This window comes from Labeo rohita, chromosome 13 (assembly GCF_022985175.1).
Source record: "Labeo rohita strain BAU-BD-2019 chromosome 13, IGBB_LRoh.1.0, whole genome shotgun sequence".
Classification (NCBI taxonomy): Eukaryota; Metazoa; Chordata; class Actinopteri; order Cypriniformes; family Cyprinidae; genus Labeo; species Labeo rohita.
Window position 1 is genome coordinate 6,120,818 of NC_066881.1, and position 252,906 is coordinate 6,373,723.

Below are 252,906 nucleotides of genomic sequence, written 5' to 3' on the forward strand. Positions count from 1 at the left end.
CAAAAGGTACAAAACGAGCTCAGACTTTTGGAATATTAATTTGATGTAACCATCTGATAAACCTGATCAAGCTAAATTGATGTCATCCTATATTACTATATGACGTGTACCAGAAACATACATGAGTAAAAAAGATAAATGGACTTGCTTGTGATTCCATTAGCAGTTATTATATTTCGAAAGAGCCGGTATGTGTGACCTCATGTGGGGCTCAAAGTTTAGCTGTAAGTGTTGATCTTCCACAGCAGACGGAGTCTTTGAAGTGGACTACTTATAGCACTCAAGGTATTATCAAGCTCAAGGGCCAAACCATTAGGAAATCTTTGTTCTTCCGTCAAGTTGAATAGGTTTGGAACAATAATAATCAAAGGCTTACTCAGACAGAGGAGGTAAAAATGTGTGCCTTCCAGGGTGACCTAAATAAAATAAGATTTTGCTTAAATAATTTCTGCAAATTGAAAGTATAAAAACCAGTGAAAGTTCCTAAATCACAATGTTTTTTTTAAGGTTGTGTGGTTAACACAATGAGATTTGTGAAGTCATTTCATATCAATGATTAGAATTTCATATATCTATTTTAGACTTATTTTTGAGTTATATGAAAAAATAGTGCTTTTATTTTTGGATAGACAGAAAATCTGATCAAGTAGACTTTGACCAAAATCACCCCTCTATACCTGAGTTTCTCAATTCTGGCCCTCAAGGTCCACTTTCTTGCAGAGCTTAGCTCCAACCTTCAGATTCACCTGTCTGATTTTCTAGTAATCCTGAAGACCTTGATTAGCTTGTTCAGGCACGTTTGATTACAGATGGAGCTAAAGTCTGCATAAAAGAGGTTGTGTGGTATAAGCCAGACTCGAGAACCCTTGCCCTATATGCACTACACTCTTAAAAATAAAGGTTCTTTATTGGCATTAATGGTTCTACAAAGAACCTTGAACATCCATGGAACCTTTCAAATTCAGAAAAGGTTCTTTACAGTTGAAAAAGGTTCTTTAGATTTTTTTAAAACGTTCTTCAAAATGGTTCTTTTAGGAACTGTTCACTGAAAGGTTCTTCTATGGCATCACTGCAAAAACACCCTTCTGGAACCTTTATTTTAAAGAGTGTATTTGAGGAAGTACAGCCATTTGGTATATTATCAAGTGTGTTCATGTAATCCCATAATACACTTCAACAACAAATGTACAACAGCTACTGAACTGCTAGAGAACACTCATGCACTGTGAGCATCACACCAATCCTGCTTCTTGCTATAAGATTTCTGAATTTACTCATTTGTTTTCATTCACTAATTCAGTGGACTATATTTATGGAGGGAATAGTGAATGGGGCTATAGAGGGCGATTTCAGATACAGCCACAGTCTACACACTACAGCTATTTTAGATAAACCTGCCCTTTAAAGGGCACATACAAACATTAACTGTAATTGATTGCTTTTAATATCAGTCAGATGGTCTTTACTTCAGCAGATAATCAGATATTGGTTGCCCAGAAATGAAATTTATTCACTGTTTACTCACCCCTGTGCTGTTTCCAAACCTGCATGACTTACTTTCTTCTGTGGAATGTAAAAAAAAAAAGATGTTTTGAGAAATGGTTCAGTGTTTTTTTTGTCCATACAGTGGAGGCTAATGGTCATTAAAACTGTTTGGTTACCAACAATCTTTAAATATATCTTCTTTTATGCTCCACTGACTGAAGAAAGAAAGTCATACACGTTTGAAACGACATGAGGGTGAGAAAATTATTTTTATTTTTTACTATTTTCACTTTGGGGTGACCTATTCCTTTAATAACAGCATATGCTAAATATGGTCAAACTGCCTCTGCAAATAGAAACAGTGGATGTTAGTTGACAGGAATACCTCAGGGACACAATCAGCACCTCTTTCCTGTTTCACCAAAGACAGTAAGTTATGAGCTGCACCAAGCTGGAATTTATGACACTACTGCTGTTTTGAAACTGCCTGTATTCAAGGCTAAAGCACGACAATAACCTTTTGCAAGCTGTGCTTGCACTGATGCCTGCGGCCTGAAGAAACTGTGCCAACTGAAGGGAATCCATTACAGTGTGGGCAGCTTCTGTACAGTATACGGTGGGAGTTATAAGATTGGATAGGGTCATTTTGTAAGACCAGGTTCATCGTCTCGTTCTGTAATGCTCCCTTTTATATACATGTAAAGGCAGTCCAAGAGAGACTCCTCTGATGAGAGTTTTCTTATCCTTAAACACTGTTAAGCCTATAGTGCATGTAAAAACCATGCATGTACTATATATTAATACAAGCACTTTTCCCCGTCAGTTTATTATTACAGAACAAGAACTACTCTGAGAACCATAAATAATGAGAGTAGATCAATTCTGCATGAGTGTGGTTCTGTTCTAAATCACTGGCACACATCCTCCCCTTGTGGCTACTCTTGGTACTGTCAAACAATAATAAGAAAGTGTTAGTATTTGAAGAGAATGCCAAACACTTTGGTATAAATGTATTTAACCATACTGTCTTCTTGGATCCAAACCCAAAAATGGATTGCAGATCTGTTATGAATCATAGACAGGAGCGAATCATTTAATCATGCATAGCTGGGATAGCAAAAACATACAGACTAATCAAATATATTATTTTAATATAAAGGTTAAATTAAATTAAATTAAGTTAATTTTATTTTATATTTAGTTTGGACCTGCAAACTCTAAAAATGCTGGGTTAAATACAACCCAGTACTGGGTGAAATATGGACAAACTCAGTAAGTGGGTTATAAAAATAAACTGTATAAATCAAAATGTGCTTATGCCAACTACAGTTAGTTTTAAATACTTTTTAAATTATTGCCTACTTAGAACATGAAAGTTTTTTATTTTATTTTATTTTATTTTATTTTATTAGTTTGGACCTGCACATTCTAAAAATGCTGGGTTAAATACAATTAAATAAAAATTAAAATGATTATGTATGAATAAAAATGTGCTTATGCCAACTGCAGTTAGTTTTAAATACTTTTTTAATTATTGCCTGCTTAGAACATTAAAGTTTTCTTTTTTTCTTTTCTTTTCTTTTCTTTTCTTTTCTTTTCTTTTCTTTTACTTTCTTTTCTTTTCTTTTATTTATGTATTTTTTTTATTATTTTGTTATTTTGGACCTGCACATTCTAAAAAATGCTGGGTTAAATTCAATACTGAGTGAAATATGGACAAACTCAGCGACTGTGTTATAAAGTTGAATGTATGATTAAAAATGTGCTTATGCCAACTACAGTTTTAATATTGCCTGCTAAGAACATGAAACTTTTAATTTTTGAAATTATTTTATTTTATTTTATTTTATTTATTTTGGACCTCAAGTTAAATGTTTAACCCAACCTTTTGGTTAATTTATTTAACTCAGCTTGACTATTGTTTAAAAATTACTGTATGGCCGGCTTAAAATGTACCAAAAAAAGGTTGTAAAAATAAAAATCAGACACATAAATACTAGCAGCATCAGCAATGATCAAAAGGTGAACATTTATTAATGCAATGTAAAACTGTTTGTTATTTAATTAATTCAACTTATTAATAAGAAATAGCTGAGTAAAACTACCCAGAAATTTGGGTTAAACATTTAACCCAACTGCTGGGTCAAAACAACCCAACTGCTGGATTTGTCCATATTTCATCCACCCATCGGATGTTTTCAACCCAGCATTTTTTTAGTGTGCAGTTAATTGTAATACAAATACATTTATTTATTTATGTATTTATGTTTAAGTTAAATAAGTGCCATTTCGGTACTGTGCTTTGAAAAATATCTGGGTGCTGAAGCAAATCCAGTTGGGTACCACTTTTCTAGAAAGATCTCTCTTTTTGCTGCTAGCCACTTAGCCCAGTTGAAAGCATTATTTAAACCCCTGAAATCCCAGATCTTTCACAGTCCTGTGAGTACACTAGAACAGATATAAGTTTTCAAGCAAAGTAGGCAGTGAAATATCTGTGCTGTGGTAGAGAGCTCACCAGTAACAAAGGACATTTTTTGCAAGAAAGTTGTATGACAAGTCTATTGCAGGCCTGAAGACAAACAGTCTGACTGCATCATCCTTCCTGATTCACACTGGTGGCTGAGAGCTTGACTGTGCTTCTCCATGCATTAGTAGGAGTGGCAGGTTTTCCCGCTGTGCCACAAATGGGTTTTCCAACAGCCCAGAACCCAATCCAACTGTGGAAAACAAACAGCCGAAGGCACCCAAAGAGAAAGAGACGGGCCTGCGTGGTTGAATCGCTGGCCCTCTGTGAAACCTCATGGTTTGTCTTGTATAACAAAACATCAGACAGTGTGAATGTATAATTACATTCTTCAGTGTGACTTCTGACATGTTCATTATGTACTGTCAGAATAACTGTTGACATAATTCATCATCACCACCATTGTTTCGTGTTTTGCAAAACACAAGTGGTTACACTAGAAACAAACAGGGTGAGATCAACCGCTATTTATGCGAGTATGCACTTTTCACCCTAAACAAACCAGACTCTCAAAGTATCCTTTTGGCTGCTGCTGGTTCAACTGTTTGTTTATGCTGACAGTAGGTGAGCGAAATAGTAGATTATCATCTCAATGCAATTACCCACCAAAAATGTACTGTATACATAAAAAAGCTTGCCTTTTTTTTTTATCAAGAATACATTAAAAACAATATTGTGAAATATTATTACAATTTAAAATGACTTTTTAATTTATTTCAAATTTATTCCTGCAACGAAAAGCTGAATTTTCAGCATCATTACTCCAGTCTTCAGTGTCACATGATCCTTCAGAAAGCATTTTAACATGCTGATTTGCTGATCAAGAAACATTTATTATTGTTATCGATGTTGTTTTTGCTGCTTAATATTTTGTGAAAATTGTTATACATCTTCATGACATGTATAGAAAGTTCAAAATAAAATCTTTTGTAACATTATAAATGTCACTTTTGATCAATTTAATGTGTACTTGCAATAAAAAAAGATACAGATTTTTTTAGAGTGTACATATAATTTTGTAAAGATAAAAGGTAAAAAAATGTTAATTATCAATATGGAAAAAAAATATGGATTTTTTTTGTGTACATATAGTTTGTAAAGGTAAAAGAATATCATAAAAATAACAATATGGATTTTTTAAAAAATATTTTTTAGAGTGTACATATAATTTTGTAAAGGTAAAAAAATAACTAATATATCAATATGGAAAAAAAGTTTTTTTTTTTTTTTGAGTGTACATATAATTTTGTAAAGGTAAAAAGCAAAAAAAAAAATCAATATGGGACAAATGGAGTGTACATATAATTTTGTAAAGGTAAAAGGTAAAAAAAAAAATAATTAAAATATCAATATGATTTTTTTAGAGTGTACATATAATTTTGTAAAGGTAAAAAATAACTAAAATATCAATATGGAAGAAAATATGGATTAAAAAAATGTTTAGAGTGTACATATAATTTTGTAAAGGTAAAAGGTAAAAATAAATAAATAAAAATATCAATATGAAAAAAATATATATTTAAAAAAATGTAGTGTACATGCAATTTTGTAAAGGTAAAAAGGTAAAAAGGTAAAAAAAAAAAAAAAAATATATATATATATATATATCTGGGAAAAATATTATTTTTATTTCTTTAGAATTTTTAGTGTAGATATAATTTTGGTAGAAGGTAAAAGGTAAAAGTTAAAAAAATCATTAAAATATCAATATGGAAAAAAAAACTTTTTTTTTTTAGAGTGCATAATTTTGTAATGGTAAAAGGTAAAAAAAAATATCAATATAGGAAAAATATGGATTTTTTAAAAAGATTTTTTAGCGTACATATAATTTTGTAAAGGTAAAAGGTTAAATAAATGATTAAAATATCAGTATGGAAAAAAAATAATATGGATTTTTTTTCTTTCTGGATTTTTTTTAGAGTGCACATATAATTTTATGTGCATCACTGCAAAAGGTAAAAAAAGAAACCCTTACATTAATGCAGCTTTTGTGGTGGGAGTGTGTATTTATGTCTTTCTTTTAATTTTATGATATTTTTACTACTTTTTGCTACTATTAGCACTCAAGGCCGTATACGGTGAATATAGTCACAGCTAACCGCTTTACTGTGGGTCGTGCATAACACGTGACTATATTTACAACAATAGAGCGCAGTCTCTTGTACCTTACTGCTTCCATAAAGAGTAGACAGTGCTTACCTAAACAACTCGCAATAAAGAGCAGAAAAGGTAATTTTTCCTATTAGTTTTACCCGAAGCTTCTCATGACACAGTAATCTGCATGTAGCAATCTGGGGTTAAGTGTTCAAGTGCTCAAGTGAGTAACTCTCCACTTCATGAGATCAAACCTGAGATGTTTATATGACTTAATCACTACACTCCCACCACCAGGGAAATTTATTTCCTACTGGTAAGCCTCGCAATCTACTTACAATCATTTGCCTTCTCAGATTCTGCCTGCTTTTATATGAAATCCTGCTGGAGACATCAATGAGATTAGATTCATATTTCAGTCACCTTTCTTTGTCTAAACGCAGGCGTGTATGCAAGCGAGTTCTCTGTTGGTGTGGATTTGGAGGGATTTGCTTGCATTTGTGTAGGCTCTCTCTGACAGCTTCATGACCACACAAGTCCGCAGGTGTTCTGAAAATGAATCATGCAGGGTTGGTGGTTTGAAGTCATTGAAGTCTCTCCTCTTTGCTTGAAATGCAAATGTTTGCCTCCCCAGCTCTCCGATACAAGCCAGCAGGAGGTCTGGGGCAAGCAGACCATGACCTCTTTAAAAGCACATGCTTTGCGCCGGCTGTTCTGAGGTCAGCTGTCTGCCTCGGTGACGGACCGGTTCGGCATTAGTATTCACCCTAGCGCTGACGTTACCTGTCAGATGAAGGGTCTCACATCTGGAAAAGACGGCTAAGACAACCGTACCTCACGGACGGATGTGTTTTCTCAGCGAATCGATTTTACCTTTAAATGCTCTGTTAGACCCAAACAGTGTGGGAAAAAGTTTTTTTTATTTATCTGCTCAGTTCACCACACTTCTAAGCTGTGGGAAAGCAGATTGAGGTGACATGGTCTGATTACAGATGTGAGACTAAAATGAGAGCGTAACGGGGAAGAGAAATTAAACGCTTCATTTTCTGTTTATTAACTGTCAACATAATCTGCACACAGGAACCAATGAGTCAGTGTTTCTCAGTGACTTCTGGCCAGGTCTCAGTACACTCTCACTGATGACACAATTAACTGCACAAACATTCGGCATGCAGAAGCCCCCTTGGCAATGAGGTGTACTTGCACCCTTGACTGCCATCTGGTGCTGAGTTTTCTCTACATGACATGTTGTATCAAGGCCCCTGTTTGAATGTTTTTCCCTGTCCATTTGGATAAAGATGTACATTACCAAATCTGATTTATCTGATTAATATGAAATATTAAGATAGCTGTTTTCTATTTTAATATATATTAAAATGTATTTCACTTCAAGTATCCTATTGACTGCTGCTGGTTAAACTCTTAAAAGTAAAGGTTCTTTATTGGGATCAATGGTTCTATGAAGAACCTTGAACATCCATGGAACCTTTCAAATGCAGAAAAGGTTCTATATAATCTAAAATAGTTCTTTAGATTTTTAAAATGTTCTTCAAAATGGTTCTTCTACGGCATCACTACAAAAACACTCTTTTGGAACCTTTATTTTTTAAAAGTGCAGATTCATATTAAATATCTGTTAGGTATTATCGTAATGCAATTATGCACTAAAATGTACTGTAATGCATTAATGTATCTGATAAAAAATACATTAAAAACAATAGCATTGTGAAATATTATTACATTTAAAAAATTTTTATTTATTTATTTATTTATTTTTTATTGAGCAAAGTGAAACACATAGATTGACAGCCACATCTTGACAGTGACTTACACGTAAGCTGAAATCAGTCATAAATATATACACCCACATATGTATTTTTATTTTAATATATTTGAAAATGTAATTTATTCCTGTGATACAAAGCAGAATTTACAGCATCATTACTCCAGTCTTCAGTGTCACATGATCCGTCAGAAATCATTCTAATATATTGTGACAACCATACATTTTAAAGCATTATTTAACAAATTTAATATTTAAATAAACTGCATTTATTTGAAATATAAAAATTTTGTGACACTTGAATGCATTCTTGCTGAATAAAAGTATTAATATCTTTCTTCTTTCTTCTCATACTTACTTTTGAATAGTAGTGTATAATGGTTTTCCCAAAATATTACGTAATGTAATAAGAAGAAATGTTTCTTAAGTAATGATTCTTAAATCAGCATACTGAAATGATTTCTGAAGGATCACGTGACACTGAAGAAGAAATAAATTACATTTTTTTAAAAATATATTAAAATAGAAAACAGTTCTTTTAAATGTAATATTTCACAATATTACTGCTCAACCTTATTTCGATAAACTGATGTTATTACACATGCTAACAAGTTTTATTTTTCTCAAGCACTCGCAAACAGCATGTAGTCAGTGATATAATTTTACAGCACTATTTACAACATATTCAGTAAGTATAATAGTTCATTAAAGTTCTGATATTTCCACGTTTTCCGTGATCACAGGAGACATAATATTATTTTTATACACCACCAGTCAAAAGTTTTTGAACAGTAAGATTTTTAATGTTTTTAAGAAAGTCTCTTCTGCTCACCAAGCCTGCATTTATTTGATTTAAACAAGTACAGCAAAAACAGTAAAATGTTGAAACAGTTCCTTCCTCAAACAGTTAAACAACCGCAGTATTTAATGGACCTTGACACATTTGTGATACTGTAATTTCTATGCTGAATTTATCTCTCTCCCCTTTTTTGTGTGTTTTATCTCTCTCCTTTGTAATTATTTTAGGCACTTATGTCATGTGTAATGTATTCTGGCACCCTTTTCAACCGTTTGTTCTTTGGTATGTTGTTGTTATAAAACTAACAAAAATCAACATTGAAAAAAAAATGAACAGAAAGTTTAAAAGAAAACCATTTATCTAAAATAGAAATATTTTGTAACATTATAAATGTCTTTATCATCACTTAAAAAAAAAAAAGTATAAAAGTATTAAAAAGTAAATCAAAATAATTAAATAAAAGTATTAATTTCTATAATTTCCCATCCAATAAATAAATAAATAAATAACATGGTATAGTGTATAAAGTTACAAAAGCTTTTTATTACAGATACATGCTGATCTTTGGATATTTCTGTTTATCAAAGAATCCTGAAAATGTACTCAGCTGAAATACTGATAATAATGAAAAAAAAATTTATTGAACAGCAAATCAGCATATTAGAATAATTTCTGAAGGATCATGTGACACTAAAGATTGAAGTAATGATGCTGAATATTCAGCTTTGATCACAATAATAAATTACCTTTCAAATAGAAAACATTTTAAATAGTAAAAATATTTCTAAATGTTACTGTTTTGCTGTACTTTGGATCAAACAAATGCCAGCTTGGTGAGCAGAAGAGACTTCTTCAAAAAACAAAAAACTTTTGACTGGTGGTGTATTATGGACATTATATTTACTACTAAAAATTCTTGGACATTTACGTTTTTAAGGCTTTTCCAAATATTTCACAAACATGGGAACCCTGTCTAAATGAAACCAATATGCTATTTATAAGAGGTTTTGTGATTTATTTGTAGAGTTATTATTTGTATTTTAACTTAAAATTAAACTTTAACACTTATGCACTGAAGTAGCTACTAAAAGTATTAATATGGTATAGTCCTACTTTATATTAAGAAAGCATATGGTATTCCCATCTGATCATTACTGTATGTAACGTTTTACGTGGCGTTTTTGCTCGATCTTTACTCTCAAACCTTCACTCTCAAGTTTCAAAAATAGCATAATTGTATGCACTATTAAACTAGATCATCATACAGACCCGAGGTGCGCATATGATCCCTGCTGCTATAAGTTTCATCGCTCTCCTCCCGCGCGGTCTTTCTCATCCCAGCATTCCAGCACTCCAGCACGAGCGGCGAACGCGTCGCGTCGCGTCGGGATTCCTGAGGATTACCCGGCGTGCCCCGCGGGAAAGATGGCGCTGGACGGGAGAAGATGGAGATAAACTTTATCTGAAATCGGGAACAGCGGTTATCGACACCTGTGATCTGCGTTAACACGTCAACTCCTCACGGAGAGACACCGGCGAGAGGACGCGGGATCGGCGATCGCTCCTAACGCCACGAGCGGAGAGATTTTTAACGGCCGTTAGCAAGTGTTAGCCAGCGAGGAGAAGAAGAAGAAGGAAAAGCGGGCAAAGTTTATCCAGTTTGAGCAAGAGTCAAGACTGATCTACACCAAACTCTAGGTTCAACTGCGGAAAAGAGGCTAGAGCCAGGTAAGAAGTTCACAATTGTATTCCTTTGATACATTCGTCTATTTTAAGAGTGTACTATCAAATCTATTTTCACATATTGTTGATATACGCGACCAGTCACCGTTCAGATGAACTGATAAACACACCCAGCAGTGCTGGGTTGAACCTAAACATCATATCTGTGTAATCACACCTGTGAAATGCTTCTTGATCGTCATATCCTCGAGGCACTGATCAGACAGCAGATTAGAGAAGGTGACTAATCTTAAAAGTGTCGATGTCAGGTGTTTAACGCGCATTTATTCGGTCGAGTCAGTCGTGGCCATGGGCAGTGGAAATAAACCCTTCGGCAGCGTGGTCTGTGTGATGTGTTTTCACTGTTCGTGATTTAAATACATGTATTTAATAATTCTTTATTGTCTTTTTGTTCTCCTGATCGGAGATACACTCATATTAATGCTTACCAACTAGATCCGGTTGTGCAACCGATCCTGTTACACGGTCTTCTTTAATACTCGGGTTGATCTAGATGATGATTATGATGATGATGATCATGATGATGATGTCCGTAAGCGATGGGGATTATTTTATTCACGTGTCCTAACATGAAATAGGTTAGTGTAACTTGGGAAGAAAAACCGATGCGATATTTCGACGAATACTCTCAGTTTATGCTGAAATAAGTCGTCCATTATGGACACAGCACAGGTAAAAAGGCTTGAGAAACCTGCGGTTATGAATCACTACTCCGGCTGTCACGATCGTGAAATGTTGGTTGACGATTAATTGTCATACAGATAACTGCGATTGAGATTTGTTTGTCTGTTTTAGTGCCACACGCAGCGTAAGCTTAATACACATAAAGCTTAGGAAGAAGTCGTTTATTTACATTGAACATGGACTCACTATATACTCAATGACTTCATTTAAAGTGTTGGAAACAAATATTGCTCTAGTAAGTTTTAACACCGTTAAAATATTTCTGCTTTGCGTCCACTTGGGTGTAATTCACGCTGGTGTCTTTTGGAACACAGCCAACTTAAATATTGTATTTTATTATGCAATATAAATGTATTTCTGCCTCCATTTTCTCACTTTGACGTGCTGGGTTGTCTGACCTACTACGGAGAAAAATATCTTCCATTACTCAAACGTCAAATGAAGTGAAACCAGGGCGTTTTGTGTTCACGTGAGTACTTTCATATGCGACGCAAAAGTTGCGTAGGGGAACTTTTTGTTTCATTGCACATTGTCGCCTTAAGAAACTAACAGAGACAGCGGTACGAAATGGAAACAAACGCTGTTTTATTTTATTTTGACAGTGTAGATTTACGTAATAGCATATTTACATTTGAAGCACAATCCAGACAAATCACAATAAGGTTTAAGTGCGCAAATATCGCAAAAATCACAATCGTTATCACAAAAACCTAATGTCAATCTGTTGAGTTTTAATAAATGTGTCTTTAAATGTCATAATTGTTAAAAATAGGTGACATTTGTGACCCTGGACCACAAAACCAGTCATAAGGGTCAATTTTTGGAAAACTTAGATTTACACATCAGCTGACATCTGAATAAATAAGCTTTCCATTGATGTATGGTTTGTTAGGATATGACAATATTTGGCCGAGAAAAAATTAGCTTTGATATATTTTTCGTAGGAAATTTACAAAATATCATGGAACATGATTTTTACTTAATATACTAATGATTTTTGGCATAAAAGACAAATCAATAATTTTGACCCATGCAACGTATTGTTGGCTGTTGCTATAAATATACCCGTGCTACTTATGACTGGTTTTGTGGTCCAGGATCACATTTAAACAATTAAGTTGAAGTTTTTTATGTTTATTATTTATTAGTGATGTACACTGATTAAAAAAAAAAGACTAATTAATCCAGTGTTTTTTTTTCTCCAGAAATTAATCCCAATTAATTCCAGCTAACATTAAAGTTTTTAAATATACTTTTTATATTGCAGTAATTTCACATATAATCTTCAAATTAATCTAGAAAACATGAAGACAGTATATTTTCAGTATTTGTTACTTTTTTTTTTTTGTACTGAAGGTGAGTTTCACTGAGACCTAAATTACTGATGTCTCTAGGAAATTATTTTTTCATAATATTTAACCACTGACTATAGCCGTTACGTAACATTACAGTATAATAGAGCTATCAGTTTTAACATTTATTAGACTTAAAAAAAAAAACTTACAATTTAAGAAAATTTGAAAAAAACCTTTGCATAAACCCATTATTTACCTACTATTTAGGAAATATACAGAAATTGAATAGTTATCAAACACTAAATGCTAAATTAAATATAGATTAATCCTTAAAGCATCAAAAGTTATTGATTTCCTCTTTTTTTCTTTTGTTCTCTGATTAATAGACATCACAGCAGCTGGGTTATTAGCTTATTTGGCTGCTATTACTTTAAGAGCTGCCACTGCTGAATGTGATGCAGATCTGACACACATGCTTGTAGTTTAATTCGCCCTTTAATATGAAATGATACATGCTACAGTGCACGCTTGTGTGTGCAATTGAGGTGCACGTGCAATGAGCACAGTATAACGACTGTTTTACTGAAGCTCCCCCTTCAACTGTACCTTTCCTATGCTCGTTTTGAGTAGCGCTGAAGTGAAGCTGGAATGTGTGTCTGAAAAATCTCCCATGTGATGTGGTCGTAAAGATGTTCTGCGACTAAATAAACTCAATTCTTGTCAAGAAAAAATAGACAGAAGCAGCAGTTGTGAATGGGGTGGCCAACCCTAGCTCCACCCCTGCGTTAACTGCTAATATGTTAAATAATCAAGTTGTGTGAAATGTAACATTTGCACTTGCAATGAACTCACAACGAGTGGATTTTTGAAAAACGAAGACTTAATAATAATGTTTTTTTTCCGCTTTAAACCATTGGCAGCTTGCAGCATAATGCACAGACTTATTTCAATATCTGAGTTGTTGATGTAAGGCCACAGCGTCACTAATCCAGCTCTGTGTAAAGTAGATCAGCATCCTGATGTCATTGACTTCTCTGGCTCTGTTTTAAAACATTTTGAGCTGCCTACCTAGACCGCATTTTTGGGTATCTGTGATTGTACATTGAGCCCAAGTGAATGGGCAAGACACTTTCTTTAAAGCACTTCAGAGAATACCAGTTTTTGGTTCTCTTTTGTTAGTGTAGGCAGCTCACTAGTTTGAAACGAAGACTCCGTGTTAAATGCCTCTCAGGGGAGGTGAAATAAACCGCAGCGTTTCATTGCGTAGTGCTTGCTTGATATGACAGCTTAGCTGCTCCCATTCCTCCTCCCTTTTTATGGGTGCACTTAAAGGGAGTTGATAAGTCATGCATGTCTCAGCCATTACTTACAGATGGGAAATGTCAATAAACAATTAGTAAAGTGCAGTTTGTTAAGAGCTGAACATGCTGCTGCTGATTAGCGTTTGGTCTTTATTGGGTTGTACAACTAACTAATTCAATGAATAATTCATTTCATGCAAAGAGATTAACTTTATTGCAAATTTCAGTCCTGATGTTGAATAGCGAATGCTTACTCATGTCTGATTGGACTATGATTGGCTGTTCCATAAACTCAACTGTGCTGATGCAGTAAATACAGCGGTGAAAGGTCAGTGACCTCTCCTCCCTCGTGTGGTGTAGGGTCACTTAAAAACATCCTCTGGGTCTTAGCAGCATTCTGCATTCTCTCCCATCCGGCTCCAAACGCTCAGTGTATGGTCTCTGTTTGCACCTCGCTCACATAACGTTGCTTTACTAGCTGCCGGTGACTGGTGTACTTGTGCTAGGCGGTGTCGTATGATAGTGCAGCCCCCCGTGGAGGTTTATCAATTAGGAAACAGCCAGTGTGAAAATGTTTGGGGAGGGATTTGTTGAAAGATTACTCTGTCAAGTGCCGCTGCGTGTAGCTCGGCTTAGCTGAAGAGATGGGGCCTGAGTGTTTAATTGGGAAAAGGTGGTTGAGAGTCGGATAATTGTTGGACGATTGATGCTGTTAAGTCTTCTTCCATTAAGTAAGGCGTAATGATCGGAGGCTGAATGCTGTTCCGGTGAGGTTTTGTTAGTACTGTTTCGGGGAAAAGTGTAGAGTTGGTGACTATCATAATTGGTTATATAACTTTGATTGCAGTTTTTTACTAAAATGCATCAAATTTAATTTTGGTCACAAATGGGGTTGGTAATACAATTCATAATTTGTCTTTTGTCAAATATGCTGAAGACAATTGCAGATAATTACAGATAGGACTGCTTGATTATTGAAAAAAACAAACAAAAAATAAATTGCAATATAGCAAAAGCTGTGATTTAATTAAATGGTTTGGTTCACAGTAAATACTACTGAACATGAACTTCATCTTCACGTCTGCTCAGAGTTTGGGACATTTTAACGTGCATTTGGGAACGCGGTGTGCAAATTAGAAGTACTTATCGGCCAAACAGAAGCTTTAATGTCCAAAAATAAATTTAAAATAAAAGTGTGATGAATTGATGATAATAATAATAATAATAATAATAATAATAATAATAATAATAATAATAATAAAACACGTTGTAATTTTACAGTTGTTATGTGTAAATATTGTTTCTTAAACACACAAGTTTATATTTTAGTGAAATTTTATTTATTTAATAATAGGGCTGTCAAACGATAATAAAAGTTTGAGTTTGCCTAATATATGTGTTTGTACAGTGTATTATTATGTATATGTAAATACACACAAATGAATGTATATATTTAAGAGAAATGTTATTTATGTACGAAATATTTGTATTTATATATAACATAAATTATATAAAAATTATAATAAATACATATAAATGTTTCTTAAATATATACATGAATGTTTTTGTGTTTACATTTATTTATAATAATTACACATAGTACACACACATATATTAGGCTAACCCAAACTTTTATTTTGTATGCAATTAATCAAGATTAATCGTTTGACAGCCCTATTTAATAATAATAATAATAATAATAATAATTATTATTATTATTATTTTTATTACTATTATTATTATTATTATTATTATTATTTTTTTTTTTTTTTATTTATTTTTTTTTTTTATAGCTACATCAATATATAATCACACAATTCTGACCAAATTGTGGAGCCCTCAAAACAGGCACAGTATGCTGGATTTTTTTTTTAAGTAAGTATTTTAATTTTTTTTTACTTTAATTTTTAATAATTACATTTGCCCCCAAATTTTACAGCTTTAATTGCACTACATATGTTGTTACAAAAATATATTTAGAGAGATGTGTTGTTAGTGTATAGCAAAAGGCCTAAGTATATTATATTATATAATATATTATATTATATTTGGGTGATTAACGTGCATTTGGGAATGAAAAGCACTCAGCCAAAGAGAAGCTTTAATGTCAAAAAATAAATTCAAAATAAAAGTGTGATGAATTAATAATTGACGAAATTGTATGAATATAAGATTTGCAATTTTCCAGTTGTAATGTGTATTTTTTTCTTAAATACACGAGTTGAATAATAATAATAATGATACAAATTATAATATTAATAATTACAATAACAATAATAATAATAATAATTATTATTTTATAGCCATATTAATATATAATCTCACAATTTTGGCCAAATTGTGGAGCCCTCAACAGAGGCACAGCAAGCCTGGATTTTTTTAAAAGCAGAATTTAAACGTTTTTATAATATTTTTTTTAATCATAATATTATTTTGGTAATTGTAATAGTAATTTTATTTTAAATTTCAGTTAAACTCAGTTCTAAAAACGACTGTAAATTATTGTGGAGACCATGAATGTTTTTTTTTTTTTTTTTTTTTTTTTTTTTTGCTTTTATATCTAACCAGCAGTAGTATGAGATTTAAAATGATTTTCACATTGCTGTTCAAATTACCAATATTTGTTGAATTTTTTATTTTTATTTTTTTTGTGTCTGAATCATGCATTCCAGATTGTCACCTTCGACACACGCGCTCAGTTCCGTGCCGTTTTTTTTTTTTTGAAACACAGCACAAAGAAGGGCTGTTGAAGATGACCTTGGCAGTCGAAATTGGTTTAGAATTTCGGATACACTCTATTCATCAGCGTTTGCCCACACACTGCATGACCTTTCACTCAGAAGAGCTGTCAGTCGGTCTTTTTTTAATGCAGCCATTTGAATGGTTTTATTAAGATGAACTCAACAGTTGTTTTGACCGTATGGGATGGTGCTGGAAAGATGCACCTGTGATTTTCCTCAGAAATGCCAAGGCTTCTGTGCATCTGGTGATTTGGTGTCACAGTAATCACATTCAAAGCTACATGAAAAATCACGGTAGTAGCATGTTATTCTTTGTATTGCTTTGGAGTACTATGGTTATCGGTTAGCACGAAGTGTGAAGATCCAAAGCAAGTTATTTATTTTTTTTTTAAATGTTTGTAATATTTTCAGGCTTATTGCTAGCAGTGAATAGACTGCACAGACTTTTTGTGTGACCTACATGTTGCAGTGTTTTGGAAGCTCCTCTGGAATTCGCTCAAATCTTTTTTTGAACGGGCGGGAGCGAGAGTCGTGAGGATTGTGTGGAAACATTCCTTTGCTTGGCCGGGCTCCCATGCTGGTGAAACGCTCCTCAGTAACCGGCATTCAGTTCTTGTGCAAATTTACCCTCCGCTTGCTTGCTCCCATTGTCAGCCTGTCAAGTCTGTTTTTATGTTTGTTGCTTGAATCCAATTATCCATGACCTGCAACATAGCCTGCATCTTTTCTCAGCGCTATACAGACACAGGTTACTGATTCTTTCCTCCATCCGTCTCTTTCATTGCACTTTCTGTTCTCTACCTTCATCAGTTTTCAAGCAGCGCTTGGAGATTCTCGCTTAAAGGTAATGAAATCACCCATTTGCCCATAATGACCAAATAAGCAGCTGAAATGTCTCATAAAGGTCAGGACTTCAGAGGAGGGAGAACGTGTGCGTTTGTTAATTTCCGAAATTCACCCTGAAATTAAAGTCCTCTACCTTAACTTTGCTTTTTCTGTACCAAGTCAACTTTAAAAGAAGATTTTTGCTTCACAGATGTTGTGTTTTTGATGTCAAAGCCAACATACATTTCTAGGGGTGTAAAATGAGTCTGACAATGAGAAGACACCGATTACATTAACTGATATTAACTATAGTAATACTATGCGAAGTTACATTTGTATATATTTTTTAAACACTTGTACTTTATGTAAAATACATTTTGATAAATATGTTATTTTTGAAAATATAAACACAAGTTTTGATGTCAAAGCCAACATATATTCCTAGGGGTTTAAAAAATCTGGTAAATAATTTGTAACATTGATTATTACTTTATACTATAAGCCAGCATACATTTCTAGTGGTGTAAAAACGCATCTGACAATTAAAAAAAAACAAACAAACATTGATTATAGAATATTATGATATTAATTACAGTAATAATATATGAAGTGTTACTTTTAGTTATGATCCAAAGTATAAGTATATATTATAAATATACTTTTTCCTATAATATATTTTTTTTATAGATATGAAAATTTAATAATAAAATACACATGATAAGATTTAATATTGTTTTTGAAAAGTGTGTTTTAGAAGCATTTTTTATTTTGTAATGATTCAAATTGAATTTAACAAACTTGTGACTTTATTTCATGACGTATTGCATCATTTTTTTAAAGAATCACAATCAAATCCTTGATAGACTAAATTCTGTTTTATTTTTTTCCAAAATCATTTTTTACGTTTTAATTTTTCTGGATTCTCTTTCTAGACTAATTTTTAATGGTTAAAAAAAAAATAAAATAAAAAGCATGCCTAATTAATTGAAATTATGACACAATTTAACTGCTATTTGTAAAATGACATTAAGGCCCTGTGAATGATGTTTTATTTTTTTCTCAAGTTCAGTTCTTTTTATTTATTTATTTATTTATTTATTATTATTATTATTATTATTATTTATTTATTTTTTTTACCAAATTCTATGTTTTTCATTAATTTTCTTAATTTCATTTGAATGCTTTCCTTAAAGCTTAATAATCAAAAGCATCTCTAATTAATTGATTTTATATATAAAAAAAATATTAATTCTTTCTTTCTTTTTAAATAAATGCTATGTTGTGTATTTACATTTCTCTGGTAAATAAATTCTGGTAAAAATTTTTCAGATAAATATTCCTTAAAGTATAATGTTTTACTAATACTTTTATTGTTAGTAGAAGAACTATCATTACGTTAAGTAATATATTTCTGTCACAGTTTCTTCAAGTTAAACTGACCTTTTATTTTGAAGGATTGCTTTGAAGACCTTTAGATAAAATGCTGGTGAAGTGACACTCAGACCAGTTATGTTTATGTGTTCATGAACTCATATATTGTGGCGGCAGAGTCTGAAAACACTGTGAGTTACATGCGCACTTCAGTATATGTGTAGTAAATAAAACCACACGTCTGTGCCATTTATTTATACAGAGAAATGCCAAAATGCTGGAATCATGTTTAAATAGTCTTTTTGCTGCTTAATATTCTCAGACGCTAGTCCATATCGTGCTTTGATTGAAGTATACTGACCTACTTTTGATTTGTTCATCCAGAATGTGGCAAATTCCGTGACATTCCACACTGTATAGTAAATTTTGTTTTTATGATTGTTTTTTGCGCTTCCGTCTGTGTGTTTTGCATTGCGAAAATCATAGTGCCCTAAGTGTTTACGGTCCTATGTCTCTGTATTATGAAGTCATTAGGAGCACTTTTGGTCCAAAAGAGAATAGCATTTTCATATTAGGAATAAAACATGTTTCTTTGGCATCAAACTGCATCATCTTTCATTCCTGCAGCTCTCAGAAGCCACGTGGATGTCTGACTGACGTTCCAGGAAGCTCAAATCTCCACCATGTTCCTCTTCTTCCTCACTTGTTTCCTCTTTTACCTGCAGTTGTTTTTGCCTGCGGTGTTAAGAGAAACCGGGAGTGGTAATCCTCAGCGCACATTAGGCCTGACTCCACACACACCAGCTGCTAGAACGAGCTTAGCGCTCGAGATCTCACAATGGCAGGTGGCTGTGGCCCACTGCTTCACCACTAGAGTCGTAAAGAGTCCCGCAGACCTCAGGTTTCCAGACAACATCAGGTCTGAGCTTATCTACTTCCTTTGGCACATCCACAACTCATCATCTGATGAGTGCTGCTGGTCATCAAGGACATTTCATAACGCTCCATATTTCAGCAGTTCTGTTTGCTTGTGTACTGCATTACATGTCGTCCAGCTTGATGATTATGCAATGAAAGGGACAGTTCACCAATAAAATTAACAATCTGTCATCATTTCCTAGGGCTGAGTAGTCATGCAGATTTCACAAACTGATTCTGATTCACAAGCTCTTGATTTGATTTGATTTGATACTAATTATTTGGGTAAGTCATCTCTTAGCTAATTTTGTAAACCAAGCCTGGAACTCTGTGCATTACTATAATATTAAAGATTAAAATTGACAACAAATTCAGTTTCTAAAGCTTGGAATAATCAACATGCTAACTAAAATGAGTTGTATACAGACATTTAAATGACAAAAAAGGCAAGGGATCTTTTTAATGATATAATTATGTTTGTTCTCCAGTTTGTTGAAATCTAAACATTTAAATGGTGGCTATAATAGATTTATGGGTGATTAATTTAAACATATAGGCCCATGTGATTTCCACAGTGTGGAAAACACAGATGGAATCGCAGAATCCAGTCATAAAAATGGAATTTACTCGGAATGTCATGGAGTTTGCCACATTCTGGATGAATAAATGAAAAGTAGGTCAGTACACTTAAATCAGAAGCAATATAGACTCGTGTCTGTGAATATTAAGCAGCAAAATACTATTTAAATGTGAATCATGCAAGTTCTGCCTGTCTGTGTGAATGAAAGGCGTAGATGCGTGGTTTTGTCTACGACATACATACTGACGCACGCGTGACGCTCACAGTGTTTTTTAGCCTCTGCCTCCACAATACGAGTACATGAACATACACGTAATCTCTAGAACTACTCTGAGAGCCACTTCTTGAACGTCTTGCCGTTTAGTTTGAGAAAAACTATTGGCATATTATACAAACAGAAACTTAAAGGTCTTCATAGCAACCCTTCAAAATAAAAGTTTGGTTTAATTTGAAGAAACTTTTATAGAAATATATTACTTAATTTACTACTACTACTACTACTACTACTACTACTACTGAAAAAAATTAAATAGTATTTTTTAAGGAATATTTACCACAAAAATGATTCAACAATTTATTGACCAGAAAAATGTAAATACACAACGCAATATTTTTGACACAATTAATAATAAAATGTAAATAAAATAAAATAATTATAAACTCTTTTTTTAAAAAAATAAGTATCAATTAATTATAAAATGCTTTTAAATAACACAATTTAATTAAAAACATTAAAGTGGAATCCAGAAAATTAATGGAAACAAAGAATTTGGTAAAAATGATACTTGAGAAGGAAACAACAACAACAAAAAGTTTCAGCTTCTAAATTCTGTTAGTTTTGTTTCATATAAAAATTAAAAAGCATATACAGATTATTAGATGGCAGGCACGCTACCAAAAAAACAACTGAAAGCATCAACATTCAGAAATAAAAAAAAAGGCAGCATAAAAAAAGGAAGTCTGATGGGTTTGGAGTGGCATGACAAATTTTAATTTTGGGGGGGAAGTGTTGCTTTAATAGAAAATTGAAGGAAAATTTCATCCGTAGCGTGTAAAAGACCAAAAGCGTGACGTGTGCCGGTTGCTTTTGTGCCATTGCGGAACGTCACATCTATAAGCTGCCAGCTCACAGCAGGCTGTTCATTGACTCATATCCCTGCCTTTCTCTTCCTGTCCCTTCCTCAGTATCTCTCTGTTTTTCCTCCTGACGTCAGCACTTCTACTATTTTTGTCTCCAATGGACATTTTCGTGTAGATATAATTAATATCTCTGAGAACTACAAATTACCCTTTCGGTGTTGGGTTTTGTAAGCCCTGTCATTCACACTGAAAGGTCATAGCCATTTGGATACCTTTATATGAGATCGTATTTAGTTCACATGGACAGAATGGCCTATTTCTGTCAGTGTTGCCCTGGAGCTTATGTTACAGGTGCAGAAGACGTCTTAAGTTATCTCGTTGACACAGTTGACTATTGGCATTTCCATTAGCATGACAGTCTTCCATTCTCTCTCCTTATGAAGAAACGTGTGAAGTTGACACCTACACTAAATACGATCTAAATTTGGAGTTGTGGCCGTGGGTAGAGTTCAGACTTGTCAAAACACTGTACATTCAATGAAGAGTTCACTTAAATATGAATATTTTTGTCATGTGCTCACCCTCACTCCTTTTCAAATCTGCTTGTCCATCCTGACCGCAGAAAAATCATCCTTTTCATCCTTTTAAAGTGAATGCAGATTATTTTGCTGCCAAACTCCTAAAATTCTGCATATTCAAACGCTGAAGAAATATAGAATGCTCATTTTAGAGCTTGGCCATAAAAAAATGGCTATCCACAAAAGCAAAATCAATAATTTTACATGTACGACTACATAAGAGTGAGTAAATGACTCCTTTCACTTGCTTTGCCTGTTGTCTCAAGATTATTAGGAGCATTTTCAAGGTTGATTCAGGCTTGAGTGGTTCCTGGCAGTTGCGCTGATTGGATATTATTCTTGTGTGGACACACCCCCATCCCGGAGCAGTAGAAATGAAATCACTCAGAGGAACTGAAAGAGCCACCTCAGCTATAATCTGACCTCCTACAAACCCAGCGCTCGCAGCTGGAGGTCCGTTTTACTACAGTGCATAGGTGGGTTTTAAGACAAGAAACATGCATTACTATTGCCCTTTTAAAGGAGAAGTCCACTTCCAAAACAAAGATATATACATATAATGTACTCACCCCCTTGTCATTCAAGATGTTCATGTCTTTCTTTCTTCAATCGTAAAGAAATTATCTTTTTTAAAGAATTTCAGAATTTTTCTCCATATAATGGACTGATATGGTGCACCGATTTTGAACTTCCAAAATGCAGTTTAAATGTGGCTTCAAACGATCCCAAATGTGGTTGTAAACGATCCCAGCCGAGGAAGAAGGGTCTTATCTAGTGAAACGATCGGTTAGTTTCATTAAAAAAATACAATTTAAATACTTTTTATTCTCAAACGCTCATCTTGTCTTGCTCTGCCTGAACTCTGTGTATTTTGGCTCAAGACAGTTAGGGTATGTCAAAAAACTCCAATCGTATTTTCTCCTTCAACTTCAAAAATCACTTCAAAATCATCTTACATTGCTGCAGAAGTACCGGCCCAGTCTTTGCAAAGCAAACATGGAAAGAAGATCAAACACCCTTAACAAAAAAGGTAAAACAGTGATATAGGATGATTTTGAAGTTGAGGGAGAACATGAGATGGGAATTTTTCGGCAAACCCTAACTGTCACAAACCGGAAAAAAACAGTTCAGGGAGAGTAAGACAAGATAAGCGTTTGATATTAAAAATATAAATTGTATTATTTTTATGAAAATAACCAATTGTTTCGCTAGATAAGACCCTTCTTCCTTGGCTGGGATCATTTACAACCGCATTTGGGATCGTTTGAAGCCGCATTTAAACTGCATTTTGGAAGTTTAAAATCGGGGCACCATATCAGTCCATTATATGGAGAAAAAATGCTGAAAAGTTTCCCTCAAAAAACATTTCTTTATGGCTGAAGAAAGGCATGCAAATCTTGAATGACAAGGGGGTGAGTACATTATCTGTAAATTTTTGTTCTGGAAGTGGACTTCTCCTTTAATTGTTTATTCTCATTTCTCTTCTTTTTACATTTATCTGTTGTCCACATATTTTCCCCCCCGATTTGCAGTCTAGAAGAGTTGAGAGGCAGTCTGCAGATTTTGGGAAGTCGGAGGTAACACATTTTTTGCTGAAAATTGAGTAGTTTATGGTGGACAGTTTCATCTTCAGACTAGGGGTAGGCAATCTTCCCAAAAATATCGTATCATGATCTTATTACACACAACTGCAAACCACTAAATTGCAATATTCAGTATTCAGTTATGAGAGAGATCGACATTTTGACATATTTTTGTGTATATTTATATACTTTGCTCATCTGTGTTCTGCTTGTAGCATGTGGACCGAGCTTAGGGAACAGTCACAATTTAATTGCACTTTTAATAACACTTTCTAAAATATAGTATGTCCCACAGTTGACTACATTTTATGTCAGTCACGTTACATGATTTGTCTGATTTGGACGTTAAGTTTAGGCTTTTAAAAGGGTCATTTTCCACTAGCTGATATGATTCTTTAGGGTCTTTATGAAAAGTCTACAAACATATTTTGGTCTTTTTTTACCTTGTCAAAAACAACTCTGTTCACAGCAAGCCATTTCAATGCATGGCCCTTTAAATGCTAATGAGCTCTGCTCACCCCACCCCTCTCTTCTGTGGGGTGACATTTAGCCATGAAACTTGCTAACTAGCACATTATTAGGAAAGGCGATTTGCAAAGATTTATTAAAAACACTTATACTTACTTCTTCTGTAGGTGAAACTGGATCACGAATGATTTGTGTGAACATAGACGCATTTAGGTAGATCGGAGGGCGCATTGAGTTCACAAACAAAATTAATCCTCGCCGTCCTCAGCTGCTCAGATGTTGGGAGTAAACGATTACTGCTATGTGCATTATTACATCCAACAACAATACACCTTAGGCTACGTCTACATTAATTCGGATACATTTTAAAACTGAGTTTTCGTTTTAAAATGCTCTCCGTCAACTCGCGTTTTCAAGCATTTTCCAAAAGTTTCTCATCCATACTGAAATGTATAAAAACATTAAATTCGCCTTACTGTGCATGCGTAAAACCTCCAAAAACTAAATGGGATGATACAGACGGAACAGACAGACATCATTTTTAACGCAGTTCTTCTGGCAGGAATTTTATTTACGTAAATATCTCATCATTTACTGAAGCGTCCATGTCATGCTCACTCATGTTTGATCTAAAAAGCAGCTGCCCTCATGTTTTGCCACAGGAGTCAAGACAGCAACTGTGAGTAAATTTTCTGTCATCTTTTTAAGACTGTAATATGAAGAGTGTACAAGGTAAATGTCTTTAGCAGCAGTGTGAAAATGAATTGACCCGGGTCTTAAAAGCACCACTCACATTTGATATGCTTCAAAAGACGCAAGTGCAACGTCCATACATGTCCGTATAATGCTGATGGGTTTTTAATGGGAAAGTATTAACATGATTAAAATGAGTTCATCGAACAACAGAAATGATTTACACTGGGGGTTGACCGATATGTGTTTTTCAGGCCCGATACCGATTATTACAGATCAAGTAGACCGATAACTAATATTTTGAACCAATGTCTGGTATAAAAATTTAAATTAATGTCAAAATTAAGAATAACAAGGGCTCTGACAAAAACTGCCTTCCCTGGTGTTGGTTGAGTGCACTTCTTACTCTTTTCATCCTTTGTTCATCCATCTACAATAAGGGTAATACAGTATATAGAGAGAATTAAAAGTGAGGCCACTCTATGCTTCATGATTAAGCCTATGAATACTGGACTACAGCTGAACAGCTTGTTAAGTATTTGGCTTGTTAGAAATGTATGTGTAATAGCATAACCTCTCATAATCCCTTATTAATTATTTTCAGATAACTAAAACATAACCTACAATAATAGAGGTGACTATTCAATTCATCATCTAATGCACATCCATGGATTTACTTAAAAACACATAATGTATAATAAGTGTTATTTAATTGTCTTAATAGCTCCATTGTAGAATTATTTCTATGAAACTATAACACTAATAGCCTATTATAGTTGCACTTAGTTAAGTAGCTTATTGAAATGTCTAAATTTATGTCATCCTAATCTTGGCCTATGTGACACTAAAAAAAAGTTCAGTTAGTTTTAATTTACAGTACAGTGCAAATGAAGGTGAAAAACTATTTCATTTATCTTTGAATCAAACTCTTTATTTTTGGCAAACATAGGGGTTTACTATTAAAATTAAAACATGGAAGAAATAGCACACTATGTAATTATTCTTTTAAACAAAATTGTAATAATTGTTGTAGTAGAAGTAGCCTATTACATATATTCTAATCTGCTGCACCACAGTAATATATTTCTGACAGTTTCTTTTAGATGGAACTTATATTTTGACAGGTTGCCATGAGGACCTTTTAAGTTTCTAAGTTTAAGCCTATTAAACATGACATGACGATAGTTTTAGAGATGTTGTTCATGTATTTATGTATTTATCACTAAATTCATGTAATCGGTCGACCTCTAATTAACACACCCCCTTGTCATCCAAGATGTTTATGTCTTTCTGTCAGCACTAGCTCTGGGATGCGCGTCCACGACACTACGAATCACGTCTAAGTTCATGGTCCGTGTACTCCGGCTCAAAAAGGTAGAGTATGGCGAAAAACTCCATCTCCTACAACTTCAGAATCGTCCAACATCATTGTACCTTTTTGTTTGTAAACAGCATTTGACTTACTTGCACTTTGTTAGTCTTTGCGTGTTCGCTTTGTAAACACTGGGTCTGTAGTTCCGCGTGACCTTTTTGACGTGATTCACTAGTACGTAGCATCATGAACGTGCATCCCAGAGCCTGTGCTACACAAGCTTTTGTGCCTTAAATGTATACAAATTTTTATTTTCCGAAAGAAATGACAGATCGTTTCGCTAGTTAAGACCCTTCTTCCTCGGCTGGGATCGTTTAGAGCCTTTTGAAGCTGCATTTAAACTACATTTTGGAAGTTCAAAATTGGGTCACCAATGAAGTCCATTATACAGAGAAATATCCTGAAAAGCTTTCCTTAAAAAACATAATTTTTTCACGACTGAAGACCGAAAGACATGAACATCTTGGATGACAATTTGGTAAGTAAATTATTTGTAAATTGCTGTTCTGAAAGTCTAGTTCTACTTTAACTGACATGGGAAAATTATGTTGGTTAAGGATTTGGAATTTCCGTTTTGTTTTCTTTTTGATTAATCCACCAGCCCTACTGATAACCAATATTTTGAACCGATATGCCTGGTGTAAAAATAAAAAAAAAATAATGTCGAAATTAGTTAGTTTAGGTGTGTTTGATTAGGGTTGGAGCTGAACTCTGCAGGAAGGTAGATCTCCAGGAACAGGGTTGAGCACCCCTGCTGTACAGCTTTTAGTTTTTAGTGTTTTATTTTTAGTTTTAGTGTTTTAATTTATTTATTTATTTAGACAAAATAGTTTATTGGTAATTTGCCGGTTATCTGCTTATAGTATCTGTATTTCACAAAAGTATTTCACAGTAAAATAGGCTTAAAAGTCCCATACTTGCATTGAAGAAGGTTCTGAGCCAGACCTAGAGATTTTAACAGTGGTTTGTTTTGACTTGGCCAAAAAGCAACCACCCAGAACCACCCTTGGCAACCATCCTTTATACCTTCGCATTGGTTTGATAAGTTTTGCGCAGACATGTACGCACTCACATGTACTTAATTTGCTTGTGGCCTTTAGGAATGAATGTCCTCTATTCTACCTTTTGTAGGAAAACATCCTCAGTCTATAGCAGCTCTGTTTGTTTAGTCTTCATTTACAGTCTACACAGCAGACATTCAGCCTGTCCATTACATCTTGGCATTTGAGGTTAGCACCGATGGCTATTCTCAAACTGACGTCTGAGTTCAATTCAAGTGTTTGTGTTTTTACGTGCTTGTTGGTTTCTTTCCGGTGCGCAGTCACTTAAGTTTTCGGTTTGCTCAGAGTTGTCAGATAAAGGTTTCAATAAAACTTTGAGTTCAGAAACTTTGCAGTGCTGTGCATAGTCCTGTGCATAGAGGAGGATGAAACCTTCGTGCCTCTTAAAGCTGGATTTCTCACAATCCCTTGTTATGGAGTCAGCATCTGCATCAATAAAATACATGACTTAAGTGTGATTTCTTTCCATTTTCGCTATGCTTTGAGCATTCGAAATCCCATTGAGTTCGTGACTGAATATTAAGGAGGTTATACGCTGACTTTGGCCTGCAGGTACGGAAATAAGTGAACCGGTCTAAAAGCAATAAATGAAAGAGCCCCATTCAGGATTAGAAGTGTCCATGTCTCAATATTCTCGGTAGTCTCTTAGGTGTTTTCAAAGGTGATTCCTATATGAAGCGATGGTAAATTTCCCCCATGACTCGTGGGGTCGGCTGGCGATATTGTAGCGCTGATGAAAGAGGGTCAGTGTAGTCAGAACTGCAGCTCCCGGCATGGGATTTGTATTTACATGTCTTCACGCAGAAGCCCGCTGAGCCTCAAAGAGTGGGAGAGAGTTGCTTTAAGACTGAATCCCCCTCCCACTTTGGAAGAAGCTTGATTCAGACAGACACAGGAAACCACTCACACTTGCCCTCGAGCTCCATCTGCATTCATACATGGAGCTCTTCTGGGACTTGGTGGCATTCATCTCTGACATGACATGGACTGAGACTTGCCAGATTTGCCGGTGTCCCTCTTCCACTGCTGTTTTCCATCATGAAGAATCACAGCACTGACAGTGATTGATGAAAGAAACATCATGTACAAGACTGTAGGAAGAGAAAGTATGTTTGAGTTGATTTTCAAAGTTGGCGTGTTTTCATAATCGACTTTTTATAGTAATCTTTAGCCGTAACTGTTAATGTGGTTTGCTAATGTTATTACGTCCAGCACATTTAGGCAACTCAAACAAACAGATTGTATTTCCGTTTGTGTGAGTGGCACATAAATTACACATTTCATCTGCTTCCTTCCGTAAGAAGATGTTTTGGATATCATAGAGTGGGTGTTCATATGTCACTAAGGCGTTTGCAGGAGGGGCTTGCTGCCACAAGAAAAAATCAGCGACAAGCAGCCCTGCCCTTGGCTCTAACAACTCCCACAGTCAAGAAGTTCATAAGAAAGGCCAGCCGAGTTCAACCACTCTAATCTAGCGGAGAGATCGATGTCTGTCATGAAACGTTTTTCAGCGCAAAGCACTTTCCATCATCCTTGAAGCACGTCTTCTGTAGCGATCGCACGCACTGAAAGGCTTTGTATAAATAGACGTGTATATAAATCAATAAACCTTCTGGGAAATGCCGACATGTTGTTCATTCACGAAGGAAGCTCACTTCTAAGGTAACCCAATTCTCAGCACTGAAACTGTAATTGCAAGAGAAAGCGATCCCAGAATGCAATTTGACATGCTCAATCAATCCAAGATGGAATATGTAATTAAAATAGATTATTATCCAATATTTGTGTGCTCTGTTTTGTGCTCATTAATGAGACTTTTTTTAATGGATGTCATGGAGGAGAGGCTTCGCTATGCTGAATAAACTGCTTTTGTGGGTAACAGGTCATCAATTAATGAATCGATGGCCTATTGGCTAAGTTTTTTCATCATGTTTGCAATTAAACATTTATTTTAGATTGATCTCTTATAAAACAGCAGTTTGTTGAGGTTTAAACACTTAAAGAAGTACTAATTGCTTACTGATTTGCTGTCACATTACAACACCTTATTTTGTCAAATAAACATTGAGTATGTTAGAATCAAGAGAGGAGAACTGTCTGAAAACAGAGGATTAAGAATTGCCAGGAAATCTCGCTCCATTTTGGGAAGGATTTTGAACAATGACCTAAATCTTTTACTTTGTCAAGAAAAAGCACAAAAAACCTGGTTAAGTTTATACTAAAAACTGCGTATTACAGGAATGCGAGTTGGAGCTTGTGTATAACTGTATTAATAAAATGATAAAATATCAGCTTGACTCAGCAAAATCTGCTTTTTACTTTAAAATGATAACCACCATAATACTCAGAGTACATTGTATGTGTCTGTCCATTAAACTTGGCCAGTACTCACGTATAGATGGTGCACAGACAGATCTGGGTAGTAACTGTAACACCCAAACACCCTTAACAAAAAAGGTAAAACAGTGATGTAGGACGATTTCGAAGTTGAGGGAGAACAGGAGATGGGAGTTTTTCGACATACCCAAACTGTCATGAACCGGAACAAAAACAGTCCATGCAGAGTAAGACAAGACCAGTGTTTGGCATTTAAAAGTATATAAATTGTATTAGTTTTATTAAAATAACCGATCGTTTCGCTAGATAAGACTCTTCTTTCTCAGCTGGGATCGTTTATAACTGCATTTAAACTGCATTTTGGAAGTTCAAAATCTGGGCACCATATCAGTCCATTATATGGAGAAAAATCCTTGCTATATTTATGCAAAAATGCATATTAATATGTTTACTTAACCTGTTGTCTACATGATAAGAAAGAATACAGAAAGCTAAAGATAAAATTCAACACATTCTACTGCATTTTACTAATGAAGAAAAAAATCTGACTGGAACCCAAACTAGACACTAAGTGATGCTTACGGTCCATGATATTGGGACAGATTCTGTGTAATAAACAATTCTTTGTGACTGTATATAGTTTTCAAGTTGGAAAAGATGTTTTGGAAAATTTCTGGACGTTGATTGTGTTAATTACATTGCTGTCTGTGGGAGGGTCGGAGAGCTGTCAGAACGCATAAAAAATATCTTAATTTGTGTTCTGAAGACAAACAAAGCTTTTATGGGTTTGGAATGACTTGGGGGTTAATGACAAAACTTTCATTTTGGGGTGACCCTTTAAGTATCATATGCATGTGCTTTTGGTTCTCTGATGTTGGTTATGGTCACATGACATGTAGATAAAATATTACATTTTTTAGTAAGTTTATTCTGATTGATTTTAAAATGATTTATTTTAGTGTAACATTTTTTGGGATTTAATTAATTATTAACTTTTCATACTGAAAATGCAGTTCCTTCACAAACATCAGTTTGGGAAACCTTGATGTAATATAATGTTTAATGCATTTCATGTTGTTAATAATAACAAATGGAATATATTTTCTTGCTATTTGTATTTTTATTTCAATATGGTACAATCTCATCCTATTTAAAGGGGTCATCGGATGCCCATTTTCCACAAGTTGATATGATTCTTTAGGGTCTTAATGAAAAGTCTCTAATATACTTTGATTAAAAATTCTCAATGTAGTGTAAAACGACACCCTTTTTACCTTGTCAAAATCAACTCTAGAAAAATCATCTCATTCTGGTTGAGGCTGCTTTAAATGCAAATGAGCTCTGTTCGCACCGCCCCTCTCTTCTGTCTGTGGATAGAGGCGCCTGTTTACATTAGCCGTATTTAGACGCGTTTAGCCGCTAAACTTGCTAACTAGCACATTATTAGGAAAGACGATCGCAAAAATTCATAAAAAAAAAACCCTTATACTCACTTCTGCTGTAAGTGAAGCTGGATCATGAATGATTCGCGTGAACATAGATGGATATATGTAGATCAAGAGGCGCATTCCCTTCACAAACAAACATAATCCACTGCATCTTCAGGGCTCAGATGTCGGGAGTAAATGACGACCACTATGTTCATTATTACATCCAGCAACACAACACCTCAATTGCTCAATTGGAGATATTCTTGTCTGACTTACATCCCTGCTCTGGCATCGTGGGAGCGGCCTCTGTGGTTGTGACGCCACAACGACAGGCATTTGAGAATGGCTCGATTTGAAAAAGGGCATATTATTTTTACAGATTAAATAAAAACCACTGCATGGATTTTTATCATTATAGGGTAGATTTGTACATGCACTGCCGACACACATTAATGTTCAAACAACATGTAAAAGTGAACTTAGTGTCCGATGACCCCTTTAAACCAATGCGATAAACAAGTTAGTTCAACAATAATCTAAAAGTAATCAAAAAGTCTGATTATGTTACCTACAATGTGCAATGTAATGCATTACAATACTAACTACAATTTTTGTCATGTAATTGGGAATCAGTAACTGATTACAGTTAGTAATCCACCCAGATCTGTCCACAGGGTAATACACACAAACATGTAACATTTTTTTTTTTTAAATAACATTACAGATAACAATAAGATGATTGTATGTAGTTGCATGGACCAAGTTGGTTCTTTATGTGGTTTTTGGACTTTTAAGGCATAATGTACAGTCTAATAATTACTAATTACACGGCTTTTCATCACAAAAATAAAGACAAGGACTAGGGCTGCACAATTAATCAAATTTATAATCGTGTTTACAGTTACAGATGCCACAGTTATGTAATCGTTCAATAACCTACAGGTTATCTTAAGGGTTTTTTTCTCATTGGTTTAATTTTTAATTTTTTACTTTTTATATATTTAAAGAAGGAACTATATATAAAAATGTGGCATGCAGTTGCTTCAAACCATGTGTAAAACTATTCAAAATATCATTCAATGTAAATTGTGATAATTGTAGTTAATAATCGCAATTACAATTTCAAGGGAATAATCGACAATTATGATTGTTGTCCTAATCTTGCAGCCCTAACAAAGACATTTAAGGACTTTTTAAAATTGTACCTGTTTATTTACTTAAAGGTCCATTGACGTGCTTTGAAACATGCAGAGTTATTCTGTGTGTTGATATGACTGCATATTAAATTCACTTGTATAATTTGTATATAGAACATCTGTACTTACATTATATTGTCTATTGTGTATTGTCTTTCACATATTTATTCTAATCAGTCATTTATTTGCTATCTGTGTCTTGTCACTTGTGATCCTGTCTGTGCACTGGAAGCTTCTGTCACCAAGACAAATTCCTTGTGTGTGTAAGGACACTTGGCAATAAAGCTCATTCTGATTCTGATTCTGATATCAAGCAGTCCCGCCCCCTTTTTTAGATAGCCAATAGTTTTTCGTTTATATCACAGCTTGGGAGAGCTTTTGAGCTCTGTAAAGCTGTATTTGACAGCTTATGACAGCCACAGTCTCATCCATATCACTATTTACACTGTCTGAATCAATTCCTATCCCCTATAAAATGCACTACGTGCCATTAAATCTCCTTAAAAATTAATTCTGTGAATTACAGCCACAGCTTCAGCGTGTATTTATATTATATGTGTAGGGGGAGGGACGCTTCGGATTCTAGAGAGTGTTTGATTGGACAAAGTTTAAAGAGATGGCTATTAATTTATATTAATAGCAATGAGACTGACCTGCTAATGTTCACTGTTTTTCTGTTCCCTTTTGTTTTTTAGATATTTAAATAAATGAAGTGAATGGTTAAAAAAAAAAAAAACCTGAAATCTGAAATCTGAAAGTCGGCTTCTAGCTTAAGGAGAGCAGAAGTTGATAAACTAGACCCGACCTTTCAGTGGAGCTTGTCTCTTTGCCGCTTTGCTTCACATACCTCAGTGGCTCCAGCTTCTGTGGTCTCACGGTGGATTTTTCCTGAAACTCTCTTAACAAACCATACTGCAGCTGTCTTGTTCCTGCCTGCTGGTGCGTAAACTCTGAAAACAGTTTATTTGTTTTCTGTTTATTCCACATCTTCACTTCCCTGCTCCCTCCCCTTTTTTTTCACGCTCTTGCTTTTCTACTTTTATATTTTCAGCGCAGTTATAATTCGCAATATGTCCGTGTCTTGCTTGGAGCTCACTGAGAGCTCTTTCTAATTAAACGAGTAGGCTAATGCTGTGTGTGGCTTGTCCTGTGTTGCCTCTCGTTGCTCGCAGTGTCTTTGAGATGCAGACTGTGGGAACATCTGTTGAATAGCTCCTGGAAACTGATTGCCTCTGCCTCCTAGTTTCTCCTCCGAAGAGCCTAGTGGTGCAGAGAGGCAGATGAAGAGGGAAAGCACTGAGGCTTGTTAAGTAGGTTTGTAAGTTAGGCAAGCTAATATAGGAGAGACGTGACTTCACACTTACATGGGAGTCTCCATCTGTCGTCGATCTTGGCTTGTCTCTGCACTTCACGCAGATATATCAGCTTCACTATTCTACTCTTGCATGGCAGCACAGTTCATTCTCTCTTGCGTTCTCCCCGGCGGGATCTCGCCACACACGTTCCCAATGCTCTATACTCCCTGGAATTGCCCTGTACAAAACGTATGCTGTAATGAGCACTCTCTCCGGTTTCAGACTATGAATTGCAGACCTATGGGCTTTAATAACTTTCAATTGTTAATCCAGTGTCATTTTTTTGTAAAAAAATTGATTAACATAATCCTGGGTTATATTATTCCATGTTTCATGCTGTTCGCACTTAATTCAGTACTTTGCTCGTAAGCATGAGAATTTGGGGTAGCTAGGCTGATATTTTCGGCTGATATTAGATATTTAAGTAATTTATTATTATTATTTTTTTTATCTTTAAGAGTACTGATAATTGAGTAACTGTTTATCAAAAAATCATAAAATGTTTTTTTTTTCATATATTTAAACAATATATTATACAGTTTTAATGCTGTTATCAGCTATAACATGAAAATAGTTATTGTTTTTGTCAATATTGGATGGAATTTGAAAATGAGTGCATCTTGGTTCATAACTGCTCAACATTGCAGTGTATGATATATTGATATGGTTATTGTATGATATGATATATTGTCGTCATGGGAGTTTTTTATGTTGTACTAATGGTAAGATTTATTTTCATGTATTCATTCATGCATTCATTTATTTATGCATTCATTAATTTGTGCATGCATTTATGCATTCATTCATTCATTTATTCGTGCATTTATACATTTATGTGTTTATTCATGCATGCCTTTATTCATGCATTCATTCATTCATGCATTTATTCATTCATGTATTTATGGATTCATTCATTCATGCATGCATGCATTCATTCATTCATGCATTCATTCATAATTCATTCATGCATTCATTCATCCATTCATTCATTTATTCGTTCATTCATCCATTCATTCATGCATTCTTGTATTCATTCATTCCTGCACACTTGCATGCATGCATTCATATATGCATTCATTCATATATTCATGCATGCATTCAATAAAAATTATGAAAATACCAATAAAAATAGTTTTACTAAAGATTTATAAAAGTGAGAAAGGATAAAAGTGTACTAACAAAATGTGACTCTGCACAAAGTAAAGAAAAGGAAACAAAGCAAACATTTCAGTTTGTCTTGGACTATCTTAAATGCTAAAAACTTGAACATTAGTCAACAACATTTATACAAGTCTAGGCACTAATTGGAGACACACATCGGCTGTGTAGTTAATTGACTATACAGTGACAAATTAATTAACAATTACCACCCAAGTAATCAAACAACAAACCTAACACCATTTAATTAATATCAAGTTCATTGTGACTTGTTTGGAAATCAGATATTCCCATTACATTGCTGTGAGTGTTTCTGAACATTTCTAGTGTTTTTGCAATGTTGATTAAACCAGGGTTGAAATGCCCATGACCTAAAGTTAGAAAAACTTTCAGGGTTGACTTCTTTTTGAAAAGATTCCAATTCCAATTTTTGCTCAGATTTGATTTTCTTTTTGTATAGCTGTTCACATTGTTGTTTGAAATGTGGCCAATATCAGATTTCCAGTGTGGCCAGATAATGGTTCTGACCTGACCCGCATGCACAAAAGAATAATACGAACAGGGTTGCCAGGTTTTCACAACAAAATCTGCCGAACTGCTTCTCAAAACTAGCCCAGTCACGTTCCAAGGGAACAATAGTGCATTAGTGGGGTCGCTTCAACCCACAGATTGAATTCAGCTCTGCGGGAAAACTGTGGACTTGGCAACACGTGCAGGCATACGGAAGTAAATGCAGAGGACATAAAGTAAGGGATTATGTGCTTATTTATCGTGTGATCTGCCGCAGAAGTCAGTAAAATTATGTGCAGGCATTAGGGCAGGCAGGCATCAGTTAGTCCATGGTTCAATACGTACCTTGGTTTAACCACGGTTTTCGGTTCGGTTCTGATGTCTTGCCACTTCAGTGTGTGTGTTATTTATTTATTTTTTTTTTTGCAACAAATGAACAAAATACTCCTGTAAAGCTCTGTACACTGGAAAAAGCATGGTTTAGTATATGTCTGCTTAATTTTTCTTTGGAGGAGGTATTATTTTTTCGATTTTTATGCAAAATGGAATGGGTTTCATTCATACTGGATGCCAGAGGGTGGCCTAGTGCAGAAAATCCACATGTGTCAAAGAAGTATTACCGCTATTGCTGTAACTGAATATAATGTTAAACATTTTGAATAATGAAATGCAAGGACAATAAACACTTGTCTGCAATAATATATGGTTTATCTGTGTTCTTCAAGCCATCTCGTGTATTTTCAAAAGCCATTGCTAATCGACATACATAGAATATGAGTATAGAATTTATCGTCTGCCTCATTCTGTGATAAGAATCCACATCAGATCACATAAGGAAGTTATTTCAAACACTCGACTGATGTTGTGAATTAAAAACAAGTTATAATGGTTTTTTAACTTTTAGTTTTTATAACACTTTTGTTGGACAACAGGTTTAGAAAGGCTTATCATTGCATGTCATTAGAATGGAAGATGCTCTGCGTGTGTCGCTTTTTCAAATATAAGCGGGGAAACGTTTCTTCATTTCAGCATGTGAAATTGTGGGCACACATACAGCCGATTCTGAGAGAAATAATACAAGGAAGTTATTTAAATCCAAAACTGAAAAACCGTACCGATGTCGTACCGAATGGTTCGACGTTATATTGAGAATTGTGATATCCCTAGCAGGCAATATGAAAACAAAAAACAACAAAAAAGACTGGGATGTGACCGACAGCAAAGTTTTGAAACCTTTTATAATAGGAGCCCTCATTTTGCTTGTATATAGAGTTGTCACTGAAATACTTATGAGTTCTGACACATCACTGACCTTTCACCACTGTCTTGCGTATGTAAAATCTTTAAAGGAATCCCATGAGTCCAGAATCGTGACATGGTGATTTAGAGTGACGTAAAACTCACATTAAAGGAGAAGTCCACTTCCAAAACAAAGATTCACATATAATGTACTCGCCCCCTTGTCATCCAAGATGTTCATGTCTTTCTTCAGTCGTAAAGAAATTATCTTTTTTGAGGAATTTCAGAATGTTTCTCCATATAATGGACTGATATAGTGCCCCGAGTTTGAACTTCCAAAATGCAGTTTAAATACGGCTTCAAACGATCCTAAATGCAGTTGTAAACAATCCCAGCCAAGAAAGAAGGGTTTTATCTAAAGAAACAATCGGTTATTTTAATAAAAATAATACAATTTATATACTTTTTAATCTCAAATGCTCGTCTTGTCTTACTCTGCCTGGACTGGTTTTATTCCGGTTTATGTAGGGTATGTCGAAAAAACTCCTATCTCATATTTTCCTTCAACTTCAAAATCATCCTATATAGCTGTTTTACCTGTTTTGTTAAGGGTGTTTGATGATCTTTGCATGTTTACCTTGCAAACACTGTGTCAGTACTTCTGCAGCGATGTAGGATTTTTGAATTTGAAGGAGAAAATACGATTGGCGTTTTTCAACATACCCTAACTGTATTGAGCCAGAATACAGAGTTCAGGGAGAGCAAGGCAAGATGAGCGTTTAAGAATAAAAAGTATTTAAATTGTATTTTTTTTTTAATGAAAAAAAAACAAACGTTTCGCTAGATAAGACCCTTCTTCCTGAGCTGGGATTGTTTACAACCGCATTTGGGATCGTTTGAAGCCGCATTTAAACTGCATTTTGGAAAGTTCAAAATCAGGGCACCATATCAGTCCATTATATGGAGAAAAATCCTGAAATGTTTTCCTCAAAAAACATAATTTCTTTACGACTGAAGAAAGAAAGACATGAATATCTTGGATGACAAGGGGGTGAGTACATTATATGTAAATCTTTGTTTTGGAAGTGGACTACTTTAACTCTGACATGACTGTTCACACTGCGGTCGCATTGCGTCGCAATTTTGGATTTAATATCACATATAGAGGTGGTACAAATTGGAGTAGAAAAGATGAGATTCAATGCAAATTGTGCTGTTCACGCTGTCATGAGAAAAACAGATCTGAGTCACATTTGAGCAAAAAAATAATTGGATTTGGGCCACATTTGTCTGCAGTATGAATGTAGCATTTATGTGTGATCCAATTATCCACGCATTAAGGTGAGTTGAGGTCATTTGAGCACACTGAATCTGAAAAAATCTGTATTTAATTTGACATTGAGTCCTTGACACACCTCTGCCATATGCTCAGATCTCTCATTAGTATAATTTGGAAAATCAGAGGTCCAGTATCTACACTGACATTTATAATGTATCAGCAGACCACAATATAGCGCAATAATTAAATTCGCTGATGGTCGCAGTCGCATGCAGACAGGTTAATCAGCCCACGCTGGGATGTAGAATGTCAGCTGCTGTTGTATAGTTAAATGTCTCTGACATGCACATATTTTTCTTCCAAATAAATTTATTGGCTTTCTGAGCTTTTTCATGTCAGCAGAGCTTTAAAGTCGCTCTCATGTAATTACAGGTGGGTTATGGTAATTAGAAAAGTTCTGACATTTAAGAGCTCCATATTGTTCTTATGCTGACTGCAGAGCCAGCTGACTTCATGATGGATTACTCATACGGTTCTTTTCAAACAGAACAGACACCACATTTCCGCCTGTTTTTTGTTTTACATGGATTAAGTCAAGGACAGCTAGTACGTGTGTTGAGTGCGTATCAATTGGCGTATCCTGAATTATTTACATTGTCCTGGTGATTAGTCAGCGATTTAAAAATGACTTGTCTTGCAAGCCCTAATATGATTGTTGTAACTGTACAATGGGGAATTCATTAACATCATGAACCAACAATGACTCATCAGTTCATTTATAAATATCCTTTTGTTCATTGTTAATGTTACGCTCATTCATAATACATCACTGTTAATTTAAACAGCTTGAAATGTTAAAAAATGTATTCATATATGTATGAATGAATATAACCTGGATTAATAAATGCATACACTACCAGTTAAAAGTATTTAAACAGTAAGATTCTTGAATGTTTTAAAAGTCTCTTCTGCTCACCAAGCCTGCATTTATTTGATCCAAAGTACAGCAAAAACAGTAAACTTTTGAAATATTTGTACTGTTTAAAATAACAGTTTTCTATTTGAATATATTTTAAAATGTAATTTATTCTTGTGATTTCATTTTTAAGCATCATTACTCCAGTCACATGATCCTTCAGAAATCATTCTAGTATTCTGATTTGCTGATTTTTAACAGCATTTATCTGTAACATTAAAAATGTCTGTATCATCACTTTTGATCCATTTAAAGCATTCTTTCTAAATAAAAGTATTATTTCTACAATTTCTTTACCCAAAAAAATGTATTTGGTGTATAATGTTACAAAAGCTTTATTATATATGTGTGTGTGTGTGTGTGTGTATGTGTGTGTATATATATATATATATATATATATATATATATATATATATATATATATATATTATATTCATATTCATATTCATATATATATATTCATATTCATATTCATATTCATATTCATATTTATATATATATATATATATATATATATGAATAACAAAACGCTCACTTTAAGATGTGAGATGTCAGTTTGAGTTAAGGAGCTGGAGTTGATGAACTGAACTGTTTTACTTTCACCATTTATGAAGTCTCAACACTTGACTTGAAATGTCACCAGAGGCTCGTGGAGTGTGCGTTAGTGCCGCAGACGTCAAATTGAATGCGTCACACACATACGCGCACAGTTTTTCTTGTGTCTTTCAGAGACAAGCCTGTATCAGCTCAGTGATTTGGTACATTTCTTTTTCCCTCTCCTCACCAGCGTGTTTTTCCAATCCCTGGATCTGAATCTGTCTCATTGTTGCTGGTGGTTCCCAGGCTTTGCTTGGCTTCCTGAGGCACGGATAAAGACAGAGCATGCAAGAGCAGTCTGGTCTATAGTTGACTGAAATGAAAAGGGGATTTTTTTTTTTTCTTTTCTTTTCCTTTTCTTATTGGCTCTATGTCTTTCAGCTATTTATGATGTCTTCCCCTGCTGCGTAATTGCACGGCCCGCTCATGAGCCCTGCTGGGTCAAATAGGAGCGAATTGTCAGAGGTGCAATGCAAACAGCCTTTGATATGAGTCTGTGAAAGCAGAGGTATGGTTAAAAACAGGAACTGCCAGCTGACTATGATGGAGGTTAAGTGCGTTTACAGACTTTTAGACCTCACTCTATGCACTGATCAACCACAACATTAAAACCACTTTGCAGGAACCTACAAAATTGCCTACAACGCACGTACAGAAAGTTAAAGAACTGGCTATTGCTAGCCTCTCCAAAATCACCTACCCTACCTTTAATGGATCTGTTTTTAATGTCTTGGTGAAAGAAACCACAGGACAGGTTCAGAGGTGTTGTGGAGTTATTCTGATAAATGATGGGAACCAAATGGTAGCCATTGTAATTTTTTCACTATTTTTTCCAAATGGTGGTTGGCTTTCACTCAAGAGTGTATTGGTTTTTCTAACATGTCATTTGTGCTTTCGGGTTGGTGTGGGGACGTGTCATTGGATGTATTGTTTTAGTGAAGGGTGGTTTTCTTCTCTAGTAAAGCATTGTGAGAGTGCTTGGCAGAGGGAATGAGAGCTCTACTAAAGTGCTTTGTATTGTTCAGGTGAGTGTGAAGAGCAAGATCAAAATTAATAGAGGGTGTTACTCATTTAATTAGACCCCTTCAGTTTCATTAGCTGACGCGGACATTAGAGCCGCCACACACTGACACACTTTCATAGACGCATAGCAATGCCGCATGTCAGAGTTAAACTACAGAACTGTATCTTTACATAAGAGAATGTGTGAGGCGACTGCTCCTTACAGTTATATTAGCCGTACAAAACCTCTCATTAAAGGTGAAGTCCAGAATAAAAATTTACAGATAATGTACTCACCCCCTTGTCATCCAAGATGTTCATGTCTTTTCTTCTTCAGCTGTTAAAAAATTGTTTTTTGAGTTAAACATTTCAGGATTCTTCTCAGTATAATGGACTGATATGGTGCCACGATTTTGAACTTCCAAAATGCAGTTTAAATGCAGCTTCAAACGATCCCAGATGTGGTTGTAAATGATCCCAGCCGAGAAAGAAGGGTCTTATTTAGCGAAATGATCAGTTGTTTTCATAAAAAAAAAACAATTTAAATACTTTTTAATCTCAAATGCTCGTCTTGTCTTTCTCTCCCTGAACTCTGTGTATTCTGCTTCAAGACAGTTAGGGTATGTAAAAAAAAAAAAAAAACTCCAATCGTATTTTCTCCCTCAACTTCAAAAATCATTTCAAAATAGTCCCACATCGCTGCAGAAGTACCGACACAGTCTTTGCAAAGTGAACATCCAAAAAAGATCAAACAGCGATTATAAGACGATTTTGAAGTTGAGGGAGAACATGAGATGGGAGTTTTTTGACGTACCCTAACTGTCATGAACCAAAAAAAAAAAAAAACAGTTCAGGCAGAGCAAGACAAGATGAGCGTTTGGCATTAAAAAGTATATAAATTGTATTATTTTTATGAAAACAACCATTTGAAGCCGCATTTAATTTCGCGAAATTTTCAGGTATTTCACATTTTTTGCAAAACCTACTTTTGCAAACTAGTCCTACATTTTTTCGCCCGACCAGTGTAGAAATATTCTCTGGAGAGTGAATATCAATAATTACCAAAAAAGTTGAACTTTCGACTTTTAGCCAAGGCCACTTTTAGTAAAATGTCTATAACTCCTGAATGGAATGAGGTATCTTCGCCACACTGGGTGCACACATGTAAGATCTTAAGCTGAGGTCACAGGAAAAAAAATCGCAGAGATTGGCCACTTGGTGGTGCTATAAGAGGGGAAAAAATTAAAAATGGCTATAACAAGGCAACTACTATCCTGTCAACATGAGAATTGCTCTGCACGGTCTTGGTCCAAAGTACCACATGTGTCTATGGGGACGAAATCGGCCACTGGGCGGTATCACATTTTTTGAGGGTGTAAATGATTGTACATTGCACGGTTTTTATGCACATACACGTGATATTCGTATCTTATGATAGACCTCCTCGTTCCGAACAACTTTGCCTCTAAAACCACTGCTGTCAGTCAAACCATTTTTTAAATCATTGAGAAGATGTGAAAAAGCTACTTTTGCAAACTAGTCCTAGGTTTGCTCAAAAAAACATTTATTAATATTACTGTTATTATTAATGCAGGATTAAATTACATTTTAAAATAGATTCAAATAGAAAGCAGTTATTTTAAATAGTAAAAATATTTCACAATATTACTACTTTTGCTGTACTTGGATCAAATAAATGCAGGCTTGGTGAGCAGAAGAGACTTCTTTAAAAAAAACATAATCTTACTGTTCAAAAACCTTTGACTGGTAGTGTATGTGTAGTGGCTACTAAACTATAAATCTTGCACATTCACAGAAAATATGTTAACTTCTGTGTTGCAAAATAAGGTGGATAATGGCAGGTGGTTATAATCCATAATGAAGCATTTGATTTACAGTGAATGGAAATTCTTCATATTTCAACATTATACTTTATACTCTTTACAGGTGGAAAAAAAAGAAACACAACAAAGAAGCTTCTGTGTTTTGTTCACTTCAGACTGCTTGCTTAAATTTGCATGCATATAGCTAGGCTCAATAAAGTGAGAGTGCAGAAAAACATCTCTGAAATTAAGGTGGTGATGACAGCGGGTTTGCTTGTCAGACTTTCATTGACCTTTAAAAGGAAAATCGTGAATTATGCAGACGTTCCTTATTCAGGGTTTGATTTATTATTAGAATAAATGATAATGCCAAGGTCAAGTGCTGCTAATGCCTGAGAGTCCTGTGCTGCACAGGTACTGGATAACACACGATTTGAATAAAGGTAAGGATTCAGTCTCTGAATGCATTTTAGATAGGCTTTAATATAGTCATATAGCCGTAATTCTCACTGCTCCTCAACGCTGATGTTTAAAGGATTAGTTCACTTCCAGAATAAAAAATTCCTGATAATTTACTCAACCCCATTTCATCCAAGATGTTCATGTCTTTCTTTATTCAGTCACGAATAGGGATGTCAACAATCAATTAAAGCTATCAGTGGTCAATTAAGCAGTTTAAGGGTGCATGTGGCTCATTGGCAGAGGTGACAGGGCTGGGTCTTTTGCGAAAATATTTCATTAATGTACAAAGTCCTTCATCATAGAAAGCAATAGAAATTTAGTAACTAAACCATGTTTCCGCATATAATTGTTTCATTGCAGGCGCTGAGCTTTGACAGGGCTATGGGACACGAGCAGGACATGTAATTAATTCCTGCAACTTGTTCATTCGTTCCTACGACTGTGGTGGAAGTGATTCTCTGACTGCGCTGCGCAGCGGCAATGCGCCATGCTTATGTTTGGGGTCGTTTTATTTTAAATGCTGACAATGTCAATTGCAACATTGCAATTGTGTTTTAAAATACAACAACGAGCACCATGAAACCATTTAAAAGGCACATTCAGCTGTCTCCATGACAGGATATGAAACAAATGATCGCAAACATTACTACGACGTGCTTGCTTTATTTTTTTATTTTTTATTATCATAATCACATCTATTCAATTGACCTCATTTTCCTGCTACTAGTCTTTTGTTCCGACTAAAACCCCGGGTGAGGAAGCTGGCGATTTAAGTGGCATTTGCGCATTCTATCATGTCGCTGACTATATGGCAAGACACATTTTGCAGTATTAAGGTTAACGATTAATCGATTAATTGATCATTAATTTAAACAGTGATCAATCATTGGAATGATCAAAAATTGATATCCCTTGTTTTTTGAGGAAAACATTCCAGGATTTTTCTCCATATACTAGACTTCATTGGATCCAAGATGGGAGTTTTTCGACATACCCTAACTGTCTTAACTGGTAAAAGTTCAGGCAGACCTAGACAAGATGAGCGTTGAAGGTTAAAAAGTATATAAATTGTAATAATTTTTTTTTTTAGAAAATAACTGATCGTTTCGCTAGATGAGGCGCTTCTTCCTCGGCTGGGATCATTTAGAGCCCTTTGAAGCTGCATTTAAACTGTATTTTGGAAGTTCAAACTCACGGGCAACATTGAAGTCCACATTATGGAGAAAAATCCTGAAATGTTTTCCTCAAAAAACATAATTTCTTCACGACTGAAGAAATAAAGACATGAAGATCTTGGATGACAAGGGGATGAGTAAATTAAATAAATGTCTGGTTCTTGGTGTGATGTCAAGGTTTAAAAGCCTATTACATTTTTTTATTACCTGACTATCAAGGCCCATTAACAGAGAGAGAAAACATTAGGAACTTTTGTGTCTCTTCACGTGTGCTGCATTGTGTAATGGAACAGCGATGCTGATGGCAATGCTGAGGCAAAAGTACATCTGCCTTATGATGCTTGTCCCACTGAGAGCTGCTCAGATGTGTAGTATTAGACACTGACTGTTGAAGCAGACTGTAAGAAAGCTGTTATGCTTTGATCATCTATGCAACATTTAGGCTATATGTAAGTGTAATCTGTGTAGTAACTGCACTGCGGAGGCTTTGTTTTAATCTCAATAGTCACATTTAAGTTACAAACCATTATTGTATAAAACAAATTATGAATGTTTGGAATATATATATGACTTATTTTTTAACATACTTATAACATGAAAGCAATTTCTGATTTTCCTGGGAATCTAGAAGCGAGATTACAGCACAAAAGGAAACCATTTGACACTCGCCGGGATTGACAGTTTTGTCTTGGAATGTGAAAAGTTGCACATGCAGTAGCTAGAAATGTGTTGTTCGAGTTGTTTTGCTGCTCCAAATCATTCATTAAACAATTAAACTGTTGTCATCTTGTGCAATTATGAGACTGGAGCTCAATCAGATGAACAACACAAAGAAAATAATTGCATTGGAAGGTAAATGCATGACGCACTTATCAAAATACCGTTGTGAGCTGCAAACTGCTTTAAAGTTTCATTTAATTTTAATTTCCTCCACAAACAAAATTAATCAGACAGAAGTAATTAAATACACCTGTCTCCGTGGTAATAGTTTCCATGGTAATCGGTTTTTGATTCATTGCACCAGTATATGTTTGTGCCTTTTGGACTAGGTTTTTCATTTCAGCATGACAAACACTAGATATGAGTCTGAAAATGTTAGGAACTGTTTCTGCTTTGGTTAGATTTCACTGTGATTTTTGCCATTTACATAAAAACAAACCATTAAATGATGTGAAACTGCTGAAGCAGATACACAGTTGAGGTTGCTGTTACTGTTGAGGCACACACACATATGCATGTATGTATATGTATGTGTGTGCATTTATTTAATATATCATTGCATGATTTCCATAAGAATCATTCACAGTGTCATTTATATGATACTTAATCAGTAACAATCAGTAATGATTTCACAGCAAAAAGACATGAACTACAACCTGAAGCAGGATATTTACAATTAGAAGGTTTAAGAAACCTTAGGAAAGCTACATAGTGTACAGGTATGAAAAGTTGAGTTGAGGTTACATGGAAACTTCATGATGACTAAGTCGCTGTCGCGTCAGTCCTTCCATGTTTGGCAGATGCTGTTCAGAGACAGCTGCCCATTGCCACATGCTCAGTGGACAGGCCGGCAAAAGCGACCTTAGGATCAAACGTCTGCTACACATTGAGCTGACAGCTTCCAGACCCAGCCACTGACTCGACTCAATCTGTCACACAAACGACAGCTACTTCTGTGACTCAGCCGGTCCGTTCTTCTGCTCTATGTGCGTTTGTGTGTGTGTGCCCTCTGTTCATCTCTGACCCTGAGCCCACGTGACCGGTGCCGTGTTTGCCAGCATCCGAGGAGCAGAGGGCCTGATGGGATTACATGGTAATCAACAGAGCAGGATTTAGGCCTTTGTGGGGGAAGCTGTCTTTGTGTAGACAATACTCACTGAAGACCGAAAGAAGACAGCAGCATTGCTGATTCTAGATTAGTTTATCAAGCTGACTTTTTTTTTAAATCTGCTGTGGTCCGTTTACTGACTGTCTGGTGCATATTGCGAACAAAAATTGGGAAAGGCTTTCTAAAATTTGCTTTGGAATTTCCAAGGTACCAGGTTAAATGAGAAGTCCACTTCCAGAACAACAATTTACAGCAAATGTACTCACCCCCTTGTCATCCAAGATGTTTGTGTCTTTCTTTCTTCAGTCGTAAAGAAATAAGGGAAACATTTCAGGATTTCTCTCCATATAATGGACTGATATGGTGCCCCGAGTTTGAACTTCCAAAATGCAGTTTAAATGCAGCTTCAAACGATCCCAAATGCGGTTGTAAACGATCCCAGCTGAGGAAGAAGGGTCTTATCTCTTATCTAGTGAAACGAATGGTTATTTTCATTTAAAAAATATAATTTAAATACTTTTTTTTTGTTAATATCAAACGCTCGTCTTGTCTTTCTTTGCCTAAACTCTGTGTATTCTGACTCAAGTCAGTTAGGGTTTGTTGAAAAACTCCAATTGTATTTTCTTCCTCAATTTCAAAAGTCATTTCAAAATCATCCTACATTGCTGCAGAAGTACCGACCCAGTCTTTGCAAAGTAAACATGCAAAGAAGATCAAACACCCTTAACAAAAAAGGTAAAACAGTGATATAGGATGATTTTGAAGTTGAGGAAGAACATGAGATGGGAGTTTTTTGATATATGTCATAAACTGGAAAAAACAGAGTTCAGGCAGAGCAAGACAAGATGAGTTATTAACATTGAAAAGTATATAAATTGTACTGTTTTTATGAAAATAACTGGTTGTTTAGCTAGATAAGACCCTTCGTCCTTGGCTGGGATCGTAACCGCATTTGAGATTATTTGAAGCTGCATTTAAACTGCATTTTGGAAGTTCAAACTTGGGGCACCATAAAAGTCCATTATATGGAGAAAAATGCTAAAATGTTTTTCTCAGAAAACATCATTTCTTTATGACTGAAAATAGAAAGAACATCTTGAACATCTTGGATGACAAGGAGGTAGTACATTATCTGTAATTTTTTGTTCTGGTAGTGGACTTCTCCTTTAATACAATGAATGCTTTTAAGGAAGCTGGGGCATCAAATCTTCAGAGTTTTGTTTGAGGTACAGTAGGTCATGACCCATGAAATTTATAAAGTCTAAACTTTCAGAGTGATGCAACTATCTGTAATGGGGAAAATGATTTTTAATGATAGCTCATAAACCTTTAAAAGCAGACCTGTTCTGAGCATTGAGGTTGTTGATCAGCTGTATATGCTTTTGCTGAACCCATCTGTTCTGATTATTTCAATTTATTTGAAAATAATCATGTTTACTAATTCGGAATTTGTGGTTAAAGAACTAAATTTCCCGTTATGCTCCGCCCATTCCTGTGAAGCACTGCAAATGACATCATCAAATCTCAGTCTTAAAGTTGACATTTCATGAAAATCTTACTTTTTTTCTTTGTTTAATTGGATCCCCAGTGCATCCAGCGATCTAGAAAATGTGAAAAAGGACAACCCAGTAACTTTGTTTTGGAAAGCCTTTTTCTGCTAGCATTTGGGAAGAAAAAAAAAAAAACTGCGGCAGATTTTGCTCCCTCTGTGACGTAGGAAGGGGATCTTGTAATATTACCGCCCCTTAATCTGCACGTTTCCACCCACTTGTGGAGCAGTTCTAACACCGTGGCAAATGTTCGAGCAAAGCTTACTAATTGTCCTGTTGTTGGCTGCACAAACAAGCACAGAACACTATTTAGAGTCTCAGCCTCAGAGGAGATAAGACATCCAGTGGGTTTATTTATTTATTTACTGTATATTACACTGCCGCCTCACAGATCTAATATAAAAACGTGATTTCTTTCCCAGCTGTTACCTTCAGACATAACTGTTCTTGTAACTCGTATTTTTAACATAAACTTGTGTGCAGTGGTGGGCAGTAACGAAGTAGTTGTACTTCGTTACTGTACTTTAGTACATTTTTCAAGTATCTGTACTTTATTTTGAGCAACTTTCACTTTTACTTAACTACATTCCAGATCGTAAGATCGTACTTTTTACTTCACTCCATTTCATAAAACATATCGTTACTCCTTTGCTACGTGTTCTGAGACGCAGAAGCGGTATCTGATTCATAAACAAATTGATTCTTTTCAGTGAACCTGTTAAATTGATTCACCAATCGCACCAAACGATTCATTCACGAATTGGAATGATCCGATTGCAGCTGTTCTCGAGTCGACAACTCATTGATTCAAATGATCCGTTTAGAGCGAGTTTCCAGTCAACTGAATTCACAAGTAAGAATCGGGAGATCTTGTGTGCGGGCGCGCGACTGATGCTGCGAAAAGTAAGTTACTAATGTCGAATTTTAGGATTAATTATTGTTTCTGAAAAATCATATTTAGGTCAAAGCTGTCCATTGTTTGTGAATTACATCTGCTGTAAAGGGTGATCTGTTTCTGGAATGCTTGAATTCAGACACATCAACATCAGTGTCTCTGTTTTAGGTCAAAAACGACGTTTATTCATAACCATACTGAAAATAAGTAAATATTGTTAGCTGATTCTAACTGTCTAGCTAACAAGCTAGCTGGTGCTAAGTTGAGGTAATTTTTAGATATAAAGTCCAAATATTTTTATTCAACAACCTAGAGATTACATCCGAGGGAAAAAGAAAGGATGTGATGTTCAGAACATGGTAACTACAGAAATTATTGAAGTGGGAAGTGATGCCCTCTGGGGGCATTTGGCAACGGGTGTTTTTACACAATGAATGTTTGAAAGGAAAAAATCATTATGAAAACATAACTTCAGGCCTTATTCTCATGTCATATATAACTGTGAAGTTATGCAAAACAACAAGCTTTAAAACACTTTTTTCTTATTGGTGAAAATTAGATGGTCAGATCTTTTTTCTCTCAGGGACATTGCAGTGTAAGCTTCACATTGAATATTGCTACATCACTCTCATCAACATAGTCCATATCAACAACAAAAATGTATTTTTACTCCATATAGTGGTTATTTAGAGAAAATCCCAGGTATTTTGAGCAGTAGGATTATAAAAAATATGTGCTAATATAAAATTCAATTAAGCAGCCTATATAAAATTGCTAAATAAGTCTATCAGTACTTTTTTACTTAAGTACATAAAAAATCTGGTTCTTTTGTACTTTCACTCGAGTAAAATTGAAAGAGGAGCACTTTTACTTTTACTGGAGTAATATTTTATTATAAGTATCTGTACTTTTACTCAAGTACTTGACTTGTGTACTTCGTCCACCACTGCTTGTGTGTATTTGACAGTTTCAGCGCAATAAGACATGAAAGAGAACTTAGTTTAGTACTCACATGCTGTGTGACAGCCGCTTTCTCTGCGCGTGCTTCGGATGTGTGCGCTCAGAAAACCTGATATCAGAAGTTTAAACTAATATGGTATAAAACGCATGATTTCAGTGTGATAGACGTGATATTTAAAACCAAACGGATGTTTTTTTTTTTTGACAAAGTATCTGAGCTATGAGCTGTAAAGGTACAACCCTATTCTGGAAAAGGGGGCAGGGAGCCACAGCTCATTTGCATTTAAAGAGACATGCACAAAAACAGCATGTTTCTGCTTCCACTCAAAATAGGCATTTTCAAAATGATATAATAAATGATCTATGGGATATTTTGAGCTGAAACTACACAGAGACATACACAGACACATAGGGACACCTGAGATGTATTACATCTTGTAGAAAGGGGCATAATAGGTCTCCTTTAAATAGTTGTGTGCTTTATATATTTATATGATATGTATATGTATATAGATTAATGAATAGAAATATTCTTCTAAAACCAGTGCCACTGAAAAAGTGGGCTGGCACTAATGCAAAAATTCCCCAAAAAGAAAAACTACCCAATAATGTTTTCTTTTTCTCTGTTATAATAGTAAAGAAGCAGTAAAGCAGTTTTAAAATAAGAAATAATAAATTATTTTGCACCTGCAGATCCTCATGATTGCTTTTCTTAGTCTTAATTTAAAATATCATAGTCCTAAAATATCAGATAATTTGACCTTTTTTATGAAAAGGCAAGGTAGTGAAGCAACGTTTGGTGTGAATCCTCAAAACCTTGTATATATGTCTAATTGGATAACTTATGAAATCTGAAAAAAAAAATAAAATAAAGATTAACATGCACTAACATATATTCAAGGTGCAAGGGAAAATGTTTTTTTTTTTTACTTGTTGATTGCACCATGACATTTTGAGTAATTGAATTTAATTCATCTTTACTTAAATCATATAAATCATTTTAAGTCATATGAATACAAAGAGGACATTTCAAAGAGCTGGACAAATATTTTTAAAACTTTGCTTTTCTTTGGACACTTTTATTTGTCTTTGACCCAACTATTACTTTTGGAGAGACTCTCATTCTTCTCACAAGGTCTACACAAATTTCTACTAATTTATTCTCTGTTGTTCTGGACCAACACTGCTGTTCAGTTATTTGATTTTTTTTTTTTTTTTTTATTGATTTCAGTCTATTTTGGTCTCAACTTTTTCAGATAAAACTCTCTTCTAAAGGACACATAGAAACCAAATAAACTGAAAACTGAAATGAGTCACTATAAAGATTAGTGTCACACAAACTTTCACCAGAATACACTACAACGTGGACCAGACTTTAATGCTAAACGTGGATATTCAACCTATTCATACCTCACCACAGTACCTTTTCATCTACCCTTATGCTGTAGAAAAAAGTTGTCTTCAACTTTTAGAACTTTTTGTCATTTTTAGCACGTTGAAATGTGCCTCAAATGTGCATTAGTGCAGGGTTGATGTTCAGACCTTTCCATTTTTTTTTTCTTGCAAGTTAAAAAAGAAGTCTCCCAATTGATTACTTCCCCTAAATATGTCACCTTTTCCCTTTAGATCATATCATTACTGCAGATTTGATTTGTCAAAGGTTCACTAATGGCTCTGCTTCATTATAGTAAGATTGTGGGTTTCAGCAAGCGAGATTGCTTGCTTATTTCTTACTGACGTAAAAACGCAGTCTCCTCAGATATTGCATTAGCTAAAGGCAGTCGATGAGAAAGAGAAGTTGAAAGATGAAAGGCATGAACCCTTGGCACCATAATGTGGAATGATGATTGCATTCTGAATTTGCTCTGTGCCTTAAATGTTCTGGGCGTTTTGCTTTTTGCATGAAGCTACATGCCCGTATTGTGAAGGGATAGAAACAACCTTGAATCTCTACTGATCCATTCAATTTCCATATGGGCTTTCTTGATGCAAAATGACGTGGTGGCTGATGATGCAGAGGCTTGACACAATCACAATAAGTCCACCTCTCAATGCCGCGTTATTAAATGTTCCCTTCATCTGCCGCCGGAATGGCTTGCTGTCAGTTCGGCGTTTATTGTTCATGTAATCTAACACATCTCTAGCAAGGCTTTCAAAGCTAGCCTCATCCACAGCTGCCTACAGCACTATTTGCACATTATGAGCTGTCGATTAAGAAAATACTAGGGCTGTTGATGGATTAAAGTTAATTGAATTAATGTTTCATGAACAATGATATGGCAGTTTATTAATCAATTTAATTGCAACTACACACATTTATCTACATTTGGCTTAAACATGCTGTTACAACCCTTGTTCTGCCAAATGAAAACATTGAATATATTGCGGAAAGTTCCATGTATTGCTTATTAGATGGCCTAAGTCCACAGTTCACTTAAAGTTGGTACTTCTAGCTTGAATTGGTTCGATAGTTAAATTCTTTATAATGGAATTTATGTAACATCGGGAGCATGATTAATCGAATAAATTACTTTCTCTGAGTAATCACAGTAAATTAGCGCTTTAAATTGACAGCCCTAGAAAATGCATTTTTATCGGTTTGTCAGTATGATTCCCTAATAATGCTAGAGAAGTTCCCGTCGTGTTACATCCTGCTGTGCTGTGGTCCTCAATACATAATGGCGAGTTTTACGGCTTAATCTGATTCCAGTGCTTTCATGCTAGTCAAAACCAGACACCATTAGCCAGAGTGCAAGCCTGCCCAGCATGGGCGTCTGGTCTTTAAGTGACGAATGGGAAGAGTTTTGAAAGGCCTTTGAGCTCTGAGCAGCTTTTACAGCTCTTGAGTAACTTAGGATTCCTTCAGCCAGTGCTAAATCATGTGTGGCCGGTCTAAATCTCGGCCTTTTGTTCATTTCGTACATTCTTGATTAAAGCGTTGCACCTCTACGATCATTGCATGTCTTCATTGACATCAATCACGTTGATGGGCCTGGGAAACGGGCTGTTGTCTTTGAGACTTTCGCTTGCGACGTCTGCTTAGTGTTTCTCCTTATCTTGTTTTCTGAAGGAACTATCCGGGAATACAGAACAGCAGTCTTGCTTTGCTAAAACAGCCATGTAATTGATTTACTTGGGCTTTTATTGCTCTTGCAGTATTTTGTTCGATGTGGTCAGCCGGATTCTCGGCTCTAAGTGGAGTAAGTGGATTAGATTACATTCACTGTTTGTTATTGTTATTTCATGCATATTTAAAAGATTTAACCTTTTAAAACCTGTTAATGTCAAGTCTGAGCGGTAGCAGTTGCAGCAGTGCGTAAAGCTTTGGTGCTCATGCAGGAGATATGAGTTCGATTCCAGCTCATGTACCAATTCTAGCCCCATTTGTTTTTGGTCCAGCTTCTGGTCTGAGAGGAGATTTAAAGTGCCCCTGTTATGCAATTTTTAAAGTTCCTAATATTGTTTTGGGAGTCTCTTACAATAGTTTTACATGCATGCAGTTTCAAACAACGCTTTCGTTTTCTCAAAATATGCATTTAATATCTCATTGTCAAAAACAGTGTGCCCATTGTCATAGTTCCGTATTTTTACGCTCGATAGAAAATATAAACATCTATTATTTATTATACTTGCAGGTTGTGATTTAGTGGAGCCAGCTGGTCTAAAATAAACTAGGTACTTAGCCATCTTTCAAGAGCAAGCATTATTTGAATCCTGCATTGAACTCATTGAGATTACGGTTCATTCACACGGGTGTCGACATGAAGCCAATCACATTACTTTTCTGGTGTTTCATGAATGGGATTGGCTAGCTTTTGCACAAGGGTATTTGCGTAAGGCGATCTGTTTGGCTGATGCATGCATTGATGCTTAAAGTTTTAAACTTTTCTGTGAACAGCTCCATGATGTGACGTGACGCAACACTCCCACAATTCAATTCGGCAACGCTGGACGTCACTCCATTCAAAGTAAACGAGGGAATGTACTTTTAGAGAAGCAGTCGTCAGTAAAATGACATTTTTAAAGGTGGGTCAAGTTGTTTGTGGCCAGCCAACGTAGAACATAGGTGGGCATTATGCAAATGTGACATGCAGCCGTCACGGAAGTGGGATTTGAATTACTAACGACTCATTTAGGCTGTTCAGAGTCGATTCTTTTGGAAGACAATGAATTTATGTATCGCGCAATTTCGGCTTTACAACTTTGTAGATCCTTTGCATTCACATACAAATACATTACACACTACATTATACAATATTTGAAATGGAATAATAGGGGCACCTTAAAGGGATAGTTCACCCAAAAATGAAGATGTTGTCATTTACTCACCTGCCCCTCCAGGTGGGGGGCCTTAAAATCAAAATATAGAGAAAATCAACTTTAAGGTTGTCCAAATTAAGTTCTTAACCATGCATATTACTAATCAAAAATTAGGTTTTGATATATTTATGGTAGGAAATTTAAAAATTATCTTCATAGAACATGATCTTTACCTAATATCCTAATGATTTTTGGCATAAAAGAAAAATCTATAATTTTGACTTATACAATGTATTTTTGGCTATTGCTACAAATATACCCATCCTACTCAAGACTGGTTTTGTGGTCCAGGGTCACATGTAAGTAATCTGTATGAATTGTGCAGTTCATAAGTCTTCTAAAGTGATACAGTTAGTTAAAGGAATAGTTCTCCCAAAACTGAAAATTCAGTTCCATCCTTGGTATAAATGCCTTTCTTATTTCAGATGGACCCAATCAGAGATATACTGAATAATGTCCTGGCTTTTCCCAGCTTTGTAATGGCAGTGAACGATGTAATCCATATGACATAATGAATGCCTTCTAAAGTAAAGTGATAGGTTTTTGTAGGAAAATAATTAAAACTTTATATACTAATATCACTGGGTGACTGAACATGCGTACAGCTGTTGCTGGAAGCCAGTGATAATAACTTATTAAGTTTTAAATATGGATATTTTCCTTCAAAAGCATGAATAAATTAGGGGAATTATTTTTGTTTTTGGGTGAACTATTCATTTAATGTGGTAAACATATTTAAATTAGGCTTTCGATCACATACAACCATAGATCAATACACATACATTGGGCATATCAAATATGTGACCCTGGACCACAAAACCAGTCTTAAGTAGGATGGGTATATTTGTAGCAATAGCCAACAATACATTGTATAGGTCAAAATGATTGTTTTTTCTTTAATGCCAAAAAATCATTAGGATATTAGGTAAAGATCATGTTCAATGAAGATATTTTGTAAATTCCCTACTGAAATATATCAAAACTTAATTTTTGATTAGTAATTTGCATTAAGAACTTAATTTGGGCAGCTTTAAAGGTCATTTTCTCTCTATTTAGATTTTTTTGTGCACCCTCACATTCCAGATTTTCAAATAGTTGTATCTCGGCCAAATATTATCCTGTCCTTACAAACCACATATAAACAGAAAGCATATTTATTCTTGGAAAAAAGCAGCACACAAGTTTAAAAAGGCATGAGTGTGAGAAACTAATGACTGTATATTCTATTCTTTAAAAACATTTTTTTTGTTATTCATTCATGTCAAACAGAAAGAACTTTTTGAGAATAGAATTGAACCAGAAAATAATCTCAGTGTTTTGTTTTTTTTCAATCTAAATGGGAAAGTCTCCTGTTGCAAACTCTGCAGGTTAATCTTCAGGACAGATCTGCTTAGACAAGAACTGGCTGGCAAAGCAACACTTTCCGATTGGTCTCGAGTCGCCATCACATACGTTTATGCTCTCACTGTCTGCTTGTTCTTGCTGTTTTTCCCCCCAAGCATCATCGAGTCTCGTCATGTGCCAGGCAGTTTGTTTGGTGTGCAGTGTCAGGGGAATATCCAGCTTTCCGCAGAGCTGTCCCTCACATCCATTAATCAAGCCACTTTCTCCTGATGGAACACACCTTAATTAGCATCTAACTGCTTTATGCCTGCGTCTCTGCCCCGGCCCGCGGGGACCGCGAGGGGTCGGCGTTACAGCGAGCGAACCGGCGAGTGTGAATGCAAAGCAGTCAGGCAGACGTTCATTTGAGACACGCTCCGGCTGTCCCGCGGGCCCCGCCGCGTCTTCGCTGACACTTAATCCCGGGCCTGGATGATTGGCAGCGAGTTGCTCTGGCGCCAATGACGGTCGTGTTTTTCCATCCACCTGCTTTTGTTTCAGGTCATTGATAGCCCTGAGGTTCACATGCTGAACGGGGGAGGAGGAGCGGGAGGAAGAGGAGCGAGACGTGAGCTAGATTGAGTTTCCTTGGCGACCGGAGGGACCCACTTGGGGAGATGACTCTGGAGAATGCAGCATGCACACTTGAGGTGAGGGGCGATGCCATGCGGTATTTTCATGCTGTTCTGTAACTTTCTGTGTCTCTTGTGATGCTCTACATTTCCTGTGTCAGATCTGACTGAACAGGTGTATCAAGTCAAATCGTTTCCTGGAAATAAATTAGTTGTACTTTATCTCCAGCTCTTACTGATAAGTGGTCAGCTTTTTGTTCTTGTCTGTTTTTATGAGCTGGGATTCGTTTATGTAATTTAGCTTGTAGCGTTCCTCATTTAAATGTTTTACAGTTAGATCTTTTGCATAATGAATTGCCCATTTGCTCAGACAGTAATAATGGTGTTTTATATTAATTTGCTTTGAACAGTTTCTAGTGGTTGGCTCTTATTTGGCCTTTATTATAAACTAGGCTTGCCATTATTCCAATTGTTCTTTAGTTAATACCAATGCAAGTGAAATTTTGATTCCCAAAAAACAAACTGTTGAAAACAGCTGAGTAGATTTTTTTTCAGGTTTCTTTGATGAATAGAAAGTTCAGAAGAACAGCGTTTATGTGAAATAAAAATGTTTTGTAACATCATAAATGTCTGTATCATCACTTTTGATCAATTTAAAGCATCCTTGTTAAATAAAATTATTTCTATAACCCCACCACCAATAAATAAACAAATAAATAATACTGACTCCAAGCTTTTGAATAGTTTAGTGTATAATGTTACAAAATGTTTTTATTTCATATAAATGCTGATCTTTGGATCTTTCTATTCATCAAAGAATCCTGAAAAATGTACTCAATTTTCAATCAGTTTTAAATATTGATAATAATAATAAAGAAATGTTTCTCGAACAGCAGATCAGCATATTAGAATGATTTCTGAAGGATCATGTGACACTGAAGACTGGAGTAATGATGCTGAAATGTAGCTTTGATCACAGGAATTAATTACATTTTAGAATGTATTTAAGTAGAAAACAGTTAAATAGTAAAAATATTTAAATATTTTACTGTTTTTGCTGTATTTCGGATCAAATAAATGCAGACTTGGTGAGCAGAAGAGATTTAAAAAAAAAAAAACATCAAAAATCTTACGGTTCAAAAACTTTTGACTGGTAGTGTATATTGAAAATGAAAGTTAACAAGTAAAATTAAGATTAATGACTGGTTTAGACACACTTTAATACCTTGCAGATATTAATGACATTTTTAAAGTTCATGTGCACAGCCATATTCGTGAAGTGTGAGCACACAAATCATCAGAAATCCTCCATATTTTAGTCAGACAGCACAGATATTAAATATGAGTCTGTTAATACTAATGCGGCAAAAAAATGAATATATTTACTTTTTTAAAACATAACAATATAACAACTTAAATGTAAAATATATATGATTCTGGGTAGTAACCGATTACATGTAATCTTGATTATGTAATCAGATTCCAAAAATTAAATACTTGTAATTAGATTAGATTACATTTTAAAATACTTGTAATCTGATTACAGTTACTTTTTGCGTGACATGCAGGTAAACAGGTATAATATTTAGTTTTAAAGTGTTTTGTTTTGATTGTTTTCATTTTAAAACGATGCACTTTGATTTTACATTTATGATTTTATTAATTATTAGCTTTCATTAAACTCACAAACCCCAGTCTGGGAAACTTTGATATAATATGCTGTTTACCACATTTCATGTTGTTAATAGCAATGAATGGAATATATTTTCTTTCTCTTTGTATTTTTTAATATCGATATGTTACAAGATTATCCTATTTAAATCAATGTGATAAGCTAGTAATCTAAAAGTAATTAAAAAGTTGTCTAATTATATACCTAAAATGTGTAATGTAATGGATTGTTACTAACTACAATTTTTATCATGTAATTTGAAATCAGTAACAGACTACAAATTGTAATTATTCACCTAGCACTATATATATATATATATATATATATATATATATATATTACATTTTAACTTATTTCTCTTTTTTACTTATTTTTCTTTTTATTTATGGTCCTTATATGACATATGGTTAGATATTAAACCTGATCTATGTCAAAAGGCTGGCTTTTCTGTATTTTCTATATATAATTTTGTATTATTCTCCATGAGGTGTGTGAGAGAGAATGAAGCTTGAGGTAGCCTGACTCGAGAAGTGCTATAGAGTGCTATAATGAGCAGAGTTATTATATTCACCCCTCTTCAAGTTCCTGGAAAATAAATGACTTTTTTTTGCAGAAACGTAGATATATGAACCTTTGCTGTGTGTTAAATTATTCACTCCAGGCCTGAACAAAAGTGAGCATGGGCCCGTAGAACTGAACGCTGCCCAGCTCAGGTGCTTGTTAATAATGAAGTACTTATCGTCAAGCCTCTGTGGATGTTTTTCTTTTTTCTTTTTAAATGTTTGTCTCTCAATGTTTTATCTTTGAATGACAGTGACAGGTAAACTGAATCACTCCTCCATCTTTCTCCATGTCAGTATGTGGACTTTTTCAAGGTCTCATATGGATCACTTCATCTGTTCCTCTAATAAGTTCACGTTGATTGTCTGGTGAGTTCAGTACCCCAAACACGTGGACGTGTTACGTCGAGTCGTGCGTCATTCAGAATGGAATCAAATGTCTATCAAATTCACTTTAATGAATCAAAGGATATGAGGATTACCTATAAACACATGTGGATGAATCACATTAGCATAATAAACTAAATTTAGCATTATTTAAATTTTGCACCATAATGGAACAGAATGTAATTTCCTAGAATTTACCCTGAATTTTATGTAAATACTTGTTTTCATTAGGTAGTAGGAAACAACGTTGGAAGACATTTTCTGCTGCATTGCTAATGCTTTGATAGCTGTTTATTGTTTTGCCTGTCATATTAATTTAGAGAAATGTTTTTTTCTACATCTCAGTTAATAAGCGCAGTTTACAGGTTCATAGACATTGCTAAATAAATAAAAGCCATTACACTGCTGATGAGTGGAATATTTGAACTGAATGGTGTATTTATAGCTCAAAGTCACAGTGTTCAATTACAGCTCAGCTTCAACAAAAGAGAGCACAAATAAACCTCCATATTTATAGCAACAAAAGACGACATGAAATGCTAGCTACTGAATACGATATAAACTATGAACAGTATCATTTATCCATTTTATGTCTCTCCATATCATTAGTGACACACTTATACCTTCATTCATGAACTTTGGTGCTTTTACCACTGTTTTTTTTTTTTTTTTTTTTTTTTTTTTTCTGGAATAAGATGATAATTTAATAAGGAAACTATGAGATAACCTTAAAATGTTAGTTCACCATAAAATGAAAATTCTGTCATTAATTACTTATTCTCATGCTGTTCCAAACCCGTAAGATCTTTGTTCATCTTCAGAAAACAAATGAAGAAATTTTTTATGAAATCCAAGAGTTTTCCGACCCTGCATAGACGACAACGCAACTGACAAGTTTGAGGCCCAGAAAGGTAGTAAGGACATCATTAAAATAGTCCATGTAACATCAGTGGTTCAACCGTAATTTTGAGGCTACAAGAATAATTTTTGTTTGCAAAGAAAAATAACACTATTTAACAATTTCTGTGTTAGTCTTTTACGCACGTTCCAAGAGCACAACATCATGCGTCATGTTTAGGGTTGGGTACCGTTCACACTTTAACCGGTACGGTGCCAGTATCGGTACCTGAAATTCGGCGCCGGTACCCAACTTTACTCTCTATGTAATAACAAAAACATTAATTTCTTTAAAAAAACAAGCCCAAAACAGGTTAATTAGTTTGCTTTTCCTCTTTTCCTTCCTTTCCTTCTTTTTTAAATGGCTTGTAAAGGTGGTGTGTGGATTTTACTTTGACTTTCAAACTAGCGGCAATACTGTGTCAAGCAATTGTTCGTTTGGGTTTTCCTCGCTTTCCTAGTTTTTAAATAGCTTGTAATGGTGCCGTGCGCATTTTACTTTCACTTACAAATTAGCTGTAATTCAGTGTCAAGCAATTGTTCATTTGGGTGTTCTTCTTTTCCTCGCTTTCCTTCACTTTTAAATAGCTTGTAGTGGTGCCGTGCGCATTTTACTTTCACTTTCAAATTAGCTGCAATTCACCATGGATTCAATTCATGCAACAACAAAATACAACGTCATAGAACTTTTATTAACAAAATGAATGCAAATACACATTGTAAGCCTAATATAAAATAACAAATTATCTAGGCTACACAAAGTTTAAATAGCCTAGGTATATAAAACATGGCCCTGTTGTTCAAAATACTGAAATTGAGAGTATTCACTGAAATAAATGTTTATGTTATTATACAGAGAGTAAAGTACCGAAAAATACTGTACTGTTGGGTACCAGCACCCCTGACCACAACCCAAATTTCAACAAATTGTTGAATAATGTCATTAAAGACTAAACCAGAATGCATAAAGTCAACATGTTTTTGTGGACCAGAATTAAAGATAAGCTATTAACACTCAAGAGGCCGTATGAAATGCAGGCTGCTAGTTTGAGACCACTGCTCTAGTAGATTTTATAAGTCTTCCTAGAATTTTATGACGCATTTGGGACTGTCGTCTGTAACAAGATTGGGCCCGTACCGGGGTCAGGGGAGAAAAATGATTCATTGTGCTGTGACTCACTCAATCTTTGGATACAACTGAACATTTGTGCACGGCCAAGAAAACAAGACACAGCGTCTACTGAACTAAAGTGGCTTTGCCTCCTCTCATACTATGCTTTCAAACTGTCTTTTCTGTTCCTGTTGGCACATCAGAGCAGACGTATTTATGTGCCCTCTATGAATCTTCACACAGAATTAAACAACAAGCCATTTGAAACATTTAAACATTGATATGCATCAAGGATCAGCTTTGGATTCCAGAGGTGGTGCTGAAATATTCCCACCACTACCCAATACGGTTGCCTCAAGTGTTAATAGACATTAGTGATTTAATGAGGCTTGTGCATTGAAAGAACAGGTAGAGGAGGTCATTCTAGAATATTCTGCTAGCCTAGATCTGATTGATTCATCATCTTTGCTGCTCACGCAATAGGAGGCACCAAGCCAAGAAGCCCAGTCCAAAGAACAACATCTGTTGTCCGCAATCCACGTTCCAAGAAAAATACTACACGCTGTGAATGATGAGACTGTGCAGACATTATGACGGAGATGGGTCGTTCTGAACACTGAACACCAGCACCGTTTGCACTAGTCATCTGGAAAGTGGGCTGAAGGTGCCGGATTTTGAATCCACTTTCGCACGTTAAATATGTAAGCACTAGTGCTGAAGCCCTTCAAAGCACAGTTTTTTCAAAATGACAGACTGGAATGATTTGGATAACCTGGGAGATGACATTGTTTTCAGCACCTCTAAAATTTAGGATACAAGGCATATTGGTATTTTTCATTTCTGTGTATTACTCTCAGTGTCTTTTATTACGAAGCAGTCAAAGCAGTCAATGAACACTTTGCAAAGAAAGAATACAGGTCTTGCAAACCAAAGTGAATTACATCTGCTGGCCTGATAAACGATCCCTGAATCATTTTATCTGCAGTTCGTGTTTCCTGTTGTTCGAACAGTGATCGTGAGGACGTCAGTGAATGCTTGACTCATGTGTTGGGGGTTATCCTGCCAACAAGGATTGGCAGGCTTGTGTTGTCTGTTTGGCTGGTCTAATATACAAATATTCTGTTGTCAAATCCTGATACTGTTCATTCTGATTAGCATTAGTGGAGAAAGTGCATGTTCATACACACACACACACACACAATGTTGTTCAAAAGTTGATGGTTGAAGGTTTTTTAAATATTTTTGAAAGAAGGTGACACCAAGGCCAATGCAGTAAAAATAGTAAAACTGTTTTCTAATTGAATATATTTAAAAATGCCAATGTCTGTGATCCAGTGCTGAATTCTCAGTATTATTACTTCAGTCTTCAGTGTCACATGATCCTTCAGAAATCATTCTAATATGCAGATTTACTGCTCTGAAAAAAATTCTTTGTTGAAATGTTGAAAACATTTGAGCCGCTTCATATTTTTGTCGAAAATGATACTTTTTTTCCAGAACTCTTTGGTGAATAGAAAGTTCAAAAGAACAGCAAGAACAGTATTTGCAGAGTCTTTACTGTAACTTTTGATCAACTTAATGCATCCCTGCTGAATAAAAGTATAGACCAATTTGGAGTAGATGTCACAGTTATGTCAATTGCAGCTCCACATGCATAGTGGTGGCAGAAAATCACTGGTAACAAGTGGAGTGAAACGTTAAAAATCCACAGAATAAGAGATAAGATGTATTGTGCCTTTGAATGTCAGGATCGGAATGCAAATCATTTTTATAGAATACTGTCGTCAAAAACGCCATTTGAAACTAAACGCAGATGTTTAAACTGACAGACTTATGGATGAATGAAACCTGCTATTACTTTTAAAGCATAAATTTAAGATAACATAATATTCACATGTGCAGTTATAGGGAACATATTATATTAGCCCTGCAGTTACAGCATGAAATATTATTTACATATATAACATTTTACATTTACCTATTTTATCTCACAATTCTGATTTTGTTTCTTGCAAATGCTGAAGTGTGGTATATAAACTTAAAAGAGAGAATGAAGAGTTGATTTTTCTTATCAGAATTGCAAAAATAAAGTCAGAATTTTAAAATATAAACTCACTTATTCTTTTAATCCATGGTTTCCATGGACTGCCACTTGAAAACTAATTTTCTGTCACTGGATAGACTCTACCTACAAAAAAAGCATCATCACTGATTGCAAACACCAAATTGGTTTGTTAATTTCTTAAAGGAGACCTATTTATGCTCCCTTTTTACAAGATGTAATATAAGTCTTAAGTGTTTCCAAAATGTGTCTGCAAAGTTTCAGCTCAAAATATCCCACAGATCATTTATTATCATTTTGAAAATGCATCTGTTTTGAGTGAAAGCAGAAACACACTGTTTTCGTGCATGTCTCTTTAAATGCAAATGAGCTGTTGCTCCCCGCCCCCTTTTCTCAGAATAGCACTCACTTTACTCACAGCTCACTTTACCTCAGATACTCTAACAAAAACATCCGTTTTGTTTTGATTATCTTGTCTATCACGCTAAAATCATGTGTTTTAAAGCAATATCAGTTTCAACTTCTGATATCGGGTTTTTTGAGCACACACCCGAAGCACGAGCACGGAAAGTGTCTGTCACACAGCAAGTACGTACTAACCTAAGTTCTCTTTCATGTCTTATTACGCTTAAACTGTCAAATACACACAAGTTTATGTTAAAAACACACAGGAGTTACATAAACAGTTAGTTATGTTTGTGAAGGTAATCAGTTGGGAAAGAAATCGCATATTTATATTAGATCTGTGTGATAGCAGCGTAATATACAGTAAATAAATCAATAAATTAACTGTTTTCTTGTCTGGGGACTCTAAATAGTGTTCTGTGCTTCTCTGTGCAACCAAAGACTGAAGAGTTAGCATGCTTTGCTCGAATGTTTGCCATGGCATTAGAATTAGTAATTTGTCACTTGCAAAAACGTGGCTCCGTGGGTGGAAACTTGCAGATTGAAGGGTGGTAATATTATAATAAGATTCCCTTACTAAGTAACAGAGGAAGCGAAATCTAAGAGGCTTGTTTTTTCACATGCTTGCAGAGAAAGGTTTACCAAAACAAGTTGCTGGGTTTGTAGATGCACCGGGAACCCGATTATAGCACATAAACATGGAAAAAAAAATCAGATTTTCATGATATGCCCCTTTAAAAACTGACACTGACACCAAACGTTTAAACAGTGTGACATTTTCCATTTAATTTCAGTACTTTGACATGTTTCCTAGTGGATATAACGAAGGGATGTATTTGATTTTATCCATCAGGATTAGATAGGGTTGTGCAGAGGTGAAACATGTTATGCTGTGATGTTATCGGTTAATATTTTACTTACCTGCCTCCACAGCCTAGGTTACGTCAGCAGAACATTTTTTTAAAGGCAGGGAAAGTTATTACATTTTTAATGAACGCTTATGAAACAAACATTTTCTTTAGAATAGCTTACACAATAAGACTAGGATGTATACTTACAGGAGCTGTTTTGTTTAGTGGTTGTGGCTTTTTTCCAATCTCTTAGCCGGAGAAGATGAATGCGTAGTGTTTGAGGGAAGTGGAGGTGAATGGGTCTCAGTATCAGAGCAGCAGCTGACTGTCATGGATGGCTAACTGCCACGGGCCTCTAGTTTGTTATTCTCTGCCATATCTTGTGGCTTTCTCATCCACAGCAGACGTCTCTGAATACTGCAGAAAAAAGACCTCTATAACAGCACTTTAATATTGCATGCTTTCAGGTCAGCGAGAGCAAATGTTTTCAGCAGGAAAAAATACTATCTGACAGTTAAAAACATCTTCAGGGCTAATTTACAGTCGTCTTGATGAAAATGTAATTACGCTGCTTACTTTCTGCTTTTGCAGCAGTGTTTCATGAGTAGGGCATGGCACTGTGCCGAGGTCATGAGTTCACAGACTGAAAGTGCCAAAAGCATAAATGTATGTTATAAAGTCATAAACTATTATGAGCAGACATAATTATTTAAACTGTGAGGATGTGTAGATACAAGACATGCTAAGTAGATATGCTTTCTGTAAATATTGCTCTTTTTAAAGGGGTAATTGGATGCATGTTGTTTGAACATTAATGTGTGTTGGCAGTGTATGTACACATCTACGCTATAATGATAAAAATCCATGCAGTGGTTTTTAATTAATCTGTAAAAATAATATCCACTTTTTCAAATCGAGCCATTCTCAGATGCCTGTCGGTGTGGCGTCACAAAGACAGAGGCTGCTCCCACGATAGTTAATTGACCTCAGACCCGCATAAATCAGCTGTAACGGTCCGACCTCCATTGTTTCGATGCCGGAGCAGGGATGTAAGTTAGACAAGAATATCTCTGATTGAGCGATTGAGATGTTGTGTTGCTGGATTTAATAATGAACATAGTGATCGTCATTTACTCCCCAAATCTGAGCTGCTGAAGATGCAGTTGATTGTGTTTGTTTGTGAAGGGAATGCTCCTCCTGATCTACATATGTCCATCTGTGTAAGCTGTAACCCTTATAGGAGTATAAGGGGTTTTTTTTTTATGAATCTTTGTGATCGCCACAGAGAGAAGAGAGGGGCGGGGCGAGCAGAGCTCATTAACATTTAAAGCAACCTCGACCAGAACAGGATGATTTTTGCAGAGCTGATTTTGACAAGGTAAAAAAGGTGTTATTTACACTACCATTGAGAAATTTGAACCAAAACGTGTTATAGACTTTTCATTAAGACCCTGAAGAATCATATCAACTTGTGGAAAATGGGCATCCGATGACCCTTTTAAATAAACTTACAGTGAAGCAGGCGAAGACCAAGACCAATGGAAGACCAAGACTGCAAAAATTACAGTGAACAAATCATGTTTAGGATAAACAGACCACCTCCTTATTATAATAAGACATAAACAGGCATGAACAAATACAGAAATTATTACAAATTTATTGAGAATGTTAGTAATGTAATAAATGTGTGTATGAAACTATGAATTTTAAAAATTTTTTTTTTTTCTGTTACACATTTGTCTTATTTATGTATTTATTTTTAGCAGTTTTAGTCATACATACACTAAAATAAAAAATTCTGTATAGGATTTACTTTGAAACAATTTTTACATAAAAAATTGCTGTTATATTTGACAAATAATTGCAAAGACAGCAAGTAGCACATTAAATTGAAAGTGAAAATTTTAGGTAAAAACTAATTGTAAAGTATACTCGAATTAAAAAAAAAAAAATGCAATGTATGCAAATTTACAGATAATCTTCACCTTCATTAAGCACACTCAGTACTTCTACAAAATTGTCTTCCACAGCAGAAATAAAGTTGTTACAGCTCCTTTAAGAAACCGAATGGGGTCAGTTGTGAATTCATGTTTACTTCAATGAGCTGTTTTCTCAGTGTTGGGTAAATGGAGAGAGCCCAGTGCTGTTTGACCATTTTACTTAAACCCTGTTTTAGGTAAGGTAAAGTACACATTGCTTGAATTCCACATTGTGTTTCCATTCATTGTAACATCTGATAACATTTAAAACATTTTTTTTTAGTTTGTACTCTGGTGCAGTGTCTGTAATCTAATCTAGTCTTCCTGCTTATTACTCTGAACACGTACCAGATATCATTCAAGCTACAGTCGGCTTTACCTTCTCTAATGTATCACCAAAATGTCCCTTTTTCAGTGGCCTGACACTCCATACGGTCATTGACTGTAATGACTATAATGTCACAGTGTGTGTCTGCAGTGCAGGAGTTCATTATTCTGCTGTGGTAACTGTGAGGGAGGAGGCCTGTCGGATACGGCGGTAATGAGCAGCCTCTGTGTTAATTAGGCAAAGGAAGAACAATTGCTTTGAGTTGTGACTGAATGAGGTGATTTCTGAAAAGGCCGTGCGTGAATGTGGTGACTGATATTATTCATATTAATTTAACTTGTGATGTGTCTCATGGCAGACAAAAAAAAAAACAGGAGTTCACTTGGAGTTTACAGACACAGTTTGTGAATTCATAAACCAGATGCAAATGTGATGTTTCACATTATACAATCCTGATGCTTCTGTGTTATTTTTTACTCTTGAGTTGGAATCTTCATTATGTTTCAGGATTATGAGCATGTAAATGTTTGGTGTTTCTGATTTAAACCTCAGTACCAAAGTATGGCATTAGAAATTCAGTTCTGTCAACTGAGTTCATTGTGTTTCAATAAATCAGTCTAAAACTGATTTAATCACAGCAGTTAATCTAAAATTTATGTTGTCACAGTGTGAAGCCATATATTATCCAAAGTATATTTTTACTATGTATTGGTGCATACACTACCAGTCAAAAGTTTATTTTAATGTTTTCTTTTTAAAAGAAATCTCTTCTGCTCCAAACCTGCATTTATTTGATCCAAAGTACAGGAAAATCTGTAAAAGTTTGAAATATTTTACTATTTAAAACAACTGGTTTCTATTTGAATATATTTAAAAAAAATAATTTATTTTTATGATTTCAAAGATTAAAAAATTATACTGACTCTAAACTTTTGAACAGTATAGTGTATAATGTTACAAAAGCTTTTTATTTCAAATAAATGCTGATCTTTGGGGTTTTTTGTATTCATCAAAGAATACTTAAAAAATGTACCCCGCTCTTTTAAACATTGATAATAGTAAAACAAAACCAAAAGTTTCTTGAACAGCAAATAGTGAAAAAAATGTTTAGTTTAATTCATTTTAGAGCAGTTACATAATTATTTACACAAAAGTATTTATTATTCACTATATTATTCAATATATTCATTATTTACTATTGGTAGAAGACTTAAAAATACAATTTTAAGGAGATGTCACCCATTGTGCGTTGTGTGTTTGTAACAGCCACTCTACTCGTTTTGCATTTTGCATTAATATTTCAGCAGTCTGTTGTCAGTTATTCCTTGCATATTTATCTTTTTTGTCTATCCACCTAGGGTATAAATAAATTTTACTCTATTATTTACTTGCATGTCAGAATCTTCTTACCAGATGACCTGGATTAGATTCACTTCTTGTCCTGGAAGGTTTTGCTGCTGATATTTATTTTAAACCTCTTTCACTTCATAGATAGTGTTGCAAGACTGTGACAAATCACATTTTGGTAACCCAAGCAAATGTGTTTTTCAGAGCGCTCAGGGCCTGAGGACCTGTGAATGAGGACACCACTGAAACCAACTCCAGTTTCAGGTATGAAAACACTATCTAAATAATTTGTTGTGTTTGTGCATCCTTGTTTTGCAAAGCCGACAATCGGCCTCCAGAAATAGCTCTAATTGGAAAATGACATGTCTCTACAGAGCTCTCTCTTGTGATGCACAGTTGTGTCTCATAATGTTCTCATACAGTCATCTTCAGTTCAGGCATAATCAAAGAGATGCATTGAGATTTGGCTTTTTTTTTCTTCTGTGCAAAGATGATGTTTTTCCTTTCTTCATTAACTCTGACTGTCTTATATTGTCTGGTAATGTAACTAACTTAACTCTTATTGCAAAGCTTATAAGATTAAATACTTTTAATTTGTCAGTAGTGGCTTTGAGGTTTAAGGCCATTTATACTGGTTCTAGCTGAATAATAAAATCCATCAGTATTATTAATCACTTTTTAATATTAATAATTGAAACTATATTATTACTATTATTTTAAGTTATTATTAATGTAGTTTAATAATATCTAATTTATTGCTGTAATAACAAATCTTGTTGCTACAGAATTAAAAGCATCATTTCATGTTTCACGGCTTTAAACGAGACAAGGTACAGCAAGACCAGGGCCGAGACCAAGTCCCAATACAAGTCAGAGAGCGCAGGGTGACACATTCTGCTTGTCCTGTCTAAATAGCTCGATTTAACCAGGCTGTTTTTCTAGGCTTGTATCATCAGATATGCATGTCATAAGGGAATTGAGAATGATCTCTGTCTGAAGCAGTAGGAGGAAGTGTGTGGGGTGCCAGGAAAGGGCGTAACATTTTCTCAGTGACCGCTTCACAAAAATGCAGTCTGCTGAACGTCCTGTGTCCTGTTGTCTGAATCTCGAACAAAGCCAGAACGGATTAAGCCGGTAGGATTAATCTGGTGGTTTTTAATTTAGCAACATGTATATTGAATATGCAAGCAATTCAATACGTAAACTTGTTTGGTTCATTTGTAACAGTCTTACAACTTGGATACTTGAGAATGTTACATAAACATAATGAGCAAAAAGTAAAAACAAATGCATTACAAGGATTTTGTGATTTGGAATGGAGGCTAATTTTGCCTCTTTGCCAAACAATTATTGTTATTCATTATACTGCACAGTTCTATCAGTAATGTTATACAGTATTGTCTTTTTAAAGGGATAGTTCACCCAAAAATAGAAATTGCATTGTTTAATCACTCTCAAGTTGTTCCAAACCTGTATAAGTTTCTTTCTTCTATTGAGCACAAAAGAAGATATTTTGAAGAATGTTGTTAACCGAAGAGCTGATGGTAGCCATTGGATTAAAATACATGAAAATCAGTGGGGACTCAAAGCTATGGAAGCCTGTTTCCAGCACTGAAAAAAAAATAAAATAAAAAATTGCAACTTCTGACTTTTTTCTCACAATTGCGAGTTTACATATCGCAATTCTGAGTTTCTCCTGAGTTGTGACATATAAACTCGCAATTCTGAGAAATGAGGTCAGAATTGTGTGATATAAACTTGCAACTGGAAGTTATAAAGTCAGAATTACAAGACCAAAACTCGCAATCTTGAGAAATAAACTCTAAATTCTTTTACACTTTTTTTTTTTTCTCAGCATTGCAAGTTTATTTCTCACAATTGTGACTTTTTTTTTCCAGAATTGTGAGTTTATAATGTGAAATATCTCACAATTCTGAGAATGTATCAGTGTTTTTCCCCTCAAAATTGGACTTTATTTCACAATAAAGGCAGTTGCATGAAAACTGCATGAGAATTGTAAGAGATATACTCGCAGTTGCGAGAAAAAAGTCAGAATTGCGAGTTAGCGCAATTGATTTTCATGCAATTCTGACTTTTTTTCCTCAGAATTGAGTTTATTTCACATGATTCTGAGAAAAAAAGTCAGAATTGCAAGATATAAACTTGCACTTGCGTTAAAAAGTCAGAATTGCAAGTTTTTATCTTACAGTTGACTTTTTGACTTTATAACTTGCAATTGTGAGTTTATGTTTCACAGTTCTGAGGAAAAAGTCAGACTTGCAAGATATAAACTCACAGTTGTAAGAAAAAATTTAGAATTGCGAAATACAAACTTGCATTTGCAAGAAAAAAGTTTTTATCTTGCGATTCTGACGTTTTTTTCATACAATTTCGACTTTGTCTCAGATTGTGAGTTTGTATCATGCAATTTTGACTTTATAACTCGCAATTGCAAGTTTATATCACAGTTGAAGATTTGGGAGATACAAACTCACATTTGCGTTAAAAAGTCAGAATAGTGAGTTTTTATCTTGGAATTGACTTTTTATCATGCAATTCTGACTTTATAGCTTGCAATTGCGAGTTTATATCTCACAGTTCTGAGAAAAAAGCCAGAATTGTGAGATACAAACTTGCATTTGCAAGACTTTTTTTTTTTTTTTTTACTCAATTCTTTTTTTTTTTTTCTCAGAATTGTTTATATCTTGCACTTCTTGGAAAAAGTCAGAATTACGAGATCAAGCTTGCAGTTTCGAGAAAAAGTCAGAATTGTGAGCTTTTATCTTGCGATTGACTTTTTTTCCATGCAATTCTGACTTTTTTCTCAGAATTGTTTATATCACGTAATTCTGAGAAAAAAAGTCTGAATTGTGAGTTTACATCTTCCAATTCTGACTTTATAACTTGCAATTGCAAGTTTGTATCTCACAATTCTAAGAAAAAAATCAGACTGCGACTATGTATCATGCAATTCTGAGAGAAAAGTCAGAATTGTGAGGTTCAGTGGCAGAAATAGGCTTCCATAAGAAACTGTTTAGTTACACACATTCTTCAAAATATTTTCTTTTGTGTTCAGCAAAGGAAGGAAGCTTATACAAGTTTGGGGTTAGTTAATGATGACAAAATGTTGATTTTTGGGTGCACTATCTCTTTACTACTTGCAATTTTGATATTGAAATTGATATCACTGTTGGAGTGTGTTTAACTTGGAGACCTGATTTATCTGCAGAGCACAGTGAGGTTTAATTAAAGCAGTTTAATTAAGTGTACAATCTGCATGTACAATGTCAGATTCCTCTGAAATGAAGCTATGCAGCATCTGTGTGGGCATGTGATGGTGTGAAGGTCAGTATGTACTGTAATTTCATCCCTTCTGTTCTCATAGAGCTGTAACCCTCACCCACAGTCATTAGTTCTGTTGTGATGAATATAAGGCTTAGCTGGAATGCTGTTTAGGGCATACAGTGTTTAAACGTGTCAAAAATTCAGCATTAATTAGGTCTTGAAAGAGCTGGAATCACTCTTAGACAGCAACAGACACATGTATTTGAAGCCACAGCATGTTAGAACAGAGACTCCTGTTGGTTAAACTGAGTCACTCTGCCAGGCGTAGTCTGGTCAGTGTTTTTCATTGATTCGTGGTTGTGTACTTTGTAAGCATCACAGGTGATGGTTGTAGTCTAGTTCATGTCTGTCTTTGAAAGTAGGTGTAGGCCTGTCACTAACAGCTGAGTTGTGGCGAAGATGAAGGTTGGTTTTAAATATCAAGAAGCAATTCTCACTGAGTCTTCTGAGGTGTGGTGCCCTGAAAGCAGAACTGTTAGCACCTCAGAAATTTCACAATGGATCTTTCAGGATCCTTTGCTTTTCAGCCCTTGCGTGACTAGCAACGAAAGATTTAGGACTTAGACGTTTGTAAAATTTAGAAGGTACAAGGAAATCTTCATCTGTTTTAAAAAGCACAAGCTGGTGGAATCTCACAAAACACAGTTATATTCTTCCGTCTTAGAACAAATGCTTTTTCTCTCTGAATTGTTGATGGTCTCTTAAAAAAAAAAAAAAAAAGTCATTTTCACCGGCAGGATATTTATAGGTAGCAGTGGTGTGTAGAGGCATAAAAATTCTCTATCAGGAAAAAAAAGTGTGTGTGTGTGTATATATATGTATGTATGTATGTATCTATATATCTATATATATATATATATATATATATATATACACAGGTGCATCTCAATGAAATAGAATGTCATGGAAAAGTTATTTCATTTCATTTATTTCAGTAATTCAACTCAAATTGAAACTTGTCTATTAAATAAATTCAATACACATGCACTGAAGTAGTTTAAGTCTTAGGTTCTTTTAATTGTGGTGATTTTGGCTCACAGTTAACAAAAACCCACCAATTAACTATCTCAATAAATTAGAATATGGTGACATGCCATTCAGCTAATCAACTCAAAACTTGCAAAGGTTTCCTGAGCCTTCAAAATGGTCTCTCAGTTTGGTTCACTAGGCTACACAATCATGAGGAGGACTGCTGATCTGACAGTTGTCCAGAAGACAATCATTGACACCCTTCACAAGGAGGGTAAGCCATAAACATTCATTGCCAAAAAAAGCTGGCTGTTCACAGAGTGCTGTATCCAAGCATGTTAACAGAAAGTTGAGTGGAAGAAAAAGATGCACAGCCAACCGAAGGAACATGCAGCCTTGAGAGGCTTTTCAAGCAAAATCGATTCAAGAATTTGGGTGAACTTCACAAGGAATGAACTGAGGCTGGGGTCAAGGCATCAGGAGCCACCACACACAGACGTGTCAGGGAATTTGGCTACAGTTGTCGTACTCCTCGTGTTAAACCACTCCTGAACCACAGACAATGTCAGAGGTGTCTTACCTGGGCTAAGGAGAAAAAGAAATGGACTGTTGCCCAGTGGTTCAAAGTCCTCTTATCAGATGAGAGCAAGTTTTGTATTTCATTTGGAAACCAAGGTCCTAGAGCAGTGGTTCTCAACCATTTTTGGGCCAGCGCCCCCCTACCTATTACCCAGGTCCCTCACCGCCCCCCCATCAAATTAAAAGAGTCTAATTATCCACACTGAATATTAAAGTTGATTATTAATTTGTGTTTATAATGAGGACTGTTATTATATTTACAGTAATTCAAATGTATGGGGTCATTACGATTTTTAAGAAATTACTTAAATTCAAGGATGCAATTGAATGGACCAAAAAAGAAGTAATTTTTACGGTAAATTATTTTAAAATAAGTATAATAACATTCTTTTACAGAGCTTTTAAGCGTGTTAGCTACAGCTTCAGTGTTGTTGAGATGCTGATATACCGTGTTGCCCCAAATTTAAAAAGACTAAAAAAAACAAAAAAACAAAATCCTGTTTAGAACATATCCACAGAGACATTTTTACAGAAGAGATTTTAGTTTGTTCTTCCATTCCTGGAACTCTTGAACACCCTTTTTATTGCTGTTATATGTTTAGATGTTTTCAGTTAGCTTTCAGTGAAAAGTAATAATATTTATCCCTTAGTTTTAGAAAAATACCATGTTTTTTGAGAATATATTGAGTTCCCTTTTTTCTGACATAGTGGACATGTTTTTTTTTGTTTTTTTTGGTGAGTAAATGGCCTACCACATTTACACATGCAAATGAAAGAAATTTAAGCCATACTTTACTATATTTCATCAACTTGTGAGAATATTTAAAAGTTTGCTTACAAATACTTTAAATAAAACTAAGTAGAACCCTAATTCTAGAAAAGTTGGGATGTTTTGTAAAATAATAAAATCTGTGATTTGTTAATTTTATTTTGGGGTTGTAGAAAGATGGGAAACCTATGCTTCTCAAAACAGTGACTATTTTAGCGCTGTCCTGATTTATGTATTTGTTATAGTCAATTAAATTTCAAATCTTGCTTTTTTGTCAGTGTGGTGTGCCAGCTATAATAATATAATAATAAGAAATCTTCCTTAAGCAACAATCAGCATAATTTCTGAAAGATCATGTGACACTGAAAGCTGGAGTAATGAAGATTAGCATGAGAGGAAAACACATAGAGAGCTTTTTTTTTTTTTTTTTTTTTTTACTGTTTAACTGTTTTTACTGTATTTTTTTTAAACAAACAAATGCAACCTTTTATTTATTAATCCATTAATAAATCTTACTGTAAATAATAAATAATAAATAAATCTATAATAAATAATAATAATTTTTTTTTAATGGTATGTATATTATAGGCTGTATTTTATTAATAATATATAGGCCTATTTTAAAAGCAAGTACCCAAAAATAACAGCCTACGTTAGCCCATACATCATTTTTTTTTTAAATATTGCATACTGCATTGAATGCCAGATGACATTCATCACATATTTGATTTGACTGGAATCATTATTTCCCTAGGAGCAAAATAGTGACATGGATATAAAATTATATTTGTGAGCTTTGAATAAACTCTTTAGAAATTTTGCATTCAAACCAACCGCAGCCAATCAGCAAACAAAAAGCTTTCATATTAATTTTTCTAAACAAGAAAAAGCGTCTCATGCTTAATCGTGTCTAAATGCTTGCTATTGTTTTGACGGGAAGTTCAGCAGCTGTGCTCCAAAAAGTCAAGCGAACACTGAAAAAAGTCGATGCTAAGGAAATAATACGCCGTCTAGTCTAAAAGCAGGAGTATTAGTGTAAAATAGCAGCTAAAACTAGACCGGGCGCAAAAGGCGCGACACGTTGTGTTAAAGCACTAGATCCTATTATAATCAGCGATAAAGTAAATGAATGCTGCGGTTAATTTCTGACACATTCCACGCGCTTGCGCTACCGACAAGTTAATGAATACATAATAGAAAGTGCGCTTTGATGCACCCATCAAAGAGTAGAGACGGCGATAGGATGTGGAAGACCATGCTCTTTGGTAAGTTTAAGCTCATACATCTTTGTAAACCCGTCTTAACTAAACGCCCTCCGAGAATAGCTCAGCGCTCCCCTTTCAAAAATATTACCTCCAGCACCCCTGATACTCTCCGAACGCCCCCTGGGAAACACTATCCTAGAGTCTGGAGGAAGGGTGGAGAAGCTCATATCCCAAGTTGCTTGAAGTCAAGTGTTAAGTTCCCACAGTCTGTGATGATTTGGGGTGCAATGTCATCTGCTGTGTTGGTCCACTGTGTTTTTTGAGTCACTGCACCCATTTACCAAGAAATTTTGGAGCACTTCATGATTCCTTCTGCTGACTAGCTTTTTAAAGATGCTGATTTCATTTTCCAGCAGGATTTGGCACCTGCCCATGCTGCCAAAAGCACCAAAAGTTGCTTAAATGACCGTGGTGTTGGTGTGCTTGACTGGCCAGAAAACTCAGCAGACCTGAACCCTATAGAGAATCTATGGGATATTGTCAAGAGGAAAATGAGAACAAGAGACCAAAAAATGCAGATGAGCTGAAGGCCACTGTCAGAGAAACCTGGGCTTCCATACCACCTCAGCAGTGCTACAGACTGATCACCTCCATGCCACGCTGAAATGAGGCAATAATTAAAGCAAAAGGAGCTCCTACCAAGTATTGAGTACAAAATCATCACAATTAAAGAACCAAAGACTTAAACTATTTCAGTCTGTGTGCATTGAATTTATTTAATACATAAGTTTAAGTTTATACCTTTTCCACAACATTCTAATTTGAGATGCACCTGTATATACTTCAAAACTGAGGTACAGTGCACAGCATAAATGAGTTAACGCCCTCTACTTTTAAAGACAAGTAATTTCTTGACAATTAAAGGTGTTATATAGCCTACTGAATGAAACCACTTGGGAGAGAACTGCCCGGTAACTTATTTCTTAGCATAAAAGAGGACAGTGGTACAAGAGGAATACCAAATGATTTAAGTGAAAATACAGCAGTAGCAGCACCGACATTTAAAAGCAATAGACTTGTGACAAGGCTCCTGAAATAGTCAGGTCTTCACTTTAAGTTTTCATTTAGTGATGAGTGAATTTTTGCTAAAAAAAAAAAAAAAAAAAAAAAAAGAGAAGGAGAAATATCATGCAAGGTCAGAGCCAGCAAAAGCCCTGAAAAAAGTGACACTTTATCTCACAGCCTGTAGAAGTGACATGCATGGTTGTTTATCCACACCAGAACTACCTACTGTAGCCAAAGCACAATTAACTCATTTAACCTCTTCCAAGGCCCATATTTACTAAATATAGACTTCTGGGAATCCATACTCTCATCTCAAGAGACCAAGTCAATAATTTGGGGTCCAAAAGCATCCAAAATGTTCTGGTGTTGCTAGAGGAGGAGTACAGTGAGAAGTGCCTGGTTCCCACAGTGCCAAGTGTCAGAGCAGTATACTTAAAGTTCTGGAGGACATAAGTAGTACTTGAATATTTTACATTTGCTGAATTAAATCTAGGGTGTACTCATTTCTGCAAACCTTAATTTAAAGGGGTCATTGGATGCCCATTTTCCACAAGTTGATATAATTGTTTAGGGTCTTAATGAAAACTCTATAATATGCTTTGGTTAAAAATTCTCAATGGTTGTGTAAAACAACAGCCTTTTTACCATGCCAAAATCAGCTCTTCAAAAATCATCTCATTCTGGTTGAGGCTGCTTTAAATGCAAATGACGTCACAACGACAGGCATCTGAGAACGGCTCGATTTGAAAAAGCGAATATTATTTTTACAGATTAATTAAAAACCACTGCATGGATTTTTATCATTATAGGGTAGATTTGTACATACAGTGCCAACACACATTAATGTTCAAACAACATGTAAAAGTGAACTTAGCATTCGATGACCCCTTTACACAAAAAATGGCTCATTTACTTCTTACAGCAAATATTGGCATATATGTTGTTTTTTTATTAAGTATGTTTAATATATTTAAATTTTGCAGTCTATATTAGTGATTATTAAGAAAATACATCTTTTGTATTTACTCAGAGGGGGTGTACTCATGTATGCCGCGCACTGTATGTACCGAACCATCATTTTCAACATCTAATAGATAGAAAAATGTTTAAAATGTAACTTTAAGGTTTCATATTTGTTGCTGTAGGAAGATCATGAACTTGAGATCAGAAGTTTCACGGTGAATGATAAGATACCTACTCAGAGGATAAGATATCATATTGAACTTTGTGAAACTTTATCAGTTCAGCTGAAGTTGCTGCCTAAAGTGAGTGTTCTGCGGCTTTAACAAACCTATTTAGCTCTGCTTGCTGTGCATCACTGTGTTGGCCTGATGTGTTTGTGCATTGTGGGTAGTGGATGACGTCAAGAGGGAAAATCATCCTTCCAATAAGTGGCACATTCTGGCAGTGACCCCCTCACGTGCGCGTGTGCGTATGTGTGTCCCAGCCTGTGCCCCACAGCACTTTAGCAGCATGCGCAGGGAACACCATTGATTTCTTATTGGCACCACACTGTGACACACCAGCCAATTCTCTCTTCATTTTTCCTATTTTACCAGTCAGGAACTATAAAAATAACCACACCATTGAAGAAAGCTGCTCTCCTGCAGAGAAAGGTGTGACCCAGGAAGAAGTGGAGAAAATCTCAGTGCTAACCATGGCCTGCTATTATGTGTTATGCACTCGTATGGCGTTCTGACCACAGGGAGCCCATTGTCGCCAAAGCTGGCTGCAGTGATAAAGCAAAAGGGAATGATCTAAAACTCTACTTTCTTCCAGTGGCTCAAATTTACTCAGCCACAAAGTTGTTTTGTGAATTGTGCCTCAAGCAACCACATGTCGGGATAATCTCAAATGGTCAAATTCGTGAAAATTGCGTCTACAGGGTGATGATTTTTGTTCATCTAGTTACTGCAAGTGCTTAAACAGGAAGTTATTTTGCAGCAGAAGTTTTTGGCAGCTCTGTGCATTAGCAGCCCCACAGTGGGTTCATGTTGCAATCTAATGGTGTTGCTGGATAACTTTTAACACTGTTTGGACAGGATTAGATTTTTAAACAAATATTAGGATGGCTTTGCGTACCTACTGATTCATACAGGATTGAGATCTCATGACGATATTATTACAGTTTCCATTATCAACTGTTTGTATAAAATGTGTTAAATATATACTACTATTGTACACAGAAAGTTACCAGTAAGGTCTTTATTCCTAATTAACATTCACCAGGCAGTGCAACAATATTTTTTTTCTTTATTTATGGTTTTCTGCCAAAGTCAATAACATTCAATAAATGAGGAGAATTACTATGAAAAAATGACGTACAGCAATCATAGACATTTCTAGCAGCCCACAATAACTTTTTTTTAGCGGACCGGGTTAGCTGAAAAAGAGTAGGTCATTTTTCAGTAACTTGTGTTATAGTTCACCAAAAAATAAAAATTGTTGTTAATTACTCATCCTCATGTTGTACCAAACCCTTAAGACCTTTGTTCATCTTCATAACACAAATTAAGATATTTTTTTGATGAAATCTGAGAGCTTTCTGACCCTGCGTGTACAGCAACACAACTGACACACTCAAGGTCCAGAAAGGGAGTAAGGACATGACACAGATAGCAAAATGGCTCGATAGCGCCACCTATAAAATTTAAATGAAGTGGGCCTCGAGCTACACTGCCCTCCAAAAGTTTTGAAATGCCCTAGAAAAGTGGGGTTTTGGACAATATTGGCATGAATCCTTTTTAATTTGTGATAATTTTGCACTGATAAGGGACAACACAAACTACAAAAACATATTTTATTACATAAACAGTTTACACATTGAAAAAAACTTACATTTTCGATTCATCAAAATATCCACCATTAGCAGCTATTACAGCTCTGCATAATCTGAGCCTAAATTCATTGTATTCTAAACTTAATTGGCAATCAATTGTTGAAGCTATTAAGGTGTGCTGACCCAAAAATCGTTTAAAAACCAGGGCCAAGTTTAAAGCAGTAACCAGGCATCACAGCTGGGGCATGTCTGATTTTGACATGTAAATATTGCCATTATTATGTAATCAAAATGAAAATTATTATTGCTGGTCTTCAATGATAATGTCAAGGTACTTTAATGTATTTGCACCAAAATATGATAAGGATTTATGCTGATATCGTCCAAAACCACACTTTGCCAGGAATGTTTCCAAATGTTTGGAGGGCAGTGTATGTTTCACATACATGTACGAAATTTGGTAGACACATGTAACACACCAACTCCTACAAAAAAGTCCCCCAGTCCAAAATCCGAAACCCAACATGAAGTCTGTTATTTTTAATTTTATCGGCACGTTTTGTGACGTTTTTGCCATTTACAAGCGTTGTATTTAAATGAACTCCTCCTAGATATTTAGTCAGATCAACACCAAATTTGGTCAGTGTAATCTAAATCTGCGGCCCGACAAACTTCAATGTTTCGTCATATAAGAAAGTTGTTATAATTCAGGCATACAGTGTCCGATTTGCACCAGAATTTGCATGTTTGATAAGAGTCCTGAACGCATGCCCATGCCCATATTCAGTTATAGCCATAGCGCCACATGCTGGCAACAGGAAGTGGCATGACATCAGCATTATATTTGGTCAGTCTACTCTGAAGGCCTGTGCAATGTTAAATTGCAAAGATCTTGAGTTTTCGTTGAAGGGTGTATCCGTCGTGGCCTGACAAAGTTTGATGTTTCGCCATGCAAAAAGTTTGGCACATATAAATGACTTTGACATGTTCCTTCTCATAACTATTCTCACAGCTTCAAATTAAGGTTGAACCACTGACTTCACACAATTTCCTTACTACCTTTTTGGGCCTTGAACGTGGTCGTTGCGTTGGTGTTTGCAGGGTCAGAAAGCTCTTAGATTTCTTCAAAAATATCTTCATTTGTATACCAAAGATAATTGAAGGTCTTTCAGGTTTGAAAAGAGTACTTCATTGATTCAATTGTGAGTCAAAATTGTTTGTGTATTACAAATTTACCAAACTTTCATAGAGAAAACTGCTGTTACAATTGAGCTTTTGAGTGTATTCCCATTTACAGTGAAGATACTGTGGGTCAGCCTTGTGTGACTCTGTAAGTGATTGGATCCCAACAGCACACCCACTTTTCCCATTCCAAACATCTTCCTGAGATCAATAAAAGTCATGCAGGCAGTGGTTTAACAATTTGTCTATTGGAAACACACTCCAACATGTAATCAATCGCCCGCATTAGACTGATTCCACTTTTTCCTCCTTTGTGCCTCTATATTTGTGTCTATCAAATCGTGTATCCGATGTCTCTCTGTCTTGTTTACCACACATATAGCACCCCACATTACAGTAGAAGTACAGGCAGATTTTTGGTGGCTTTTCTGCCCCTCGTTTTCCCTCTATCAGCTCCAGCTGTCTGTTTCAGCCATAGCTGTTTTTTTATTGGTCGTTGTGTTTTTAACCGCCCAGTGGTGCAGCTCTCATCAATGCCTATTGATTCTAACTGCTTTTTTGACGTTGCTGCTTAGGGAGGAAAAGGCAGGGTGGCACAGGGAATAGAGAGACAGTGGAAAGGGACTGCTTTTTTGCACAGGACAGGGCTGAAGGCTACTGCTACTTTGGATTCTCATGCTTCTCTCTCGACAGCATTAACGGATGGTGTATGGAAGCACACTGATCTCCCAGAATGACGAGTGCTGCTCCAGCCCGGAAACCGTACCGAAAGGCACCTCCGCAGCACCGCGAGACGCGCCACACTGTGCCAGTATTTCGAGAGGATGGTAGCGGGAGTGCCTTGCCATCCGCCAACCCTGCACCCTCAGCCCAGCCTGACCCCTGCCAGGTAATTTTTCCCCGAAATCATGCACCTATTTTGCAGCGTACCCGGTTTACAGACCCGTACCCACAATGCCCCGAGAGACCCGTGTGGTCGCAAACGTCCGACAGCGAGCTAGAAGTCTCAAGCCTGTCAAGCTTGGAGCTCAGTGTCCTCCCCCCACCACGAATCTTCAGCCATGGATCTCTTGCCGTAAGACTTCCTCCCAAACATCACCGGCAACAAAGAATGAACCGTTTTATAAGTCGTAGCGATGATGTACTGGCGCTCTCTGCTGACGACGACCTTGCGTCCTCGGAAAGCTCCCAACGGTGCATCCAAGGCAGCTCCCCGTCACACTCCAGCAGAAGTGCCGAGCGCTCCTTGGTCTTCAAAGAGAAAGCGGAGATACTTGCACCCAAAGAAGAGCAGCGTCCACCTCATGCAGCGTCTCTGATGCAAGCCCATCCGCCCAAGGGCATCCTCAAGCAGTCTCATCAGTTGGGAGTCTGCTCTTCTGACATTCTGCGCAAGTCTAAGTCGGCAGAGATGCTAGGCCAAGCGAGAAGTCGTGGACGCAGCAGGAAGCCCAAAAGTATGTCTTTGGACAGGGAGAAGGGCGTAGAAGTCTCTCCAACGGGACGTGCTACTTCCACATCGTCTACATCTCCCAGCTCTGTGCCACCGGATTGGAAAATGCAGCTTCTTGAAGAAAAGATTAAATTTTCCCAATTCCTGGATGAAATCACCTACCGGGTCCTGAGCCCCGCTAGTCTAAAGATGCTGCGCCGGAACCTTCCAGACCCAGCAGTGTCTTCAAAAGGGAGCCAAATCAAGCAACAACATGAATTTAAGGACCATCATGACAAAAAGCAAGAGAGGAGCAGACTTTGGGACGAGTGGGCCGCCCAGCACACCAGAGCCAGCAGGAAATCAAGGGAGGCAAGACCCAAAACGTGGCACATCTCAGCGGACAGTCCAGAGAGAGTTTCAGAAAAGCAACATCGCGAAGGGGCCCGTCCCAAAACTGAAGGCCCCATTTACAGTAGGGTGGGGGGCAGCGATGATTCCGAATGGGATGACAGGACTGCTCGGGGGGTTCAACACCAACCTCAATCTCATCAGTTGTCCCAATTAGAAAGCAGAGCCCTGCAAAAGGACAATGTAGATAAATCAGGGCTGCCAAAGGGTGAAATTCCCATTATTCGAGTGGAGGGTGAGAAAACACCTTTATCACAAGTGACTCCCTTTTCTATATTATCACAGATCAAGGTATGTCATTGACAACATTTTTGACTTTAACCCCTGCTCATACAAAATCTACTCTTGTGTTGTAAAAAACGTATTTCATTGTGCCTGAATGCTACTGGAATGTTCTTTCAGAGATAAACTAAATATTGTAGGAATAGTTGACTTAAAAATGAAAATTGGGTATATTTATATTAGGTGGCTTTAATTACTGTGTACTTACATTTAAATTGATCATTTGATACACTGTGCTTATTGTGTCCATACATGTTTTTACATTGTTTTTATTTAAAAAAAAATACACATCTGTAATTAATTTCTGTAATTACATTCATTGTTGACCCATCCCTTACACCTTAAACCTACCCATACCACCTAACTTGTCACTAGCCTTACCTGTTGCCTTAGCAGCAAAAGTGTTTTGCAATAGAACAGAAAAAAAATAGTTTCATGTATTTTTTATATGAAGTACATTGTAGTTAAGGCCACCTAATACACCTAATTCCAGGAGAAAATTATAGAAAGAAATGATAGCTAGGAATTAGCTAGGATGCTTTAAAGTGATCCAAAGTGATGATGATGTTACTAAATGTAATATGTTAATAATTATAACAATTTCTATTTCAGATAAATGCTGTTCTTGTGATCTTTCTATTCATAAACTTGAAAAAGTTCTACTCAGCTGTTTTCAATAATAATAATAATAATAATAATAATAATAAATGTTTTTTGAGCAGCAGATCAGCATATTAGAATGATTTCTGAAGAATCATATGACTGGAATAATGAGGCTAAAAATTCACAGGAATAAATTACATTTGAAAATATATTCAAATAGAAAACAATTTTAAATAGTAAAATATTTCAAAATGTTACCGTTTTTGCTGTATTTTGGATCAAATAAATGCAGGCTTGGTGAGACTTTAAAAAAAAAAAAAAAAAAAAAAACATTAAAAATCTTACTGTTCAAAAACCTTCATGTGACATTTCCAGGCAGAAATTTTGAATATTAGCATAAGCAAATAAGATTTAAGAGCTAAGGAGAATTATCAGTGGCTGAAGCCTTAGACTGTGGTTTCAAACACTTCAGTGGTATGGATTACTTTTTTTTTTTTTTTTTTTTTTTTTTAATCAAATTTGAAGCTTGACAGCCTCTAGTCCTAATGTTTTAATAGAAAAGCATCTCAGAGATTCTTCAAAATATCTTATGTTGTATTTCACAGTAGAAAGTCATATTGGTTTGGAATGACTTAAGGGTTAATAAACATTTTTGATCAAAATTTCTGGGTGAACCTCTCCCATATTGTATCAGTGCCATGACAAGTATCCTCATCTCACTGTTCTGGCGTTTTGCACTAAACATGAGCATTTACCAAAACCCTCATCAAAAACGGCAACAGTTTTTCATGAACTTCAGCCAGTTTTATTTGGATCATAGATTTGTATCCATCAACAACCAAATACATAATTAGTGTTTAAACAAACAGAGCTGTTTACAAGCTTTCACTACATTCGAAAAATGTTAAAAACCATTGCCATTTTCTGCTCTGTGGGATATGGTGGCTATTTAGCTAGCATTAAAAAGCAAGCTGTCAGACCAATTTCATAGCTTCACTAGGCATGTGCGTATTGACCTGTTTGGCAGAAACACACAGAGTATGATATCAAATGCTTCCTATGCGTTCCTTGCGTTTTTATTGCAATTATTAAATTAATTAACCAACACGTACAGGTAATTTCTAAATCTGTAATATTTCATTGATACATGCCATAATGTAGGTCATAGTTTATTTATTGAAAACAACTGTTTCCTATGTGTGCAATACTTTGAAACTGCTTTATCGCTACATAGATGTGGATAAACATTGTTTTAGGTTGCTCTGACATTTAGAATTTTCTTTTTTCAGTCACAGTCAGTTCAGATTCAAGTCTTGATGAAATGTTATGTTTGCCATCTTGGTATAAAAGACAAATATACAGAGTGTGGGTATTAAGTGTATGTGAAATATTTATTTGGAATATACTCTCTGATGCCTTTAATACTCTGCAGTATTTATGTGTAAGGCTATATTCTGTTTGCAAATACTAAATGGATATTCTTTCTTGCAGGAGTCCTTATCAGATGCCGACAGGATCAAGTAAGTTTATTTTATTCTCTTCTAAATACTTATATTTGTTCTAGAAGCCTTGTATTATTTATGACATGCACTGAAGTGTTAAAGTGTTAGGTGGCATTAGCCATCTAATCTGACCCTAAAGCTGATTATTCATTGGTTCTTGCCGCTGTATGGCATGGTTGGCCAAGAGCCAATTAGGAGAGGAGACGCTTGTATGACATCACCAGCTGATTAGCCCAGAAACTAGAAGGATGGGGTGAGTCTTGAGCTTATGAGCAGCCTGAAGCTGGGTGACCAAGTCTTATGATTAGGAAAAACTGGCCACCTTTAAATGACATCAGACGTTCTCTCTTCAACCCTATACCTCCGGTGCTCACTGGGGTACTAGGTCAAATTCACTTTGATCAGAGACATCACGCCGCCTTTCCAGGCTTACAGGGATTCCAAGGCTTTTAGGCTCCAACACCAACCAGCAGGTGCACCTGACTAGTGATGGGATTCTGCTTTCAATGCAAGGCCTCCCAATACCTCTGCTCCTCTTTTTTTTTTTTTTTTTTTTTTTTTTTTTTCATGTGCTGCGTTAGCTTTCATGTTCTCCTTCTGGTCTGTGTTCCCTTTGTTTCTGCTTTTCTCCCATTGGAACCAACGCTTTAAAGTCAGCACCTTAGATCTGGTATAGCTTAAAAGTTATTTTCATCTTTAAGCTGTTCTGCGAGTTGCCACTCTTCAACATCAATACAAAAGTGGTGCTTGTGAGAATACTAAACTACATTTTTTCAAGAACGACTAGTTGGTTACCTGATTTTTATATATTTATTTATTTATTTATTTGTTAAAAGAAATCTATTTTTTTTTTTTTTTTTTTTTTTTGCCATTACTGGCATTGCTGGATGAGACAGTAGAAAAAATGTAGGAGGGAGTGGGAAGGCACTGAAAAGTACAGGGCTCTACGCTTACTGTTTTTGTTTAAAATCTTAAATTTAAGAGCAGAGTCAAAATTTTAGGAGCTTTTAATCAATAGTCAAAAAATCGGATCAAAAATGAGTCTTCCCGTTACGAGGTGATATTTGACTTCTTAAAGTGATTTACAGGGGAATTTTGTTTTTAACTTTGTAATTGCATTTTTCTAATTTTATTAAAAGTATGTCATCTTTTATGTCAAATTTTTTACTAATTATATTTTTTAAACTTTTTAAAATGTATAATTAAGACAACAGAATAAGAACAAGCAGGATAAGAATAAGTTACCAATTAAATGAAATCAGTATTAACAAAATTAATTTGTACTACAGAGGTGGCACAGAAGAACACAGTAGTGGCTTGTAGGTGTATTTTTATGTTTAATGAGGCTCAAAGGTGGCATGACTGCAATCAAATTAATGTTGAGATTGATGTTTTAAATATAACATTTTGAATACATAAATATTAAATGATTTAAATAACTGAAAAGATACTTAAAAATGAAACTAAATCTGCCAGTAGGTGGCGGCAAGTCACTGATTTAATTACTAAATCATATCATTTATTTGATTCCTTCGAATGGCTGATTCATTCAGGAATAAAGCAAGTGACTGTCTTTATAAAGTGGAGATTAAATCATTGACTCACTAAATTAGTTTAAAAATGCACGTTCATTCATAAATGAAACACCGCTGTGTTTGAATGGAGATGCGCAGCGGCTCAGTTGTGACTAGTTTCAGACTATTTTTAATGACGAAATAGAGCAAAATCAGGCAATAGTGTTTTAGTCAGACAATGAAAGTCACTTAATATTAACTTTGTTTATTTAACTGTTATGTTAAATCAATATCTCATTTACAAACTCCTTTAAAAATCATTAAAAGCTGTCACTCATCTTAGTTCATCGTGATCTCACAAACTTCCATTATAATTAGAGGTCGACCGATACTGGATTTTACCGATACCGATAACTAGGTTGGACCACACTGGCCGATACCAATTAAACTACCCATTTTTTTTAAAATGGATACTTAACGGAAAATAAACAGTGCTCTACTATTTAAAAAAACAAAAAAAAGTAGCCTACTGAACCATACTTTGTAAATGAATAAAAATATTAATATTAATTATATATTGATCATTACAGTTAACAAAAGCAACTAAAAATGTTAAAATATATCAGTAAAAGCTGAAATTAACACTCTAACAAGGAACAATAGTTCTATTCTACAGCTTTTATCAATCTTAATGTTACAAATGGACTCGTATTGTAAAGTGTTAGCATTACATCAACAATCAAGCTAAAGATGGCCGTCTTTAAATATCTACACAAAGTCCACAGTATTGAAATTGCATGCATATAGATATTGTGTACTTTCACAATTTAGCTGCTTCTATTTTAGAACATTTGTGGTTATCTAATCAAAATATAAAAATATGTTAGTGTCACACCGGGCAAAAGTGCGGCGCTGCGTCTAGAAGAACTCGCAGCTATCCGGTATCACACACATTACTCAATGTTGCAAAAACACGTAGAAAGCTCCCCTCAGCGCAATCACAAATATGCTGATCAGGTCAGTTGCAAATATTTTCTCATAGTCGCACACAGTAGTTTTCAGTCACAGATGCGACTGAAATTGTCACACTATAGAGCAGGGGTGGCGAACGTCGGTCCTGGAGAGCCACAGTCCTGCAGAGTTTTGCTTCAACCCTATTCAAACGCACCTGAACAAGCTAATCAAGGTCTGAAAGGTTACTAGAAAGCTACAGTCAGGTGAGATTTAATTAGGGTTGAAGCTGAACTCTGCAGGGCTGCGGCTCTCCAGGACCGGAGTTCGCCACCCCTGCTATAGAGCCCTGGGTAGCCCCAATTGCAAGGCTTTTGGCTTCAAAATTGTTTAATTTGGTTGGTTTCAGGTTTGACTGACCTACAGCGTATTGCATGGTTTGTGAGAGCCATTTTAAATGCATTTAGCAACACCTAGACCAGTTTCAGTAGAGTAAATCAGTGGAAGGCGCAAGACATTTTTAACGTGATACAGTCACAGTGCATTAAAATGGATGATTTAAAGTCACTTTTCAGAAAGGGTTTCACCCTGTGAACTGCAGCTAAGGCACAGTATAAAAAAATTGTTTAATTAAACTGTTGCAATCCATTCCAGATTACTCACGTGTAGGATTGACAGGAGCCTAACAGAGCTGAGTCTGACTCGGTGTTCCCTTCACAATCTCGCTCATGTGACGCCAGGCGGAAGCATGAAGGACACGGTCGGGCCGGCAGCTGTATTGATTGGCCTAGTTGTCTGTTTGATGGGTGGAGAGAGCTGGACGGTGGATGTAGTCTGAAGATGGGTTTCTCCATCATGTGTTTCCACCTCCCTCAGGGTGGAAATCTCAAATAAATTGTTGAAGCTTTGTGTAAATCACACAGAAAAAGCATTGTGAGTATGATATAATGTACTCTTTAGAGTTCTCCAATAATCCCTCACTCACAAGAGATTGCCTGTGGATTTGACTTACTCTGAAAGACCAGTGATAGTTAAAATGAGCTCTTTACTTTATACTTTAACTGAGCTCTCCTCATCACACAGCGACTCATCGAGTTCAAAACCTAGTGGGCTGCCTCGCAGTCTACTGCCCACTTAAAGGGATTGTTCACCCCTAAATGAAAATTCTGTCATTAATTACTCACCCTCATGTCGTTTCAAACCCATAAGGTCTTTGTTCATCTTCGGAACACAATTTAAGATATTTTTGATCAACTCTGAGAGCTTTCTGACCCTGCATAGATGGCAACACAACTGAACGTTCTCTTATTTTGTCTGCCTTTTTTTCACTGGGATTATCACAGTGCATTCTAATGCTGCGTTCCATTTGTACTCAGAAGTTGCAAATTCCAAGTTCCAAGTAGGAACATTTAAAGTTCCCCTATTTTGGATTTTTGAAATTGCCTTTCATGCAGTGTGTAACACAGCTGTAAGTGAATGAAAACATCCTGCATAGTTTTAAATCTGAAAGTGCTCCTTGTATAAAGTTATTGTCTCTCAAAAGAAAGAGTCGACCCTTAAACGAATGAAAACAAAATGATTAAAACGAATCCCAAGCTGTTTCATGTTGATGTCAACATGTAACAGAAGCATATTGCATGCCCACTTGTTGTGCACGCAGACCTGGGAAAACTTGAACCCTCTCTCCCTCAAACACTGTAGTGGATTCCTGTGGATAGCAGAAGACACTGTGCTCCGTACTGTGAAGGTAAATTCGTTAGGGTACAGTTAGGGTATGTCCAAAAACTCCCATCTTGTTTTCTCCTCCAGGTTCTAAATCATCTTACATCACTGCAGAAGTACTGACCCAGTGTTTACAAAGTGAACATGCAAGGAGGGTCAAACACCCTTTACAAAAGGGGGAAGACAACGATGTAGGATGATTTTGACATGGGGGTACATTATCAGGGAATTTTTGTTCAGAAAGTGGAGCAATCCTTTATAAATTGTTGCTCTCATATACTCTGTAGCATGCAAAATTTGTATTTTGTTGGGTATGTTGTTTTTGCTCTGCGCAACTTGTAGGTCTCTGGCTAACCAGCTAATATATGTTTACCAACAGAAATATATGTTCACTCGCAATTGTCTAGAAAGGTGTTGATGAATAGTGAATGTTTGTCGTTGTTATTACTTGGAGTTCTGATAAAGAATAGAGCAGTGCGTTGGTGTACAAACTGTAGTGCTTTATCAATACGTTTCTGCGTTGGGCTAACGCATATACAATGGCTGTTTGGATGTTTAATGTAGTGGTGATGGGCGTTCTGTTTACTGTGCTGCACACAGTAGACCAATCACAACAGACTGGGCCATCGGACCAATCAATGCAGATTAGCATCACGCGAAAGAGGGGTTTGGAAAAATGTATTGTTGAGCAAATCATTTGGGAGTTGTTGAGCAAATAAGGTGAAAATAAATGCATGTTATAAGACACTGTTTGTTTACCTTGCATGGATGTCAACCTGTTGTTTGTGCCTGCCAAAACCAAAATATGAACCTTTCATAATCCATAATAGGGGGACTTTACCTGGAATGCTCTCTCAAGTTGGGGTTCCAACTCAGAATCTTGGAGGAACTTCAGAATCTGATATAACTGTTCAATCATCAACAGAAGTGAAACAGTACTGTCCAGCCTCTGTTTGTGGACATGATACTATGGTGCACTTTTTATGCATTTTTAAAGTAAAAGTTTTCTGAGTTCTCTACTGGAACATCGTCCACTTGGTTGTGATGTTATTCCCACCTTCGAAATACAAATTCTGAGGTAAATGGAATGCAGCATAATATTTCCTTCATTGAAAGGAGTTTGTGTAATATTTGGCCAAAAATGTCTATTTTCCCTTTGAAACATTGCCCATTGCTTCATATGGATGTAACTCAAATCAAAAGATTCCGTCTGCTATTTAGCTTGCGTGCAACAGTGATTCAGTGATGGAATATTTGCCGCCTTGGGCAAGCAAAACAAGAGGAACTTCCAGTCCAAGTCTAACAAATGTTAAACCCAGTCTGCATGTGATTGAAAAGGCTTTTCCTGGTCTTCGGAACTATTGTATATTGCATCTGCATATAGAATTTCTAGGGATGCACTGATATAAATGCGTATGTAGTTATATGATTATTGATCACTTTCATTTCAAAATGTTATTGATTTATAATACTTATCTTATAAGCATTTATTCTGTTTTTAATAGAGAGACACATAATAGTGATGTGGGTGAGAAATGAAGCACATCTCCATTGCAAGATTCATGGGACACATCTATTCATTTTAGGAGTCATTTACAAGTTTATTGGTTTGAATGTGAACACTCCATATGAACACTCTCTAGTTTCACTCTATTTTCATATTTACATAATTCAATCTGGCTGTTTAACTGAGACAGTTTATATGGATAGAACTGCTTTCCCTCAGATGTTGTCATATGGAACAAGTGAAACTGTGCAGTGTGGTCCAAGACTGTTTGACGCAGACCAAACCACTGACTTTCCTGACATCTGACTCTCCATAAAATATATTTTAAAATTTAAATGTACACTTCTGTTCAAATGTTTGTGGTCAGTAATATTATTTAAATATGTTTTGAAAGATGTCTCTTGCATCTCTTATTCTCTCAGGCTGCATTAATTTGACACATACATAAAAACAGTAATATTGTGAAATATTACTACAATTTTAAATATGTTTTAAAACGTAATGTATTCCTGTGATGGAAAAGCTGAAATTTCAGCATCATTACTCCAGTATCAGATGATCCCTCAGAAATCATTCTTCTGTGCTGATATGGTGACCAAAAACATTTTCATTATGTTGAAAACAGCTGCTTAATATTCTTTTTGTAAAAATACATTTTTTTTTTTATTCTTTGAGTAAAAAAATCAAAAGAATAGCAATAATTTTAAGTTTTGTAACAATGTAAATTGTTGAATTGCATTATTGCTGCATCTCATATATAACGTCTTAATGAAAAAAAAATCTTTAAATTAAATAATCTTTTGAACAGTATTGTACATCTTAACAATTTAAACATTTGACTTAAAAATAAGTGAAGGGCATAGATATTCATTATACTGAAAATATAAGCCTTGAAATTATCAGCTAGTCTTAGTCTATACAATATGTTGTGCATCCTTAATTTCCCTTTTTACAACCTGCACTACTCATTGCTGAGAATCTATCCTTGAACAAGATAAGTATGCGTGAAAGCAACATATGCACATTCAGAAAAGTGTGACCGACAATTGCAGGAACCTCTTTCTCACTGAAAGCAGTATGTGATGGTTCTCAATTAAATGAAGTGGGGGATTTTCTAAACAGATGTTAGGGTTTGCACACAAAAACCCACAATGTGAGCGCGAGCGTGCCTCACACATTTAATTTAGCATCTTTTATGTCAGATGAATAATGAAAAAATTAAGCCAGTCACAGCAGACTGCAGGATTTCACGTTTTTTTGGTTCAGAAGTGCTTTGGGGAATGTGCGGCACGTCTCTTAAAAGCACACGCTCACTTTCTCGTTGTGCTTTTTACATTTATCTGCTTTGTTCTTTTGCTCCATTTATGGTCTAAACGTGACTGCGAACAGGCGATTTGCCACTAAAAAGAGTTACATTGGCGTATTTATAGCTTAAAACCCCTGTCCCCATCTAGGTCTATAGCATGAATCATTGATGTTCCTGGTTCTCTGCTTTGCTGTTGCTTTCAGCGGTGTCACGTTGGCAGGTGTATGAGTATCGGTCTGGATGTGTGTTTCGAGTGCCGTTCTCTGTGCTTCCTTCGCTCTGAACTGTGAAAGAAACTGGAAAAGATGTTGCATATTCTTGGGAATCTCAGGAGCCTGTCATTGAGCGATTTGATGTCTGTTAGCTGTTGGATGTTACAATCCTTCATTCATGTGTTATATCGCTGCTGTGTGGAATTCGATTCCCAGCAGTCTGTCTGTTATCACTCCCTGTCTGATGACATAGTGACAGAAACTTGCAACAGGGGCCCTCTTTTTTGCCACCACTTGTTATGTTTCCTTTTTTCTCTTCAGGAACATTTAACCATTTTATCAGCTGTCACACATTGCATTTATAAACTGAAAGAGAAGACACTTGTAGTGATGAAACACCTGAAACTGAGAAGTTAAACTTTTCGTTTAGGCCTAAAACTGAAAATATAGTTGGGTAACTGAACATGCTCACCTGGTGTACACTAAATAGACACTGATACAGTCAAAACACATCATCTGAGAAGTACTAATTAACCAATAATGATTTTCACCCTCCAAAACAATGTAGAAACCGAAAAGACATTCTTTTTGCTGTTTGGCCATATTTTTGGTTGCTGAAATTTTGCTGCATATACCTTGACAATAATTAGTCAGCACAGCTTTCTGTTGCTCTGTACACACTGAGCTCATGCAAAAAACGACTCTCCAACATGCAGTCGCTTACTCAGTTCTTTTTAATGAATCCTTAAAATTGGTTTTCAAATTAGACCGAATTGAATATAGGAGTCACTGGTCTGAATCATGAACTGTATCAATCAGGCTTCTCACTACTTCAGTGAATGCCTTCAGAAGACTCACTCGCTCAGTGAACCACAGGTTACGATGTCTGACTCAAAACAGACCAAGAACTGTTCTTATTTTTACATTCTGAAAGCAATAGTAAATATGCAAATTTGTATGATTTGTGAAAGTCAAATTGAGCGATTGAGGTGTTGTGTTGCTGGATGTAATAATGAACATAGTGGTCGTCATTTACTCCCGACATCTGAGCAGTTGAAGATGCAGTGGATTAAGTTTGTTTTTGAAGGGAATGCGCCTCCCGATCTACATAAATGCGTCTATGTTCACGCAAATCATTCATGATCCAGCTTCACTTACAGCAGAAGTGAGTATAAAGGGTTTTTTTTATGAATCTTTGCGATCGCCTTTCCTAATAACATGCTAATTAGCAAGTTTAGTGGCTAAACGAGGCTAAATGCAGCTCGAGGCTAAGTAAACAGGCTCGTCACTCCACAGAGAGAAGAGAGGGGCGGGGCGAGCAGAGCTCATTAACATTTAAAGGAACCTCGACCAGAACAGGATAATTTTTGCAGAGCTGATTTTGGCAAGGTAAAAAGGGTGTTTTTTTTTTTTTACACAACCATTGAGAATTTTTAACCGAAGTATATTACAGACTTTTCATTAAGACCCTAAAGAGTCTTATCAGCTTGTGGAAAGTGGGCATCCGATGACCCCTTTAAACCATAAATGGACAGGAGACAAAACAGTTTCTCTTGTATTGCCAACACTGTCCCTCACTAAATATAAAATATATATATATATATGTATATGTATATATATGTTAAATTGTATTGAAAAAGATAGTTAGAAGCTAAATGCAGTATGTTAGTAAATGACCATTGACGTTGAACATGAATAAGTAAAAAAAATAAAATAAAAATAGAGTCTGAAAATAGATAATATCTTCATAATTTTCTTCATTATGTGTGTATTGTGACAGTTTCTCTCTTTTGATGGTTGTGGGATGTGACAGCATCTGGGTCTCTCTTCGATTTGTTTGTTAAAACAGTTGTGTTTATGAAGTTGAAGTAGCAAAAATGGACAGTATGTTAGCCCTTCACAATGTTAAATGGAAAAAGTGATGTGAAGTCATAGGATAGCTTGAATATTTTTGAGATTGGGATCATAAATATGATAATGATATTGATCATAAATTCATTATCTCTGTTACTATTTATGACAAGTATCCTTAAATGAACAGAGCGGCTAACACTTAGGAAACCAGTTAACTGTCGAGAATGTGTTTATAGTCTGTGAGGTGGCTTTGACACTTACAGATTTTAAAATCAAAAAGCCCATGATAAAGAACTGTTTGTTGACTAACAATTAGTTGACCAAATTTTGGTTGACCAAAATTTTATTAGTTGCTTAGTTGCAGAAGAAAAAATCCACAGGAAGTGGCGAAGCCACGCAGTCCGTAACAGACAGATCGTTAATGGCTGGTCTATGTGGTAACATAGTACATCGAGCAGGACATCCAAACGCTCACCTAATATTCATCTCCCTCAAATATGGCTTTTCGTCTGAAACATGTAGGTAGTAGCAACTTTGCATGGATGCACCGCTCAATCTAATGTTGACCTAGAAAAATGTGCGCTGTTCAAGTGAATTATGATTTAAATGACTTAATAAATGTGCGATTAGTCGACTTATGCTTAAAATCATAAAAACGGAAACATTTTCAGTCGAGGACAGCCCTGCCAGGATGATATGGTTTTAAATAGAACTGTTACTACATCTAAAGAACTTTTAAAAACATCTTTGGTAACACTTTACATAAAGCCTTTATGAATAATGCCTTGTAATGCACCTTATGTAACCACAGTTAATACATTATAACCTTTATCAATTCATTGCTACACAATGCATTTTAAATTCACTTATAAGATATAATGTATTACAACACACATTATGAATAATTATAATGCATTATACCTTTTAACAACCCTTTATTATGCTTTGTACATAAAGGCTTTAAGTAAAGTGTCTAAACTCCCATCCTTACATCACAGTTTAATTACTTCTTTGTGCATTCAGGAATTAGGAAGTATAAATGATCAGATCAGATGCAAAAAGCCACTTTGGTCAAAAATGAGATACTGAGTGAATGCTCTTGACACATAGTATACGTCCATCAAATACTTTTACTTCAAACTCGCTAAATCCCAGCCTCAGCCCAATCAGAAGTACCAGTACTTACATAGAAACCTATACATAGGAGCCTGATAAATATGCTTATTTTAAAGAAAAACGTCAGGTGACGCTTGATAGAATTGTTATGTGAATAGGTTTAATTGTAAAACTTGAAGTTGTGATTAGCTACAAGGTTTATTGACCCTTGGTTTCCAAAAATAAATATCCTATCAAGTCTTGTCATTGTCTATGTACAATTAAGCAAATGAGAATTTGATAGAAGATGCTGCCAGGTTAGTTTTAAACAAGAGCTAGCATGAGTAAAGCTGAATTAAATTATATCTTGGTATTGTTTTGTGACAGTATTTATGACAGCAGAAATAGACACAGTTTCTCCATTACACATAGTATAAATCTCAATCACACCAAAGAAGTGTAAGTGTGGCATTTTTTTGTGGGTACATAGTAGTGAGATGGCAAAGTGTGACTGCTGGTACCCAGCAGATGTGTTCAGCATCACTGCAGCTGCCCGTTCAGCTAGGCACAGGGCCACCTGCTCTCTCTCTCTCTCTCTCTCTCTCTCTCTCTCTCTCTCTCTCTCTCTCTCTCTCTCTCTCTCTCTCTCTCTCTCACACACTCTCACACTCACACACACACACACACACACTCTGAACCTCCTGATCACACATTCACACCTGCATGACTAACACTTAACTTGCTCTCAGTAGGCACAATGTTTGGCCTAATGTTGTACTGCAGAGCCTTTTAATCATCGGGTGCAGAATCGTTCAGTGTTTTGCACACATGTAGTTGTCTGTGCATCAGGTTTAGAAACCATGCATCAGCCTTCCCAGTCCCCATTTCATCACACTCAAGTTGCTTGAAAGTTTTGAGGATGTGGTTTTCTTTGGAGTAATTGGCAGCTTTCAGGAGTCTTGGCCGGGGTGTAGGCTGAGGCATCATTATGTGTTTGACACCTTCTTCCTATGCCTTGGATGTAGGCTGTGAAAGCTCACATTGCTGTGGTGCACCTCCAGTCCTATAATAGAGTCTATAGGGTGTTTTGTTTACTGGCCATCCTCTTAGTTTTGCACTGCTGTTCTTTCTGAGGCCACAGTGCTTTATTGGCAGGACTGGAATGATTACAGAGAATGAAAGTATATACATACATACATAGTCCCAATTAACGTCTGGTCTGAGAATTAAGAACGTTTATCATAAATATATCACACAGGCCAACCTGTAATTTTTTTTAGGTTTTTTTTTCCTATTCTATTCTATTCTATTCTATTCTATTCTATTCCATTCCAGTGTTAACATTTGGAACACATTTTTATTGTTCCTAATAGTAACATTAACATTTAAAAGTTTGGGGTCTTCTGTTCTATTCTATTCTATTCTATTCTATTCTATTCTATTCTATTCTATTCTATTATTTCAGTACTAGCATTTGAACACATTTGTATTGCCCCTAATAGTAACATTAACATTGAAACGTTTGGGGCCAGCTATTCTATTCTATTCTATTCTATTCTATTCTATTCTATTCTATTCCAGTACTAGCATTTAGAACACATTTTATATTGCCCCTAATAGGAACATTAACATTTAAAAGTTTGTGGCCAGTCATTCTTTTCTTTTCTATTCTATTCTATTCTATTCTATTCTATTCTATTCAAGTACTAACATTTAGAACACATTTTTATTGTCCCTAATAGGAACATTAACATTTAAAAGTTTGGGGCCAGCTATTCTGTTCTATTCTATGCTATTCTATTCTATTCTATTCTATGCTATTTTATTCTATTCTATTCTATGCTATTATACTCTATGCTATTTTATTCTATTTTAGTACTAGCATTTGAACACATTTTTATTGCCCCTAATAGTAACGTTAACATTAAAATGTTTGGGGCCAACTATTCTATTCTATTCTATTCTATTCTATTCTATTCTATTCCAGTACTAGCATTTAGAACACATTTTTATTGTCCCTTATAGGAACATTAACATTTAAAAGTTTGGGGCCAGCTATTTTATTCTGTTCTGTTCTGCTCTGCTCTGCTCTCTTCTGTTCTGTTCTGTTCTGCTCTATTCTATTTCAGTACTAGCATTTAGAACACATTTTTATTGCCTCTAATAGTAACATTAACACTGAAAAGTTTGGGGCCAGCTATTCTATTCTATTCTATTCTATTCTATTCTATTCTATTCTATTCTATTCCAGTAGTAGCATTTAGAACACATTTTTATTGTCCGTAATAGGAACATTAACATTTAAAAGTTTGGGACCAACTATTCTATTCTATTCTATTCTGTTCTATTCTATTCTGTTTTAGTACTACCATTTAGAACATACTTTTATTGTCCCTAATAGTAACATTAGCATTGAAAAGTTTGGGGACAGCTATTCTATTCTATTCTAATCTATTCTATTCCAGTAGTAGCATTTAGAACACATTTTTATTGTCCGTAATAGGAACATTAACATTTAAAAGTTTGGGACCAATTATTCTATTCTATTCTATTCTATTCTGTTCTATTCCAGTACTAGCATTTAGAACATATTTTTATTGTCCCTAATAGGAACATTAACATTTAAAAATTCGGGACCAACTATTCTATTCTATTCTATTCTATTCTATTCTATTCTATTCTATTATATTATATTATTGAACTGGCAATTAGACGACATTTGTATTGTCCCTAACATTAACATTTAAACAGGGTTCGTACAAGGTGCTTAAAGTGCTTGAAGTACTTGAATTCAAATTTTTGAAATTTAAGGCCTGAAGAACTCTTGAAAATAGCAATATTCCTGAAGAGGTACTTGGAAAGTGCTTGAATTATTGAACAACAGTGTATCTATGAAATAAGTATTTTTTTATATATATCTTTAATATCTTTTCATACAAAATTTCAAAAAAAAACATAACATTTTTTTAGCTTATTTCAGTTTAAAACACATATATATATATATACACACACACACACACACACACACACACACAAATTAATAAAACAAAACTAGCCAGAAGTACTGAAGATACAAAAAGAGGAACAGATGAACCAAATAATGTACGAGTCATTTACGCTGCATCCACTCCAGTTGACTCACACTTGATCATTTGATTTAGATCAGAACTTTGTATATCGCAAATCATTAAATTCAGATCGGGATTTCAGAGAAGGTTCGCAAATCTTTTGCTTCACATCAGAGCTTTGGAGCGTGGATCACGAATCATTTGATTCAGATCAGGACTTCAGAGCGCTTATTGCGAATGATTTGTTTCAGATCAGGATTTCGGAGTGGTTTCACAAATCTTTTTTCTCTTTTTTCAAATCCAGAATTTCCCCATAAATATTAAGCAGTACCACCATACCAAGCACGTAACACACATCACAGAAATAAATGAAATTAGTAATAGTGATTATCTATTTTCATTTTTTATTTAAAATGCTTATATTTTATTAATATTTTAAAAGCATATTACTGACCCCAAACTTTTGGATGGTAGTGTATTTCAAATTAAGACTTGAATGCCAAAATTATTTTAAATTACAGATCTTAAAAATGACAGAGAGGGTGCTTAGAGACAGATATTTTAGGTAAATAAATGATAGAGGAAAGTCATACATGATGTTGGACTAGAAATTACAGCTGATGTTTTGATTGAATAGTATTAAAAGCATCTGAACAATGACATGCATTACTTTTTTTTTTTTTTTTATCTAACTCATATAAAATTAATCTGACTCCATTAAAATTGTTAATAACAATAGACAGAAAACAATTTTCTTTGAGCGCTCATTGGAAATAGGATTTAACCTAAAGGTTCGGATAGCATGAATGTGCATAAGCAAGAGACTTCAGGGATTAGCCTTTAACACTTAAGTGAAATTATTTATTGAAAAACAGTTTAAGGCCAAAAATAAAATGCCGCAGTGAAAAAAGATGGATGGTGCTGAGGTCCATAAAAACACCATAAAATTGTCATTTAGGTAGCCCATATGAATCATGCATGATGCAAACTGTTCTGACACATGCCGCATTATGCCTTTTGGCTTCATTGATGTCAAACCTAGTGCAATGCACATACTTTTTTTTATAAAGCTAAATACGAAAACAAATGAGATGCTCATGATGTGGGAGAGACATCATAACATCCTCTTCTTTAATGCATATTCAAATATTAATACAACCATCTCTTCATTACATTTCAGTTCAGAACATGAGCTGTAAAATGATACCAAGCATGACAAAGAGATCTATTAAAAGAATACTATATGTGTTGAGAGGAAATGTGAGCTTGCACAGATGTGCATCAGGAATGTGTGTGTAAATGCTTTCCCAGGCATGGCAAGGTGATGGCAATGATGAACAGACTTCAGTATTCATATTAAGTCTTTTATGCTAGTGTAGTAAAATGAACATTGGCTTTACCTCTACTGTGAACTCAATTTGACAAACGGGTTCTCATGTCAGTGATGCATTTTTCATTTCTTTCATTGCTTTCACTTATTTTGCAGGATCCTGCAGCAGCAAAATGAAGACCTCCGTCGCCGGCTCTCCCAGACCACTCATAAAATGGAGGCGATGGAGACGGAGTTCGAAACCAGTCGACATTACATGCAGGCAGAGATGGGTCGAACCAGAGACGACCTGGAGAAAATGAGAGACAAGTTCAGAAGGTTAGTAACTTTCATTCAGTAAGGATGCTTTAGAAGACTTTTAATATTGTTACAAAAATGTATTGCAGATACAATCCTCAAAAAATGACAATACAACAATGTGCAGCAGCACAACTGCTTTCCACATTGATAGTAATAAGAAATGTTTCTTGAGCAGCAAATCAGCATATTAGAATGATTTCTGAAGGATCATGTGACACTGAAGACTGGAGTAATGATGCTAAAAATGTAGCTATTCTATTCTATTCTATTCTATTCTATTCTATTCTATTCTATTCTATTCTATTCCAGTACTAGCATTTAGAACACATTTTATTGTTCGTAATAGAAACATTAACATTATACATTTAAAAGTTTGGGGGCACTTATTCTATTCTATTCTATTCTATTCTATTCCAGAACTGGCATTTAGAACACATTTATGTTGTCCCTAATAGGAATATTAACAGTTAAAAGTTTGCGGACAGCTATTATTCTATTCTATTCTATTCTATTCTATTCTATTCTATTCTATTCCAGAACTGGCATTTAGAACACATTTTTATTGTCCCTAATAGAAACATTAACAGTTAAAAGTTTGCGGCCAGTTGTTCTATTCTATTCTATTCTATTCTATTCTATTACTAGCATTTAGAACACATTTTTATTGTCCATAATAGGAACATTAACATTTAAAAGTTTGGGGACCAGTTATTCTATTCTATTCTATTCTATTCTATTCTATTCTATTCTATTCTATTCCAGAACTAGTATTTAGAACACATTTTATTGTCCCTAATAGGAACATTAACAATTAAATGTTTGTGGACAGTATTCTATTCTGTTCTGTTCTGTTCTATTTTAGTACTAGCATTTGCAACAAATATTTATTGTCCCTAACAGGAACATTAACAGTTAAATGTTTACAGAGAGTATTCTATTCTATTCTATTCTATTCTGTTCTGTTCTGTTCTATTCTAGTACTAGCATTTACAACACATTTGTATTGTCCCTAATAGGAACATTAACATTCAAAAGTTTGGGGACCAGTTATTTTATTCTATTCTATTCTATTTTATTTTATTCTATTTTATTCTATTCTGTTCTATTCCAGAACTGGCATTTAGAACACATTTTCTATTGTCCCTAATAGGAACATTAACAGTTAAAAGTTTGTGGCCAGTATTCTATTCTATTCTATTCTATTCTATTCTATTCTATTCTATTCTATTCTATTCTACTACTAGCATTTAGAACACAGTTTTATTGTCCCTAATAGGAACATTTACATTTAAAAGTTTGGGGGCCAGTTATTCTGTTCTCTGTTATTCTATTCTATTTATTCTATTCTATTCTATTCTATTCTATTCTATTCCAGAACTAGCATTTAGAACACATTGTCCCTAATAGGAACATTAACAATTAAATGTTTGCGGACAGTATTCTGTTCTGTTCTGTTCTATTCTGTTCTATTCTAGTACTAACATTTACAACACATTTTTATTGTCCCTAACAGGAACATTAACAGTTAAATGTTTGTGGAGAGTATTCTATTCTATTCTATTCTATTATATTATATTCTATTCTGTTCTGTTCTGTTCTGTTCTGTTCTATTCTAGTACTAGCATTTACAACACATTTTTATTGTCCCTAATAGGAACATTAACATTTAAAATTTTGGGGACCAGTTATTCTGTTCTGTTCTGTTCTGTTCTGTTCTGTTCTGTTCTGTTCTGTTCTGTTCTATTCTATTCTATTCTATTCTATTCTATTCTATTCCAGAACTGGCATTTAGAACACATTTTTATTGTCCCTTATAGGAACATTAACATTCAGAAGTTTTGAGAAATTGAGAAATGTTTGTTGAGCAGCAAATCAGCATATTAGAATGATCATATGAAGGATCATGTGACACTGAAGAATTGAGTAATGATGCTGAAAATGACCTTTTTTTTTTAAATTCCACAGAAAAGCTACTTCTTTCTTTTTTTGTATACACTCATGTAGTAACTTCCTCTCAAGCTGAAGCATTGGTTTAATTGGGTTTGACATTTAATGGGATGAAAAAAGCAGAGTGTTGTACTGTTGTGAAGAAGTGTGAGACGAGTTAAAGAGCACCATTGCATAAATCTACCTGTTTCCATATGCATACTAAGAGTGTCAGCTTCACAAACTGTCGATACATAAATGGTCTATTATTAAAAAAGAATGTGTTAAGCTGATAATTAGCTGGTAATTATTATCTTGACAGCCCTATCAAGTCTTTTTTTTTTTCTTTCAAAGCAAAATCAAATTCTTTCCATGTACCTTCTTGGTAACATGTACCCTTGGTTAGTTTACATAGCCTATAGGTGGCACAGACCATGTGACCATGGCAGTTTCTAAAATAGCCAACCAAGCTAATACTGAAAAATAAATACTGGAAAATTTTCACACACATCAGAAAATCCATTTTAAATTATATAGCTTATTAATTTCGTTAATTTTTTTTTGCATTCTGTTTTAATGCAGAAAATAAATTTTAGTAATCATGTCTAATTATTTGCAATTAATTTAACAAGTGAAAAAATTAAAAAAAAAATTGATTGATAGATTTAACAACTGAAATTATTTTTAACAATTAAAATTGAACTACAATTCAACAACAATTGATTAAAATGTACACTTTTTTAAAAGAAATTCTCTGTTTTTTAATTATTCTGAATTTCTGATTTAATACATATTTATTATTGAAAATGGTGGTAATAAAAAAAGAATCATGTTGATTTAATTACATTTATTAAGTTTTTCATTTAATTAATTTAAAATATAATCAAAAGAAGGCTGTTTCTGCCACTGAAAAAAAAACAACAACAAAAAAAACGTAATCGTGACTTTTTATCTCACAATTCAGATTTTTTCCCCCTCAGAATTGCAAGTTCACATCTCACACATTCAAAAGAAGTCAGAATCATGAGTTTATATCTTGTAATTCCGACTTTATATCTTGCAATTCTGAAGTAATAACTTGCACTTGTAAGTTTAAATCTCACAGTTCAGAGAAAAAAGTCTGAATTAAAGGATGTAAGCTCACAATTACAAGAAAAAAAGTGAGAATTGTGAGTTAAAAAGTCACAATTACTTTTTTTTTTTAATGTATTCATTCAGTGGCAGAAACGGGCTTCCATAGATAATTGCCTCCCAGAGCAGCTCTGGAGATGAAGTTCATGTCTTCATATAGTGACAACAGATGCTGAAATCACCACGGTCATCACGCATGTTTGTGTGTCTAGTCAAAAAACTGTGTACAAACAGAAAACGGAGGACAACCAAAGTACACATTTAAATGTCAGAGTTTTTTTGCAGTTTAATATTCACAGACATTAATCCATATTGTGATTTGATTGATTGTACAGCCCTGCTTTTGATTCTGATACATTCTTTGTTATACTCTAAATTCCATTTGTATGACTGGGCTTTAAAATTCCATCTGCATTTTCAGCGTTGTGAAAATCATGAAGCCCTAACATTTATCCACAAATTTCTGACTGCAAAATGATAATGGTCCTCCAGTATGAATCTTGTGTGATGAGGAAAGAGGTGGATACAGCATCTTTCTTACTGAAGTTGTAGGCGTAGATGAGGGAGAGAGATGAGACATACCCCTGCAATCCATTTTTAATGATTATGATCAAAGCAACCAAATTAATGAGCTCTTTGTAGTCATATGAAGCTGGCAGCCATCACTTTAATCCCACTGACCGGCGGCTGTGTAGAGTTACAGGACCCCTGCTGCAGGCCGCACTACAAAGCACAGCAGGATCGCCAATGCAAAGCATGCTGGTCAGACGGACACGGTCCAGAAGAAAACAAGGGGACTGCAGACGTGCCTAGATAATAACCACATATAAAACATCTGGAAGACCTCCCTTTTCATCAGTATTTAATAATTTGTTGTCATTTGAGATTTCGAAGGACGAAGCATTTCTCTGACATGAATCATAAAAAATGTAACATTTATGGTTCCAATTCCATTTAATGATTCCATTAATGATTCTTTTAGTACTTTTTCTCCCTTATCGCACTCCATTCAGACAGCAAGTTCACAACTCGCATAAAACATAATGACTTGTGCTGTAGATTTAGTGGTGGCACAGGAAACAATATTTTTGTGTGGCGGTCCATCAGCACACTTTTGAAGAATCATTAACAGAACCAAATGGCAGGAAAACCATTTGGTTCCAGAATTTTATACAGGGTTCGTACAAGGTGCTTAAAGCGCTTTAAGTATTTGAATTTAACTTTTTGAAACTTAAGGCCTGGAAAACCCTTGAAAATAGCAGTATTCCTAAAGAGGTACTTGAAAAGTGCTTCAATTGTTGAAAGACAATGTATCTATGAAAGAAGTGTTTCATTTTTTTCATATCTTTTCACGCAAAATTTAACAATTAAAAATGCATTATACTTTTTTGCTTATTTCAGTTAATGTCATAAAACTAGCAAGCTAAGCCAGAAGTAGTACTGACAATGTCGTGTAAACATGGCTGAAGATGCGAAAAGAGGAACAGATGAACCTTAATCAATTGAATGAGTCATTTACACTGGAACTGCTTTGATTGATTCAAACTCGTGACTTAGATCATTCAACTGAAGTGATTCACTAGCCAAAACCCGAGATAAAATTCAAAGTGCCAAAAAGTTCCTTTTCGAATTTCAACATCACTCGTAATGAATTTTAAGAGCATGTATAGTGATGGGTAAAACTGAGCTTTTCGGAACTCTGAATCAGTTAAACCACTGCGTCGCAAAATGATTCACTGTTTCGATGTGCTTCAATCGAATTGTGTATCACAAATCATTTGACTTAGATTGGGACTTCGGAGTGGGTTCGCAAATCATTTGATTTAGATCATGACTTTAAATCACGTAATGTGAATAATTTGCTTTAGATCGGGATTTATGAGAGGGTTCATGAATCATTTGATTTAGATCGGAACTTAAGAGCGGGTTCACAAGTCTTTTGATTCAGAACCAAACTTTGGAGCATGGAGAGCAAATCGTTTGATTCAGTTTGGGACTTCAGAGTGGGTTTGCAAATCATTTCATTTAGATCGGGACTTCAAATCGCCTATCATGAATCATTTGCTTTAATTTGGGATTTCGGAGCAGGTTCACAAATCATTTGACTTTGTTTTGGACTTTGGAGCTGGTTTGCAAATTGTTTGTTTCACATTGGGACTTCGGAGCACGGAGCGTGAATCATTTGATTCAGATCGGGACTCCGGAGTGTGTATGGTGAATCATTTGATTTAGATCAGGGATTCAGAGCGGGTCGGCGAATCATTTGATTTGGATCGGGACTTTATATCATGCATTGCAGATAATTTGATTTAGATCAGGACTTGGAGCGGGTTTGCAAGTGATTCAGATTCAGTGATTCAGTTTTTGATTCAGAACGGAACTTCGGAGCAAAAATCGTTTGATTCAGATCGGGTCTTCAGAGCGCGTATCACGAATCAGTTGATTTAGATCAGGACTTCCAAAAGAGTCGTGAATCATTTGACTTAGATTGGGACTTCGGAACGGGTTTGCAAGTCAATCATTTGTTTGTGAATCAATTTGTGAATTGAATGATTTGTGATCCAACTCCAAGTCCTGAACTGAAATGATTGGTTTGCAAATCATTATTCAGATCGGGACTTCGGAGCGTTTAGATATAAACTTTAGAGAGGGTTCACAAGTCTTTTGATTCAGAATGGAACTTTAGAGTGCTGAGCACGGATCGTTTGATTCATATCGGGATTTCGAATCAAGTATCACGAATCATTTGATTTAGATCAGGACTTCGGAGCGGGCAAATCATTTGACTTAGATTGGAACTTTGAAGCGGTTTCGCGAATCATTTGATTTAGATCAGGACTTCAAATTGCGTATCCTCAATAATTTACTTTAGATCGGGATTTTAGAGTGACTTCGGTGCGCGTATCATGAATCATTTGATTTAGATCAGGACTTAGAAGCGGGTCGACGAATCATTTGACTTAGATTAGGACTTTGGAGCGGGTTCACAAATCATTTAGATTGGGACTTTAAATGACGTATAGTGAATCATTTGACTTAGATTAGGACTTTGGAGCGGGTTCACAAATCATTTAGATTGGGACTTTAAATGACGTATAGTGAATCATTTGACTTAGATTAGGACTTTGGAGCAGGTTCACAAATCATTTAGATTGGGACTTTAAATGACGTATAGTGAATCATTTGATTTAGATCAGGACTTCAGAGTGGGTCGGTGAATCATTTGACTTAGATTGGGACTTTTGGAGCGGGTTCGCAAATCATTTGATTTAGAGTGAAACTTCATCGGAGCAGGCTTGTGAATCATTTTGTGAATTGAATGATTCGTGATCCACGCTCTGATCCTGAGTCCTGATCTGTAATAATGGTTTGCGAATCATTGTTCAATTCGGGACTTCAAAGCGTGGATCACAAATCATTTGATTTAGATCAGAGCTTTGCATATCGCGAATCATTGATTTAGATCGGGAATTCAAATCGTGTATCGCGAATCATTTGGTTTAGATCAGGTCTTCGGAGCAGGTTCATAAATCATTGTTCAGATCTGAACTTCGGAGCATGAATCGTTTGATTCAGATCGGGAATTCGAAGGGAATGTTGCGAATCATTTGATTTAAGTCGGAACTTCGTAGCGGATTTGTAAATCATTTAGCAAATTGAGTCCTGATCTGAAATGATGGCTTGCGAATCATTATTTGTGCACTTTATCTATTTATGTTTTTAAAATTTAAAAGGCATTGTTTGTTATGTAAGATCTCTGTTTAAAGCAAATAAAAAAATAGTGCTTGAAAAGTCCTTGAAAGTCTCTGTACGAATCCTGTTTATTAAAATTGAACCAACTCATGATCAGCCTGGATCTAATACACCACAGCAGTGTGCAGTTAGTTAAATCATATTTATTTATTTATTAAATATAATTTAAGTGGTCAGACATATGTTTTTCTAATCAGCATTTAAAAAAGTATGATTTGAAATATTACTACAGTGTTAATTAAATTGACTCTAAAGATTTTGTTCTGTTGTGCCGTTAAAAAAATTGTGCCTGACAGCTTAGCCTTCAGGAAATAAATAAAAAATGTTTAATAGGCAATCAAGCAGTTCTATTGTTTGACAAATGCCTTGTGTTTTTGCCGGCTAATTAAGAACTGCATTTGAGAGCCTTAAGTGGCTGTAATGTGTTACTTTCATTACAGGTAAGGGAGGAGAACAGCAGCGTGAGATTGTGGCTGATTTTAATGAGCATGAGCTCGCTGTGAGGCTTTGCTATTTGTGTAAGGGTTTAGTGGCACGGTAATGACCAGTTCATCTGTGTAACTTGCCTCTGACATGCAGACAGGTTGTTTTTTTGTGTGAACAAAGGCAAAATATAGTACAGGCGACTGCATGTCAACAACACATTGATTTTAATGAAAGATTATGAAGGCAAACTTTTTTCTTTGGAATATGTGAACTGATATTGCACAATAAGACAAGGAACATTTAATCTTTAAGGTAAAATTTAGTTCGATATTTGAATGTGATTTGTCTGTTCAGACAAATAGACTTGGTCTGCATTATTGGGAACGCCAATGAAAATGTCATATCCGTTTGTTAAAAACTATTCAATTAATGTGCATAGACCTTGTTAGGCGCTTGATCTTTACTCTTTATAATGATTACGATTGATTTTTGCTTGGTGCAGTGCGAAATGTTGCTGTGTGGCATTCTGCACCTCTAATACAGTGCCTTGCGAAAGTATTCATACCCCTTCATATTTTTTTTTTTGTGTTCACGTTTTGTTGCTCCCTTATGTTAAACTGCTTTAAATTACTTTTTCCCCCATCTTTCTACACTCCATACATTGTAATGACAAAGCCAAAACAAAATGATCACAGAATTTATATACATAAAATAATAAAAATGGACATAAGTACATTCCATAAGTATTCATACCCTTAACTCATTACTTATACCTATAAAGCCTCAAGTCTTTTTGGGTATGATGCAGCAAGTTTTGTACATCAGCATTTGGGAATTATCTGCCATTCATCTCCTTACCTCTCAAGCTGTCAGCTTGGACTGGGGCAAACACACATTTTCAGGTTTCTCCAAACAATTTTATTTGGGTTCAAGCCCAGTCTCTGGCTGGGCCTCTCAAGGACATTTACAGAGTTGTCTATAACCAATCTTTCTGTGTGTTTAGGCTCATTGTCCTGTTGGAAGGTGAACCTTCTGCCCAGTCTGAGGTTCTGAATGCTGTGTACTGTGTTTTCATTAAGGCTATCGAAATATTTTGGAGCAGTGAGCTTGTTTTTTCTGTTCTGACAAGACCCTCAGTCCCTGCTACTGAAAAAAGCCCCACATCATGAGGCTGCTACCAGCACACTTTAGTTTTGAAATGGTACTCTGCAGGTGATTAGCAGTGCCTGGTTTCTTGCATACATGATGCATGGAATTGAGGTTCATTACACCAGAGAATCTTGTTTTTCACAGTCTGAGGTGATTTGTTGCAAATTCCATGTGTGTTTTAATGTGTCCTCACTGAGGAGACGATTGAGTTTGGCCACACCACCATAAAGCCCAGATCGGTGGAGTGTTGCAGTGATGTTTGTCCAACTGTAAATTTCTCTCGTCTGCACATATGATCATGGAGCTCAACTAGAGTGAACATCATCTTATTGGTCACCACTCCAATCAAAGCCCTTCTCCATGAATTGCTCAGTTTGGCCAGGAGGCCAGCTCTAGGAAGATTCCTGGTTGCTTCAAACTTCTTCCATTAAGGGTTACGGACACTACATGCTTCTGTGAACCTTCAATGCTGCAGAATTTTTTTTTCCAAACACTTCTCCAGATGTGTGGCTTGATGCAATCCTGTCCCCGAGCTCTACAAGCAGGGTTTTTTTTAACCTCAGGGCTAGGTTTTTGCTCTGATATGCATTTTCAGCTGTTAGACCTTTTATTAAAGGTGTCATCGGATACTAAGTTCACTTTTACATGTTGTTTGAACATTAATGTGTGTTGGCAGTGTATGTACAAATCTACCCTGTAATGGTAAAAATCCATGCAGTGGTTTTTAATTAATCTGTAAAAATAATATCCCCTTTTTCAAATCGAGCCATTTTCAGATGCCTGTCGTTGTTGCGTCACGCCCACGGCTAAACGTGGCTAAATGCGGCTAAAGTAAACAGGCTCGTCACTCCACAGAGAGAAGAGAGGGGCGGGGGCGAACAGAGCTCATTTACACTTAAAGCAGCCTAGACCAGAACAGGATGATTTTTGCAGAGCTGATTTTGGCAAGGTAAAAAGGGTGTCGTTTTACACTACCATTGAGAATTTTTAACCAAAGTATATTATAGAGTTTTCATTAAGACCCTAAAGAATCATATCAACTTGTGGAAAATGGGCATCGATGACCCCTTTAAGAGATGTGCCTTTCCAAATCATACCCATTCAATTGAATTTGACACAGGTTAACTCCACTTGAAGTGTAGTAACATCTACAAGCAATATGAATGATCCAGAGCTAAATTTCAACATGTTTCAGATGGAATCATTTAAGTTTTTTTATTTTTAATAATTTTAACAAAGATTTTGAAGTTTGATCTTGTTTTGAGGGGGAAAAAACAGTCATTTAAAGCAGTTTAACATTAGGCTGCAACATAACAAAACATGAAAGGGGTATGATTACTTTTGCAAGGCATTGTACGTTAAAAAACTCTTCCAAAATGCAGTTTAAATGCAGCTTCAAACGATCCCAGATGAGGCTGTAAACGATCCCAGCTGAGGAAGAAGGGTCTCATCTAACGAAACAATCAGATATTTTCATAAAAATAATACAATTTATATACTTTTCAATGTAAAACGCTCATCTTGTCTTACTCTGCCTGGACTGTTTTTTACCAGTTCATGACAGTTAGGGTATGTCGAAAAACTCCCATCTCATGTTCTCACTCAACTTCAAAATCTTTCTGTATTGCTGTTTTGCCTTTTTTGTTAAGGGTGTTTGATCTTTGCATGTTCATTTTGCAAAGACTGGATCAGTACTTCTGCACTGATGTACGATAATTTTGAAATGATTTTTGAAGTTGAGGGAGAAAATAAGGTCAGGGTTTTTCGACACTCTAACTGTCTTGAAACAGAATACACAGAGTTCAGGCAGATTAAGACAAGATGAGCGTTTGAGATTAAAAAGTATTTAAACTATATTTTTTAAAATGAAAATAACCGATCGTTTCACTAGATAGGATCCTTCTTCCTCGGCTGGGATTGTTTACAACCGCATTTGGGATCGTTTATAGCCGCATTTAAACTGCTTTTTGGAAGTTCAAAATCGGGGCACCATATCAGTCCATTATATGGAGAAAAATGCTGAAATGTTTTCCTCAAAAAAACATAATTTCTTTACGACTGAAGAAAGAAAGACATAAACATCTTGGCCGACAAGGGGGTGAGTACATTATCTTAATTTTAGATAATGTTCTGGAAGTGGGCTTCTCCTTTAAACCTCAGTTTTCTGGTGATTGTCTCTTTTATGCAGCATTTTGCCTTTCAAGTTGGACAAAAAAAAAATGCCTTGTCACTGTAAACGTCATTTCACACTTTGTTCTGAAAAAGTGTTAGAAGTTCAACTTTAGATCAGGCGATCTGACTGCAGATTCTGATGATTTAATCGCGGGCTCATAACGGCCTGATGTGCCCCTGACGCTCTGAGTGCAGCACTTTGTGATTGAGTCGGTGTGTAATTTGGCTGCAATCATGCCACTTTATCTCCAATCAGGATGCATCTCTGGCTTATATGCTTTCAGACGGCAGAGAGATTGAATTACCCAGCATTCCTTCCATCAAAAAAGTGTGGTGCTCACATTTGCTGCTCCATTTCCCCGCCCGCCACATCCTAAACCTGCATGCCAGCTCTCCGCAGATAATAGCCTAATTGGATTGTAATTGGTTGGTGATTTTGCAGCGTAGGCGTTTGAATGGCATCTCTGATCTGACGCCGTAACATTGTCACATGCGCTGTGGCGATTTGCACCAGGTGTTGATGGCTCTGGAAACCTTTGAATGAGAGGTATTGTTGTAGATGTTTGTTTGTTTACTTAATTACCTGTTTATCCGTTTGCTTCTGAGGCTGTTCAGTTGGACCTTCCTCCTCCTCTGTGATTCAGAGTGATCATCAAGCAGAAGTAATTATTGCATTCCATCAGCACCGGCCGTCCGCAGCTATGAACCGCTGCTAGAGTTTATGACTGCGCTCGGCGCAAATCACCTCCGCTTGCTAAAATGAATTGATTAAATTCTAATTGTTATGAAGCCAGACAGTGAAACTCCCTTATGATCTGCAGTGCAGCGAAACGGTATTGATCCACGAGAGGGAAAGAGTGATTGAGATGGAAACCGAAAGGCAGAAGTTGGAGATAATGCGGCATGCAGGCCAGATGGTCTTTGTAAGCACAAATTCTGTGTTCGAATCGATGATTCCTTCTAAAAGTTTTATGAACGGAAGCCTTCGCGCCTCTCATTTCGTGAATTCAGCGTTGATTCAATGAAGATTTAAAATCATAAGGTATCTGCATCACTTCATGTAGTCCACGCCTCATTCCTTAGATGTGTTTTTTGGTCTTTAATACTTCTTAACCTCTGCAAGAGTGCTGTGTAAATTATTAATATTAAATTAATATTAAACATACTAAGTACTATCTAAATTATTAAAGTAATAGTTCCAATCCCATATGGCTTTCTTTTGTCCTTTAAGCACAAAAGGTATGTTTTGGAGGATATCCTGGCTTCTCTTTTCCATATGAAAAACGTTTGGTCTGTCAAGCACCAAAATGGCAAAAATGGCTACATAAAGGTATCATTATACGTGCTCACTTCAGTTATACGGAAATGGCTTGGTTAACCCTTGAAAAAAGCATGTTTTGAAATTGCGACCGTTTTAGTCTCATATGCTTCCGGAATTTAATTTGCGAGACCTCAAAATATATTTGGGAGCATTTGTTAGAGTGCAAGTAATTGTTGTGGTGCGGCTTGTTTTTTTAATTTCATTACTGCACAGTACATGACTGCTGTGAGCTGACACATCCTACATTAGCTTACATAACCATTTAAACTTCATCTTTACATTTTTAACTTTAATGCAGATTTTAGATGAGGGGTGCTCAACCCTGGTCCTGGAGATCGACTTTCCTGCAGAGTTCAGCTCCAACCTTGACCAAATACACCTGGACCAGCTAATTAGGATCTCAAGGAGCGCTTGCTAATTACAGGCAGGTGTGTTTGATTAGGGTTGGAACTAAACTCTGCAGGAAAGTCGATCTCAAGGAACAGGGTTGATCACCCCTGTTTTAGATATTAGCCGTCAATCACTCACATTGCGCTCTGTTGGAACTCTGAACCGGCCGGTTTTTGCTCCAAACGTTTTCTTTCAACCAATCTCTGTTTCAGATTTGCACTGCATTGCAATTAGGGTTGTGCGATTATGAACATTTTTGATTCTTGACGATTTAAATATCCCTACGATCTGCTGTTATTGAAGAAATAAAGTAGGCCTATCGTGCTACAGCGCACATTCAGTTGCAGTTCTGGCGCCTCCATCTCACATGACATACTTTCATATCAAATGTTTACTCAGCAGCAGAATTCCTCTCACTAAATACTGCACTTATTTGCAATTTCGCAAGTACATTATATAAATAAATAAATAAATAAATAAATAAAAAGCCTGTCAAACAGTGCCTGATTACTGGAGTAAGTTATCTTTCATGTGTGGTTTGGCCCAGGTGTTTATTGTAGCATAATTTTACAAAGCTGAAGTCTGTCAGACCACAGAAATGATAATTAATTTAAATCAGAAACGGCTCAGCATCTTTGTGTGGATTAAGTTTAAATGCAGTGGTTGCCTCTAATTTAAATGGCTACAGAGAGTTTGACGTGTTAAGTGTTTAACTTTTTCAATAAGCACTTATCTTTTCATGCAAAATCCATGCAATTAAAAAAACATACTTTTTTCACTTATTTCAGTTAATGTCATAAAACTAGCGAGCTAAGCCAGTAGTAGTACTGACAATGACACGAAAAGAGGATCAGATGAACCAAATCAATTTGAGTCATTTACGCTGGATCTGCTCAGATTGATTCAAACTCGCAATTTCAATCATTAATTTTAAGTGATTCACTAGCAAAAGCCAGATTAAATTTAAAGAGCCATTCATTTTCGAATTTCGACATCACTTGAAGTGATTTTAAAAAGGATGTAGTGATGGGTGAAATAGAGATTTTTAGAAATTCTATCAGTTAAACCAATGCTTCACAAATTATTTTGAAGCGCTCCAATCGGATTACGTATCATATCGCAAATCATTTGTTTCAGATCGGGACTTCAAATCGCGTATCGTTTGATATAGATCAGAACTTTGCATATTGGAATCATTTGATTTAGAACTTTGTATCACAAATCATTTGATCTAGATCGAAACGGGTGTGTGAATCATTTCACAAATTAAATGATTCAAGTCAAATGATTCACGATACGCAATTTAAAGTCCTGATCTAAGTGAATTGGGGGCATGGACCACATATCATTTGATTTAGATTGGAACTTTGGAGCGCAGATCGCAAATCATTTGATTCAGATCTGGACTTTAGTGCGGGTTCGCAGATTATTCAAATTGTGTATCGCGAATCATTTGATATAGATTGGAACTTTGCAAATTGTGAATCATTTGATTCAGATTGGAACTTTGTGTATCGTGAATCATATGGCGAATCATTTGTTTCAGATAAGGATTTCGGAATCTTCTTATCTGATTTTTTTTCCTTAAACAGTAGAAACATCAAACAATTAAGGCAGTACATTTATTAAATCAAAACAAAGAAAAAAGAAAGTATACACAAACACAAATCCCTTGAAATTAGTCATGGGTTTGCTATAGTAAAAGTGTACTTTGTAATACTTTAGTAGTAATACTTTGCATGTGCTTCACTTTATTTTTGCCATTTTGTTTTATTTTTATTTACATGTTTTTTTTTTTTTTTTTTTTTTTTTTTTTTTTTTAGAAGATATTGTTTGATAAGTGAGATCTGTTTGATTGAGGTCCTTGAAAGTTCTGGAATTTCATGTACAGTATCTGTACCAACCCTGTTTTTTTTTGATAAAAATAAATGCAGCCTTGGTGAGCGTAACAGTATATTATTGCAATTAGATAAATTTGTGATGTAAAACAAACAAGATGTACTTTTTGCCATTCATTCTATGACAGATAGTCTACCTTATATAGCCTTGAAGTACTGAAATTTTATTTGCATTATTTTTCCTCCAAAACAAAATCTGCCAGTTTTTTTTGTTCAAAGACTTGCACAGAGGATAAGCTTAATGGCTTTCTGTGATGAAAATGTCTTTAAGTGCCTCTCCTTTTCCTCTTCTGGCTTATTCTGTAATCTGCGTTGGCGTTGTGACCGCTTGAGGATTTGATGACTTTAACATCAGACGCACTCTCTAAAAACTCTGTTTGAAATATAAGGTCTTATTATTGCAATAACTAGTGAATATTTCTTCAACTGCCGTACCGCCGCCTTCAGCTGAGACGAGCTCTAGTGAGCTTCAGAGAGCTGACAAGATGCAGTAGCGTTTTCCAGCATAGCAGAGAAGTCCTGTAATGTTTCCTGCGTCGTTTGATGTCAATGACCATATGTCCATCTCAATCCCACATCGCACCAGGATGTATGATATAACATCTGGATATAGCTTTATACCCTGACAGTGACATACATTTGTTTTGTTTTCCCCCCGCAGACTGCAGAACAGCTACACGGCGTCTCAGAGAGCTAATCAAGACCTGGAGGAGAAACTTCACGCCTTGGTAACCTTTACACTTCACTTCACTTTCCTTTCTAAAGTCCTTTATCTTAAACACTGATGACTTTAATTGCCGTTTAATTATTCTGTGTGCTCTAACGACGCCACTCTGTCAGTTCGTCACAAGTATTATGAACTGTAATTGAGGAACCGTTTGCTTTGCTTCATTCTCCTGGGAGTAACAAACAAGTAACAGTATTCCTCATGCCGCTCATGCATGCTGGAAGTTAATTTTCCACTGGGAAATTTGATGTTGGAAGACAAGCAACGGTGATTGTGTTGCTTCAGTTCGCTCTTGAGATAAAAATGCCATTGTTCTTGCATTGTTTTAAACTCTTGCAATTCTGCTACAAGCCAACTGTGAGTTTTGTTTACTCGCCAAGTGTAAAGCCAAATTTGACTCACTTTTGGCTCCTTCTGGATGTTCATTTTGGACCCTGTCACCATAGATGAGCTGTGATGGGCAAATAATCATGCCATAGACTATCATAGTCGCTTTCCATTGCTCTCATCTCACTGCAGTGCAAAACACTGTGTTAGTGCAGTCTTGTTGTCATGATTTTCCTATAAATTTCAGCTGTTGTCAATCTTGTGACATAACTTTACTGAGAACTTTTACAATTAATGTAAAGTTCACCCAAAAATGAAAATTGTGTCATTAATTACTCACCCTCATTTCGTTCCAAAGCCGTAGGACCTTCGTTTATCTTTTGTACACAAATTAAGATATTTTTGATGAAATCCAAAAGCTTTCTGATCCTGCATAGACAGCAACGCAACTGACACGTTCAAGGTAGTAAAGGTAGTAAGGACATTGTTAAAATAGTCTCTGTGACATCAAAATATCTTAATTTGTGTTCTGCACGACATGAGGGTGAGTAATTAGACAGAAGTGTATTGTCAATGCTGCATTTTTTTTTCAAGGATTATTGAAAAAAAAAAAAAAAAAAAAAAAAAAAGAGAGAAATCATCATTTACTAACCCTTTTTTAATTCCAAACCTGACTACTGTGGAAGACAAAATGGAAAAGTAAATTTTTAATAATGGTCAGCTGATATAGATTACACAATTTAAAGTAACAGCAAAATTAAAGTTAACTTTTTCTTTTTTTTTTTTTGTATGGAATGTTTCATTTTTAAATAAATAAATTTATCCATGCCAATCAGTTGGCATAATTGGCATCATTTTTTCAATAAGCACATATCTTCACGCAATTAAAACAATTTTTTTTTCACTTATTTCATAAAACTAGCGAGCTAAGCCAGTAGAAGTACTGACAATGATGCGAAAAGAGGAACAGATGAACCAAATCAGTTTGAGTCATTTACACTGGATCCGCTCCGTTTGATTCAAACTCATGAGTTCGGTCATTCATTTTAAGCGATTCATTAGCAAAAGCCAGATTAAACTAAAAGAGCCATTTATTTTAAAATGTTTACATCACTTATAATGATTTTAAAAAGCATGTAGTGATGGGTGAAATGGAGCTTTTTGAAACTCTGAATCAGTTAAATCAATGCATAAAATGATTCACTGTTTCGAAGCATTTCAGTCGGATCGGGCATCGCTAATCATGTTTCAAATTGCGACTTCAAATCATGTATCATTTTTTATAGATTGGGACTTCGGAGGCGGTTTGAATTATTTAGATTAGATTGGAACTTCGCGTATCGTAAATAATTTGTTTCAGATTTGGGACTTTGTGTATCGTGAATCAATTGATTTAGATCAAAATTGTTTCGTCAATCATCTCGCGAATTGAATGATTCAAATCAAATAAATCTCAATTCGCAATTTGAAATCAAATGATTTGTGATACGCAAAGTTCCGATCTAAGTCAAATGATTCGCGATACGCGATTTGAAGTCCCGATGTGAGTCAAATGTTTTGGAAATCATTATTCAGTTCAGGACTTCGGAGCAGGTTTACGATTCATTTAAATCAGATCAGGACTTCTGAGCCGGTTCACGAATCATTTGATTTAGATCAGAACTTCACGTATCGTGAATCGTTTTATTCACATCGGGACTTCACATATCGTGAGTCATTTGATTTAGATCAAAACAGGTTTGTAAATCATTTTGCGAATTGAATGATTCAAATCAAATGATTCTCAATGCACTATACAAAGTCCTGATTTAAATCAAATGATTTGCGATTCGTGAAGTTCTGATCTAAGTCAAATGATTTTCAATACACAATTTGAAGTCCCGATCTGTGTCAAATAGATCGGAACTTCACATATTGTGAACCGTTAGATTCAGATTGGGACTTTGCGTATTGTGAGTCATTGGATTAAGATCAAAACAAGTTTGTGAATCATTTTACAAATAGAGTAATTCAAAACAAATGATTCTCAATGCGCAATTTGAAGTAAATGATTTCTGACACGAAAAGTTCTCATCTGAGTCAAATGATTTGCGATACACGATTTCAAGTCCCGGTGTGAGTCAAATGATTCCCAAATCATTATTCAGATCGGGACTTTGAAGTGTGGATCACAAATTATTTGATTTAGATTGGAACTTTGGAGCAGATTTGTGAATCTTTTGCTTTAGATCAGAATTTTGAGCATGGTTCATGAATAATTTGATTCAGATCAGAATGGGTTTATGAATCATTTTGCGAATTGAATGACTCAAATAAAATGATTCAAATCAAATGATTCCAGATTTATCTATTTAGCCTTTTTTATTTTAAAGAGAAGACATTGTGTAATATGTGAGATCTCTTTTTGAAGTCCTTGAAAATCAAAAAAGTAATTCTTGAAAAGTCCTTAAAAGAAATTTGGTTTTACAGTATCTGTACGAACCAGTGCGTTATCTTTAATAGCTCTGTCTCTTACCGTCTCTTACCAAATATGGCAGATATTTTTTACCAAATGTTATTAGCCTTGGTGATATGTCCAACCACTAACTTATGACCTTATGAAAAATGTACTAATCTTTTCAATGCATTAGACATGAGGTAGAATTTGAATAAATGCTTTCAAGCTTCACAAAGGACTCAGAAAACTATTGTATAGCTTCAAAAATTTTGAAGTTTTGGAGCCCTGCATTAACATAAATTTGAAAAGAGTGACCAGGATTTTCATCAAAAATTCAGCTTTAATGTTGGGCAGAAAAGAAAGTCATGCAAGTTTAAAATGACATGAGGGTTAGAAAATGATGAGAATTTACATTTTTGGGTGAACTATCCCTTTAAGTGGATCAAAGATTTTCAAGCATTGACGTTAAATAGTATTAATTTTTCATGACACGGGCTATAAAACATTTCTGCAGGAAAAGACCCATGATACTTCAGTATTGTCGTGCCGTCATTCATTCGCCACTCTAGTACTGTTTAAAATTCACTCACAAGAAATCAAAGCAGATTCAGTTCCCTTTTAAAATGATTGATTTGCCATTGATGTTTTCTCCTTTAAAAAAAAACCAAAAGGCCAAATGCAGAGTGCCCCAAATGACCACTCTGGTTGTGGTCAAAATTGTCACGGTTAAGGCTGTGCTGATAGATCAGTCAGGCGTCTTGGTAACAGACAGAACTCCGCATGCTTTGCATGCTTTTTTCATAAAAGCTTTGTTTGGATGAAAATTTTCTGTGCTTTAGCACGCAAAACAAAGACAAAGTAATTGTCTGAGAACAATCGAGAGGGAAAAAAACGAACAACATCAAAAGCTACAGATTGAATAAATGTACAAATTTGTCCCTAAGCCTCTTTTTCTTCACTGAGTATAAATCAATTCCCACTGGATCTGCTAATACATCATCATAACTGTCACAGACTGCAGTCGTCCTCCAACAATGTTATTCAATTAGGACAAATGCGATTTAAAGATTATTTGAATGTGATTGTGCATCACAGAAACTGTGCATCCTGTGTTCACTGTGATGCATTCATTAAAATATCTTAGAAAACTGCTGTTGGTTGTTGTAATAAATTGTTAAAGAATCCCATGTTTTATTAAAGCTAATATGAATCTAAATTTTCCCCCGACTCGGCCTTTTTCCAGTTTCACTCAAATGAAAATTTAATCAAACATGCATCTATAATAAGTTATTTTAGGAATCTTTTATCACTCTTAGGTGGTCTGCAAATTATCTCTAGAGTAATTTGGCAAGACTGGGAAACTTCAGAAAGAGCCGCTCGCTCTTAATCGCGCCTGATGACTCCATGCGTGTATAAGGACAGCGTTAGCTTTTGGTGATTTATGTTCATTTTCAATTAAATCCCAGCGGTGCTTTAGTTCTGCATGGTGAAATCTCATATCCATGACCTCTGCATAAAGCTTTGCCAATCACAGGTGAAACAGGTGGCATTCTGCTCAGTAATCTCTCGTCGTGGACACGGGGATTATCCCGGCCGACCTGTTCCACATCGTGAAGGGCCCATCATTTCTTAGCGTAGGTGCTTTCAGGACACACACAGATCACACAGAGTGCTGGTTTAGCAAAATCCCCTCTCCAGATACAAGCAGCAAGCAGCAAGAATGTGAAAATCTGTAGATTTACAAAAGCATTTCAGAAAGAGCATTATAAAACAATCTTTTTGTGGTTGGTTAAAACAATAGTATCAACAATTGACTGAAAATAGAGAGAGAATTTTCTCTGTGATTGAACATTTGTTTGAATTTAGGTGCACAATTTGTTTTTGTTCTTTTGCAAGCTTTGCTGCTCTGGAACAATGTGTATTGATACAGATGGAAGAGTGAGAATTAAATTAGGCACCGGAGATATCTTCTCTGATACCTTGTTGCTTTGGTTTCACCAGTGTATTCTAGTATTACTAGTGGTTATAATAGTGTAGTATAGTGAATGGTAACACTTTGTTAACATTAGTTAATGTAGTAACATGAACAAACAATAAACAATACATTTACTACACTGTTTATTTGGGGTGTAACGGTACACTGATGTCACGGTTCGGTACGTACCTCAGTTCGGGGGGTCACGGTACAATACGATTTCGGTACAACAGGAAAAAAAACAAATCTACTATGCTAAGTTTCTTTTCAATTATTTTGAACAGACTGTAGTACAAATTATAATTTTTTCCACCTAGATGTGATGATAAGTAATATTATCAAATGATAATGTTATATATATAATCTGTAGTACATATATACATACAAGGAATAAATAATTGAAATATATTTGCTTTAGGTAACACATAAACAAGGAAAAAAAACAGTGCAGCACGTAGCGTAGCCTATATATGCTGAGTTTCAGTTCATTTTTGTGACAGAAAGGAAACTCAAATGGCAGAAAGCGACATATTTGTTTTCTTTATTTTACAAAAGACCTTGTACAGTGTTGCACTTTTAAGATTTATTTTTGCCGTTTTTATGCCTTTATTTGGATAGGACAGTGTAGATTGACAGGAAGCGAAGTGGGAGAGAGAGAGAAGGGGGTGGGATCGGGAAAGGTCCACGAGCAGGGAATCAAACTCAGGTCGCCCGTAGCGCAATGGCGCTATAAGTCGACACGCTAACCACAAGGCTATTGCCGTCGACCAGTGATGCATTATTAATAAGACAATAAATGGCAGTGGTTTAAGCTGATTTTGCTGGTATAAGGAAACAGTTTAAGTAATCGTGCCGGCGCACACAAACACAAAACATAAGTTGCAGGCTTCCAGCATGGCAGTTGGTAACGTTAATTTATCAAAATAAAATGCAGTGAACCAAACATCAGCGCACTCGCCTCATTGTGTCACCGCTGGAATGCGACTAAAGTACAAAGCCGATAATTTACATAATAAATAATAGTTTAGTATTTAGATACATCGCAAGTATGGAAATATTATGGAATATTTGGGCCGAATGAGAGAGGTAGGATGCATGATTTCGCAGACAGTTGATTGCACAAGCCTTTAAAGTAACGTTATACTCATTTGTCAGTGAGAGACACGTTTAGAATCAGCACATGGTCACTGTCTAGTGGGCTTTGTTTTTTTAAATGCGCAACTCATGGCGTTCGCTGTTCTTCTGTCGGTGGTTATCAAACAGAGTTGCTTTACTGCTGGCGCCCCCTTCTGGATTGAGGGTCAATTGCCTGTATTCGCTGTAAGGCCTCATGCACCGAACCGAGATGTCCGTACCGTGACGGTTCGGTACGAGTACATGTATCGTTAAACCCTGCTATTTATTAATTTTTGCCATAAGTTAGTTAATAAAAATAGTTAATTGTTTGTTCATGTTAGTTCACAGTGCATGAACTAACGTTAACAAACACCTTGTGAATTTTTTTTTTTTTTTTTTTTTTTTTTTTTTTTTTCAACAATGCATTAGTAAATGCTGAAATTAATATTACGATTAGTCAAAGTGTTGTTCATTCTTAGTTCATGTTAACTAATCTAGTTGACTAATGTTATTGTAAAGGCCTGCAATGTGAATTGTATTTTATTTTTATTTTTTTGGTTTACGTTTTTGTTCATTTTGTTTCTTGTAGTTTATTATTTCTTCTTAGCTGTATTTTTTTAGTTTAAGTAATTTTAGTATGTTTAAAAATAAATGTACACTACCATTCGAAAGTTTTTGGACAGTACGATTTTTAATGTTTTTTTAAAGAAGACTCTTCTGCTCACCAAGCCTGCTTTCTGTTTATATATATTTTAAAATGTAATGTATTTCTGTGATTTTAAAGCTGACTTTGTAGCATCATTATTACAATCACATGATCCTTCAGAAATCATTCTAATATTCTGATTTGCTGTTTAACATTTATTATTATGTTGAAAACAGCTGGGTAGATGAATAGAAAGTTCAGAAGAAAAGCATTTATCTGAAATAGAAATATTTTGTAACATTATAAATGTCTTCATCATCACTTTTGATCAATTTAAAGCATCCTTGCTAAATAAAAGTATTAATTTCTATCATTTGTCCCCCTCCACCCGCTCACAAAAAGCTTTTAAGTGGTATAGTGTATAATGTTATAAAATTCATCAAAGAATCCTGAAATATTGATGATAATAATAATAATAATAATAATAATAAAATGTTTATTAAACAGCAAATCAGAATGATATTCTAAATATTAGAATGATTTCTGAAGGATCATGTTCTGAAGGCTGGAGTAATGATGCTGAAAATTTAACTTTGATCACAGAAATAAATTACATTTTAAAATATATTCAAATAGAAAGCAGTTATTTTAAATAGTAAAATATTTCACAATATTACTGCTTTTGCTGTATTTTGTATCAAATAAATGCAGGCTTGGTGAGCAGAAGAGACTTCTTAAAAAACATTAAGAATGTTACTGCTTAAAAACTTTTGAAAATCTTCAAAATCAAAACTATAAAATGTCTGCTCTATTTTTGAAAATCTAGTTTTATTTCAGGTTTACTTAAGTTGAAAATTATTTTTAATAAGTTTACTTTTAGTGGATAACAAGTTTCACAATATAATAATGTTTAAAGGGGACATCGGATGCAAAATTCACTTTTACATGGTGTTTACATATTAATGTCTTAGCAGTGTGTGAACACAACCCTACCATGAAAATGATAAAAATCCACTCACTCCTAAAAAGTCTCAGTTATCAGGCTGTTTTGATTTTTTGATCAGTATGATGTCATATTGCTCAAGCCCCGCCCACGACCACTGACAGACTCTACCGTATTAGCATATTTCCGCACTCAGCTAGTTGTATGCTGTCCACCATTCCCCTCACTCAAGCAGCTGTAGCAACAACAATGTCTCAAGCGATGCAGGTGTTTTGTAGTTGGATGTAAAAGTGAACAAAAGAGTCTTCACTTTCTCCAGACATCAGAGCTACTGGGGACGCAGTGGGTTTGTTTTGTTTTTGATGGTAACATGCCACCGAATATATAAAAAAACGCGGAGTGAGCGGTAGCTCATTATCAATTAAAGGGACATGCACCGAAACGAGTCGCTGTGAACAAAGCTGTTTTTGACCAAGTAAAAAGTATGTTGCAGACATTTCATGAAGACTCTGAAAAATCATACCAACTTATGGAAAATGGACATCCGCTTTCCCCTTTAACTAATGACAAATTGGTCCAGAGGTGTGTGAAAATACTGTCTTTCGCATGGCTTGTTTCTATCTTTCTGTCCTCTTTCTTTCTTGTCTGTACTTGTTTTTCTCTCATTTGCATTCTGTTTTATACTTGCAGACATAGAGGTTAATAAAAATATAAGAATAAGCGCAAAATTAAATCTTTCTCTCCCTTTCTTTCTTTCTTCCTTTCCTTTCCCCTCATGCTGCCTTGTGACTTGGGTATTTCACCATCTTCATCACCATCATTATCTTCATCATCATCAGGCTGCCATCAGTCAAACTTGGGTCTACGCAGTTGCGTTCTCATTCTCTCTTCTATTCATCCATTTACTTCTGTCTGTCTTTGCTTTCCCTATAAAGTATCGCTGTGGATATCATTCCCATGAGTCATTGCATCTCCTTCCTGTCTCCTCTCTTCCTGCAGTAGATGGCTGGATTTAGCTGTGGCCATGCCCGTGTCTGTGCATGTGGACATGGGGATTCTGGGATAGATGCAATTGACCGCAGTCCAAATGTTTAACACAGTGGTTAAAATGCACAGCACAACTTTGCAAACAATGTAAGAAAAGAAAATATACAAGAATGTGTGAATTACAGATGATATTTTACAGCATTTAAGGCCACTGCAAGATTGAGATGCTATGTGTAGGGCTATTCTGAGCAATGACATTTCTTGTAAGGCCATTAGTGAAGTGTTCAGTAACAGTGGTCGCGCACTACACTACACATAATCCTAAAGAGAAATCAACCAATCATGGCAAAGTTTAACAGTCAGACCTCCCACTTTCATTTAAAGAACCCAAACCATACAGCTCTGTGTTGAATCACAACTTTTGCCCTATGAAATCTGCTTTATTTTTCCCCAAATTTCCATGTTTTCTGTTGTTTTTTTTTCTGTTTTGTTTTTTTTTTTCCCTGGACTTTAACAATATAATAATTTATTAATTTAATTTAATTTAATTTCAGTTTTTTTTAAACAATAATAGGGGCTTGAAATTGTTTTATTTATTTATTTATTTATTTATTTATTTATTTATCTTAAGAGATTCTTGTCTGTTAATTTTTTTCTGGATTTTTCAGATTTAATGCAAATGTATTATAAACATGATAATCAAATGAAGGCATAAAACATTAATTGTAATTTAAAAAATTGAATTATACAAAATGTAACCATTCCTTTTTATTTTTTGACAGTGATATTGCTGTTAAAATTAAAACATGGAACAGATTATGTAAACAAGTTATGTTAAAATAGTATTTCTCTTTTAATAGTATTTATTATTATTTTATTATATATTATTATTACTTTGAGAAGTCCATTCTATTGTACAACAGTAATATACTATATACTATATTTCTGTCACAGTTTCTTCCAATTAAACCAATTAGTTTTTATTTTGGTGGGCTATTGTGAAGACCCTTGAGTTTCAGCCATGATGAAATCTGAAGCTATTGATTACCATATATGCAAAAAAAAAAAAAAAAAAAAAAAAAAAACTATATATAAAAACAATGTTTATTACAAAATACTCAAACTAGGGCTGTCAAAGGATTAATCATGATTAATCACATCCAAAATAAAAGTTTGTTTGCATAGTATGTGTGAGTACTGTCTATATTTCTTATGCAAATATAAATACACACACATACACTTGCATGTACATATTCAGGAAAAATATAATTTTATATTAGTGCTGTCAAACGATAAATCACAATTAATGGCATCCAAAATAAAAGTTTGTGTTCAATAATATATCTGTGAGTACTGTGTATATTTATTATGCATATATAGATGCACACACACACTTACATGTGTATATATTTAGGAAAACAATTATATTTATATTAGTGCTGTCAAAAGCATCCAAAATCTTTTTTTTTTTTTTTTTTTTTTTTTTTTTGCTTCCGTAATATGTGTGTGTGTATTGTATTTATGTATATATAAATACATACAGATGCTTGTATACATTTAAGAAAAATGTTTATATAAAATTAATAGTTCGAAGGCACTAATTCATATATAAAATATGTATATGTATATATAATTTAAATTATATATAAATATAAATGTAGACAAATATTTAAAATATTTACACATGTGCACATTATAAATATACACAGTACTCACACATATTATGTAAATACAAACTTGTTTTGGATTCGATTAATCGCAATTAATCATTTGACAGCTCTAACTCAAACATAAAATGTTTTGAGAGTGTAGAGATGTTATATTTTTAGTTCTTTATGGTAATGTACAGTTGCTGTTGTGCTTTACTGTGATTGGTCGATTTCTCTTTAGGATTATGGGTAGTGTAGTACTTCATAAGGAATGCTGTTAAATACACATGATTTTTAATATATATTTTTTATGTTAGTGCTTTCTTTAAACATTAAAAAAAAAATAATGCGACTTTTATTTCTGGAGCCTTACTGTTTGCTTTGTTTTGCTCACATAATGGGCTGTCAACAGAAACTTGTGTTGTTGTTAATTGACAATGTTCAATATAACAATATCTTAATAGCTACAATTGATAATTTTGCTGGAAGAAAAACTGGGAGTAACACAACTTTGTGCAGGTTGCATTAAACAGGCACGTATTATATTATATGTGCATTTTTTTCCTAAATAAAGTATGTGTTCTTATTTGATTATGAAACCTTTTAGAGTAGCACTTAAGTGTTGGCATTTTGACCACTTGACTACAACTTTGGATGGTGTGAATGCAGCTGTTAAACTGATTAAAACACTTTGGTTCCTTCCTTTCTATCCCTGTTTCCGTCAGATGTGTTGTGCATTATATTGGCTGTTGCACTGCCGTTGTTACATGAGGACTCTGCATTTTGTTGAAAGGCTGCCCCCTCCTTTAACTTTCCTTTATTGGTCCACATTGTCCACTTCAGTCAAACGGTGACTATAAAGATAATTGCTTTGTTATGGACATGCCAAGCTCCAGATTAAGGGTCACAATGTCTGTCTACTTTTTCTCTGTGTCTCTCTTTGTCTCCACTTTAACCAAGAGCCGGCAGAGCTGAAGTGTGTCTTAAGTAGAAAAGCTTCTGTTAAGTATATCCTCTTTAAAGTTCTTTCAAGAGCTTTTGTTCAGTCATTTTAGTACAAAGACATTTCGGACTTTGCCATCACAGCAGGAGTGAAGTGTCTTCAGACAGCACTCACTCCTCAATTAGAAAAACACCGAACTCAGGAAGTCAGACAGAAGACATTTTAAGCGTATAGATGTAGCTGCCTGGTAATTGTCTGTATTCTCAGTCTCAATCGGACTGCCCACATTCACTTGCCATCTGCGCTTTTATTCTTTCCATGAAACAAAAAGGAAAATTTTTCAACAGCAGCTCATAGGGACCATGGCTGAGGACAAAAAAGTTAATATAGCATTAAAATATTCTATATAATATGTGAAAAAACTCTAATACGAGTTTGAAAACAGGGTTAGTAAGTAAAGTTGGTTTATTAAAGACAGACATAATTGGACATGCAGTGCCTTGCAAAAGTATTCATACACCTTCATTTTATTCAGATTTTATGTTGCTGCCTTATTTTAAACTACTTTAAATTACTTTTTTTCCAAATCAATCTACACTCCATACACCATTCTGGGAAATCAAAAAACGAAGTTAAAAACTTAAATGATTCCATTGCATAAGTTTTCATCATCTGGGACAGAGGAAATTTAGCTCAGGAGCACTCATATTGCTTGTAGATGTTACTCCACTTTGAGTGAAGTTAAAGGAGAAGTCCACTTCCAGAACAAAAATTTACAGATAATGTACTCACCCCCTTGTCATCCAAGATGTTCATGTCTTTCTTTCTTCAGTCAATAAGAAATTATGTTTCTTGAGGAAAACATTTAAGGAGTTATCTCCATACATTGGACTTCAGTGGTGTCCCGAAGTTTGAACTTCCAAAATGCAGTTTAAATGCAGCTTCAAATGGGTCTTATCTAGTGAAACGATCCGTCATTTTCGAAAACAAATTGACAGTTTATATACTTTTTAACCTCAAATGCTTGTCTTGTCCATGTCTGTGTGAACTCTGTTTTTCCGGGTCAATACATTTAGGGTCAAAACTAATTTGACGATTTTGAAGTTGAAGAAGAAAACGAGATGGGAGTTTTTCAACGTACCCTAACTGTATTGACCCGGATTACACAGACTACGCATGTGCATCACAGAGCTAGACAAGACAAGCATTTGGGGTTAAAAAGTATATAAATTGTCAATTTGTTTAGAAAATGACCAATCGTTTTGCTAGATAAGACCCTTCTTCCTCAGCTGGGATCATTTAGAGCCCTTTGAAGCTGCATTTAAACTACATTTTGGAAGTTCAAACTTTGGGGCACTACTGAAGTCCACTATATGGAGATAATTCCTGAAATGTTTCTTCATGGCTGAAGAAAGACATGAACATCTTGGATGACAAAGGGGTGAGTAAAAAATTACGGCATTAAAAAACATTACAGCAACAATCCACCGATCTTGGCTTTATGACATTGTGGTCAAACTCAATACTGTCCTCAGTGAAGACGCATGAAAACCCATTGGGAATTTTCAAAAAAAGCACCTAAAGGACCCTCAGACTATGAGTAACAAGATTCTCTGGTCTGATGAATCTCAAATCCAAGCATCATGTATGGAGAAAAGCAGGCACTGCTCATCACCTGTAGAGTAGCATCTCAACAGTAAAGTGTGCTGGTATGCACCAAAATATTGAGATTGAGCCTTAATGAAAACCCAGTCCAGAGCATTCAGAACCTTCCAAAAGAACAATAAGCCTATGCTCACAGCAAGAGTGGCTTATATTGAACTCTGTGATTGTCCTTGAGTGGCCCAGCCACAGTCTGGACTTGAACCCAATCAAATACTTCTGGAGAAACAAATGCAAATGCCTGCCAGCCCCAACCAAGCTGACAGAGCTTGAGAGGAGAAGAGGCAAGGAGAAGAATGGCAGATTATTGCCAAATGCTGATGTGCGAAACTTTTCGCATTATACTCAAAACACTGGAGACTGTAAAGAGTTAAGGGTATGAATACTTATGCAATGTACTTATTTCAGTTTTTTTTTTTTTTTTTTTTTTTTATACATTTATGAAGTTGTGACAATTGTTTTACTTTGTCATTATGGTGTATGGAGTAGGCTGATGTGGGGGAAAAAAGTAATTCAAAGCAGCAATATAAAATGTGGGGGAAAAAAATGAAAGGGTATGAATACTTTCGCAAGGCACTGTAAATATTGGAGACACAGAGAACAAGACACATGGAGAGAAAGTGATGGTTATTTGCAATGAGATTGTCAATATGACTCCTTACCTCCTTTGTTTTCCTCATGGGCTGTGCCTCAGCCACATTCCCAGGCTCTTTGTATGACTTTTTCTTTGCAGCTGGTGCTATGTCAGCAATGAGATTAGGATTGAAGGAAAAGTTGTTTTATGTGTCTTTTTTTCCGCTCTGGTGTTATTTGTATTAAAATCTGCAACCTTTTCCGTTAAAGTTCATACGAATGTTCTTTTTCTCCTTACAGCTCCGTAAAGTGGAAAGAGACAAGAAAACCATGGATCAAGAGATAGTAGAGCTCACGAATAAACTCGTGGATGCCAAAAACACTATCGACAAGCTGGAGGAACTGAACGTACGTGCAATATCAGGGCTTTGTGTTTGAGGCACGTTTTGGACTCAAGTTGTCAGAGCTGCAGTGTTACTGGGATTGATAACTACTGGAGCTGAAAATTGAAAGTTGCACGAGGAGGATCTGTGCTGAGATTTCACAGAAGTCTATTGTCAGATTCCAGAAATGATGTCTGGCTTTTGGAGCTTTACTGGGGAACACGGGAAAGTCTCCTTATTCGTTTCTTTCTCGTTTTAAGATTCAAACTTGATTCAAACGCACTCTCCACAAGGCTAGCATTTTTAGCTAAAAATAAACAGCTGTTTAAATTACTTTTAAATCTGCATGAGGAAGCCTGTTATTTATAATGAGAGATTTTATGCACATTATATAAACACTGTAATCTTCTCTTCGCATTCAAGTGACACAGAACTGTAAATCACCTGACAGATTGGTATTCTGACAATGTTTTTTTAAGATTTTAAGCAACTCCTCAGAGAATAACAAAGCACCAGAATGCAGGTCGTTCTGAAATGTGCCTTTATTACACCACATGTATGAAACAGTGCCACAGGGAACTAATTATAGCACTGGAGAAACTGATAGCCGTCTGTTCGCGGTGTTTAAACACAGCGCTTCATTTCCTTAGACAGACAGAGCACACATCAATCATAGCTCCTTCCTTAGAGGTCGATGTCAGGAGAATTTTTCCCCCTTTATGGGCTTTTTAGTTATAAATCCCGAAGACTGCTACCTTGGGTGCCATTTTTCTTGTTTTACTTATAAAGTGTCAGTCAAAGGTTTGGACAGAATTACTCAAGACATATTTTTCAAAACATTAGAGCAGTTGGTTCTCAACCAGGGGTCCAGAGTCCACTAGGGGGTCTCTGCAAACTCAAGGTGACTTCTAATGATTTCAAATAATATACAAAATAAGTAAACCAAGTAGAAAAAAAAAATATTTTAATAGTTTTTATTTTAATAAAAAACAACTTTTTTTTTTATACTTTAAAGACCCAGGGTTCCCCACAGTCTTTAAAAAAAAAACTAAATATATTGAATTGTTTTTTTTTTCTTTCTTAAGATCTGTAGAAGTTTTACACTTTATAGGCATTTTTATTTTTATTTTAGACGTTTTGACTTTATTCGAGTAGGACAGTGTAGAAGTGACAGGAAGTGAAGTGGGAGAGAAAGAGAGGGGGGTGGGATCGGGAAAGGTCGTCAAGCTGGGATTCGAACCTGGGACACCCGTAGCACAGCAGCGATGTGTTAGGTTATTGGTGTCGACGTTATAGGCATTTTTATAAAGAATCTATATTTTACTAGTTATGCCAAGCTGTAAAAGATTTTATTAGGTAGAAATTGAGAAGAAATATTTTTAAATCCTTATCCAATTATTCACAAACAACTGCAAGATGGGTTTATTGGTTAAAAAGAGTAGGAAGAATATTACGCTCTTAAGACTTCTTAATTGTTAAAATTGAATTGTTTCATTGTAATTATCTTATATAATAATATTTCTTTTTTTTTTTTTTTTTTTTTTTTTTTTAATAGCCCCACATCTGACGGGCAGGAATAAAAATTAAATCATGCGCACAATTTACTAATTTGTTCCCTTGTTTTAAGTAAATTGTGCACTTGCTATAATAATTAATTCCCTTGTTTTAAGTAAATCATATGCATGAAATAATTCTCTCTATTCATCAGTATCATGCCTCTCACTTAAAATGATGCTATGCAACACTGCAAGGCTTTTGGGAATACCTCTATAACCAGTGTTAATTTTGACAGCAAATTTTGATTTAGTCTTAATCATAGTCTTTTGACAAAAGTGGCATTTAGATTTAGTCAACTAATTACCATAATATATATATATATATATATATATATATATATATATATATATATATATATATATATATATATATATAACCACAGTTGTACAAATGCCATGGTTAAACTAGGTTAGTGTAGTAAATCCATGATTAATTTGTGCATAGTTACCATGGTTTAGTAATATGAATTGTTTTAGTTTTAGTCAACTAAATACCATAAGATATATATATATATATATATATATATATATATATTAACTAGTAACCCTTTTTTTTTTTATATAATACATTTATTTATTAATTAACTGTAATACTGTAGACTGAGGTTAATTTTTGTAAGGGAAGCTGTAAAAGTAAGTTTGCCAGCTTACATAACATTTTACAGTGATGTCAATTATGTATTTCAACAGCTTATTTATGCTAATAATATATATATATATATATATATATATATATAAACTAAGAAATTGTATGATCAGGATGTTAAAAAACTAAAATCTTGCATTGATAAATATGTCTTAGCCATGTTCATCGCTTTAAAAAAAAAAATGTTGATAAATTATTTGTCAACGAACAGAACTGAGAATGCGGACAGGAGGTAGAACAAATTTAGTGCTCACGAGGGCACAAATTATTATTTCATGCGTACAATTTATTTAAAACAAGGGAACGAATTATTATATCTAGCACACAATACTTAAAACGAGGGAACGAATAAGTAAATTGTGTGCACAATTTACTTTTCTTTTTTTTTTCCCTGCATGTCATGTGCGGGGCTCCATAAGAACCAAAAACTGGAGATTAAAATAAATTACACAAACAAAATTAGATAGAGGAGGCCACTGGACAAAAAATCGTAAGCACAATTTATATTCATTTACAAAACTGATTTCAAACTATGAACCTTTGACTCGGCAGATTAGAGGAATCTTGTGAAACCTGTGTATGTCCAAACATTTGACTCATACTCTGTGTGTATTTGCTTTTCGTCCTTCATAAATGACAAATTCAGTTCAATTTAAGGAAAGTGTAATTCCAAAAAGTGGATGTTTAAGGCTCTTTTCTTTATTTGATGTGTTCTCATGTCTATTTCCCTTACATACATTTTCTCTTCTCATGCAGGAACGATATCGACAAGATTGCAATTTGGCTGTGCAGCTGTTGAAGTGCAATAAATCGCATTTCAGGAACCACAAGTTTGCTGATGTAAGTAGTAGAATGGTACCTAGGAGGTATCTAGTTTTAAAGCATACCCCTCCCACATTTTTAGGAACCGTTCACCAAAAATTAAAATTCTGTTTATCAACTCACCCTCATGTTGTTTCAAACCTCTCTGACTTTTGTAAAGCACAAAAAGGTTATGTTAAACACATTGTGAGCATCGCTTTTATATAAAAACAAAAGTTGTGCTCTGAAAAGCACCAAACCATACCATAAAAGTCCATGTAACCAAAATTTTAAAATTTGAAAAGTCAATAAGTGTGTATGCAACACAACTATGTAATTCTGGACCACAAAACCAGTCATAAATAGCACGGGTATATAGAGAACATTGTATGGGTCAAAATGATACATTTTTCTTTTATGCCAAAAATCATTAGGATATTAAGTAAAGATCATGTTCCATGAAGATATATTGTAAATTTGTAGTCCATTTTCAAAAAAAAAACAGCTGGGACATTCTGGCAAATTATTATTATTATTTTTTTTTTTTTTTTTAGAAGAAAGAAAATAAATCTGGTTTGAAACAACGTGAGACTAAATAAATGATATCAGAATTTTCCTGCAGCACAGGACTTGCTGGAGTCTGAATGTGTTTTGCACTCCGCAGTGACACTCATGGACGGTGGTGAGAGAGAGAGAGTGTGTGCACGATTACCAAGTGACTTTATTGTTATGGACATGGACCTCTGATTTTACGGACTGGGATCAGAGAGGAATAGTCAGAGAGAGAGATGAAGAGAAAGAGACCAAGAGAATAGAGAGAGGACGAGGATTTAAAAAAAATAGCCATGTCCGCAGGATGTGCTTTATGGCAGTGTTTAGCATGGGGAGTGTCTGTTATGGCAGTCGTGCTGTGAGACATGGCTGGTCTTTGGATGCGAATGGCCTCGCTGGCAGAGAAAAGGCACATTATTGACAAGGTGCCAAACTCCAGACGCATCCGTCTGTTTGGCCTTTGTGTCTGTCCGTGGGGGAAAATAGGACAGATTTCAGGCTGATGGACAGCTCTGTGTGTACAAGAACAGAGACGTATGATAAGACAGCTTGACCTAAAGGACATATGGGTATTGAACACATCAGGACATTATCACCTGTGGCCTGCGCTCAACATTAAACCCATCTATCACTCTGTCTGCCCTTGTTGTTTTATTCTGCAAACAACATTAAGTCCTTGTTAAAGCGAGGTCAATGCTTTTTGCATATTTGCAAAGCTATATTGTTTTAAATGCATTTCCTTTTTTATATTTAGTTATTTTTATGAGGTTTTTTTTGCCTAGAGATGGTTTTAAAATTGAAATGATCATTCTCTCAGCCAACTTAAACAATTGAAATTTGGACACGTCACTTGACACATTTAAAATTTACATTTATACAGTGGAAATCAAAATTAGAGAACAATCTATAAATACATAATTTATTTTTCAAATATTGTCAACCTTCATCACTTAGAAATGTAAGGAATATTAGCTGTATTGTAGGTATGCCACTGTTCTAATAACATGTTTGACAAAATTTTCAAGATATTGCAACAAAAACCTTTATTTGTGGAAAACATATTGATCAGAATTAGAAAAAAGGTAACCACTGTAGCATGAATGAGGATCACAGGTAAAAGTTTGGAGGGTTACAGCTGTCAGAAATTAGTAGAAGTGTCAGAAGTGTAGAGGCCCTTGCTTTGAATGACTTCAGCACATCTCTGGCTGCAGGACATCACTAGTTTCTCACACACTGCTCTGGTGTGATCTTTGTCTACTCTTCTTTCACTCTCATCCATAGTTTAGTAACTGTAAGGGGTTTCTTAGCCATAACTTTGCCGCCAAGGATTTTCCAGAGGTTTTCAATCGGTTTTAGATAAGGACTCTGGCATGGCCATTTCATTATTCCCATGTTCTTAGATTCAAGGAATTGCTTTACCTGTTTTGCAGTGTGACGAGGACATTGTCTTGCATGGAAAAGAAGGCTCTGATGAATGCAAATATTTTCACTCACCCTGCCATGTATCTGTATAAGAAGCCCAACTCCTGCTGCAGAATACATCCCCCAAACCACAACATTCACACGAGGCGTAGACGTCCATGCCTCTCATTTCCTTTGAATGTAGTGACGTCAAGCGTTGGCGAACTGAATTGTGGGTCTGTTGCCTCGCATCACTGGCATTGCTTGCGGCAAAGGTTGAAAACGTTTCAAATTTTTCGAGCGCCAACACTGGCGTCAGCCAATCAGATCACCTTATACAGATACCCTGGTGCAGACACTAGCCAATCAAGTTCATGCAACACCAGAAAACTAATTTGATTGGCTGTTGTCACTATGACAGTCATGTCAACGCCATCCTGTGTACCGTAGGGCTTCAGTCCTTCCTTAGTTTGACTCCAAACAACATGTTCCGGTTTCACTTTATTTTGATGGTCTTTTTAACACATTTCGTTGACTATAAGTAACACTGCATCTACATGTCTACTAGGGATGCAACAATACAGTTAGTCCACGGTTCAATACATACCTCGTTTTTCGGTTCAGTTCGGTTCTGATGTCTTGCCACTTCAGTGTGGGTTTTTTTTTTAGAACAAATTAACAAAATACTCCCGTAAACCTCTGTACACTGGAAAAAGCATGGTTTAGTATTTGTCTGCTTAATTTTTCTTTTGAGAGAGGTATTGATTTTTCGATTTTTACACAAAATAGGATGGGTTTCAGTCATACTGGATGCCAGAGGGTGCCCTCGTGCAAAAAAAAAAAAAAACACATATGCATCAAAGAAGTAGCACTGATGACTTTCTGTTCCAGGTTGTCTAATATGGATATAATATGGGTCTAACAAGATATAACAGTAAACGTTTTGAATAATGAAATGTAAGGACAATAAACACTTGACTGCAATAATATATGGTTTATCTGTGTTCTTCAAGCTATCTCGGGTATTTTCATAAGCCATTGCTAATCGACATACATTGAATATGACTATAGAATTTATCGTCTGCCTCATTCTGTGATAAGAATACACATCAGATCACATAAGGAAGTTATTTCAAACACTCGACTGATGTTGTGAATTAAAAACATGTTATAATGTTTTTTATAACTTTTGTTTTTATAACTCTTTTGTTGGACAACAGGTTTAGAAAGGCTTATCATTGCATGTCATTAGAATGGAAGATGCTCTGCGTGTGTTGCTTTTTTAAATATAAGCAGGGAAGTGTTTCCTCATTTCAACACGTGAAATCACGGGTGCACATACAGCAAATTCCGAGAGAAATAAAACAAGTTATTTAAATGCAAAACCGAAAAAACGCAATTCACAAGCGCATATTGAACCGTGGAGGTCATACCGAACGGTTCGATATTAAATTTAGTATTGTGACATCCCTAATGTCTGCTAACTCTCATTAGAGTGTTAGTAGAGTATTAGTAGACTGGTAGGGTTAGGGTTAGAATAAGCTGGCATGTACTTGCAAAGTTACCTATAGTCAGTAGAATGACTGTTGGGAGACCATCACAATGAAGAGTTAGCAGATATTAAGCAGATGGTCTACTAATACTCTAATGAGAGTTAGTTGACATGTAGGTGCAACATTACTTTTTGTCAACAAAATGTTCAAAAGGGACCATCAAAATAAAGTGTTGCCCATTTTCCCATCAGACCCAAATAAATTAAACTTGCTCTCATCACTAAAGTGAACTTGGACCAATTCTTTTCTCTCCACACAACATGCTCCTCAGGGAAGCTGAGCTTAGCCTTTTGATTCTTTCTGCTGATGAGAGGTCTGGTCACTGCGGAGTGTGCTTTCAGTCTGACTTCTCTTAAACATGCCAAGACAGAGCCTTACCCTGTTCAACACAGAACTGGTAAGCAATTCCAGCTGCAGTGTTGAACCGATTCCCCATTGAGAGTCTCTGCATTATCCTATTATCCTTTCATGCATTTGACCAGCCTTTTTGGGGGACTTGAATGAATTAGTATGATTGTAGATCTGCAATATTTGAGAAATCACAGAGATGGAACGACCATCTTGTCTTGGAGTGTCTGAAAGGCTCATCCCTTTGGCCTTCATCTGGACAACCTCCTGTCGCAGGGTTTCAGTCGCCTTAGAACGGCCCACCATTTTGCAATCACAGTGAAAATTGGAGGAATGCTGCCAGTTAAATAGGGTTTGTCATATATTGATAGAAATTAGCACCAGGTGCCAGATTTTGATCAGAGTTCTTTTTTTTAAATATCTCATTTAAGTTCTTTATACTGTGCTTCAGAATACAATAAGCTTTAAAAACTGCCCTTCTACTCCTGTTTGAATAACATCAAATAGGACTAAGCAGTGACCTTGAAATTTACGGCATTATAGGTTGTTCTCTAATTTCTCCACTGTATATTATAATTTTAGTTTTGTAAATTAATTAATTCACAGGCACAATTTATATTTCTTTTCTAAACTAATTCAAATATTTAAGCAGGACCCCACGTTTTGAAGATCATTAGAAATTTAGTTGCATTTGTCCAAACTTTTAAGTTATGCAGAGAAAGATGGCTTTAAATCTACTTGCCATATTGGCTGAGTGAGTGTGCGTGGGCACAGGATCTTCCTCCTTGGCAGCAATTAATTCACAAAGGATCTTTCTTCATCCTTTTTTAATTTATTGAATTGACAGCAGTGACTAATCTCCAGAATTATGATCTTTCTAGGAGAACTAGAGAGATGGAGTGAGTTGACTGGAACCGTGGTATTTTTAGAAGATATTTGATTCACCGTCCAGATTATCCTCTTGCCCTGCTCTCGTGAACTCTGTAATTCATTACTCTGTAAGCAGAGACCACAGACTATTTCTTTGGTTATTTTAAGGCTCAAAGCCATTACCTGTTTTCATCCTCTTATACTGCTAACATAAAGCCACAGTTATGAACCTTCCACATGTGAAGCATCATTTGGAAAATTCTCCAAATGAATGTCAAACCGATCTGCACTGGAAGTGCATATGCATTAAACAGGCCACTTGTGTATTCTATCACAGCTTTAGAAGTGCTTTGAGAACTTGAGAGCCATTATGCTTCAGTCCAGTGCTGGGAAACGTAGAGTTATTATAGCGGCTCTCGTGTAGCAATTCTCTATCTTTAGCTAAAGATGGAAATTATGCACAGTAATTGGCATGCAGTCTTTGACTGTTATGTATAGGTCACTGCAAAAATGAGAAGAATTGTGGCTTCTCTTTGTTAGGGTGGCTTAGAAAGATGACGACAAGTATGCCACTAGCTGAAAGAGATGCTAGTAGACCTAAACAAAATAGAGATAATTAGGGTTACACAAGTGCTATTGCAATTTTGTATATATACAAGTAGCTGAGTTTGTGTATAGACTCACATAATCAGACACTGTACTTACAGGAAGTCTAGTCCATACTGACGATAACCATGTTTGAAGCCCAAAGCACTTCAGTTGTTATGTGTATGCTAAGATATGCGTACAGTGCGTGTGACGTAACTGACATAACTTTAAAAAAGACGCTGTGGGCCTCCTGAGTTCAAATCCCACCGCCCTCTCTTTCCCACTTTGCTTCCTGTCTGAAATATTCTCCTATCCTAATAAAAAAAAAGGTGAAAACTCCAAAAAAATAAATCTTTAAAAAAAACAAAACGCTAAGTGCTCACATCAAAACTGAAGTATACTTTACCAACCACAAATCCATTTATTTTATGTAATGATCACAGGCAATAAGAATGCAATTGGATATAACCCTGAAAGCACAAGAGGGTAAACAGGTGATGAAGGATGTGTAGTATTGTTTACGTTCTAGTGCATTTATGAATCAGATGGTCATTGAACGGTCTGTAAAGATATCTGAGCTGTCCTCATTTTTTGTGGGAGAAAGAAGTCTTGTTCAGAGTATTGTAGCACTTTGTAAAATATCTGACTTCCCACACTAGCATGTGATGCTGCAGTGGTCATGGGATACAAATACACTCTGCCCCCAGGGACAATTTATTTAGGGAGTGTCATGTAGATTTCTGAGCTAGAAGGCCATGAGGGGGTCATGCATGGAAGTATGGTCTGGACAGATCAATTCTCCTGTGCCCCACACTCAGAGGAAGTAGGGGCTTTGTGGGTAATTGCTGCCCCACAGGATCGTTACAGCATAAAGCTGAGCAGGGCTGTGTGATCGCTGATTTTCCCTTCCTTTTTTCCACAAATCGATGACTTGGCCTGGCTTCGTTAAATCATGTCACACTACAGAATGAAATAAAGGCCTCATCACCTGCCTTTTTTCTTTTAGTCTCTCTCTCTCTTTCTCTGTCTGTCTCACCCCTCTTCAGTAATAATCTAATTTGAGGTGAGCTTTTTACTCTTTATTCTTCTTTCCCACATCAGGGCGGGCAGACATTGGATGGTGTTAAATGGAAAAAAAGCTATTTTCTGCTTTTCTTGATCATGACGGAGATAGCCTTCATACCCCATTCCTATTCATATCCCAGTGTCCACTGAGTGCATGTTAGCGAAATTGCACCTTTTAGGAGTACTTGCAGGAAAGGATTCATCCACAAAATGTGCAAGCTACATAGATTTCATAGCAACAAATGTAGTCCCAAGAAAAAAGCAAAAGAAAAATAAAAGAAAAATTAGATTATTCTGAGATTCTGATGTTTTTCCAAACCTAATCCAAATGTTCTTGGAACACAGAAGAAAATTGTATTGTATTGTTATTTTTGGAGCTTGAATTCCCCCCATTGCATGAGTAAACCCTTGTCAAGTTTGTTTTTGTTTGTTTATGTTCTCTACAATGTTTTGCAGTTGCCATATGAGCTTCAGGACATGGTGAACAAGCACATGAAGAGCAGCTTGCCTAACAAGACCCAGGGCTCTCAGGGAGCTCAAGCCCAGGATCCTGACACTCTAAGCCTGACCCCCGCAGACGTAGTGCCCACTTCGGTGATCGCTCGTGTTCTTGAGAAGCCGGAGCCCCTGGTGCTCAACTCAGCCCAATCTAGCAGCAGTGCGGGTCGGCCGGTGGCTGAAGATGTGTTCGTTCACGTGGACATGACAGGACCCCAAGATGATAGTGGAGGGCGTGAAAATGGGGGTCCTGTTCATGCCAGGCCTCCTGCGGGAGCAGGTTCTGATCAGCAGCATGTAAACGGCATGTGTCGAAGCCAGGGCAGCCTGGACGGTCCAACGGGAGAAGATGGGGCAGCGCCATCTTTTGAGAAGTTGAATCCTTACCCAGCACCTCCACCACCGAACCCGCTGTACCCTGGTCGGAAAGTGATCGAGTTCTCCTCCGATGACAAAGTCAAGATACCCAAGAATAGCCCACTGCCTAATTGCACCTACGCTACTCGCCAGGCCATTTCTCTCAGTCTTGTACAGAACGAAGAGGAGGCAGCCGAGCGCCAGCGCACCGTGCCCAACAGCCCTGCTGTGTCAGATGGGGGCTGGCGATCTGGGACCTCTTCATCTTCAGGTGGAGGGCATGCGTCTCACCAGCGCACGCCTCCACAGATGGATGCTACGGATACCCTTTCCAGTCATTCAAGTCCTTTTAGCAGCCCCCCTCAGCCGCCCAGCGCCTTTGCAAGCTCTGGTAGCTCCGAGGAGGACCTACTGGCCAACTGGCAGCGCATGTTTGTAGAAAAAATGGCACCGTCTTCAGAAGGCTCCCTTGTCAACCGCACGTCCTTTAGCAGCGAGACGGTAAAGGATCTCCAAAGAAGTCACAATGGCAAATCAGGAGTAGGGGCTCTGAGAGGCGCTTACTCTGATGGCGAGGAAGGATCCTCAGCCCAGAGCTGGACAGCAAGTAGAGAGTCCAGTTTGGATACAGACACCAGCAGCATGGCAGACCTCCGAGCAAAAAAGACACAATACGGTGGCGACTTTTCCCAGGAAGAGGGCGAACACCTGCTGATGACTCTTGACCCACTTGACAATGATGGTGCTAGCGGTGACACCATGGTCACTATTGAGAGCAGTCCAGCTTCTGCTAAGCGTCAAGAGTTTACCGAAGATGCTGGCTCTGCTGGAAGTTCAGCTGAGGAGCGAGATATCCTACCCCAGGACTTTCCTGTCATTGGCTCAAGGGTCCTAGCCGCCCTCGAGGATTATGCAGACAAGCCCCCTCGGGCTGGCTCCTCGCGACCTCTGAAGAGCCCCAAGAGGATGGGGATTCATCACTTGCACCGCAAAGACAGCCTTACCAGAGCTCAAGAGCATGGAAACTTGCTGGACTGAGACTTCCAGGCTTATTCTTCTCTTCTTTTTTTTGTTTTTTTTGACCTTGAGTGCTCTTCGTCTTACTAGCAATCACTAGTCATAGCAGCACACAACAAGCGGAAGGGATCGGATCAGCATTGCTGAGGTTATCCCTGATCATGCTGCTGTTGCTGAGGCATCATTGTAACTCTTCTGTCCTCTCTCCGAGGCTTGGAGCTGTTTTATCGGTGGAACCTATGGTATTGACGGAATCCGTGGCTGCAACTTCAGTGGACGGTGCTTCAGGGATCGCACAGTCTGAATTAAGGTGATTTTCACCAGTCCAAGACTTGACCGGTTTGATGCGACATGATTGAGTGGGCAACAGCAGGACATAGCCATACAATCACACTTCTTTAAGAGAAAGAGTCCTTCAGAGGCGACAAGATTGAGCAGCATTGGGAATGATCCCTGTGGCACTGTACGGACATGGAACATCTCACATAATGGGTGTTTTGACATTTGCTTTTGCCCTCGGGTGAGAGTTTTCTACCCAGATAATGATATCTTTCCAGTATCCCAGTACAAGTCCTTTGTTACGGGAGATTGGGATGGCTCCAAATGGCCACAGCTTCACAGATACCACTGTGTCAGGCGTTCTGCTGCTTGAAGCAGATTAAATGTAATCTATGGGACTGTCTTGTCAATTTTCAGTGCCTAACCCTTGCTCTGACAGAGGGGGCTCTCCATCACCCTTTAAAAGAACATCTTGTTCCTTTCCAGCTTTTAGTCATCATAAAGAGGATCCTTCACCTCAAATTTTCAGTTACCTCTCGTCATTGATCTACCACTGTATTTCAACACCTAAAGACTGCTTTTGTACTTTAATAATTTGAATTACGAAAGGCTTTTGATTTTGATGTATTCGGTATATGTTTTAATCAAGTACTTGGATATACTTCCTGATTTTTCATTCTCGCCTGTTTTGTTTGACTAATGGTATTTAAAACCAATTATGATTTTAAGTAAATATATAGAGTTTTTGTGTATTTATTTGTCTTTTGCTCGTCTGAAGTGGCCCGTTACTTCCCTCAAAGCAGTTAGGCACTTGCAGAAGTGCCGGGGTGCCCAAACTCATTCCTGGTGGGCCAGTGTCCTGCAGAGTTTTGCTCCAACTTGCCTCAACACACCTGATGGGAAGTTTCTGTTATGCCTATTAAGAGGCTGGTTGTAATTCGCCATTTCAGGTGTGTTTAATTGGGGTTGTAGCTAAACTCTGCAGGACACTAGCAATCCAAGACCGAATTTAAACACCAGGATGCTGAATCATGTCATGAAATGAGAAGGTATACAATCCCTTACAAATTTTACACATTAGTTGTCATTTTAAATATTTAATCAGATTTTTTTTTTCCAAAGGTCAGTATTTAAGAGTAAAAATACTCTACAAGGCTGAAATGTTTAAATGTGTCATTGGTATTTCACGTCCTCCAATTTAGACACGTATTAATGTGTCCCCTCGCTGCTGACGGCACAAATTGCCATTCAGAGGGCATATTAATATTTCAAAAACTATGCATATAGTACTGTAAAAACGCAAAATAAAAAAACAAGCTAAAAATAATTAGCAGATATTTCAGCTAGAAACGGTGGCACTGACAAGAATACATTACTTGGATAATTTTCTGTGTTTGTTTGTTTTTTTTTTTAAACCCTGATTTCAAGAAAAGCCATGTTTTGATCTTAACGAATGTAATCATCTCTATGTAGCATCCATTTTTCATTGGTTCCTTATTATTCTTTAGCTGATCGTACTGCTGTATGTATTTTAAGGGGAATGTGCATCCCGCCATCATTTGGTGTGTTTATCTATGTGTGTATTTTGTGTGGAAATCTGATTTCTCATGATTATGGATGTCCAGCAGATATTTTTCTGTGCTGAGTGTTCCCGTCTTAAATTTCAGTCATTTCATTTCAAGCCTTGTTCAAATAGCGTTTTAACATTTATCAGTTTTTTTCAAACAATGAGTTTCAGATGCAACGACTACAAGCATCCTCATTCTTTTGTTTTGATGAATATATTTTAGAGACGATTAAACTCTGTTGCCTTTTTAAGCAATTGCTTTGTGTTCTTTTTATTCACAAAAAGTTTTAGTTTGTTGACCAGTCATTATTCAGATGTCCCTGGGACTTCATGCAGTATTGTGCTTTAAAAATCAGTGTACTTATTTGGATACACCATACCCTCCACATTTGCCCTACTGGTGATGCGCAACATGCATAAGAGTATGTTGCGCACTTACGATTTTTAGGTTTTGTCTATTACTTACGAACATATCTGCGAGTCACACCAGAATGTATTACACTTTAACGGTATTCCGGGAAGGACGTCAGACTTTTGTAAAATGCTTGCTGTATATATATTCACCTCATAGCTGGTCTGCCACAGCACTCCTCGCCTTGAATAATTCAGCTATATGTTCCTCAGCGAAGGGCAGAATGTGTGATCGAAGGGCTCCCAAGTCCACACTTGCTCTTCTTGTCTTACACTTTGGTCTTCGTATGTAGTTATCAGTCTTGCTCTACAATATATGGGAGTACCATTAATAGCCCATGATTTATTGAAGTGTAACTACCCACCATGCTGAATAATTAATATTTTATCATGTCCTAAAATAGTTCTGTGATGCTTTAAAGAGACAGAGCGCAGCCCGTCAGCGTCTCGCATGACGAAACGGACTCTTAAATATTTCAATCTCGTCAGATGTTACACAGACCGCAAGGTCATGCAAATAAATACAAAAAAGACACGACAATGGTCAACGCACAGAGTGCATAAATAGGCCTTTCTCTCCTGCTCTAATGCAACTTTAATAACTCAGATTTAATTGCACGCATAAGAGACGTACACATCTTTTTTTAATCCAAGGTGACCCTCTGGCACAAGTCGTGCTAAAATCTTTGCTTGAAAAATCGAAGAAATGGAAAAAATGTCAAGGTTATCCTCCGACCAACACTCCAATCTGCCTTCTGCCTAAAGCTGACGTCTCTGTGATGGAAAAACATATTCAGTTCATGTTATCTTCTCTTTAACCTTCAAGACGGTGCGTAATCTGCGCTCCTTTTCTTTTGATCTGATATATGAATGTTTTTATTCATCAGTAGGCCAACTTTCATGTAGCCATCAACAAAATGTAAAATGTCAAGTCAAATTAAGTCTGAAATTAGCCTTTGTTATTGACTAATGCCCTTGTATTAAAGTGAAAATTGACCCTGTTTACTTTTAATACACATTCCTGTTTTTACCATAATGGTAATCTTTTATCAAAACGTAATTAACTTGCTCCCTCTTTGCAATGACTTTCCTTTTCCCACCGACATAATGTTAACCAACAGCCAATGTTAAGCAACACGCATTAAGGTTTCATTACTGATTTTAAATTTTAAATTCCCTACATTTTGTTGAATATCCTGTTTCACTTGAAAAAAGTGAAACATCACACAAGTAAAATTAGTTGTGCTTCACGAGTCCTTGCAATTACAGTTGAAGTCAAAAGTTTACATACACCTTGCAGAATCTGCAAAATGATATTTTACCAAAATAGAGGGATCGTACAAAATGCGCTATTTTGTATTTAGTACTGACCTGAATAAGATATTTCACATACATAAAATGATATTTACATATAGTCCACTAGAAAAAATAAGTTGAATTTGAAATGACCCTGTTTTTTAATACTGTGTTGTTACCTGAATGATCCACAGCTGTGGTTTTTTGTTTAGTGATAGTTGTTCATGAGTCCCTTGTTTATCCTGAACAGTCAAACTGCCTGCTGTTCTTCAGAAAAATCCTTCAGGTCCTATAAATTCTTTGTTTTTTTAGCATTTTCCAACAATGACTGTATGATTTTGAGATGCATCTTTTGACACTGAGGACAACTGAGGGACTCGTATGCAACTATTACAGAAGGTTCAAACGCTCTAGAAGGAAAAACGATGCATGAAGAGCCGGGGGGTGAAAACTTTCAGGGTAAATTGAACTTATTTTGTCTTCTGGGAAACATGTAAGTATCTTCTGTAGCTTCTGAAGGGCAGTACTAAATGAAGAAATATGATATTTCAGCAAAATAAGACAAATGTACACATCTTCATTCTGTTCAAAAGTTTTCACCCCCCAGCTCTTAATGCATTGTTTTTCCTTCTGGAGCATCAGTGAGTGTTTGAACCTTCTGTAATAGTTGCATATGAGTTCCTCAGTTGTCCAGTGTGAAAAGATGGATCTCAAAATCATACAGTCATTGCTGGAAAGGGTTCAAATAGACAAAAAAACCACAGAATTTGTGTGACCTGAAGGTTTTTTCTGAAGAACAGCAGACAGTTTGACTGTTCAGGACAAACAAGGGACTCATGAACAATTATCACTAAACAAAAACAGCTGTGAGTCATTCAGGTAACAACAGGGTCATTTTTATAAATTCAACTATTATTTTCTCTTGTGGACTATATGTAAACATCTTTTATTTGAAATATCTTATTCAGGTCTGTACTAAATAACATGCAATTTGTATGATCCCTCTAATATAGGTAAAATAATTATCATTTTGCAGATTCTGCAAGGTGTATGTAAACTTTTGACTTCAACTGTATTTGAGTAATCTGAATACTGCTTTGTTAGTTGTGTTTCATTTACTTCATTAAACCTCTGCATTGTTTCTGAAGTTTAAGTTATTGGATTTTTAAGTTTTGTAAAACTTGATCGTACTGTCCTGATGCTTTAACATGGTGGTGGAATTTCATGATTATGAGGGGATTTTCTAAGGGTGAAACCAATTTCATTTTGATGTTTGCCCACACAATTCCATTTCAGATATGTGCTTTTTACAGTTTGAATGATCTGAATTTGTTCATGTCTACCAGTCCTATATGTGTGCAACTGTAGCAACATGGTGCTTTTTGTTTTCCTTGTCATACATTCATTTTAATTTTTCCCCTCCTCATGCGGTGTTAATTTCACCAGGAATTTATTTTGACTTACTTGATCAGGTAAACTTCCATGGTTGTGTAGATGTACCATGCACAGATTTTTTTTTTCCCCCTCAAAAAAATTCTTATGACTGGACTAGTTTTATTTTCTGAATTTGTAAACTGATGTATATTTTAAAACAAATAAAACTATTTTAAACAATCGTTTTGAAGTGTACACTTCAGCAGTGTTACCTCCTGGCAGTACTGTGATTCATGAATGTTTGTGGGGTTTTTTTTTTCTTTTTTTTTTTTTTTTTTTGTGTCACATGACATCACTCTAACCACAGAGCGGCAGTGCTGATGTAGGACTGCCCACTGCTGGTCATTAGGGTCTGGTGCTCATCAGTGGGTGGATGCAAGCACCTAGCAACAGTTTGCCAACAGTCCTTAGCTGTAATTGTCAAAACAATTACAAGCACTAATTAGGGTCAGTAAGGCATATCAACAGAGCAGACGAGAACTATGTGCCGTTCTGTCTGACAGGTTCCAGCATAATTGCATAAATTAACACCTTGAGACAATAATAAAAAAAAAAAACCCTCACTTTACTCCTGTCATCCATTTATAATTCTAGTCAAGTTTTTGTGCCAAAACTGTTATTTTGCTTCATTATCTTTTCATCCTTACATTTAAACAGGCTGTTGCCCTCTTTGCATGTGACACTGGTAACAGAGCTTGTTCTGGGTGGGGATTTGCTTTAACAGCCCTATTAAGGCGAGACACCCCAGGTGAACAGGATAAAAAATTAACTAATAGATATCACCATTCTTACACAGTTGATTGATTACATTAATAATTACAAACTTTTTTTTGTATTACATGTTTTCTGAAATGATACGTTGAAATATGCAAATTATGTGTTATCTAATTAAATATGTGCTAATTTGCATACATTTCTAGAACAAAAATCTCAACATTGCATGAAGCCAGGTTCAGAATTCTTGTTTGATTTTGTTGACATATTAGACACTTTTTATCACTCCATTAAAAAAGAAAACAGAAAACAGCTCTTTTTTTAGAATTAAAATGTAAGACCAAGCAAATTATATAAGAACAAACCTCTCTGTAAAAGCCTTCAGAATACAGATAGTAATAAAACTGTAAAGTTTTATTACAGTGTATGTAAGTGTTACTTAAGTTAAGACTTTAAAGATATGTAATGTAATACAAATCTACAGGCAGAAATAGATAAAGTGCTATAAAAGAGACACTTAAAGATATTTTTTTGGATGTTTTCTTCCAAAAATGTAAAAACCGACAGGTGCATAAAAAAAAATATTTTTGCCTGCAGTGTCTCGACTTAACAGCCTCTTTGTAAAATCTGCTTTGCAGTGTGACTGACCTGGAAACCGGGGACATTTCCTATTTCAGTGGTCAAAATATAATTAAAATTTAATCTGTCATTATCTATGAATTAAAAAAGAAAATATACATTTTTAAAAAGTTTTTTTTATTGTTGTAGGTTCCCCTATACTATTATTAAAATTAATAATGTTTAGTTTGATTAGAATTTTTGGTCTGTTTTTTTTTTTTTTTCCTGATAACAATTATGCTATGAAAATAGTTAACCTTTGTAAACAGCAAGGAGTTCAAAACAGTATTATATTCTAAGAATAATGCAATAAACAGTAACAGTATTTACGGTGCTAACCACGGTGTTTATGATTACGATAACTTAAACTAATATGTCACCAAATACCAGTTTGCAATATGAAGCAGCCTAATGGATTGTTTTTGCACAGATAAAATGACTAAAAGCGAATGACACCAAATAAGGTGACCAGATTTCTGAAATGGAAACTGTGTACATTTTCTATTTCAGTGTTCAAAATATAATTACAATTTCATCTGTCATCTATGAATTAAAGACAATAGACATTTTTAAAATGTTTTGTTTTTTAATTGTTATGGTTCCCTATACTATTTTTACAATTAATAATGTTTAGTTTAATTTAGTGTTGTGGAACGATAAATTGCAATTAAATGCATCCAAAATAGAAGTTTTTGTGTACATAATATAGATGTGTGTGCTGTGTATATTTATTGTGTATACATACATACATACATAGTATATATGAAGAGTTCAGATGCAAAACCAGCTAAAAGCCATCTTGGTCAAAAATGAGATAATGATACTGAGTGAATGCTCCTGACACATATTATACGTCCATCAAATACTTTTACTACAAACTCGCTAAATTCCAGCCTCAGCCCAATCAGAAGTACCAGTACTTACATAAAAACCTATACAAATAGCCAGAAAGAAACGCTCATTTTAAAGAAAAATGTCAGATGCATTTAGCTGGTTTTGCATCTGAACTCTTAACATACATATACACACACATATATATACACTGTATGTGTGTGTCTTTATATATGCATAATAAATATACACAGTACACACACATATGTTATGCACACAAAAACTTTTATTTTGGATATGATTTTTGGTCTGGTTTTTAATATAATACACCAAAAGAAAAAGAAAAAAAAAATCACACTATGGAAATAGTTAATTAATCATTATAAATAGCAAGTTCAAAACAATATTATATTGCAGCAAAATATTGACTTTACCAAAACACATTGAAAATGACGGAAATTAAATATGAGACCATATGATAAAATTGCTGGGCAAGCAATTAAAACATTTTTACCTTTTAAACGTTATTTCGTGTTTGTGGTTGGGAATTACTCTTACCATTCTTAATCAGGCTAATTATTTAGCATTTTAGGCTCATTTTGAGCACAAAATGTTTTCTCCAAATGTAACTTTTGTAGGTGTAATTATGTAATTGAGTTTTTTGTTTGTTTGTTAGTTTGGTTTTGTTTCCTTTCCGTCATCATATAGTGATTTAACGTTGCATATATTTTTGAAAATGTTATTTTACAAGACGCTGAAGCGCATGGATATTTACCTAAACCTGTTAGCGACCACATAGTTGTACCTTGTTAATGACTTACTGCAGACAATTTATATCCATAGTGGTATCAAAAAATGAGTATAAATGTGTGGAGACACATATTTGATGAGGCCTGTTAACGGCTAGAAATGTACGCCCCGCTTTTATTCAACAGTTAAACAAGAAGTTAGTAACTTGAGTAACGGACATTTCAGACATAATACTGTCAGTTACTTACTGCTTTTGCTCAATCAGCCAACGAAAAGAACCATAGCAGGATTACCCATCGTGTCGAAATGCACTGAACAGTGTTGTTTGACTCTCCAGTGAATCAGTGTTTACAACGACGAATCGTGATTCAATGACTAACTGAAGATACTTGTCGCCACCTGTTTGCGTACGGACGTAACCTGCAGAAAGACTCGAGATGATTCCACACCCGGTCAGCATTTTTGTGTACCTCGTGTCCTGGCTCAAATCTCATTTCAGTTGCTTTCAGATCAGACTAATGAGTATTTCATCATGCTGAATCCTTTAGCATACTCCTGTCAGTGAAGAGGATTCATTACAGCATTACCCACTGGAAAATTGGCCGTCCATTTGTCTCCGTTCTTTAGCAGCTTGGTAGATTGATTGGAGGCCTTTCATTAATTATAGACAACGATCTCCTTCCTTATTATTTGCCTTTCCTGGCAGCTGCTGAATGAGAGAGGAGACAGACATTAGTGTTGGTGTCCATTTCCTTATTCGATCCCTGACCGGAAATAGAGAGCTGCTAATTCAAAGTCATAAGGGAAGAGTAGATATAGTAGGCTACCTGTGAAGAACTGAACACATCTTATAAAGCCAAATAAATGTGTAGGTTCAGAAATTAACTTTTCTATCAAAGTGCAATATTTGGCCATCATTCAAACCTGCGATTGTTTATAATAGCTCATCGATGCTAACACATCTAAATGTAATTCCACGAACTGAGAGTTTCATTCATTTTAACGTTTCATTTTAATCGCGACAGCAGTAATAGATTTAATTTAAACGTGCAGGGGCAATTTTTGCCCATTTATCTTGAATTTGAATTTCATTTTGTGGTATTTTTGCCAGACACGCACCCGTTGAAGGATTAGTTCACTTTCAGAATAAAAATGTCCTGATAATTTATTCACCCCTATATCATCCAAGATGTTCATGTCTTTCTTCAGTCGAAAGAAAGTTAAAGGGATAGTTCACCCAAAACTGAAAATTCTGTCATTAATTACTTACCCTCATGTCATTCCAAACCAGTAAGACCTTCGTTCGTATTCGCAACACAAATTAAGATATTTTTGATGAAATCCGAGAGCTTTATGACCCTCCATAGACAGTAATGCAACTACCACAATCAAGGTTAGAAACGTTGTGGACATTAAAATAGTCCATGTGACATCAGTGGTTCAAACGTAATTTTATTAGCTACAAGAATAGCTTTTGTGTGCAAAGAAAACAAAAATAACTTTATTCAACTGTATTCAACCTTGAATGTGGAAGGACCCTTGCTGTATATGGAGGATCAGGTAAACTAACCCTTTAAGGTTTTTGAGGAAAACATTCCAGGATTTTTCTCTGTATAGTTGACTTTAATGGGGATCAGCGGGTTGAAGGTCCAAATTGCAGTTGGAGAAGCCATGCATGGTTAGTTCTTCTTCAACTTTAAAATCGTCCAATAATGTTGCTTTACCTTTTTTTCTAAAGGGTGTTTGACTTTCCTTGCAAGCTTGCTTTGTAAACACTGGGTTGGTACTTTGCCTGTGTCACACATGATCTTTCCAATCTAAAGGGGTCATTGGATGCCCATTTTCCACAAGTTGATATGATTCTTTAGGGTCTAAATGTTAAATTTAACAATTTCTCAATGGTAGTGTAAATAACACCTTTTTTAAAAATCATCCTGTTCTGGTCAAGGTTGCTTTAAATGTTAATGAGCTCTGCTCGCCCGCCCCTCTCTTCTCTCTGTGGAGTGACGAGCATGTTTACTTTAGCCGCATTTAGCCGCTAAACTTGCTAAGAGGCACGTTATTAGGAAAGGCGATCGCAAAGATTCATATAAACCCTTATACTCACTACTGCTGCAAGTGAAGCTGGATCATAAATGATTTGCATGAACATAGACGGATATATGTAGATCAGGAGGTGCATTCCCTTCACAAACAAACATAATGCACTGCATCTTCAGCCGCTTACATGATGGGAGTAAATGATGACCACTATGCTCATTATTACATCCAGCAACACAACACCTCAATCGGAGATATTTTTGTCTAACTTACACCCCTGCTCCGCCATTGACTGGAGGTTAGACTGTTACAGCTGATTTAAGGTGGGTCTGAGGTAAGATGTGGGATCGTGGGAGCGGCCTCTGTTGGTGTGACGCAACACTGACAGGCATCTGAGAATGACTCGATTTAAAAAAAGGGCATATTATTTTTACAGATTAATTATTAGACGTTTTGCTAGATAAGACCCTTATTTTTCGGCTGGGATTGTGTAGAGCCCTTTGAAGCTGCATTGAAACTGCAGTTTGGACCTTCAACCCGCTGATCCCCATTGAAGTCCACTATATGGAGAAAAATCCTGTAATGTTTTCCTCAAAAACCCTTAATTTCTTTTCAACTGAAGTAAAGAAAGACATGAACATCTTGAATGACATGGGGGTGAGTAAATTATCAGGAAATTGTTATTCTAGGAGTGAACTAATCCTTTAATTTCCGACCCTGATTCAAACATTCTACCAGTTCCAGCATATGAATGAAGCTACACATTTGTAGTCTTAGAAAAGAAATCAGTTGCTATTTTAAATAATGAGAAGTCTGATAATGTTTAATCAGATCCTCTGAAAATTACTCAGAATTGCATACTTTAAAAGCCTTTCCTTCTGGATGCATTTCCCTGCTGCCATAATTTATATGCATAGCGCATATGAAGTTGTTCAGCAGCTGAGCGAGACCAAACTGTTCTTTAATCAGCATCTAACTTTGTTCTATCCACCTTTCTCCTCCCATTTGTAAATTGTATGGGTCAGGCTTCTGGTCTCATCCGCATCCAGCTATTTTTAGCTGTACAAAACAGCTGGTTTCGCTGCTTGATATTGCAAATAGGCATGTCTTACAATATTATTTTAATGTATTATCTTAATTATGAACATACTGGTTTGTAGTGCACACTTATTTCTTTATTTCCCTATAGCGGCTAATGAACCGGAAGTCTTGAAAAGGTGGAAATTCAACACAATATATTTAAGTTATTTAAATCACACAAACAAGAATGGTGTTGTACAGAATGTCATAATATTCAGACCAACAGCATGATTGCAAGTGGAATATTGTCAGTCTTTATATACATATGCCTGGCAAATAATAATAATAATAATAATAGTTTCAGATGTAATGTAAAATTGTGATTTTGCTTGCAAATTACTGTCCAAATATTACTCTTTATGACTGTGTATTGTTACACACATACATTGAAATGTTCCTCGAACAAAGCTAGAGAGGCACAATCCTTCATTTTGAAGTCTTAGATTAGCTGATTCAGTTGTGTATTGCCATTTTAGAGCAGAAATGTGTAGATGAATATTATTGTAACATACAGTGCCCTATACAAATATTGGCACCCTTGGTAAATATGAGCAAAGGAAGCTGTGGAAATAAATCTGCATTGTTCATCCTTTTGATCTTTCATTAAAAAAAATCACAAAATTCTAACCTTTCTTTGAAGTAAAACAATGGAAATTGGGGGGGGAATCTCATGAAATAAATGTTTTTCTCTAGTTCACGTTGGTCACAATTATTGGCACCCCTAGAAATTCTTATGAGTAAAATATCTCTGAAATATATTCCCATCCATATTTACTTTTTTTTTTTTAGCACCAGGGTGGAGCTAGAAGCATGAAAACAGTTCAGCCATAACTTCCTGTTGCACAGGATTTTAAATATGAGGAACACAAAGGCCAAATTCCCTTAATTCCCTTAATCAGAATATAGTTCTGATGTGCAGAACAAGATTGCTGAGCTTCACAAAATAGAAAGTGGCTGTAAGAAGAGCTAAAGCACCGAAAATCCCCATTTCCACCATCAGGGCAATAATTAAGAAGTTCCAATCAACTATAAATGTTACAAATCTGCCTAGATTAGAAGAGGACGTGTGTCTATATCGTCATGATGGATGGTGAGGAGGAGACTTTGAGTGGCCAAAGACTTTCCAAGGAATACAGCTGGAGAATTGCAGAGATTAGTTGAGTCTTGGGGCCGGAAAGCTTAAAAAAAATTCAAGTAGCCCCTACATCACCACATGTTGTTTAGGACGGTTTCAAAAGAAATCCTGCTCGCTCATCCAAAAACACTTCAACTTCAACTTGGCACTTCAAATGGGACTCGCTTCTATGGTCAGATGAAACTAAAAAAGAGCTTTTTGGCAGCAAACACTCAAGATGGGTTTGGTGCAAACAGGGGTAAAAGTACCCCATGCCCACATTTAATAAACTGCTATATTTTTAATGTCGTGGGCCTATTTTTCTGGACATCTTGTTTAGATACATGGCATCATGGATTCTATCAAATACTAAGAGATAAAAAAAATCTAAACCTGACTGCCACTGTTAAAAATCGTATAATGGGCCATGTTTCGATATTCCATCAGGACAATGATCCAAAACAAACACAAAGATGTGTCACTGAGGACAAAATGAAGCCTCTGCCATGGCCGTCCCAGTTCCCAGACCTGAACCCTTTAGAAAATGAGTGGGATGAACTGAAGAGGGGAAGCACCAACATGGAGAATCTGAAGGATCTAGAGAGATTCTGTATGAGGGAATGGTTTCTGATCTCTTGTCAGGTGTTCTTCAAACTCACCAGGGATCATAGGAGAAAATTCAGAGCTGTTATCTTGGGAAAAGGATTTGCAATAATTGGGTGCCAATAATTGTGGCCAACGTGAACTAAAGAAAAATATTTCCCCCCACTTTTTATCTTTTTACTGCAATGAAAGATTAGAATTTTGTGAATTTTTGTAATAAAAGATCAAAAGGATAAACAACACAGATTTATTTCCATAGCTGCCTTTGCATGTATTTACCAAGGGTGCCAATATTTTTGGAGGGCACTGTATAATACATACTAATGCATGTACATGCCATTCCCCACTGTCTAATCCCAGACTGTGTGTAAATAAACCTTGCTTGCATGCTCACAAAGGTTATGAAACACACACTATGGGGCATTTAATTATTTACTCTGCACAAATGGTTTTAATAGCCAACTCCGTCGGAAATACCCAAAAACGGCACAGACTCTAAAAAGTGATTTCGTCAGAAAAACGGATCTCTAAAAACAGCAAGCTTTTAACCATATCACACCGCTGTGCAGAAGAGAAAGAGCAGGTTAAAAATGCATGAAGCATAAAGGTCTGGGAAAGGCTTAAATGTGGATCACAGTTGTTCTAAATGGTATAAACAACATAATCAGCTTTACACAGGAGCTGCTGTAACAGTACTGAAGCACTGAAACATGACGCTGATGTGACTGTAATGGTAATGTCTGCCTTTTTTCACAGCGCTACGCCACTTTTAATGCTTGGATGTATTCCGAGTAGGAGTATCGTGTTTACGCTGCACAACTGCCTGAATCCAAATGAAGAAGACTGTGAAAAGATGGTGACATCAAACAGCATTAGAGGACATCAGACACCACACTGAAGCTTGTGAAGCGCACACACCTGTGTAATGGAAACAGACAGGTGTTCGCTAGAGAGACTGAGCCCGTCTGGATCATAGAAACACCACTGGTCAGGTGGGACCGATATAAGTGTGTATAGTTGTAGTACAATGTGTGGTCAAAGCAAATGTTGAATTACACAACAAGAACAAAAAAAGCAGAGCAAAAAGCATTTAAAAAGGTGTAAACTGATTTATTCAGGCATCAGGCCATCACATCAACCCTATACAGCTCATCTAACAGAGTATACTGTTATCGGTTAAATACTCATTTTTATAAATAGACTGTACATCTGTAAAATAAATAATTCACTATTGCGTATTATAAGTCACTTGGTGTTTAAGGTTTTTGTTCCAGCTTTGAACCGTCTTGCGCTAAGTGCTACAGGTCATGCGGTGTGAGAGGTTGCACGCTAACTGGTGGTCTCACGGTAGTTGTACAGTGCAAGCGCAAAACATCGGCAGCTCCAGTATCACATCTCTGTCTCTGCCAAAAAGCTCTCACCCAGTCCTGATGTCATCAGGACCATCTGGGAGCTGGAAGAGTCTGGAAGGGTCAGAGACAATTTGGTAAATGGTTGAAATGTTTGAAGAGGACAGGAAAAGGCTATTCCAGTTCTAAAAATTCGTCACTCTAGGGATAGTTCACATTCTCTCATCTTATTCACCCTCAAACCTGTATGACTTTCTTTGACCCGGTGCATTTTTGGAGAATATCATGACTGCTCTTCTTTATATACACTACTGCTCTTATGCTCAACAAGGCTGCATTTATTTGATCAAAAATACAGTAAAAATAGTAATATTGTGAAATATTATTACAATTTAAAATAGCATTTTCTATTTGAATATATTTTAATATGTAATTTATTCCTGTGATCAAAACTGTACTTTCAGCATCATTACTCCAGTCTTCAGAGTCACATGATCTTTCAGAAATCATTCTAATATGCTGATTTGCTGCTCAAGAAACATTTTCAACATTTCTTTTCAAGCTGTGATACATTTTTTGGAATTCTTTGATGAATAATTGTTAGGTAGAACAGCATTTATTTATTTAATAATTTTTTTGTAACAATCTAAACATCTTTACTGTCACCTTCGATCATTTTAAAGGGATAGTTCACCCAAAAATGAAAATTACCCCAGGATTTACTCTGTACCCTTAAACCATCCTATGTGTATTAAGACTTTCAGATGAATGCAGTTGGAGTTATATTAAATATGTCCTAGCTTTTACAAGCTTTATAATGAATGGGCAGTGTTGGGGAAAGTTACTTTTAAAAGTAATGCATTACAATATTGCGTTACTCCCTAATAATATATATATATATAAAACCGTTTATCTTGAGCAATTTTTGCTTATTAGTATGGTTTGATTAGATCATCGATGGTCAGCAGCAAAGACAGTGGTTAATAAAATGGGATTAAATACAATAAAGGATATTTGTATTATTTAACATTTAATTATTGTAGGTTTGTGTCATATTCTGAGTGTCAATTCACTGTTTTTATTTATTTTGAGGAATACTAAATATGTTTCTTTTTTTGGAAGATGAATTAATGAATGTTCACATTTTACACATTATTCCTGATTTCTCTCAACATGGGGACAGGAGAGCTTTCAATCAATAAAGGAGAAAAGTAACTTAGATATTTTCTTGGAAATTAAAAAAGTAATGTGTTACTTTACTAGTTACTTGAAAAAAAGTAATCTGATTACGTAACTCGTATTACTTGTAATACGTTACCCCCAACACTGTGAATGGGTGTTGACATGAAATAGTCCAACAGAAGACCAATATGTGCATCCATCCATCTGTCCATCCATCCATCATAAAAAGTGCTCCACGCAGCTCCAGAAGGGTTAATAAAGCCCTCCTGAAGCAAATCAATGCTTTTTTTGTAAGAAAAATATCCATATGTGTGTTCATGAGAGAGTGGCGTTCCAGCGGATGACGTAGGATGTAGGCGTATTCATAGGTTACGCTATGCCCTCATAAGCCATGCACTAGAACGCCACTCTCTCGTGAACGGGTAAATGTCAGTTAGCGGAAGCTAGAGATTACAGTTTATAAAGTTTTAGATATGGATATTTTTCTTACAAAAACGCATTGATTTGCTTCAGAAGGCGTTTATTAACCCCCTGGAGCAGTGAGGAGTACTTTTTATGATGGATGGATGCAGTTTATTGGACTTCTGTTGGACGATTGAATCTCAACAGCCATTTATTGCCATTACAAAGCCTTGGAAGAGCCAGGAATTTTTTTATATATAATCCCAATTGTATTCACCTGAAAGAAGAAAGTCATACACACCTAGGATGGCTTGAGGGTGAGTAAATCATAAAGTAATTTTTATTTTTGGGTGAACTATGCCTTTAATATGTCCTTTTTTTAGTAAATGTATTACCTTACTGTCCCCAAACTTTTGAACAGGCATGTACAATAATGGAAAAAAGAGGGGACTAGACCTTTCAAACATCATTACATTCATTACATTCACTCAAACCATGCATTAAGAGCTGGGGGGTGAAAACTTTTTGAATTTAAAGATCAGGGTAAATTTAACTTATTTGTCTTCTGGGAAGCTTCTGTAGCTTTTGAAGGGCAGTAATAAGTGGAAAAAAAAAGATGTTTAGGTAAAATAAGAAAAATGTACACATCTTCATTCTGTTTAAAAGTTTTCACCCCCCCAGCACTTAATGCATCGTTTTTTCCTTCTGGAGCATCAGTGAGTGTTTGAACCTTCTGTAATAGTTGCATATGAGTCCAAAGAAAAAAGAATTTGTGGAACCTGAAGGATTTTTCTGAAAAACAGCAGGCAGTTTACCTGTTCAGGACAAAATAGGGACTCGTGATCAACTATTACAAATTAAAAATAAAGCATAGCTGTGGATCATTCAGGTAACAACACAGTATTAAGAATCAAGTGTATGTAAACTTTTGAACAGGGTCATTTTTACAAATTCAGCTATTATTTTCTCTTCTTTTCTCTGTCTTTTATGTGAAATATCTTATTTAGGTCAGTACTAAATAAGAAATAACATGCATTTTGTACGATCCCTCTTATTTTGCTACAACAATTAACATTTTGCAGATTCTGCAAGGTGTATGTAAACTTGACCTCAACTTTAACAAAAAAGCTATTCTTCAGAAAATATAACAGTCTTTCAATAAAAAATTTGGCATTGACACCATTGACGTCCTAGGTTTTAGTGATATTGAGTACTAGTTTGATACTTTTAAGGTGTTAGCTCCATTGGCCGATCACTTTCATAATATAGAACATAATGGTTAGGATATTCTTCCAAAACTCACCTTTTGCACAAAAAAGAAAGTCAAACAGGTTTGGAGTGACACTGGATGACAGAATGATCATTTCTGGCTGCACTTTTCCTTTAAAATTTACCCTTACTAATAGTAGCCTCTAAGTCTAATGACTTTAGGATATACAGGACAGAGAACTCACAACTTGGCCATTATGAGAAATTCATATTTCTATTTCGCAAGTAGAAATGGTCTTTCCTAAGTAATGCATGAGAAATGTGATTTTCTGTACTTCCCTTTTGCCCCAGCCTCTTAGAACCAGTTACTCCAGGAAAGTCATCCACACACAAAGAGGGAAAGAGAAAAGTGGAAGAGAAATCTAAATGAAACAGTCTTGAAGCAAAGAGAACAGGCTGAGAGAGTGAGGCTGGTCAGCCCTTACTGCTGTGGGGAACCCAGGCGGGTTTCTCCCTGGGGGTCACCGAGCTTCCGCGCGCCTCTCCGTCTTTATCCTCTTCTTCCTCGCCTTCAGAGAGGAGATCTGAGATCTGCTGCTGCAGCTCGGGACTGATGTCGTTCTCGGCTAGAACCAGCACACGCAGGCTGGTGGGGTAGTTCTCCACCATGTCTAGGAAGACCTGACAACAGAGAAACAAGGAAAAGCATGACGGAGATGAATACACTCAAAGCATGTGAAGAATTCGGAGGAAATGAAGTGCAAATGAAATCTCTGTGCTGTTGGTTGCAAGTAGATGTTTCTACTCGATCAGTGGGTGCATCACGTGAACTTCACTGTCTGCACTTCTATTAATAGTAAGAGTGTCGCAATGCACCAGTATTGACCATAACTTTGATATGGCTTTCTCAAGCCAACTTACTGGAATCCTATTGAAACTTCTTCTTCTTCTGAGACTAACATGTCTGACTGTATCTCCTCCTAGAGCTTTAACTCTACAAACTCCAAACTCAGCCCAGATCTTCAGACTGACCTGACCAAGTGTGCTGTATCTTTTCTAACTGATCAGACTTACGGTTTTCCTGAAAATAACAAATTAAACTTGGACAAACCCCATAGACTTACACTGACAGAATGTTAAAGACTATTAAAACTCCAACTGTCAAAACTCCCAGATTCCCTTGAGACTCAATCAAGCTTCCCTTCTATGTACTATTTCTAATCCTAAACTCACCCTGGTGAAAAAAACAGCATATGCTGGTAGGAATGTTTTGATGCAGGGATGCTGATTAGGTATGTTTTCATGCTGGTCCTTAGCTGGTTTATGCTGGGACCAGCTTAAACCAGCAAAGGACCAGCATCAAAACATACCTACCAGCATATGCTGTTTTTTCACCAGGGCATTCAAACTAACTTAGTCATCATGCTAGAAACATGCTAGTAACATGCTAATCATGCTAGAATCATGCTTACAATGTGCTAGTAACTTGCAAATCATGATAACAACATGCTAGTAACATGCTAATCATGCCAGAATCATGTTAACAACATGTTAGTAACTTGCTAATTATGTTAACATCATGCTAGTAACATGGTAATCATGCTAGAAACATGCTAGCAACATGCTAATAAGTTGCAAATCATGTTAACAACATGCTCGTAACATGCTAATCATGCTAGCAACATGCCAATAAAATGCTAGTTACTTGTTAATCACTATACAACATATTTTTAATTTTTCTACTTCAAACTTTCACATTTTTAGCTTTTAAAACTTTTAAAACTTTCTGTTTTAGCTTTCTCAAGTCAACTTGTTTGTCTTGATGAACTTTTTTATCCAGTTTTAAAAATAATTATTGATATTGTGTTAATAATACACATACAAAATTATCATAAACATCCACTATATGTTAATACTCCAACACTTTTGTGCACTTTTGTACTGTTATGATTTTGAAAATACAAAATGAATGTGAATGATTCATTCATTTAAACGGATAGTTCACCCAAAAATAAAAATTATATCATTAATGACTCACCCTCATGTCGTTCCAAACCCGTAAGACCTTTGCTCATCTTCGGAACACAAATTAAGATATTTTTGATAAAATCCAAGAGCTTTCTGACTTTGCATAGACAGCAACACAACTGAAATGTTCCCAGGCCCAGAAATGTATACTGGTGATTGAAAACGATAGGCCTGTGGAGGATGGTGACTTGGAGGAGAGGAATTGTTGAATAAAATCATTATTTTTGTTTTCTTTGTGCACAAAAAGTATTCTTGTATCGTAAAATTAACGTTGAACCTCTGATGTAACATGGACTATTTTAACAATGTCCTTACTACCTTTCTGGACTATGAACGTGTCAGTTACGTTGCTGTATATTCAGGGTCTGTATGCTCTTGGATTTCATCAAAAAAATCTTAATTTGTGTTGCGAAGATGAATGAAGGTCTTCTTCTGTTGAGCACAAACTCATACAGGTTTGGAACAAGTGGAGGGTGAGTACAGTAAATAATGACAACATTTTCATTTTGGGGTGAAGTATCCCTTTAAGCCTCATTTCTTGATGCACAACTGCAACTTATTTGGGCAAGCAGGACATATGACCTGTAAACTTTAGTTACAAAAGTATAATATAAAAAGGTAGTGGCATGAGGCCATTGGGTGCAAAAATAAATGGATTTCCCATGAACAAATATAATTATAGAGTCAGTGGCTTCCATTGCCTCTGGCTTGCTGCAGAAAAAGCCAAAGTCAAATGCTTCACTTGATTCTCAGCCAAACGGCACAGGCCCATACAGAACCAACAGACCCTCAATGCTGAAAACACAATCAAATAAATATTCAATAAATTGGATGTTGGAAATGGTGTTTCCAATTCTAGTGTTAGTATGCTTTAAGGTGTGGTGGTCATCAGATTAGCAGGAAAAACTTTTAAAAAAGTGACTTTCTGTTGGTCGCAGAAAATCCACGAGAACAACTTGAACCTGTGACAAAATCTGCATGGGGAAATCTTTCCCCATCATGTGGAATCCTATTAGAATGTCTGGATTTTGGCAGTGAAAATTCACTGAATGACATTAAATGACACTGTGCCTAAGTTGTCCATTTCTGCAGTCATTTGCATTATAGGTATTGCTCGGAAGAAAGCGCATGTCCAAATATGCTCCACGTTATCCGAAAAAGAGTGCATCAAATCAGTATGACGTTTGAATACTTCATAATCACGATACAGTCGGCACAAATACCTGGATGGACTACTACACCTGCTGAGGTTTTGAAGCATTCAACCAATGCACATTTCATCATCCAATGACACCAACAGGAGCCATCAAATTCAAAAAGGTCATATAATGTCCCTCATCAAAATGTACTGCTTAGGATAAAAGTATAGGAATTCAGAACTGCATTCATCTGCACACGCGCAAAATAATTCATGGTATCCTTTTATGAACACAGAGAGCATGAATAAGAAATTTCCTGTACAACTTTGCCCTCTAGTGGAGAGTTATGAAAAGATAAACAGAGAAAACAAGAAGATATAAGAAGTTTTAAAGGAATAGTTTATCTGTTGTAATGTCAAAGGTCATGTTGTATAGACCTTGTGAAAGTGTATTTCTGAATATGAAACACTGTCCTAGGTGTATATGACTATCTTCTTTAAGTTATATTAAAAAAAATCTCCTGGCTCTTCCAAGCTTTATAATGGCAGTGAATGGTGGTTGAGATTTAAAATAAAATAAAGTACAGAAATCCATCATAAAAAGTACTCCATACGGCTCCAGGTTAATAAAGGCCTTCTGACATGAATCAATGCATTTGTGTAAAAAAACAAATCCATATTTTAAACTTTATAAACTATAATTTTAAGCTTCTGCTAACTTTCGTATGCACATCTCATTTTATGTTTCACAAAAGAAAGATGATAAAATAAGCCTGCAATGACATGAGGGTGACAGAGGAATTATGGCTTAAAGTTGTGCTTAATCCATTATTTTCCCAGACAGTGCTATTTTTCAGCAGGTGGTGACAGGAATAGGTTTTGGATTACTCATTTGGTTTATAAAGTACATATCTGATCTACATGCCCTATCTCCTTTCAAGGGTAAAATGAACAAAGCCACTGCACAGATTACATTACACGCATCGCACAGCACTTACCCACATGAACCTACACATAATTCATCACTGATTTAAATCAACAAGCCCTATGAATAGAGTTTACTCTTTCAGAAATTAAAGTGAACTCCTTGGTAGTTTTTTTCAGAAATTGGTTGATTTAATATCTGTGATGCAGGGACATTGGAAATATTCTAATATGCATTAAAGAAGTAGTTCACTTCCAGAACAAACTTTTACAGATAATGTACTCACCCCTTTGTCATCCAAGATGTTCATGTCTTTCTTTCTTCAGTTTTAAAGAAATTGTGTTTTTTGAGGAAAACATTTCAGCATGTCAAAATGTCTTTTATTTCTGATGTAGAACTGAATTTTCCACATCATTACTCCAGTCTTCAGCTATTTGCCAAACTCGTTTTTCTCCCTTTCCACATCTCATATCAAATTGGAAAGGCATTTACTTTCAATAAAAATGAAAGAAATAATCAAAAAGTATCAGGTGGGGTTTGGGGAAAGTTTAGGGAGGGCTTTATTGTCCCAATAAAGCAGCATACATTTAATAATTTAAATAAAAATGATAATTTACACTGAATACGTTATTACTGCACACTGTTTGATAATATAGTACAATACTAAGGTAAAGATATTTGTCACTATTTGCAATAAATAGCAGAAATATGCCATTTTACTTAGTGTAAATAGCATCTTTGGTTGTTTGCACTTAGTGTAAATAGTATCTAACGTTATTTACACTTGCAAATAGCCACTGTCTTATTATTATCAATGTTGAAACCAGTCGTGCTGCTTAATATTTTTTGTAGAAACCTGGAAACATTTTTTTCATGATTCTTTGATGAATAGAAAAGTTCAAAAGAACAGATTCTTCAAAACAGAACTCTTTTGTAAGATCATAAATGTCTTTACTGTTACTTTTGACCAAATTAATGCATCTTTGTTGCATGAAAGTATTATTTTATTTAACGTAAATTTACCGACACCAAACTTTGGAACAGTGGTGTACCTTTTATGTTCCATAGAAGAGAAAAAAGTCATATAGGTGTGGCTTTTTTTATTTTTATTTTTTGGGTGAACTGTCCCTTTAAGGCATGTTCTCAGCCTGCATTATAATACTCTGTATATAATGTAAATATTAAGAAAAAAATCGTAATCAATTTGAATAAATATAGTCAAAAAAAACACGATGTTTCATGAACTACTCCTGAGTTTGGAATATACCTGTGCTGACTGATTTGTGAGGCCGGTTCCCTCCAAGTCCAGAACTTCAAGAGTCCGACTGGATGCGACAGCGACAGCCAGCATCCCAGCAATGTGATCCCCTGGAAACAACAAGCAATGAGAAAAGCTGAGACAGAGACTCGGGGTGCAAGGTGCAAACCAAGTGGTTTTCAAAGTGCAAACCCTGCATTTCTCAGGCAGAAAAATTTGTACGCTTGGGCGGCAGTTTCATTCACCAGGGAGCAACGGTCAGCAAATAAATGTCTCAATATATAACATCTACTCCGACTACTTTACTTAAGGGAAAGTCCTGCCTCTTTGAATTAATTGTTAAATAGATTTGTTTCAAACCAAGACACGCAATTAACTTTACAAACATTTAAAGTCAACTCTTAAGCTTATTAATACTGACTTAAAATGTTAACAATATCTATGTATTATGTCCGGCATACATCCATACCTCAAAACAGCAGAAAATCGCTCACCTAAGGGATTGTAGTCGAGGTTGAGGACCCGTAACTGTGAGCTGTGAGCCACTGCAATGGCCAGTCGAGCCCAACCCTGCGTGCTGATGGCTGGGTTGGCACTCAGTGTAAGCTCTTTAAGCCCTGTGCAGTATTATTGATCGCATAAAAGGACATTGTTAATTTACCACAGAGCCAAGCCTCCTGCTAGATTTAAAGCTACTACTACAGTATTTTTCATTTGGATATACATTATACATGGAACTGTACCAATTTTCACAAATTACACACAGCAAAACCACAAATCAATGAAAACCTTACACACAGTCTTTATCAATGTTTTACAATCTGAATATCAACATTAGAAAGATTTAGTAGTACAGATATATTTATAGCAATAGCCAAAAATACATTTTATGGGTCAAAATTTTATGCCACAAATCCAAATGTAATTTTTGGTTAGTAATATGCATTGCTATTGGATTTGGACAACTTTAAAGATGATTTTCTCAATATTTAGATTTTTTTTTTTTTTTTTTTTGCACCCTCAGATTCCAGATTGTCAAATAGTTGTATCTCTGCCAAATATTGTCTTGTCCTAACAAACCATGCTTCAATGGAAAGTTTATTTATTTAGCTCAGATGATGAATCTGCAATTCAAAAAATGTACTGTTATGACTGGTTTTGTGGTCCATGGTCACATATTGTTGCTAATATGAGATTTGTCAATTAAATATGTGAAATTATATATGTATATATATATATATATATAGTGTTGGGGAAAGTTACTTTTAAAAGTAATGCTTTACAATATTGTGTTACTCCACAAGAAAGTAACTAATTACATCACTTAGTTACTTTATATGGAACGTAATGCGTAATGTTACTCTTGCATTTTACTTACTTTTTACTTGTTACTTTTTAAATGTACATTTTTGAAAAAAAAACGTAAAAGCCCTTTCATCGAAGTTCAGCAGCAAGGACACTGGCTAATAAAATGGGATTAAATACATAAAGGATATTTGTGTTTTATTTAACATTTAGTTATTGCATTGCGTCATATTCTGAGTTGCATTTCACTGTTTTTATGCATTTTGAGGAATACTGAATCTGTTTTTTTGTGAGTGAGATGAATTAATGCATGTTCACATTTACTCACACACACACTGTATATTCCTTTACAAAAGTCAAAAGCCATATCATAAATTTACCAAATTTTTAATTTATTTAGATTTACTGGATATCTGTTTTGTCTGTCATTGGTTAGTCATTTATATGACTAAGATAACTACATAATTAAATTATCAATTTTCAGTTGGCTTATTATATATATATGTGTATATGAAGAGTTCAGATGCAAAAGCCTCTAAATCCATCTGACGTATTTCTTAAAAATGAGCATTTCTTTCTGGCTACTATAGGTTTGTAAGTACTGGTACTTCTGATTGGGCTGAGGCTGGAATTTATATATATATATATAATTCGGGGCCATCATGCCCCACTTTAAATAATTTTACATTTTGTGCTATGACAATAAAATTAGCAAATGTTTCCATTTTTTCCCTTAATAACACATCATCTGGCTCATGCATCATCATGCTCCACATGCTAAACTTATATCTAAATATATTATATTTTAAAGGGTCACATTCTACTTATCTCCTAACATCTTTCCTTTCATCAACTACAGAAACAGGCCATTTCATTTTCATTTCACGTGAAGAAAATATGTTTCAAAATATGCTTTTCTATATTACCTATGTGTGTTCACATGCAGTGACAATGTGCCAGAGTGCTGAGAGCTGTGGAGTTTGGGGAGTTTTGTACACGGAGTGCATCAGAAGTGTGAAAGCAACAGGAATGTGTCTGTTTTGCAAATGTCCAAACGATATAAATTTCTTGCATATTAGCATAAGCAATGGTGTCTTGGTGCATTGATTCATCCAACTGAAAATACTGTAATATACACTTAAATCTCCAACATAATGTATAATATGACTAATTGCTTATTTAAAGAGATAGTTCACTCAAAAATGAAAATTCTCTTATTAATTACTCTCCCTTATGTCGTTCTAAACCCATAAGACCTTCGTTCATCTTCAGAACACAAATTAAGACATTTTTGATGAAATTGGAGAGCTTTCTGACCGTGTATAGACAGCAAGGGTCTTACTGTGTTCAAGGTCAAGAAAGGTAGTAAGGACATCAGCAAAATACTCCATGTGACATCAGTAGTTTAACTATAATATGATGCTACGAGAATATTTTGTGCTGTGCAAGAATACTAAAATAACTCTATTCAGCATTTCTTTTCCGTGTCACCCTAGTGCCATTTTGAAGAGTACCACAAAATTTGAAACAAAATGTTCATTTTTGGGTGTACTATCCCTTTAATCTTAAAGTTATTTTATATGAAAACTGTCTACTAAAATACTATAAATACTAAAAAATACTGTTTACTGTTTAAGCTGTGATGTTTTACCCGATTTAGCTCCATCCGGAGGAAGCATGCCACAAATGAGACGAACTGCCTCATCTCCCAGCATGCAGTCCCCCAAATCCAAGGACACCAGTGAGGGGTGAGTGGAAAGGGCTCCATTCAGAGTGACCAATCCCGCATCTAAAAGTGGACTTCCATGGAGACTATAAAGGCACAGGAAAAGTGGACAGAGACAGACATTATGTTCTGTGCTACATCTGCATTCCCTGAAGAAATGACAATGCTTTCAAGTCAGCAAAAATGTTTCAAATATTGGTTCTGCATAACAAAACATGTCACAGCAGAATCGCTTTGCTATTGTCAGGACATTTAGCTCTCGTTTTCCGTCAGCTGCGTACAATAAACTAATTATAGATTATGTGTGGCTTTTTGAAACACAATTTGTTACTAATTAGAAATTAGAGGTGAAATCACTATTACACATGACCACAGAAGTTGTAAGTCTCTGTACAGTTGCTAAAAAAAAATTGCCATGAGTGCACAGACAGGCAGGCTTGTAAAACTTCCCAATATAGCAAATGAATATGAAAATCAAAGCCTAACACACAATAATGATATATATATATTCACATATCTAGAGATGTGAAATAATGTGTTGTTAATGTTTTATAATAAATGTATTAAACTAATAATTAACATTTAATGTCAATTAAAATGCTTGCAAATGTCATTAAAATTTTAATTCATATGATCATGCACATCTTGGAAATCTACAAATGATTTTAACAGATGTTATACAATGATTACAATTTTTTGTTAATGCACAACTCTTCTGCTGTTATTGAGGTGTGATACAGGTAGGGCTAGGTACAGGTTTGGTGGTATGGGTAGGTTTAAAGGGGTAAGGGGTCAGAAGTGTACAGGGCCAATTTGATTACTAGGCAACATGATTCAGTCTGTTTATATTAAATTATTTTGATAAATGAAAAATGAAGTATTTTCTTGAAAATATAATAAAAACCTCCTGTTGATGTATTATTCAAGGAATATTCTGTTTAATGATACAAATGGTATACTTATAAGTGTTGAGGTAATAAAAACACGTTTTGCACCCAAATTACAATGTGTGTTGTGTTTACCAAGCATTAAGCTAAACTGAACTAACCACCCTTTACATAAACGTTGTTACAGTCAACATGTTGTTACAATAGCTAAAAGTTTAGTGCTAATAAAGATACTAAAAAAAATCAGTAAATGTTTATAAACCTTTACAAATGATGATTAGTCTCAGCTTTAGATTGGGTGCTGCAAAAACATTAACAAATGATTAATAAATGATTTGTAAAAATGTGAAAATAGGGTGAATTCCGGTCATTTGGGACACTTTTTGCAATCAAAATGACTGCTCATCAAGGTACTAATGATTAGTAAATGTTTATAAACGTTTAAAATTGATGAATAGTTTCCACTTTAGATTAATTAAGCTATATTTTCACAACATTTGTAAATGTAAAAATGAGCATTAGCTTATATGTGAACTGAAGTTTAATGAGATTTATAAGCATTCAAAAGTACATTAACAAACTTTGTAATCATTGTATAATTTCTGTTAAAATCATTTGTAGATTTCTAAAACACACTGAACGTTTGCTGACATTTGTTAATATTAACTAATGATCTGTAAAGCATTATATAACATTTGTTAATGATTTATTAATGAAGCATGTCAAAAACTTTTTTATGCATGATCATATTGAAAGTTGAATTTATAAGCATTTCAATTTACATTAAATAATGATCTGTTAATCATTTGGAAATGCTTAATAAGGTGATTAGTTAACATTAGCAAGCACACTATCTCATGTTTCTAGATATGTGAATATATATTAAGCAATGATTAGTTAAACATTATATAATGTTTGTTAATGATTTATTAATTAAACATATTATAAAGTGAAATGACCAAAAACAGTGACAACAGTGAGTTTGTAAAAAGACCAATCACAATTCAGTATGCAAACGATCTGAGAAACACCACCAGCCTCAGTTCAGTGTGCTAATATTACAGTGACGTAATCGAAATCCCTTGGAACTGGAGAGCAAACATTCTAACAGTGTGTGTCAGTGGGAGATCTTCAAACTTTAATTTCATAAACACGAATAATATCTAGGTCTAGACTTTATACAGCCTAAATTTAGAAGTGAATTCAAAGAAAAAATGGTTTCATTGTACATATTTCGTTGTGCATCGTTACTCACGAAGAACAGCGCAATCAATTCTGTCATAAGAGCCAACAATATTGATAGTACGGATAGCTGATTTTAAAGTTTAAGGTTGATTAGTAGCCTACACTATAGGGTAGATGCTGGATGTGGTTTGGGGGTTGCTTATTTGTCAAAGTCAAAAAGCCCACTAGTGATGTTTTTCGACAGTTCCCTTCAATGTAAGTGTACTGACCGACAGCAAACTTCCCATCAATAAAGCCTACCGCTGGAAATACGCGCGATGATGATAATAATAATAATAATAATAATAATAGTGACGTTTGCATGCCTAACTAATCCTTAAAGAAGCACTCACAAGAGGGTCTGAACGGATCTGTTGGCCTTCAGAGCGTCCGCCAGCTGCTTGGTCCGGCTGATGGTGGACACCACGCCGAGGTTCAGGTTCAGCTGAGCGAGAGAGTGCGACTCCGCCACGCCGCGACACACACGGCCGAAGTCTCGGTCGGACAGCTGACAGCCGCGCACCGACAGCAGCCGCACGCTGTTCTCCTTCAGGCTGTCGCATATGTCTTTGATTTCAGCACCGGACAGCGCCTCTCCCGTTATCTGAATAGAGCCCGGCAGCATTTCGGTGGTGTCAAGCTTGATTAACGGGCATTATGGATCCTGGAGGTCGGATCCGCAATGTCTAATCCACCCGACGCCAGTGCAGCAGCTACAGGCTCGGAATATCGCGGAAGGTGTGGTGCTGCTGCTGCTACTGCTGCTGCCTACTTCAGCGTTTTGTGCTTCCTCTGTGTGTGTCTCCCGACATGCTTGAGGTTCCTCAAGGCTGTGAATCAAAGATGATGATGATGCTGGTGCTGTCGGTTACTATGGGTACCCTTTAAACGTCGCTCACGTTAAATTGTTCCCAACTCACCAACGAAACGGGCATTAGGCGACTCCAGGTTTGAGGTAATCCGTCTGACAGCTGATGCTGGGATTGGCCACAAGGAGAGAACGTATCTGTGCCGAGCGAGCGTGTGAACGGAAAATGGGCGCTAAGTCTTGAGGTAACGAGTGTAAGGCTACATCTATTCCACTGCATGGATTATTACTGGGTCTTGGAAGTAGGTTGCATCTACTGCGTGAAATAGAACACTGGGGCAAGTTGTCACATACTGGAGCGAATGTTTGGGGTAACACATTATTATAAGTAACGCGAGTTACATAATCAGATTACTTTTTTTCAAGTAACTGGTAAAGTACCGCATTACTTTTGAACCCTTTAAACCCTTTTTAACCCTCCGTGGGACGCCTAAGTTTACTTCATCATATTATAAATAAATCCTAATCTAATTATGACAAACTATATATCGTTGGGAAGGTCTAAGACTCCTAAATAGATATTTTACCACTCTTCTGTGTTTTAAAATGAATAGATTCATTTATGACAAGAGTGCACCTCACATAACAGGAGTTCTGACCTTTGTCTGACTTTCTTTGTTGCCTTTTTACCTATCATGCAATAGAAATCTTAAGAAATTATATATGACCTGAAAACTTGAAATCTCAAAATTCATCCTTTTGAAAACCATTTTAAAATTGTAAAATTGAAATTGTACATCAAAATCATATTACAAAATGTTTTCATTCATGAATTCTAAAAATGTAACTTTGGACAGAGCATTTTCATGTCTATGTTCAATATAGGGAGTGGCAGTTAAAAGGTTAAAGCACAAGAAAATATCAATTACTTGTTCAAATAAGTTGTTTTCTTATGTATTGACTGACAAGTCTCCTGTCCCCATTTTAAGATAAATCGGGAGTTATACGTGCAGAGGTGCTCTGTAAACATGATGTTACTGTAGTTCTAGACTAAATGTAAACATGCATTTACTCATGGCATAAACAAACAAAAAACAAACAAACAAAAAAAACCATTTACATATTCCTCAAAATGAATAAAAACAGTAAAATACAAACTCAGACTATGAAGCAAATCTGCAATAATTAAATACGTTAATTTACACAAATCATTTATGTATTTAATGCAAGTTTTTATTAACCAGTGTTTTTGCTGCTGACCTTCGATAATCCAGTTCAACCATACTAATTAGCAAAAATTACTTTAACTTTTTTTTTTATTGCTGAAGAGAGTTGAACTTCTCCTGTTCTCTTCTGTACAGATGTGAATGTACTATTCCTTCAGCCTGAGGCTTATTCATTTAACTTTTTGATGTTATATTTGCTAAAAATAGAACTTTTTATATTAAAAACAAACAAGCAAGCTCTGCCCAGATTATAAACGTAATGCAAAAGTAATTAAGTAGCGTAATTATTAAAAACGCAGTTAGTGAGTAACGCAATATTGTAATGCATTACTTTTAAAAGTAACTTTCCCCAAAACTGCAGCATAGATTTATTTTAGAAAGGGAATTTCTGTACACATCATATGCCGACAGGTCCTCACTATAAATAAAAAAAGAAAATATATATATTTTTTACAGTTATTCCTCATGAAAAAAAGAGATCATTTTAATATTTACATTTATTTAACACTGCAGTGGGATGTAAATGTTCACAGTGGGAAAATGTCTATAGGCTTTGCAACAAAATGTATAATTGTAAACAACACAACAGCTTAGTTAACTTATTTGAAACAAAGAAAAATGTAACTGCAATTTTTTACAAAATCACATAAAATTTGACGATTGCCCAAACCTGACATTTATGAAAAATGCCTTTTGTTCTGACAGCTTAACCACTCAGTTAACTCTGTAATATCTTATACATTAAATAGTAATTTTTTTTTCATTTTTAATTAGCATTTTTTATTGTTAATGAAACTATATACTATACATATACACACAAAAAAATTAAAGAAAGAACGAAAGAAAAAATGAACTTTTATGGCTAATATATAATATAGGAGAATATGGAGCTCATTCTCCTTATCCACCTTATTTTTCAATGCGGATGAGGCTACTGTTTCATTAGCTGAGAGAAAATAACGAAAAGAATAACAATGTGCAGTGAACGGTAAAACTGTTTGCACTATACGTTTATAATTAATATAATACATTAAAATAATATGGCAAGACATGCCAATTTGCAATATCAAGCAGCAAAACGAGCTGTTTTGATGAGATTGAAAGCTAGACCCATAACATTTACAAATGTCTGTGCCCACTCCTATGGCAAAAATAAGGTGGATACTACTTATTTAGAGTCCCAAACTAAGCATTAATATGCTATTTGGTGCAGTATTTGATATTTATATGGCCAAAAAGTAAGATGAAATTCTGATTGCATGTAATGTAAGTCAATGAGATTTCATAACAGTAGACTACTTTCATAAAATGCAAATCAGTTGTAACTCTACATCTTGCAAAACATAATGCAATGCAATACATCGATGATTGAGCGACGCATAAATAAATGTTTCTCAAATGTGTCATATTTTAACATGATTGTTCCAAAAATGATGTAAGCTATGGATAAAGTTGCTTCAGTCTTGCAATGTTCATGTTTTTAAAAAATCAGATAATTTGCCTTATAAAAAAAAAAAGTAGTGTATCACATAAGATACAGTAGCCTTTGTATGGTTAAAATCTACCTTAATTAATTGATTCTTGTCTGAATGTTTTATTGTCTGAGTGTTATTGTGTTCACTTGTTACCTAACAGCTAGTATGAAAATGTATCAAAACTTTCTTGTTAGCCATTGTTCATATGCCCAAATAATATTCATCCGATTGCAGCTCTGTGGCACAGGTGGGTCTTGTGAATAATATATTGAATGGATCCACATGAATGTCACTTGTTTTGCCCTCAGCAACAGGCTGAGGATGTGAAGGTGGATAGTATAACCAATTGTACCCAGAGCGTGTCTGGTTGCATGGCCCTATCTTTGTGACGGCCTCAGTGAGAGCAGGGAAAGGTGAGCCCTGAATGAAACAAACACAATTAATTCCTAATGCAGCCCAGTGTATGGACTCACCTTAACTTACCCTGATCATTGCAGTCAAGCAGAACACCGTATAAGGACAAAAAGAAAGCGTTAATTTAAACGGAATGGTGCATTTAAAAATTAAATCATCTGTCTATCTATCTATCTATCTATCTATCTATCTATCTATACAGTATACACACACACACTTTTATAAAAACCTGAATAACGAGGAGTTACACACCTATATTTTTTTATATGAATATTATTTTTGGGCACAGGCTCTAGTCTCATGTATTGTAGGGTTATGTTGTAGGTACTTTTAGACAGGCTCTACAGAGCAAGTAATTTAGTAGTTTAACCTACTTTGCAACCTTTTTCGATGCAAATTTGAAACACTTTTTATTTTGGGAAGCACAATAATAGGCTTTTGCTATTTCACTTCAAATGTTCCTCTTCTGGGACTGTTTGAAAGCATTTATTTAAAGAGGTCGTGTTATTGTATTCATTTTTTATTTCTTTTCCTCAGAGTCTTTTTTTTCTTTTAAAACAAAACAAAAATTGCTTGTAAAACAAAGTGAATGTGGCTGTGATGCCTAGAACCTCTGATGATAGCTGGTCTCTAGTCGTTTTTTTCTGTTTTTTCTTTTTCTGTTTCTCATTTTAATGCTATGTTTCATACAGGGCTGAGGATGTGGACAGGCTCTGAGCTCCCTGATTTGGCAATGAATTCTATGTCAGGATCATAGAGTGTTTTCATGATGCGTCATCAATTGGCCATATTGGCGCCACTGAACATAAACAATGGCACTGATCCGAATGAAACTCGCATATTTTGCTGATTATTGCTGTTGAAAATGGTCAGTTATTGTCATGACCTGGGCTGCACTAATCGGTCAGACTGGGAAAAACATTTGGAGTACTATAGACTAAACAAAAGTTATAACAAATCAAGTAGAAGTGTGCAAAAAAACTGTCTGATGAACAAAAGGCATTTGTGGTTGGCCAAACTGATCCAGGATTTCCAGGGCAAGAATCTTGACAACATTCGTGTTTGTTCTTATCATTTCCAGTCCAGGCTGATATCTTAATTAATACTGCTCATACATATATTTACCACCTATTAACTTTACTTTGTCAAAATATTGCACCCTTTCTTGCTCACTAAGTCCTTATCTATATGATTTAGCAGCTTTCACATTTTTCCTGAGGTTTAGACAGCATAAATTAGCAGAACAACATATTCAGTAGTGCATTAACCATACAATCCATGCTGTTTACATCTGAATATCACCAATATGGCTGCGCATCCAGGTAACTGACCTAATTGTTACGTAAGTACAAACCTCTGTTCATCCAACCCTTTTTCTAGACTGGATGTTCCACAAATGCGAATCTCCTGACCTCTCCAATCTAGTTCATTTCTAATTAATTCATGTTACATCTGCTCTAATGTCGGCCATTTAGGTAGATCCAGGTTAGACACTGACTAATCAGATCACTGCATTCTGCACACACTTTTAGGAAAGAGCTGGTTAGTCATGACTAATGTTGGCATGTATAAAAACAGCTTCTGAAACATGATTAATTTAAGCATTCTTTATATTTATATTTACATTGACATAAATATAATGCTAAACTCAGTGCTAATACTGGAAATCTTGACGGAGGTTGTTAAATGGACCATGAAAGTCCCGAATGACAAAAATGTTAAAAAAGAGATTTTTTTCTTCCTTGGGACACAAAATGAGATATTATGCAACATTACTCTTTTTTATTTAGTTTAACTTGATGTACTGAAATAACTAAAAACTCATAAAAGCTATGTAGGCATATTAAAAAAAAAACAATTACAAAACAAAATTATTAAACCTTTCACTAAAAGTAAATCAAAAACAATAAATAAAAAAATAATAATAATAAAATAATAAATAAAATAATAAAATCTATAATACTATCAATGATACTAAAATAACACTGGGGACTTGCAGTCTCACTCACTATTCACTTTTATGTGCAATAAAGGTTGCATATACATAAAGACTGAGACTGTCTTAACATTGTGGTAAAAATGCTTTTAAATGTGGCAGTTGTATAATGTATTTTTGCTATTGTTTTCTTTTCTGTGAAAAACATTTTTCATATCGTGCCAAAAATGTTACTTTTTAAGACTTCAGAAATTTTGGTCATAGATGTAACACAACTACTGAAACTTTTATCATTGCATATTACTTGTGCTACATTGCAAACTACTAACAAACTACTAATAAAATTATGGGCAGTGTACGCCATATACTCTGCAGAATTACAGTCAAATACTTGTAAGCTACAACGATTCAACCCAAGGAGATAATCATCCATCAGTACAGCAGGAAAAATGTAGTAGGGCTTTGTGAAACAGGTCTACTCATTTTACAAATTTCATATAATTTAAGAAAATAAATGTAATTAAAACTGCCAGCATCGGTGAAAGTGCCCTTGCGCCTGGGCTCACCACCACCGTCTTTAGGAAAACAGTGAGCAATATGCATTTAAAGTGGTAAATATAGGAGGAATATGTCAATGTCATTTATATGTGCCAAACTTCCTGATGTCTATAACTGAGGACTTTGATCAAACATATGAAGTTTGGTGCAGATTGAACACGGTATGTTTGAGTTAGTGTAAAACATGACATATCCTGTTACCAACAGGTGGCGCTATGATTATAACTGAATATTGGCCTCATGATGTGTTCAGACCAGGACTCTGTTCGTACACGTGGAGCTTGGATCAGACATTGTATGGCTAAGTTACAACTTCCTCAACAAGATCCTACAAGATCCTCAAGATCTTCTCAATTTAACATTGCAAAGGCCTTTAGAGTAGACTGACCAATTATAATGTTAATGTCATTAAATCTCATTAAAATGTCATTAAATCTAAAATGAGGAGTTTGTTAGATCATAAAACATGCCACTTCCTGTTGCCAGCAGGTGGTGCTATGGCTATAATTGAATATGGGCATGTGTTCAGGACCGAACTCTTACTAAATGTGAAATTTGGGGCAGATTGGTCATTGCATGCCTGCACTGTAAAAAATGCCGGTGAATTTAACAGTAAAAAACTGTAAAAATGCTACAGTAAAAACATGTTAAATGGTTAACAGTAAAAAACTGTAAAATTTACAGTGAATAACCATAAATTGACATTCCCAGAATTCCCTGTGTTACATTTTTTTTTTATTTGATGTTTTTTTTGTTGAAATAACTCTTTCTTCTTAGTTTTTACTTAGGTTTGTACAATAGGGTTGTATGTTACATCTAATGTTGTTAAATTAATGTTTATTGCATTATTTCAGTTTCATGTGTGTTACCATGATGGTGTTTAGTGATTGTGTGAATGACACTGTGCATCTTCTATATATGTTAATATTTAAAAGCTGTTTGCTATGAGCTTTCGCTCATCATGCGACTTTCTCATCACCACCTGCTTTTGGTGGTTATCAGTGTATTACAAAGGTACAAAACAGATTTCAGTACTTCAATAAGTTGGTAAATTAACATTATATCAGTTAATGAAATTACAGTATTTACCTGTAAATTTAAGTGAAAACCGTAAAATGTTAAACGTTGCTACCGTAACTTTTACAGTAAAACTCTGGTAACCACAGCTGCCAGTTTTTTACCGTACATTTTACAGATTTTTTTTTACAGTGTGAATTATAACAATTTCTTGTTTCATGGTGAAACATCGAAGTTTGTCAGGCCGCCACGGACGCGCCCTTCAACGAAAACTCAAGATCTTCACAATTTAACATCACAAAGGGCTTTAGATTAAACTGACTAAATTCGGTTTTGATCGGATTAAATCTCTAGAAGGAATTTGTTTAAATACAACGCCTAAAAATGGCTAAAATGGCACAAAACTTGCATAAAAAATTCAAAATAACACACTTCCTTTTGGGTTTCGGACCTCGTACCAGGAGACTTTTTGTAGGTATTGGTGTGTTACATGTGTCTACCGATTTTTGTACATATATGTGAAACGTAGCTCGAGTGAAGAAAAAACTGAGCAATTCCAAGTAGCAAAATATTTTAAATATATTTAAAGTGGCAAAATATTTAGTCTACAGTCAGGTATAGCCATTTATACTAATGCTGTGCATTCAAGGATTTTTTATTTATTTGTTTTTCTTTGTAGATACTTTTGTAGGGAATGCTTTTTAACTAAACCTACATATCAGCTACATATAGCCACTTTATTAGGTGTGCCTTGCTAATAGCAGGTTGGATCCTCTTTGCCTTCAGAACGGCCTCAATTCTTTGTGGCATAGGTACTGGGAACATTTCTCACAAATTTTAATCTATATTGACATGATATAGGCTGTGTCTGAAAGCCTAGTCAGCTGACTTGCTGCCTTATCAGGCAGTGACTTCGAAGGCTGCGAAGACAACTCCGGGAACAGTTTCGGACTTCAGAGGCAACATAACGTCGTTGATGTCGTTGCCAGGTTACCTAATGGTTAAATTGTACATTTTGGAGAAAAACGATCTTATACAGTTATGTATAAATGCTTTAATAATACATGAAGACCTCAATGTCATTGCCTGCCGAAGGTCTGTGCGTCAGACAGAATGACAGCTATTTTTTGCTTTAAAAATAAAAGCACTGATGCAAGTGTTATTGCAGAACAGGTCATTGTCATTAGAGGCTTTTTCGATAATATTAGTAGTATATTATCAATATTATTCTTATTTACTCATTTGAACCCTTTTAACATTTTTATAAAATACGACTATTACAAACAATATTGCTTCTTATGTTTTTTACTGTTTGTAAAATCAAGGTCAAGGTCTCATTTATTATAAAGTAACAAGTTTAATTTCCAACAGAATATCTTTATTTATATAGCCTATATGATGCACACACACAGGATTCGAAGGCAGCAAAGGATACATCTATTATGCCTTCAAAATTCGATCAGAAGAAGGTACCTCCAGAGACAGGAAGTGAAGCAGAATTTAAATTCGGATGTGCCTCGATGCCTTCCTGCCTCCGAAGGCGGCATTTCGGAGCTTTCGGATGCAGCCATAGTATAGTGCAGTGCAGTCCATGACGTGAACCTCCCATTCCAATACATACCAATAGTGACTGTGGAGCTCATTTGAGTATGGTCAACTCATTGTCATGTACAAGAAACCAGTCTGAGATTATTTATGCTTTGTGACATTACCTTGCTTGAAGTAGCCATCAAGATAAGCTAATAATGCTCAGTTGGTACTAAGGCGCCCAAAGTGTAGCAAGTAAATATCCTCCACACCATTACACCACCTGCCTGAACAGTAGCAGCATGAACCATTGACACAAGGCAGAATGGATCCATGCTTTCCTATTGTTCATGCCAAATTCTGACCTTCACAGTGGAAACCCAGACTCATCAGACCAGGCATCCTTTTTCCAATCTTTGATTATCCAATTTTGGTGTGATCCTGTATAAACTGTAGCCTCAATTTCTTATTCTTAACTGACAGAAATGGCACCTGGTGTGGTCTAAAGGTTGGATGTGTTGTGCGTTTATAGATGCTGTTCTGCAAACCTCAGTCGTAACAAGCGGTTATTTTGTTTTTGAGTTATTATTAGGTTACTTGAGTTGCTTTTCTATCCAGCCTGAAGCAGTCTGGCAATTCTCCACTGACCTCTGGCATCAACAAACCATTCTCTGTAAACCCTAGAGATGACTGTGCATGAAACCCAAGTAGAGCAGTAACTTCCACACCATGTTCAAAGTCACTTCAACTAGCTTTCTTCCTCATTCTGATGCTTGGTTTGAACTTCAGCAGATCATTTTGACCATGTCTATATGCCTAAATGCATTGAGTTGCTGCCATGTGATTGGCTGTTTACATATTTGCATTAATGAGAAATGAAACAGGCGTACAATAAAAATGGTCAGAGAGTGTATGGATATTTTTACAGTTCACGGACTCTCAGTAAATGCTTATTTACAGTTCTACAATACAGATGCATTGATATTTCTAGTATTTATATCAGAGCAGTTTTTATTAAGCTACATCAAATCATTAGGGGCCAAGCATTGAAGGTGTGATGGCACCTATTGTATCTGCTGGGGTTCTCTTTCTTCTCCTTCTGCTCTGGAAGTCTATGGCAGCTCATAGAACCGCTTGCAGGAAAGTTGTGAAATTGGCACACTGATAGAGGACAGTCCCAACAATAACCATAGCAAGTTTGGAGTCTCTAACTCAAACTCTCTAGCACCACCACTTGTGGTGCAAATTTTCACTCATGTTTATGCTAATATATTTTAAACCATACACTTCAGATGAAAATTTTTCCTCTGAATGCTTGGCTCATGACGAGCTGAAAAATTAGAAAATCGTAAGATTTAGTCTTTTCACTATTTTTAATAGTCAGAAAAACCTACTTTTTCAAAGTTTGTCAGATTTTCACCAAAATTGGCTCAGATGATCTTAAGACAATGCTGGCAAAAAGTTATGGAATTCAAGTTGATTATTCAAACCATTTACGAATATTGCATGAACGAATTTGACAAAAGCATGCAAAAATGTATTTGAGGCTATATCACTGCAATGGTTTGGTGTATTGAGACCAAACTTGGTGTGTGTTATAACATGCATGACCCGATGCATGCTCAGTTTCATTGCAGCGCCACCTCGTGGTCAAGAGATTTGAAAATGGCAATTTTTAATTTTGTTGTAAAATATTATATTTTATGAATACATTGGCGTATTATTACGAAACTTGGTATGTGTCTTTGGCACCATGCCCTGACAGTACTCAAAAAGTTTGGAGGCAGCACCACCTTGTGGTCAAAAGTTCTAATGAAATTGTGAACAGTTTCAATGAAACTGGTCTCAAAATGTTCCTTTGGTCACGTCAAGAACATACATACTAATTATGGCATAGTCGGTCAAACTTTCTGTCCTTTCTGACATCAAAATTTGTGTGCGCCGTTGTCACCTCACACAGACCACATCGATTGATAAAAGTGTCACCTATTGGTAAAAAGTGATAATCCATTAAATCACATTACCAGTGGTTGTATTTATGCTTTTTCACCCATTTTGAAGAAAATCATCTTAAAACGGCTTTAATTACTCATTGCTTCGGTTGTTCTGAGGCTTGCTGCCTTGCCCCATAATTGCTGCTTGCAGCTATATTTTGTAGTTGTGACTATGTTTAGTTTTAACAAAACGTTACTGTGCAGAGCATCAGCTATTGTTATGTGCAGGATTAATACAAAATACCATGTGAATTATTTAATCACCTTAATATGAGTCTAAATTCCAAGTATTAAACATATCCCAGCATGATGCCTTGAATCACAAATAAGGACAACAGCGTTTCTTTATTTTCTCTTTACAAGAACCCTTTAAATAAGAAGCTCACATGTAAAAGACAACATAATGAGAGAGCAGGAAACCCTCACCCCCAACCATAGCTTTAAATAGCAGGAATCAGACTGCACCACAATGGCTGGTTAAATACGGATTAGGAAAAAAAGACTGCATGCACCATAACAATCTTTCTCATCTTGGAAATAAAATATCATTGCATTTCTATATTTCTATGCACTTTGCCTTTGGATCAAGACAGATTTCTCTACTGAACCTTGATAAAGACTTCCTTTACAACTGTGAAAATGTCTAAAAAACAATTATGCAACAAGATCTAAAAACAGAAGTGTTGTGTGATGTCACTCAGTAACCGAGACAGTTTGTGAGGACAATCAGTTCAATCAGTGCACTCACACGGAGTGCAAACATTCAGCTGCATTTAATGTCAACAGGGTTTTTGAAGAATAATTATTAGTATCAGCATCCTTAAGGAATCCTTACATAATCTGAATAAACCATTCTAATATTAGCAGGTCGTATGAAACCCTTAACAAAATCGAGTAAGACAAGCATAGAGTGAATGGGATAGTGTGTCAAAAGTGTTGACTCATAATAATATGAGCCAAAATTAAGTGAAGCTGTCTTGACCTAAGAGCATCCTTTTAGGTCTGTCTGACAGCATCAGGAACAACATATGAGATACAAACTGAGCTCAGGCCTAAGGTGCTCAACAGAGACTGCCCCATGATTTTGTTTTACCCTGACCCTACATATGTACACCAGCCTCAGTGGACTGTGTAACCAAACCAGAAGACCAATATATATAATCACTGTGTCTGTACAATTGCAGCTATTGACTTGATGGTGGCATTTACAACAGTATTCGCAACAATGGGAACATCTCTGGCCACTCTCTGGATGGGTGGCATGTTAAATCCTTCCAAGGTATCCAGAATATCTGCAAACAGAAAAACACCACAATGACAAAGCATGTAATGCTGCAAAATCTCGACAGTAAGCACAGTAGCTCAATAGCATAGGCTTTTGGTTGCTTTGTCTTTCACCCACTGTTACCTTTAGTTGGTGTCAAATTTATGATAAGTCCTTTTAGACATTTAGTAATTTCTGAGAGGAACTTGGTACTTTACAATATTAACATAAGAAGGCAACAAATAGTCATGGCCAAAAATATTGTCAATTCTGTAACTTCTCAGAAAATTGTTCTAATTGCAAATGTTTTGGTATTCCCATGCTTACTGTTTTTGTTTGCACTGCAACAACACAAAAAAAAACAGAGAAGAAAAGTCAAACTTGATAAAATTTCACAAAGAACTCAAAAATGGACTGGACATAATTATTGGCACCTTATCGAAATTGTAAGAAATAATTGCTTTTCAAGCACGTGATGCTCCTGTAATTTGTATTTAGACACACCTGTGGCAAGTAACAGGTGTGGGCAATATAGTAATAACACTTGCAACCAGTTAAAATGGAGAAAAGTTGACTCAACCTTTGTGATGTGTCACACTGAGCGTGGAGAAAAGAAAGAAGTGTAAAGAGTTGTCTGTGGATTTGAGAGAAAAAATTGTGGAAAAACATGGACAATCTCAAGGCTACAAGTCCATCTCCAGAGATCCAGAGATGTTCCTGTGTCCACTGTGTGCAATATCATCAAGAGGTTTACAGCCCATGGCACTGTAGCTAACCTCCCTGAACGTGGACGGAAGAGCAAAATTAATGAAAAACGAAGGATTGTTTGAGTGGTGCATAAGGAACCCCGATTAACTTCCAAACAAATTCAAGCTGATCTGCAAACACAGAGTACAACAGTGTCAGCTCGAACTATCCGCTGCCATCTGAATGAAAAGGGACGCTATGGTAGGAGACCCAGGAGGACACCACTGCTGACACAAAGGCATAAAAAAGCAAGACTGGAGTTTGCCAAAACTTATTGTGGACAGATGAGACAAAAGTAGAGCGTTTTGGTAAAGGACATCATGGCACTGTTTACAGAAAAAGAAATGAGGCCTTCAAAGAAAAGAACGCAGTCCCTACAGTCAAACATGGTGGAGGTTCAAAGATGTTTTGGGGTTGCTTTGCTGCTTCTGGCACTGGATGCCTTGACTGTGTGAACAGTATCATGAAATCTAATGATTACCACAGAATTTTGTGGTGCATCGTAGTGTCCAGTGTCAGAAAGCTGCGTCTCCACCAGATGTCATGGGTCTTCCAGCAGGACAATGACCCGAAACACACTTCAAAAAGCACTCAGAAATGGTTACAAACAAAGCGCTGGAGAGTTCAGAAATGGCCAGCAATGAATCTGAATCCCACAGAACACCTGTGGAAAGATCTCAGAACAGCAGTTGAGAGAAGGCATCCTTCAAATCTGAATGACCTGGAGCAGTTTGTAAAAGAAGAGTGGTCCAAAATTCCAGTAGAGAGGTGTAAGAAACTCATTCATGGTTACAGGAAGTGATTAATTTTAGTTATTTTTTCCAAAGGGGGTGCTACCAAATATTAAGATAAGGGTCCCAATAATTTTGTCCAGTGCATTTTTTGGGTTCTGTGTGGAATTTTATCAGATCACCAATAAAAAGTCCCAAAACATTTGCAACTGCAACAATTTTCTGAGTTTCCGACAGTTGCAAGGGTGCCGATATTTTTGGCCACGACTGTAGAGTAATGCATATCTTGATCATACTGTTCACCTTCAGGTAAGAACTGTGTGTTTTAGACAAATTAAACTTTTCAAACTGGCCTCATTCTGATGGGCTAAAAATAAAAATAGGACCAAAGACACATACTGTAGGTGCTCAACCATCTCTAAAATTAGATTTAAGAGGGAATTTCAATTACTAAAGGTCAAAATAATGCCTTGAAGATATTCTCAAGCACCATCTCTTTCATTATATTGCTGCTCTAAAGGAATGACACACTTATATTAACTTGTTAATTGGATCAATTTGTTTTATATATTTATAGACCTTCAGTAAGCAATTCAGTGCTCCAGTAAAGTATTTCAACAATTCTATTTTAGTTAAGTTAGTATTTTAAATTAAACTGCATATGCCACAATGGTAATACACTGTACATTTACTATATACTATATAAAGTAGTAAAATTGCAATTATTTTAATGCAACCTTTTTTTGGACATTAACATTTCCTAAAGACCATGTTTTATAATTCTTCATCTGGTGACTCACGACTATTAATACATTTGTTTGCGTCATCATTTAAAAAAGCTCACGGATGTCTCTGCATGCATGTTTTAAAATGTTTTATAAAATGTTTTGTATAAAAATATGTATAAGCAGATATTGCTGTATATTATTGCTGTATATCAGTAAGATTTTTAATGTTTTTTAAAGAATTCTCTTCTGCTCACCAAGCCTGCATTTATTTGATCCAAAATACAGCAAAAGCAGTAATATTGTGAAATATTTTACTATTTAAAATAACTGCTTTCTATTTAAATATATTTTAAAATGTCATTTATTCCTGTGATCAAAGCTAAATTTTCAGCATTATTACTCCAGTCTTCAGTGTCACATGATCCTTCAGAAAACTTTCTAATATGCTGATTTGCTGTTCAAGATTTTTATTTTAAATATTATTATTATCATCAATATTTAAAACAGGCAAATACATTTTTTCAGGATTTTATTGATGAACAGAAAGATCCAAAGATCAGCATTTTTCTGAAATAAAAAGCTTTTGTAACATTATACACTATACCAATCAAAGCTTGGAGTCAGTATATATAATTATAGAAATTAATACTTTTATTTAGCAAGGATGCTTTAAATTGATCAAAAGTGATGGTAAAGACATTTATAATGTCAAAAAATATTTCTATTTCAGATAAATGCTGTTCATTTGAACTTTCTATTTATCAAAGAAACCTGAATAAATTCTACTCAGTTGTTTTTAACATAATAATAATAACAATAACAATAATTATAAATGTTTTAGAGCAGCAAATCTGAATATTAGAATGATTTCTGAAGGATCATATGACTGGAGTAATGATGCTAAAAATTCTGCTTTGAAATCACAGGAATAAATTACATTTTAAAATATATTCAGATAGAAAACAGTTATTTTAAAAAGTGCTTCTGCTGTACTTTGGATGGAATAAATGCAGGCTTGGTGGTAATATACATGGACAATGTTAAAGTGTTTGGTCTTAGCAGAATAGATCTGCTATGCTGCTGCAAACACTTGCTACTCCAGTACATCCACAGAGATACTGCTGTAAGAAGATAGAAAATACCGCTGCTGCACATATAACATATGAAATAACCCCCATATATAACTACACAAGATTAACCTATAGCAGATTTATACAGGTGGAACTGGGGAAGGTGGAGGGTTTCTGAAGCACTCTGCGACTGCTGTAGCCAGCACTAGCCAAGTATATGAATGTTGAGCAGCAAGCTCATTGGCTGCTGATATAAAAAGAAACCAATCAGCTGCGCCATGTGAATAACGATGTCATTATACCAGGCTGAGTTCAAACCTATCGGCCATATGGAGTTTCATTAAAAAATTTGCTTGACTCATGTCTTACCTTCAACCATCTTATGGTAAGCAAAGTGCAGGTAGAGCAGAAAGAGCATGTGAAGAGCAGCAAGGGTTCCACACAGGATGAGGCGAGGTGTCTGACCAACAGTACGGGAAATCAGCACAGCCACCTGAGAGAAAGACAACGAAGCAATGATGTGGTGACTAAACGTCTTACAGTGATGGAGAGTGATCCACAATCTTAGCTCTCGTTCTTTTGTTCTTTACCATGCGTAGAGTAGAGAGTCCTCCAATCACCAGCCAGAGAATGTAGAAGAGCGAGTGGAAGTGGACATTGTAAGTGATGAACAGGACCACACAGTGGCCAAAGAGACCATAACCCTGAAAATAAAGATAATATAAACCACTCCTAAACAGCCCCAGGATAAAGTGGGCATGTGATATACCTTCTTAATGGGTCATGTGAGGTACTTACCAGCAAAGACAACATCTGCAGCATGGTAATCTGAGCGTTGCACAGGTAAGCAAGGAAATAGATGAAGGAGGACACTCCTAGCCAGTATCCAAAACACGTTCCAATGGCAGTTCCCATCAGCGTACCCTCTCTCTGTTTCAACAAACAAATTGTTCACAACATGACATTTTGGATGACATTTCACACTGACATAGAGAAATGTGTCGAAAGTTGCTTACAATGACGGTTCCTGATGTCTTCATGCCATGAAGCAGAATAGCCACCATTGTGAACACCAGCATCATTGGTCCATACAGCTCTCCAGCAACTTTCTGGGTTTAAAAGATAAAAAAAAAAAAAAAAAGCTAATGAATAAAAAGAACTCATAACATCTGCTGTTATAAGTCTGTACAGTCCTGTGGGTTGAAACACAGCTATGTCCCACTTTTGGCTTTTTTTTTTTTTTAGCTAAATAAAATATGCTGTGTGACAATGAGGAAAAGACATGAAGATAAGCAAGATTAAAATTAAGTAACCCTCTAATAGAAAATAATCATTTATTTGCTTACACAGTAAACGTCCTAATAATTAGTAAAATGATGAACTATATAAATGCTTATTTTACGATCAGTGTGCTTTAGTTTTAATTGTTGAGAGCAGAACATAATGCAATGCGATACAATGATGATTAAGAATTGAACAAATAAACCTCAAATTCCTCAAAACCCTAATGATCATATTTGATACTCACATTTTTTCATGATTTTTCCCCACATTTTTACAATTATTTTAAAGACCTTTTACTTTCTAAAATTAGAAACTCTCAGTCAGATAACAGAAGAAATGTGATAGATTATGTACATCAGGTTTTTCAGCAAAGTTTTGATCATGTTGATCATTAAGAGGCTTTAGAAATGTGTTTCAGATAAGATACAATAGGCTTTATAAGAACAATAATATTAATCTCTCTCACTTAAGGCTCCCAAATTCTTGCTTTTACCAATACAGTTTAAGGGATAGTTCACCCAAAAATAAAAACTCTGTCATTAATTACTCACATTCATGCCATTTAAAACCCATAAGACCTATGTTCATCTTCAGAACACAAATTAAGATATTTTTGATGAAATCCATAAGCTTTCTGATCCTCCGTAGACAGCAAGGGTCCTACCATGTCAAGGCACAGAAACATAGTGAGGACATCGCAAAAATAGTCCATCAGTGGTTCAACCGTAATTTTATGTCGCTATGAGAATACTTTTTGTGCTCAAAAAATACAAATAACGACTTATTCAACAATTCTTATCCCGTGAGTTACCGTCTTCCACCATTATGGAGAGTCCCACAAGTACCAAGAACTGTTAAATAGTCTTTCTTTTTTGGCGCACAAAATGTATTCTCACTGATGTCGCATTGACTATTTTAATGATGTTCTTACTACGTCTCTGTGACTGTGGTGGGACTGTCTACGCAGGGTCAGAAGGCTCTCGGATTTCATCAAAAATATCTTAATTCATGTTCCACAGAAGGTCTTATGGCATGAGGGTAATTAATGACAGAATTTTAATTTTTAGATGAACTAACCCTTTAAACTTGTTTTCCATTGTTTATTGCTTACAACTAAATGTATGAAGTGTCTTACCTGTGGAAAGTTGATCATTCGGACTGGGATCAAGGATTCAACCAACCTGTGGATCAAGCAGTTGGTTAACAGAGTCAATGATGCCACAGCAGACATTCTAAAAACGCTGTTAGAAAGCCTGACATGCATCTTACCTGTTTCTGACTTGATTAGGCTCCACATCAAAGTACGGCCGCAGAATGTCAATATTGGCATAGAGATTAAAAGCTTTTGAGGCCTGTCTCTTTCCTGCCTGCCATACCTGTGTGGACACAAGTTGTATTAACGATATTATCTACACTGAGCTAAACAGAATGTGGACGATACCTCATTTCATGCTCATGTCAATCATACGCCAAACAAGTTCCTCGCCCTCCCTCAAGCTCACCTCATCAGCAACCTGTCTGCCCAACTGTCCCTTCAAGCCCTTCATCCCGAGGAAGTCTCCATATTCTCCGTTGTCCTCCTCCGTAGCTGCTGCCTCTTCGGTCACCTCCTCCTCCTCCTTCATACGCTGATGCATCTCCCCCATATCCTCAAAGCTGGAACCAGAGGTGTCATCCATATTCTCCATGTCTATCACTGCTGAACCACTGCCCTGGGGTCAGTCACATGAAAAAAATGAACGCGATGTTAAAAAGTCATCGCAATTTAGTAAAAAACTCATGATGCCAAATGGACATTTTTAATATGTTAGAAATGTGATGAAGTAACATACAGGACATGTTTATTTTATGCACAATTTACTATGATAAATCGTGGATGTTAAACTGCAATAATGTACATGTGCCAATCTAACAGCATGTATAAGAGTTATATGTAAACAAAATTGTTTACCATCACAGTTTTGAGTCTATAGCTTATTATATTTTATGTAACCTAGAATAACATGCAAATTGTACATGAAAATTAACATACACCGTGGTAACATATATAGCTAGCTACATTGCACCAGCACAACGACACTTTGAAGCATTCGAGGTCAGACTAAGCAGAGCACACTAATCTTGATTTACAGAAAAAAAATGCTTGTATTTCAGAAATTATTGTAATAATGACGAGCTGAGGTGAATTACCTGGATAATGTTGTCATCAAAACTACCCCATGGTTCCGTATTCGTGTTTGTGCTTCCTTGTGATGCCGACATTGTTTTGGACTAACAGGTTCAAGAATATGATAACAAAGGTCAGCGGCTAGAATGTCACGATGGTACTGTCTATATTTTGATTCTGGTGCTCATTGTAGTTTATCATTAAAATGGTTTGTGCGAATTGTTTTGCCAGCTGTACAGCGCTGGGGCAAAAATTTGACGTGACGTGACGACGAAATGTCTGACGCTACTTCCGTCAAACGCAAACGAAAGCACAGATCAAAACTTCCGCATTTGATTGATCTTGCGCGAATACAAGTATTATATTCTTCCATTATTTTCACATGAGCTTGTATTTAACCACATGAATATTGATTCCCTAAAAAACACCGTCGTTTTAAAGTGTCAACATCGGGCTAATAAAAATAATGGAAAACTATTATGTCATGTCAAAATAAAAGTCGTGTGACGTGTTCTCGTGTGTAGTATTTTGAGATATTTATGTATTCATTTATTTATTATTTTTAAGTTGGCTTGAGAAAGCCAACTTACTGATCTACTATTTAAGAATATTATTATTATTCTTCTTCTGAGCCAAATTTCGGTATCTACCTCCTCCTAGAGCTTTCAAGCTAGAACCACCAAACTCGGCCCAGACCTTCAGACTGGTCTGACTCGGTGTGCTGTATCTTTTCTAACTGATCCGGCTTACGGTTTTCATAAACTAGACTATCAAAACCACAAAAATCCCATAGACTTACATTGACGGAATGTTCAAATGAGCAACACTATTCAAACTCCAACTGACAAAATTCAAATCTAAACTCCCAGAATCCCTTGAGGCTCAATCAAGCTTCCCTTCTATGTACTATTTCTAATCCATTTAGACTCATTTAAGGGTCCACTCTAATATTTCTAATCTATCTAAATCATGCTAGCAACATGCTAGTAACATGCTAATCATTTTAAAAACATACTAACAAAATTCTAGTGACATGCTAATCATGCTAACATGTTAATAACTTGCTAATCATGATAGAAACATGCTAGCAACGTGCTAGTAACATGCTAATCATGCTAGCAACATGGTAGGAACATGCTAATCATGCTAACATGCTAGTAACTTGCTAATCATTCTAGAAACATGCTAACAACATGTTGGTAACATGCTATCATGCTAACATCATGCTAATAACTTGCTAATCATGCCAGAAACATGTTAGGAACTTGCTAATCATGCCAGAAACATGCTAGCGACATGCTAATCATGCTAGAAACATGCTAGCAACGTTGCTAATCACGTTAGAAACATGCTAGGAACTTGCTAATCATGCTAGAAACATGCTAGGAACAAGCTAATCATGTTAGAAACATGCTAGCAACTTGGTAATCATGCCAGAAACATGCTAGCGACATGCTAATCATGCTAGAAACATGCTAGCAACGTTGCTAATCACGTTAGAAACATGCTAGGAACTTGCTAATCATGCTAGAAACATGCTAGGAACAAGCTAATCATGTTAGAAACATGCTAGCAACTTGGTAATCATGCCAGAAACATGCTAGCGACATGCTAATCATGCTAGAAACATGGTAGCGACATGCTAATCATGTTAGAAACATGCTAGCAACTTTGCTAATCATGCTAGAAACATGCTAGCAACTTGCTAATCATGCTAGAAACATGCTAGCAACGTTGCTAATCACGTTAGAAACATGCTAGGAACTTGCTAATCATGCTAGCGACATGCTAGGAACATGCTAATCATGTTAGTAACATGCTAGCAACTTGGTAATCATGCCAGAAACATGCTAGCGACATGCTAATCATGCTAGAAACATGCTAGTGACATGCTAATCATGTTAGAAACATGCTAGCAACTTTGCTAATCATGCTAGAAACATGCTAGCAACTTGCTAATCATGCTAGAAACATGCTAGGAACATGCTAATCATGTTAGAAACATGCTAGCAACTTTGCTAATCATGCTAGAAACATGCTAGGAACTTGCTAATCATGCTAGAAACATGCTAGCAACTTGCTAATCATGCTAGAAACATGCTAACAACTTTGTTAATCATGCTAGAAACATGCTAGCAACATGCTAATCATGTTAGAAACATGCTAGAAACTTGGTAATCATGCCAGAAACATGATAGCGACATGCTAATCATTCTAGAAACACGGTAACAACTTTGCTAATCATGCTAAAAACATGCTAGCAACATGCTAATCTTGTTAGAAACATGTAAGTAACTTGCTAACCATGCTAGCAACATGCTAATCATGCTAGCAAACATACTAATCATGCTAACATCATGCTAATAACTTGCTAATCATGCTAACATCATGCTAATAACTTGCTAATCATGGTAGCAACATGCTAATCATGTTAGAAAAATGCTAACAACATGTTAGTAACATGCTAATCATGATAACAACATGCTAGTAACATGCTAATCATGTTAGAAACATACTAGCAACATGCTAATCGTGCCAACAACATGCTAGTAACTTGCTAATCATGCTAGCAACATGCTAATAACATGCTAATCATGATAGAAAAATTCTAGCAACATGCTAGTAATATGTTAATAATGCTAGAAACATGTTAACAACAAGCTAGTAACATGTTAGCCATGTTAGAAACATGCTAATAACATGTTAATCGTGCAAAGCACGCTATCAACATGCTAATCAGGCTAGAAAGATGCTAATAACTTGCTAATCATGCTAACAACATTCTAGTAACTTGAAAATTATGATAACAACATGCTAATCATGCTAACAACATTGTAATCAGCCAATGAAAATACAAACATTAAGCTAATCATGCTAAAACATGTTAACAACATGTTAAATCATGTAAGCAATGTGTTAAATCATGCTAGCTGCTTTCATACTTTTACAACTGCTTCAAACGTTCAGGCTAGGCTTTCTCAAGCCAACTTAAAGTTTGTTCTCAAACTTTACTCATCTAGTTTAACTTGTATTAGTATTTAGTGTATATTTTGTATTTTCTATATTCAGTGTTTTTCTATATGTTGGAAATGACTACAATTATGTGTATTAGCTATAATATAACTGGCATTTAACGTCAAAGTTAAAAAAAAATCTTCTTATTTTATTTGATATTGTAAAATAAAAATACATGCATCATTAACAACTCTTTTTCTATTATATTCACTGCTTGCTTGTTTTTTAATCTTACTAAATCAGTTTTCATAGGCCACCAGGTGGTAGCACTACATTTGAGAACAAACAATGAGAGCGCAATAGTATCGCGAGATCAAGGCGAGATTAATTCCAAATCTCCTTTGACATTAGCCTCGCGGGTAGCATAGCGCATGAGGGGACGCGGCACTGCTTTCTTGCAGAAGCCTGTATTATATTAACATCACTTTCGTTTCTGTTCAAGGTTACCAGGTAGTCCAGGTATGTACACATCTAGTCTCTACAATAACGTATTTGTTTTTAGAAATAATTTCACTTTTAACTAATGCGGCGTCGGAATGTTAATCTGGGTTAGTGGAGGTGAGTGCGTAAGATTACTATATTTGTAACCAGCAGGCTTTTTTCTCAATTGTTACGATATGTTTAAAATCCTAACAAATGTATACTTAATCTGAGAATACTTTTAATGACAAGGTTAAAAATATATCTATTTTTATGAATTGATATTAGTTCACCGTGTCCCCGGCAATATGAAATAAAAAAAAAAAGGGGCTGCAGACGTGCGACCTGTAAGTTATGTTTTCAAAGTCCACTTCAAATATTCATTCTTAGTTTTAACTTTTTTTTTATACGATATCATGTTTTTATGACATGTACACTTTGTATGTGTTCTAAATGTTGCGTAATATTTAAGTCAAGTATTAGATTTTCGTCACTGCAAGTAGTGCCTGATTCATGAAAGTTAGTGCAGTGCAGATATAGATAAAGATAATTATTAAATTACGGGTCGTTAAGTTATAAAAGCATGAAGATTTAGTTTGAAGACTTTCACCTACGTTACAACATAGCTTCATTCTCAAGTGGATTTTTAGTTGTTTGTTTATAGAGTACTGGATATTGTCTTTCACCATTACATTTTTAGTGAAATAACATCCTCAAAATAATATGTGGTAAATAATATTGTCAGCTTTGACAGTTTCAAATTGTGCTGACATTGTAAATGTGTGAACTCTTGGATGAAGTTCAACTTTTTGGTCTTATATCAGCGTTGTTGCAGTTATTTTGTTTTTCAAGACATGTCAGCATTCAGCTTAAGTTCCAGTTCCTCTTTCTGATTCCTTGCAAGACAGAATTTGCCATCACCAAGCAGGGGGCGCAGTGTATTTCAGTTTGTGTTGTATGTGTGTGTGTTTGGGGTCGCTTCTGGGAGTCATCGAGTGCATTGCATTCTGATCGTGTCGTTAGTCGCGCCCCCCTGTGAGTGGGGCCCCGTGTACGTGCAGAATCAGTCGGCACATGTGGAGGACGATAGAGGCAGAGCTGCCTACGTATGCAGTGACGTCCCTGTGGGCCGAGGAAAGAGACTCAGATAAACCGTGGAAACAATTAGACTTTCATCTAATGACAATAAGCGAACTAATCGGCACACTTGGAATTCATTGACGGCCGTCGTATATCGATTGATTGATTGACAAGACGAGGTAGGAACCGTATTGCGAGTTTACTTGACGTTTTAAATAAATCTAGACTAGTTAGGTGCAAACGCAGTGAATTTCCGTGAACGCCGCTTTTGCTAAGAATCTGTATTGTTGTATTAACAATGCCAAACAATGAATTCTTAATAAATATCCATATGAGTGGCTATTACGTACTCCAATACCATGGTATTTATTTATTTATTTATTTATTTTTATTAATGTTGCTTTTCTGACAATTTACATGACTTTTTGCCATGCATCATGGTAGTACCATGACATTCTTATAAATACTATGGTATTTTAATATGGTAATTACAGTGCTATGGTACTTGCCTTCCAATGCAACCACTATAACTTACTTTGGTAGTGCTACATTTATTGTTTTTGTAAAAGTATATTTGTTAGATTAAGCTGTTCTACTTAAAATGTCCAGATATGGTCTTGTTTCCTTTTCCTCTGCTTTATAATCCATGCATGCAGTCGGGAAGGCTCTAGATCTGTGGAGAGATTGGGCTTTTGTTCTGTCCACTGCATGCAGATGGTGCTGTTTTTATGCCTCTCTAAGATGTTTGTTTTTCTGTATTCTGTTATTGGATTTTATTGCATAAAATGTTTGTATTGTTGCACTGTCAGTCATTAGTCTTTTTTTTAGGGTTAAATAATAGCTGATCTAAGATGCAGCTTTAGAGCTGCACTAAATAGCTCTTTCTGTTGTTCTAATTGGTGTATACACTGTTTTTTTGTTTGTTTTGTTTCCCCCCTGCTAGGGCAAGCTTAGTCTTTCTTTTGCGCAGACTTTCCAGGAATTTAAGACTTTTGCCCTTGAGACACTGTCAGCCACATTATATGATAGCTCACGTGTAGCTCTAAGTTTGGCAGGCACATATCATTACTAACACACTGAGAAATTTGCAGGATGTGGGAGAGGCTTTGAGTTCACAGGAAAAAGAACACAGCTGAAGATGTCTGATATGGGTTTTATGCTAGTAAAAAGTTTGCACGGCCAAACTCATTCCTAATGTGTTTTCCACACCGGATTATAACCGTGAAGTTAGTAAAACTATGGAAAATGGTGTTTGAGTGCATGTCCTGTTGTTTACCATACTTTATGAGGTGAATTGTGGAATAAAGTGCATTGAAATGCACTGAGTTAATGCTGGAAGAATAACATGTTTTCTTTCCCTGTCTAACTCATCAAGTTAAAAAAAAAAAAAAAAAAGATATTTATTTAAGAAAATAAATGCACAATTTATATAGATATATATCTGCAAAAATATTTCAGTAGTTAAGCATAATATTTTGGATCAAATGATTTTGAAAAACAAAATCATTCAAGTATATCTAAACATTTTATTAGTACCTTGTACAACATTATTTATAGTAAATGAAATTTGCACAAAATAATGGAAGCTCAATGAAAGAAATATGCTTACACAGCATTTACTAAATTCACAACTAAATGATAATTGGCAAGCAGGTTAATAACTATCAATTATAACTGTTTCTAAGTAAATCTGTCAAACTATGATAGCTTCTTAAGGTCTGTCACAAATTTTGCCATAATATACATTTTAAAATTGTAAACAATGCAGTTATGCCATATTGATCGGTCATGAGTCATGACATGGATTTTTTTAATGTGTTTCTTAAGGTTTACTTACGGTGTTAATACAGCTTTTTTTGCACAAAAAACAAATATATGGAAAAATAATTATTTTCAACCCTCATTCTTGACCCTCTGTCTAAAATGACCTGTTTTAAGGGGTGGGTCCTTTAAGGCTTGTCAGTAATCCGCCACTGTTATGATTGGCTGATGTCATTGCATAGGAAACCGTATCAATGCCCCGCCCCCTCGCTATTGCATGTGAGTGTTTTGACGACATGATCAAAATAAAATGTCCATTTCCAGAAAAAGCATTGTGAAATAATTTACTTACAGTTTGTTATGCAGCTGCAGTCAGATCTAATACAGCTCTAAATCTTTCAACTAATGTTTCTTGGTAAACTCAACATGACACTGTGCCTCGTTTACAAAACAAAATGCTCCGGACATTCCTCTGAAATGATCCGTGATGCCATTAAAATAAACCATCCACTTTTTCCTTATGCTGAGAACCTTCTGATATCTGTACCATGACACGAACAAGCTGTTTAAACCAAATGCATCAAAGCGAACATTATTTCAATCCTTTTGTCATATTGACGACAGACTCAAGTGCATGGACCGTGTCCGAAAGTGAACGGGTCTGTATACTGTATCCATTGTAGACAAGAGAGCGGCAGTGGGCGGGGCCTATCGTGAGAAGATGACTATTTGTCAATGCCGTGCTCTGGAGGCGGTGTTTATGCAAATGTTTGAGCCCGGGTGATGTAACCTCGCACCTCGGATCCAAACAAGCTGTTTTTGGAGCTTGATTAAATAAATGCTTTGTTTATAATGAGGAGAACGTTTTGAGCTATGAAACTTGCAATATGTTTTTATGGTACAAAGGCCTCTTATATGCCAAAAGATCAAGGCAAATTTTGATTTCTCATGCCATGACCCCTTTAAAATATTCATACTTGCTCTCATGTCATTCCAAACCTGTATGAATTTATTTTTTTCTGTGGAACATCATAGATTGATTTTATTATTATTATTATTATTATTATTATTATTACTAGTAGTATTATTTGGAGCATCAGTGGTAACGCAAAACAGTTTGGTTAATAACCTTTCAAATGATGATCATGTCTGGATCAACAATGCCTTTAACCAGTCATTTGTGAATAGAGAACAAAACGATTTATTTTAGCTGGCGTGTTTTGTTTGTCCGCAGCATGTCACCCGTGGGGCAGAAAGAGAAGGCTGCCCTCAGGCAGTGCATTCAGGCCCGGGCCCAGCTGGAGGAGGCCATTGTTGGAGTAATCAAAGCTGAAGTTCAGCTTAGGAGCAACTCTAGAGAGGTAAGATACAGCAGCTGTTTTGTCCTGTGGGTTTTCTGTGTCATAAAGATATGAAGTACAAGTCTATTTTTAATCTTAAATCATGCTTGTGTTATTTTATTTGCTGTAAATGAGATGTTATTTTCTTGTTTGTGTTATAAATATTGTGCATATGACATAATTTGTCGCACCTTAAAGGCACAGGTGATAATTACTATTTAGATGTAGGTAGTCTAAAAGGAGTAGGGCTTACTAGACCACAGCTAAACAAGTTCAGAAGTATTAACAATTGAGAAATTCTCTCAAAAATAGTTTGTATTCAAGTCTGTAGGATTTACACTCATTCACCTAAGCTCTGTTGAGAAACCTCATTGGGTTTCCCCATAATCTGCCTGGATCAGAGTATAATGTTTCTCTGTTTTAAATGAATAAGGACCCTGTTTCTATTACTGTAGACCTCAGATCGTTGTAGGCTGTCCTTCAGTGTTTAGGAGGTGGGGACATCATCTTCACCACAGCAGGGGTTTTAAAAGCTGATTGGCATCTGAGAGCTTTCAAATCAAAGGTAGACACGTCTGGACTCGTACCTCCTAGCATTCACGTGCCTTTGTGTGCTCACTCACAGGTGAAGTCTCAGCTGCACAGCTGTATCAGTAGACATCTTGAGATCCTTCGCTCTCGTGAGGTCTGGCTGCTGGAGCAGATTGATCTGGTGGAGCAGCTCAAAGGAGAAACTTTACATCAGCAGCTTCAGCAGCTGCATTTGGTGAGTTCTAAGGGATTTTACTGAGCGTTATTACATTTTAGTTTGGACAAGAAGCATATGATCATTTGTACACAACCATCTGTCAGTCAGGAAATTTAGGCTGTTATTGTGAAAAGAATTTGCAGTTTCAATCAGTACAGGTACTTTTGAGATTGCAAAGCAGCAGTTCTGAGAAATGTAATCTAAATATTGACTCTAAATACTGAAACTCAGATTTAAAGAAGTGAAACTGTTCTGCTTTAGTTAGTGTAAAGATAAAGAGATTATTGTTTTCTCACGGTTTCTTACAGCTCAAAGGCCAGTTTGACATCCTCATTCATCAGCTGGAGTATTCCAGTAGTAACAATCTTGCCACCCAGCTCACCAACTGCCTGGAAAAGTAAGAACCACATCGACTGTTCTAGAATGATTTTGTTTTGTGTATGTGCTTCAACATGTTAAATGACTATTTACTTGTCAACAGTCAACAGACGTAATGTAGTTGTTTAAATCTCCATGTGAATCTCCAAGCAATCTACAGTAATTTTCGACCACAAAAACGTCTGTGTAGATGATGAAAATGTCTTGGATAATAATAGGCTTTAAACTCATCTTTTGTCTTTTCAGACTTTCTTCTCTCAATTTGACTCCTGAAGAAACCCCAGAGATGAGTTTCCAAGCAGATGCACGCAGCTTGCGCCAGGCTATCACTTCCTTTGGGACCATTTCTACCCAGGTTTGTGGAACTGGCACACTTAGACACAAAGGCTTGTGGTTAATGTAGATTGATAGCAGAAAGCAAAGCACTGACAGCAAAAAGTAAGAAAATCAGGGAAAAAACAAAAAACAAAAACATTTTTAAATATGGCAAGGACTATAACTCATATCCCAGTATTTTCAGCCTTTCGTCAATATATTTCTCAATATATGTGATTTGAAATAGCTTGAATTCAGGTGATTTTTGACTATGTTTTGACCAAATATCCACCGTGGCCAAATAGATTCAAATCATTTAATGCAAGAACTATAATACAGCAAAAATAAACGGATGCACACACATATATAAATGTTTGTCCTGAACAGTTAAACTGGCTGCTGTTCTTCAGAAAAATCCTTCAGGTCCCACAAATTCGTAGGTTTTTCAGCATTTTTGTGTATTTGAACCCTTTCCACCAATGACTGTATGATTTTAGATGCGTCTTTGCACACTGAGGACAACTGAGGGACTCGTATGAATCTACTACAGTAGGTTCAAACACTCACTGATGCTCCAGAGGGAAAAAAAAAAAAAACAATGCATTAAGAGTCAGGGGGTGAAAACTTTTGAACAGAATGAAGATGTGTACATTTTTCTTATTTTGCCTAAATATCTTTTTCTTTTTCTTTTTTATTATTTAGTTCTGCCCTTCAGAAGCTAAAAAGATACTTGCATGTTTCCCAGAAGACAAAATAATTTAAATATACCCTGATCTTTAAATTCCAAAAGTTTCACCCTCTTAATGCATCGTTTTTTCCTTCTGGAGCATCAGTGAGTGTTTAAACTTGCTGTAATAGTTGCATATGAGTCCCTCAGTTGTCCTCAGTGTGAAAAGATGGATCTCACAATCATACAGTCATTGTTGGAAAGGGTTCAGATACACAAAAAAGCTGAAAAACCAAAGAATTTGTGGAACCTGAAGAATTTTTTTCTGAAAAATAGCAGGCAGTTTAACTGTTCAAGACAAACAAGGGAGTCATGAACAACTGTCACTAAACAAAAAACAGCTGTAAACTTTTGAAAAGGGTCATTTTTATAAATTAAACTATTTTCTGTTTTATCTGACTCCTGACAACAGTACAAATTGAATCTGAACTTTCTTGCACTTTTGTTCAGTCCAAACAACCTTGAGCTGTGGCACTGGCTGTGCCTGGTGTAGACATGGTGTGAGACTTTAGTGAACACTTTCTGAAAGAACATGTTGGTCCAGTTATTAACACATGATTGAAATGTCCATTGACTTTTGACGGGATCACAGTGTAGCTGGGGAGAGTAGACTGTGTCAAAATACTATGTGCTCATACCATTGCTGTAAATAGACCTGTGACCTGTGTTACACAAAGCACCTGTATTCATAACTCTTCTCTGCTGCAGCAGATGGAGAGCTCACATTCTTCTGAGAGACCACGGCTTCTCCAGGACTGCCCAGTTGCTTGCAAGAAACAGGTTTGTCTTTGAAGTTACTCTTGGCTTATGCAGCTTCCTGCTCATTTGTGTGATTCCAAAGTAAAATACCCATCTTGTTTACTCAGAAAATAGATCCTGAATGGGCCACACCTCTGGCTGAGTGGCTTCTAGGGAGCCGTTCGGTAAGCAGCGCTCCTGTAGGACACCACTTGAGCACAAACCCTCAGGACTGGCTGCTTGTTTCCAAGGAATCTCAGTTAATTATTCATCATGTGATGATAGTGTAATATAAGAACAGATGTGTGACCTACTTGTTGAGAACCGTTGAATTATTCACTTAACTGTTTTTTGGAAATGGCACACTGAGTTTAATTCCACTTCACAGGAAGAGCGACAGTTACCTGCCTTTGACTTCCAAAAGGCTTGGGGCCAGCTTCAAGACCTCGAGTCGTGGCTTCTTAAGGAGAAATTGCCAGTTCGTGAGCGAACCTGCAGCGGGAGCTCAACCTTCTCAATTGAGATGATCGAGGAAAGTGACTTAAATATAGATGAGGTGGAAGACCAGCAGGAGAAAGGGGAAGACACTTTTGAGGAAGAAGAGCTCAACAAGTGGCTCATCACCCCAAGCCCGGTCAAACAAGATAAGACCAGCCCGGTGTCCGATGCTGACCGCTTCAAGCAGATCATCAAACCCTTTTACGAGAGCTTCGCCTCCAGCGATTGGCTAACAAAGTCTGACTGCAGCTCTTGCTGTGCCACACGTACCACTGCCGTTGAAATCGAGAACCTTGGAAAGCTCAAGTGCCTGAAGACTCCACCTGTGTCCACTGCCAGCACTCCAGTCACCAGTCCGGATCCCATCGAGATGTGGCTTCACAAGACCATCCCTATCGAGACCACCTGCAAAGCCAACGAGACCTGTGCCAGCTACGCTCAATGTGTCTGTGACGACAACTGCGGAAAAGAGGCCCTTAGTGCTTGGCTCCTCAAGAAAGAGGGTCGAGATAAGAACGGTGTTCCTGTCAATAAGAACACCACAAACAAAGCCTCCAGCCACCAGCAGGAGCAGCAGCAGAAGGTTCAAGCCATTCTAGAGGCGTGGCTACACCCGAGCAACAGTGCCAAGTCCCCTGCCCTGACGTCCCTCTCTGCCTGGGTGACCCCGTATATCAAAACCTCAGACTCTGAGAGCTCCACCCAGGAGCCTTTGCAGAATTGGCTTGTGCCAGCAATAAAGCACATAAGCACAATCACTGAGACGCCAAACGAACCAAAGAGCGAGAACACTAAAGAACAAGACAGCAAAGACACAGAGGAGGACAAATGGCTTCTACGCAAACGGGCCAGCGCACAGGTGAGGCCGATTTCTGTTGCTGACCAACACAACATAAACATATTAAAGGCATAGTTCACCCAAAAATGAAAATTGGCATCAATTCTTCACCTTCATGTCATTTCAAAATGCATAACATTTTCGTTCTTCTTCAAAACACAATTGTTTTAATAAAACCAGAGATTTCTGTCCCTCCATTGAAACGTTATACAATCAAAACAATACTCACCCCTATGTCATCCAAGATGTTCATGTATTGTTTTCATGTAAAGTTTTTGAGGAAAACATTCCAGGACTTTTCTCCAAATAATGGACTTAACCCATTGATCCCCATTAAAGTCCACTATATGGAGAAAAGTTCTTAAAATGTTTTCCTCAAAAATTTATTTTTTTTCGACTGAAGAAAGACTTGAACATCTTGGAGGAGGGTGAATAAATATCGGGACATTTTAATTCAGGAGTGAACTAATCCTTTAACAGACTTTTTTAGGATTGTTGTTTATGTATAAATATTGATCAACGCACATATATAAGGTACATCAAATATGGTAAATGCAAGCTCCACCACACTTGCTTGACTCATGAAACTCTTTATGAAAAACTGTGAGTCAAAGTTAATTTAAGTTTAAAATTCACGCAATTCGAAAAACATCATACTTTTTTCGCTTATTTCAGTTAATGTCATAAAACTAGCAAGCTAAACTAGTAGTAGTACTGACAATGACGCGAAAAGAGGAACAGATGAACCAATTCAATCGAGTCATTATACTACATCTGCTCCGATGGATCCAAACTCGTGACTTCGATCATTAATTTTAAGCGATTCACTAGCAAAAGCCTGAATAAATTAAAAGAACTAGTCATTTTCAAATTTGACATTGCTTGTAATGATTTTAAAAAGCATGTAGTGATGAGTGAAATGGAATGTTTCCATTTTGAAACTCTGAATCAGTTAAACCAGTGCATCGCAAAATGATTCAGCTTGCGTATTTTGAATCATTTGTTTCAGATCGGGCCTTTGGAGCAGGTTTGCGAATCATTTAAATTAGATTGGGATTGGGAATTGTGCATCGCAAATCATTTGATTTGAATCATTCAATTTGTGAAATGATTCACGAATCCGTTTAGATCTAAATCAAGTGATTTGCATTACGCAAAGTCCCGATCTGAATCAAATGATTCACAATATGCGAAGATCTAATTTAAATCAAATGATGTGTGATGCACGATTTGAAGTCCCGATCTAATTTAAATGATTCGTGAACCTGCTCCGAAGTCCTGATCTGAAACATGATTCGTGCAATCTGATTGCTGAGTGCTTTGAAATGGTGAATCAATTTGTGATGCATCGGTTTAACTGATTCAGAGTTTCGAAACGGAATTTGAAAATGAATGGTTCTTTTAATTTAATCTGGCTTTTGCTAGTCAATGTCTTAAAATGAATGATCAAAGTCACGATCAGTTTGAATCAATCAGAGCAGATCCAGTGTAAATGACTCAATTGATTTGGTTTATCATTTCGCACCATTGTCAGTACTACTACTGACTTAGCTTGCTAGTTTTATGACATTTACAAAATGAAAATAAAAAAAAAAATGAAAATGTGCTTATTGAAAAAATTAAACATTTCATACATTGTCTTTTAATAATTAAAGCACTTTTCAAGTACCTCTTCAGCAATACTGCTATTGTCAAGGGTTTTCACAAAGTCAAATTCAAGTACTTTAAGCACCTTGTATGAACCCTGGTGTCACTTTTAAAGTTTGATGCGTTTTATATACACATTTATTTCAAATACATTATTCATATTTATATACATACTCTTTATAACATGTTTTATTTTGGTTTGTCCAGGAAAGGCTGGGCCTACCCACAGTATGTGACCTGTTTTCCTGTATGAAGCTCGGTGGAGACAAAGATAAGTGGCTACATCAAGCAGCTACACAGGTGAGAACCAACATAAATATGAACATTTTTAAAACTAGAGTTGTTGTTTTACATTCAGATGAAGTAAAACCATTCTTTTCTTTTTTTTTCAGATATGAATGGAACATCCACTGGCTTTCGGAGATTGACTCCAGCGCTATTTAATTGCTGATTCTTGCACAATATTTTTCTTCAGTGCTCTTTAGGGATTCATTCTCTCTGTAATCTTTTGGAGATTGAAAGGGTGATCTGGACTGAAGGTCCTGGCCGAGAGGCAGGGCTTTTGGTACACCATCACTTGAGGAAGTGTTAATGCAGGGGAATTTCTGTGATTTTTGCTCTTATCGGCTTAACGCAGTTAAATTCCAGTAATGTGGTGAAGACCAATGTGTTTATATTATTATTCAGTCATGTGATTTAGAAATCACAAGGAAAATGGGCCAGATTGGTGCATACAAAACAAATACATTTTTATTTTTTTCCCTATGGAGGCATAGTGGGAGGGGGGGTTTGGGAAGAACTAAAATAAAAAATAAATCTATATTAATTTTAATCACGCACAGTTACAGCTTTTTTATTCACGTTTCAGAACTCAGTCCCTCACATTTGGAAGAAGACATACTCTAAAGCAGAGAATGATTTCCTCTATTATCAGTTCTTTAAATATATATTTATATAGAATTTTACTATTTTCTCACGTATGAAATGAGCTTCCCTTGCTGTTTATTTCAGTGAGTATCGTATATACTTTAGTGACATACAAAACTCATACAGCAGTTAAACAGCATAACATCTGTTATTAAAACCTCAAGACATCTGATGACTCGTGCCTGACATTGAATGTGTAGCAATGCTTGCTGTCAGTCCACCTTTTTCTATGTGTGGAAAACAATCCATCGTAGTTTGCCATTTCTGCTGTGTCATGGGCTACAGCAGCCGACTTTGTTGTGTGGTCTCTGTGTTAGGCTCAAACGTGTGGTAAATGTTTAGCACAGAATCACTATAGTTCTTTTTCAATTGAACTGCTCATATAATAACGACTGGTATTGCTTGATGTCTCGATTAACCACCCTGTCAACATACAAGACAAGATTTATACTTTGCACTTGCAGAGCACAGGCTACAAGTGAAACTTGGTAAATTAAACCGCTTCTTTTAGACAGAAAATTCATTTTCATTATTATGTCATCTCGTGTACCAATCTTTCACTTAGTAATGGACCAAGGACTTGGTACATAAACATTAACAATGCAAAACTCATGTTTTGTTTTCTGTCAGCATGTGCCAGTGTTGGACTGCAGTATTGCACACGTACATATATGTAGGTTTATCTCAAATATTGCTTACGTTATCTCTAATGCTTTGATCTTTGTCAACTGAATAAATAAAAGTACATAACTGTGTTTGCTGTTGTAAAGTGCATGATTTCAAGTTTCTGGTTATGCTCACAGAAGAGGAACCTACACGGATAAAATAAAATCACTTGAGATCATATAAATCTTATTTCAACAACATTTTAGTAAACATTCAGCCCAAGTGCAAAACACATAACATGAAAACATTTTTATAGCACAGATTTATTGAACCTTTAGCAACATTGATGAATATTTACTTCCACATATACATTCTGGTGTCTGCTGATGGAATGACACGGCAATGAGCCCAAGTATCATTTCATGTAATAATGCACATTCATAATTACCAAATAATACAGCAAAGAATTTTAGTAAACACTCATTATCCATTTCCAGTGCAAAGTTTTGTTCAAACGCATGTTTTTAAACTTACAGTTGGTAAATTACAGACAGCAGTTTTCTACAATTGCTGAGCGTATTACAAACACTGAAAACAAGCAATGACTTGCTGCACCATTTGCTACTTCAGTTACATGAACATACTATTAAATCGACAGTTATGTCAAACCCTTGTCTAAAATAAGTTTTAATAAATAGTTTCAAACATTCCTCATGTTTAGTATTAAATTATAGATTTTTTAGGAGATTGTCATGAATTTAAAGCCTTAAAGTGGGGTTCACTGACCTTTACAACTTGGCTTTAAAGGAGAAGTTCCACTTCCAGAATGAAAGTTTCCTGATCACTTTCTCCCACCCATGTCATAAGATGTTCATGTGTTTCTCTCTTTAGTTGAAAAGAAAATAAGGTTTTTGAGGAAAACATTTTTCTCCATATAGTGGACTTCAATGGTGGTCAACGGTTTAAAGGTTCAAACTGTAATTTCAATGCAGCTTCAAAGGGCTCTACATGATCCCAGACGAAGAATAAGGGTCTTATTTAGCAAAATGATCAGTCATTTTCCTCAAAAAATAAATATTTATATACTTTTTTTTAATCACAAATGCCCAATGCACAAGGATGTGCATGCGCAATCATGCTGGTAAGGTCACGCATGGTTTGTTCTTCGTCTGTGTACTTCAGTGGGCAAAAAAGTCTTTTCTCTTTTAACTTCAAAATCATTCGACATTAGTTTTACCTTTTTTGTAAAGGGCGTTTGACTTTCGTCTGCTTTGTAAACACTGGTTCGGTACTTCCGCCGACGTCACGCATGTGTGATTTCGTAGAGGTCGAGCTAGTGCATGATGAGCATTTGTGGTTAAATATATATAATTTTGTATTTTTCTTAGAAAATGACAGATCGTTTTGCTAGATAAGACCCTTTATCCTCGGCTGGAATTGTGTAGAGCTCTTTGTAGCTGCATTGAAACTCGTTGATCCCCATTGAAGTCCACTATATGGAAAAAAAAAAAAATCCTGGAATGTTTTTACCAAAAACCTTAATTTCTTTTCAACTGAAAAAAAGACATTAACATTTTGAATGACATAGGGGTGAGTATATTATTAGGAAAATTTCATTCTGAAGTGAACTAATCCTTCAATGTTAATAGGCAATGCACTTCGAAATTATTTGGTACTCTGATTTGTCAATTTGACAATTTTGACTAATTTGTTGACAGTGTCTTGACAGAAGATTCAGTAGCGGGTAGGAGAGCTTCCCTTCAGATGGTCCCAGTTATTGTAGAGAGCATAGAGTCCAGATAGTGTCAGCCCAACCAACCCGCCCCGCGCTGCCCCTCGCAAACCTCCTGCAACAAAACAAAAAATAACTTAAGGAAACAAAACAACTGAAAAGAAGAATCGGTAGTTCCTCCAAATTTCTCTCTAGATGAACTTGCTCAACGTCTCTGTAAGTTGCAATCATTCTCACTATATTGTGCAATAACTCTTTCAGCTTTCTATGAAAGTCTCCTTACTTATGAGAACTCTTAAAAATAAAGGTCCAAAAAGGGGATTGTCAAAGTAATGCCAGAAGAACCATTCTGGGTTCCTCAAAGAACTTTTCAGTGAAGAGTTCCTAAAAGAACCTTTTTTCTTAGTTAAGGACATTTAAACAAACCTAAAAACCTTTTGTGCAATGGAAAGTTTCCATGAATGTTAAAGGAGAAGTCCACTTCCAAAACAAAGATTCACATATAATGTACTCACCCCCTTGTCATCCAAGATGTTCATGTCTTTCTTTCTTCAGTCATAAGGAAATTATGTTTTTTGAGGAAAACATTTCAGCATTTTTCTCCATATAATGGACTGATATGGTGCCCCAATTTTGAACTTCCAAAATACAGTTTAATTGCGGTTTCAAATGATCCCAAATGTGGTTGTAAACGATCCCAGCCGAGAAAGAAGGGTCTTATCTAGTGCAACGATCGGTTATTTGAATAAAAATAATACAATTTAAATGCTTTTTAATGTCAAATGCTCGTCTTGTCTTACTTTGCCTGGACTGTTTTTGTTCCGGTTCATGACAGTTAGGGTATAACGATCATTACGCTAGATAAGACCCTTTTTCCTTGACTTTTGGAAGTTCAAAATTGGGGCACCATATCAGTCCATTATGTGGAGAAAAATGCTGAAATGTTTCCCTCAAAAAACATAATTTCTTTACGACTGAAGAAAGAAAGACGTGAACATCTTGGATGACAAGGGGGCGAGTACATTATATGTGAATCTTTGTTTTGGAAGTGGACTTCTCCTTTAAAGGTTCTTCATGGAACCCCTGATGCGCAAACAGAAACTTAGCTAATTTTTAAGAGTGATACAGTTTGGGCTGTTGTTTAGATTCACAAAGCACAACACAAATTATATAATGACTGATTTATTCCATCCCAGACATAATTATCACAGAGTCAGCCAGATCTAGTCACTGACCTCCAGCGATAGTCTCACAGACGTCATTGGTGTAAAACAGATAGAGAAGAGCTTAACTTCGGCCTGACCCAGAACATGGAGAAGAGCGATAGAGCTTTGAGGAGTGTGAGGACTCCACACCCACCATGAGTTAAGGGATGATAACTGCTGAATGAACTGGTGAATGTGAGTCAATGAGATCCCACCCATCACACACACAGCCCACTGGAATGCTTGAAAATAACCTCTTTAAAAAAGGACTCTTTCTTGCAGTCATGTTGACATATATCTACACTGCAGTTTTCTGTTAATCTTAAACAGAAATGCCCCAAATATGCATCACAATCAAACAACACAAATGACAACACATGCCAGTAAAAAAAAGCTGTAACTGTTTTTACAGCACCATTATGATCACTGCACATTTCCTGTGAGCTTGTAAATATGTTTGAATATAGCCTGTGACACATGACTACGAAACGTGAGATACCTAAAGTTATGAGTGATCTTGTGGCGGTTTGAATGGCTTGGGACACACTGAACACAAATTGCATTCATGGCACATGTGACACTAAACTCTGCCAAATGCTTTGGAGCAGAGTAGGCAAAGTGCTGCATCACCTCCATATCCAGGAACTTCCCTTCTAATAACTCTGCAGCAAAGAATGATTGGAAATTATTTTGTGGCATCTGAGTAAAAGAGATTTCCCTTAATATCTCAACAACATCTCTTCCTTTCTTCTAAATGCATTCATTCCACCGATAGAGGAAAACATATTTAGGGAAATTCTGTAAGGTACTTCCTTGTAGGAACAATGACATTTTGTTTATAACCATCTAATGGCATTCAATGACCTAAATTTAAGTTTATTTTTACTACAACATTAGGGTTACAGAAGTACAAATCTTATCCATTTTCTACATAGAGAAATTAATTTTTAGCAATTCTCTATGGAACAAATCTTCCGAAGTTATAAGTCGATAAAACACCCTTCAGTTAAAGCCATGTCTATCTACATTTAACACTCTTTCAGGGCTTTTTCAATGTAGTAAAAACAGTAATATTGTGAAATAAATATTACAATTTAAAATAACTATTTTCCATTTTAATGTATTTTAAAATGCAGTTTATTCCTGTGATCACAGCTGAATTTTCAGCACCATTACTCTAGTCTTCAGTGTCACACGGTCCTTTAGAAATCATTCTAATATGCTGATTTACTGCTCAAGAAACACATGTGACCCTGGACCACAAAAACAGTCATAAGCGTTAGTTTTTTGAAATTGAGATTTATACACAGATTTAACAAAGCTGAATAAATAATCTTTCCACTGATGTATGGTTTGTTAAGCCATAACAATATTTGGCCAAGATAAAAACTATTTGAAAATGTGGAATCTGAGAGTGCAAAAAATTAAAAATATTGAGAAAATCGCCTTTAAGGTCGTCCAAACTAAGTTCTTAGCAACGCACATTGCTAATCAAAAATTGAGTTTTGATATATTACAGTAGGAAATGTACAAAATATCTTCATGGAACATGATCTTTACTTAATATCCTAATGTTTTTTGGCATAAAAGAAAAATTGATCATTTTGAACCATATAATGTATTGTTGGCTATTTCTACAAATATACCCGTGTGAATTGTGACTGGTTTTGTGGTCCAGGGTCACATATTATCTCTCAAGAAAAAAAAATAAAATAAAAAAATAAAACTTACTGTCCCCAAACTTTTGAATGGTAATGTATTCGTATCTAGATAAATATTTTGCAAAGCATTTCATATTATTGTGATTTTATTCTTGTAATGAATCATATTTTATAATCAATCAATAATGCTTTATGTTTTACCATCTTTTTAAAGTATTAAATTCTCACTGTGTCATGGAACTGTACTTCATTTTCTCAGCAACACCGAACAACATTGCCTTGTCTTGTCTTTTCAAAGTACTTTTTTGCTCTAAATCAAACTTTATAATTTTGCAATTCATCTGGGATTGCTGGGATTGCTGTATAGAAAAACAAATAGGGAAAAAAAATTCCAAAATCAAGGTCACTGAAAAAGATGATGCTCACTGTTGAACTATAATGTTTTATCAAATTTTGTTAGGAGTCCAAATAATTTCAGGGCAAAATATATGAATAAATATTCCATGACAAAACTCTGAAGTGAATACATATTGGTTACGCATTATATAATAACATCTCACCGCCTTGGAATTATAAGGTTCTATCTGACATTTTTGTCAAAATTGAGTTATTCACTCACTTATTCTGTGACAACTTATTTACATAATGTGATGTTTCTTTTGTAAGCTGTGTACATTTTTAGAAAACAAAAAGGGTTCTATTTATATAAGTCTATGGAATGCAAAAAGCTCAAAATCTCTTTGAAGCTCAATATCTCAAAACTGCTCAGAATGCAGACAGAACCTTATAATTCCAAGGTGGCAATCTGTTACTGTTATTAATGAGAGTTTTATAAAAGTTGAAGAATGTTTTCAATAAAAGATCTTTTCAAAGCAATGCTTTGAAACAGTTGGAACAAATTTCCACAGAAATTACACAATTTTCCACAGAAAAGGAAGTACACAGCATTGCTGTATCTTCCCCTTCGGTCTGCAGACAAAAGTAATTCTTGCTTCTTAAAGATAACAATGTCATAAACATATACATGATCTACCTGGAGATTTGTAGAGAACGCCTGTTAACGTTCCAGCAGCAATCGTGTTGAGATCGTCCTCTGCCCCTCTGGCTTTCTCAATGATCACACCAAATGCGCTGTACAGCAGAGCTAAACACATACATATCGTCTCAATATAATTATATATACACATTCAACACAGAGATTGGGTGTCTGCATTATGACTTCTAAATGAAAAATATTGAGGTTCAAACACAATACCACTCAAATGACCACTGACCCGACTACAAAGATGGAAGAGATTCATTTTGAGGGGGAAGGAGGCTGAAATTGGGCCACTCACCTAATGAACCCAATGTGTTTGCCCATGTGGCACCTTGGCGGGTCACCATATTCAGGATCCTGAATAAGAGAGAAGAATGGAGATTAAGAGTTTAAAACAAAGTCACAATTGACCTAAATCACTAATGACTTTGCTTCTAAAGCATCAAGCCATATACAGAAACTAGGATGTTTTATGCCAACAACACAATTCAAATACACAAGTAGGTCTTGGGAAATGGCTCCAGGGGCTCCATGGTATCACATCAGTCTATTAACAAAAAGGTTGTTCTTTGTATTGTATTTCTTGTATTGTATTGTATGTTTGTATTGCACCTGGACTTTCAAGGTTGACTCATTCAATAACAACTTCCTCAATCTATGTCAGTCTTTAAGGAAATACATTATGCTAGGGTCATCATAACACTTTTCCTTTTTATCCAAACATCCTTTAAATGTGCTGACAGCAGTGTTGTCTTGCACGTAACAGCAGTAGAGCAGCAGACTTTGGCCACCTGTACATGTGAACACGCTTTAATGCAGCCTTGACCATATGATGCATTGGGTCACACAGGTGTGTACACACAGATGTATTTGAGCTATTGATTTAAAACAGCTGTCACAACTTATCTTTAGTGATAACTAAAAAACAACAACAACAAAAAAACATTATAAAATTTGAAATTAAATGCACAAAATAAGAGTTTTTGATTGAAAATGTCAACCTCCGTGTATACATTTGAATGTAGTAAAAAAAACTGAAATAAATGTAATAATAATAATAATAATAAATAAACAAGATGAATCTCGTTGAAAGTTGTTGCTCAAATAATTTATTTAGGCCTGATAACGGCTACAAAACCACAAACATTGACACAAAAGGAACTAAGTGTTGTAATATCAGGATCACGTTTGTGTCTTAATCACAAGTCTTGAAATCAGCTATAGTTTTTTTTTCTGTTCAGTAGCTACTGTTGTTCTGTTGGTTAGTTGGTTATATTTTAACGGATTGCTATTTCACCTTCACAGGCTATTTATGTTTTAAAAATGACGACAAAAAGCTAATTGCGAGATAAGGATTTGACTTTTTGTAATAATTATAATCTTATCATTTCACCACTGTATCTCAAAATTGCAAACATTTAATAATTATGACTTTTAAGGTCAAAATTATAAGATAATAATTCATAACTAAAAATAATACACAATTACAATTCTATAAATAATTCTTTAAAAGCACTTCCGATAAAAGTTTTACCTTTTTCTTTTTTTGTGTCCATCTTTAAAAAATCTTGCAAAATTGGTCCTGTTCAAAATTGTCTAATGATAAAAATGAGGGAGACAAACAGCATATGTTTTACAAGTTAGTGCTAAAATGTGACCCCTGACCACAAAACCAGTTTTTAGTCAAAATTATCTTTTTTTTTTTTTTGCCAAAAATCATTAGGATATTAAGTAAAGATCATGTCCCATGAAGATATTTTGTACATTTCCAACCATAAATATAACAAAACTTATTTTTTTGATTAGTAACATGCACCACCAAGAACTTCATTTGGACAACTTCAAAGGTGATTTTCTCAATATTTAGATTCCAGATTTTCAAATAGATGTATCTCGGCCAAATATTGTTCTACCCTAACAAAAACATACATCAATTGAAAGTATTATTTATTCAGCTTTCATATGATGTATCGATCTCAACTTAAAAAAAACTGACCCTTAAGTCTGGTTTTGTACTTATACGACAACTTGGTCGTGTCTGGATTTACAAAAGTAGATGCATCTGTTTCCCAACACAGTATTTCTTTCATTTTTTTTTTTTTTTTCTGACATTCTCCATTTCTTTGATATATACTGGTTGATTAAGAGTTTGAGGTCCGAAGGTGGGATTTAGCATCCACTGATTCTTTACGCAAGAGCTTTTGTTTTTTGTTCTGTTTTCATTTTGTGACGTCTCATCCAGTATGAAAACCCCCAACTGTTCAATTCAATTGAAAGGAAATATGCACATGACTCTGGTTGCAGTGAAATGTGGCACATCACCACAAACCAGACATGAGAATTAAGAGCTCAGAGCCTATTCATGAATTGTGCTCCACTGACATCACGGAATAACCTTGTATTTTATACCTGACCGCACCTTTACCAGGAAATACACTTCTGCGTTTCTGTTCCTATGAAGGGCACAGTGCACACTGTAGTGAACACTGCCCTCTGCTGGTTAACTGCTTACGAGAACATGCAAGGTATAGAACAGGGAACAAGGTGCAAAACAGTGCTCAACCCTGGTCCTGGAGATCAACTTTCCTGCAGAGTTCAGCTCCAACCCTGACCAAACACACCTGAACCAGCTAATTAGGATCTGAAGGAGCACTTGATAATTACAGACAGGTGTGTTTGATTAGGGTTGGAACTAAACTCTGCAGGAAAGTCGATCTCCAGGAACAGGGTTGGGCACCCCTGGTGTAGAAAGATGTGAAAGAATGAAGAAATACAAAAACAAAATCAAAGCAGTAGATAATCCTGTTTTACTTATCTTATCTCATAATTATGACGTATGATTCATAATTACGTATGAAATTCAACTCCTTATTACAAGTATGGTAGAACCATCACTTCTACTACAAAAGATTGCTTTCTAAGTAATCTTCCTGACTTATCTGAATTCTTCAGCATGACCAATAGCTCAGAAAAACTTGATGAAGTAACAGAAACTATTGACTCTCTCTTTTCCAGGACTCTAGATACGGTCGCTCCTCTGCGCCTAAGGAAGATTAAGGAAAATAGTCCGACCCCGTGGTATAACGAGCACACTCGCACCCTAAAGAGAGCAGCCCGGAAAATGGAGCGCAGCTGGAGGAAAACAAAATTAGAGGTTTTTCGTACTGCTTGGCGGGAATGTACCCTATCGTACAGAAAAGCGTTAAAATCGGCCAGATCTGACTACTTTTCGACTCTTTTAGAAGAAAACAAACATAACCCTAGGTATTTATTCAATACAGTGGCTAAGTTAACAAAAAATAAAGAACCAACAGGCACTGACTATGCCCATCAGCATAGCAGTAATGACTTTATGAACTACTTTACTTCTAAGATCGATACAATTAGAGACAAAATTGTCACTATGCAGCCGTCAATTACAGTGTTGCATCAGATAGTGCGCTATAGATCTCCTGGGGAACAATTCAACTCATTCTCTACTATAGGTCAGGAAGAATTGTATAAACTTGTTAAATCATCTAAACCAACAACTTGTATGCTAGACCCTATTCCATCTAGGCTACTAAAAGAGATGCTTCCAGATCTCATAGATCCTCTGCTAAATATTATTAATTCATCACTGTCATTAGGATATGTCCCCAAAACCTTCAAACTGGCTGCTATTAAGCCTCTAATTAAAAAACCACAACTTGACCCCAACGAATTAACTAATTACAGACCTATCTCGAATCTCCCATTTCTGTCAAAGATATTAGAAAAGGTTGTATCCTCACAGTTATCTTCCTTCCTACAGAAATATGATATCTGTGAGGATTTTCAGTCAGGTTTTAGACCGTACCATAGTACTGAGACTGCTCTTATTAGAGTTACAAATGATCTACTCTTATCATCCGATCGTGGTTGTATCTCTCTGTTAGTGCTACTGGATCTTAGTGCTGCGTTTGATACTGTTGACCACAACATTCTCTTGAATAGACTTGAGAATTATGTTGGCATTAGTGGTAGTGCATTGGCATGGTTCAAATCGTATCTATCTGACCGCCATCAATTCGTGGCAGTAAATGATGAGGTATCATATCGATCTCAAGTGCAGTATGGAGTACCACAAGGCTCAGTACTAGGGCCGTTACTCTTTACGCTTTACATGTTACCCTTGGGTGATATCATCAGGAAATATGGTGTTAGCTTTCACTGCTATGCTGATGATACCCAGCTCTATATTTCTTCGCGGCCTGGCGAAACGTACCAATTTGAAAAACTAATGGATTGTGTAGTTGAGTTAAAAAATTGGATGACAAGTAATTTCTTACTGCTAAATTCTGAAAAAACAGAGGTGTTAGTTATTGGGCCTAAAACCTCAGCGTGTAATAACCTAAAACACTGTCTAATACTTGATGGCTGTTCTGTCAATTCTTCGTCATCAGTTAGGAACCTAGGTGTGCTATTTGATGGTAATCTTTCCTTTGAAAACCACATCTCTAGTATTTGCAAAACTGCATTTTTCCATCTCAAAAATATATCTAAACTACGACCTATGCTATCAATGTCAAATGCTGAAACATTAATTCATGCGTTTATGACCTCACGGTTAGATTATTGTAATGCTTTATTGGGTGGTTGTTCTGCTCGCTTAATAAACAAACTCCAGCTGGTCCAAAATGCAGCAGCTAGAGTTCTTACTAGAACCAAAAAGTATGATCATATTAGCCCGGTTCTGTCTACACTGCACTGGCTCCCTATTAAACATCGTATAGATTTTAAAATCTTGCTAATTACTTATAAAGCCCTGAATGGTTTAGCTCCCCAGTACCTGAGCGAGCTCCTATCGCATTATAGTCCCTCACGTCCGCTGCGTTCTCAAAACTCTGGCAATTTGATAATACCGAGAATATCAAAATCAACCGCGGGCGGCAGATCTTTTTCTTATTTAGCGCCCAAACTCTGGAACAATCTACCCTACAATGTTCGGGACGCAGACACACTCTGTCAGTTTAAATCTAGATTAAAGACCCATCTCTTTAACCTTGCTTACACATAACAAATCCACATTCTTATAATTCAAATCCGTTAAAGGATTGTTAGGCTGCACTAATTAGGTCAACCGGAACCGGGAACACTTCCCATAACACCCGATGTACTCGGTGCATCGTCAGAAGAATGGCATCTACGCTAATATTAGTCTGTTTCTCTCTTATTCCGAGGTCACATTAACCACCAGATCCAGTCCGTATCCAGATCAGATGGTCACTGCAGTCCCCCGGATCCAGTCCGAACCCAGCCCAGACGGTGGATCAGCACCTAGAGACGACCTCTACAGCCCTGAATGTCAGCGGAGTCCACATCAACTAGATGAGCCCCAGAGACGGATCCACATTAAAGACCACATCACCTAGACGGCTGTCGGCACAAGACCACGGGAACTTTGGCCAGAGGAGAACTGGCCCCCCCGACTGAGCCTGGTTTCTCCCAAGGTTTTTTTCTCCATTTGTCACCGATGGAGTTTTGGTTCCTTGCCGCTGTCGCCTCTGGCTTGCTTAGTTGGGGACACTTTCTCTTAACACAATATTGCATTTTATTTTATTGTTTTTGATTAACTACCTTTACCTATAATGTGAGTGTTTAATGTTGCCTTTGGTTTGCCTTGATGTACTGTTTCCTATTTAATACTGTACAGCCGCCTTGTCACAATTCTGTATTGTTAAAGGCGGTATATAAATAAAGGTGACTTGACTTGACTTGACGTATGAGAAACTAGAGATAATCTGAAACGATGACATTGAAAGGTGAAGACTTGATTGACTTTTCGTCAGTTCTAACTTATATTTAACAAATGACATAAACATTTTTTTTTTGATGATTATGATTTACTAAAGCATGATTTCCCCCTCCTAATATGCCAGTTCATATGCAGTTATTTTATTACAGTAATCTTGACTGTTTTGATAACTACAATTAAATCTGCGGTACTCACTGTACATTGCGAGGTTTAGACCAAGCCATGTTTCTGGTTTCAGACAATCCCATCCTAAGTCCATTCACGGCCCCAAATACAGCACCTGCATGAGAGTACAGACATTTTAAATGTAATTAAGATGACAAAAATAATTAATAAGAATTAAAAACAAACTAATTTAAAAGCAAACACAATGTGGGAGAAACTATGCGTGAGGAAGAAGAGATAAGACACCTGTGATACAGCATCCTCCGATTGTAAAAAAGGCCAGCTCAAAGCGTCCTCTCGTTTTGTTCGCTCCAGTGGGTAAAATAAACTCATCTGTATCCTGTGAGCACATGATCACGACAGACATCCATTAAATCTCATGTGACCCCAGACCACAAAAATGCCAAAAACCATTAGGATATTAAATAAAGATCATGTTCCATGAAGATATTTTGTAAATTTCATACCGTAAACGTATCAGAACTTAATTTTGGATTAGTAATATGGATTGCTAAGAACTTTGTGTATAACTTTAAAGGCAATTTTCTCAATATTTAGATTTATTTGCACCCTCAGATATCAGATTTATACAGCGTTCAGATGATGTTTAAATCTCAGTTTAAAAAAACAACCCTGGTTTTGTGGTCCAGAGTCAAATATATTCAAAACAAATAAAGGCAGCTAATGTCCATCTGAAACCACAGATCTCAGAGCTCACCTGTAAGAGATACTTGGGGTCCACATTAAGGTACGGAGAGAGAGGACTCATGCCTGTCACTGTTAAAAAAGGCAACTTTAGTAAGCTACTGAATCATATGTACATCTAGTAAAACAATATAGGAGACTTACATGGCACTCCAGCGAGCTCTGTCTTTGAATACTGCGGGCCAGATCCAAACAGACCGAAGCCTCCTGGACTTCTTGAGCCTGTGCTGGATGTTTCTGGCTCCTTATCCATGTCTAGGTTCAGAAGCTCCTGCTCCTTTTTACTCAGTTCAACATTTAAAGATATGCTTAACTTATAGGAATAGCTCTGCGCACAACTTACTGTTAGCCAACAAACATCGGAAAACAAATGTAATCTGTTCCCTGACGGGTTTAAACTTAAGTAATAAGGTCACATAAGGGCTCTGGCTGTCTGCTGGGCTGCCTGACAATTGGTCTTTTTTTTAACACAATTAAATGGTTTTATTCTTCAGTATTTTCACTTGTGCCAGTTTTGTGCTACCACTGCATGGCGAACGTTTAACTGCAGCGCTTCTTGTTTGCCGTAAAGTAAGCTGTCGGCGGTCTTTAAACTAACCATCACAAGCAGTTCTCATCACTCAAACCCATACGGTTAGCGTTTTTATTACATTATAATATAAGAAAAAACAGCCCGTGTGATAATGGGGAAAAACTGTGAATATGAATTAAACTTGTAAGGTTTTACCGAAGCACATCCACGACAGTTTTTGCGACAGCAAACAATTTCTGGCCAGATAAACATATACGGAAAATGAAACTAAAGCGATTTGGGAATCAGGATCGAAGGAGTTGCATGATATGTTAAAACTGCTAACTCTCTGTGGCCTATTTTATCTTCATAAATGTAAAGTTACTGATTGTATGCCTAATATAACCTCCTAGGGCTTAGTGGCCACATACGTGGACAGCACATTTTAGCTCTTATGTCCACAATTGTATTCACTGCTGAATTGGTGGCGTTATGGACACGTATGGGGGTACTTACACTGCCATCTGGTGGTGTCAGAAGTTTATAACACACTACGGTCAAAATTCAAAATGGTGGCGAACACAATGGAAGATTCAAGCGGTAGCGCCATACACAAACGTCGACCAGGTAATAAGTTCTGTCATATTTCATGGCTTATTCTGATTTAGATATATATAAAAGCCTTGTATGTTTGTCATGACATGCAAATTTGAAAAAAAAAGTGTAAAACTAGCATCTTTGTAGGTCTCTAAACACGAAGTTACACGTATGTGTACTTATGGACTGATGCTCCTCGAAACAGCTAATATGCTAGTAAACATGCACACATGTAAAATGGGAAAAAAGCTAGCTCTGATGCAGCTAAAAAGCTGTACATGGTCCCAATAAAATAAATAACAATTAAATCACTAAATACATACATACATACTTAAATTAGTTGGGTTGAAAATGTTAGTAAAAAAGTAATATGCTAGTAAAAATGTGCAAATGTAAATTAGCTTGCATATTATCCCATTGGAATAAATAATGCAAACCTACATACATAAATGATAAAATCAAATACAAATTAATTTCATGTTTTTATTTCCAGAGCGTTTTTCTTTGCAAAGAGCATTGGAGCTACTTGAGTTAATTGATGGAGACCAATGCAAAATGTCACATGAGCTACTTTTTTTCACTATGATGTTCAAAACACATTAGTAGCCTAATGCAAGAGTGGCTATTTAAAATGTTTTGAATGTTTTATATTTTGTTACAGACATACAGTGTCATCCTGCAACTGTTTTGCAGCATATCAAATGTCCCAAACACTATTTTTAACTGTCCAAAATGGGCAAAAATGTTGTTTTTACTCTCTGATAGTCAAAACATGTTCAAAAAATATGTGTGCATGTGTTATTAATGCATTAAAAACAGTCAGGAAAAAAAACTGCTGTGTTCAAGGCAGAAATAAAGAGTTTTTCATTCTGTTACACAAAGGTGACTTCATTGTGTTTTGTGGAAATTCGGACCATGAATCCACATATATGGACATTATTTTTCTCTAAAAGTACATCATATCAAAAGATGATACTTAGGTTTTATTCTAATTAGGTTCCAATAAGCCCAAATAGCAAAGAGAAATAAAAAATGCATGTAAAAAAACAGTTTGGGCCTTAAGAGGTTAAGGATTTATTATTATTATTATTATTTTATTTTATTTTTTGTATTTATCTGAAACTATTCTATGAGTCTCTTTGCTCATCACTTAAAAAGAAAGCTGCTATTCTTTAAAGTTGACTTTTTTATGTCTAATTATTTACCGTAGTTTTTTATTTTATTTTTATTTACTTATTATTAGATGTTTATGTTAAGTTTTTATCTACTTGTTTTTATGTTTTATATATATATATATATATATATATATATATATATATATATATTTATTTATTTATTTTGGCCTAATAGAATATCATTGTTTTGTATTATGGTTGTGTATGTATTTTATTGCTTTGCGTCACATATTGTTTTTAAAACAATATTCCTATTGTATGTATCCCCTGTGAATGTTGTGTTAAATAAATAAATAAATATTACTAAGTTAAAAAGTTAAACTAAAGCAGACTCATTTGGAGATGTGCAGAGCAGCTGATAAGATACAGATAAATTATGTATTAATAAAAATAATGTAAAAATTAATAAAAAGTTTCATATAAAATAACAAATTTATCTATATATCTCTGAGTATCTGCAGGAATATGAAACCTGTTACTGTAATGTCTTAAAGGATTTCTTACTATTTCAGTTATTAATAAGTAAATGTTTTTTAATTTAATTTGTTTTGTATACATATTTAGCGTTGAAATTGTCTTACTTAATGAAATGATGTTTTTAATTATTTAAAAAAAAATGTAAGTGGCTCCAAACCCCCTTTTTTCATTTTACACATTACATAAATCAAATAATGAATATTATATTTTATATAGCTAAAATCAAAATAGCTATTAGAGCATTTAATATTATAATTAAAACAACACTTTTTCTCCTTTTTTTGTTTTTCTTTTTTTTTTTTATTTTGGCATTTATTGTTATTGTTATTGTTGTTGTTATTATTATTATTGATGGTATTTTGTCTTATTTAATACTTTGTATTTATTTGTATAAAATTAACCAATCAAAAAAAAGTTGCTAATATTTTACTATGGATGGACATTTTCTTGGTATTATGTTATAGCCTATGCATAATCATAAAAAATGCTGTGATTTCATATGGCCAAGAGATTTTCAAAATACATAGTGCAGTTAAATATGGTTGTGAATGAGTCATTTTAAAAAGGAAAATGTGTGTTATTTATTTATTTATTTATTTTCTGTGACTAGGTACAGCCAATTTATAGTCCTTTTTAATTATTTTGTATTCATACTCTTATGAACTGTGTTCATTCTGTTTATAAGAATACTATTTTTTTGTAATGCAATACTTTAAATAAAATAAAAAGCGTATTTACAATGGAATGCGGAAGTCCATCCGTATGGTATACACATCATCAGTGACGCGCCAAGGTGGTGAAAAAAATGACATCCGTGACGTCATCGGTGATGATCCGACAGAGGTGCGGCAGAACCGAACCGATTTCCAGCGACCAAACAGCACATTATATGCTTGGTAATTACTTTAAAATGCATTTTAACCGACTTAGAAGCGTGCAGAATATTTAAACAATGGACGCGTTTGAGTAATCAACAAATGTAGTGCAGTGATGGGACAGGAAGACGCGCTGTGAGAATATTACAGTGGTTGTAGTGGCTGTATTGAGGAATTTAAATACATCTGAGATCATGCAGTCACACCGGCCATATGTCACTCTCTGAGTCTTTGTCAGAATTATAGCTTTGACTCTATCAGGAGATGAGATCACGGTCTTTCTGAAGTGTATTTCAGCTTTTCAGCTGCTTCAAGTGAAGCATCCGTGGCTTACGAGTAAGCGATCAAAAGGGATTTTATTCACTGAACGGGCTCACGGATTGTCCGTCTTCCGTCATGCATACATTGAAATGGTCAGTGATTATAAAATATACTTTGGAGCACCGTAAGTGCGAGTTATTTCAGCACGAGCTGGCAGTAGTACAAAAAGTACAGCCTGTACACATCGTATTCAATTTCAGTGTTTGTGTATCTGGGCCTCGGCGCGAGAAATACGCTTAGATCGTTTATCTGTGATGTTGAATATGTGTTTAATTTTATGGCGGGCCGATTGAATCCTGGCCATTATAATATGTGTACAGTCAAGCTGTGCCGAACGACAAGGTCAGAATGATTCATAGCGCCGTTCCTTCTACATTTTGGTATTGAGACCTTAAAACGTATTTGATGTGAATATGTTAAACACGGGAATTTAAATGCAATGCATTAAGAGGCAAAATACAGTTGGACACACTCGGTTGCAGCCCCATTTAATCCTTTCCCAGAATGCACCGTGTCAATGCACAGTTGTGTTTCCTGTTTACCGTTGTAACGCTTTTGTTTGGCTGTTTTTCCTTTATTGTCGAGGTTTCAAATATATTGTTATGGATTTATTTCGCTGCGACTGATCAAAGAAGGTGAGTTTATAAATAAACAAGCCGAACGTAAACACGGGAAAATGCGAGATCGGCGAGACTTCGCGGCATCCCGCTGATGAGGAAATACCCTGGCGCGAACGTCCGCTTTCATTTTACAGTTCGACATATTATCGCGTTCCGAAGGATTTGACAGATTTCGCCCGAACTGCAAAACGATTCTTCAGGAGGTTCTCAGAATATCACTGATTCTTCTGAACGGTCTCCGAATGTCGGAATGATTCTTCAGAACGTTCTTTAAATGTCAGAATGATTTCTTTGGATGTATTCCAAATATCAGAATGATTTTTCTAAACGTTCTTAAATGTCAGGATGATTCCACTGAATGTTCTGTAATGTTAGAATGAATCTTCAGAACGTTATTTTAAATGTCATAGTGATTCTTTAGCGTATTCTGTAAATGGCAGAGCGATTCTTTAGAACATGCTGTAAATGTCAGAATTGTCAGTGTGGATCCTCCTCTAAATGTAAGACTGATTCTTCAGAACGTTCTTGTTTGGATCTCATAAATGTCAAAGGAAAAGTCTGTTTGATGTTTGTTAATGGTGCGGATATATTCAGGGTTCATTATAGCTGCAGCCATGCATATAAGCTTAAAAAAAAGAAAAGAAAGAAATTTATATATATATATCCATGCAAGAGGAAGTAACATCTTGCATCATAGATCATGAGCCTTCTGCATAAATTGTTTTCTTTTTCCAAGAATCTGAGTGTAATGTAATGCTGATATACACTACCAGTCAAAAGTTTTTTTATGTTTTTTTTTTTTTAAAAGAAGTCTCTTCTGCTCACCAAGCCTGCATTTATTTGATCCAAAGCACAGCAAAAACAGTAAAAATCTGAAATATTTCTAATATTTAAAATAACTCTTTTCTATTTAAATATTTTTAAAATGTAATTTATTGCTGTGATTTCAAAGCTGAATTTTTAGCATCATTACTCCAGTCACACGATCCTTCAGAAATTATAATATTCTGATTTGCTGCTCGAACAACACATTTCAAAGCATTCAAAATATTTATTATTATTATTATTATTAGGTTGAAATCAGCGGAGTAGATTTTTTTCAGGTTTCTCTGAATAGAAAGTTCAGAAGAACAGCATTTATCTGAAATAGAAATCTTTTGTAACATTATAAATGTCTTTATCACTTTTGATAAATTTAAAGCATCCTTGCTAAATAAAAGTATTAGTTTCTATAATTTTCCCCCTGTGGATCTTTCTATTCATGATAGAATCCTGAAAAAATGTACTCAACTGTTTTAAATACTGAAAAAAAAAAAAAAAAAAATGTTTCTTGAATGACAAATCAGCATATTAGAAAGATTCCTGAAGGAAATGTGACACTGAAGACTGGAGTAATGATGCTGAAAATTTAGCTTTGATCAAGGAATAAATTACATTTTAAAATATATTCAAACAGAAAACAGTCGTTTAAAAAAAAAAAGTAAAAATATTTCAAAATTTTACTGTTTTTGCTGTACTTTGGATAAAAAAAAATGCAGGCTTGGTGAGCAGAAGAATCTTAAAAAAAAAACACAAAAAAAACTTTTGACTGGTAGTGCACATGGAGTAATATTACCCAACGACCATTAAAACATCAATTTAACTCAATATCTTCTCAAAATGAATTAATTTTATAAAACAGAGATTTTTTAAATACATTTAGTCTTATTTGAATTGACCCAAGGGGGTGGATAAACAGACTAATTATCAGACAATAATTTCCAAAAATAGCCAATACTGGCAGATGTTTGTTATTATTCCTGGTACTGTTGTTGAACTTAACATTTTTTTTTTGCTTGTTTATGTTTCCTACTAGGATTTGCTGAGGTGTAAATTAAGCCTGGAATAGTTGCAGCTCCCCAGTGAGAAAACAACAGAAGGGCCGTGAAGATCAGCCCTAATGGAAGAGACAGAAACAGAGCTGATCTGCTCCGAGCAGGAAGCTTTAGGAGCAGACTTCATCACGGTGGAGCTCGACACCCAGCCCATCGAATATGTGGTCAAGTGGGCCGAGGTGGGTTCAAAATTCACAATAGCCTGTGTGAAAAAGGATTTGGACGAGGCTGCTTGCTTCACCTCCGACCAGATGGTGAAAATAGAACCGGATGAGACGTTCTTCGTCCCTTACGAATCGGTGTACCCTGAATGCGACGACGCAGATCCGGATCTGATCGCGACGCACGAGGAGGAGGTGGGCAGCGAGTCAGACTTCAACGACAACACGGAAGCGGGGAACAGCCAGTTGTGCGAAGAGGAGGACGTTACGGATATTTGCTGGGAGAAGGAAGTGTCTCATGCTAGAACATACAACTGCCGCTTTTGCGGCAAGAGCTACAGCCATTCCTCCAGTCTCGCTCGCCATCTGCACGTCCACTCGGATAGATCAGCCCTCACCTCCTCGAAAGATTTCAGCAAGTTGGGCGACAAAAAATCTCTGCAGTGCAATATATGCGGGGTGAGGTGCAACGGCAAGCGGCTTTTGGCGATTCACAAAAAATGCCATAAAACCAAAAGACTGCATACGTGCAACACATGCGGCAAGTCGTTCAATCACAGCTCTAGTCTGTCGCGACACAGGCTGATCCATAAAAAAGGTTTGGATAAAACCGTCAGACCCTTATATCCGACTCCAACCCCAGCTCCCATCATGACCCAGCACAGCTTCCCATCAGCCCACGGCACGAGTAAAAGAACGATCTCCTCAGGCGAGCGAGAGAAGCAGTACCAATGTGCGCAATGCGACAGGGTCTTCAGCCACTCCGCCGCCCTCTCCAAGCACCAGGTGGCCCACGTGCGACAGCTGCTCAACTCGTACACGCACGGAAAAGACTCGCTCGACAAGTCTTCAGACCTCAAGATCCGCCTGAAGCTCTGCTCCCGTGACAAGCCCAACTACTACACGCTGTGCAAGAAGAACAAGCACAGTAAAGGGGGCAAGAAGAGGCTGTACCTGCCGAATGAGGAGCGGCCGTACCCCTGTCGATTGTGCAACAAACGCTTCAGCCACACCACCAGCCTCTCGCGGCACGAGCACTCGCACGCCAGCGGCAAGTGCTACGCCTGCCACGTCTGCAAGAAGACCTTCGTTCGGCTCTCCAACCTCAAGCAGCACCAGCAAACGCACGCTACAGGAAAACTCTACAAATGCCCACAGTGCGGGAAAACTTTTGTGCACTCCTCCAGCTTCTCGCGCCATAAGAAGGTCCACACGATGATGAAACTGGCCCCGAAACAGGAAGACATTAAGTGCGAGGAGGAACTGGTCATCGATGAGGTGGCCCCGCTGGAATACGAGTCTGAGTGAGAAAGACCAAGTTCTGGAACTGTCAAGGCTTAGCTAATGGGGAAAAATGTTGTGTTTTTGCTGTTTTGTTTGTTTGTTTGTTTTTTTGGTTTACCCCTCATTCTTATTTTGTGAAAACATAATTTGGGTGTGGCTTCCTTGGCTGTGTGGTTTCAATTTAATATTCATGTAATTAAACTCTTTTTGTCACCTTTGTTAATATAATTTTTTTTTTTTTTTTTTGGTAGACATTCCCTTTTGTTTTCTTCGTTCAGTTTGTGTAATTTATGTCACTTAATATTTAGCCATCCACAAGAAAATCAACATAGAAAAGCAGATGGCATTGGCAATGCAGGTGTTATTTATTTTTCTTTTTTTTAATGTTTGCACTGAATTTGAACCCAAAATAAAGTACTTACTGATGTGTTGGTTGGAATAGAAGGGGGTGAGGGGCAAAGGTAATATTAAATTCAAGTTTGTTAGAGTTTTGTATGCCAGAAGTAAATTTATATGCAATTTACTTGAACGTTGTGCGGTTTAAATCACTTAATTCTCCTGTAATTATATTTAGTGACCTAATATCTTAGACCAACAAATTCAAGGCTTTGAAGTCTGGATCCAAAAACAGGTTTTGCTGTTTGGTTTTATGGGATGTTAAAAGAATCTTAGACAGTTGCTGGACAAGTGCAAGTGGTGAAGCTTGTACTTGTGTTTTGGGGTGTTTCGGTTGTTCTGGATTTGACTTGTTGTCTTTGGTACTTATTTCCTGTTTGATGTTCTTTTGTCAAAATATGAAATCCATTGTATCCATGGAGGGTATTTATGATAATAATTTCAATGCTTATTGGACATGGACTTGTACGGATGCACTTAAACATATTGTTGATAATAATTTGTGTGCGTGCACTTGAATGACTATGAGAAAAGAGTATACCCGCAAAATGTGTGCTTTTTACTTCTGCTGTATATGTGTACAAAGTTGCAGTTGCAAAAAGAAGTTCTATCTGATTTATTTTTCTGTATCTTCATAAGTTATGGAATAGCCAAGGGATTTCATATTTTAACAAGCGTTGCACTATTGTATTTATAGACAGAAGCACTACAGATTTAGGAAATTGGAACGCGACTTCGGATCTCCCGGTTTAAACCTCAAACGAACGAGGCACGGAAATATCTTCCACGCATTTTGAAAAATTGATCAAGTGCCCTCAGCTACTTTGTGCAAGACCAAAGCTCTTCAATGCAACACTGAAGACCTGCAGTTCAGCTCATCAAAGGTGTTTAATTAGCCTCGTGTTCGATGTTCATACGCGTCTGGACTTTTGCTCACCATTTGCTGTCTGAATGGAAATTGAATAGCAATTACTAACCTATTTATGGTGTTTGAGATGTTTGGGATGCAAGCACAGCTGACTCTGTTACACCCAGAATGATGTTATTAAAAAAGAAAAAAGCTCTTGGTACTCTGTTTTCTTGAAATTGTTGGTTGTTTTTAAATATTCCCTTTGTTCTGAAAGCATAAGTCATATCCCCAAGTCTTATTGTTATGAATTATTTCCAATAATATAAGGTTTATCGCTCTCCTGTCCTCACTTCTCATGTTTTGATTTAATTTTGTCACTTTTCTTTTTTAATTGCTGTAGCTATTTCATCTCTTAATGCAGCAGACCTACATCTTATATAAAGATGTATGTTTTTGTATTGTGTTTGCCATTAGATAACAGTTTAAGAGTTCTGTCTTGCATTTTTGTAATAAATAATTCGTTCATGAATCAGTGGTCTATCTGAATCTATTTGCTTAAGCTTCATAGTGTCAGTATGGTTCAGTAATTTCAAATACAGTCATTTGAATAGAAAAGCCCAGATATAAGACACCAGCCCAGCTGTGATAGACAAACAATTTACAAGTCTCATTTAATGATAGAAAACTATATTTATTTTCTTATATATGTGACCCTGAACCACGAAACCAAAAAAAAAAAGGGTCAATTTTTTGAAACTGAGATTTATACATCATCTGAAAACTGAATAAATAAGCTTTCCATTGATGTATGGACAATATTTGGCCAAGATACAACTACACTGACCAAAATTATAAACGCAACATTTTTGTTTTTGCCCCCATTTTTCATGATCTGAACTCAGAGATCTAAGACTTTTTCTATGTACACAAAAGGCCTTTTTCTCTCAAATATTTTTCACAAATCTGTCTAAATCTGTGTTAGTGAGCACTTCTTTGACGAGATAATCCACCCACCTCACAGGTGTGGCATATCAAGATGCTGATTAGACCATGATTATTGCACAGGTGTGCCTTAGGCTGGCCACAATAAAAGGCCACTCTAAAATGTGCAGTTTTATCACACAGCACAATGCCACAGATGTTGCAAGTTTTGAGGGAGTGTGCAATTGGCATGATGACTGCAGGAATGCCCACCAGAGCTGTTGCTCGTGAATTGAATGTTCATTTCTCTACCATAAGCCGTCTCCAAAGGCGTTTTAGAGAATTTGGCAGTACATCCAACCAGCCTCACAACCGCAGACCACGTGTAACCACACCAGCCCAGGACCTCCACATCTTCACCTCCAAGATCGTCTGAGACCAGCCACCTGGACAGCTGCTGCAACAATCGGTTTGCATAACCAAAGAATTTCTGCACAAACTGTCAGAAACCATCTCAGGGAAGCTCATCTGCATGCTCGTCGTCCTCATCGGGGTCTCGACCTGACTGCAGTTCATCGTCGTAACTGACTTGAGTGGGCAAATGCTCACATTCAGTGGCATCTGGCACTTTGGAGAGGTGTTCTCTTCACGGATGAATCCTGGTTTTTACTGTACAGGGCAGATGGCAGACAGCGTGTATGGCGCCGTGTGGGTGAGCGGTTTGCTGATGTCAGTTTTGTGGATCGAGTGGCCCATGGTGGAGGTGGGGTAATGGTATAGGCAAGCGTATGTTATGGACAACGAACACAGAGATACCGTGACGAGATCCTGAGGACCATTGTTGTGCCATTCATCCACGACCATCACCTCATGTTGCAGCATGATAATGCACGGCCCCATGTTGCAAGGATCTGTACACAATTCCTGGAAGCTGAAAACATCCCAGTTCTTGCATGGCCAGCATACTCAGCATACTCACCAGGCATGTCATTGAGCATGTTTGGGATGCTTTGGATCGGCGTATATGACAGCATGTTCCAGTTCCTGCCAATATCCAGCAACTTCGCACAGCCATTGAAGAGGAGTGGACAAACATTCCACAGGCCACAATCAACAACCTGATCAACTCTATGTGAAGGAGATGTGTTGCACTGCGTGAGGCACATGGTGGTTACACCACATACTGACTGGTTTTCGAGGTGGATGGTTGGTGAGGTGGATGAATTATCTCAGCAAAGGAGAAGTGCTCACTAACACAGATTTAGACAGATTTGTGAACAATATTTGAGAGAAATAGGCCTTTTGTGTACATAGAAAAAGTCTTACATCTTTGAGTTCACCTCATGAAAAAACAAAAGTGTTGTATTTATAATTTTGATCAGTGTATCTGAAAATCTGGAATCTGAGGGTACAAAAAATCAAAATATTGACAAAATTTCCTTTAAAGTTGTCCAAATGAAGTTTTTAGCAATGCATATTACTATTCAAAAATTGTGTTTTGATATATTTACAGTAGGAAATATACAAAATATCTTAATGGAACATGATCTTTTCTTAATATCCTAATGATTTTTGCCATAAAAGAAAAAAGAAAATCATTTTGACCCATACAGTGTATTGTTGGCTATTGCTACAAATATACCCGTGCTACTTATGACTGGTTTCGTGGTCCAGGGTCACATATTACATTTTATTGACTTATTTGCTCATCTAATTAATATACCAGGCTGTGCCTGTTAAACAAGTCCTTGCTCAAATTTCCACCTGTAGTTGTCGCCTGCAGTTCTCTCATCGGCCAAAAGATGTCAGCAAAAGACAATTTAGGGAAAGGTAAGGTAACCCAAACATTGTAAGTGCAAGAACAACTGTGCCAATATGCCTAACGTTTTATGATTCACCTTTACATGATTTGAGGGCCAATGTTGATTCTGAAGAAAAATGCACAGATGTATAGAAATGTATCTTCCTGTTTACAAGTAAAGCTTTATATTGTGACTGTAGGCAATTTTATGTGAAACTACAGCTTATAGATTATTGGGTAATGCAAAGAGCTGTTGAAAAAGCCACATACTGAAATACCTCTTACTTAGTTCTGTAAAATGAAAATATGAAAAAGATAGCAATGTTAAACATAAAGGACCTAAAGGACCAATTATTACTATTTAATTAATGTCTGACAATGTACGTCTGTGTACAGTCATAAACACCTAATTCAGTAATATACTGACATTATTCATAAAGTATGAAATTATGTCTTTTATTAATGTAAAATGCATTGTTTATATTCAATTCAATTCAATTCAAATTTATTTGTATAGCGCTTTTCACAATACATATCGTTGCAAAGCAACTTTACACCAAATTGACATTTTTACAATATATGCAGTAGTAGCTTGATGTACATATGGTAGAGATGTGTGGTAAAGATCAATTAATGACGTAATCAAACAGACAAAGAACACTATAAATTAGTAGCAGAATTTGGTAGTGCTGTATGTTGTTTCAGGGTTGGTATGATCTGAAGTCCTCTGTGGGGTTGGCATCATCTCTTCTTAAGTGTTCTGGATCCAGACTGGAGCTTGTGAATTCCTAGTAACCACGGGATGTCAATCCCATGGCAAAAACAGAGAACAAATAGGAACATAATTAGCGTAGCTGCTGTTCAAACTAAGAAAAGAAAGATTTGTTAAACCAGAGCTAAAAGATTAATAATGAACATTTGATCAGATATAACTGCAGGAAAAGTTTATGAGATGCATTATTTGAATGCTTGGCTAAAAAAATGTGTCTTTAATCTAGATTTAAACAGAGAGAGTGTGTCTGTTCCAGAGTTTGGGTGCCAAATGTGAAAAAGCTCTACCTCCTTTAGTAGACTTTGCTATCCTAGGTACTACCAACAGTCCAGAGTTTTGTGACCTTAGGGAGCGTGATGGACTGTAGCGTGGTAGAAGACTAGCTAGGTACGCAGGAGCTAAACCGTTAAGTGCCTTATAGGTAAGAAGTACTATTTTATAGCTGATGCGGAACCTAATAGGTAGCCAGTGCAGAGACTTTAAAATTGGGGTAATATGATCATATTTTCTTGATCTGGTAAGGACTCTAGCAGCTGCATTTTGGACTATCTGTAGCTTGTTTATTGAAGATGCAGGACAACCACCTAGTAGTGCATTACAATAATCCAGTCTAGAGGTCATGAATGCGTGAACTAGCTTTTCTGCATCAGAAGCAGGTAACATGTTTCGCATCTTGGCAATGTTTCTAAGATGGAAGAATGCTGTTTTTGTAACATGAGAAATATGATTTTCAAAAGACAAGTTGCTGTCTAATATAACACCCAGGCTTTTGACTGTAGTGGAAGTAACAGTACATCCGTCTAGTTGTAAATTGTAAGTCAAAAGATTCTGTGTATTGTTTTTAGGTCCAATAAGTAATATCTCTGTCTTATCTGAATTTAATAGCAGAAAATTATTGGTCATCCAATCTTTTACATTTTTAACACACTCTGTTAACTTTGATAATTCAGAAGTTTCATCTGGTCTTGTTGAGATATATAGTTGAGTATCATCAGCATAACAATGGAAACTAATCCCATGTTTTCTAATAATATTACCAAGGGGCAGCATGTATATTGAAAATAGCAGAGGACCTAGAACAGATCCTTGTGGCACTCCATACTTTACTGGTGATAACTGAGATGACTCCCCATTTAAATAAACAAAGTGGTAGCGATCAGACAGGTAGGATCTAAACCATCTTAAAGCCTGCCCTTGGATACCTGCATAATTTTGTAGTCGATCTATTAGTATGTCATGATCTATAGTGTCAAACGCAGCACTAAGATCAAGTAAAACTAGCAATGAGATGCAGCCCTGGTCTGACGCAAGAAGCAAGTCATAAGTGATTTTAACAAGTGCAGTTTCTGTGCTGTGATGGGGCCTGAAGCCTGACTGAAATTCTTCATAGATATACTTTTTTTGCAAGAATGAGCACAGTTGAGCAGATACAACTTTCTCTAAAATTTTAGACATAAATGGAAGATTAGAAATTATATGATCCAGCTAAACCTTTCATCTGAATAAGACAAAATCAGTTCATTACCATATTAATGATAATCCACAAAAAGTGTGGTATTGACTGATATTTGACAGCACACAAATGCACAAAACAAAGAAATATATCTGTTATTAATAAGCATAAGCTGCTCTCAGAAGTTCTGGAACTGTCAAGGCTGAGCTAATGGGGAAAAATGGTGTGTTTTTGCGTTTTTTTTTTTTTTTTTTTTTTTTTTTTTTTTAGTTGACATTTTGTTTGTTCATTCAGTTTATTGGCAAAGCAAGCCAATTGTGTAATTCACAAGAAAAGCCATCCACAAGAAAATCAACATAGAAAAGCAGATGGCACTGGCAATGCAGGTGTTATTTATTTTTCTTTTTTTCATGTTTGCACTGAATCTGAACCCAAAATAAAGCACTTATTGATGTGTGGGTTGGAGTAGAGGGGGATAAGGGGCAACGGTAATATTAAATTTTAAGTTTGTTAGAGTTTTGTATGCAAGAAGTAAATTTACATGCAATTTACTTGAACGTTGTTCCATTAAGTGTGGTTTGAAATATTTAATTCTCCTGTAATTATATTTAGTGACCTAATATCTTAGACCAACAAATTCAAGGCTTTAAAGTCTAAAGACAAAAATTGGTTTTGCTGTTTGGTTTTATAGGATGTTAAAAAATTTTTATACAGTATACAGCACCCCCTACTTACCACCCACCCACCCACCTTGCAGGATTCAGCTTCGAGCTCAGGTTCGTGAAATGATTCATTCAGACCTCTTTGCGAACAATCTTGACAGATTCATTCGAACCGAATTGATCAAAAGATTTGTTTCAAAGCGCTGTATACTGTCAGAAAAAAAGGTACAGTTCTGTTGCTGGGGCGGTACCCAGAAGTAGCCCACGAAAGTTAAAAGGTACATCTTTGTACCTTACCTACCCTTAAAAGGGTACATATTAGTATCTTAAAGGTACATTTTAGTACTTTGAAAGTACATATTGGTACCTTAAAGGCACATATTAGTACCTTTTCACTTTTGTACCTTAGGGTACCACCCCAGTGACAGAACTGTACCTTTTTTTTTTCTGAAAGTGACCGATCCACAAAGCGTTTGCTTTGTTATTGGCTTTTTTTTCTTCTTTTTTTTTCCTTTACAGGTGTCCTACTACGCTCTTTTACAAAGTCTTGATTTTGTTTTGGGGCTGTACAAGAACATGCTTTCATGCTTGGTGGTTCGAAAAACGCATTATTTTTAACATAATTTACATTATTACAATACCCTTCTCCCAGCCTGGCACATTAGTTCTGGGTTTAATGAAGGCCTGCCTTCCGAAAAACAAAATGTGTTGTGATTGGTTAGCTGTTCCACTGCATCGCGATCGGTGAACTGCTTAGATGGCATTTCAGTACTGCCACGCCCTTGTCAAAGAAGCAAGTTCCGTGTACAACTCTTAGCGCAAGCTAGATTAAAGTGATTCTTACGTTTTAAAGGGGTCATCGGATGCCCGTTTTCCACAAGTTGATATGATTCTTTCTGGTCTTAATGAAAAGTCTATAATATACTTTGGTTAAAAATTCTCAATCGTTGTGTAAAACAACACCCTTTTTACCTTGCCAACATCAACTCTACAAAAATCATCCCATTCTGGTCGAGGCTGCTTTAAATGCAAATGAGCTCTGCTCGCCCCGCCCCTCTCTTCTCGCTGTGGAGTGACGAGCATGTTTACTTTAGATGCATTCAGCCGCATTTAGCCGCTAAACTTGCTAACTAGCACATTATTAGGAAAGGCGATCACAAAGATTAATAAAATAAACCCTTATACTCACTTCTGCTGTAAGTGAAGCTGGATCACGAATAATTTCGAACATAGACGGATATAAGTAGATCGGGAGGCGCATTCCCTTCACAAACAAATGTAATCCACTGCATCTTCAGCAGCTCAGATGTCGGGAGTGAATGATGACCACTGTGTTATTTATTATAGATTTGTACATACACTGCCAACACACATTGATGTCCAAACAACATGTAAAAGTGAACTTAGCATCCAATCCCTTTAAATATGGATATTTTTCTTACAAAAACGCATCAATTGGCTACAGGAGGCCTCTATTGACCCCCCGGAGCCATGTGAGGCACTTTTTATTATGGATAGATGCATATTATTGGTCTTGTTTTGGACTGATGAGGAGAAACACCCGTCTATGCCGTTCTAAAGCCTGGGAGTGCCAGGATAAATTTTAATATAACTCCGACTGCATTCGTCTGAAAAAGAATATATATATATATACAGTACCTAGGATGCATGGAGGGTGAGTAAATACTGCGCTACAGTAGTGTTGAGTCCTATCATCAGCCTGAGAGATTGCCAATACATGATATTATCGTGCTGATGTATTTAATTATTTATATACTTAGTTTCATTGCCCGAAACCAGTTCCAGCATAAGGCTAAAAGCAGCCTAACATTATCAAAGAACATCATCACTGATTAACCTAACCTATTCTAGTGCAAGTTTATGCATTTTAAAAAACACTTGCGTTGTAAGTGAAGCTATCGACACTGTATGATGAATAAATCTCTTACCACACACTGTACACGTCTGCGACGCGTTACGGCTCTAAAGTGGCCACTCTAGTCAATGCTTGTGTTTATACCTGCCGCGCTGCGGCACGTTAAATTGGTTCTCCGCGCTGCATTGCCCCCACCTCGTCCCTACCCTCCCTCTAACAATTTGAATTTCCGTGGGCGGGATTTAATTGAATGATATTCTAATGGACCGCGTTGTGACATCATTGCATGTGGAAAACAAACATTGTAGTCCAAATGTTTTTGCTGGTCATGTTGCTGGTCAAGGACCAGCATGAACCAGCAAAGGACCAGCATCCCAGCATCAAAACATACCTACCAGCATATGCTTGTTTTTTCACAAGGGAAGACTTTTAGTTTTACAGACATCGCCATCTTTGATATTACTTTGGTCACTGTTGTTATGGTAACTCGTAAGGAATACGGACTTGAGCCCCGTTGCACCTTCATACAGCGATTGTAAGCTGCTTGTGTGAACGGGACATTTCGAGACTCACACACCTGCAAGTAAATGTGGTTGTCAATCCCAAAAACTGACAGTGTGAACATGGCCTGTATTTTACAGTACCTGTACTGAGACATTATCAAGACAAAACGTCTTTCTCCACTAACATAGGGTGAAGTCAGCTAAAATGGGCCACATGACTTATAATACCATCAAATAAGCTATGCATGAGATCTAATGATATTTTTATAAATTAGCATGGGTTTAAATATATATACAGGGTTCCCATGCTTCTTGAAAGTACTTGAAAGCACTTGAATATCAGACACATGGTTTCAAGCTCTGGAAAGTACTTGAATACAAATATAGGTCCTTGAAAGTGCTTGAATTAAATTTTAAATAAATTTTGTTTAGTAGAATGGTGCTATTTCAAAAATGTTCCTATATGCGCAGTCAAAGACTAAATGAAACAGCGTCAAATGATTGGGGTGGAGATGGGGTAGCACGAGAAAAAAATCTTAGCATGCGAGCTGATGCGCACATTACGCTGCCCTGTATGAACCTTTGGAGAAGCAGTGCATTTGTGAATGAAAACTACTGCGTGCGACTATGAAAAAATATTTAAAAGCATCAGTGCAAATGACCTTATCAGCATATTTGTGCTTGAGCTGAGGGGAGCTTCAAAGGTTTCTAACGTACTTACAATGTTTTTGCAGCGGTGAGTAATGTATCACAGACATATGTTGATTCTTTGAACACAACTACATTTACATGCAAAATTTTTGGTTCAGTCTGACTAAATTAATTCCGATTGATGAATCTGAATATAGTGTTTACATGAACACTAAATAAAGTGATCCCCTCCCCGCGCCTATGACCAGTCATCTGTGGATGAGCTGCATTGATTTAAATGGAGGATCCCCTGGTGAAAAAAACAGCATATGCTGGTTGCTATGTTTTGATGCTGTGATGCTGGTTAGGTAGGTTTTGATGCTGGTTTACGCTGGTCCCAGCTGGTTTAAGCTGGTCCTTTGCTGGTTTATGCTGTTCCTTAGTTGGTTTAAGCTGGTCCTTTGCTGGTTTATGCTGTTCCTTAGCTGGTTTAAGCTGGTCCTTTGCTGGTTTATGCTGGTCATGTTGCTGGTCAAGGACCAGCATGAACCAGCAAAGGACCAGCTTAAACCAGCATCAAAACCTACCTAACCAGCATCCCAGCATCAAAACATACATACCAGCATATGCTGTTTTTTTCACAAGGGTCGCGATGAAGGAAGGAGAGAGACAGATTTATTGATTATGGGAGTTTGCAAACAATATTGATTTAATTCAACAGTTCACTAAACAAGAAGTTAATATTAAGTGACTTGCATTGTCTGAACACTATTGCCTGATTTTGCTCTATTTCGTCAACAAAAATTGTTTCAAACATGCATGAATGGATATTTTTAAATGAATCTGATTCAATTACCCATTCATAAAGACAGTCACGTGCTTTGTTCCTGAATGAATCATCGGTTCGAACGAATCAATTCAATGAATGATTCAGTAATAAAATCAGTGACTTGCCGCCACCTACTGGCAGTTTTACTTTCATTTTAAAGTATCTTTTCTGCTATTTAAATCATTTAGTGTTTCTATAGTCAAAATTGTACATATAAAACATTAACCTCGACATAAATTTATGAATGTCATTGCACTCATGCGACTGCTGAGCCTCATTAAACCATCTGAAAATACACCTACTAGCCACTTCTGTTCTTCTGTGCCAAAAAAAGATGACATACTTTTAATAAAGTTAGAAAAATACCATTACAAAAACTAAATTTCCCGTAAATCACTTTAAGGAGTCAAATATCATCTAATATTTGATCAGAATTTGATTATTGATTAGAAGGTGCTCCTGAAATTTTTGACTGTGCTCCTAATTCTTTTTTAGAATGAAAATAAAAGTAAGTGTAGAGCCCTGTTTAACCATTTTTTATTAATTTAAAAACTGAGAAATTCTTTCGAATTTAAATCTTTTAAAAAAAAAAAAAAAAGAGTTTGGTGCACAGAATATACATTTTTATCAATATTTGAGAAATTCACAATTCCTTTGAACATGACTGCTCAAAATGGCCTAAATTTATGAAACCTACACATTACAAACCTTGTTACTCTGAAATTTTTAATGTATATGTTAAGTGTAAGTGGAAAGTACTGTAAGAGGACTTCATGAAGCTACATATGCTGGCGTGTGAATTTGATAGGTGTTTGATATAAAATAAATGGTGCTTTAAAAACTCCTTTAAAGTCCTTCAATCTGGTGTTCATGAAAGAGTGGGAACCCTGTATATATTTAAATTTTAGTTTTTTTAAATGTGAAAAAGTATAATTGTTTTAAAATTATGAGAGTTAGAGTATCAGCAGGTACCTTCTTGAGCCACGGCACAACATTCAAGTAAAATGGGCCAGCTTTTCAGTTAAAATGGGCCAATATAAAAAGAGAACAACACAGGTAATTTCAGCTGAAATCATTTTATTTTTAACAGTAAATTGACACTATTGTCTTCATGTGTGCCACATCAACAACACCATAAATGTATTTCATTAAATAGAAAGTTGAATATTTCATTCAACAATGCAATTAAAAATGAACTGATCATGTTGTATAGGTGTGTGTTTCTGTGCATTGTTGTCTTTTGTGTGCATGTGTCTATGCCTGTCAAATATTTGTCAAACTTTTTGTTACAGATTAGAACATCTTTTACCAAAAAAAACCCCACCAAAAAACAAAACAACAACAATACAAAAACACTTTAGCATTTGCTGTAGCTGTCTCACTGTCTCACTGTAGCTGTTTTCTTTCTTTGCTTGTTTTTGATTTTTTTCTATATATATATATATATATATATATATATATATTCTGTGTAAAAGAGTGTGTGTGTTTGCAGCCCATTTTACTGACATATTAGCTGAATCATAGTGCGATTTTAGCTGAAAATTGTGGTCCATTTGAGCTTAACCAGCCATTTCTACCTAAAATGACCTTTTTCACAAAAATCAAAGTTTCTTTTTTAAATAAAACTTTTTTTTATTCAAAAGAGCATGTCAAAACATTGTTCATAAAGCTTTGCTTTGTTGGTAAGATTACTTATAATTGCTTTAGTATTCTTAGTGATGAATGAAATTTATTATGTCAGGCCCACTTACCTAACAATTACTCTGACAAGCTTCATGTAACACTCTGCCCTGCCCGTCTTAAAAAAAACAAAAAACTCAGACCATTTAAAATAATTGTTACATTTCAGCATGTGTTGAAGCAACAATGCAAGATCAGTTATTGTGACTAACCGTAAAAATATAAAGAGATAAGACACCACAACCTTATTTGACCCATTTTACTTGATAGCCCATTTTAGCTGACTTCACCCTACATATTTGATCCTGTCAGCTGCTGTGAATGCCACCCAGCTCAGATTAGTTAGTGAACGTGTGTGTTCTTGATAGCCTATAACTGTGGGAGAAACATAAAAGCTTCATGTAATGTGACTGTTTTATTGTAAACATGGTCAAATACCTGTACATTTCACTCTCACATCCACACAGGGAAGAAACATGGCATTGCTCAGATAAATGTAGGCCTTCTAATAAACCAAACCTGCTCCTGGAGGGCCATTATCCTGCAGAGCTTAGCTCCAACCATAATTAAACACACCTGAAGCAGTTAAACAAGGTCTTCAGACTCATTAGAAACTTGGAGCTAAACTCTGCAGGACATTGGTCCTCCAGGAACAGGTCTGGACACCCCTGTATAAAACACATTTCTTATACATCTGTTGTTTTATGCTTTGTTTAGTTAGATGTTGTTTCTTGTAAGTTATGCGAAATGTTAAATGTAGGGCAGAGCTTCTCAACCTTTTTGACTCCAAGATCATTTCATTTTTGTCCAAGACCATTTTTGAAACCTCTTCTATTTATACGATGATATTTATCTTAACTTCTGTTGTAATAAATACAAAAAATGATGCCAATTTAATTGTTTTTAGCAATTAAGATTGTTAATATAACATACAAAATTAACCATGGTTTTACTACAAATAAAAAAAATATATAGTTAACTACATGGTACTACATGGTAACTAGAAATTAACCATGGTTTTAGTATTCTAACCATAGTTTAACCATGGTATTTGTAGTAAAACTGTGGTTTTACAAATGGTAATCAATATGCCAAAAAAACATGATTATTACACTTTTACTATAATAAAACCATGGTTAATTTTCGTAAGGGTTTAGAGACTTAATTCTTAAACATCATAGCTTGTTTACAGATTAATGCTAAATATTATTCCGCTGTAAAAAAAAAAAAAAAAAATATATATAACTATATATATATATATATATATATATATATATATTTAATAATAATATATAATCAATATTTATGTATTATGTATATATATATATATATATTATTATTATTATTATTATTAAAATTACATTAGTAATAATTATTGCAATAAGACATGGGTAAGGTATTGTTAATATCATGGGTTTTTTTTATGTAACACAATTATGATTTATTTTTTATTTGATTTGTCCAATTAATTACCAAGAAACAGCAAGTAACACATTAAATTAAACATGAAATTTTGAAGTAGGAAGACTGAAATAGTATATTCTTTTTTTACAACTTTGCAAAATTATTTTTTATAATGTATAGGTGTAAAGAGTGACAGCATTTTTCTCAGAGCTTACGCTCCAAAACCTGCTGGTGGCGCTCTAACATCAGACGCAGAGCCACTGCACGCAATGACAAAGACTCCTCACCGTCCCCCCCTGAAATATGTCAGGGTCAGTCAGGCAGCCATGGGATCCCATCAGATGAAGAGATGAAGAAATAAATGTGTGTGGACACAGAGGCGGGGCGGCGAGAGAAAGAATCATAGAGAAAAGAGAAAACAAGTTCCCATTTGAATTCTGGTGCTCCAGCTGGGAGTTCTTGGGCCATCGAAGTGAGGCAATCAAGTTTGCCATTGTTGCCAACCTTGCGGGCTCAGGCTTCCTGGTAACCCTAAAGTGAATTAGCTGAGCTTTTCTACAAGCCTAGAAACAGCTCCTCTGTTCCTCAACAAAAAGCCCATTGAGATGAAGGGAGCGCTGGCCTCCCCAGGCTCTTGGAAAGCCAACCCCGGCCCGATGAATGGAAGCTCCAGCTCCCATTAAGACACTGGCCACTGTGGGAAATGCTGGTGATGTCATTATCAATGCATTTCTTACTGTTTTTGTTGCTTTTTCACAGCTTCGGCCCGCAGCCTCCCCCTTATCCGCTAGTGTTCCCTTCCTGTTCCCTTTAGACCCCCATTATGAGATGCCTCCCCGTGCTAAACAAAAAAGGGGGCGAAAACAGAGCGAAGCTCGGTTGCCATGGAAACGTGGAAACAGAACAGCGAATGGGAGGGGAGGGGGTGTTCCTCTTTGAAATCGGTCAGTATGAGAGGGAGTGACAGCACAGAGAGAGAGACCCGCAAGAATTACAACACCTCAGAAACAAATCTGCAATTCTTCATGCTCCAGCCGTTCACCCAGACAAAGAGTCTGAACGTTCAATTGAGTTTTGGGATCTCACAGTGTCCTGCATCCAGAATCCCCAGACCGCATTGACTCAACTTTATAATCCATCGACTGAATGAAGTCAAAGTGAAAAAGAATAAAGAAGAAGTCATTCATGAGTCATTTCTTTGTTTATTCTAGTTTTATGTCTTCACTATGGATCTGAAACCTGTAGGGTATTTCAATTCAACATCTAAAGAAAATAAGTACGTTTTGCAAAAAAAAAAAAGAAAATGAAACAAAAGCATCCAAACACTTTACACTGAAATGAACCTAAGAAGTTACCGACTGTGCTGCTTTCTGACATATTTTCTAGACAATGTTGTACTATTTATATTGGAAAAAAAGATAACAAAAAAAATTAAAAATTAAAATAAAGCTAAACAGCAAAAAATGAACAAAAATGACAAAAGCACAGAATAAAACTAAGACTGAAAATATAAAAATAATTACATTCAAAATATTAATAGTTATAGAATAATACTGAAGTAGCACTGGTCCCATTAGAGAGTTTTAAATGAAATGTTACAAATATGGTAAAATGTTGACACAAGATAGACAGGATACACATGGTATTTGTTGTTGTAATCTTAAAATAAGTCTTTAGAAGTGCATATTATTCTCCATCACCCCTGAAGCTTCAAAGAATAGAATGAAACATGAAATACAACCCCAAAAAACTTGTCAGGGAAAGAGATTACATTTTTTTCATCAGATTTATTTTCCTCCATCACACTGCAGTGTGAAAAATGACAATAAAGCTGACTTTGACAAGTAGTGAAGGCACAGAATGTTTTAATACATTTAGATTCATTCATTTAGCACACGCTTTTTCAAGGTGACTCTGTGAAAAGAAGAGCGATACATCATATGGAGTCAAAAGCAGCAGTCCCGCAATAGCACAGGAAGTATGCTAAACCTAAAAACGCTTAACATTTGGGAACAGAACATTTTACATGCATGTAAATACTGATTAGATAATCCATTTGGAAAAACAAAAATTAAACATTTGGAAAGCAGCAGGTAATATTAAGTGCAGAACAGTTCTTAACCGTTTTGCATTTGTCCAAGACAGTATTTGAAGGTCCTTCTATCTAAGCTGATATTTATCACAGGTTCTTTTGTATAATAAAAATAAATAAAATTAAAGCTGCAAACAGCATTGAAAGGGCCCTTGTACCCAGGCTCATTGCCACCCGAAGGCTTTAGGAAAACAGCGAACGGTGAGCAATATGAATTTAAAATGGTAAATGTAGAAGGAATATGTCAAAGTCATTTATTTGTGCCAAACTTCCTGCTGTCAGCTGGTGGTGCTATGACTATAACTGGATATTAGCATGTAGATGTCTTCAAGCCAGGACTTTGATCAAACATATGAAGTTTAGTGCAGATTGAACATGGTATGTTTGAGTTAGTGTAAAACATGACATATCCTGTTGCCAACAGGTGGCGCTATGTTTATAACTGAATATTGGCCTTTAGATGTCTTCAGACCAGGAGTCATACCAAACGTGAAGTCTAGGGCAGATTGGACATTGCATGTTAAAGTTAGTGTAAAACAAATCATTTTTTGTTTCCAGCAAGTGGCGCTATGATTATAATAGAATACTGGCATTTAGATGCATTCAGGCCAGGACTCTTATCGAACGTGTGAAGTTTGGGGCAGATCAGACATATGACCAAATATAATGTTGATGTCATTAAATCTCTATGATGAGTTCATTAGAGCATAAAACATGTCACTTCCTGTTACCAGCAGGTGGAGCTATGACTATAACTGAATATGATCATGGGCATGTGTTCAGGACAGGACTCTTATCAAACATGCAAAATTTGGTGCAGATTAGACATTGTATGCCTGAATTATAACAACCTGTTTCATGGCGAAACATCGAAGTTGGTCAGGCCGTCACGGACACGCTCTTCAACGAAAACTCAATATCTTCGCAATTTAATGTCACAAAGTGCTTTAGATTACACTGACCAAATATGGTGTTGATCTGTTTAAATTTCTAGGAGGAGTTAATGTAAATACAATGCCAGAAATGGCAAAAATGGCACAAAATTTTTTTAAAACAACACTTCCTGTTGGGTTTCGGGCTTCGTACTGTGGGACTTTTTTGTAGGTATTGGTGCATTACATGTGTCTACCGAATTTCGTACATGTATGTGAAACATAGTTCGAGGTCCACTTCGTTGAAATTTTATAGGTGGTGCTATCGAGCCATTTTGCCACACCCACTTCTGAAATCCATATCAAATTAAAATTTTCACCACTTTTGGCATATGTGCGAAGTTTCATGAGTTTTTGAGCATGTTTAGGCCCTCAAAAATGCAATTCATTTTGGAGAAGAAGAAGAAGAATCTAAACAATTTCGATAGAGTCCTCGCACCATCAGTGCTCGGGCCCTAAAAATGAGATCAGTTTAATATTGTACGTCCCCGTGAAAATAAACTTTTGCTATGTTCATCTTGAACTTTCATCTTGAAATAGAAAATATTTTTGGAATATTGGGAATAACATCAATACAGACAAGCTACTTTTAGAAGTAATGTGTTACAAAATTGCGTTACACCCTCAAAAAGTAACTAATTGCGGTACTTAGTTACTTTTCTATGGAAAGTAATATGTTACGTTACTTTTTAAATCTGGACTTGCTTGCTTGTTTATTTTAATATAAAAAGTTCTATTTTTGGCAAATGTAAAAGCCCTTTCACACCAAAATTGCTTATTTCACTGGATGAATTGGATCATTAAAGGTCAGCAGCACTGGTTAATAAAATTAGACTAAATACATAAAAGATTTTTGTGATTACATATTTAATTATTGCAGGTTTATGAAATATTCTGAGCTTGTGTTTCACTGTTTTTATTAATTTTGTGAAATACATGGGGACAGGAGAGCTGTCAGTCAATAAGTGGGAAAACAATGTACCTGGCATTACTTATGTAAAAAAGTAACTCATATATTTTCTTGTTAATTAAAGAGTTATGTGTTACTTTACTAGTTGTTGAAAAAAGTAATCTGATTATGTAATACACATTACTTGTAGTGTGTTACCCCCCACCAAATGAATACAAATTGACATCTGCTCAAATCAAAATTAATAATGTTCATTCATTTTCCTATTGATTCATGTCACAGTAAAGGCGTTAGTTAGGCAGTTCATTGTGCTGTAAGTATGCTAGAGAGATTTTAATCATGCAACTGCATAATTTAAAGGAGAAGTTCACTTCCAGAACAAAAATTTACAGATATTTTACTTACCCCTTTGTCATCCAAGATGTTCATGTCTTTCTCTCTTCAGTCGTAAAGAAATGATGTTTTTTTGAGGAAAACATTTCAGGATGCCTGTGAGTTTTAACTTCCAAAACACAGTTAAAATGCAGCTTCAAAGGGCACTGAATGATCCCAGCCGAGGAACATTGGTTTTATCTAGCAAAGCGAATGGTTATATTCAAACAAAAATTACAATTTTTATACTTTTTAACCTCAAATGTACGTCTCGTCTAGCTCTGTGTATTCCGGTTCATGACAGTTAAGGTATGTCGAAAAACTCCCATCTCATTTTCTTCTGCAACTTCAAAATCATCCTACATCAATCTTTTATCTTCTTTTGTGTTTGGGTCAGTACTTCTGTAGTGATGTGGGTCCATTTTGAAGTTGGAGGAGAAAATGAGATGGAAGTTTTACACAATAGAAGTCCACTATATGGAGAGAAATCCTGAAAAGTTTTCCTCAAAAAAACATAATTTCTTTACGACCGAAGAAAGAAAGACATGAACATCTTGGATGACAAATGGGTTGAGTACATTATCTGTACATTTTTGTTCTGGAACTTCTCCTTTAACAAATTCTTTTTTATAATGTTATTGGTGGAGCAAAATATAACTGTATTGACATTCAGTAAAGAGTAAAAACAGAACAAAACAGAAAGTAGACTACAATTCTGCAAAGGGGCGGAGCCAATTATCTGTTTGGGGCAGAGTTTAATGGCAGAGAAAATAATGTCATCATGCAAAGAGTCTTAATGGTATGTTTCACTTTATTTATGCAAAATGCATTTTGATTGTTTTCTTTTGGATTTTGGAGAAATATGACCCAGACATGTTTTTCGTGAGATTCGCCCATTAGCAGGGATTGGAGTGAATCAGTTTTGCAAAAATCTCTTTCTTCGGAACAAACTGGTCTCAAATGAGTGAAAACGTGCTTAAGTCTTTGAGAGGGTAAAAACCTTTGTGAGCTCTGAGAAGTTCTCACGATGCTTTGTAAAGACTCTTCTCTCGCTCGTTTGGCTACCTGCCTGGGTCACTTCAGGCTAACTTTCCGTGTCACCATGGGGCTTTTCTGTTGGACGCTAAATGGTGAAAATAAGCGTTTAGGGCCCGACTCATTCACTGTGTTCTCACAGGGATGATTAGCATATGAAATAAACATACTCGGAAACATTCTTTCCCGGGAAAAGAGTGAGGGAATAAATGTCTTCATTTTCAGGTCTCTGCTGCAGTCCTACACCCACTGAGTGATTTAGCGGTGAAGTATTTTAGCCGTGTCTCTGCAGCATACAGTGGAAGTGATTTGTAGTGGGAGCTGGTTGCATAAATCGGAACTGAATGAGGATGCGTCCCGACTCGAAATTCCTTTCACACGATCCCTGATTTAATCACAATTACATGCGAATCAGAAAACCTCTATGTTATCTTCTGAGAACCGAAAGCAAGTGTGACATCCACTCAAACGTCTCTCATTATTGCTTGACAGTGACTTCGGGCAAATAGGGAATTATTATAACATCTAGAATGAAATCTATAAGGCGTTCCATTCAATGCCAATCGTCTGTGGATTCATCTTCCCGCGGCTTTGTGGAGAACGAAAGCTCTTTGATTTTCTTTTTTATTTGTTGTTGATTTTTATTTATTTATTTCTCTTCTCTAATCCCTCCCTCTGGCCTCGCCACATCATGGGGTCTTGTCGACTGGAGAGAGTGCAGAAACATTACACCGATGTATGTTTCAAAACTCGTCAGAAATGAGTATTACACTATGTCAGCCGCTGATAAGGCTGCGGTTTAATGGGGGTGAAATTCAACTAGTGCCAAAGGGCAGAATAAGCAGATAAGCAGAAGCTAATTACTCCACTCTTACAATAGAGCGGAGCTGCTGTTCATTTGGTGATGTTTATAATGCACAAACCTCGCCTCAGGCCCGCTAACTGAAACGAGAAGTGCCAACAAATACTGCAGCGGAACGTGCGAAACTTTGCTGTAGCCCCACCGCTGTCTCACGATAACACTGCTCATTATAGTGTTGACTGTTTACGAAATATTCATTATAGGAACATCGGGTGAAAACAATGCGAAGCGCCTGTGAGGGCAATGGAAAAACTGCATAGTTTATATATTTATTGTACAATATAACCAAAAACTGAGGGCATACTGGCCTTAAGTGTGCTAATGTCAATGTCAAAGTTTGTAAACAATTTTGTTTCTGTAATTGGACATATTTACAAGTTAAACAGCTTATTCATTGGGGTAAAAATGGGATGAGGCTTGATTTTATCGACTGGGAATTTGTAGTTTCAACAAAAGAAAGGTTGTTACATTCCAGAATGGATTTGGGTGGTGAGGGGAGTGTTTATTTATTTGTTTATTTATTTTTGTACTATTATTTGGAAGGACTTGTTACTGATGACTCATACATAATAACACAAGGAAACTGATTTAAAGTGATATTCTGGGTTTAGTAATCGCACAGCATTTGTGGCATAATGGTGGCAAATACATTTCGATTTGTGCCTTGCTTTCTTTAAAACGCTTATGGAAGTGAATGGGGCCAATTTTTTGAAGGTTTTAAGAAAGCAGACATGTGAAGCTTATAATTTTATAAAATCACTTACTTGAGAGGATTTTGGTGCATTTTCGAAACCATTGGTTTTTGCGTAGATTTATCAAATCACCTACATTGCCTTTCAGTAAGATTTCTGATGCTTTTTAAGTCTTTTCTGCTCATCAAGGCTGTGTCTATTTGATTACAGTTTTTTTTCAACTACTTACACGCATTTTCAAAATGTTGCCTCTATTTTTCAAAACTTTACACACAAATCCAAGAATTGCACACACCAAATGCAAAATGCCTTACATCTCTTGCAAAATGAAGCATTGCATTCAATATATCGCAAACAGATCTCAAAAGCAAACATTTCTCTTTGTTAACACCTTTGATGTAATTTATTCCTTTGATTTAGCATCATTACTCCAGTCACATGATCCTTCAGAAATCATTTTAATATTCTGATTTGCTGATGATGATTATTATTATTATTATGTTGAAAACAGCTCAGTATTATTTTTTCAGGTTTCTTTGATGAATAGGAAGTTCAGATGAACAGCATTTATCTGAAATAGAAATCTTTTGTAACATTATAAATGTCTGTATCCTTACTTTTGATTAATGTAAAGCGTCTTTACATAAAATGATTAATTTCTATAATTTCTTGCTCCAGAAAAAAAAAAAAAAATACTGACTCCAAGCTTTTGAATGGTATAGTGAATACTGATACAAAAGCTTTTTATTTCAGACCAAAGCTGAACTTTATATCTTTTGATTCATCAAAGAATCCTGAAAAAAATGTACTCCACTGTTTTAAATATTTATAATAATAATAAATGTTTCTTGAACAGCATACTAGAATGATTTCTGAAGCATCATGTGACAATGAAGACTGGAGTAATGATGCTGTAAATTTAGCTTTTTGTATATATTACAATATATTACATTGCAGTTATTTTAAATAGTAAAAATATTTGACAATATTACTGCTTTTGCTGTATTTTGGATCACATAAATGCAGGCTTGGTGAGCAGAAGAGAATTAGAAATTAGAAATAGAGAATTAGAATTAGAAAAAAAAAAAAAAAAAAAAAAACATAAAAAATGCTATACTGTTCAAAACTTTTGACTGGTAGTGTATATCAACCATGTGTAGTTGGAGAGAAACCAAACATAATTTTGAAAAAGGTGATTACTCCAAAGCCTAACGACATGTTACTGATGACTCATACATAATAACACAAGGAAACTGATTTAAAGTGATATTCTGGGTTCAGTAATCTCAGTCCACAGCATTTGTGGCATAATGGTGGCTAATACATTTTGATTTGTGCCTTGCTTTCTTTAAAACACTTGTGGAAGGGAATGAGGCCAATTTTTGGTTTTAAAAAAGCAGATATTTGGAGCTTATAATTTTATAAAATCACTTACCTGAGAGGATTTTGGTGCATTTTTGAAACCATTGGTTTTTGCATAGATTTTTTAAATCACCTACACTGCCTTTCAGTAAGAGTTTTGATGTTTTCTTTTGATGTCTTTTCTGCTCATCAAGGCTATGTTTATTTGATTAAAAATACAGAAAAAAAAGAAAAACTGTAATATTGTGAAAAAATATTGCAATTTAAATGAGTGGTTTTCTATAGAATTTAGTCCTGTGATGCAAAGCTGAATTTGAATCAGCATAATTACTCCAGTCTTCAGTGTCACATGATCCTTCAGAAATCATTATGCTGATTTATTATCAGTGCTATCAGTGAAACAGTTGTGCTGCTTAATTTTATTAATTTATTTTTTTGGAACCTGTGATACTTTTTAGGATTCTTTGATGAATAAAACGTTAAAAAGAACAGCATTTGTTTAAAATAGAAATCTTTAACAAAATTATTATTATTATTATTCTTTCTTTCTTTCTTTCTTTGAAAGAAATTTATACTTTTATTCAGCAAGGATGTGTTAAATTGATAAAAAAAAAGTGATAGTAAAGTCTTATATTGTTAGAAATGGTTTCTATTTTGAATAAATGATGTTCTTTATTCATCAAAGAATCCTGAAAAAAGTAAAAAAATAAAAATAAAAAAATTAAGCAACACAACTGTTTCCAACACTGATAATAATCAGAACATTAGAATAATAGCTAATGTAATGAAAGTTTTGAGTGAGTTTCGCATCACAGAAATAAATAATATTTTTTAAAATATATTAAAATAGAAAACTGCTATTTTAAATTGCAATAATATTTCATAATATTATTTTTTTCCTGTATTTTTTGATCAAATAAATGGAACTTCGATGATCATAAAAGACTTCTTTTTAAAAACATTAAAAATCGTACAGATTCCAAACTTTGTGAACGTTAGTTAGACTCTTGGCAATTCTGTATATTGTAGTTTGGGTTAAGTGTTGTTTTTGGTATTATATACATTAATATGCATATGTTACTGTTGCATGTTGCATATAACAATACTGATTTGCACATTTTAAAACAGAATAAAATGCACTTGAATTCTTTTATTAAACCTCATGCATTACTTCAGCGGTTTAATGTTCTTGTCATTTAAAAATTAATCATATTTCAAAGACAATAGCAGTAATTATGAAATTAAATATAAAGAAGTAAGGCCTGTAAGTGGGTCTAAATGCACTCTAAAGTTCCGCTAATTACATTAAGTGTGAATTTAAACTATAATAGTTTTCATTTAATTCCAAATAACATGAGCATTCAGCTCACACTAATATTCAAAGCTGGCCTATATTATACATTCTGTAATAAGTAGCCTACCCATAAGTACTTGCTGAAGTGCACTTCTTTTCCCATGGGTTTGTCATGTGACAAAGTTTTAAAATACCGTTACGCAGGTTTAGAAACGTAAAATATTTTTTAATGGTAAATCAGCTGGTGTTTTAGTGATATTTAGTGGATGTATGTCAGTCAGTTCTCCTCAAGTTCACACAGCTGTCCTAGAAGAGTAAACACAGGTGCAGAGAATCACATACGTAATCCAATAATGTTTGACATCTGTTGTCGTTGGTCAATTACATTTTTCATGTTGTACATGAAACGTGTTCTACTTGGCTTTCTTTAATATAATATGATGCAATGGCACACATGTACTTTGCTCATGTGCATCCTCACTTTCGATACCTTTTTCCTGTGACTAAGTATTTCGACCGGCTGGAGTCAGCAGGGTCTGACCGCATGTCCCGTTCCGCAGTGAAGCACGCCTCGCTGTCACCAGAAAGCTGAGCCGGAGCGCCTGCTCGGACATGAAGGTCAGCGGTGCTCTCGGCTCAGTTAAGACGATCCTTCCTGCTCCTGTTAAACACCCCCTCAGGGCTCCTTCTCTCGCCCAGGACAGCTCGGCTTTCCCTCCTCTGGCCTATCGCAATGCTCTCACTGGCACAATTAGCCTCTCATTAGCCCCCACCACATCACCTTCTCCCGGGCTCATTGCGTTGTGTTACACTGCACATTAGGGGGGCGTCCTGGCTCCTAAGTGTAGGGAATGAGCTTTGCCGATTCAGTGGGAATGTGATACCACCCTCACATGCTAATGCAGGCAGCAAAGGGACCCGCTCTTTCTTGCTCCCTCCGTCTCTCGCTCTAATTCACTCAAATTCAGTGTCTAATTTGCAGTCAAGTGCAGTTCACATTTAAGCATTGGTTATGATTATGCTTGAGGTCTTCTGCAGCCCTTACACATCACATATCTGTATTTTTTTCATATAATGGTAACACTTTACAATAAGGTGTCATGTGTTAACATTAGTTAATGTATTAACTAACATAAACAATGAACAATGCATTTATTACACTATTTATTAATCTTTGTTAATGTTAGTTAAAAATACAGTCCTTCACTGTGATTTGAATAATGCATTAGTAAATGCTGAGATTGATATTAATTAAGATTAATAAATGCTGTAGAAGTTTTGCTATTTTTAGTTCATGTTAACTACTGTTGTTAACTAATGAACTGTATTGTAAAGTGTTACCAATAAGATGTTTACAAATTAAAGTTTGTTATTTTTTTATTTTTATTTATTTTTTAAAATATTTTTTTCAGGTGTCTGTCATTTTTGACAAATTGTTCGAGTTTTGTGCTTGAATGAACAAATATTTATATAGGCATGTATTAAGAAAATGCTTTGATTAAAACTATAAACAGGAGTGCAGTTCTCTTAGCTCCGTTAAACAAAATCAGAGGGGTATATTATTGCATTTAAATGCATTTATATGCATTATAGAGAGAAAGAGAGAGAGAGAGAGAGAGAGAGAGAGAGAATAGAAAAACTACTAATAATAGAAAAATTAAAAATCTAATTTAGAAGGGCACAGTACTGCATTTAAATGAATTGATGTGCATTTATATTATACCAAAATATGTTAAAATATTAAAATATATTAAAATAAATAAAATAAAATAAAACCCAATAAGTAAATAAATAAAACCCACCTTGGAAACTGGTAAACTGGAAAAAAATAAGTCAAAGTCCTAAAATTACTAAAGCAAAAATTAAAGATTAATTTTGCATGTGTAAATAAAATAAATAAATAAATAAATAAGTGTATGTGTGTGTGTAAATTAATAGTAATGAAAAAAAAATTTTAGAGGCATTGGATTTATATGCATTGATGCATTGATCTGAATTTAAAATATACCAGAATACATTAAAATATTAAAATATATTAAAATAGACATTATCTATATGTTCACAAAGCAAATATTGATGAGTAATGATCCTGAACTACACAGATCTTTGCAATTCAGTGTGGTCTTTAACACATTTTATTACATTTAAGAATTGTTTCCATTAATTGAAATAAATCTGGAATAAAAGTAAAATAGTAAAAGAAAAACGAATAAAATTAAATAAAATTAAATAATTAAAAAACACTTTGGAAACTAAGTTGATAAGTTGAAGTCTTAAAATAAATAAATAAATAAATAAATAAATAAATAAATAAATAAAGGTGTGTGTGTCTCTCTGTGTGTAAATTAATAATAATGAAAAAAAAAAATACAAATTTAATTTAGAGGGGTATAGTATTGCATTTAATTGCATTGATATGCATTTAAAATATACCAAAACATATTTAAATATTAAAATACATTAAATTAATAATACTCCTGAACACAGATCTTTAATCTTTTTCATGGGATCTTTAACACATTTTTCCAAGTTTAAGAATGGTTTCCGTTAATCAAAATAAATCTGAGATAAATTAGTAAAAAAATTAGAAAAAGTAGTAAAAGAAACACTAAAAAAGTCAAATAAAATAAAATACTTAGAAACTAACTGGAATAAAATTAGTCAAAGTCGAAGTACTAAAATTACTAAAAACAAGTGTGGGTGTGTGTCAAACTAATGATATAAAAAAAAGAAAAAAAGAAAAATCGAATTTAGAATATTAATCCTAAAATTCATGGTTGACCCCTCCACCAGAATGCATACATGGATGCAAAATTATATTTCTTTGCATATTCACATAATGCATGCTGTTTAAATATGATTTGTTTTGTCAGTGAAAACAAACGTCTATAATCATTTAAATCATTTAACCTCAGCTTGTTCCAGTGGGACTCTCACTGTAACTGTACTATAGATTGCTACGAATAAAAGCATCTGCTAAATGATAGCTTTCTCTTTGCTTACATACTAAATATAATTCTGAACAAAGATAGGAATATTGACATATGCAATAATTACACAGACAGCAGTAAAAAGAAATAATTTTAATCCACAGGTCATTCAGAAGCTTAGAGTCATTAATATCACTGTATAATACAAAAAAACATATAACAATGTAGAAACAATTGCATATAATTAGTTCACATTTTAATTAAAAATTTGGTCCTTATGAGAAAATTCACTTAGTTTTTTTTTTTTTTTTTTTTTTTTTTTTTGTACTGTATTGTATTTTTATTTTTATTTTATTTTCTATTTTCATTTAGTGGATTGTTAAGGGAGGAAGACTGGGATTTATACAAGAATAACTTTCTTTATTTCTTATTTCACAACATTACTGTTTTTACTGTATTTCCGATAAATGCAGCCTTTGTGCACATTAAAGTATAACAGTATTTTGAAATATGAAAAAGGAGCATCAAAATGAGGAGTGACTTAATTCTCTAAATGTTTTCTTAAATATTTGATGGTGCTCACAAAAAGCAAGGACATATTTTATTTAAAGTGATTGTCTCTGGTTAATATGCATCATAATGGAAATGCTGTTATTTAAAAAAAAGGCAGTTAAGGGAAGTTTTGTTATGTCTCATGAATCAAATGTTTTTATGGTCTTAACAGCTTCTTTTGTAAACTAATAATGAGAGCAAGCAGTGTCTTAATTATCAGTTGGTGGGTTTATGTTGTACACCGCAGTGTGGCGATGAAAAATCGCCCCCCTCCACTGGCTTCCTTCAATGCAGCACGGCTGTTTTAATTAGCAGATGAAGTAGCTCGTTTTAGTCCTCATCCTCCCGTCTCAGCACCGTGGGATGCGGTGCCGTCTACGCCGAATATCCTCTCCTTCAACACCGGGATAATTGACACCCCCTCTGCCTTCAAGCTGAGCGAGAACCAGAGAGGGGGAACGAGAGCGAAGAAAAGAGTGGGAAAAGCTGGAGTCGGGGAGAGAGCGGGTGTCCCGCGGCCCAATCGTGAGATCCGCGAGCCGAGCCTCTTTCTCTCCTCGCAACAAACAAACACTTTCATGGCTCTAAACCCGACGGCGACTCGAGATGCGATTTCTATGAGCAAACAGCCGGCGGGGCCCCTGGCATGTCTTATCAGCTCAGAGCAGAGGGCCGCAGAGGCCCAGGCAATTTGAGCCCAGTGATAGACACAGCCCTGGATTGCTCTGAGAAGATGGGGAGGAAGAGAATGAAGGCAAAAGACAAGGGTGAAGGAGACGAGCGAGTGGGGTGGGTGGGGGTGTTGTGTTTACTTGTGAACTTGCTTGTTTTAGACAATAAGACAGAAACTTATGATGGAGTGGAAACGTTGAGTGTTGTCCAGCAGGAGAGTTTTTGACAAGCTGATCTGAAAGTTTTTGTGTTCTGCTTTAAAAGTTATGAAAGAGAGATTCAGAGAAAGTTACTGGGCCATTTTTAAAAGACTTTCATTCATTCATTCTTTCATTCATTCATTCATTCATTCATTCATTCATTCATTCATTCATTCATTCATTCATCCATTTTTGATTGTCAACATTTTAATGCTAATGACTGATCAGAATTCATCATATTAATTGTGATTATTTTAATGTATTAACTTATTGATTTATTTTCAGGCAAAAAAAAAAAAAAAAAAAAAAAAAAAAAAATCTGCATCGAGGTTTGACAGATTTGTTATTTAACTTTGTTATTTTCAGGTTTATTTTTTTTTTTATTTTATTTTATGTTATGTTATGTTATGTTATGTTATGTTATGTTATGTTATGTTATGTTATGTTATGTTATGTTATTTTATTTTATTTCATTTCATTTCATTTCATTTCATTTCATTTCATTTATTATTTTTTTATTTTTATTTTAGCCTATCAGAGTTTTTGCATTAACCAAATGTGCTGCTTTCTAAAGTTCAGAAATTATTATATTAATTATGATTATTTTAGCTTTTATTATACTGTTTTTTTTAGACTAAGAAAAAAAAATGCAACATATTTTGTTTTATGGATGGATAGATGATAGATAGATAGTAATTTAGTTAAGTGATTTTTTTTTTTTTTTTTTTTTTTTTTTTACTTAAATTTAGTACTTTTTAAATTTCAGTTAGTTGCAAAGTTTTTTCCTATTTACATGTATGCATTTAGCAATTCATTTAAGGTTTGTTTGAATTTTTTAAATCTAATATTTAATTTTATTTCATCTTAATTTTTATTATTTTATTTTATTTTGGTCTGTCAAAGTTTATGCAAAGTTTATGGATGGATAGATGATAGATAGATAGTTTTAGTAATTTAGTTAAGTGATTTTGTATTATTTATTTATTTATTATTTTAATATTTAGCCTTTTTTCAGCTTTTTTTAAAACTTAATTTTAGTACTTTTTTTTTTTTTAAATTTCAGTTATTTTTATTTTTTCAAAGTTATTTTATTTTTTTTTTTTTTTTCCATTTTCATGTATGCATTTAGCAATTCATTTTAGGTTTGTTTTAATATTTTATTTTATTTTATTTTATTTTATTTTATTTTATTTTATTTTATTTTATTTTATTTTATTTTATTTTATTTTATTTTATTTTATTTTATTTTATTTTATTTTATTTTATTTTATTTTATTTTATTTTGGCCTGTCAAAGTTTATGCATTAACCAAATGTGCTGCTTTCTAAGGTTCAGAAATCATTATAATAATTGTGATTATTTTAGCTTATTGACTTTTATTGTAGTAGCTTTTTTAGACTAAGAAGAAAAAAAAAATCTGCATCAAGTTTTGCTTTATGGACAGATGATAGATAGTTTTAGTAATTTTGTTAAGTGATTTTGTAATTTTTATTATTTTTTTTAGCCTTTTTTTATTTCAGTTTTAGTTTTTTAATTTTAGTACTTTTTAAATTTCAGTTAGTTGCAAAGTTTTTTCATTTACATGTACACATTTATTTTATTTTATTTTATTTTATTTTATTTTATTTTATTTTATTTTATTTTATTTTACTACATTAACCAAATGTGCTGCTTTCTAAAGTTTAGAAATCATTATATGAAAAGAATCTGCATCACGTTTTGTTATGGATGGATGGATGGATGGATGATATATAGTTTTAGTAATTTTGTTAAGTGATTTTGTAATTTTTATTAGTTTTTTTTAGCCTATTTCTTTTTTTTATTTCAGTTTTAGTGTTTTAATTTTAGTACTTTTTTAAAATTCAGTTGCAAAGCTTTGTTTTGATTTACATGTACACATTTATTATTTTATTTTATTTTATTTTATTTTATTTTATTTTATTTTATTTTATTTCACTAACCAAATGTGTTGCTTTCTAAAGTTCAGAAATCTTTATTTTAATTTTGACTATTTTAGATTATTGATTTTTATTGTACTAGGTTTTTTTTTCAGATTAAGAAAAAAAATCTGCATCAAGTTTTGTTGGAAAGATAGATAGATAGACAGACAGACAGACAGACAGACAGATAGATAGATAGATAACAGCCTTGTGGTATCACGACCTCTACTGCCTTATTAGAAAGTGTTTGCAACAACAACATGATAAAAGACACCAGTAAACATTAAATAGTTATATTTATTTTCAGCAATAATCACAAGGAACAATTCTTGCACCTTCTGGAACACTAGATTCTGATCTGGAGGATTTCGCTCTAATGACTTGCTATTTTTTTAACGACCCTAATCCAATTACAGTTCAGAAATGGAATGAAATGTACTAAAAGGTATTAGCATAATGTGATTTCTATAGCCATGTGTTCCAGTTCCAGTTTGTTTAATCAGCAAAAGTGCTCATCTGGCAATAGTGACCATGGCACGACCCAATAATGTGGTAGTGTATTCTGTTGAGGCGCTATTGATGCCGTATTGATTTTCCTAGTCAAGGTCACGAGCAAAGAGAAACATCTCTTCTTCTGAGTACACTTCACTGATTGATTGTCTATTAGGGAAGAGCGTTAAATATCCCCTGCATTATGTAGCTCTGAAGCTAATGACAAAGGCAGCTTACGCATGACTTATTAAGGCCAAGATGAAATAGAGCTCCACCAATTGTGAAAGTGCTTTCTTGGCACAGATGCACCGCACCCGAGTCTCCAGCCACAGAAACTCCACCAAGGACCTTGTTTAGTCACATCAGCAAATAACTATGATGATAAATCACTGCTGGATAATGATATGCAATATCACTTTCTTATGATAAAACACCCTGATGTGCTATTGGCTTCTAATGAGCGGAAAGCGCAATTGCTCATATGAAACTGTCAGAGAAAGACCTCTTTTTATCTATTCAGGATACAGAGACAAGGCATTTAATGTTGTTTATTACATACATATAAAATAAGATAGAAAAATACATTATAAACTTGTAACAATGGCTGTTTAAACAGACATGTCTTTTCATAGGCAATACTTGGGCAGGGAACACACACGTTTGGGCTGAAAGACGGCATGTCGTACACACATATCCACATGTATGAGAAAAGACATTCACATGATCAAACTTAATTCGTAAAGATGAAGTGTGTAATTTTTTTCTATGATGTTAAAATCTTTTTTTATCCCAGTTTAATGTACAGAAACAGCTTCTGTGGACTCAATATGTTGTCATTTAGCTTAACCAATGGTGTGAGGCAGGGGGCGGGACTTGTTGGACCTGACCAATGGGAGGTGGGGAAGGAGTTTCGATGACATGCTAGAAATTTTTCATTTTGCTTTTTGGTTGTAGAAATTACACACTTCAACTTTAAACCTTTAAAACTCATTTGCAAAACCAGAACAAATCAGACTAATATATTTTTATATATATATTTTCAATATATTGAGACATCATGCTTTATCATTTATTGTACTCACGTCTCATATTTATTTTTTTCAAATAATCAAATTTCTGTGTTTTAACTTACCAACAAATAACTGCTTTTAATATCTAGATAATTCGCATTTTATATTCCAAAGCATTTTCAAACACATCGCACCTTGATATTAGTACCTTCTTTGATATCGTAATATTTTGATGGCACTGCAGAATCATAAATGGAAATGAGAGGAAATGCAGACACAACAGGAAGACATGGTTGATGTCACAGAGACTCCCCTCAAGACGTCAGAGGCCATTCTGTTGCATAGTAAAGAAAGAGTTCGGAGGGGGACGCACATTATAATGATACGGTGCAGGTCAGCGCAGGCAGTTCACACAGCTTATCCACCATCACCACCTACACACTGTTTCATATCCATTAAATATCAGTTTTAATCAGCATTTGTTTTGTTTTCAAATACATATTTCAGTTGAGATGCAAAATCATTTTTTTGAAATGTCTGTATTATTTTCATCCCACTGGCAATTTTTTATTTATGTAATTATATTATTTATATTATTATTATTTTTTATTATATTATATTATATTTATTTTCTGTTGGATTTATGCTTAAAACAAGAAAAATAAACTTAATTCAGGATGCATTTTTTCTCAAAACCAGGTTTATTATTTACACTATATACACTATTTTCAGCGTCATTACTCCAATCTTCAGTGTCACATGATCCTTCAGAAATCATTCTAATATTCTAATATTTCTTCAGGATTCTTTGATGAACAGAAAGTTCTAATTAATTTGACATAGAAATCTTTAGTATTTTCAAAGACCTTACTTCTCCAAACATTTGAATGCATGTTTAGTGTTTAAAATATTAAGTAGCGCAACGTTTTCGACATTGTTAAAGGAGCAGTCCACTTCCAGTACAACAATTGACAGATAATGTACTCACCCCATTGTCATCCAAGATGTTCATGTCTTTCTTTCTTTAGTGGTAAAGAAATTGTGTTTTTTGAGGAAAACATTTTAGGATTTTTCTCCATATAATGGACTGATATGGTGCCCCGATTTTAAACTTCCAAAATGCAGTTTAAATACGGCTTCAAACGATCCCAAATGCGGTTGTAAATGATCCCAGCTGAGAAAGAAGGGTCTTATCTAGCGAAACGATCGGTTATTTTCATAAAAAAAAAAATACAATTTAATAACTATGACTAATTTCGTCTTGTCTTGCTCTCCCTGAACTCTGTGTATTCTGACTCAAGACAGTTAGGGTATGTAGAAAAACTCCAATTGTATTTTGTCCCTCAACTTCAAAACTCATTTCAAAATCATCCTACATCACTACAGAAGTACTGACACAGTCTTTGCAAAGTGAACATGCAAAGAAGATCAAACACCCTTAACAAAAAAAGGTAAAACAGCGATATATAACGATTTTGAAGTTGAGGGAGAACATGAGATGGGAGTTTTTCGACAAACCCTAACTGTCATGAACAAGGAAAAAACAGAGGTCGGGAAGAGCAAGACAAGACGAGCGTTTGACATTAAAAAGTATATAAATTGTATTATTTTTATGAAAATAACCAATCGTTTCACTAGATAAGACCCTTCTTTCTCAGCTGGGATCGTTTACAACAGCATTTGTGATCGTTTGAAGCTGGATTTAAACTGCATTTTGAAAGTTCAAAATCGGGGCACCACATCAGTCCATTATATGGAGAAAAATCTTGAAATGTTTTCCTCCAAAAACATAATTTCTTTACAACTGAAGAAAGAAAGACATGAACATCCTGGACGACAAGGGGGTGAGTACATTATCTGTCAGTTGTTGTTCTGGAAGTGGACTTCTCCTTTAAAGCTGCAGTCCGTAAGTTTCGCCTCTTTGTCGCCATCTCTGTTTGAAAACCTGCAATTGCAGTTATTTGCAGAATTATCTTCCTTGTGTGGGCTGTGTACTGGCACAGCGCCAGCACGGATGAATTTTTCGATGTGTGGCTGTCAGTCGTACTGGTGTGGATCCTGTACTTAGGAATCACAGATTCTAGCCTAGTACGTCTTGGGATATATCGCCCAAATAAGAATTTTCACTGGATATTGTCATCTGGACATTGTAACAAGTCTAACACTATTGTTCTGACCAACTGAGAAAAAAAAACATTACAATAAATTGCGCTACCAGTGGTAATTAAATCTAACGAAAAAAACTATTTATTCTTCCTTAGAACTGGTTCTCTTTCAAATACAAATCTTGTGTAATCCCACATTGGCTATCTATAATCAGATGCACATTTAAAACTGGAATGTAATTTCATTTCAGTCACGTGTTTCATAAACACATAATCCTTTCTGGATTACAATCCACCATCAAACTGATAAATTGTTACAGCTGCTGTGAGAAAATATGTGATATAATGTGGCAATATAACCTACTAACCAGGACGCCATTCTGTAATGTTTATAGAAGTGATGTAATGACGCCGCGGCATGCTCAAATTTCCCGCGAAAACCTACCCGGCCCACTCAAATTAGAAAACATTATTATAAACTAACCGTTGAGGTAAAGTAATGTTATAGTTTTGAACACGGGCTGGTTATGTACTTATTCAACTGTTGATTTTCGATAATTTTTTAACCAAAAAAAGTTACGGACTGTAGCTTTAATAATGAAAACTAAATTTTTAAGCAGCAAGTCAGCATATTAGAATGATTTCTAAAGGATCATGCACTGAAGACTGGAGTAATGATGCTGAAAATTCAGCTTTGAATACATTACTTTTAAAAATATATTAAAACTAGTTTTGTCAAACAATTAATCGCAA

At 35.6% G+C, this 252,906-nt stretch overlaps 6 protein-coding genes across 18 annotated transcripts; 3 read left to right on the top strand and 3 right to left on the bottom strand.

Moving 5' to 3' along the window:
* Positions 1 to 10,013: 10,013 nt before the first annotated feature.
* tjap1 (tight junction associated protein 1 (peripheral)) lies at positions 10,014 to 139,489 on the top strand. 5 transcript variants are annotated; one of them, XM_051125550.1, is made up of 10 exons: positions 10,014 to 10,413; positions 54,955 to 55,103; positions 66,829 to 66,888; positions 79,211 to 79,406; positions 82,737 to 82,765; positions 97,463 to 97,624; positions 112,434 to 112,500; positions 126,058 to 126,165; positions 129,099 to 129,182; positions 135,977 to 139,489. In XM_051125550.1, the coding sequence occupies exons 4-10, from the start codon at positions 79,251 to 79,253 to the stop codon at positions 137,411 to 137,413; spliced, it is 2,043 nt and encodes a 680-aa protein (XP_050981507.1). In that variant the 5' UTR covers positions 10,014 to 10,413; positions 54,955 to 55,103; positions 66,829 to 66,888; positions 79,211 to 79,250; the 3' UTR covers positions 137,414 to 139,489. The 5 variants fall into 5 exon arrangements, with proteins under 5 accessions (XP_050981507.1, XP_050981510.1, XP_050981508.1 ...); XM_051125553.1 differs by lacking the exon at positions 79,211 to 79,406; XM_051125551.1 differs by lacking the exon at positions 54,955 to 55,103.
* A 5,476-nt stretch (positions 139,490 to 144,965) lies between these two features.
* Positions 144,966 to 165,919, bottom strand: lrrc73 (leucine rich repeat containing 73). 3 transcript variants are annotated; one of them, XM_051125573.1, is made up of 6 exons: positions 165,116 to 165,919; positions 162,577 to 162,737; positions 160,115 to 160,237; positions 159,630 to 159,730; positions 154,757 to 154,952; positions 144,966 to 146,001 (listed from the first exon to the last, which is right to left on the bottom strand). In XM_051125573.1, exons 1-6 carry the CDS (start codon positions 165,385 to 165,387, stop codon positions 145,979 to 145,981), a joined length of 876 nt encoding a protein of 291 aa, XP_050981530.1. In that variant the 5' UTR covers positions 165,388 to 165,919; the 3' UTR covers positions 144,966 to 145,978. The 3 variants fall into 3 exon arrangements, with proteins under 3 accessions (XP_050981530.1, XP_050981528.1, XP_050981529.1); XM_051125571.1 differs by lacking the exon at positions 144,966 to 146,001 and adding an exon at positions 151,219 to 154,639; XM_051125572.1 differs by lacking the exon at positions 144,966 to 146,001 and adding an exon at positions 151,219 to 151,592 and having other exon boundaries at positions 165,116 to 165,917.
* A 10,124-nt stretch (positions 165,920 to 176,043) lies between these two features.
* yipf3 (Yip1 domain family, member 3) lies at positions 176,044 to 184,003 on the bottom strand. Its single transcript, XM_051125570.1, has 9 exons — positions 183,732 to 184,003; positions 183,044 to 183,253; positions 182,811 to 182,917; positions 182,677 to 182,722; positions 181,274 to 181,366; positions 181,056 to 181,187; positions 180,848 to 180,961; positions 180,627 to 180,750; positions 176,044 to 177,009 (listed from the first exon to the last, which is right to left on the bottom strand). Exons 1-9 carry the CDS (start codon positions 183,801 to 183,803, stop codon positions 176,879 to 176,881), a joined length of 1,029 nt encoding a protein of 342 aa, XP_050981527.1. The 5' UTR covers positions 183,804 to 184,003; the 3' UTR covers positions 176,044 to 176,878.
* Positions 184,004 to 187,036: 3,033 nt separating this feature from the next.
* ncoa4 (nuclear receptor coactivator 4) lies at positions 187,037 to 198,895 on the top strand. Of its 3 annotated transcripts, none has more exons than XM_051125555.1 (10): positions 187,037 to 187,182; positions 191,219 to 191,345; positions 191,950 to 192,090; positions 192,381 to 192,469; positions 192,697 to 192,805; positions 194,201 to 194,272; positions 194,359 to 194,487; positions 194,616 to 195,587; positions 197,421 to 197,513; positions 197,606 to 198,895. In XM_051125555.1, exons 2-10 carry the CDS (start codon positions 191,220 to 191,222, stop codon positions 197,609 to 197,611), a joined length of 1,737 nt encoding a protein of 578 aa, XP_050981512.1. In that variant the 5' UTR covers positions 187,037 to 187,182; position 191,219; the 3' UTR covers positions 197,612 to 198,895. The 3 variants fall into 3 exon arrangements, with proteins under 3 accessions (XP_050981512.1, XP_050981514.1, XP_050981513.1); XM_051125557.1 differs by having other exon boundaries at positions 194,204 to 194,272; XM_051125556.1 differs by lacking the exon at positions 187,037 to 187,182 and adding an exon at positions 188,113 to 188,402.
* Positions 198,896 to 199,051: 156 nt separating this feature from the next.
* On the bottom strand, positions 199,052 to 211,749 carry timm23b (translocase of inner mitochondrial membrane 23 homolog b (yeast)). Its single transcript, XM_051125574.1, has 7 exons — positions 211,174 to 211,749; positions 211,043 to 211,101; positions 210,571 to 210,664; positions 210,355 to 210,439; positions 204,682 to 204,740; positions 204,378 to 204,488; positions 199,052 to 200,593 (listed from the first exon to the last, which is right to left on the bottom strand). The coding sequence occupies exons 1-7, from the start codon at positions 211,280 to 211,282 to the stop codon at positions 200,481 to 200,483; spliced, it is 630 nt and encodes a 209-aa protein (XP_050981531.1). The 5' UTR covers positions 211,283 to 211,749; the 3' UTR covers positions 199,052 to 200,480.
* A 2,853-nt stretch (positions 211,750 to 214,602) lies between these two features.
* Positions 214,603 to 219,776, top strand: LOC127174901 (zinc finger protein 572). Of its 5 annotated transcripts, none has more exons than XM_051125558.1 (2): positions 214,603 to 214,685; positions 217,461 to 219,776. In XM_051125558.1, exon 2 carries the CDS (start codon positions 217,545 to 217,547, stop codon positions 218,946 to 218,948), a length of 1,404 nt encoding a protein of 467 aa, XP_050981515.1. In that variant the 5' UTR covers positions 214,603 to 214,685; positions 217,461 to 217,544; the 3' UTR covers positions 218,949 to 219,776. The 5 variants fall into 5 exon arrangements, with proteins under 5 accessions (XP_050981515.1, XP_050981518.1, XP_050981517.1 ...); XM_051125561.1 differs by lacking the exon at positions 214,603 to 214,685 and adding an exon at positions 214,710 to 215,077; XM_051125560.1 differs by lacking the exon at positions 214,603 to 214,685 and adding an exon at positions 215,110 to 215,620.
* The last annotated feature ends 33,130 nt before the right edge of the window (positions 219,777 to 252,906 follow it).

Coding starts and splice junctions, on each gene's coding strand:
- tjap1 (XM_051125550.1), top strand. CDS start 79,251: ATGACGAGTGCTGCTCCAGCCCGGAAACCGTACCGAAAGGCACCTCCG. Junction 126,166..129,098: donor ACAAGCTGGAGGAACTGAAC/GTACGTGCAATA, acceptor CTTCTCATGCAG/GAACGATATCGACAAGATTG. Junction 129,183..135,976: donor GGAACCACAAGTTTGCTGAT/GTAAGTAGTAGA, acceptor AATGTTTTGCAG/TTGCCATATGAGCTTCAGGA.
- lrrc73 (XM_051125571.1), bottom strand. CDS start 165,387: ATGCTGCCGGGCTCTATTCAGATAACGGGAGAGGCGCTGTCCGGTGCT. Junction 160,238..162,576: donor TCCGGATGGAGCTAAATCGG/GTAAAACATCAC, acceptor AATACTGCACAG/GGCTTAAAGAGCTTACACTG. Junction 154,640..154,756: donor CGCCTGGGTTCCCCACAGCA/GTAAGGGCTGAC, acceptor ACTTTCCTGGAG/TAACTGGTTCTAAGAGGCTG.
- yipf3 (XM_051125570.1), bottom strand. CDS start 183,803: ATGTCGGCATCACAAGGAAGCACAAACACGAATACGGAACCATGGGGT. Junction 181,367..182,676: donor GAATGATCAACTTTCCACAG/GTAAGACACTTC, acceptor TTTTAAACCCAG/AAAGTTGCTGGAGAGCTGTA. Junction 181,188..181,273: donor AGACATCAGGAACCGTCATT/GTAAGCAACTTT, acceptor TTGTTGAAACAG/AGAGAGGGTACGCTGATGGG.
- ncoa4 (XM_051125555.1), top strand. CDS start 191,220: ATGTCACCCGTGGGGCAGAAAGAGAAGGCTGCCCTCAGGCAGTGCATT. Junction 192,470..192,696: donor CTCACCAACTGCCTGGAAAA/GTAAGAACCACA, acceptor TTGTCTTTTCAG/ACTTTCTTCTCTCAATTTGA. Junction 194,273..194,358: donor CAGTTGCTTGCAAGAAACAG/GTTTGTCTTTGA, acceptor TTGTTTACTCAG/AAAATAGATCCTGAATGGGC.
- timm23b (XM_051125574.1), bottom strand. CDS start 211,282: ATGGATAAGGAGCCAGAAACATCCAGCACAGGCTCAAGAAGTCCAGGA. Junction 210,440..210,570: donor CGGAGGATGCTGTATCACAG/GTGTCTTATCTC, acceptor ACTCTCATGCAG/GTGCTGTATTTGGGGCCGTG. Junction 200,594..204,377: donor CGTTCTCTACAAATCTCCAG/GTAGATCATGTA, acceptor GTTTTGTTGCAG/GAGGTTTGCGAGGGGCAGCG.
- LOC127174901 (XM_051125558.1), top strand. CDS start 217,545: ATGGAAGAGACAGAAACAGAGCTGATCTGCTCCGAGCAGGAAGCTTTA.